Source organism: Pseudorca crassidens, chromosome 14 (assembly GCF_039906515.1).
Source record: "Pseudorca crassidens isolate mPseCra1 chromosome 14, mPseCra1.hap1, whole genome shotgun sequence".
NCBI lineage: Eukaryota > Metazoa > Chordata > Mammalia > Artiodactyla > Delphinidae > Pseudorca > Pseudorca crassidens.
In genome coordinates, this window is record NC_090309.1 from 71,889,729 (window position 1) to 72,145,389 (window position 255,661).

Here is a 255,661-nt window from a genome sequence, read left to right on the forward strand (position 1 = left end):
TGTCCAGAATGCCTTCCCCAGAGGAGATGGGCACAGCTAGAAGCCAAGAGAAGACTGGGGTTTTAGGGCAAGCTCTCCAACAACAGAGAAAGCACCCCAGGCAGAGGACACATTCAGGTTCTTGGGCTCCTGATTATAACCTGGACTCCTGGTGACTCTGGATTGTCTCTTGTTTCTCCCTGAAAATCTGCCTCCAGTTAGCATTTGAAGGGAAAAGTAGGATCGGAATGCACAGGAGTCACTGTAGCTGGAAGTAAAGTTCCTAGGATTTTTGCTGCCCAGGCAGGAGGGCAGGTGAAAATGTAAAAATGGATACAACCTCGTCAAAGGAGAGCTGGCAATAATAATAATTGCTCTGCAGCTGGGCCTTTCCACCCCTTCCTAGGCCACAAATGAAACCTACATCCCAGAACACAGCAAAGGAGGAAGTTAAGATGCCAGGTGAGAAAGAAGCATTCTTGGGAGCAGCGCGACCAGCGTGGAGTGAGGCCGAGTGTACAAAGGGCTTTCCAGCAAAGCTCTAAAAAGAAAACTCCTCTTCATATACCTGTCCCAACCTAAAGGGTGGAAAAAAGACTTCTTCAAGTAGACATTTCTAGAGGGGCTGAAGAAGGTGGAGGCCTCGGAAAGCAGATGGCGTAGCTCCCACTGCTTTTCCCAGAAAGCTGAAGGGAGTGTCACCACCACCAACCCTTGACTCAGTTCACTCTGAAAATTCCCTTTCACACTATCGAATTTTTAATTACCCTGAAAAACCATTGTTTTGAAGGAACTGCCATTGGTGGGTCCGGTGTCCAGAGGAGAGGGTAGCTTGCAGAGGCTTTAGGGCGAGGCTTTAGGGCGAGCTCTTTCACGGGGAAGACAGAAGCTCTGAGTGACCCACAGGCAGAGCCGTGTTCCTTCAAGGGTGTCGAGGGTGTGTCCTTGAATCCAGGGATGGGTCCTGGCCAATCCTCTGAACCCTTTCCGCCTCCCAGAGCTCAGCCCTTGGGAAAGATAGGCTTCTGTTTTCATTAGTCACGCGCATCTCTCTGGCAGCTTACCTGTTCCCCACCTGTGACTATCCAAGCAAGAAAAGTATGAAAAACTAACTAAAGCTACCTAATGAATAAGGCTGCCTTTGCTGTAAAAAATAATCAACAGATATCAAAGTTCAAAATAATTACAAGTAAAACTGTCTCAACCATTTTTTTTTTTTTTTTTTTTTTTTTTGCGGTACGCGGGCCTCTCACTGTTGTGGCCTCTCCCGTTGCGGAGCACAGGCTCCGGACGCACAGGCTCAGCGGCCATGGCTCACGGGCCCAGCCGCCCCATGGCATGTGGGATCTTTCCGGACCGGGGCACGAACCCGTGTCCCCTGCATAGGCAGGCGGACTCTCAACCACTGCGCCACCAGGGAAGCCCTCAACCAGTTTTTAACTAATCAACAGTTCATGTTACAGATATATTTGATAAAAATGATCTTATTTTAACTATTCAGTGATTTCTTGTCTGATTATTTCTTCTCTATAGATACAAAGAAAGGATAGCTTAATTGACAGGAACCCTGATCTTCTAAACATTGGAGGCCAAGGGGAGAATTTGGTTCATTTCTTTTCAAAATTTAGGAAAAGGTGAAGTTAACAGGTCCTTCTTTCTTTAATCTCTATAAAATACATTACTATAAAATGTAAGTTTCATAGACGTATGCATGTATACAAAAAGTCACTGATATGAGAACATTTGTAAGAATGCGGTATAAGTTTTAAAGTAGAGAGAAAGATAACACAGACTGCCAAGAATTAAGGAGAAAAGATGACAAACACTGACATTTAAAAAATGACAGGATCAAGCTAAGACTAGATATAGAGAAGAAATATTTAAGAAGAGCCTTCAGAGGACACCAAGATATCAGCTGAATTACCTTACAGAATCCACAAGAGGATGCTGACAGGACTCTGAAAATTTTTAAAAGTAAATAAATGAAAAAACTCTGACAAATGTTTGTTAATTTAAAAATTCATGGATATTTTTATAACGTGGAATGAGGATGTTTTCTTTCAAAATAAAAAAGTGATATACTAACCACATGCCATTGAAAATATTTTTCTTACATACACTATATCTCCACTTAAGGATTTGTGTGAATATTTTAATTGTGTATAAACCAGCTCGAGTATTTCTCTAAATGGATTCAATCATTCTTTCAAATAGAACACACCAACTCCCCAGGACAACTGCAACGTCTCTGTGCCTCATACTTGTTCCAGCCCTCACAGGAAGCAGCAGCTACTGGAATCCCGTGGGGGCTTTGCCTTGCTAGTTTCCCTGGCAACAGAGTCAGGTCTCAATGCCACTTTCACTTTTTAAAATATTTATTTATTTTTAAATTAATTCATTTTTTATACAGCAGGTTCTTATTAGTTATCTATTTCATACATATTAGTGTATATATACACTTTCACTTTATTAACAATTTACAGTCTTGTTTTAATTATAAAAATTTTTTTTGAAAAATTCAAGTAATATAGAAGAGAAACAGCAGATTCCTTTCCTGAGTATGCGTCTGTAGATATATGTGTTCTCGTTTTCCTTCTCAAATGATTGCACATACTCAGTGCATGCTCTGCTGCTAAAAGCACACTTGAGAATGGATAAATGAAATGACATTAAGCCTTTGTTCACTTGGCTCTCACCATAAAAAAAAAAAAAGGAATGAAAAAGAATGCTCTGGAGGTAAATACAAGAAGGTGAGATATAGCAGCAATTCCATTTCTAAAAAGAAGGCTTAAAGAAATAAGTAAACAAGTGAACAGATAAATGTACAAAGGGTGTGCACTCTAGTGTGTTTACATCCTCAAAAAAGAGGCACTTGGTAAAACAAATTAGGATATATCCATACAAAGGAATGCTATGTGGTCATTAAAAATGATGACATATAGCTACACCTACTAATATGAAAAAATGCTACATAGCTAAGTAAAACAAAAGGGTTCCAGAACACCATTATACCAGGCAATTATGTTCTATATGTCCACATAAATATGTACACATTAAAAAGGAGAGATATCAAAATATAAACAGTGGGTATGTCTACTTGGTTTTTCATTTTCTTCTTCTACTCTATATTGTTTGAATTTTTTACTATGAGCATCTATTTTTATATTGGAAAAAAAATGGTTTTCAAAAGGTTTTCCTAGGGGCTTCCCTGGTGGCACAGTGGTTAAAAATCTGCCTGCCAACACAGGGGACACAGGTTCGAGCCCTGGTCTGGGATGATTCCACATGCCACGGAGCAACTAAGCCCGTGCACCACAACTACTGAGCCTCCGAGCCACAACTACTGAGCCCGAGTGCCACAACTACTGAAGTCAGTGCGCCTAGAGCCTGTGATCCACAAGAGAAACCACCACAGTGAGAAGCCCGTGCACCACAATGAAGAGAACCCCCCCTCGATGCAACTAGAGAAAGCCCGTGCACAGCAATGAAGACCCAACGCAGCCAAAAATAAAAAAAAATTTATTAAAAAAAATTTTTTTCCTGAACGTTTTGCATATTTAAAAATAGAATATTGACGAGCAAAGAAACACAAACAAAATATGCCCTGGAATTTAAGTTTGTACAGAAGGATAGACTATATTAGGGGTTCCTGGGGAAGCTGTGAACTCCCTATTTGGAGTTCTGCTTTGGGAATCAATTGATCACTGACGGTTCTTTAAGTGTGGAAGGGAAAAGGGCTCCAATTTGAGTATGACATTGAGTACAAACACTGCCAACATGTCTAAATGCTTCTTCTCTTTCACAATAATCTATTTATTTTCAGAATAATATGTCTACTCACTATTTTTGTCCTCCAATCCCCACATTCTCCCATTTCCTCTCCATCAATGATCCCTCTTCATTGAGGAAGCACAATAAACCAGTTCAGAGTCCCCCAAAACCACAGCGGATATAGGCAGAGGGACTCTGAGTCATCCATTAAAATCTGAGAAAGCCCGGGAGACCCTGCTACCGCCTTTTACTCCTCAAGAAAGACTGGAACTTCAGAAGCCTGGAGAAATAAGCAAAACTGAGAAAGGATGGGGGAGAAGACAGGCGGAGAAGCAAACAGCTAGGGGCAGGGAAGAGTGGTGGGGAGAAGTTGGGGAGCTGACCTTCTGAAATTTGAATGAAAGAAGATGAGGGCAAATAAAGGCTCCACTCTCAATTGGTTATTTGGTGGAACAGAGGGTCTAATTAAAGTTTTACATGAAAAGAGAGACACTTCTAAGTTGGGATCTTTAAAAACATAACCAGTTCAAGATATTTAAGAACAAACATCAAGAAGGTGTCTATAATCACCACAGCCAAGGATGATCTTTTGTAGCAGTCATGCTAATGAAAATAACATGGCTCTCTCTATACATATAAAATGTTTTGAAATAGTACATAACTTTAACCTGTGTGCTCCTCTCCAATCCAATTCCACTGTCCCCTACCTAGAGGTAACTTCTGTTCTGAATGTTTTCCCTTACCTTAAAAAAAATTTTTTTTTAATTGTGGTAAAATACACGTAAAATGTTATCATTTTAATGATTTTTAAGTATACAGTTCAGTAGTGTTAAGTACATTCACATTGTAGTGCAACCAATCTTCAGAATTATTTTCATCTTCCAAAACAGAAATCCTATACCCATTAAACAACCCCTCATCCCCCCTCCCTCAAGCCCTGGCAACCACCATTCTACTGTCTTTATGAATTTGACTGTTTTAAATACCTGGGACAAGTAGAATCATACAGTATTTGTCTTTTTGTGACTGGCTTGTTTTACTTAGCATAATATCCTCAAGCTTCATCCATGTTGTAGCATGTGACAGGACTGCCTCCCTTTTTAAGGCTACATAGTATTCTATTGCATGTATATACACATTTTGTTTATCCACTGGTCCATCAGTGAACACCTGAGTTGTTTCCAAGTTTTAGTTATTGTGACTAATGCTGTTATGAACATGGGTGTATAAATATTTCTGAGACCCTGCTTTCAATGCTTTTGTATATATACTAGACCTGGAATTGCTGGATCATATGGTAATCTATTGGGCTGGCCAAAACGTGCCTTTGGTTTTTAAGTAAAAATAGAAGACACATTTTTCCTTTTCACCAAGAACTTTATTGAACAATGTATTCACCCTTTTATTCCACTACCTTCTGCCATTTTTCAGGCAACTTCATAATTCCATCTCCCCAAAACTTTTTATCTTTTTGAGCAAAGAACTGTTCCAGGTGCCTTTTACAGTCTTCCAGGGAATTGAAATTTTTTCCATTAAGAGAATTTTGTAAAACCGAAATAAATGGAAATCCGAAGGTGCAATGTCTAGTGAATACAGCGGATGAATCAGAACTTCCCAGCCAAGCTGTAACAGTTTTCTCCTGGTCATCAAAGAAACACGCGGTCTTGCATTACCCTGACGGATGATTATGTGTTTTCTGCTGACTAATTCTGGACACTTTTTGTCAAGTGCTGTTTTCAGTTGGTCTAAATGGGAGAAGTACTTGTTGGAATTAATCGTTTGGTTTTCCGGAAGGAGCTCATAATAGAGGACTCTCTTCCAATCCCACCATAAAAACAACATCTCATTCTTTGGATGAAGACTGGCCTTTGGTGTGGTTGGTGGTGGTTCATTTCGGTTGCCCGACAATCTCTTCCGTTCCATATTTTTGTACAGTATCCACTTTTCATAACTCATCACAATTTGTTTTATTGATGAAAACAGAACGTTTTCATTACGTTTAAGTAGAAAATCCCATGCGGAAATATGGTCAAGAAGGTTTTTCTCGCTTAACCTATGTGACACCCAAACATCAAAGTGATTAACATAATCAAGCTGGTGCAAATGATTTTCAACGCTTGATTTGGATATTTTGAGTATGTCGGCTATCTCCTGCGTGGTACTATGTTGATTGTTCTCAATTAATTTCTCGATTTAATTAATGTCTCAATTTGATCGCTATCAACTTCCACTGGTCTACCGACCATGGAGCATCATCCAGCAAATCTCCAGCACGAAACTTCTCAAACCACTTTTGACATGTTTGATCAGTCACTGCACCATCTCTGCACACTGCACAAATCTTTTTTTTTTTTTTAATTTCGGTTGTGTTTTTACCTTTCCTGAAATAAACATAATATGCCGAAAATGTTGTTTTCTTCTATCTTCAATACTAAAATGGCTACACAAAAATTTACCAGTTTTGATTTTTTTTTTAATGCATGCTGATGTGACAGCTGTCACGTACAATCTAACAAAATTGTTTTGAATGAAGTTAAAGACAACTAAGTGCTACTAGAGCCATCTTACAGAAAAAACCCGAACGAACCTTTTGGCCAACCCAATACCTATAATTTTTTGAGGACCTGCTATACTATTTCCCATAGCATCTGCACAATTTTACATTCCCATCAACAGTGCACAAAGGTTTCAATTTCTCCATATCCTCACCAACACTTGTCATTTTCAGGTTTTGTAATAGCAGCCATCCTATTGGGTGTGAAGTAGCAGCTCATTGTAGTTTTGATTTGCATTTCCTCAACAATCAGTGACGCTGAACATCTTTTCATGTGCCCATTGTACATCTTCTTTAGAGAAATATCTATTCAAATTATTTGCTTTTAATTTTTTAAATAAATTTATTATTTTATTGTTTCTGGCTGTGTTGGGTCTTTGTTGCTGCGCATGGGTGTTTCTCTGGTTGCAGCAACTGGGGGCCACTCTTCGTTGTGGTTCACGGGCTTCTCATTGTGGCAGCTCCTCTCGTTGTGGAGCACGGGCGTGTGGGCCTCAGCAGCTGTGGCACACAGACTCAGTAGTTGTGGCTCGTGGGCCCTAGAGCACAGGCTCAGCAGTTGCAGCGCATGGGCCTGCTCTGCAGCATGTGGGATCCTCCCGGACCAGGGATCGAACCCATGTCCCCTGCACTGGCAGGCGGACTCTCAATCACTGCGCCACCAGGGAAGCCCTTTTGTTTATTTTAAAATTGGGTTTTCTAGCTCTTAAGTTGTATAGTTCTTTATATATTCTGGATATTAACCCCTTATCAGATATGATTTATATTTTCCCCCATTCCATAGGTTGCTTTTTCACTGTGTCCTTTGATGTACAGAAGTTTTTAATTTTTATGAACTCCAATTTTTTTCTCCTTCCTGTTCTTTTGGTGTCATATCCAAGAAATCATTGCCAAATCCAGTATCATGAAGCTTTCCCTGTTTCCTTCTAAGAGTTTTATAATTGTAGCTTTTATGTTTAGGTCTTTGATCTGTTTTGAGTTAATTTCTGTATATGGTGTAATGCAGGGGTCCAACTTCATTATTTTGCATGTGGATATACAATTTTCCCAACACCATTTGTTGAAAAGACTGTCTTGGCACTCTCCTAGAAAATAATTTCACTACATCTGAATTTATATATGGGTTCCTTATCAAACTATTAACTAAACCCCAGATTTCACCAGTTTTTTTTTTTATTAGTGTCCTTATTCTGTTTTAGAATCCAACTCAGGATACTACATTACATTCAGTTCTCGTGTCTCTTTCGCCTCCTCTGGTCTGTGACAGTTTCTCAGTATTCTTTTATTTTTCATGACTTTGATAGTTTTGAGTACTAGTGAAGAATTTTGTAGAATGTCCCTCAATTTAGTTTTGTCTGACGTTTTCTCATCAATCGACTAGGTTATGAGTACTTGGAAAGAATACCACTAAGGTGAAGGGCCCTTTTGATGACCTCATACCAGGAGGTCTGTGATATCCACACGACAGCACCAATAACAGCCTTGTTCATTTGGTTAAACTAGTGTTTGCCAGGTTTCCCCACTGTTAAGGTTGCCTTGTTTTCTGTCTTCACACTCTAGTTACTGGAATTGAGTCACTAAGTCCAGCCCACACTCAAGAGGGGAAGAGCAGGATCCACCTCCTGGAGCCTGGGGTCTACATATATTATTTGGCATTCTTCTGTAAGATTTCTTTTTTCTTAACTGTTTTGGAAAATATTTTCACCTTGTACATAGGCATCCTAGAAATGTACTTAGTTTTGCTTATTTTTAAAACTTTGCTGTGGATGAACATTTGTTATTTACAATATTTTGCTATTAGAGAGCGATGCTGCTATCAACACTCTTGTACATGTCTCCTGGTACTCATGTACAAGTTTCTCCAGGAAATATACCCAAGAGTGGAAAAGCTGGATTATAAACCATGTGTCATATTCAACTGTACAAGATAATGCCAGACTGTTTTCCAAAGTGGTTGTATCAATCTACATTCTCCCCAGCAGTGTATAAAAAGTTCCTACTGTTCTACATCCTTACTCACGCTTGGTATTCTCAGTCCTGTTCATTTTTGTCAGTCTAGTAGGTATAAAACAATACCTCATCATGATCTTGGTTTGGTTTTTCTTGATTACTAATGAGCATCTTTTCATGTTTATTCTGCATTTGTACATTATTTTCTAAAAAAATACCTGTTAATATCTTTTGCCATATTTTACGATGTTACCTTTCTTCTTCTTTTTTTTTTGGCCTCACCGCATGGCATGCGGGAGGGATCTTAGTTTCCCAACCAGGAACTGAACCCGAGCCCCCTGCAGTGGAAGCCCAGAGTCTTAACCACTGGATCACCAGGGAAGTCCCTATCTTTCTTCTTTTTGATTGACAGGAATTCTGTATACACCCTGGATCCTTTGTAAAATATATCTATACCATATATATCTTGTAAGGTATCTATCATATGTATGATATGATAGAGATATAAAAGATATATTTTTGATAAGATATATATATGTACATATATATGATATATATATGCACATCCTTTGTAAGTTATATCTGTACCTTCACCCCATTTGTGGCTTGTCTTTCCACTCTATCATATAAAGAACAAAGGTTCTTATTTCAACATAGGCCAATTTATAGATCTTTTCGTTTATGGTAACACTTTAAATGTCTTATTTAAGAAATTCTTCCCACCCCAACCTAAGGGTCATAGTGGTATTTTTTTTTCTAAATTTTAAAATGTTTTTTTTTTTTTTTTTTTTTGCGGTACGCGGGCCTCTCACTGCCGTGGCGTCTCCCGTTGCGGAGCACAGGCCCCGGACGCACAGGCTCAGCGGCCATGGCCCACGGGCCCAGCCGCTCTGCGGCATGGGGAATCCTCCCAGACCGGGGCACGAAACTATGTCCCCTGCATCGGCAGGCGGACTCTCAACCACTGCGCCACCAGGGAAGCCCCTTAAAAAGTTTTTTATCTTTTATATTTAACTTATCTAGAGTTAATACTTGTGATATGTAAATATAATGGTTTGCAGTATTAAAAACTCACATTAGGTGGAATTCACCAATGCAATCATGGGGAAATAAAGCTGGGACTCTCAAATAACCTTTTAAGAGGTTAGCACTTGCTCCCTTGCCCAATCTGTCCCTGAACTAGAGTATGATTCTGATTGCCAGTAACTTTCACAGACCTAAATGAAATTCACATGAACGGTTGCAACTGAGACTTTTGCTTCTGCAATGCACTAGCATACATGTTATTTAATGCAGTTCGGTTGTCAAAAAACTGAGAGAATTTTTAGTATGTTGACTAAATTTTTGAAATTTCTTTACATTTCATTAAACCCGGCAAACAGAAACATCTCCAAACGATAAAATAAATTTATTTCAATTGGGCACTGAAGAAAAAATGGTGTTATTCTAAAGCAGGACCTTCTTCATGATCCTAGCGGCTTCATGGTTGACTAAAATGGTTAGAAGTTACAAATGAGTAATCCAAGGCAAAATCTGTCCCTAAGCAAGAGAACCACCTTTTACCTCTAATAAAACAATGCAAATGGTTCTCTGATACTTCTCTACTTTATTAAGGTTAATCAACATGGTATTTATATATCTAAACATTTACTGTAAATTTTCAGTGATGTTTAGATTCTAAATTACCTTTCCATAATTAGGTTAAATTTAGGCACATTGGTTTGTATTTTATAGAAAACGTTTATCTTTAGGTCACAAATAGGAATGAGCTATAATTTGCAAATGTTACAAAGGTGATTCCAAATCTCAGCTAAATTCTTTCCAAAATTGCAACCACTCTTTCAGTCTTTCATAAAAATAGAGACCAAACATAATTGCTTAAACTTATCACTGTTGAGAGATTCTGGTAACTAAGAAATTCCTGAAAGAGTAATAAGCCGTGATTATTGGAAAGCTCAGAACACTGGCAAGGCTTAACTGCAAAGTACTTAACAGAAGGCCACAAATTTTGTTTTCCTAAGAGGAGCTAGGAACTACAGATGTCACTGAATAGTGCATTGAAATGGCATTGCCTAGGGTGAGTGTTGCACAGAAACTCCAGGTCACCTCTTCTTGATCTATTATTTTGGATAAGCTTCCACTATCATAGCATGGCCCTGTAAAGGAAAATAAAGTTCAATTAGAGCAATCAAATGCAATGAATCCAGCCAGTACAGAGGCAGCATAGAACAATGGGAAAAATATAGGCTTTGGAACTTAATCCTGGCTCTGCCATTCAAACACTGTGTGATCTTGGGAAAGTTATTAGCCATTCTGAACCTCAACTTCCTCTCTAAAATGGGGTTCACGGTGCCCACTTCAAAGTGTTTTTGTGAGCACTAGATAGCATACAATGTATGTATACACACACATACATGTATACACATGTGTATCAGAGTCTATCTAGAAGAGTCTGACTCCTAGTAGATGCTCCGTAAGTGGTTACTATTAAAATAAGCCAGAGGGGCTTTTTTAGCTGTATAAAAATAAACGCAATACAGTGAATCCAACAACAGCCTTCTCTCTCTCCTAGATAAGAAAACTGAGGCTTTGAGAGGTTAAGTTACTCATCCAAATCCACAAAGCTATTAAGTAACAGGGTCAGGACTTGAAACCAGATGATTCCAAAACCTGGTCTCTTCTTTACTACTCTATGCGGGTGAAGATGATGATTTGAGGTCCCACAAAGGTAAAAAGGCAGAAGATCCCTTTCCTAGTACTAGGCACAGTGCTACATCCAAGTTATCTCCCTAGTTGAAACCTAGTATAGAAATTAATGATTTCATGAGTCTAAATCCTATCTGATAATCATAGTCATTCTATCTTTTGGACTGCTATCGAACTAGTTAATAGCCTAACTAATCTCCCTGCTTCTAGATTCAATTCAATCCCCACAAATATTTATTAAACTATTATTTATAAGGCACCAAGCTGAACACTGTGGGTACAAAGTTTTGCTACACGGTCTGTATCCTCAATCTAACATACACTGTAGTTCAAAACAAACTGCTAAATACCTTGATACAGGCACAAGCAAACAAAAGAATATGGATGGGAAGGACTGACTGGCTTGGGGTTGTCCTAGAAGGGCCCATAATAAGGTAGAATATTCCTTCTCCTGTTTTCTTTCAACTGTGTTGTTTCCATGTTCCAAATCTTTTATATTGCACTAGATCAGTGGTTCTCAATGGCAGTGATTTTGCTCCCTCCCCTCCCCAGAGGGCATTTAGCAATGTCTGGAGATATTTCTGGTTGTCCCAACTGTGTGTGTTGGCAGGGGGGCAGGGGGTGGTGGGGGGGAGTGAGGGGGGTGGTTTGCTACTGGTATCTAGTGGGTAGGGACCATGCTAAACACCCTACAACACACAGCACAGTCCCCTCACCCGCAACAAAGAATTATCTGGCCCAAAATGTTACTAGTGCCAGAGCTGAGAAACCCTGAGCCACAATGATGGATTCCTCCTTTGATCTAATCATGTTTGTAGCACGCATTTGGCTCTTGATGAAACAATGCCAAGTTTAATCTAGTTTCTAAGATGCATCATGTCCTTCTTCACTATACTGTAAACTTCTAGAGGTAAGTAATAATACTGGATATTATTCTTTGTTCATCCACAAAAGCACCTAGTATTGTGTTATTAATCCTCTATGTGCTAGATTAAAAAATTAGGGAACAAACACTCAAAACCAAAGGACATTAACCTATGTGGACTATGCACTGTGTACAATGCTATGCACTAGTTACCTCCCGCATTTAAATTTGGCATAGAAAGATAAGAGGGAGGGCTCCAGTCCTGATTTACCATGGTTTTCTGTAAATGAAGTTGCAACAGATTAGAAAATACTTCTGATTGTGAAGTCTAAAATATTCCAACCTAAAAATAACTGATCCCTTGCTTCTTCAAAGTCTCTGAGAAAAAGCCATAAATAAAGGCTTTTAAATGTAAGATGTTTATACTTTTACATATCTTATTCATCTTGGTCGGCAACAGATAGTTTCTGTTATCTGGAGAAAAATCAAATCTGTTTCCATCAGGGTTGGGAAAAAAAAAAAAGAAGGAAGTTTTGTAGGAAGTTCCGTCAGTAACACAAGTAAAGCAGATAGAAAAAAACTGTAGAAAACCATAATTTTCCTCAGCTAAAGAGCAATAGGTTATCCAGAGGCAAATTAATTCTCCATTAAGGTATAGTTCAGTTCTCAAGAAAGACTTGGAGAGATTTTATGGATAACGTCCCATGGTGACTACATAAATGGATAAAATTTTATTATTAAAGAAGAAAATATATCGAAGTGTGAATAATGATAGTGTCTGATGAGGGGATTATAAGTGATTATAATTTTATTTTCTAAATACTTTTTGTATTTTCATAATTTCCATAAGGAGCATATATAACTTTTATAAACAAAAAACATAAACATTATTTTAGGGGAAAAAAATAACTTGGATTTAAATAGATTCTTCCTTTCAAAGTACTATCAGAATTAAAGTTGTACTCCCTCCCCACAAAAATGGGCTGCTTTCTTCCCAGTTGTCTGTCATCAGAAAAATCGCTCTAAGACTGTTTCAAATTAAGCTAAATCAAACATTCTTGGATGAATTTGTTTTGTTTCCAAGAAAATGACTTTCTGGAAGCTCCTATGAAGCTTCTGTGACATACCTGCCCTCCAGCTGCACAGGCGGCAACTAACCCATACTGGCCTCCTTCCTTCTGTAATCTGTTGGCAGTTGCCATGACCAACCGACAGCCAGTGGCTCCAAACGGGTGCCCCAGGGACAGTGATCCACCCCAGATGTTAAACTTCTCCAAAGGAGGCGATCCAACCTGGCTCCCACAAAAATAGACACAAATATAAAGATGAGTTTACTTAAGAATCAGACAAGGCTCGTAGTTAACAGGTAGTAATGGCAATAAAGGGAAGTAACTAACTTAAGCCAAATCACAAGTTATTTTACTGCAAAAGAAAGAGATTCTAAATCAATTCTGAAAGCCAAGGGCCCACTTATTTTTCATCTAACATCAGAATGGATGAACAAAGACAACCTAAAATTTTGCTTTTATTTTATTTTTTGTTTTTTAACATCTTTATTGGAGTATAATTGCTTTACAACGGTGTGTTAGTTTCTGCTTTATAACAAAGTGAATCAATTATACATATACATATGTTCCCATATCTCCTCTCTCGTGTCTCGCTCCTACCCTCCCTATCCCATCCCTCTAGGTGGTCACAAAGCACCGAGCTGATCTCCCTGTGCTATGCAGCTGTTTCCCACTAGCTATCTATTTTACATTTGGTAGTGTATATATGTCAATGCCACTTTCTCACTTCGTCCCAGCTTACCCTTTCCCCTCCCCGTGTCCTCAAGTCCATTCTCTACACCTGCATCTTTATTCCTGTCCTGCCCCTAGGTTCTTCAGAACCCTTTTTTTTCTTAGATTCCATATATATGTGTTAGCATACGGTATTTGTTTTTCTCTTTCTGACTTACTTCACTCTGTATGACAGACTCTAGGTCCATCCACCTCACTACAAATAACTCAATTTTGTTTCTTTTTATGGCTGAGTAATATTCCATTGTGTATATGTGCCACATCTTCTTTATCCTTGCTTTTATTTTTTTCTAAAGAATTTCCAGGAGGTATTTTTCAACTAGGAAATACATACATGGAATGAAACACAACATTCTTCAGAAGCAGCAGCAGCTTTCCTCTTCATATATTTTTTTTAAACCTCTTCATATTTTTATTAGCAGGTATTAAAGCTCCAAATATTAAAGTGCTTTGGAAATTCAAGCTGTTTTTTGGCTACACTGCACAGCATGCAGGATCTTAATTCCCCAACCAGGGATCGAACCCGTGCCCCCCTGCAGTGGAAGCAGAGTCTTAACCACTGGACCACCAGGGAAGTTCCTCGAGCATATTTTTAACCAGAAACTTACCTTGGCTTTTCTACCCATGTAGTTTTGTGCAAACCAGTCAGAATCCATGGCTTTCAAATTAGCCAAAATCTGACCCTAGAAAGGAAAATAACTCAATAAGGACCTTGTTAGTAATGTCCCTCAAGGCGTTCTTTGAGTTTGTCTAACTTTAAAGCTAAGCAAATCTTTAAATCAGTTTTCAGTGAATATTTCCCAAAGAAACAATCTGGTACTTTTGAAGGGCCTCAAAGTGACAGCTTCAAAAGGTATGTTTTTTAGCACTGTGTGTGTAGCCCTGGATTCCTCCCATCATGCCCTTCCCAGCAGTGTAAGTCAGTACTTCAAATATAAAGCTCCACTCTTGTTTTACTCGTATTAAATGATTATAGTCCTTTGATATGTGTCTTTAAAGTGACTTACTGAGAAAGCTTCATGAAATTCAAAAGCATCAATATCATTCATTGTTAATCCTGCCTTTTCTAAAACTTTTGGAGTAGCATATGTTGGTCTGAAAAGAAAAAAATAAGTGATACAATATTAAAACTTTAATTTTTAACCTAAGAGCTCCTTCATATTCCCCAAACTGAGTTCTACATAATTATCAGAGTGTCTTCCACTCACTCACTGATTCTACTGTACAAATATTAAGTGTTGGTGATACAATATTAAACTGAACAGACATGGCCCCTGCCCTTTGCAGTTGATATTCTGGACTCAGAGAAATAGATAATAAGCAAGTAAACAATTAATGAGAAGGACAAATTAATAAAGTGAAGAGCTAGAAGAACACAGAGTTCAAAGGGCAGAGCATCAGAAGGGGCATGGCTAGTTAAAGGACATAATGGAGGCTAGTGAGGGTAGAGCCTCGTGAGGGAGGGAGAGGAGTCTAAACATTAGGAGGTTTTTATAAAAAGCTATTCTGAAGACTGTTGCAGAGTGTGTGGCAATATGAAAAAAATGCTTATGACATCTTAATGTAAAAGAAGAATACAAAATTGTATATATATTGTAATTATAAGTAGAGAAGTATAGGAAAAAGTGGAAAAGACTCTAAAACTATAAAATGATAAAGCAACATAAAAGATTACTATTATTTAAAAAACCCAACTCACAAGCCAATTATGAACTCAGGGCTTAATGTACTTTAAAATCTATGTAAGAAACATTGGTAACCAAGTATTTTTCATTATAATCCTAGGATACACATGCTACCTACCCAAGTAAAAGCTGATCTTTCGGATCCTGAGACACGTACACGAAATCCCTAGGTAAGAGAAGAGAGGAGTCAGCTCTAGTACTAAAATAAAGAAACCAGAGGTAATTTATTTCAACACTTACTTTACCTCAAATATGCCTTCGGTTTATAACCCATGGCCAGAGCTTTTTCCTCTGCCAAAATCAGCACTGCAGATGCACCATCGGTCTGAAATGTTGACCGGAACAAAAATGTTAAATTCTGCAGCCTCTCTGGTGGTCTTTATTCAGCCACCTTCTATGCCCTGTTCCTAAATCTACCAACCAGTGACACTTATACAGTGCCTCTATATAACAAAACCTTTTCATTTTATCCAACGTTAGGTCACAATTCAAACACACACACCAACCCACTTTTGGAAGACGAGGGTACAAGAGCCTATTCAGAAAGTACCGTAATTATCAAAATGGATGAGGAGAATAGGTAACTCTAGAAATATGTGTTCATGATAAACTAAAAGTTTTTTGCTTTTAGTGCAGAATATGAGGAATTTTATGAATTAAAACAATCTCCAAAAAAAATCTCTTATTTACTGATTTATTTTTACATTTTCTGGACTGTTTCCCAGCTGCTTCCTGCCTGTGGCTTCGAGGTGATTTTCTTCTATTTATAGACTATAACAATGGGAGAAGAAGAAATAGGTAGATAGCTGAGAACATAAGAACCATGGCCTTCCCTCTCTGGACCTACCCCACGTGCTTTCTTCCAACTGACAACTGAGAAGTTGGGGGACAAAGAAGTACCACTCACAAAAGCCCTTTACCATTGCTTCAAAAAAAGAGTTCAAAAAAAAAAAACAAAAAAACCCAAAATTCCAAAGGAAAGGAAACTACTCCCTAGAATTTGCAAAATCAAAACAATTTCTACCACATCAGACCATAGTTTTACAACTCAGCAACTGTGAAGAGGCTATGTAGCCACTACTGATAGGCGGGCATAAAGTCTGGAAACACAGGTGACTATACATAATGATATCACATCAATAACATATTCAATGTGCAGTTGTGCAAAATTGCAGTGAATGTGGTGCGTTAACAAAACCTCTGAAAATCCATGTATTTGTGATGCATTACCTCTGACGATTCGTGTTTCTGACTTTTGATGAATAAACCTGAACCTTTTGCACACCCCACGAGTAATCAAGGGGGCTCAGATCTGCCAGGAGTGTAACCCATACCATATGGCCCTATCATCCAACTTGGTTTTGGAAATAATCACCTAACCAGCCCTTCACCACTCAGGCTTTACAGAGCGGTACATCATCCTGTTGGAACCACTTCAGGCACCCTTGCCCGAGCTCAAGAGCAGGCATTAAATCATCATTTACCAAAGTCAAATATGTCAAACATTTGCCTATGTTTCTAGACTGTATACCTGGGTAGAGGAGTTACACTGTCAAAGAAACATTGACCAGATGAACTATATCCAGAAGACTACACCCAAGGTAGTAGGAGAAGGGAAACCACATCTCCCATGCAGAAGCAGAATCAGCAGGGACATTCAATTGAGGAGAAGAAAAAAACCCCAAGCAAGGACATGAAGCTACCTGCATATAAGTAAAATAACAACAACAGAAAATGAGGGTAGATTTATTCCACGATGCTTATAGGAAAGTAATTTGCGGGCCGGCATAAAACATAATTTTCTAACAATCAGAGGTAGGAGATGTATCTCGTCACTCTCTCTGCCTACTTTCCAAGTCTTATACGACTCCCTGTATTCATATCCTATGTTCCAAACAAGCTTTTCCCCAAAGAGGTCCTTGCTCTCGTAACTAACTCCTGATTTTGCATTTGCTGTTCCTTTTGCCTAGAATGCCATTTATACACTACCTGAATTGGCTTGTACTCTTCCTTCAAGATTCTCTGAGCAAGGGTCACCTCCTCTAAGAAGCCTCTTTGACTCACCCATCTATGTATCTTCCCCAAGAGTCTATGCTTATAGCCTTCACAGCACTTTCTCACTACATTACAATAAACTGTTCTTTTTATCTCCAGTGCCTAGCACAGGCAGTCAAAGTTTTTTGACTGCTGAAGTGCCTGAAGAGAACAGCTGTTTTGTAACAGAATGGTGACTGGGTCACGAGACTACTATGGCTTTAAAAACTGTAATTCTATTTTAATATTATCTTTGTAATGAGGAAGTGTATTTTTAAGTCTCTATTCATAATACACACAAATAACTCTATTTCAGGCTTTTCTATTGAGAGTACACAAATATAAAAGATCACTAGTAAACACATATAGCACACATAGTTACCAGAAAAGAAGAATTTGCAGCTGTCACTGTGCCATAGGGCTTGATGAATGCAGGTTTTAGTTTGGCCATTTGCTCCAAGGAGGAAGGACGAATGCCATTATCTTGAGTAACTGTATCTTTTCCTATAAAAATATGAAGTTTTTAACTCTAAGGCACAAGCTTTATATATCTTCTCCAGAGAAATACACTTTAAAAATTACAAGAACAAATAAAATGTAAACCACAGATATTCACTAAAAAGAAAGCCTTTTATAGTTATCAAGGTATTACCAAATTTGAAAATAAATTCTTAAGACTTTTGGGAAATAATCTAAATGATTTAACATTAGAAAGGAAACCCTATTTTCTTAAGATATTCATTCACATTTGGCTCTTCTATACAGAAGAGATATGAATGAAGAATTTTAAAAACAGGCATGCACATAAGAACTAAAACATATCTGCAAGATCTAAAGGAGACATAAAAATTTCTCTTTTTAGAAGTTTTACCAGGGACTTCCCTGGTGGTCAAGTGGTAAAGAATCCACCTTCTAATGCAGGGGACACGCATTCCAGCCCTGGTCAGGGAACTAAGATCCTACGTGCCTTGGGACAACGAAGCCTGAGTACCACAACTACTTAGCTCGCGCACCTCAACGAGAGAGCCTGTGTGCCGCAAACTACGGGGCCCACGCACTCTGGAACCTGCGCACCACAACTACAGAGCCCACACACCCTGGATCCCATGCACCACAACTAGAGAGAAAAAACCTGCACGCCACAACTAGAGATAAGCCTGCGCGCCGCAACGAGGAGCCCACATGCCTCAACAAAGATCCCGTGTGCTGCAACTAAGACCTGACACAGCCAAAAATGAATACATAAATAAATAATAAAATAAAATCTTAAAAAAAAATGTTTACCTACTGTTACAACAAGGATTGAAACTTGAGTCCATGTTTAAGAATAAAGGCTGAGTGTTTTGGAAAGAGAACCATCATATTTACTGGAAAGTCACTGGGGTCTTTGGAGTTTTAGAAGAAATCCAGAACTCCCTAACAAGTATCAAGAGCATTAAGAGATTCTCCCCTACAAAGTGAAGCAAACTGTTTTACCCGGTACTTTGAAGGGCACAACATCAGAAAGGAGTCCTTCATCCTGTGCCTTTTTGGCCAGGCTGTGTGAGCGCAATGCATACTCATCCTGTTCCAGCCGAGAAATAGCAAAGGCGGCAGCCAGTCGGTCTGCAGAGTGGCCCATGGTCTCATTGGTGGAGAACTCGGCCACTGCTGGAAGCTGGGAAACGAGATATTCAGGACCAGACACACTGTTATCAGGTGCTATACCACACCTAGGGTTATTTGGGAAAGTTAAAGTCTACTATCAATCAAGACCAAGACAAGGGAAGTTCCTTCTGAGCAGGGCATCTCTAAAAAGGGCTTACAAATTCAAATCTTCGAACCACTATTTTTTCTTTCTTTCCATCTTGACCAAATAATTAACCCTTCCCTGTAACTAACAGAGTCTGCAACTGCTAGAGCATAACTGAACCGATGCTGTCTCCCCTAAGTCTAAATCTCTGCAATGGGATGCTTCGGCAACACAAGTCTTTATGTAAGCGTTCACAATTCTCACCTCGGGTGACAGGAAATTCAATCTGAATTTAGAGATTAAAGACAGTCGCTGACCCAGCGTCTTGGCCTTATTGAGATCCAGCATCATCTTCCTCATTTTCCTTGAGTGGCGAATAGGGACGTCAGACATTAACTCTACACCGCCTGCCACGACCACGTCACACTGGCCGGAAGCAATCAAGTTGACAGCTACAGGGCACAGGGCACAGGTACATGAGCATCTCTTGTATAGATAAACAGGTCATTGGTAATTTAAGCTGCTTTTCCTTTTTTTAAATTTAGGCTTCTTGATTTAAAAATTGTATGATAGTTACTAGCATTGTACAACATGTGTAATTAAGGTTTTTAACTCTTCAGAGGGATTAGGGTAAGTTTTTGAAATGACTAAAAATACATTCAACGCACTGGAGAAAAACAAGTTTCATTCAGGCTGTATGGACATCAACTTCCGGAAGTATCCACTGGACCAACTCTCAAACAAATCGTATTCTAAACCAGAACTTTTGGCATATTTTATATGCTCCCAGCTTTAGTTTCCATAATGACTTTTTTCCTATAAAGAGAATTTCAATTTCTACTAGAAGCTAGAGAAATTCTGGCTTTTAGATAGCAGACAGCCCCTTTCCCTCTTCATGGCCACTGGCAAGTATTGTGTCACTTTACCCAGAAGCGGTCCCATGCTGCGTGGAGTGGAGAATGCCCCCATCCCTGCCTCTGGCTTTATCCCCTGCCACCCCTTAGGTGGCAACCTGGACTTGATGTCACTAAGAGAGCACATGATGACCGTATCTTTCACGTTTCCTGTCTTTTCACAATAAGGGTTGATGCTACAAAATGTCCCACAGATTTGCTACGTTTTTTAGGAGAATTTCTAACTAATTATAAAAATGCCTAGGTGTGGGGAAAAAGTAGAGGAGAAGCGTTGTATCACCTCAAGCAGTGACTTGTCACTGTGACAATGGTAGAGGGAGGAAGGCCACAATCTTCGTGGGGGAGTATCATATTAGAATCACCTAACTAAAATCTAGCAGGTTATAAACTTCTCATGCCTCAAATCTGGAAATATCCCTCCAACAAACAATCCCTGAGATAGCCAGCCACACTACTGATGGAGAAACTACAAGAATGGTTGTGGTCCTCAGGTACGGAGGGCAGGAAAAAGGGTTGAGAACTACTGTCAAAAATCAAAAACTTTTGGGCTTCCCTGGTGGCACAGTGGTTGAGAGTCCGCCTGCCGACGCAGGGGACACGGGTTCGTGCCCCGGTCGGGGAAGATCCCACATGCCGCGGAGCAGCTGGGCCCGTGAGCCATGGCCGCTGAGCCTGCACGTCCAGAGCCTGTGCTCCACAACGGGAGAGGCCACAACAGTGAGAGGCCCGCGTACCGCAAAAAAAACAAAAATGAAAACAAAAACAAAAAATTTAAACATTACCTTATTTTTTGAAACACACAGATCATTTATTTCTGTTAAGAGTAGTTTTTAAAGATCATATAAAAGACAAAAAGAACCAACATGTACCTTCTGCGGTCAAAAAAACATACCTGTGGTCATGGCTTGGTTGGAAGAGATGCAAGCCATGGTGACAGTGTGAGCAGGAGTCCTGTCAGAGAAGCCAGCTCCAAGGGCAGCCTTCAGGAAACAGTGAATGAAAGCATCACTTAGGAAGGCAGTGCTACATGTAAAGGGCGCTTTAAGCGATACTTCACTGTATGGTACATCAGGAAAGGATTTGAGGTCAATAATCCATAGAGTAATATTTAAAATAAAACTAAGCACATCACAGAAATGGTTTACTAATTTTTTGTCTAGCCATTAACTGACAAGCACTCTGCCAAGTTCCTTGTAGCCATTTTCTAGTGTGGTATACAAGCCTACAACAGTCTTGCAGTTCACCTAATTTCTTAGCAATGCTTTTCTCAGAGCTTTAAGGACATTAATATGTAATTTGATTTTAACTTGTTTAAATTTGCAAGTAAACCTAAAGTAAACCTGCTAGACACAATTGAGGGAATGATGACCTATATCATGGTGTGGGGCTCTCATGATCTATGTTCCTGCAGTTATAAGGCTTAGTAGTAAAGCAAAGTCATCAAACATGAAACTCATTTCTGAAGAACTGACTCATCATGAACAGATTCCCACACAGGTCCCTGCCTGCTTACACGCGTCTCTACTTTCACTGACTGCCTGATATTTCAGACAGCACACCGTGATCCAACGCAAAGAGGAACTGGAAAACACGCCAAACACGCAAGAGTTCAAGTTGATGAAAGAAATTTTGGAAAACTGCCTGAGCCTCAAGTGAACCTCTGATAAATAAGGGTTAGACCAGTTAACAACTGGAAATGAGAAAACTGGTCAGGATGATGACACAAGAGGTGCTTCAAAAGAGAGTAATTTGAGGGGCCTTGAGAAAAACTGAGGCCCTCCTTTAATCTAAAAATGGACATGAGGACATCTATTATTTTATTATACTATTTATTGAGTAAATTATGCTGCCAAAAAAACAATGAATGCCTGATTCCATTTTTGTTTATGTAAGTAACTAATGCATAGATGCAAAAATAAAATACTTACTTTTATAATATTAAATTTTCACTTTAAAAACAAAGCTCTCAACAGCTCATCTCCCCCACCATCATTTACTATGAAATTCTGGTTCCTATTAAGGGAATTAATTTTTAGTGGCCTTTTTCTCAAACTATTTATCCTCAGAATACAAGATTTTCTATAATTTGGTAAGGTTAACATGTTTCCAAAGCTGAGATTAAAGGGTTCTGCTTCTTAACTGATTTTTGTCTTCATACTTATACTACCTATACTAGTTACTGCATTTACCACCATTCACCATAATCCATAGGGACATAAATGTGTTACAGTAGTGTACATGCAACATGACCTTACTCTGGTCTTTCCAGTGAGGCCTGATACTAAGTGCCCAACACTCTGTTGAAAACTACCCACTGGCAAGTGCACCTCAGCCTCTCAATGTAAACCAACCCAGAAGGAAGAGAGAGGCAAGTCTCCAAGGGGAAGGGGAGGAGAGCTTCCCAGTAGGGCAAGTGTAAAGGGCACTGAGGTTGTAATGGCCTGATCCTCACGTGGTCCTTTCTAGCCTGTGTCACACCCTTGGCCCCAGATGACTCTCAAGATTGAAGGAACTTTAAATAGAAGTGGTTGATGGTGAACCTTGTCTACATGTTTCTATTTAAAGTCTGAATAGCTCTCAAGGCAAGCTTAGGCTCTAGATAGTACAATGAGGGGAAAGGAGGAAAATGCCTCTTAGTTAAGTTGGAGAGCAGGGAAGTATGCTGAGGCCTTTCAGTGAAGTCAGGTTCATGGGAACTCAGCAGCAGAAGCCTTTCAGGATTTCATTATTACACTATTAATACAGACAACAGGTGCTTAAAGTTTTCTAGCTGGTAGTCACAGTAGCCTTTAGGTTACAAAACAACTATAGAGAGACATACTTATAATATATCCCCTCAATTTAGCCTTTAGTATTAGTACAGGGCTGGGAGAGGGAATCTACCACATGTCAATCAATAGCTGAGATTTGCATATGGACATAAAATTTCCAGAAAAAAATTTAGAAAAAAAGCATTATGGCTTTAGTGTTGGGATAGAACAGAAATATAGAGAAAACTGAAACAGATTTATTCAATATTTACTTTTTAAGCACTCTTACAAGAGTCACTTTGTTTTTTTCAGAATATAAAAGTTGAAAATGTTGATATACTCATGAAGTTGTCATATTTGATACATTTAGAAGTGTGAAGATCCAGGAAAAACAAAAAAATCAGGACAGGGGAAAAAAACCCTCTTCCTGTTCTTTTTTTTTTTTCGCGGTACGTGGGCCTCTCACTGTTGTGGCCTCTCCCGTTGTGGAGCACAGGCTCCGGACACACAGGCTCAGTGGCCATGGCTCATGGGCCCAGCCGCTCCACGGCATGTGGGATCTTCCCGGACCGGGGCAAGAACCCGCGTCCCCTGCATCGGCAGGCAGACTCTCAACTACTCTCAACAGGAAGCCCCTCTCTTCCTGTTCTTAATTCTTTCCTGCCTCCCTTACAATATACAGTAGCTGATTATGGCGGACTTCGGTAACACCAGGCCTTGAGCAGTCTTAACATATACTAATGAGTAAAAAGGGGGGACAAAACAAATACTTTCAGTCCTGCTCGTTTCCCCTTCTCTTGGCTGACAGTGGTGAAAGTTACTGACCTTCCAACTATACTGAACACAATAATATGGCAAGCACAAACCAGAAATAAAGAAAATGCTTAGCACACTGAAATGTGCTTTGGAGCCAACTTTACCCAAATAGCCACTTTTGAATTGAAACAAAGCCCAGAAAATGTTTTTGGACTATTCATTATGAAATGCCTGTAGAACGTGCTGCAGAAGTTCCAAGGCCTGTCATATCTCAGCCGCCCAATAAACACTACATGGCGCTTTGCCAACTAGGGTAAAAGTAAACACCTGTGAAATAGTTAAAAAAAGAAACTGCCCTATGTGTCATCTAGTCAAAGGGAAAAAATGAATAAGCAAGGCTGCCTCCAACAAAAACCATGTTATGAAATAAGTTCTTTATAAAATGTTGAAATTTTAAGTTAGAGGCCACAATATCTAGCATTACTAAAAGTCACATCAACCATACTTTGCCATAATCTCTATTTTCCTAAGAGAAAACAAACTAAAATATCACAAACCAGCTTAAATAATTGATTTGGTATACAGTATAAATATGTTCTAGTATAGTGTACATCATTTGATTTATACTATAATTCTTTGAAATATAAAATAATTCAAGTAGTAAAATCACATTTAAGTCAAATATAACTTTAATGAATTTTAAAAACTTTTAAAGAGTAAATTCTATTAATTAAAACTCAAATTGATTCTCCTATCAATCTTTAAACAATACAAAGTTTGTTTTACTCACCTCTCTAGCCACATTGCTTGTTTTCACTTCCTGTATAACTGTGCCGAAGATGATATAATCAACAACATCCTTTGGGACACTGGTCCGATGCAACAAACCCCTGCCAGCAGAAGTCCAAAGCAAAGAAACATTTCACACATTCAAGATAGTGCCATAGATCATCACATAAAGCACTACAGTTAACTTTGGTTAAAAGGTTAACTTTGGATTTAAGAGTAGAGACTGGATCTTTTCCTTAATTTGACAAGCATGTGGCGCCTTATCAAAGAAATTAAAGTCTAATTTAAAAAGTCAACCTCTGATGCTCAATTTAAATAGGAAGAATCATAAATAATTTGGAATATAATCTATAAAAGTTTTAAATCACTATGTTGTACCCCTGAAACTAACATAAGATTATAAATCAACTATACCCCAATAAAAAAATTAAAAAAAAATAATTTGAAATAGGATAAAACAGATACATAAACCAAAGTTTTCAGTCAAAAATCAAAGAGGGAGCTTCCCTGGTGGTGCAGTGGTTAGGACTCTGAGCTCCCAATGCAGTGGGCCCAGGTTCGATCCCTGGTTAGGACACTAGATCCCACATGTGTGCTGCAACCAAGAGTTCGCATGCAACAACTAAGGAGCCCGCCTGCTGCAACTAAGACCTGGTGCAACCAAATAAATATTTTTAAAAAAAGAAGAAAAGAGAAACAAATAGAAAATTAAAGAGTAAAATCCCAGTTATGTTAAATTTGAAATATCAATATAAACACAATTTAAATAACATATTTTTCTAGTTCTGATCACTGATAGAGACTAGAAGCAATAACACTCCAGTAGGAATGAGCACATCTTGAACTCAGACTTGGTTTCTAAATGCCATTTACTAGCAAAGGTATTAACTTTTCTTTTTAAATTAATTAATTAATTATTTTTGGTTGCATTGGGTCTCTGTTGCTGTGTGCGGGCTTTCTCTAGTTGCGGCGAGCAGGGGCTACTATTTGTTGCGGTGCGGAGGCTTCTCACTGAGGTGGCTTCTCTTGTTGCAGAGCACGGGCTCTAGGCGTGCGGGCTTCAGTAGTTGTGGCTCGCGGGCTCTAGAGCGCAGGCTCAGTAGCTGTGGCACACGAGCCTTGTTGCTCTGCAGCATGCGGGATCTTCCTGGACCAGTGCTCGAACTCGTGTCTCCTGCATTGGCAGGCGGATTCTTAACCACTGTGCCACCATGGAAGCCCTAAAGGTATTAACTTTTTAAAAAATGACTGAGGCCAGGTCTAAGGCAAGAAAAGTACAAAGTGAACCTCTCTGATCTTTTTTTGTGCCAAAAATAAGAAAGCACTCAAAGATTAATGGGACCATAGCAAAAACAGGAACAAGGGTGTACACATTTGACAAAATTCATAAAACTATATACTTAAAAATATGTGCATTTTATTGTATGCAAATTACACTCAAAAAACAATATTATACTAAAAAACAAAAGGGCCATAGAAGCCAACTTGAAGGAACTCCCACAGATAAACTATGGGATAATCTGAGCTTCAAAAAGAACAGTGACCAAGCTTGGCTTTAACACAATTAATAAATAAAAATTTATAAGTCCACATCACTTAAAAAAAAAAAAAAAGGAAAGCTGTTCTTTACAGAAAAATACCAACCAATAAATATAGGAGGAATAAAAGAATGATCAAAGTCATAATTTTGTAATCTCTAATGTAATAACTGTAATAATGTAATAACTGTAATGTAATACAGTTAACTGTATAACTGTATACATAACTGTATACATAACTGTAACTGTAATGTAATAACTAATAATCCAGGCAAAAATTGTCAATGAATGCTAAAATCATTTGGTCAAAGGTTGTTGGGGAACAAGATGTTTACATGGTGTTAAGATATCACTTTACAGGTGACTTACTAATTGCAAAGGAAAAAAATACACCTTTATAATCAAGAGATCTAGTGGTCTGATCACCATGACCGAGTGATTAGATTTAACATTACACATCATGCGCCTCTTAACATGATGCAATACCCATGCACTTGACCTATGAAGCATTCTTACCAAAAAATGTTTAACCTGAATCTAATCAAGCTTAGAGATCTAACTTCCAGTTTACAGGAAGTTCAGAGGAAAGTTAAATATTACTACAAAGAAACATCCAGAATGTGGGACATTCTACAGGCCAGCTGGCCTGGTCTTTTCAAAAAGTCACTCTCATGGCGGGTGAAGTGCAGGGACATCCTAAATTAAAAGAGACCAAAGAGACATGTTCATTTGTAATATGAACTTTGACCAGGTCCTGGTTTGGAAAAAAAAAAAAAATTAAAAGAAAGGGCATTCTTGGAACAAGTGTGGGGGATTTGACTATGAACTGGTTACTAGAAGTTATCATACAATCATTATCATCTTAGCTATGGTAATGGCATTGTGGATAACAGAGAAGGTCCTCATTCTTAGGAGTACTAGCTGAAGAATTTAAGGCTGAAGTATCAAGATGCCTGAAACAATGTCAAATGCTTCAAACCATATAGCTATAGAAAACATGGCAAAATAATAACACTTATTAATGCTAAGTGAGGGGTATTTAGGTGTTCACTTTCAATTTTATTGTACAGTTGACATCTTTTAAGACAGAAAGTTGAGGAAAAACCTGTAAATCTCCAGCCTGGGACCATAATCAGAAAGAGCACCATTATCAGGAATGGGAAAGTAAGCTGGCTTCAGGGAAAAGATAATTTTTATTTTTTACATGCTGAGCTTGAGATACCTAAGAAAACAGGTCAAATTTAGAGATTTGGAAGTCCTCTACATAAAAAAAAAAAGATTAAGTAGATGAGATTTTTAGGGAAAAGCATGCATACAGAGAAATGCAAAGTTCTAAGGACTAAAACTTACAAAATACCTTTAAAAACGAGATAGAAGAAAGGATCCAGTTTTTTAAGAAGTAGAAAAGAAACAGTCAGAAAATGGAAGGAAAACCGTAATGGCGTAACATGAAGTCAAAGGAAGACAGTTTCAAGTACAGCTGACAATGTCAAATGCTACAGAAGACAAAGTCATTGAGGTCTGAGAAAACATTGGTGCGTTTAGTGATACAGTCATTATTAAGAGAAGCTTCCAAAGTATAGTTACTGTAGAGCAATGGGAATGGAAGCAATTATGGGATTAAGGAGAATAAATGAATAGTAAGAAAAGAAAAGCAACTGCTGCTTTCATTCATTCTTAGAGGTTGGCAGGAAGAGAACAAACAGAACAAGATGGGCAAAAAGGTGCAAAGAAGGGTTTTTTCAAACTATGAAAGACCTGTAGCTGCTTAAAGACACAAAGGCAAAGCATCAATGAAAGATAATGCCTTACATGTTGACTCTCATCAAATTATTCTTCCATCTCAATCTCATGCAACCACATCTAATTTTACATTTTTATTTGGTTTGCACAGGAACCTTCAGGTCTCATTCTAGGCTTTTTTCTAGATAAATAACCACATCCCCATCCCACCAGGGATACCAAAATCTGAGGATGCTCATGTCCGTTAAATAAAATGGCAGAGTACAGTTGGTCCTCTGTATACACAGGTTCTGCATCTGTATTTGCATTATTTGTTCAGCTATCCTCGTACAGTATGAAGTTTCTAAGATAATCATCAAATATATGTATTGTATTTAGCCTGATCAATGTAGGACTAGCCTGATCAATCTAGCCCTACATTGTTTACAACCAGCAGCTAGCTACAGTACTCATTAAGGAATACTGTCATGCCAAGAAATAGTCACGCCTACAGAATAAAGGTCGCTGACATTCACCAGCTGCTTGAATTTGTGTAGCACATGTGGCTAAAATGAAGAATCAATGAATCCGGTAAAATCTACTGTTTTTTCTCACCACATAAAAGTTAACATATCTTAGATATGGAAATTCCATTAAACATGCTATTTCAAGTGTAAAAACTGGAGAGAAGTACTTTTAATGAAGTAAGAACTAAAATGAAACTGCATTTACTTACGAAAGCGCTGCTCTAGCCAAATCATGTGGCATCAGGTCTTTATATCTGGGGAAAGAAAATAATTTAAACCAAAAGCCTAGAGCTTTAATAAAAAATGTTTTTCATTCTGTTTGAAATACCTAAAGAAATAATCTAACATATGATGCTATAAATGCACTTAACATCATTCCAAATGAAGAAATAGTGTGACTTTGCTATTTGTCAGCCTTAAAAATCTGGCAAGCCTTGACTCCTTTTGAGCTGGCTAAGAAGCGAACAAGAATCTTGCCTACTGTCGTATTGTTCAGCATGACACATGTTAAATATTTAACATTTAATATTTTATTTAATAAAATATTTTTATTTAAACCCCACCTTTTAAGTTCTCCTTTATTTTATTTATCTTTATTTTTTTTGCAGTACGCGGGCCTCTCACTGTTGTGGCCTCTCCCGTTGCAGAGCACAGGCTCCGGACGCGCAGGCTCAGCGGCCATGGCTCACGGGCCCAGCCGCTCCGCGGCATGTGGGATCTTCCTGGACTGGGGCATGAACCCATGTCCCCTGCATCGGCAGGCGGACTCTCAACCACTGCCCTTTATTTTTAAGTCAAAGATTTAACCATTGGATTAAATAAGAATATTCATTCTTTAAATTCCTAAAAATTAAAACCTAAAAAATCCAAAAATGTTTTTATTTTTACTCTGAATCACAGAAGAATCATCAGTAGTTTTAAAAATCTTTCATAGGTAAAACCAGTTCCCTCAAATTTAGAGCAGAATAACTTGGGAAAAAGTTGTGTGTCAATTTTAAAATGTCTGAATCTATGAGTTCAATAATTATTTAGCATTTTACAATCTTTATTCTCATGCTCCTATACCCCTCTCTACCAGGATGCGTGATAGACTCCCAAATGTCACTGCTGCAGTGTACTCCTAGGAGTGCTTCCAAAGTGCTTTCTACCTGTAAGAAAAACTTGGTTTTTCAAATATCACTCAAGTTGAAAGCAAAGCTTCTTCAAATCAAACAGAAAAAGATCTTTTTCTACCTAGAAAATGATCTTCTATTATAGAAGACTCATTTGTCACCTCAATCATAAGATTAATAATATGACTTAACTATTTGTCTTCTCTATAAATTCTTCCTTCTATATTATTTTTTGGTCACTTTTGTTCTGTACATGAATATTACCTTAAAATTTTTATTCTTTCTTCTCTATTAATTATATTCTCTTACGTTACTCAATGCTCTTCTCTGTGTCACTAAATTACTCATGAACTTTATCTTCTTTCTCAATTAGGATCCTAAATTAAACTAGAACACAATAATAAAACACAACAAAAGGAATAAACCCTATGCTAATGTGAATATCTCAAACTTCACGCAAATACCAATTATCAAAGCAAATGTTTAAATAATGTAAGTATAGTTGAGCGTGTTTGTATTTTTTTTAACAGCTAGTAAAACAGTCGGAATCAAACTTCTACACAGTATACAAACAGCCCTTACCAAAAAATGGTCTTCCTAGCCAAGAACTTTTCTCTTGATGGAACTTTCTTTTCCTACCCTGTTACTGCTGAGTACAAGGAGGATCCCCTCTCATCACTTCTCTGCTGCTAAAGCTACAGATTCTTACTCTTACTGCTGTTGTGTCAGTACAGGAAAGTTATAATACTATATTGAGAGAAGAGGGTGAATGAAGAAACTTCACCAGCATTCACTTATATAAGAAAAATACTCTCTAGGTTCTAAACCATCGTTTAAAAATGAACGTTTATTGTTTGTGTACGTATGCGCGTGCACACGTACACACACACAGGTCTGTATCTTCCACAAACGGTGCCATTATACACACTGCTCTGAACCTTGCTTTTTACACCTAACATATCTTCAAGATCTTCCCATATTAGTACAGAAAGGTCTTGTTATTTTTAGCAGATGCCTGGCATTCCCTAGCAATATTTTTAAGTTAGTAACTGTTAGTTCAAAATACAAACAATAGAACAATCTAAACAGAATAGAACCAATGTTTCATTTAGTTTGCACCTAGTTCCCAAAGCCCATCGTCAACTTTTGGACAGCCTGGGCCTCACTTGGGGACGAAAAAGGAGGAGAAAAGTCTAGGGAGAATAGCAGTTTGGTTCTGGGGAACTTGGGGGCTGGTCTAGGATCATTCTTATTCCATTTATTTGGGGTTGTGCTGTACCAGGGTTTGGACCAGTCCATCAGCTCCAATTCTGATAATTTCCAGGAAACCAAAGCCACAGACTAAAGGCCCTTCAGAATGCCCATGGGCCCACATCCTCCATATTCAAACTTCTGAAGAGGCACAGAAACAACGTACAGTACTTATCTTCAGATGAGGAAAGGATATCTCTGTTAGAAGCAAACTATCTGGTCCCACACTAGGTTTTTAAAATATGACTGGTTCAATCTAACACTACATGAGGCTTACTCAGCAGAATGGATAAAAAACAAATTTTGTCACATTATTTCACCACTGGCTTGACTTATTCTGTATTAATTTCATGAAAATGTTTTTCATATATTAGTCCACTAGCAATAGTATTACCTACTGGGTTACACTGACAAAGATCCCTTTTGAAAGTGCCTTAAAAAAAGGAATAAATAAAGTACATGGGGTGATGGATGTGTTAATTAACTCGACTGTGGTAATCATTTCACAATGTATATACATATATATATACAGTTTTTTAATATGTATATATATATACATATATATACATATATATATATATATACAGTTATTATTTGTTAACCACACCTCAATACAGCTGGAGAGAAAAAAGAAAAAGACAGAAAGAAAGAACATGTAGCAAAATCATTTCATACTTACGAAGTGCCTGACAGCAAAAATGGAGTGCGGACACCATCCACCACCACAATGTTCCTCAGGTTGGGTTTGGCTAAGGTTCGCTTCGATTTCGCCTGGACAGCTTTAAGAGAAAGTTCAAAGAACAATTAACTAAAATATATGAAGTCAGGGATTTCCCTAGCAGTCCAATGGTTAAGATTTCACCTTCCAATGCAGGGGGTGCGGGTTGGATCCCTGTCAGGGAGCTACGATCCCACATACCTCGGGGACAAAAAAACCACAAAAACATAAAACAGAAGCAGTATTGTAACAAATTCGATAAACACTTTAAAAATGGTCCACATCAAAAAAATCTTAAAAAAAAAAATATATATGAAGTCAAATGACTTTTTACATTTTTTTTTTTTTTGCGGTACGCGAGCCTCTCACTGCTGTGGCCTCTCCCGTCGCGGAGCACAGGCTCCGGACACGCAGGCCCAGCGACCACGGCTCACGGGCCCAGCCGCTCCGCGGCATGTGGGATCCTCCCGGACCGGGACACGAACCCGTGTCCCCTGCATTGGCAGGCGGACTCCCAACCACTACGCCACCGGGGAAGCCCACTTTTTACATTTTTAAAGACAGACATTCTAAGAAGAATTATATCATTCAATGCCAAGTTGCATTTGTCATTTACCAAACCACTTCAACTAAAAAAAAAAAAAAAGATTAAGAAATTAACTAGCATTTACAAATTTCCAAAAAATATTTAAATACAGAGATTATACCTAATGATAAGGTTGTTTATGCCATTAACAAATTGTTTTTTGGGTTTTTTTAAATCAAATGTTTGACAATCTATTCCACTGAAAGCAATCAATTAAGCCTGCCCCTAATATTAGAAGTTACAATGACTGATATCGTTTAGTCTTCATATAGCTTAATATTCTTGCTTTTCTATGTAGAAATAAAGGCATTTGGTTGGTGACTACTGCCATTCTACAAAAACCCAGAATGCTTCCTGAATTCTGGCTCAATTTGTCTAGTTATTTTCTAACATCAAAAGAGCAACCTTGGGGCTTCCCTGGTGGCGCAGTGGTTAGGAATTCGCCTGCCAGGGGACATGGGTTCAAGCCCTGGCCCGGGAAGATCCCACATACCGCGAAGCAACTAAGCCCGTGCACCACAACTACTGAGCCCACACGCCTACAGCCCGCGAGCCGCAACTACTGAAGCCCGTGCTCTGCAATAAGAAGCCTGTGCACCGCAACAAAGAGTAGCCCCCGCTCGCCACAACTAGAGAAAGCCCGTGCGCAGCAACAAAGACCCAACGCAGCCAAAAATAAATATATAAAATAAATTTTAAAAAAAGAGAGCAACCTTTCTCTAATGTTTTAATTAAAAAATAAAACATGAACATATCCCGGTGGTTAAAAGAAGAGAAAGATAAACATAACTAAAATATGGAGAGTAAAACTAAAGTTCCCTCTTTATGTCCTCTGCTGCCATGTAATTGCCTTCCCAGAGGTAGATACTGCTAATTTGGTGTATATACTTTACCACTTTTTTTCTTTTTATGCATGTACATGCACACACTTGTGTATTATGTTTACTTTTCTGACTTAACAATATAGCTGGAAGATCTCTGTGTTTGTGTATCTACATGTGTCTCATTCTTTTCTTATTGCCGTTAATGCTGAAATTCATCTCCTATCACCATTCCTTCATTACCAGAGATAGAGAAAAATCCTAAAGAATTGGTAATAAAATTTTAACAATCACCTTACCACACCCACTTATGTCATAGAGAGCTACTTATGATAAATATCGACAACCAACTTTAAGAAAATAGTAGTGAAAGCTAAGAGTCATGATAAAATGGGGTACAAAGATTCTCCTCGCAGCTCTAATTGGTGAAGGAGATACAGGCACGTGGAGATTATCAAGGAGACTGTAGCAAAAACAAGCCTGTAGTGCTAATGGCCAAAATAAAGGCAGTATCATTGTGAATGGAAAGGAAGGGACCAATACAAGAGATTTTATAAAGGAAGACTATGTATTTTGGTGACCAATCAGATATGGAAAGAAAGGAAAACAGGATTATAAAGGAAGCTTAGAGACTAAGAAAACCTAGTTATTCTACACAGAGTAAGAACTGGTTTTGGAAGAAAAGTGACCTCAATTTTAAACATGCTAACTTTGAGGTGATGGAGAGACACCCAGGTGGATATGTACATTTGACAGAGAGCTAGAAATGCAAAACTAAAGCTCCAAAGAGAAGTGAGGTGTAGCTGGGAGAGCCATGATATATATGCATTTTAGAATACAGAAGAGGCAGATGCCCCCTTGGTCTTGCCTGCCACTCCCTTACGTTGTACTCAATAAATCTCGCTTTCTACCCTCACTTCTGGCTTGGTAAATTCTTTCACCACCCATGTTGCCAGCCCCATTGCCACACTCTGTGGGCATTTTGATGGCCAGTACAGGGACCAGACCGCTCTCTCCTCTCTCTGCCTTTTCTGATCCGTCTTCCAACAGGTAGCGATCGGCCTGCTGACTCAGGGCAAATGGCCACGTCTGCTCCTTGGTGGGACCCAAAGGCCTCCAGGATGAGACTCCAACTTGCTCTCGCCCTAAGGGGTACATTCTGGAAATGGTCTTTTCTCCTCTTCAACACTGCCAATGGTCTGAGGTCCCTGGAGACCGGGGGACTGCGTATCCTGGCCAAGGCAACTCTTCAGCGGACCTAAAACCCAGTCCCATACCGACCAACCGTCCCTGCCTAATCGGGTGGCAATGTCCTTTGGCCCTAGCCTTGGTACTCCTCACTTCCAACGCCTGGTGCAGTCGGCAGCAGCGGCTTGGCGAATCCAGGCATGCTGTGAGATTCCCCTTCTCTTTCCATCCTCCCTTGAGGACCGTCCATCCTGATCCACCAACATTTCCAGGTACTTCAAGTGAGTCACTAAAAAAACGATTTCATTCCATCAAGCTACAAATGGTGACAAGACAAGGATTCCAACCACTAGAATCAATATAGTTGACTACTCTTGAACAGGCCTCCCCAAATTTCTATTCACACACTATCCCACAGCCCCAGAGCTGATCAGCAAAGCCAACTGGGACCCCACATCGCCCCTTCTCAGCAGAAGTAGCATGAGATGATATTGTCACCCAGATGTCAGTGATTTGACTTTGCTGATCTGTTGGGGGGAAATGTGGAGCTTAACAATACAACAGCCATCTTAGGCTGGGGAGGTCCTTTCAAGATAAGACAATCACACCCTCCCCCAATGGAAATTACCAACGGTCGCAAGCAGTTGGTATACCAGGAAGATTGAGCTATGACATACGTAGCCCTAACCACCATAAGGGTAGAACATTAATCCAAGCGTGACCAAAAGGGACCAAAATGAAGCCCAGTTTCTCTTCCCCCAGGGAAGACCCCCTCTTGGTCTCGCCCGCTGCTCCCTTGCAGTGTACTCAATAAATCTCGCTTTCTACCCTCAAAAAAAAAAACAAAAAACAAACAAACAAAAAAAACAGAAGAAAAGTAGAGACATATTTTGCAGTGCCTGCTCACCCATAGCCCCCTCTAAATGGAGCTGCCCTGCTTAGAGTCCCTGCAAAGGGGCAATCATAGACGTCATGTCCCTAAGCCCACACCCAAAGCTGGTTAGATTCAGGGTGGGTACTACCTGACTACCTGAAGTCAATCCATAGAGTGGCCAACCAGTAACCCACGTCATCTACCTACAAGTGATAAGCTGCATCTGATTCTCTCTCACAGGAATCTAAGCAAAGCATGGAGAAAAATACCAATTAGTTGAAGCTGAAAAAATGCCATGAGGAAGAACCAGGGTGATAATAAACTGAAATTATTTTTAAGTCAGAGTTATGGGGCAGCAAAAACCCTGAGCGAGCAAAGAAGCCAGCAAGAGGAGTGAAGAAGAATATATATAAAGAGAAGCAGGAAGGCCAGGAAAGTGACACACCATGTGGCCATGACTGAGACAAAGTGGCTGCCCCTAGAGCTGCTTGGTTCCTAATACCTCCCTAGCTGTAGTACTCAAGCCCTCTTCTCCCTAACTTGAATGGGCCCCTTACTCACAATAAAAGACACTTGGTTTTGTGATCTCCCCACATTTAGAGGGCAGAGAGAAAATGTGGGACAGAGGGTAAACTTGAGAGGTGGTAGGAGACTGAGGAGAAAACAGTACATGAAAGCAAAGGCAGGAGAGTATCAAGGAGCAGAGGATGGTCAAATATTTCAACACTCAAGGAGAATGAGGACTGAAAAAAGGCCGCTAAGTCTGAAGATCTGCAGATTACTTGTCACTGACCTTGGAGAGAATAAAGTGATGAGAGGAAAAGTCAGATGACATACCATCACATCATTTCACTTTTTAAGAACTGACCGCATGTTCCTTTTACACACTTTCAGATAAAATTCAAATTCCTAACTCTTCCAACAAATTCCTTGCTTTACCTGGTTCCAACTGAATGATCCAAAAACATTCTCCACCACTTCTCAACATGTAGCAAGATGAGCAAGCCCCCAGTGCCTCACAGCCTTGACTTCATTGCACACCCCTTGCCTTCATTCATATACCCTCCCATCTGAGTGGCTCCTTTCTGTCCATCTAATCCTTACCTACCCTTAAGGCCTAGTTCACATTCCACCTCCTAAATAAAGCCTTCCCTGATAACTACAGCCACCTGTAGTTCCTGCCTCTTAACTTCTAGGGCAACCTATGGGGCAAAAATTGGCCAAACAATTTAGCATATTATAAAGTAATTAAAGTAATACTGGAAGTCACATTTAAAAATAATATTCATTATATATTGAACAGTCACCCAAAGGACTCTAATTCTGTTTCATGTGAACACTGGCTCCTAATCACATCAGAATTTTCTCAAAGGCTCTTTTTTATATATTCCACAGTGCTATGCGCACTCAGTAGCAATGTAGTATAAGAATCTGAATAGGGGGTTAAAATATCTGGGTGCTAGTCCCTGCTCTGCCAAAAATTTCTTATTTGCAAATATGGGAGCTAGATTAGATGACCTCAAGCACTCCTCCCAACTCCAAACCTAGTATTCTATGGCTGACATATACATTCTGTATTTCACATACATAATTAAAATCAAAGCAGAGGGCTTCCCTGGTGGCGCAGTGGTTAAGAATCCGCCTGCCAATGGAGGGGACACAGGTTCGATTCCTAGCCCAGGAAGATTCCACATGCCACGGAGGAACTAAGCCCATGTGCCACAACTACTGGGCCTGTGCTTAGAGCCCGTGAGCCACAACTACTGAGCCCGCATTCCACAACTACTGAAGCCCATGTGCCTAGAGCCTGTGCTCCGCAACGAGAAGCCACCAGAATGAGAAGCCCGCGCGCCGCAATGAAGAGTAGCCCCCCCTCGCCGCATCCAGAGAAAAGCCCACGCACAGCAACGAAGACCCAATGCAGCCAAAAAAAAAAAAAAAAATCAGGGCTTCCCTGGTGGCACAGTGATTAAGAATCCACCCGTCAATGCAGGGTACACGGGTTCAAGCCCTGGTCCAGGAAGATCCCACATGCCGCGGAGCAACTAAGCCTGTGTGCCACAACTACTGAGCCTGCACTCTAGAGCCCACAAGCCACAACTACTGAGCCCACGTGCCACAATTACTGAAGCCCGTGTGCCTAGAGCCCGTGCTCCGCAACGAGAAGCCACTGCTATGAGAAGCCCACGCACCACAACGAAGAGGAGTCCCTGCTCACCGCAACTAGAGAAAGCCCGCGCACAGTAACGAAGATCCAACGCAGCCAAAAATAAATAAATAAATAAATAAACAAAAGACCTTTCATTTAAAAAAAAATCAATCAAAGCAGAGAGATGACATGCCATATAGTATACCATTGTTTTATATATATGTATGTCTGTGGATATAGATATATAGATAAACAGATGGTCCTTGACTTTCCATGGTTCAACTTATGAATTTTTAACTTTAGGATGGTGCAAAAGCAATACACATTCAGTAGAAACCATACTTTGAATTCTGAATTTTCATTTTTTTCCCAGGCTAGCAGTAAGTGGTATGATACTCTCTCATGATGCTGGGCAGCAGTGAGCCATAGCTCCCAGTCAGTCACACAATCACAGGGGTAAACGACCAATACACTTACAACCATTCTATACTCATACAACCATTCTGTTTTTCACTTTCAGTACAATATGCAATAAATTACATGACATTCAATACTTTATTATAAAATAGGCCTGTGTTAGATGATTTTGCCCAACGTGTTCTGAGCACGTTTAAGGTAGGCTAGGCTAAGCTATGATGTTTGGTAGATTAGATGTACTAAATGCATTTCTGACTTACAATATATTCTTTTTTTTTTTAACAAACTTATTCATTTATTTATTTATTTTTGGCTGCATTGGGTCTTCATTGCTGAGCATGGGCGTTTCTCTAGTTGTGACAAGTGGGGGCTACTCTTTGTTGTGGTGCGCAGGCTTCTCATTGCAGTGGCTTCTCTTGTTGCAGAGCACAGGTTCTAGGTGCATGGGCTTCAGTAGTTGTGGCACACGGGCTCAGTAGTTGTGGTTTGCGGGCTCTAGAGCACAGGCTCAGTAGTTGTGGCGCACAGGCTTAGTTGCTCCGCGGCAGGTGGGATCTTCCCGGACCAAGGACCAAACCCATGTCCCCTGCATTGGCAGGCGGATTCTTAACCACTGTGCCACCAGGGAAGTCCTGACTTACAATATTTTCAACTTATGATGGATTTGTCAGGATGTAACCCTATTGTAAGTCAAGGAAGATGCATAGTATATACAGCCATCAAATAAGTCAAAATTTCCATCAGACACATTTCCAGTCAACCTGATGACTGGAAACATCAATAAACCTGTACCCCTCTATTCTAATTCCTTCATCCTAACAGCACCGTCAAGCATATTCACATGCAATCCAAGAGGAATTAGTTACAAAATTACTGCAACCTAAAACCTGTTCAGCATGGGTACATTCCCACTCCCTCCCCTCAAATCAGCTGGTTACATTCCTTTGTCTTATCATGTGCCCTCTTGCACCACTATCACCATCAACGTTAACAGAAATCGCTAGGACAGTGTTAGACACCAGGGACTCTAAAAGTCTTAAGTCTCAGAAGGGCTCACAACATAGTTGGGGAGACAGAAACACAAAACACTTTAAGAGCAATATGAAATAGAATACTCTATGTGCCACAAAAATGCCTTCCCTCTGTTGGTATGCAATGTGACCTTCTTCTGGTTGGCAAAGAATCAGATCTATCTGTCTGACTGCAAAGTCCTGGGTGAACATTAGAATTAGGGAAAAGGTGAAATGAGATAGAAAGGAATTATTCTTTGTGAGCCTATACAAATCTATATTCTAATTAGAATTTAGAGGCCACAGAAAATATATTTGTTACATGGCAACGTGAAACTTTTCTAGGTGAGATTAGGCAACAGACCCCTGCTAATATACTTATGTAAAACAATATAAAAATATCATCTTGTACATATATATATATATATATTTTTTTTTTTTGGCCGAGCCACGTGATATGCGGGATCTTAATTCCCCAACCAGAGATCGAACCCATACCCCCTGCAGTGGAAGCACAGAGTCCTAACCACTGGACCTCCAGGGAATTCCTACCTTGTACTTATATTGAGTTTACAGTTTTCAAAGTGCTATGAAATATCTTCATAACTACTTGAGGTTAACAAGACTAAAATTATTATTCTTTTTTAGATAAAGAAACTAAAGCACAGGGAAGTAAAGTGATCGGTTCAAGGCCAAACTGCCCAGAAAGAAGTAGAACTGGAACAGAGCAGAGGTCTTCTGAATCCTAGTAAGACGCTTTTTCTATTAAGCTATTATTCAAGTAGAAACACCATAATAAAACCAAAATCAGAAGTCATAGTCAATACAGGACCCAGGCAAGGAGAACCTGTCTGGGGATTTTTAGCGCTGGACAGTGAAGATACATACCTACAGTAGGTTCTGCAAAAGTATGTATTCAACAGTGAAGAAGTCTTTACCAAGGGTCTAAAAGACCATATAAAATCAACAAATTTCCTTCCTTTTTCATTTCATACTGACTGAACAACCTTCCGTTATTAACTGGTTCCACAGTCACACCTATTTCATGCACACATCCTCTTGCACATGGACTAAGAGGATATTCATTAACAGAGAAGCCTGTCACTGAAAGTTTGAAAAGTTACCTTTTGGCTCCACAGCAGTCTCCAGAGTGTTTGTACGCTAATCATCTCTAGGACTGACAGCCAGTAGCTGATTAAACTGACCAGTAAGGTTCATGGAACCTGCGTGACTCCATCAGGCTCCATATCCCAGAAAGCAGCCTCCTGTCAACATCCTCGAGCCCACCCTACACCATGTACTGTTGTTACTGATTGGTCCTATATTGTTTTAATTTAAAGGCAACAGTGATGTTCATGTTGCTCAACAAAAGGGAGAGTTAGCAAACTAGTTTTGGTTTTTATTCAAAATTCACAAATTTAGATTCTAGAATCTAACTTCTAAATCAGACTTTTTTTTTCTTTCTTTCTTTTTTTTACAAATTACTGTACCTGCGGCAGCTCGTAACTGGGAGGAACAGCTCAGAGGTCTCATAGCTGGAAGACAAAATAAAGTGTTTACAAAAAGCAGTACAATTCCATGTCTGTGCAAGATGCTTACACAACCAAATCTAATCTTAAAAAGAAAGAAATGAAACTTACAAAATCTGAGGGTCCATTGTGATGTACTGGGAAGATATTTTAAAGTGTAAGTCAAGAGGGAAGTCATTCTTAAATCTAAAAAGAGAAGAACAAAAAGACTTTCTGGGTTATTTGAACAATTTGTAGCTTAGAGTGTAGTCTATGATCTCTGATATCTCATCCATGACTACTATAAAATACTTTAAAATTTACTCTATTACCAACTACCCTTCCTCTAATAATATAATAGCTACACTGACATAGTATACAAACCACTAATCTAAGCAGTAACCCATCTAATCCTCACAAGGACCTATGAAGTACGCATGATTATTACACCCTTCGTAAGAGATGAGAAACGGAGGCATACAGGGATTGAAAGACTAGTAAGAGGCAGAGCTGTGATTTGAAGCCAGATAGTCTAGCTCCAGAGTTTACGCTTTTCTCTAGGGCCAAAGGAGTAGAGCCTGCTGGACATGATCATGAAGCTACCAATGTGAACTTCCTGATTTTGATGGTTGTATTGTGATTATGCAGAATGCCTTATGGAATGTTTGTATTTGAAGGGGATACACACTAAAGTATTCAGAGATAGTGCAGTATCACATCTTAACTGCTGTAAGAAAAAGAAGTTCATACACTGCACTTGCTACTTTTTTATAAGCTTGATATTATTTCAAAATAATAAAAATATAAACCCCTCTATGTTAAAATATATAAAATATATTAAATACTTCCCTAAATTCCCAAAAATGAGTTCCTACAAATCAGTAAGAAAAAAATTGGCAAAGGATATGAACAAACCGTTCACAGAAACAGAAATATCAATACAAATGGCTCTTAGATACATGAAAAGATGTTCAATCTCATTCATAAGGGAAATACAAATTAAAACGGCACCGAGGTATAATATTTGACTTAAGGGCTGGTATTCATCATGTGGGAGCCTGCACACACAGGCTCTCTCATACACTGCTGCTGAGGGTGTAAACTGATGGCACCTCCACAGGTGCATCACTATGGAGGGCAATTTGGCAATTATTGTAACTGTCAAAAAACTGCAACTGCACCTAACTTTTGATCAGTAATTCCACTTCCCTGAATTCTTATTTACATAGTTGGTCTGTGTAACAAAAGAATACATCAGCAATGATGAGATGTCACTTTCGAGATTAGGCTGTTAAGAGATCCTGCAGCTCCCGTCTTGGTCCGTCTCTCAGATCACTCGGTCTAGGGGAAGCCAGCTGGCACCTCAGGAGCAGCCCGATGAAGAGGCTCTGGTGATGAGGAACTGACACCTCCTGCCAACAGCCATGTGACTGAGCTTGGAAGTGAATCCTCTAGCGCAGACAAGCTTTCAGATGACTACAGCCCTCGCCAGCATTCTGACTGCAACCTCATGAGAAAGTCAAAGTCAGAACGACCCAGCTAATTTGCCCCCAAATTCCTGACCGTCAGAAACTGTATGAGATAATCAATTTTTACTGTTTTAAGCTGCTAAATTTTGGACTAATTTGTTACACAGCAACAGCCAATATAAAAGCCTTGTTTAACTTTTCTTAGGTCATCATTGACTAAAAACAGATGCCCTGTGGCTTCCAAAAAGAAAAAAAAACCACATTTACCAAATATATGGATTGGAAAGAGATGGAGGAGTCCAACCTCTAGGCTTACCAGCCTAGGTATACTCAAGGGACTCTGGCCCTGGAGACACAAATTGGCCCATGAGATGGGCACCACTTTTCCAGAAGCTACATTTGATGCCACTTGAGTCTGGAATATAAATCCCCATAAGTAAAGTTCCTCTTGAAATAAAATTCATGAAACTAGTCAAGAAAATATTGATTGAAAAAAAGGGGGACCTTGCTCTAACAGATATCAAAACTTTCTATAAAGTACCAGTAATTAAACAGTTCAATTCTGGCACAGTAATAAATGAAACTAATCAACAGAACAGGATGTAGCAAGTTCAGAAGCATACTCATGTGTATGAGCATTTAGTATGTAATAAAGATAACATTTCAAATAAGTGGGAGAAAGGTGAATTACTCAATAGATTTGTTGGGAAAATGGCTAACCATTTGAAAAAAAATTAGATCCATAGCTCACACTATAAGTACAAATTACAGATGCATTAATCTAAATATATATTTTTCTAGCTTACTACAAGAATATATCAGAGAATATTTTTATAATCTTGGGGAAAGGCTTCCAACATATGGTATAAAACCTAGAGGCCATAATGGAAAAGAATAACTAAAAGAACTGATTAAAGAAGCATTTAAAATATCTACATAGCAAAAGACACTAAAATAAAGTTAAAAGGCAAACAATAGATTCAGAGAAAGTATTTGTAACATGGAAAACAAAGGGCTAAATCCCATACTCCATAAAGAACTTCTACAAATTACAGGAAAAAGAGAAGCAATCTATAATGGAATCTGTGGTTTTCACCCCAATATCCATTTCACACCATTATGTAGTTGCCACATGTGGTTTACATGGGACTGAATCCAGCTCAACTCCAGGGTTTAAACCAATCAGAATAATCTCATTCTCTTTGGTTCAGGCAACCAAGGCCTAAAATAATGGTGCATGGTATTGCCTTGACCACTGGTATCGATTTAGGGATGGTCTTAGTCAGTCTGACATTCAAGTCTTCTGCCTGGAATTCTGGAACATACTCTTTCCTTCTGAGGCTTGGCATGGCTAGAGCAGTTTGCAAACATGATAAAAGCTAGTTTAAGGGTAGAGCTGGTCTCAAAGGAGGACAGAGCTGAAAATTCAGAAAAAAGAAACTAGAGCCCTGATTGAATCGTATCTGAAACCCACCCTCCCACTGTGCTTTTCCGTTCTGTGAGTCAACAAATCCCCTTTATTAAGCCAATTTAAGTTTAATTTTCTGTTATTTGCAGCTGGAAGGCTCCTTCCTGAAACATGACCAAAAGGAAAAATGAGCAATTCACAGAAGAAAAAAAATGTCAAATAAATAAAAATTTAAATGTTCAACCTCACTAACAATAAAATTTTTTTTAATTAAAACAAGGTCATTTTGGGGTTATTAAGTGGCAAAAATTAAAAATATGGTTAGCACACAATTCTTGTGAGAATGGATTTATTTAAGCACTTCCATATACAGTTGATAAAAGTATAATTGGTAAGGCCTTTTTGGGAGGCAATTTTTATTTCTCTCTCAGATTCTGAATTGTCAATTTCTGAGCCTAGTAATTCTTCTTATTGGTCTTTAAGCAACAGAAATATTCAAGTTGTATATGTAGCAATCATAGATCTCTAGCCAATAGAAATACTCAAGATGTAGATGCATACAGGAGGAAATGGTTAAATAAATTATAATATTACAAACATACCATGGAATACTGTTCAGCAGTTTGTAAAGAAAAATGAAACATAATGACATACATGTATATAATGACATGCAAAGATGTCCACAACATATATTAAATGAAAAAGCAGACTGCAGAATAATATATATAGTAAGACTCCATTTTATGACAGAAAGAGACGAAAATCCATAAAGCTGAATCTATATATGGAAGAGATAAAGAGGGACTGTCATTTTATATTCTTCTGTCTTCTTAAAATTTTTTTTACAATGAGCATCTTATTTTTAATGTACAGTATAATTCTAGTTTTATAGAAAATCTGCATATACTAGTATCTTGATAGATAGATGAAAACATACAAATGCATTTAAAAAGTCCAGAAAAATACAAAGCAAATGTTAACAGTAGTTATCTTTGGGTGGTGGAGTTATTGGTATAGTTATTTTCTTTAGACTTCCTGAAGTTTCTGGGAAAAAAATTAAATAGAATATACATCCCATCAAAAATTAATAAAAAGTAGAGACAGATTTCAAAAGAAAGAAGGACTAAGCAATATATGACCTAGTTATTGTCATCCGCTTTAAGCTTTAGGAAATACATTTTGACTCAAGGATTTGGGAAGCCTGGGTAGGCTTGAGTAGGGTGTGCAACTATAGAAAGATGCATGAAGTTGCAGGAACCTAGGAGCAAGTAACATGAAGAAGGGGCTAAACAAGTAATGAAAGCAAGATGGAGTGGCTCTAACAGCTCATTATTACAGTATCATTAAGACACAGTCCACAATATCCTTAATAGCACAAACACTAAAGGCAAACCGCCCAATCCAAATCCTGGCTGTACCCTAGCTGTATGACCTTAAGCAAGCTACTTAATTTGCAAAAAGGATTCTTGATGACCTCCAAAGGCCATTTTCTTTCTCTGTTTTAGGAGTAAGATGTAGATAATTCATCTGTAAGATGCACCTGTAAACTGTAGATAATTAAAGTACCTACTTCATAGGTTGTTGTGAGGTGTGTGTATATATATATATATATATATATATATGGCACTTAGAACAGTGCCTGATACATAGTAAGGGTTATACATGTGTTTGCTATTAATTTTAGTGGGTGATGGTATAAATGTATTTAGTTACCCTTTATGTAAGACACAGTGAGAAGCATAACATTTCTGCCCTTGATGGAGCTTATGATTTTGCTCAGAATACAGGAAACAAAAAAATCAAGAGCCAAAAGCGTGACCTAAATCAGGGGATGGCAAACTTCAACCCATGGGTCTCTAGCTAACAACAGATTTTACATTTTTAAAAAGTTGTAGAGCAAAACAAAACAAGGAATATGTGACGGAGATCAATGTGGGTTGTGAAACCTAAACTCTTTACTATCTGGCCCTTTACAGAAAAAGTTTGCCACTCTTGATCTAAACAGTAAGTGCTACACCGAATTAGATGCAGAAAGAGCATTATGTGGGCAGGAGGCAAGCTTTGAACTGTAAAAACCTTATGAGATGGAAGCCCTTTGGAGGTCATAAAGAATCCTTTCTGCAAATTAAGAGATCACTGCTCATGCAGTTTCTGCTTAAGGTGTTCACAGTGATGGGGGATTCACTATTTGACTTGAACTTTAAACAGAAACCTCTCTTCTTTCTTTCCATACTCCTCAATTCAGTCTCAACTTCCCTGCCATTTACCCCTGCCTCTTCCTGCTCCCTCTCCTGCGGAACAGTCAATCCGGTGAACAGTGAGACTTAAATTTATGGCCGAATCCTGGCTCTGCCACCTACCAGAAAATTTACATAATCTCCGAGCCTCCCAAACTTCATCTACAAAATGTAAATAACAATTTTGGGATCGTGAAGATTAAATGAGAGGATGGTGAAAGGGCCTAGAGGGCCCTCAACATTACTTTTTGTAGTCAATCACTTGATTCCAGGACTCAAGCCTATCTTTCCAGCACAAAAACAGCTTTCAGGCAATGCAGAGCTCTTGACTAGAAGTTAACAGACCTCTAGGCCTATTTCTACCACCTGCGGCCATGGGTAAACTCATTCACCCTGATTCATGGGCTTCACCGATAAAGTGAAGGGGATGATGAATGACCGGATGATCTCCGGGTCCCCTCCGGATTAGAAAATAATCTTGAGCCCTGGATCTCGGAGCGGGACACAGGCATGTCTCAGCTCCTCCCACATTCGAGTCCCGAAAAAGCCACACGACCGAGACCCACCCTCGGTAACATAAAAGGGGTAAACCCCGGGCCCTGTACCGAATCTCTATTGCCGCCGGCCTGGCTCCAGGCAAAGCAGGTGAAACAACAACACTGGAACACAGGCCAGCGCTTTAAACCGACACAAACACAAGCCAACAGTTCGTTAACATGCGATGATAAATTAAAAGACACAGGCGACACCGCTGCTCTAAGCTACAAACCGAAGGCTAGGCCAAATTACTGCCCAAATTGCCCTGGTACGGGAGAGCCCCATTGAGAAGCTTCCTTCCGCTCCCTCGAACTCCACAGCCCCAGGGAGAGGAGGAGGCCGCGGGCGTAGTAGGTGGGAAAGGAAGTGCAGAACTCGCCGGGGAAAGGCCAGGCGGAAAGCCGAGGGCACGCGCCGTCTCACCTTAGCTCGCGTGGGCTCAGACTCCAGCTGCCAGCAAGGTTTGGATCCGAGCGACGGGCCCCGACTGGATCAAGGGGCGGGCCCTGCCGAGAAAGGACCCTTCAACCTTCCCACCGGCTCCGCGGGCTTCGCAGGCCTTCCGGGCTGCCCTCCGGCTGCCTGACTGGAAAATCCGGAACTCTGTCCCTCTCTTCCCTGACCTTCCTTCCTCCCCGCGGAGAAGGTGTCCTTTCCGCCCGGTTAACCAGAAGCAAAGGGCGAGGTTAAGGAACCGGCGGCAGCTCGCCATAGCGGTTTTAGTCAGGCAGTACATCGGGCACCTGGCCAGAGCCAGACTACGGAAAGAAAAGTCCTCTGCTTGGCTCCCCCGACTTGAAGCGCCTTCCACTTTCGTCCTCTTCTGCTCAAGATGGTGGCTTCCCGGGCAGTTGGCAGCCTCAGCCGCTTCACTGCCTCCAGGATGCTCCGTTGCCCAGGTGAGGCCTGGTTGAGGGCGCCCAACAGCCCCGGGCAGAACTGCTACGGAGACCCGAGCTTCCCCGGAGCCTCGTCTCCCCATCGCTGCCACCTCCCTGCCCCGGCCCAGGGTCCCAGCCCTGGATAAGGGGGAGGGATGCTGCTCTGGGATCTGGTCTCTTGTTCCCTGGCGCAGGGACTGACATTTCCTCTCTCATGAGTCCTGCAGCGATTTCGGGCTCCATAAGCCCTAACGTTTCTGAGCCCTGTCCACCCGGTCTGGCACTTCCGCTGGTCTCCTCATTTCATTTAATGATGGCCTTGAGCCTGTTCCTACGAGATTGGGAGGACTAGGAGGACTAGGACAGTCCAGTCTGTCACATCTTTGTGGCTCCATTGCACCTTGCCTGTAACAAGAGGCATCTTAAAACCTTGTGTGAAATTAACCAGCCTTGCAAATTACTGCCATTCCCTGCCCCTTTTCCCCAAAACCTTTTTTGTACCTATTACCACACTTCAATAGGAAGCTCAACTCTTGCAGTTCCAATAATCCCTGTATGAACGTATAATATATTGATTTTCAAGGGGTAGGTTCTGCAATTTGCTAGAAGAAGCATTTTTTTAAAATTACGCAGATACTCTCTTTCTTAAGGAGCAAGGTGTTAGATAATTTTACAACTATTTCTACCCTTGTTTCTGACGATACCCAGTTAGCTTGTATTAGCTATATTGTCTTTTTGTCTTCAAACTGGCGGTGAAAGTTAAAGTGGGTGACTGTGGAAAATCAAGCATTTTCCTTTCATCTCAAATCTTAAGGTGAAATGTGACTTTTTATTGCATGTTGTACTTAATATCGGTTACTTAATTAGAAATATAATTTATAATATGCCTTCCTCCTTCTGAACCCCCCGGGGTAATACCGCATGCTGTTTTTGGAGGAGTGCCTGGAATCTCCCTTTACTGTAAGGGACTAATTTCGAATGATTGAATCTCTTCTGCTTTCTTATTTCGACCAATGTTTTTAGTCTCCACAGGACTGCTTTGTGTGTGTGTGCGCGCGCATCAATCATAAGATTACAGAAAATTGAAATGCTGTGAAGACTGGGGAAAGGGATTAAGAAAAAAAGAATCACCCATTCCCTTACTACTCACATACCTACTGTTAGCATTTGGTCATGTGACCTGACAGTTTGTCTGTTTTCCACATTTTTGGTTTAACACTTTAAAAATATCAAATGTATATTTTTGAGCTTCCCCTCCATTGATTTTAAGGTAATGCAATTAAAAGCATTAAATTTGGAGTCTGACTTCTGGGTTTGAATCTAGCTCTGCCTTTTACCCTCTGGTGACCTTGGGCAAGTAATTTCTGTGTCTGTTTTCTCATTTGTGAAATGGGGAATAATACCACCTTGTGAGCTTTAAAGGAGTTATTTTAGGTGTAAAGCAGTTTTTCGTGGAGTAAGTGCTACTGTTAACGTTAATAAACGTTAGCTGTTATAACTCTTTCCTGCCCTGAAGAACTATGATTCTATTGATACAGATATGAGACTTTTTTAAAGTAATTTTTACATTTTACATGTATAAAAGGTTACAAGCCTAGTTTTTCTATGTTTTTTTATAGAAATATATATACACACATGTGTGTATATATTTTGCATTGTGTTTTAACCTATAAGAAAATATGGCTTGGGGAAGGAGGGTTAAATTGGGAGATTGGGATTGACATATACACACTACCATATATAAAATAGATAACTAATAAGAACCTACTGTATAGCACAGGGGAACTCTACTCAATACTCTGTAATGACCTATATGGGAATAGAATCTAAAAAAGAGTGGATATATGTATATGTATAACTGATTCACTTTGCTGTACAGCAGAAACTAACACAACATGGTAAATCAACTATACTCCAATAAAAATTAATTTTAAAAATTAAAAAATATAGCTTATTATAGCTATTGCTCCTTTTAGTAGCAATGTATAAATTTTGAAAAAAAGTCTAGAAAGTGAATTTAAAATTACCTGCACACCTGGATTGCCATTTAGACTCAACAGACTAACCCTAACCCTAATCCTAACCCTAACCCTAACTGAAAGTCTATGCCAAGGCATTGCCAAACATTTAATGAGATTATGATGTTTAATGATGGATGATTAAAATCTCTTGATGCTGCTTTGTATTTCTTGAAGTTTTGACCCATTCCTGCCTGAGTGCTACAATTCTGAGTATGACTATCAAATGAAAATCACATCTTGACCAAAATATCTTGTTTATTTCCCACTCTTACTCTAAATTCAAATTCCTGATTACCTAAGTGGTAGAATAATTTCACAGGAAAAGAATTGGAGGCAAATACCTTAGTAGATGGTGTATATTTAAATTTGACTCTCACTTCCTTAATCCTGTCCCTTCCCCCGGTACTAAATATTGAGAAAAGCTGTTGATTGTTACAACAAAAGTAACACTTTCGTATTTGAAATTTGTGTTAGCAGTAATCCAGCTCTCTGCACTGCTGTAGTCTTCGATCTTGTAGGTATCTTGTAGGTATCTTCTCGAGTTAAATTATTTAAATGATTACAAAGTAGGCCAGAGGTTTCTCTCTCTTTTGCTGGCACAGGAAATATAGGCTAAAGTTCACCCAGCTGCTCTACCGCAGGGGTCCCCAACCCCCGGGGCTGCAGGCGAGTACCGCCTGAACCATCCCCCACCCCACACCCCCACCGGTCCGTAGAAAAATTGTCTTCCATGAAACCTGTCCCTGGGGCCCAAAAGGTTGGGGACCGCTGCTCTAAAGCAAGCTCTCCTAATTAGGAAGTGAGGAAGGCTGGATTCCAAAAGCAAAGCTACTGAGTACTTCAACTTGATTTAGTTGACTGTGGTTTGAAATTGTTTTCCAGACATGTTTGTACATTTGCTGGTTTTTTCTTTGTTTCTTGTCTCTATTGATTTAGAGGAGGTTTTGTGTATGTCTATATGGGGGGGAAAGGTAGGTTAGTGGATGAGAGTTTATGGTTTATAAGCTAATGAGCTCAAACCTGTTGTCTCAAATATTTGGTCTTCAGAATTACAACCCACGTCCAAGCCCCTTCACCTGCTCTGTTTTCTTTTTTCCTTAGGCACTTATCTTCTAACATATTTATTTTCATATTTATTTTTATTGTCTTTTATCTGTCTTTCCACCCCATCTTCTCCCACCCTGCATTCCTGATCAGTTCCTTCTCACTAATTCAGTTTACCCTGTTCTAGCTAGAATTGCCTATTATCTGGCTCCCCTCCCACAGAATTTCTACTTCATAGGGAAACTCCTTTCTATGCCAGGCCTGTTTTCACCTCCTCCACAAAGACAGGGATTTTTGTCTTTCTGTTCACTCTAGGCCACACTAGATTTTTGTTGTGGAATATAAATGACTATGAGATGATGTTGGAGGAGATTACAGTTTAGTTGGGGGAAACACCTGCTAGAGATGCAACGATTAGAGAACAAAACAGTGAGTAATAAAGATAAAATTTGGGCAGGGAAGGCAAAGATCCTTGTAGACAGAATCTCAAGATAAGGCGTTGTGGAGCCATGATACAGATATAAAGAAGGAAGAGTCACAAATACAGATGACACACATCTCAAATGATGGAAAAGCAAAGGGAAGTATATCGTTAGTGAAGTAGAGGCACTGGAGATTGAGGAGATGGCTGGCTTCTCTTATCTTAATTTACTTTGGTGTAGGACTTTGACTTATAGGTACTTTTATAATCATTACATCACTTTTACTCTTATCTTTATAAGAACACTGAAATGCTCTGAGAGACTTGTACATGGTCATACAACTAGTAACTAATAAACTTGATGGTGGAACCCACGGCTTTGGACTCTCGGGTCCTTTGTCTTTGCACCATGAGGGCTGACTTGGATTGCTTAAAGAAAAACAAATGCAGACAGAACCAGCGATCACCCCACTCTGGTTCTGGTGCCATCTAGTTGTTTTTTTTAAAAATAGTATGTTGTTTTGCCTTTGAAAGCAGTATAAAGCTGCTTTTTCCTGTGCCTTCGCTTCCCCTCCTTTAAAGAACTGCCGGATAGAGAGAAACATGGAGCCTCTAAAGCCCCTTGATTTTATTTTTCATGACACTGGAAAGTCCATCTCTCCATAGAAATGCAAGAGGACCTGGCTGGAGAACATGCTTGAGATATATTTGGAATACATTCGGAACTAACATTATGGATCGCTTTGTAGATTACTTATTTCTTAGTGTATTTGTTTCCTATTGTGGCCCTAAATTTCCACAAGCTTAGTGTCTGAAACAATAGAAATTTATTATCTTACAGTTACAGATGTCAGAAATGAGTCTCACTGGGTTAAAATCAAAGGTGTTGGCAGGGCTGTGTTCATTCTGGATGCTCTAAGGGAAAATCCATTTCGTTGCCTTTTCTAGCTTCCAGAGGCTGCCTGCATTCCTTGACTTCTTCAAAGCCAGCAAAATGAGTTCTCGTGCTGCCATCTCTGGTTCTTTTGCCTTTTCTCCTCCTTTGTAATTTCATGGGGTGTACCTGAATAATCCAGGCTAATCACCCTGTATTAAGGTCAGCTAATTAGCCACCTTAATTCCATTTGCAGCCTTTATTTCCCTTTGCCATATAACCTAACATACTGGGTTTCTGGGGACATGGGCATCCTTGAGAGGCCATTCTTCCACCCACCACATTTAGTATCCAGATAATCATTTGACCTGATAATTGAAACAAAAAGATACAGCAGTGGTCACAATAATGGCTTAGAACACTTTGTTTTGTTGTGGTTGTTATAAAGTCCAGCTTTGTTATGTATAGCAGGTACTATGGAAATTCTGTTTTGTAAAATAATTAATTTTGAAATATCTTTTTCTTACAGGTTATATTTGCCGCAACTTTACAAGGTCCTCTGCTTTGCTGAGTAAGTTTAATTTCTTGTTGACATGCTTACATTGCTTTTTATACTTATTTAGCAATAAACATGTTTACAAATAAATTTTCCTTCTCTTTTTAGCCAGAACCCACATTAACTATGGAGTCAAAGGGGACGTAGCAGTTATTCGAATTAACTCACCCAATTCGAAGGTACCTAATTCAACTTGCTGCAGTTTATTTCTACTCACTACATTCATTAATCCAGTCCTGAATGGCAAAGAAAGAAATCCACCAATTTGGCAGTAATCCTATCACATGAACTTACAGTTTTGATGGTTAGAGTTTGAGAAATTGCCCAAGGAATGCAGTTTTCTTCAGCAGAGGTCCTTGTTTAAGAATTCCTCCTAGTTGACTTTAGTTGTCAGATTAACATCAAGGATTAATAAAACTATCTTTTTGTTACACTGTAGAATGATAAGGTGGTTTATTAGATAAGAAGCAAATTATAAGCTTTGTTTATAAGAATTAAAACTGACCTACCCATCTTAACTATGAGGTTATTAAATCGGCTTCCTTAACCTGCCTGACATAGTCATTATTCACAGTAATTTGGCTGGGTTAAATGTCGTTAAGTTTCCTACAGGACCTGAATGACCCGGTGCAGTTCATATATTAGAACTCAAGTTCTGTTCAAAGTAGAGCTTCATTTGTTTTTGGCAACTTCAAAAAAGCATACAGCATTAATCCAGTCTTTTGCCAAGAAGAGCTTTACTGCAGGAACTCATGCTTTTCCCTCACCTAAAGTTGGTGTAAAGATTTCATATTTCAGAAATCTTATTACCAGAGGCCTCAATGAAGTAGGAGGGCCTAGATGTAAGCAATTAATGACTATCACAAATTAAGGAAAGTAAGAGGCAGTCCCCCTCACTAGAGTAAATCTTAGCATTTACTGAGCAATGATTCAAACTTAAGACATTTTTTGTAAGTTGACCATTTTTCCTGAACACAAAAATAACAGATGCCTATAGTAGGACATTTTAAAGCAATAAAGAGGAGAATAACAATCATTCATGCTCCAAACCCAAAGATAACCACTTTTAACATTTAATCCAGTTTCAGCAAATAATATTCTAAAAATTAAGATCATACTATATGTCTAATTTTTTTATTTTTTTTTTGCGGTACGCGGGCCTCTCACTGTTGTGGCCTCTCCCGTTGCGGAGCACAGGCTCCGGACACGCAGGCTTAGCGGCCATGGCTCACGGACCCAGCCGCTCTGCGGCATGTGGGATCTTTCCGGACCGGGGCACGAACCCATGTCCCCTGCATCAGCAGGCGGACTCTCAACCCCTGCGCCACCAGGGAAGCCCTATATGTCTAATTTTGATTTCTTTTTTTCCTTAACATTATACAAACTTTTTCCATGCTGATAAATGTTTGTAGACTTAATTATAGCCTGCATATGATTGAAACTTAGGAATATGACCTCCTCAGGAATACGAGTTCCTCCTTTAAGTAGAAATATTTTTAGAGGGAGGGGTGCTTACAGTTGCCCAAAGCAGCTGAATAGACAGCTGCTGGGTTGTTTGTTTGTTTCCCTGTCTCTTTCTTTTAACAGTATATTTCTCCTGGTTAAACGTATTTCCTATAATCAAAATAGCATTTGATGGTGATTTGCATATCTGTTACTTCGAATTTAAACCCTTAGATTTATATGTATTTCCCTTTGGTAGGTGAATACTCTGGGTCAAGAAGTGCATTCAGAGTTCATAGAAGTAATGAATGAAGTCTGGTCTAGCAATCACATCAGAAGTGCTGTCCTTATCTCATCAAAGCCAGGGTGCTTCATTGCAGGTGCCGATCTCAAGTAAGTTTTAGGAACTTTGAAGTCACCTTTTACCTTGGCTAACGGTATGTTTTTTTAGGCCTAATCATTTCTCATTTTAAAAGAAGGTAGAAGTAAATATTCTCTGCAAGTTTTTTTAAAATTATTTTCATGAGTTTAATAAAGTTAATAAAAAAGAAGGACTTGTTGCTTAAACCTTATAAAACTGAATACAGCCTTTCTTTAAAGAAGTTGAAGTAGTAGTTCAAGGAGCAATGTTTGAGTAGAATGAAAATAAACTAACAATGAGATACCCTTTTTTTCATCCACCAGACCAGCAAACATTTAAAAGTTTGAAAATATATTAGCAAGGACTTGGGAAAATGAGAAAGTTAAATATTACTAGTAGGAATGCAAATTGGTACAGCCACTTTGGAGAGTAATTTGATAAAATTTAGTAAAACTGAAAATGCACATATCATATATTCAAGTGATACCTCTTCTAGGTATATATGCTAGAGAAATCCCACCCTTTGGTTTTAAGGACCCGTGCATGCATAGGGATGTTCAGTCCTGTATAGTTTTTTTAAAATAGTGAAGAATTTGAAACAAGCTAAACGTCAGTCATGAGGGAAATAGATAAGTAAATGTGGAATATTCACAAGATAAAATACTACAAAAACAATTCAAAGGAACTAACGATCTACAGCATAATGTTAGAACTCAAAAACATAATGTTAAGTTAAAAAAAAAGCAAGTTACAGAATGTTTGATACTGTTTATAGTTTATATAAACATTTAAAAACCATACATGAATACTTCTCTGTATTATTTATGGATACAAATATGTAGTTGGTTTGAGGAATACACTACAAACATGAAAATGGTTGTTTCAGGGTAAATGAATTGGCTGGTAGAACTTCAGGGGTCAAAGGCTACTTTACCAATACAGCTAATATTTTCTTTTTTTTCCAATGATATAATGTACGTATATATAACTTCTTTAAAATTCTTTAGAGCAAAAGTAAGGAGAGATGATGCCTTAATATTAGTTTACTGGGTTAAAATGTTAACGGTTATTAATTCTGTCAAAATATGGGTATTTGTTATATTATTTTTTGCAGTTTAGGCAATGATAGCCAGCATTATTGGCTTAGTAATTTGTATGTATGGTGTTTGTATATTTTTAAACTTTGTTCAATATTGTATACCCTTCTTTTTTTATGTATAGTAATTAGAAATTCATAAATATTCTGTTTGTTTATGTTTATTTTTTAGAAAAAGCAAAGTTATCTCCATCAAGTGCTTTCTCTTCTAGCTTGGTTATTTAAGCCTAGTAAGACACTGATGTACCTGGTAGTAGCTACCTAAATCCATAGGAAAATACTTGTAGCTTGTGTGAGGCTAGCTGAACAAGTCCCAGCATATAAAATGACAGAAAATTAGTTGTCTTTGGTCAAAAGTAAAAAACCCACAGCTTAAATGTGTTCAGAAACAGTAAGTAGCAAATGAAACAAACTGAAATTAAAGGACATTGAGGACAACATTATTGTAATAGAAGCCTTTTTTTCTGACATTCTGATTGATGTTTAATCCGAAAGCTACCTGATAGTGAAAATGTTTAATCTGCTTGTGAAAATATTTACCAGAAGATGATTTTCTAATGATTTGTTACCAAAACAAACACAAATTTATTCAACATGTTTTGTTTCATGTTCTCTGAATCCAGAAATTTAACACTCTTTATCGAGAGATGATATCACTGATATTAGTGCTATCTGAGGCAAAATCATTCTTAAACTTCTGAGTGTTTGAAGATTCACTACCGAATATTGATATATGATAGGATAAGGATATGGTGGATGAAGTATTGAACAAAATAGGTTATGGTTTTCTTTTGGTTCTCTTCTCTCATGTTTACTGCAGCATGTTAACTGCTTGCACGACCCCTCAAGAGGTAACACAAATATCACAGGAAGCACAGAGAATGTTTGAGAAAGTTGAGAAGTCCACAAAGCCTATTGTGGCTGCCATCAATGGATCCTGCTTAGGAGGAGGACTTGAGGTACAGATTTATTCCAAAGTCATTGAGACAACGGTCCAGCTCATTGTTGGGATTCACCTGCTGCAAACCTTTAGCTACTATTTTGCCTTAAAAAAAGTTGTTGAGGGAGAATCAGCCTTGTTTTTAGCTACCAAATTTCTGGATAGGTTTTTATCCTTATTCTCATGGCACAGAGCAAGTGAACCAAAGTGTCATGTTTTCATTTACAAACTGAGAAGATTTTGAACTAGCTCTCTAAGGCCCCTATCAATTCTAAAAAACCTTGTTAAAGTTTGCGAGGCAGAGATTGAAAAGTGTGATGCATGCTGTTGAGCTACTGAAGTCTGGTTGAGACACATAACGCATAATGTTCGTCAAGCGTATTGTGAGTAGTAAAGATGGTAAATAACACAAGATTTGAGAGAAGAGATGCTTACCAAACTGGAGCATGTAAGAAAGAAGGAGGGGAAAAGAAAATAACATTTATTGAACATTTATCACATGCTGGGTTCTATACTAGACACTTTCACGTGTATTAATTAAGGAAACCTGTGTCTGGTCCTAAAAGATAGGCAGAATTTGATTAACCAGAAAGTAGTGGGAAAACATTCCACATGTCGCATGGTGTGAGCAAAGACAAGGATAAACAAAGCCTAATTAGGGCACCGTAAGTAGGCCTGCTTGATTGAAGAGTCTTTACATCACACAGGGTTTCTTAACCTGGGGTGCATATATAATTATGTGTGCATTTTTCTGTTGAGAGCTTCCATACCTTTCAGCAGATTTTCAAGGAGATCTGCAACCCAAAAAGAGGTTGATAACTTAGGGGAAAGATATGGAGTAAGGCCAGAAAGGTAAATTGTAGAAAGCATCAAATGCCAGCCTAAGGAATTTCGGTTTATTCTGGGGGCACATTCTTGCTTTATGAGTAATATTTAGACCCTCACATATCCTAAGATGTTACAAACTTACATTTTTTAACACTCTAATTTTCTTTCATTTGTTTGAAGCTTGCCATTTCATGCCAATACAGAATAGCAACAAAAGATAAGAAAACAGTTCTGGGTTCCCCTGAAGTCTTGCTGGGAATCCTACCAGGAGCGGGAGGCACACAAAGGCTACCCAAAATGGTGAGTTTAAGATACCCATGTTAACTTGAGAACCTCGGTCCTATGTGCCCCTTTAGATCTATTTCCTCTGTACAAAAGGTATAATATGGGTATTCATTGTAAAATTTAGAAACTGGACTTCCCTGGTGGCGCAGTGGTTAAGAATCTGCCTGCCAATGCAGGAGACACAGGTTCAAGCCCTGGTCCGGGAAGATCCCACATGCTGCGGAGCAACTAATAAGCCCATGCGCCACAACTACTGAGCCTACACTCTAGAGCCTGTGAGTCATAACTACTAAGCCTGCGTGCCACACTACTGAGCCTGCGCTCTAGAGCCCCTGAGCCACAACTACTGAGCCCACGTGCCACAACTACTGAAGCCTGCACACCTAGAGCCCGTGCTCTGCAACAAGAGAAGCCACTGCAGTGAGAAGCCTGCGCACCACAACAAAGAGCAGCCCCCGCTCGCTGCAACTAGAGAAAGCCCGCGTGCAGCAAAAAAGTCCCAGCGCAGCCAAAAATAAATAAATAAACAAATAAATAAATAAGTAAAATTTAGCGCTTCCCTTGAGGCGCAGTGGTTGAGAGTCCGCCTGCCGATGCAGGGCACACAGGTCCGTGCCCCGGTCTGGGAAGATCCCACATGCCGCGGAGCGGCTGGGCCCGAGAGCCATGGCCGCTGAGCCTGCACGTCTGGAGCCTGTGCTTCGCAACGGGAGAGGCCACAACAGTGAGAGGCCCGCGTACCACACACACACAAAAAAATTAGAAACCAAATACAATGTGAATATATAGGATCAATAACATTTTATTCCTGATATTTGTTTATTTTTTCAATTGTACTTTTTATTTATTTTTTCAATTCCTTGATCAAAATGATTGATCAGGGTCCTTTGTTAGTCCCTGAAGAAGGGAAGAGATAGATAAGATACATGTCTTGCTTTCTGGAACTTACAGTTTAATTTGTTCCTTCTCTGCACAGTATGATCTTACCAGTTTTTCAAATCCCTGGGTCTTATTTCATGATAACTGTTAAGAGGCAGACCTTTCCCCTGATTTGGATGATCTCACTGTTGTATTCTATAGACCCAAAAGAGGCCCATCAGGCTTTTGAATTCTTAAGAAGAAGGGAAGGACAGTCAGACCTGGGGGCTGCAGAGCAATCCTAACATCAAACTCCCTGAACCTCATAGCCTCTGGTACTGTGGGTTCTTCAGGGAAAACAACACTCAGCAGAAATACTCTTTGCAGAGAAGTCGATAGGAGTTGGACATAGAAAAATGGGAAAGTTTATGGTATTTGTTTTCTGATAATAAATAGTGTGCATTCCTTCATAGGAATTGCCAAGAGGATTTACTGAAAGAATGAATAAGCCTATATGTGTATAGAAAATATTGCTGTTTCTTTTGTTTTGTTATAGTTGGTTCTTGAATGTAGCTAGAAGCTGTTCGAGCACCTACATACAAAGCCCTAGTTGAGTTCTCTTTTTGTTAAGTCTAAGATTCTTTCTAAAGACATTGTCAAAACTATGAGATTTCTCAGTCTCTACTAATTCTGGTATAGGAATTTTAAATACACAAATGATAGAGAAGAAACTCAGAATGACATAAATGTACAATTCTAGGAAACATGACATTTTTTCTCTACTTTATCAATCCATAAGACAGAAATCCTACATATTGAATTAAAAGAAGAGATATAAAGACATTTTTAACTTCAGGCGGAGGTTTCTAAAACTAAACTTTACCTAAATGTGTATCAGTATATAAAATTTCGTTGATATATAACATAAAAATCTGGTTTGAGTTTTCTCATTTTAATATTTATTTTGCTCAGTTGGATGATTTGTAAATTGTAATTATCACTGATTTTTTTCCACCTTTGCTCTAATCCTTGCTTGCTTGTTAGGTGGGTGTGCCTGCTGCTTTTGACATGATGCTGACTGGTAGAGGCATTCGTGCAGACAGAGCAAAGAAAATGGGACTGGTTGACCAACTGGTGGAACCGCTGGGTAAGTGCTAACATGCTTCAGAATTGAGCCTTATGAAGTTATTTATTTTCTTAAAGAGTTAATATCTTGAATATTGGTTATAGTGAAACCCAAACACTTAAGAAATGAGTCATTATTCTGAAGAGTGAAGTTTTCTAAAAATAGCTAATACTAAATCATTTTCAACATCACCCCAATTTCTATTTTACGTTATTTATAATTGGGACATTAGGAATACAGAATTGAATCAAGTCATTATTTTTGGTTCTTAAATTACCTGTATCATTATCCATGATAACTATTCTTCAGTTTTTTGTGTCTGTTTTAATAATATAATAAACATGTATGAAACAACCAACCTAAGGATATTAATAATGGACATCTACTAATGTGCTGCTTCCTCCCATACAATTTCCTTGCCTCTTCTCATCCAAAGAAACCACTATTCCAGATTGTATGTTCATCACCCTCTTACATTTCTTAAAAATCAGCATTGTTGAGATGTTATTTACATGATAATAAATTTACCAGTGTTTAATGTACAGTTTGCATTTTGACAAACGTATATAGCTATGTAAACACCACCACAATCATACAATAGAACATTTCTAGTATGTATCTTTTTGTGTCTTTCATTTAGCATACTGCTTTTGAGATTCATCCATGTTGTTATATGTCAGCAATGTATTCCTTCTTGTTGCTGAATGTCATTCCATTGTATAGATAAACCATAATTTGTTTATCCGTTCACCAAATGATAGACATTTGAGGTGTTTCCAATTTAGAGCTATTCTAAATAAAGTTGCTATGAACATTCATTGACAAGTCTTTATGTGGAGAAATATTTCATTTCTTTTGGACAAATACTGAAGAGTGAATTGGCTGGACCATATGATAGATGTGCTTATTAGCTTTTAAGAACCTGTCAAACTGTTTTTCCAAAGTGGTTATACCATTTACATTCTTACCAGCAGAGTATGAGAGTTCTAGTTACAACCACTTTGCACGCTCAGTCTTTTTAATTTTAAACATTTCAATAAGAGTGTAGTAATATGTCATTGGGGTTTAATTTGTATTTCCCTAAAGACCAAAGATACCGAACTTATTTCATGTGTTTATTTGCCTTCTGTATATCTTCTGATAAAGTGTTCAAATGTTTTGCCCATTTTGTTTGATTTAGCTGTTTTTCTTATTACTGAGTTTTCAGAGTTCTTTATATATCAGGATATAAGTCCTTTATGAGATTTGTAATTTGCAAATATTTTCTCCCTGTCTATCGCTTGTCTTTTCATTATCTAAGAGTAGAAATTCTTAATTTTGATGAAGTCCAATGTATCAAAGTCGTCTTTTATGGATCATGGTATTGGTGTTTTAGAAATCTTTCCCTAACAAGATTGCAAAGATTTTCTCCTATGTTTTCTTCTGAAAGTTTTGTAGTTTAGCTCTTACATTTTGGTCTGTGCTACTTCAAGTTAATGTTTATGTTTGGTGTGAGGTAAAGATTGAGTTGTTGTTGTTGTTGTTTTTGTTATGTGATTATGAATATCCAAAATGTCCTGGCACAATTTTTTGAGAAGACTCTTCTTTCCCATTGACACCTTGACACCTTGGTGGAAAATTAGTTGATCCTCTGTGTTTGGGTCTATATCTAGGTTTCCTATTTCCAATTTATATGTCTTTACTTAAGACAGTGTCACACTGTCTTGATTATTGTGTTTTATAGTAAATCTTGATATCTGACAGTGTGACCCCACCCTCCACCTTGCTTCTCTTCTTTCAATATCATTTTGCCTATTCTAGTTTCTTTGCATTTACATATGAATTTTAAATCATCTCATCCATATCTACAGAAACATCTGCTAGGATCTTGATTGGAATTCCATTGAATCAATGTATCAATTTGGGGAGAATTGACTTTTTTTTTTTTTTTTTTTTGGCGGTACACGGGCCTCTCACTGTTGTGGCCTCTCCCGTTGCCATAGCTCACGGGGCCCAGCCGCTCCGCAGCATGTGGGATCTTCCCGGACCGGGGCACAAACCCGTGTCCCCTACATTGGCAGGCGGACTCTCAACCACTGTGCCACCAGGGAAGCCCGAGAATTGACATTTTAAAAATACTGAGTGTTTTCATTATGAACATAATATAACTTTCTGTTTACTAAGGTCATCTTTAATTTCTCTCAGTAGTGTTTTATACTTTTCATTGAACATATCTTGTACACATTTTGTTAAATTTGTACCTAAGTATTTCATACTTTTGTGCCATTATACTTTTTTAACTTTAATTTCTCATTAATTACTAACATATAAATACAAATGATTTTCGTATGTGGACCTTGTATTCTATGATTTTGCTAAATTTATTTATTAGTTCTACTAGGTTTTTCTGTAGATTCCTAAGGATTTTCTACATAAATAATCATGTTATCTACAAATAAAGACATTTTGGCTTCTTCCTTTCCCATCTGGTTGGTGTTTCTTTTTCTTGACTTACTGCAGTGGCTAAGATCTTTAGTACAATATTGATTTGAAGTGAAAGCAGATATTATTAACTTGTTCCAATCTTAAGAGAGACATTCACGTGGATGCTGTAGGGTGTATAATGTTACATAGGTTTTTCATATATACCCTTTATCAGATTGCAGATGTACCTTATTTATAGTTTGCTGAGAACTGTATTGCTTTTTCTGCATCTAATGAGATAATTGTTTGGGTTAGTTCTTTTAGTTTATTAAGTAAAGTCATTTACATTGATTTTTGACTATTGAATTCATTCCTGGAATAAACTTCACTTGGTTGTGATGTATTATCCTTTTTATAAAGTGCCGGCTGAATCAGCTAAAATTTTGTGAAGGATTTTTACGTCTGGTCATGAGAGATAATGGTCTCAGGAATAATATTTTTTTTCTTGTGATATTATTGCCTGGTGTTGATATCTGGGTAATTCTGACTTCATAAAATGAGTTGGAAATATTTCTTCCTCTTCAATTTTCTGGAAGATTTTGCATAGAATTGGTATTATATTTTCCTTAAATCCTTGATAAAATTCACCAGTGAAGTTATATGGACTTGGAGTTTTGATTCTTGGGAAGGTTATAACCTATGAATTCAATTTCCTTAGTAGCTATGGGGCTATTCAGGTTGACTATTTCTTTTTTCCTTTTTTTTTTTTTTGGCCTTGCCACGTGGCTTGCAGGACCTTAGTTCCCTCACCAGGGATTGAACCCAGGCCCCTGGCCATGAAAGCACCAAGTCCTAACCGTTGGACCACCAGGGAATTCCCAGGTTCACTATTTCTTTTTTCTTTCTTTCCTTTTTTTTCTTTTAATTGGAGTATAGTTGATTTACAATGTTGTGTTAGCTTTGGGTGTACAGCAAAGCAAATCACCATACATTTACTTATATCCACTCTTTTTTAGATTCTCTTCCCATACAGGTCACCACAGAGCATTGAGTAGAGTTCCCTGTGCTACACAGCAGCAGGTCCTTATTAACTATCCATTCTATACACAGTAGTGCAGGTTCACCATTTCTTTTCTTTTTTTTTTTAATTTTTTAAAAAAATTTATTTAATTAATTTTTTTGCTGTGTTGGGTCTTCATTGCTGTGCTCAGGCTTTCTCTAGTTGCGGTGAGTGGGGGCTACTCTTCGTTGAGGTGCGCAGGCCTCTCATCGTGGTGGTGTCTCTTGTTGCGGATCACGGGCTCTAGGCGAGCAGGCTTCAGTAGTTGTGGCATGTGGGTTCAGTAGTTGTGGCTCGCAGGCCCAGTAGTTGTGGCGCATGGGCTTAGTTGCTCTGCGGCATGCGAGATCTTTCCAGACCAGGGCTCGAACCCATGTCCCTTGCATTGGCAGGCGGATTCTTAACCACTGCACCACCGGGGAAGCCCCAGGTTGGTTCACCATTTCTTGAGTGAGCTGTAGTTGTTTGTTTTGCAAAGATTTTGTCCATTTCATTTAAATTGACAAATTTATTTCAATAAAGTTGTTCAGGGACTTCCCTGGTGACTCAGTGGATAAGACTCCACACTCCCAATGCAGGGGCCCTAGGTTTGATCCCTAGTCCGGGAACTAGGTCCCACATGCATGCTGCAACTAAGAGTTGGCATGTCACAACTAAGGAGCCTGCCTTCTGCAGCTAAGACCCAGCACAACCAAATAAATATTTTTTCAAAAGTTAAAAAAAAATAAAGTTGTTCATAATACTTTATTATTCTTTTCATATCTTTACACTCTATAATAATGCTCCTCTTTCATTCCTGATATTGCTAATTTGTGTCTTCTGTTTTTTCCCTGATGAGTCTGGCTAGAAATTTATCAGTTTTATTGATCTTTTCTAAGAATCAGCTTTTAATTCCATTGGTTTTGTTTGCTGTTTTATTGATTTCAGCTGTCTTATTATTTCTTTCTTTCTGCTTGCTTTTGGATTTAATTTGCTCTTCTTTTTCTAGTTTCTTACTAGAAACTAGTTTCTTTCATTGATTTTAGGCCTTTCTTCTTTTCTAACATAAGCATTAAAGCTATATATTGGGAATTCCGTAGCGGTTCAGTGGTTAGGACTTGGCACTTTCACTCCTGGGGCCTGGGTTCAATCCCTGGTTGGGAAACTAAGATCCTGCAAGCCGTGCGACACAGCCAAAAAAAAAAAAAAAAGACAAAAAAAGCTATACATTTTCTTCTTGGCATTGCTTTATCTGCATGTTTTAATGTTATGTTTTCAGTTCCATAAAGGTCAAATATTTTCAGATTTCTCTAGTGATTTCTTCTTTGGCCCATGTATAATTTAGAAGTATGTTGTTTAATTTCCAAATATTTGGGGATGATTCAGATATCTTTCTGTTATTGGTTTCTAGTTGAATTCTGCTGTGATCAGAGTATAGTCGATCCTTATTATTTGAGGTTCCCTGTCTGTGAATTTGCCTACTCACTAACATTTGTCATAACCCCAAAAGTGATACTCGTGGTTCTTTTGCAGTCATTCATAGACACGTACAGAGTGGCAAAAGATTCAAGTCTCCCAACGCACATGTTCCCAGCTGAAGTCAAACAAGGCACTGTCTGCCTTCTCATTTCAGCTTTTATAAAACCAGCAAGTGTCCTTTCCATGGTCTATTTACTGCCACGTTTTCCTCATTTTGTGCTTTTTGTTTGTGATTTTGCTGTTTAAAATAGTGAGAGCTAGGAGTGGAAAAGAATTGAGTCAGAGTGAGGGAAAATGTCTTTAAGGTTTCTCTTTACTCCCCCAGTAAGGAGGCCTTAGCAGAGGTACCTGAAGAAGACCTCGGTTGAAGGTCCCATATAAAGAGACTTAGGAATGAAGGCACATGGGCTCGGAATGAAAATGTATGTAAGAGCATAGCCAGTCAGGGAGACCTGAGTCATTGACTGCAACTCCCATTAAAGACTGCAGTGCGTCGGCTGGGCACCAAGTCTGGTATGGGAAGGACAGCTTTCTCCATGATGCCTGCGAGGCCTGTAATTGCCTTTGCTTGGACCTGAAATATCACATAGGTTTTTGGTTAGGCCTGGACCCCTCAATTTCTGCAAATAGTCATGTGGCCATAACAGGTATTTATAATTACCTACTTCTACCCATTCCATATTTCCTTTGCCCTTAGGGAGTACATCAGCTGGTCACGGTTCTTTGTCTGGTAGGGTGACCTTCATTCCTAAAAGGTCTGGGCCACTAGCAGTCCTGCATGAATTGGATTGTTGTAATTTTCCACTAAATAATTGTAGGTCACAGTAGCCCTAAGAGACACCCCAAGAGATCTCCCATATTTGAGACATACTCTCCCTTACCTTCATTGTAGTAGCAACCCAACTTCCCCTGGTAATCAGGATTAATCACCCCAGCCAGTATAGTAATCCCTTCTCTGCCTGTTTCAGAGGCATGAGGGGCCCAGAGTGACCAGATGGCAGTCTCATCTTCCAGTTCAATAGAATCATTGTTATGTCTCCTGATGGACTTTGGAACTAAATCCTCTAGACCAGCAGAACCTAAGGTTGTAGGACAGAAGCACATTCTTTGTTGGTAGATCACTAGGGGTAGTAGCAGAGCCATCTCTATATGTACTTCTGGATTCCTGGACCCGTGAATCCTTGCTATGGAAGATACGACACCGTATATTGGAGGTTGATTTAGAGCATATACAGGATCCTAGGTGATACTGCCCTAGCCTTACAAAGTATTACCACCTACCTAGTGCTCTGAGTCTTTAAAAGTCTATTCCAACATTCTCTCAATCCAGCTGCTTCACGGTGATGGGGCACGTGGTGAGTTCAGTACATTTCATGAGCATGGCCCATTGCCACACTCCATTTACTGTGAGGGGAGTTGCTTGATCAGAAGCAGTGTTGTGTGGGATACGTGATGGTGGATAAGGCATTCCATAAGTCCACAAATGGTAGTTTTGGCAGATGCATTGCATGCCAGGAAGGCAAATTCATACCCGCAATAAGTGTCTATTCCAGTAAGAACAGAGTGCTGCCCTTTCCATGACGAAAGCAGTGCAGTGTAGTCAATCTGCCAGAATGTTGATCACCTTGGGAGGGTCCTGGTATGAGACAATCAGTGTTGGTCTGTGCTGCTGATTGGGCACTGAACAGTGATTGCACCCAGGTTGGCCTTGGTGAGTAGTTGTTGCTAAGCCCACGCACAGCCTCCATCCCTGCCATCATGGCCACTTTGTTCATGAGCCCATTGGGCAGTGACAGGGGTGACTGGGGAAAGAGGCTGACTGGTATCCACAGGATGGATTATCTTTTCCACTCGATCATTAAAATCCTCTTTGAGATCACCCCTTGTTGACCATTCACATGAAACACAAATATTTTCACATTCTTTGCTGAGTTTTCTCTTTCCCAGTCAGCTGCTCATAGGGAACTTCCATGAGGCCATAGGTGCAGGCTGAGAGAGAGAAGCAGGAGTAAGGGTATTTTGGCCACTTCCTCATGCAACTTGTACCTTTAGGGTCTGCTCAAGCCCAGTCTCATGTATACCACTTCCATTTGATAATGGAGTGCTGTTGCGCACACCCAGCTTTATGGCTTAGTGGGTTAGACAGCATCCATTTCATGACAGGCAGCTCAGATCACATAGTAACTTGGCCCATGGTTAAGCTTAGAGTCTCCACTAAGGCCCAGTAGGAAGCTAAAAGCTGTTTCTCAGCAGGATAGTAATTATTAACAGAGGATGGTAGGGCTTTGCTCCAAATTCCTAAGGATCTGTACTCTGATTCGCCTGTAGGGCCTGGCAACGACTCCAGACAGCATCTCTGTCTACCACTGATGCTTCAGGCGCCTTCAGGTCTGAATCGTATGGTCTAAAGAGCAGAACAGCTATTCTAGTCCTAAGCCCAACTCAAAACTAGCAGCCTTCAAGTTACTCAGTAAAGGGGCTAGAGTAGCACATCCAAAAAAGATGTTGCCTCCAAAATGCACTAGGTGTTGTGCCTGTTTTTTGTGGTGGGAGGGGCCAGATGCAACAACTTATCCTTCACCTTAGAAGGAATGTCTCAGCATGCCCCATACCACTGGACCCCTAGAAATTTCACTAAGATGGATATGTCTAGAGTGGTTGGTACTTCCAGCTCACCAGGTCCATTCAGCATAATATCATCAATGTAACGAACTGGCATGGTATCTTTTGGAAGGAAAAGGCAATCAAGGTCCCTGTGGGCTAAATTATGACTTATGGATGTAGAACTGATCACTCCTGAGGTAAGACAGTAAGGGTATATTGCAGGCCTTTCCAGCTGAAAGCAAACTGCTTCTGGTAGTCTTTACTACCAGCTATCAAGGAAAAAAGCACTTTCCAGATCAGCAAATACACAAGAGGTAAAAGGAGATGTGTTAACTTGCTCAGGCAATGAAATTGCATCTGGAATACCAGCGGCAGTTGCCGTTACCACCTGATTAAGTTTACCATAGTCCACTGTCATTCTGCAGGAGCCATCTGGTTTCTGCACAGGCCAAAAATATATAAATTGAATGAGGATGCAGTGGGAATCACCACTCCTGCATGTTTCAAGTCCTTAATGGTGGCACCAGTCTCTCTAGTCCCTCCAGGAATGCAGTATTACTTTTATTTTACTATTTTTCTGGGTAGAGGCAGTTTTAGTGGCTTTCACTTGGCCTTTCCCACTATAGTAGTCCTTATTCCACAGGTCAAGGAGCTAGTTGCTGAGGATATCTATTTCAATCGTGCATTCTGGAAGTAACCAAAGGATGAGTTCAGGAACCCACTAGGCCCACTGAGATAGAACTGAGCTAATAATCCTTTTATCACATGACCTTATAAACCCCTGTCCTGTCTGGTGGATCACAATAACATTTTGAGTCTTTTGGAATTACTCTCAGTTCCGAGCCAGTGTCCAGTAATCCCCCAAAAGTCTGATTATTTCCCTTTCCTCAAGGTAAATGACCATAGAGTCCCTTTGGGGAAGATTAACAGTATAATTCCCTCAAGGAGCTACAACCTCCCCTTTATTCAAGGGGTTCTGGGTCTTTAAACTGGCTCATTTCTGAGAATTGATGAGGGCGATGACTTTCTCTTTCCTTTCTTTTTTAAAAAAACATTTATTTATTTATTTTTGGCTGCGTTGGGTCTTCGTTGCTGCGCACGGGCTTTGTGTAGTTGTGGGAGCGGGGGCTACTCTTTGTTGCGGTGCTCGGGCTTCTTATTGCGGGTGGCTTCCCTTGTTGCGGAGCACGGGCTCTAGGCGTGCGGGCTTCAGTAGTCGTGGCTCGCAGGCTCTAGAGTGCAGGCTCAGTAGTTGTGGCGCACAGGCTTAGTTGCTCCGTGGCATGTGGCATCTTCCTGGACCAGGGCTCGAACCCATGTCCCCTGCATTGGCAGGCGGATTTTTAACCACTGCGCCACCAGGGATGTCCGATGACTGTCTTTGGTAATTCACGTTATTCTTAGGTTTACTAGACCTAGAATTCTGAATCCAGTGGGCCACCCATCATCTGTTTCTTTCCTAGGAATGCCATGATAAACTAGCCAATGCCATAGGTCTCCACAAGTCAAACTATTCTGATTACTATTTACTTTGGCTCTGCTCTCCATTTTGGTAGCCATGCCCCATTTGCTTTTGGCAATTGAGTGTTGCTCCTTGGCCCCTGCCACCCCAGAATCCCATTATCCCCACTGCATTTAGGGATCCTAGTTGATGGTAGCAGTTCCCACTGTAATTTCTGACCTACAGAGAGGAGCAACCACAGAGCTCTTCAAGGATGCTGGGACTCCCCTCCTAAGTTGATTTCTCTTGGTCGTGGTGAAAGGTGTGTCCTCTGACCCTTCCAGGGGGGCTGAGCAGGTCCAGCATGATAAATCCAGGCTAACATTCCAGTTTCCTTAAGCCTTTTAATATTTCCTCTACCATACCAACATGGTTCTGGCATTTTGGCTTCGTTCAGTACTGCTTGTTTTCTATATGTCCCATCTGTTCTTTGTTCCTTTTTTCTTCTTTCTGCTTTCCTCTGGATTAATCTTTTTTTTTTTTTTTTTTTTAGGGGGGGGGCCGTGCCATGTAGCATGAGGGATCTTAGTTCCCCGAGCAGGCATTGACCCCATCTGCCCTGCAGTGGAAGCACAGAGTCCTAAACATGGGACTGCCGGGGAATTCCACCCGGATTAATCATTTTTTATCTTCACTGTTGGACTTTTACTTTGCTTTACCCTTTTAATGGTTGCTCTAGGGTTTACAGCATACATCTTTTTTTTTTTTCTTCTTATTTGTTTATCTTTGGCTGCGTTGGGTCTTTGTCGTTGCACGCGAGCTTTCTCTACTTGCGGCGAGTGGGGGCTATTCTTCATTGCAGTGCTCTGGCTTCTCATTGGGATGGCTTCTCTTGTTGCAGAGCACGGGCTGTAGGTGCGCAGGCTTCATTAGTTGTGGCACACGGGCTCAGTAGTTGTGGCTCGCGGGCTATAGAGTGCAGGCTCAATAGTTGTGGTGCATGGGCTTAGCTGCTCCGTGGCATGTGGGATCTTCCCGGACCAGGGCTTGAACCTGTATCCCCTGTGTTGGCAGGCAGATTCTTAACCACTGTGCCACCAGGGAAGTCCAGCATACATCTTTAACATGTAATCTGTCTTGATATATCATTTCACATGTAAGGTAGGAACCTTTAAAGGGTATACTTTCATTTCCCCCCATTCTTTTGCTATTCTTGTTATACTTCTGCATGTATTATACATTCCTTAACGTATTACTATTTTTGTTTTAAACAATTATCTTTTAAAAAGATTTAAAAAATGAGATGATTCTTTTCTGTTTACTCATATATTTATCATTTTTGGTGCTCTTTATTCTTTGTATAGATCCAGGTTCCCATCTGGCTTGATTTTCCTCCAACCTGAAGAACTTCCTTTAACATGCTCTATAGTGTAGGTCTGCCGGCAGTTAATTCTCTCACTTTTTGATTTGTTTGAAAAAGTCTTCATTTTCGAAAGGTATTTTTGATAGGTATAGAATCCCAAATTTCCAGTGTTTTCCTTTTGGTACTGTATAGATATCTACATTGTGTTGTCGCTTGCATAATTTCTGAGGAAAAGTCTGTTGTCATTTTTATCTTTGGTCATCTGTATATAATGTGTCTTCTCCACTCCTACCCCAATCCTCCCCAAACTGCTCTCACGTTTTCCCTTTATTACTGATTTTAGCAATTTATTTATGATGTGTCTTGGTGTGTGTGTGTGTTTTAAATGTTTGCTATACATGGGATTCATTGAGCTTCTTAGATAGTGAGCTTGGAGTTTTCATCAAAATTGGAAACTTTTTGGCTATTTCTTTTTTTTTTTTTTTTTTTTTTTTTTTGCGATACGCAGGCCTCTCACTGCTGTGGCCTCTCCAACTGCGGAGCACAGGCTCCGGACGCGCAGGCCCAGCGGCCATGGCTCACGGGCCCAGCCGCTCCGCAGCATGTGGGATCCTCTCAGACCGGGGCACGAACCCGTGTCCCCCGCATCGGCAGGTGGACTCTCAACCACTGTGCCACCAGGGAAGCCCTTGGCTATTTCTTTAAATATTTTTCCATCTCCTCTACTGCTTTTCTTTCCTTTGTTGTTGTTGTTGTTCAGGGTGATTTTTCTTTAATTTTTATTTTATATTGGAATATAGTTGATTAACAATGTTGTGTTAGTTTCAGGTGTACATCAAAGTGATTCAGTTATACATATATATGTATCTATTCTTTTTCAAATTCTTTTCCCATTTAGGTTATTACAGAATATTGAGCAAGGTTCCCTGTGCTATACAGTAGGTCCTTGTTGGTTATCTATTTTAAATATAGCAGTGTGTACATGTCAATCCCAAACTCCCCATCTATCCCTCCCACCCTCCCATCCCCCCTGGTAACCATAAGTTCATTCTCTACATCTGTGAGTCTGTTTCTGTTTTGTAAATAAGTTCATTTGTATCGAATTTTTTTTTTTTAGATTCTGAATACAAGCAATATCATATATTTGTCTTTCCCTGATTTACTTCATTTAGTGTGATAATCTCCAGGTCCACCCATGTTGTTGCAAATGACATTATTTCCTTCTTGTTTTTTTTTATTTCCTTCCTTTTAATGGCTAAGTAATATTCCATTGTATATATGTACCACATCTTCTTTATCCATTCATCTGTCAATGGACATTTAGGCTGCTTCCATGTCTTGGCTATTATAAACAGTGCTGTGGTGAACATTGGGGGTGCACATATCTTTTGAACCATGTTTTTCTCTGGATATATGCCCAGGAATGGGATTGCTGGATCATATGGTAACTCTATTTTTTACTTTTTTAAGGAACCTCCATACTGTTCTCCATAGTGGCTGTACCAATTTACGTTCCCACCAACAGTGTAGGAGGGTTCCCTTTTCTCCACACCCTCTCCAGCATTTATTGTTTGTACATTTTTTGATGATGGCCATTCTGCTTGGTGTGAGATGATAATTTCATTGTAGTCATGATTTGCATTTCTCTAATAATTAGCTATGTTAAGCATCTTTTCATGTGCCTCTTGGCCATCTGTATGTCTTCTTTGGAGGAATGTCTATGTAGGTCTTCTGCCCATTTTTTGATTGGGTTGTTTGGTTTTTTGATATTGAGCCACATAAGCTGTTAGTAAATTTTGGAGATTAATCCTTTGTCGGTCACATTGTTTGCAAATATTTTCTCCCATTCTATGGGTTTTTTTGTTTTGTTTATGGTTCCTTTTGCTGTGCAAAAGTTTTTGAGTTTAATTATGTCCCATCTGTTTATTTTTGTTTTTATTTCCATTAGTCTAGGAGGTGGATCGAAAAAGATGTTACTGTGATTTATGTAAAAGAGTGTTCTGCCTACGTTTTACTTTAAGTTTTATAGTATCCCATCTTACATTTGGGTCTTTTATCCATTTTGAGTTTATTTTTGTGTATGGTGTTAAAGAATGTTCTAATTTCATTTTTTTTACATGTAGCTGTCCAGCTTTCCCAGCACCATTTGTTGAAGGGACTGTCTTTCCACCATTGTATAGTCTTGCATCCTTTGTAGTACATTAATTGACCATGGGTGCGTGGGTTTATTTCTGGGCTTTCTATCCTGTTCTGTTGATCTATATTTCTATTTTTGTGCCAGAACCATACTATTTTGATGATTATAGCTTTGTAGTATGGTCTGAAGTTAGGGAGCCTGATTCCTCCAGCTCTGTTTTCTTTCTCAAGATTACTTTGGCTATTTGGGGTCTTTTGTGTCTCCATACAAATTGTAAGATTTTTTGTTGTAGTTCTGTGAAAATTTGATAGGGATTGCATTGAAGCTGTAGATTGCCTTGGGTAGTATAGTCATTTTGACAGTACTGATTCTTCCTATCCAAGAACATGGTATATCTTCCCATCTGTTTGTGTCATCTTCGATTTCTTTCATCAGTGTCTTATAGTTTTCAGAGTACAAGTCTTTTGTCTCCTTAGTCCCCTACCCCTTTCCTGAGACTTCAGTCTCACATATTTTAGATTACTTGATATTGTCCCAAAATGAAGCTCTGTTTCTCTTTTTCAGTCTGTTTATATTTCTCTTGCCATGTATTCAAGTTTCCTGATCTTTTCTTCTTCACAGTATAATTTGCTATTAATCCAATTGCCTATATTTTTTGTTTCAGATATTGTTTTTTTCTCATATTTAGAAGTAATAGTTGATTCATTGTCACATCTTCAATTTCTCTTCATTATGTTTCTGTTTTCCTCTGCCTTCTTTAACATATGGCATGAATTCACAGTAACCTTTCTAACATTGTGTCTGCTTATCCTATCTTTTTTTTGCGGTACGCGGGCCTCTCACCGTCATGGCCTCTCCCACTGCAGAGCACAGGCTCCGGACGCGCAGGCTCAGCGGCCATGGCCCACGGGCCCAGCTGCTCCGCGGCACGTGAGATCCTCTCGGACCGGGGTACGAACCCATGTCCCCTGCATCGGCAGGCGGACTCCCAACCACTGCACCAACAGGGAAGCCCTATCCTATCTTTTCAATTCTGCACCTGTTTCTATAGGTCAGTTTGTCTCCTAGCTGTAGGCCATGTTTTTCTTGCTTCTTTTCATGCCTTTATGTTGGTTCTTTCCCTGGCCACAGGTAGTTTCCTCTCATGCATGTGCAGAATGATACGTCGCCTTAGTTTCAAGGGGCCCCTCTGTAGATCTCTGGAGCTCTCCTTTTGTGTAGCAACTGCTCTCCAGTATTCTTCCGTAATTCCAGCATTACATTATGACTTTTGCGGACCCTGTGCGCTTTTGTCATTCAGACGTTTGGGGCTTAGTTCATTTTCTTCCTCCTCCACGGAGGCTGAAAGTAGGGCAAATGTCTTAAGGTGGAGAATGGTTGCATATTGTTGCAGGCTTCTCCCTCTACTGGGATTTTGTTCCCTATACACCATAAGAAGGCACAAGATTGGCTTTTCAACCTCAGCCACCTCTCGCTCCAGTGTGGCTCTTACAAGCCTTTGACTGAGAGCCTGGTAAGTGTCTGTTTTCATAGCTGTGTGAAAACAGCCTTTGGCTCTTCTGAGTCTTTGTCTCCTGCCTCCAGCAAGTTTGGTGTCAGGCTCTGCCTCAAGCGAAAAATCAGGTGCATGTTTTTGGCATGTCCCTCTTTCTGTACAAGTACTGCATGTGCTAAACATTATGACACTATAAGAGATTTCCCTCTAGCTTCCAGCCTCTTGCACCACCTTAGAACTTCACAAATGTTCCATGCGGGAAAACTAGCTTTGCGTCTGGTTTCTTCTAGTACTGACTTGTTGTGTATGACCACCAAAAACTCTGTTCATTTCACTTTCCCTCAGTAGCATCCTTCTGCTTGAGCCAAGTCCAATCTTCAGCCCACACCCAAAAGCATCATGTACCCCCAGGAAAGACAATGTCCAGCAATCATCAGTTCACATTGGACAGGCTCTTCCCTCTCTGGAATTCTGTTCATATAACCTTTGTTGCTTCCACAGCTCTCCAGTGTCTTTACAAATGTGATTTTGCAATTGATTTTTTGTTTTCCAGTTTTGCAGCAAGAAAACAGGCCTCATGAGACATAATACATCCTACTCAGAAGTGGAGGCCAGACTTAAATAGGGCTTAAGACTTGTTTTCTACCAGGAGGAGGTTGTTGCACCTTCGCTCAGTGTGACTTCTCTTTTTGAGTCCATAGTTCATGACATTGCCACCTACCGGTCTCTAGTCAGACTTAGAAAGCTGCGCTGAAAGTGGGTGCTGGAGCCTTCGGCTTTGGCCTGCCTGGGTTTGGCCCACCTGGGACTGATCCAAGCCTGATTTACATTCCAGTCTGTTGTGTTCATCTTTACAGGACCAGGAATAAAACCTCCAGAGGAACGGACAATTGAATACCTAGAAGAAGTTGCAATTACTTTTGCTAAAGGACTAGCTGATAAAAAGATCTCTCCAAAGAGAGACAAGGGATTGGTAGAAAGTGAGTGTCATTATTAAAGAACTAAGGCAAAGCTTCTTTCCCGGGAATTTAATTTTATTTTCTATAAATCTGAAATGAGGAAGAGGTAAGTGCATTATTTACTCTTAAGTGTAAAGTCAACCTTAAAGGATGCAATAACTCTTCTCTAGGCTCAAGTCCTGGACCTTACGCTGGTTAAAGACATTTTTTTTTAATTTTTTATTTTGGAAAATTTTAAATAATACCAAAATAGAATAATGTAACAGTGTAATAAACACCCATGTACCCAACACCAAGCTTTAATACTTATCAACTAATGTTTAAAGAAGTGCTTAGGTTGAAATTTAGATTGTTTATGTCAGAGTAAAGAGCAGTTCTTTCAGATGGCTAGAATCACTGCGTTTTTATGGAGTTTACAGAACAAACTAACAAGGGAGGCTGGGCTCTTTCCAGTAAGGATCTAAAAGCATTTTACCTTACAGAATTGACATCGTATGCCATGAGTATTCCATTTGTCAGGCAACAGATTTACAAAAAGGTGGAAGAAAGAGTACGAAAGCAGACCAAAGGCCTTTATCCTGCACCTCTGAAAATAATTGATGTGAGTTTTTACCCCGTACTCCCACATTTCTCATGTTTCTTCCCTTTGTCTAGAGCAAGTACTCTTCATTGCCATTCTGCACCATGTTTGCCAGTACTGAAGTTCCTCATGCTGCTATCAAAGTACTTACCAAAAATAACACAAGAGCATAGCAAGCTATGAGGATTTATATAAATGGATATTTGGGGAAAATTAGTGCCAGGCATACTTTTTAGTTGATGAGCTTAAAATTACCAGTTATAAACCAAGAAAGGAACCTATGTCATATCAGTATAACAAAACCAGTAAAATATTGGACATTAATTAAGAGGTAGTTGAAACAAAATTAATGGCTGTATTCTGTCCTTAGTCAAAACCATTGTCATTACCTAAAATGTCTCATTGACTTTCCATTGCCATAATTATGAAAAAGATGTAATGATATAGAGAAGTTCTGGAAAAGCTCAAGGAGGATGATTAAAATGATCACAGAGTTGAAGTAACATCTGTCTCAAGGTAGACTTTAAAACTTATAAAATCTTCAATCTGGAAAGTCCCAGATCAAAAGAGCAATAATTGAAGACAAGATCAATAATCAAAGATTTCAGAATTGGAGAATGAATTAGTCAACAGGTATATTTTGAGCCAAAGACACCAAAGTATATAAAATATGAAACGTGGTCCCCTACTTCCATTCACCTCACACAGTCTGGGTTGGGGAGATTAAACACATATATGTGGTAAGGCAGATGGCAGGATGGGGCGGTATGTAGCTGCATAGGGTTAACGCCAGCTAACTGGGACAGAGGAAGTTTGCTAAATTCACTGAGGAGGGAACGATCCCTGAAATTGTTAGAGAATACATGATGAGAAAGCCAGGTAGGATGGGCATTTTGAGCGAAGTTACAGAAGCTGGAAAGCATGAGGCTCTTCAAGGAACATCAAATCAGATCAGTTTTTGTAGGAGGATAATGCAGTGTCTTCAGAAAGGCAGACCAAAGGTGGATTTCAAAAGGTAGACAGTAATTAATTAAGAAATTTCATCTTTGTCCTATATAGATCGTAGAGAACCGTTTTCATGGCAGTGAGTAAAAATGGATTAGAAACAGAGACAAAGTAGATCAATGAACTAGGAAACTGTTCTGGTAATTCAGACTTGAAGTTTGAATAAGACCCCGAAATAGAATAGTAAAAGCAACAATACGAAGGTAGTAAGAGACTTGCCAAAGAGAGTTAGGAGTCAAGGTTTAGAAGTGTTGAGATTAGGTATTCAGGAAATTCAAGCAACGGTAGTTTAGACAGAGAAGTCGATTAAGGATATAGATTTATTTGGTTTTTTTTTTTAATCACCATTAAATTATGGTGATTGAATACAGGGTTATTTCTTTTATACTTGCTATTGTACTTAGGTTAGTACTTAACCTCAAATGTTAAATTGAATTTCATGGAGTTCATGATTAATGTGATAAACTAAATGATGTTCCTGAGGAAGAATAAATAGAGGGGGAAATGGGCTGCAAGTGGGACTTTGGGGACCTGCCCACATTTGGAGAACAGGAGAGGAGCCGGAAGAATAATTCAAGCAGGAGGGAAGGGAGTTAAGAGGAAAAGGTAAACCTATTATTGGACTCAGAAAGGGGTGATGACAACTCTTTCTCTGACAAAATAACAGGATTCAAAGGATAAGGAGGTGGAGTTTGAGCTGTGGAACCTCTGTGCTCTTTTCCTATTCTGACTTCTTAATTCTCTTTCCTTCTGTTTTATTTCCTTCCATTGTATACTAGGTTGAGCAGTAGCCTCAGAGATGGAGAATTAAGTCAGTCTTAAGCAATAAGGCACTCCGTCCTCTTCTCTTTCTCACTCCAGTCTAGACTTTTGACTTACTCTTTGAAGACTAACAACACTAGCCACTTTTTTCAGCATTACTGTGTATCTTGCCAATCGATTCCAACAAGTACTTTATCTGTTTTTTAGGTAGTGAAGACTGGGATTGAGCAAGGGAGTGATGCTGGCTATCTCTCTGAATCTCAGGTAAAATTATTTCCTTTCAGTGTTTTATTATTAGAGACAGAAAAAGCGAGATCCACAATGCTGTGTAAAACTGGAAAAAGGTAAAGTATTCAAAGCCTAGTAAAAAAATGTTTTCCTCCAGTGGTTGTCATTTCTTACGATTAATCTCAGTGAGCAAGTAGGTGCTAAGAAAACCATAGTAGTCCCCAGATATTTGAACTTGCTCTCAATAAGGAGGGTGTAACTAGGAAAAGCAGGGGCAGAGTTAGAATCCTTTCAAAAGGAATCATTTGGACTTTTTGTTCTGTAGTTGGGCTGGTTTTGTTGTGATAAAGTGAGTACATTGATACAAAAATATGGTTCTTGTTAGAGCCTGGAGATAAACCTGTGAAGCCCAGCCTTCCTTTGGTGAATTAGGAAATGAAGGGAAATGTTTTGCACCCACTAAGACAAGAAAACAGAGCAACACACGAACCAACCTCACCCCTTCCACTTCCTAATGAGTTGGTGGTATTGTAGATTTTAGTTGTTTGGGTTGTTTTGAAGTTTTAAGCAATCATTGAAGGATTATTGCTCTTCAGTAATAGAATAAAAGATATCTGAAGAGCTCAGGACAAGTTCCAGAGAAAACATTTCTTATACTGGGTTGCTTACTGCAGTGCACTCTGATTAATTCTTTTACATTATCATGAGGTACACATATACATATGTACAGAAAGATTGAAGCATATTTCCCAAAATAATTAGCCTGTACACTGTACTCAGTATTTTCTATTTATTCTACTTATCACAACCTGCTAAATTCAAGACCACTGATAGATTTCTACCCGTGGTTTGAAAATCACTGGTTTATTGAATAGAACCTACTTTGCCAAGATTAGTAGAACATTGTTTCATGTTCTCTTCAGACATGAAGGCAACATTATTAGAGGGATTCCTTCTTTTAAGTGCTGTTTGCAACCATGTAATCGTACCAGTAAATTCTAGTAATATTGATGATGGTAATAGCTAACATTGAGGCCCAGTCATTTTACTAGTGTTTTCATTTACTTCCCACAACAATACTGTAAAATAGGTATTGTTTTTCCCATTTTAAGGATGAAGAAAGCTTCACAACTGGGAAATGGCAGGGCCAGTCTTTAAACTCAGTTCTTTCAAATACAGACTCTAAATCTCATGCTCTTTCCCACTAAGTTGAGACTTGTTCTCTGTAACTGTTAAGGTCCTTTTAAAGTGGCAGATATCACATGGGGCAGCCTGCTACCCTGGAAGGAGAACTGGAGTTGGGAGTCATACTGCCTGGGTTCAAGTTCTGTTTCTGCCCCTTTGAGGCAGTGTGGCTTTGAGCGAGGTCAAGTTCTGAGCCTCCTCTTCCCAGTCTTTAAAATGAGAGAGGTGGTTGAGATGATTGGTCCATTTTGGCTCCGACACTCTAATTCCATGAAAAAAGTTACCACAGCCTCTGGTGTAGAGAATCTGAGAGCTCAGTTATATCCAGAACCTTTCAAAGCAGTAGTTGGAAGTGGAACAGATGAGGAGAGTTAAAGAAAGATGCTCAGCAGGAGACCAACTTCAGCAGCTCAGGACCTGAGGCTTTGCATGTGTTACCTCTGCTCTGCAGAGAAACTGACCCCAAAGAATCCACGTCTACAAGACTGAGAAGTTCTACCTTTTCTTCTTCCCTTTTTCCAGAAATTTGGAGAGCTTGCAATGACCAAAGAATCAAAAGCCTTGATGGGACTTTACCGTGGTCAGACCCTATGCAAGAAGAATAAATTTGGAGCTCCGCAGAAGGAGGTTAAGTAAGTCAGCTCTACGTAGGAAGCCCCTGTGGATTTCAGCACATGCTACGCTTGTCGATGTCTCTGAAGATCCATAGAGCTAGATTTATGCCTTCAGTCTTGCCCTAAACCTCTTCTGTCCTGAGCACTTTAGATCCCTATTCCTACGAAGGATTTTTTGGCTTTCAGAGTTCTGCCTGTGCTGAGTTTTCTCCTGACCTCTCTAATGTCTCCTGTAGAGGCATTTTTGTCTCAGTATTGATGTCCCCTAGAAACATGGTTTAGGTTTCCCCTTCCTAAACCAATACACACACTATGTGCTGTTTAATGACCTTGTCTCTCTCTGTGACTTGAGATACCCTCTCTGGGAACTCACACTTCTCCCTCATTAAAAAAAGTAAAGCCTCATTCTAGTCGTTAAAGCCTTGTCCTTCGTTTAGCTTACAGCCTAAGCGTTTGAGAGCCTACTTACCTGTTTCATATCTATTCTCTTCAGCGAGCCTTTCAGTGTTATGCTGCCTAAATAGCTCTTCAGCATCTTAAGTTTAGTAATGCCCCTAAACTCACCCCCTTGCTCAGTGGTTCTTAACCTGGGCAACGTTGCCACCAGGGGACACTTGCCAATCTCTGGAAATATTTTTGGTTGTCACAGCTGGGGAGGGAGGGATGGTACTGGCATCTGGTGGCCAGAGGCCCAGAATGCTGCTCAACATCCTACAGTGCACAGGACAGCCCCACAACAAAGAAGTATCCAGTCCAAAATGTCAGCAGTGCTGAGGTTGAGGAACACTGTCTACCTGAATTACAGAGAGGGATTTGTGAAAGCAGCTAATGTTACTACTTTCTCCAGCCGCTCACATTTAATGAGATTGCAATCCAAAGCAGAAGAGGAAATTAAGAAGAAGCCCAGGTGAGAAGACAAGATTCTTGCCAAGAGGGCTGATTTCCAAATTAGAATATGAAATACAACTGTAACTGCTTCTCCAGCACATGTGGTGATCGGTATCAGTCGGGTTGTCGGTGTACCACCTAATGTTGACAGTATCTTGCATTCAGTGGGTGAGATGAATTACTTCCACGCTGCAGTGGAATGATGATGTGGCCACTTAAATCTGAATCTCTTCATACATACTACAAAAATTACTCTTAAATTTTAAATTGGACTTCCCTGGTGGCACAGTGGTTGAGAGTCTGCCTGCCAGCGGTTACACGGGTTCAAGCCCTGGTCCGGGAAGATCCCACATGCCGCGGAGCAACTAAGCCCCTGCGCCCCAACTACTGAGCCTGCACTCTAGAGCCTGTGAGCCACAACTACCGAGCCCACGAGCCACAACTACTGAAGCCCGCATGCCTAAAGCCCGTCCTCCGCAACAAAAGAAGTCACTGCAATGAGAAGCCTGTGCACCACGATGAAGAGTAGCCCCTGCTCGCTGCAACTAGAGAAAGCCCGCGTGCAGCAACGAAGACCCAATGCAGCCATAAATTAATTAATTAATTTAAAAAATATTAAATTATAAAATGTTTACTCTTAAGCTGATTAGCCACTCCTGACTCCTACTCTGGTCTGCATGTAACTCTTACTGTTATATGCAGATAGCATATAATACCACCTGGAGAAGCTGTTATTGTGTACCAGTACACAGAAAAGACAGGCAGCATGCATGTGAAACTCATGTAAGAAGAAATAAGAAAATGACAATCAAAATACTTAAGCTTACAAAAATTCTCCCCCCAAAACAACCACAATGCAAAACTATAGCAGAATGCTTCCAAACTTGAATTATATATCCTTAAATAAATATTTACAGATAAGAAAAGAATCACTTTGAATCAGAAGTTCAAAAACTCAGAATTAAATGGGCAGAAAAACAGGATGATGTAAGAGTTGACCTAACTTGGGAAATGAATTGAAAAAAGGTAACATCATCTTAGAAATGAAGAATAAATTATAAGGTATGCAAGGCAGAATAGGTTGAACTGAAAATTTAATAAAAATCATTGAAGAAAGGGCATCCCCCTTCCTGCTTTCCCAGTTGTCAGTAATAGTTCTACTTCTGTCTCTCTAGGCCTCTTCTCCCTTGCCTCGGATAATAATTTGAATTCCTTATGTATTTTCTCTTTTTATAAATTAATTTTTTATGCAAAGAATGCATTCTTAATCTCCTTTTTTAAACTATTATAAGGAAGTTTGAATACTAGATGAATGTTTTGTGTTTATGGTTTGAATGTTTTAATATAAAAGGAATCCTTCAGTATGAATCCTATAATAATCCTTTTTAGTCAGTGGTACGACTTGGAGACTGTGTATGTGGGTACATACCAGTTAACTTGTTCCTTTTCTTCTACTGAAAGATTGATGACTTCCAATTTTTCATTATTGTAAACGTATGACTGTTCATCACAGCATATCATCTTGTGCATAAGTGCATTTCTCTAGAGCAGATAGTAGAATTACTGGGTCGTAGAAGATGCAATTTTTGGTTTTAATACATTTGACCTCCTATATAGGGCAAAGTATATACTTCTATCAACCATGCATGAAAGAACAAAATTTTTTATACCCTCACTGTTACTTTTAAAATTTTTGCCAATCTGATGGGGAGAGAATACATTTTTTTAAATTTGCATTTCCCAGATTATTAGGGAAATTGGGCATTTTATTGGCAATTTGTTTTCATTTTCTATGAATTGCTTTATATAAACCCCTGCCTATTTTATTGGGTTGTCTTTTTTAATTGATATTTGTGTTCTTTATATTTCCCCAGTAGTAATCCTTTGTCTGCTATACCTGTTGTCATTTGTCAAGCAAATTTTTAATTTTGGTGCAGCAAATACATGAATAATTTTTTCAGCTCCTATTTATGTTTTTCTACCCTATTTTCTCATGTTCTCCAGTTACTTAACACTCACCATATAAAAATGTGTATTATCACAAAGCTGCATTTGAAAGATACTCCCAGGAGTTGAAGTTAGGGTGCCTTTTCAGGTCTTGAATATGATTTTTGAACATTATAATCAGAATTGTTTTGAATGAAACAACTCTAATTTAGGTCTATGGTGTTGTAAACTTGGGCTTCTTTTATGAAGGAAGTTGTTCTGAAAATTTTTTTTAGTTACTTATGGGAAAATGGCATATTGTTCCAAAACTATGGAAAACTAAAAAGAGTCATCAGACATGATCTCTATCCCTCAAAAAGCTTAGAATTTAGTTGATGAGACAAAAATGATGTACATGAAGCTGTTCCAAAATACTGTGGGGTAAACCAAATGGTCCTGATAAGTTCAAGGGAATTCAGGGGTGGAAAAGGCAGTAATGTGCGTGTATGGAGGTGTTTGAGGGAGGGGTAAGGTCTGGAAGCAAAGAAACCATCCAAGAGGCTTTTGAACCAATCCAGGTAAGGGGTGAGAAAGGCACACATTTCAAGAGAAATGAAAGATGACTGGAAAATGGCAAAATCACTAGCAAGTAAGTGGTTGGTAAAAGAGAGATTAGTCTTTAGGCCTATCACTGCAAGTTAGCTTTTGTTTGAAGAAAAATACTCGTTAATTTAAGCGTAATCCATGTTGTTTTGTTTTCAGTGATCTCAGGTATGATTGAAGATCAGTATAATTCTGTCTCTTTGGTAGACCAATTCTTTTAGACCTAATGGATTTTTGCATTTAACTTTGAAAATCAGTCATTTATGAAAGATATCTTTTTGTAGGTAAAAATTATTTTAAATACCTTATTGTTGTCCCTGCTTTAGTTGGTTTATTGGAAGATGACCTGGGCAATCTCCCACTTTTACTGAATTAATTAAGATTTATACCAAAAGTCATTTCATCCTTTCCTTTCAGGCAGCTCGCCATTCTTGGCGCAGGGCTAATGGGGGCCGGCATTGCCCAGGTCTCCGTGGATAAGGGCCTACAGACTATACTGAAGGATGCTACGCTAGCCGCGCTGGGGCGAGGACAGCAGCAAGTGTTCAGAGGGTAAGCCTGCTCTCTGCCTTTGCTGGGAGAGTAGCGTGTGTTTTGGCTTTTGCCGTCACCGTTTCCTTTCTGCTGAACATGATCTGTATTGGATACTCCATTGTTAAGTCTCATTTCCTTTGCTTTTTAGACATGCTAATTCCTTCTTTCACTTTTTTTTCTTTTTTTTTTTTTTTGCTGTTGTTGCAGACAATGTTATTATAAATCATTAACATCATTGGAGTCTGAGTGCAAAAGAGAAAACCTTATCTATTAGACGTTTTTAAATGCCATATGGTTTATACTTTGGTATCAGACTAGAAAGTCTCATGTTTGTGAATTTTAATTGCTGTATTGTTATAGAACATTGAAACAGCATGACTGTGTCTATAGAGAGAACTGAGATAAGGATGAGGAAACGTGTAACTGCATCTTGAAGGTAGGGCTGGGATCAGAACTCATGAACCTCATATTTCTTGACTGGCGTTACCATAGAGAAGCAGTTAACTGATTTGGCTCCACAATATCTGGATCTTATGGACTGTGTCTCCATCTTACTTCTGAATTAATAAACGGGGACTATTATTCTCCCTCCTGCCTGTCCCTCCCTCCTCTCCCCCACCCCAACACACATACGGCCTGTTGTGCAGAGGGGAAAAATGGAGCAGCCACTTGGCCAAACTGGGAATTTGTTTCAGCTCATTTCTCTGCTCCAATGTAATAGACTGTCTAAGGCTGGCTGAACTTTGATGGTCTTGCATGTGACTTTTAGTTGAGTTAGTTTTTTTGTTTCTTACGTGGATTATGTAGCTTAAGTGTGTTTTTACCCCTTTTCTGCTCATATATTGCTACCATAATACTGTGCAGGACCTGGCAGGTTTAATCATGTTGGCAGATAGCAACTATCTTAATGTAAGATAGCAAGGCATTGTAGTAAAAGATTCTGACCCCGCAAAATGGCACGCGCTCGATAACACCATTGCCCTGAGGCCAGCACGCGAGTGTTCCCGGAGTTTCATACAGTCACCAAAATGAGAAATTGCTCTAAAATCGCTTTTCCCCCTCGATCTCTTTTGGATCCAGCTGTCCCGGCTTTCCCTTTTTGCATTAGAAACATCGGGCTCTGGTGAGTGCACCTCACTGTACTGCTGACTTGGGACATACATATTTCTTGTCCTGTCGGGAATAGTTTCATTAGGCATTAGAATTAGAGCAACTAATAATGTTTTGAACTCTCACAAGAATCTTGCTTGCTGACTGCTGACACGGTTGTCAGAAACCAGGATATTTGAATCCATACCTTTGAGACTTAAACTGACTACTTCTTTGAACTTACCTTGTGGCTTTAATTTTTCTTTTGGTTAAGGAAACTAGTGAATGGGGTGTAGCTTCATTCTTCTTTCAGAGGAAAACTCTAGGTCATTTATTCTCAAAGTGCGGTCAGATTAAAACCTAAGAGAGCCTATTTTCCCTGGCAATAAAAAACAATCAGTTAAGTGTCTGAGTAGCAGGAATCCTTTTTAGCTCCCTGTGGGGAAGAAGAAACCTTGAGTTAATATTTTATGTAATCAATATGATGTGCTACTAGGTACTGACCAGGAAATGGATTAAGAATATACGACATAATGCTTGGTCTCTGTCCTCCGGTAGATCACAATTACAGAATAACAAAATGATATGTAAGCAGGTATAAACTCATGGTCTAGGGCCCGTGTTGGCTGTTTCCCCTATCGTAGGTAGAGAATTACTAGAGCTGCTCTCTTGTTTGCCATTATAGTGTTCACGTTTACTCCTCTTGGCAAATTTAACTGTTTTATTAGTGATACCGTTTATGCAGGTTGGGCATGTAGGGGCATCTTTTAGTAGAAAGAATATGGATGTGGGGGTCAACCTGTTTGAACCCTAGGACCCTCCCTTAACTCGCTCTTGGACCACAAGTCCCTCTGAGTCTCCTTGAGCAGCTCAGCTCCCTCAGAATGGGAGCTACCTCACTGAGTTGGTGAAAAACACACAGCACACTATCTGGCCCATGGACACTCAATAAATGTTAGTTTCCTGTTCTCCTCCTCTGACTAGGAATGTGTTTTTTTCCTAGACTGAATGATAAAGTGAAGAAGAAAGCACTAACATCGTTTGAAAGGGACGCCTTTTTCAGCAACTTGACTGGGCAGCTCGATTACCAGGGTTTTGAAAAGGCTGACATGGTGATTGAAGCTGTTTTTGAGGACCTCAGTCTTAAGCACAAAGTGCTCAAGGAAGTAGAAGCTGTAAGTAAGGGGCCTGCTGTACTGAATCCTAGTGTTGTGAGTGGAGAACACAGAGACAGGGTTTTTTAAAGGAACTATAGGAAACTTGTGGTTCTTTTTATAGGGCCATTCATTCCCAGATGTAAGGGGTTTTGTATGTTTGTTTGTTTGTTGGAGGTGTGAAGTAGAAAAGAACAGCTTTATTGCTTTGCCAGGCAAAAGGGGACACAACAGGCTTGCGCCCCTCAAAACTGTGTCCCCCAAATGTAAGTTTTTATGTGAACCCATGCACACTGTAAAAAGGGCAAATCAAAGTCCTAAGAAAAGACAAACAAGTAGCTTATTAACTTAAGCACAGGGTTCATTAGCCTTATATGGGAGTTCAGTCACCCAAACGTACAAATAACCTCATGGACTGTAGCCAGACGTCTTGACATCATTGGTTGGCTGCAAGCTGTAACTAAACTAATTCAGGTCTAGGCAGCAGAGGAAATAGGGAGAAACAGTTTCTCCAGGCAGGATTCAGATGCTCATTTTGTGGAAATGCTACTCTGGTCTTGAGCCCAAAGGCTGTGTGTAGTCAACTCTTGATATGGGATGATATGAACAAAACAAGTACTTGAACTGGGTGGTATGAAGAAAGAGGAAAGAAGGAAAGAAGAGATGGCAGTAATCCAGGCAGGAGGTAGAACCGGGTACAGTTAAATAAACAGAGTGTAGGTTAGTAAATGGTGTAAATAAAATGGCCCTGACTTTGCAGCATTCTGGGGTATCTTGAGTAGTGGGCTGTACTCCTAAGACTCCCTTCCATGGGAGGACAATCTCTGCTCTACTAAAGAATGAACCTAAGGAGGGTTTAGAAACTAAAGACAAGCAGCTCAGTTTGGGATGGATTCCACTTGTGAAACACACATTCCAAAATCTTTTCTTTAAGCAGAGTGTAATGTAGGTTCAGCTGAGGGAGTGAATTCAGAAGAGCTGGGTAGGTGTGTGTTCTCTCTGTGCAAGGTGGCACTGCAGCAGAGAAATGGACACAACGTTCCCGGGGCTTTGGGGGCCCTGCTGGGCCAATGGAAGGTAGACTGAGGGGCGGCAAAAACAGACGGAGCCGTTTACCACTAAAAGAGCATTTGCCACCTGACTGGGTGATGGTATTTGCTTTTGGAAAATCAGGATTTGGGAGTATCTGAGTGCAGAAAAGTTTGTTAGTTTTAGCAGTTGGGAAGCCAGTGGTCAAGGAAAAGAAAGAGAAAGAAGAGGGATCAGATCAAGAGAAGTGCAGACTATGAACAAATCGATACAGTAGTTCCCATTGAAACATAAAGGTTAAGGGAGAAGAGAAGGGAAAGAAAGAAAGAAAAGAAAAGGGGTTTTATATGTCCGTGAAGTCCATGGACTGCGGGAAAGGGAGGATATTCGGGGAATCATGAATTTTTAGCAGATAGTAAGAAAAGAATAAGAAGATTATTGCTAAAGGTAAAATCCAAAGTGTTACGTATGTTGTAGTTGTTTATGTAACGTGCCACAGGCCTTTACCTTTTTAGAGAAGCTAGTGAAATCATCTAAGGTAGGAGATACTCAAAGAAGTTTTTCAGAAAGGGTGGAAAAGAGCAAGGTCCAGAACAGATCTGTATTTGGAAAATCAAAGAATTTCAAGTGAAAGATCTTTAGGAAGCCACCAAGTCCATCCTCTTACCTGGCCTCTCCTTTCTTTACAGGAAGATGGTAAAGCTGAACCTACATGTGGTATTCCTCAGGGATTTAAAATTTCTCTTCCTCTCCACAGAACTAAAGAAACTCACTCCTTTGATATCTTCATAATTCTTGTCTCCAGATCCTCACTGTCTTGCTTGTCTCCTTTACTGTCTTCACCATGTCTCAGTGTTCTCTTGGCGTGTGACAAACCACCACAAAAACAATGACCTTTTCACAGTTCTGCAGTTAGGGCAGGGCTCTGAGAGGCGGCTGGCCCTTAATTCCACGTGGCTTCCCAGTGGGGTCACTCGTGGGACTGCATTCAGCTGAAAGCTTGGTTGGGGCGCCTCCCACTCCCTGTGGCCTGTCCTCGCTTAGTGGTCGAGCCAGAGCTTCTCTGCAGCATGGCTGCTGGCTTCTAAGAGAGCAAGGCAGAAGTCAGTGGACTTCATAAGGCAAGTCCTGGAACTGGCAAAGTCACTTCTGCTACTTTCCATTGGTAAAAGCAAGTCATAGGCCAGCCCAGATTTAAGAGGAGGGGAAAGAGACTGTGCCCCTGGATGGGAGGAGAGACACACATGTACAAGAGGGGAAAGATTGTTGCCAGCCATCTTTGGAGACATTGGTTTGCTCTTCATAGAGAATTTTACCACCAACATTAGACACCATACCATTAATAATGCAACTTGAGACTATGTTAGCTTTCTGCTCATCGGGCTCTACTTTTGACCCACATTATACTTTTGTTGTTGTTGTTGTTGCGGTACACGGGCCTCTCACTACTGCGGCCTCTCCCGTTGTGGAGCACAGGCTCCGGACGCACAGGCTCAGCGGCCATGGCTCACGGACCCAGCCGCTCTGCGGCATGTGGGATCTTCCCGGACCGGGGCACGAACCCACGTCCCCTGCATCGGCATGTGGACTCTCAACCACTGCGCCACCAAGGAAGCCCCTATACTTTTGATTAAATAAAATCATGGGCTCTTTAACACAAGTTTACTGCCAAGCCCAGGTCTTGCCCATTAGGTGCCTACTCAGTTATTTTTTTCTCTTTCTTCTCTTTCATAAAATCTTAATGCAGTACTTTACCTTCATCCTCATTATAATTGATCTTATTTTGCACTCAGTTCTTCAGCGTGTTGAATGTATCTTGAATCTTGATTCTCAACTCTGATGTTAGGATTCTGCCTGCCCAGATTTGCACACATTTGACAGATGTGCCTTCTATGTTTCTCATCCAAGTATCTGAATAAAAATATGAATAAGCTGAGATTGTGGGCAGAATGCTGAGAAAATCTCCGTTAGACACTATTCTGCAGGTTGATAAAGCTAATAGTTGTATTCATGCACTGTAGATATAATTATAGTGCTGTACCATTTCTTAGTAACACATGTGTAACATGAAATAGGCATGCACATTATGGTTGGTTCTCTCAAAGGTGAAGGGTGGGCGGGGCCCAAGTGTCACTCATTGGCTTTGCTTTGGACTCCAGTCATCTCCCAGGCCTACATGACACATTCTTAAATGCTTTTCTCCTGCAGGTGATTCCAGATCACTGTGTCTTTGCCAGCAACACATCTGCTCTCCCAATCAACGAAATTGCTGCTGTCAGTAAAAGACCTGAGAAGGTAAATTCTGAAGAGAGGAAAACCCTGAAATGTTTTACTGCTTCAGGCTCATTGCTGAAGGCTTAGAATATGAGAAGGGACTGGTATGGCTTATGAAGTGGATGAGGGTGAGGATGTAGTCCCAGAAACTGGGCACAGAAAAGCTAGTACCATGACCAGTGTGAGATGCAGGAACAAGTGAACTACAACTAGAATATACCTTTATAGGTGATTTGCATCCCTAATGGGTATTATTATTCAGGTTCAGACTATAAAACCTACGTTTATTACATTTGGGTATTGAAAGATAGACCCTAAAGTAAGAAGAGATGTTCCAAAATAACACTTGAGCTACAGAGCAGACTCTGGTACTGGCGGGGATGGGTTTGGTTCCAACTCCAGATCCAGAAATGGAAGGTCAGGGGCTGTGGTGGGATGTGTCCAGCCCGGTTTGCTTAGAGCTTCTGCCCAGGACATGAGAGGGGTGGATGTAGAAGCACTTAGAGTGAGTATCTGGAATGATGCCTAGAAATCTGTCTTTGGGCTTCTGCTCTCTACCAGGGAAATCAAGTGAAATCATTCAAGGAGAAATAAAACAGTTCGCCTCTCTGGAGGATACCGGTTAGCCTCAGCGAAGCAGAACCAGCCAAAAGTAGGCAGGAAATATAAAAGGCCTTTAAGCAGCTGAAACTGTTAATACAAAGTCCATGTACTAAAAACACGAAAGTCTTTTTATTCCCATTCTAATAGCTTGCTAACTCAAGGTCATCTTGTTCCCTAGCACGCAGCAGATTAGAAGTGGTGTGGGCCTGATAGAGGCAGGTTCAGTGATGGCAGGAGGAGGTCGTGGGGAGAAGTGGCAGCTGAGGGAAGACACAGACATGGAGTAATGGCAGATAGACAGTCTGGCCACGTCGTAGTCACTCACAGAAGCTCCTCAGCACTGGAGGGCAGCAGAGGAGCCCCTGTTGCTGTGCCTTTGATGCTAACCTCTCCTTCTCGCCGTGGAGCAGAACAAGCTTCACACTTAGCAGTCCTCGCCCCCAGGGATCTTGAGTAGCTTTTAGCACCTGCTTGCCTAGGTCATTCATGTAAGAGGAAGGCCACAGGGGCACAAGTAGGGCGACCCACCTCGGTTTGCCCAGGACACAGGCCCTCCAGTGCTACAACTGAGAAAGTCCCAGCAGTCCAGGACACAGCCGGCCACCTTTTGGCACAGCTTCTTTGAACGATGTCAATAGGTTTTGCTTGGGGTAGTGATTACGTGGGTAGATACACAGTTGTTAGAACTCATCAAACTGAACACTTTAAGATCTGTGCATTTTTTTTTCACTTTTTTTTATTTTTTCATTTTAACATCTTTATTGGAGTATAATTGCTTTACAATGGTATGTTAGTTTCAACTTCACAACAAAATGAATCAGTTATATATATACATATGTTCCCATATCTCTTCCCGCTTGCGTCTCCCTCCCTGCCACCCTCCCTATCGCACCCCTCCAGGCGGTCACAAAGCACCGAGCTGATCTCCCTGTGCTATGCAGCTGCTTCCCACTAGCTATCTACCTTACGTTTGGTAGTGTATATATGTCCATGCCTCTCTCTCGCTTTGTCACAGTTTACCCTTCCCCCTCCCCATATCCTCAAGTCCATTCTCTGGTAAGTCTGTGTCTTTATTCCTGTTTCACCCCTAGGTTTTTCATGACATTTTTTTTCCTTAAATTCCATATATATGTGTTACCATACGGTATTTGTCTCTCTCTTTCTGACTTCCATCACTCTGTATGACAGACTCTAGGTCTATCCACCTCATTACAAATAGCTCAATTTCGTTTCTTTTTATGGCTGAGTAATATTCCATTGTATATATGTGCCACATCTTCTTTATCCATTCATCCGATGATGGACACTTAGGTTGTTTCCATCTCTGGGCTATTGTAAATAGAGCTGCAATGAACATTTTGGTACATGACTCTTTTTGAATTATGGTTTTCTCAGGGTATATGCCCAGTAGTGGGATTGCTGGGTCATATGGTATTTCTATTTGTAGTTTTTTAAGGAACCTCCATACTGTTCTCCACAGTGGCTGTATCAATTTACATTCCCACCAACAGTGTAAGAGGGTTCCCTTTTCTCCACACCCTCTCCAGCATTTATTGTTTCTGAATTTTTTGATGATGGCCATTCTGACTGGTGTGAGATGATATCTCATTGTAGTTTTGATTTGCATTTCTCTAATGATTAGTGGTGTTGAGCATTCTTTCATGTGTTTGTTGGCAGTCTGTATATGTTCTTTGGAGAGATGTCTATTTAGGTCTTCTGCCCATTTTTGGATTGGGTTGTTTGTTTTTTTGTTATTAAGCTGCATGAGCTGCTTATAAATTTTGGAGATTAATCCTTTGTCAGTTGCTTCATTTGCAAATATTTTCTCCCATTCTGAGGGTTGTCTTTTGGTCTTGTTTATGGTTTCCTTTGTTGTGCAAAAGCTTTTAAGTTTCATTAGGTCCCATTTGTTTATTTTTGTTTTTATTTCCATTTCTCTAGGAGGTGGGTCGAAAAGGACCTTGCTATGATTTATGTCATAGAGTGTCCTGCCTATGTTTTCCTCTAAGAGTTTGATAGTTTCTGGCCTTACATTTAGGTCTTTAATCCATTTTGAGCTTATTTTTGTGTATGGTGTTAGGGAGTGATCTAATCTCATACTTTTACATGTACCTGTCCAGTTTTCCCAGCACCACTTATTGAAGAGGCTGTCCTTTCTCCACTGTACATTCCTGCCTCCTTTATCAAAGATAAGGTGATCATATGTGCGTGGGTTTATCTCTGGGCTTTCTATCCTGTTCCATTGATCTATATTTCTGTTTTTGTGCCAGTACCATACTGTCTTGATTACTGTAGCTTTGTAGTATAGTCTGAAGTCAGGAAGCCTGATTCCTCCAGCTCCGTTTTTCGTTCTCAAGACTGCTTTGGCTATTTGGGGTCTTTTGTGTTTCCATACAAATTGTGAAATTTTTTGTTCTAGTTCTGTGAAAAATGCCAGTGGTAGTTTGATAGGGATTGCATTGAATCTGTAGATTGCTTTGGGTAGTAGAGTCATTTTCACAATGTTGATTCTCCCAATCCAAGAACATGGTATATCTCTTCATCTATTTGTATCATCTTTAATTTCTTTCATCAATGACTTATTTTCTGCATACAGGTCTTTTGTCTCCTTAGGTAGGTTTATTCCTAGATATTTTATTCTTTTTGTTGCAATGGTAAATGGGAGTGTTTTCTTGATTTCACTTTCAGATTTTTCATCATTAGTATATAGGAATGCCAGAGATTTCTGTGCATTAATTTTGTATCCTGCTACTTTACCATATTCATTGATTAGCTCTAGTAGTTTTATGGTAGCATCTTTAGGATTCTCTATGTATAGTATCATGTCATCTGCAAATAGTGACAGCTTTACTTCTCCTTTTCCGATTTGGATTCCTTTTATTTCCTTTTCTTCTCTGATTGCTGTGGCTAAAACTTCCAAATCTATGTTGAATAAGAGTGGTGAGAGTGGGCAACCTTGTCTTGTTCCTGATCTTAGTGGAAATGCTTTCAGTTTTTCACCATTGAGGACGATGTTGGCTGTGGGTTTGTCATATATAGCCTTTATTATGTTGAGGAAAGTTCCCTCTATGCCTGCTTTCTGCAGGGTTTTTATCATAAATTGGTGTTGAATTTTGTCAAAAGCTTTCTCTGCATCTATTGAGATGATCATATGGTTTTTCTCCTTCAATTTGTTAATATGGTGTATCACGTTGATTGATTTGCCTATATTGAAGAATCCTTGCATTCCTGGAATAAACCCTACTTGATCATGGTGTATGATCCGTTTAATGTGCTGTTGGATTCTGTTTGCTAGTATTTTGTTGAGGATTTTTGCATCTATGTTTATCAGTGATATTGGCCTGTAGTTTTCTTTCTTTGTGACATCCTTGTCTGGTTTTGGTATCAGGGTGATGGTGGCCTCGTAGAATGAGTTGGGGAGTGTTCCTCCCTCTGCTATATTTTGGAAGAGTTTGAGAAGGATAGGTGAGAGCTCTTCTCTAAATGTTTGATAGAATTCGCCTGTGAAGCCATCTGGTCCTGGGCTTTTGCTTGTTGGAAGATTTTTAATCACAGTTTCAATTTCAGTGCTTGTGATTGGTCTGTTCATATTTTCTATTTCTTCCTGATTCAGTCTTGGCAGGTTGTGCATTTCTAAGAATTTGTCCATTTCTTCCAGGTTGTCCATTTTATTGGCATAGAGTTGCTTGTAGTAATCTCTCATGATCTTTTGTATATCTGCAGTGTCAGTTGTTACTTCTCCTTTTTCATTTCTAGTTCTATTGATTTGAGTCTTCTCCCTTTTTTCTTCATGAGTCTGGCTAATGGTTTATCAATTTTGTTTATCCTTTCAAAGAACCAGCTTTTAGTTTTATTGATCTTTGCTGTCGTTTCCTTCATTTCTTTTTCATTTATTTCTGATCTGATTTTTATGATTTCTTTCCTTCTGCTAACTTTGGGGTTTTTTTGTTCTTCTTTCTCTAATTGCTTTAGGTGCAAGGTTAGGTTGTTTATTCGAGATGTTTCCTGTTTCTTAAGGTAGGATTGTATTGCTATAAACTTCCCTCTTAGAACTGCTTTTGCTGCATCCCATAGATTTTGAGTCATCGTGTCTCCATTGTCATTTGTTTCTAGGTATTTTTTGATTTCCTCTTTGATTTCTTCAGTGATCACTTCATTATTAAGTAGTGTATTGTTTAGCCTCCATGTGTTTGTATTTTTTACAGATCTTTTCCTGTAATTGATATCTAGTCTCATGGCGTTGTGGTCGGAAAAGATACTTGATACAATTTCAATTTTCTTAAATTTACCAAGGCTTGATTTGTGACCCAAGATATGATCTATCCTGGAGAATGTTCCATGAGCACTTGAGAAAAATGTGTATTCTGTTGTTTTTGGATGGAATGTCCTATAAATATCAATTAAGTCCATCTTGTTTAATGTATCATTTAAAGCTTGTGTTTCCTTATTTATTTTCATTTTGGATGATCGGTCCACTGGTGAAAGTGGGGTGTTAAAGTCCCCTGCTATGAATGTGTTACTTTCGATTTCCCCTTTTATGGCTGTTAGTATTTGCCTTATGTATTGAGGTGCTCCTATGTTGGGTGCATAAACATTTACAATTGTTATATCTTCTTCTTGGATCAATCCCTTGATCATTATGTAGTGTCCTTCTTTGTCTCTTCTAATAGTCTTTATTTTAAAGTCTATTTTGTCTGATATGAGAATTGCTACTCCAGCTTTCTTTTGGTTTCCATTTGCATGAAATACCTTTTTCCATCCCCTTACTTTCAGTCTGTATGTGTCTCTAGGTCTGAAGTGGGTCTCTTGTAGACAGCAAATATATGCATCTTGTTTTTGTATCCATTCAGCCAATCTGTGTCTTTTGGTGGGAGCATTTAGTCCATTTACATTTAAGGTAATTATCGATATGTATGTTCCCATTCCCATTTTCTTAATTGTTTTGGGTTCGTTATTGTAGGTCTTTTCCTTCTCTTGTGTTTCTTGCTTAGAGAAGTTCCTTTAGCAGTTGTTGTAGAGCTGGTTTGGTGGTGCTGAACTCTCTCAGCTTTTGCTTGTCTGTAAAGGTTTTAATTTCTCCATCAAATCTGAATGAGATCCTTGCTGGGTAGAGTAATCTTGGTTGCAGGTTTTTCTCCTTCATCACTTTCAATATGTCCTGCCACTCCCTTCTGGCTTGCAGTTTCTGCTGAAAGATCAGCTGTTAACCTTATGGGGATTCCCTTGTGTGTTATTTGTTGTTTTTCCCTTGCTGCTTTTAATATACTTTCTTTGTATTTAATTTTTGACAGTTTGATTAATATGTGTCTTGGAGTATTTCTCCTTGTATTTATCCTGTATGGGACTCTCTGTGCTTCCTGGACTTGATTAACTATTTCCTTTCCCGTATTAGGGAAGTTTTCAACTATAATCTCTTCAAATATTTTCTCAGTCCCTTTCTTTTTCTCTTCTTCTTCTGGAACCCCTATAATTCGAATGTTGGTGCCTTTAATGTTGTCTCAGAGGTCTCTGAGACTGTCCTCAGTTCTTTTCACTCTTTTTTCTTTATTCTGCTCTGCATTAGTTATTTCCACTATTTTATCTTCCAGGTCACTTATCCGTTCTTCTGCCTCAGTTATTCTGCTATTGATCCCATCTAGAGTATTTTTCATTTCATTTATTGTGTTGTTCATCATTGCTTGTTTCATCTTTAGTTCTTCTAGGTCCTTGTTAAGTGTTTCTTGCATTTTGTCTATTCAATTTCCAAGATTTTGGATCATCTTTACTATCATTATTCTGAATTCTTTTTCAGGTAGACTGCCTATTTCCTCTTCATTTGTTAGGTCTGGTGGGTTTTTATCTTGCTCCTTCATCTGCTGTGTGTTTTTCTGTCTTTTCATTTTGCTTATCTTACTGTGTTTGGGGTCTCCTTTTTGCAGGCTGAAGGTTCGTAGTTCCTGTTGTTTTTAGTGTCTGTCCCCAGTGGCTAAGGTTGGTTCAGTGGGTTGTGTAGGCTTCCTGGTGGAGGGTACTAGTGCCTGTGTTCTGGTGGATGAGGCTGGATCTTGTCTTTCTGGTGGGCAGGTCCACGTCTGGTGGTGTGTTTTGGGGTGTCTGTGGACTTATTATGATTTTGGGCAGCCTCTCTGCTAATGGGTGGGGTTGTGTTCCAGTCTTGCTAGTTGTTTGGCATAGGATGTCCAGCACTGTAGCTTGCTGGTCGTTGAGTGAAGCTGGGTGCTGGTGTTGAGATGGAAATCTCTGGGAGATTTTTGCTGTTTGCTATTATGTGCAGCTGGGAGGCCTCTTGTGGACCAGTGTCCTGAAGTTGGCTCTCCCACCTCAGAGGCGCAGCACTAACTCCTGGCTGCAGCACCAAGAGCCTTTCATCCACACGGCTCCTTAATTTGGGATGATTCGTTGTCTATTCATGTATTCCACAGATGCAGGGTACATCAAGTTGATTGTGGAGCTTTAATCCGCTGCTTCTCAGGCGCTGGGAGAGATTTCCCTTTCTCTTCTTTGTTCTCACAGCTCCCAGGGGCTCAGCTTTGGATTTGGCCCCGCCTGTGCGTGTAGGTCGCCAGAGGGCGTCTGTTCTTTGCTCAGACAGGACGGGGTTAAAGGAGCCGCTGATTCGGAGGCTTTGGCTCACTCAGGCCGGGGGTAGGGAGGGTCACGGAGTGCAGGGCGAGCCTGCGGCGGCAGAGGCCAGAGTGACATTGCGCCAGCCTGAGGCGCGCCGTGCGTTCTCCCGGGGGAGTTGTCCCTGGATCCCGGGACCCTGGCAGTGGCGGGCTGCACAGGCTCCCCGGAAGGGGGGTGTGGATAGTGACCTGTGTTCGCACACAGGCTTCTTGGTGGCGGCAGCAGCGGCCTTAGCGTCTCATGTCTGTCTCTGGGGTCCGCGCTTTTAGCCGCGGCTCGCGCCCGTCTCTGGAGCTCCTTTAAGCAGCACTCTTAATCCCCTCTCCTCGCGCACCAGGAAATAAAGAGGGAAGAAAAAGTCTCTTGCCTCTTCGGGAGGTCCAGACTTTTCCCCGGATTCCCTCCCGGCTAGCCGCGGTGCACTAACGCCCAGCAGGCTGTGTTCACGCCGCCAACCCCAGTCCTCTCCCGGCGCTCCGACCGAAGCCCGAGCCTCAGCTCCCAGCCCCGCCCGCCCCGGCGGGTGAAAAGACAAGCCTCTCGGCTGGTGAGTGGCGGTCGGCCCTGATCCTCTGTGCCGGAATCTCTTCGCTTTGCCCTCCGCACCCCTGTTGCTGTGCTCTCCTCCGCGGCTCCGAAGCTCCCCTGCTCCGCCACCCGCAGTCTCCGCCCGCGAAGGGGCTTTCTGGTGTGTGGACACTTTTCCTCCTTCACAGCTCCCTCCCGCTGGTGCAGGACCCATCCCTATCCTTTTGTCTCTGTTTATTTTTTTCTTTTGCCCTACCCAGGTACGTGGGGGGTTTCTTGCCTTTTGGGAGGTCTGAGGTCTTCTGCCAGCGTTCAGTAGGTGTTCTGTAGGAGTTGTTCCACGTGTAGATGTATTTCTGGTGTATCTGTGGGGAGGAAGGTGATCTCCGCGTCTTACTCTTCCGCCATCTTCCCAGAAGTCCCACTAATGATTATTACAAAGAATATGTAATCAAGATCTGTGCATTTTATTGTGTATAAATTATACATGGTAAAGGCTAATTCCTTTTGCTGAGGAGCGCAGTCTGAATCAGGTCCTGTCTTTTTAAGTATTTTAGACAGAAGTAGAAGGATAATTTAGAGGTTAGAAGCAACTTTTGGATTGATAAGTTGATGTAACATGCAAGTGACCTGTGTGTTACACAACGGGAAGTGGGCAGGCTGTGGAGACAGGCCGACCTTGATGGCATCCCACTCTGCCATTTACTGACTGACCCTGAGCTACTAATTTTAACCTCCTGATGTCTTTCTTCCTCATCTAGGTAATTAGACTGACTAGTTCACCGAGTTGTAGTGGATTAAATGGAAAGGATAAATGATAAATGTGTTAATGAGTTGTGGACAGTAAGCAGTCGGTCAGTGGCAGTTAGTAGTTAATACCTTATAGCTAAAGTGGGGAGTGGAGGCAAAACTATAAATTAATGGATAGACTTCTTTCACAGTTCAGTTGTGAAGACTATCTAATCGTTAGCTTAATGAGGCTGTTCTCAAACTTGAGCATGTATCAGAATCACCTGGAGGGCTTCTTAAACCCAGATCTGGGCCCTGCCCCCGGAGTTCCTCATTCAGAATGCCTGGGGAGGCCCTGAGAATTTGCAGTTCTGACATTCCCAGGTGATGCTAGTGCGGCTGGTCCGGGTACTTGACTTTGAGAGTCATCGGTTTAATGAGCCTTGAGGGAATTTGAGTGTTAAGAAATGTTATTTAAACCCAGTAAGGTCATCCCTGGGTATCTGTGGGGGATTAGTTCCAGGACCACCAGGAGATACCAAAATCCACAGAAGCTCAAGTCCCTTATAGAAAATAGTGTATGTAGCACAGTGAACACGGGCAGCCCTCTGTATCCTCAGGTTTCAGATCCAAGGAGTCAGACCAGTTGAATCTGATTCAACCAGTTGGATCTGCGGTTGGTTGAACCTGTGTATGCGAAATCTGTGGATACGAAGGGCTGACAGTATCCTGGTGGTGAGATGCATCGACGTAAAATCCGAATGTATCTCTGACAGTCCAGCATAGTAAGTAATTCTTCCGCCTGTCTCCCCCCACACCCCATAAAAAATGGACCCTCTCACCCAAACCATCAGCATCATTAATATAAATGGAACCCTCGTTCATTCTTCCCCAGTAAATCTAATTTGGCCTTTAGCTGCGATTTTGGCATTAACTGTTGGTAGGATCCATTGCCCTTAGTGAAAAGCCCTAGAAGCAGATGGAAGAGCATTCCAGTTAGCTCTCCCCTGAACATACTGGACTTTTAATCAAAGAACCATGGCACCAAACCACTTGACGGTACCAAGCAGTATTCCTGTATTACAACCGCCTTTCTCTGCAGTGCTTTCCTAGCAAAAAAAAGAATGCTGTTAGTTTCCCCTCTCAGAGTTCTTCAATCTGTCGGTGCTTGGCCCCTCCCAGGTGATTGGCATGCACTACTTCTCTCCTGTGGACAAGATGCAGCTACTGGAGATTATCACAACTCAGAAAACTTCTAAGGACACAACTGCTTCTGCTGTAGAAGTTGGTCTCAAACAGGGCAAGGTCATCATTGTGGTTAAGGTAAGGAGCTGTGTGTCAGAGCAGCAGATTCAGAAAAGTTCCATGAAGACTCCTTATATTTCCAGGTTTGCTTGTAACTCTTGAGTTTAAATATACCAGCTTTTGATATTATTTCCCCTTGGTGGTCTACAGTATGGACAGTGGTGGACCGCTGAGTTAGGGGCTGGGACATGGCGGGTTCTCCCAGCCATTCCAGACCTTTCAGATGACTGTGAGGCTGTCTGCTGTGCTCGTGGATTCAAGCCAGGCTGCCCCTGGCTGTGGCTTCCCCTGCAGTTTAATATTAAGGATTCTGATGGAGATTATAAATCACCTTGAGTTTTGAAGTGGCTTCCGGGGGAGAGAGACCGCTTTCAGACCTGGGAAGTGGCCACAACTGAGGGGCCCATGAGCTCATATTCTCTCCCTTGGCAGGACGGACCTGGCTTCTATACCACCAGGTGCCTCGCACCCATGATGTCTGAAGTCATCAGAATTCTCCAGGTTGGTATCAATCTCAGAATGTTTGAGGCATCTTCCACTCTTTCAACTAGTTTTCCAAACTGGTAATGTTAAGGTGAGGAGCAGGCTTCCTTCTAACACACTGACTCCTATCTCTTCTCCAAGGCCCTTTGGTGCCCTCTCTTTCCACACAGGGCTGGGAAGTCATGGGCTAACACTGCACTAAAATGGGCAGAATTTTACCTCTGCTCCCTTAGCGTCCTCCCTGCTCCAATAAGCCAAAGGCCTCCGACATGCTCTGTGCGCGGTTTCTGCGTCCCCATCCAGAACAGGGCCCATTTGGTCGGATTGGTGCTACACCCGTTTCTGCTGCACGCAGACCCCTCCAGTGGCCGTACAGGTTGGTCACTGGTGGGAAGCGCGTGGCCACTCCTCCCTGGGGTCTTATCACACCTGGGCATCACAGGACTCTACAGTACTGCTCCTCGGTAATGTCTCTTCTCTCAGCATCGGGAAACTTAGCCCTGTCTGGCGTGGAATCTCGTTATTCATGAGATCCAGAATTGCGAACAAGAAGGAAATGAATAATTTGTTCATCTCTAGACTTCCTTAAAATTCTGTAGGTTAGGAAAGGCTCGGACTTTCCCCTTGTGGCTCCCAAGCCTCTTTGTGCTTCCCTGAGTGAAACAGTCCCATTCCTGGGCCTGGCGAGGCGGCACCCAGAAGAGAAGTGGGTGCTGCCCAAGGCCGTTTGTGAGGGCAGCACAAGGAGCCCTTAGGGGAATCTGGGACGGCCCTCCCTGAGGTGCGGCTTTACTTCCAATCCAGGAAGGAGTTGGCCCTAAGAAGCTGGATTCCCTGACCACAAGCTTTGGCTTTCCTGTGGGCGCTGCTACACTGGTGGATGAAGTTGGCGTGGATGTAGCAAAACACGTAGCAGAAAATCTAGGCAAAGTGTTTGGGGAGCGGTTTGCAGGTGGAAGCCTAGAAGTGCTGAAGCAGATGATATCCAAGGGCTTCCTGGGTGAGTAGCCGCAAAGAAACGTAACTAGCATCATTCGTGACAGAAGGCCCACGTGGAAGAGTGTGTTTTCTAAACATAGAGCCCACTGTCATAGGGAATTTAAAAATGATTTCTCATGGCCACCTCTTTTTAGGCTGGGCCTGTAGATTATGGACAAAAGGCAGAGCTCTGGACTCCTGAGGCTGTGCCGTTGCCCAAGCTATGCAAAATTGACAGGCATTTCATCGTGCCCAAGGCCTCTACTACACCCGTGATACTGCAGGAGCGTTGTGTCCAGGCTTTCCATGTTGTCTGACCACCTTTGTGGAGGAAGTAAACCTCTAAGTAGAGGATGCAATTGAGGCCCACCAGAGAGGTGGCTTTCTCTCTCGGCAAAGTGGCAACAAAATCAACACTAGGACCCGGGCATCCTAGGACCTGGTGTTGCACACCTGGGCATTAAAACTCACCCACCTGGCCTTTCCTACCCAGATACACAGATTTCCAGGCTCCAGGACACACAAGCTCTTTTTTCCTTCGCTGCCAACTCTTCTGACAAACACCAATTTCTAGAGTAGGCTAGATCTACAAATTCAGGAATACGGAAAAGAGGCTAGAGCTTTATAACGGACTAGCGGAGAAGAGAACTCTCAGGCCCGGGCTCTGAGAATTTGTTAACGCTCCCTTTTCTCGCTTCTTTCAGGTCGCAAGTCCGGGAAGGGCTTCTACATCTACCAGGAGGGTGTGAAGAATAAGAATTTGAATTCTGACCTAGACGGTATTTTGGCAAGTCTGAAGATGCCTTCTCAGCCTGACGTGTAAGTTCATTTGAGGGGCTGTTGGTGCAGAAGCGTGTTTCTCACCAGCCCGAAGCTTCCTGGACCCTCTGCCATCATTTTTGTTATGATCACCATACGTGACCAGAAAGAACATTCCTGATGCTTAACACTTTTTGCCCTTCCACATTCCACCTCGTCCTCTACCAGGCCTCAGGGTAAGGACTGCAGCCCAGCCTTGGGAAGACCCCTTGGGAAGCCTTCCCTCTGAGGCTCCCAGAGAGCAACTAGAAACACGGTTCTCCTAGGCCTGCTCTCCCTCCGCACTGTTTGTTATCGTTTGTAACCAGCAGCTGCTGATGGCAAGAGATGCCGTCTACCCCGCCAGACCCTGTTCTCAGTGCCCGGCTTCGGGTTAATGAGGGCAGGTAGCCCTCTGCTGTCTTCTTCCAAGGGCAGCACCTTCTCTAGCATTGGAGGTTCACAAGGGCTGGCCCGGAGCTCCAGCAGCACCAGCCCTCACTCCCATTCTGCACCGGGGCGCCTGCGTCCTCCCCTCTTACCCTGCCCCTCCCTGAATGTCTCTCCCTGTTGGCAGCTCCTCGGACGAAGACATCCAGTACCGCCTGGTGACCAGATTTGTGAACGAGGCTGTCCTGTGCCTGCAGGAAGGGGTCTTGGCCACGCCTACAGAGGGAGACATCGGCGCCGTCTTCGGGCTTGGCTTCCCCCCCAGTCTTGGAGGTCGGTCTTGCAAGTCAGGAAGGTAGCTCGCTTCATCCCGGAGCTCGTTTCACTTCTCCTTGAACAACGTCCTATTTCTCCTTTTAGGGCCCTTCCGCTTTGTGGATCTGTATGGTGCTCAGAAGATAGTGGACCGGCTCCGGAAGTACGAGGCTGCCTATGGAAAACAGTTCACCCCGTGCCAGCTCCTTGTGGACCACGCCAGCAGCCCTAACAAGAAGTTCTACCAGTGAGCAGGCCCTGAACCCTGCTCACTCACCCACTAACGCCAACCGCGGCAGCGCTGGTTCTCGACAGAGTGGCATCTAGGTTTATCAGAGTAATCAGAGGAAAACAAATTCTGGCGTTGGGTGTGCGCCTCGATTAACGTGCCTTCAGCTGTGAGCATCTCTCCCTCCCAGGGAAGTCTGGCTGTGAAGCAGTTTGTACTTCACGTTGGAAGGTGGAACCCTCTGTGCACACGGATTTGTGAGCCCCGAGGCCCCAAGGAGCAGCGTCTCTGGAGCCATCCTTGCTGCCTGTTCCTCCCGGGAGACCAGTGGTGGCCAACGGTGGTGAGGGCAATTCTGCACCCAGCCAAATACTTAACGATAAAAATCACTTTATCAGCTTCTCTGCCTGCCTACTGCTTTCTCTTCTGTCTTTGCCCTTGTGGTTTAACCCCCTTTCCTCAAGGGGTGAGCTGGAATAAAGCCCTGTGCTGCGGGGTAGGAATGTACTGGGGCAGCACCTTAAGAGAGAAACGGCATTGATGGCAAGTGGGATTTTATGAGCCTAAAGCCTTTTAAACCAGCTGTATTTAAATGCTTTGGCTGGGCTTCCGCTTACAGTGGGGAAGAGGCCCGGCTAAGCAGAACAGGGGGAGAGGTGTGGAGGGCCAGCATAGAGGACTCCTTTCCGCTGCACAGTTTCACCCAGTTCTTTCCTTGGTGTGACTCATTCACGTGCGCACCTCAGGATGTTTGCGGAACGTTGGCATTAAGCAGAGGAGGTGACGTTTTCCTGGCCAGCGTATCCTGCATGTCTTGGCCGCCCCAGAGCACAGAAGGTGGACGATGCCTGCACAGTGATGACAGGCATCCCGCGTGACCCACCGCCACCTCCCCTCTGCTAGAGCCTCCACCCTTCCCCTCCCCCTGCCCTCTGTGTGGAAAGTTCCTACACTTGTGTTCTGGCAGAAGCATGGCCCAGTCCAGGTAAACAGCTTTGGGCTCCTCACTGGGCCTGGCAGAAGGATCCACACCGTGTGCGTGCAGAATCATAATTCAAGTCCCATCACACCGCGCAGTCTCATCTTTGAGATGTCACCAGTTCCACCTGCCTCTGCTCCAGCTGCGAGTACTTCAGATATCCCCCTGGATGGCTCTGCTATGGAGGCTGGCAGGCGGGAAGCTCAGCTCCAGTTCTGCTCAACACTCAACAGTTGGTTGCTAGGAAGCCAGACTCTAAAACCAAGGCATCTCCGAGTTGGGAGTTTTCAGGTGACCCACAGAAGGTAGAGAACTGATCCTCTGCCCCAAGGCCATTAACAGGCTTCTGGGGGCTGGGGGTGGGGGTGTGTGAGCAGCCTCAAGGCAGGTATTTGGACAGGGCAGGAAGTTAAACCTGGGTAGTGGCTTGGAGCTTTGAAGTATGACCTTTCCACTTAGCAGCACTAGGTAGGTGTGAATTATGTTGAAACATCAGTGGGAATTGAGGGTTCTTGTAGTTGAGGGGCTGGTGAGGGTTTTTCAGAAGGGAATGAGGGCCACTCCACCAGCTGCCTCTGAGGAACAAGTGGGCCGTGTACATACAGCGTTTCTGAAGTCCTCTCCTGCCCGCGGGCACATACATTGTGCCAGTCGGTCCCCACGGCCCTCTGAAAGAACACAATTGACGCCCAGAATTCCACCTGCACTACTCTTCAGTGGTCTAGCATTTATTTCACTAGCCCTTGAGGATTCACTGAGTGATTGGCAAGGAAACCCAACGTCTCAGCATCCCAGTTTCTGTGCTCTACTTCCTGACTCCCCTTCCCTCAGCACTGAGGCAGCCTGCTTGGGATGAGCAGCAGCCCGGCTTCGCTCCTCTTAAGATAGAAAAACAGAGGAGATAAGTATCTCGGTAAGGCAGACGAAAAGGCTGATAACCCCTGGGCCTGACGCTAGGAGGATTCGTGTGCTTCTGGTAGGTGAGACGGGGACGAGCACGGGGGCTGGGTGGTCGGACACGACAGCCAACCTGCTCTGGCTGCTGGCAGATCACCGTGCTCGAGATACAGGGCGCAAAGACCTGCTTTGAAGCAGGTGAACAGGTGCGAGAGGACTGAACTCCAGGAGGAAAAAAGCAGGTTTTCCCAAGCCATCGTGCTTTCTCTTTCCTCCCCATCCCACCTGTGCCAGTGACAGAAAGCCAGGAAGGGACACCATGTGTTTGCCAGGGTCAGGTGATGGGGCAGGAGACCGATGGGAGTGATGGAAGGCCACTTGCCTCAAGAATCAGGGAGCAGCTGCCCTCAATCCACCTGCTCTTGCACAGAGTCTTCGTGGACTGGACCCAACAGGCAGGATGCAGGTCTAGTTGCAGTGAGCTCGCGTCAGAAGCCAGTGCACTGGAGACGTGGGGGAGCATCTGCCTCCCTAACTAGATAAGCAGGTCGAGAGCAGAGCTGGGCTCTTCCAAAGCCATCACCCAAGAACCAGAGCCCACAGGTGGAGCCTCTCAGGTGTGGTGGCACAGGCTTGTACTTGATACACCTGTGTTCAGGGCCAGGGGCCCAACACACAGTGGAGCAGAGGGGAAAGGAGGGCATCCCCGAGATACAGAAATAGGCACCCCGACTCTGGGGCAGCTAGGCCAAAAGCCCACAGAGCACAAAGGAGAGAGGGCACTTGGGGACTCTGCTTAGATCATGGACCATCTTCCCTTGTCTCCAGCCTGCACCTACAAGCTATGAAGTACGAGCTATCAGCGGAGCTCTGCAGCGGGACGGAGGGGGCTGTTAGGTCACCATGAAGGCCCGCTTTTGAACCCCCATGGGAATCGCAGCAATGTGTCACCAGGCCCGGGTGTGCACCGGCGCCTCCAGCCCCTTCCCCGCGTACTCTGCACACTGAAAGGCAAGATGCATGCGGGGCTCTGGCCCAGAGGACCCCGTTTCCAGGTGTGTCTCCCCTGGATTCACTCTCCGCGGCTGCTTAGCAGCCTCAGCCTTGGCATAGGTTCTTCCTGCAGGCAGGCCCCGCCTCTGGGGGTGCCGTCACCCTGCAGACCCAGGGCTGGTCCCCCGGGGCCTCCGGGCCAAAATTCCAGTTGTGCAGCCCCGAGCGGGAAAGTCAGATCTTGGGCCGCCAGCCTTTGATGAACTGCATGATCTTCTTGACCTGCAGCTTGGTGAGGTGAAAGTCATCTGCCAAGATGTCCTCACTGAGCTGCACGAAGATGCTGCCGTCAATGCGCTCTCGGGCAAAGAAGCTCACCACGTCCTCCGAGAGCCCGATGAAACGCAGGCTTCGCGAGACCTCCTCCAGGGAGAGTGCAGACAGGTCAGCGGGGGGCTGCCAGGAGGAGGCATCCCGGCCGCCCCAGCCTGTGGCCCCATCCCGGGGACTGGCCGGAGGCCCTTCCAGGCGCCCCTGGGTGAGAAGGAGTCGTGCTCTGCCTGCTTCGGGCCCCTGCAGGGCCACGGGGGACAGGGGGGCGGGGACGTGCCGCAGCACCAAACCTTCAGGCTCAAAGGCCTTGGGGGGTCCAAGTGGCAGAAGGCCAGGCCCAGGCCCAGGAGCCCTCACAGCTCTGGGCTCCTGACAGCGCAGCAGCTCCGGCTCTGGAGAACTGCCCCGGCCCAGCTCAAAGGGATCAGAGGGCTCCAGGGCAGGTGTCTGCCGCTCAGAGGAAGAGGAGGAGGAGGTGGGACAGCAGGAGGAGGCAGCCGCGGAACAGGCCTGGCCTGGAGGGCCCGGGCCCGGGGAATGAGCGGGGCTGGAGGTAGCCAGGGGACCTGAGCTGGCTGTGGGCCCAGAAGAGGAGGCAGCTGAAGGGCCTGGGGGGTAGGCAGGTCCGGAAAAGGGGTTCAGAGCTCCAAGGGGAGCAAAGCGTTTCTGGGGGCGGGAGGGCTTGAATGGAGGCGGGCAGCTGTGGTAGGTCTTGACCGGGGTGTCGGCCCCCCAGAGAGAAGCAGCTCCACTGCTCAGGGGCTCTACAAGGGCCCGGGAGGCCTGGCTGGGCTGCGTAGTCGAGGGCAGGGGTCCCGGGCGTGGGCGGCTGGGGGACTCGCCCACCTTGCAGTCTCCCCAGGTGCATGGGTAGCAATAGAGGGAGTAGGTATCCGGTGACGGAGAGCCACTGCCACTGCGGGAGCCCGCCCTGTGGGCAAAGAGACAGACACAGATGGAAGGGTAAGCACAGCAAGAGGAAAACGCGACAGGGCCACACACACGACACAGCGAACCACTGCTCCACCAGGTCCCAGAGGCCGCTGCTCCGATCTCAGCAGCGCTGGCCCGCGCCCCAGCCCCCGAGGCCTGCGGCCCTCGGAGATTGCCCAATTCTTTCTCCCGGCACCCCCCTCCCCAGGAAAAATTAAACTAAACTGAATTACATAGAAAATTTTCAATAGCAAGGAGCACTCCACCCCGTGGCAGAGCCCACTCTGGAGGGAGACAGAGCAACACTCCCAACCGACTGTCATCCTTTAGGAGAGGAGCGAACTGAAGCAGGAAGCCCGGACCCCAGAGCCCCCTCCCTCAGGTGCTGCTCAGAACCTCTGAACCCCGGTCCTGAAGTCTTCCTCTTCCTCAGCACTGGCTCCCCTCCCCACCCTCCCCTGCTTCAATCCACCTGAGGAGGCCCAGGACCAAGAGAAGGAAGTGGCTCACCCATCCTGGAGGCCAGAGGAGTAGTAGGAGAGGCTGGAGCTGGGGGAGTGGACAGGCTGCAGCTTGGGGAAGCGTGGGGGCACCGGGGGACTGCCCGAGAGCCGGCCATTGGCACTGCCACCTCGGGGGGGCACAGGAGGGGCATTGAGCAGGCGGCATTCCTCCTTCACCTGCAAGCACAGGGCCATGACGCCACCCCCGGTCCCCAGGCAGCTGGGCCAGGGCGGCGTCTGGCACTGACACTGCCCCACTTTGCCAAGAGCCTGCCTTGCCTTACACCCCAGCTCCTCACCCACCCACCCACCCCTTCTCGTCTCTCCAGCCCGTTTCGCTCATCGAGAGCCGACAACACACACACTGTCTCCCGTGGCCTTGGAAATCCACCTTGAATGTAAGAAAAAATAGAGAAGTAGATAAACAATCAGTTAAGTAGACATATTCCCTCCTCAGGGAAAAGGAGAGAAATAAGAAGAAAAACGTGTAGTGAGGAGAAGAAAGGGAAGGAAAAGTACCTGCCATCTGGCTCCCTGCCTCACGGGTCAGACACTCAAAAGTGGACTACATGGGATGCTCGTAGGTGTTGTCCATAGTCTGTGGACAAGCTCGGTTGGAAAATTCTGTGTTAAACACAGATAAACGGGCTTCCTTCGTGCAGAACTTCTCAGAGCCTTTATTATACCAATACTCTGCGGCTCCAAAGTGAGGAGGGGGAAGGCTGGGCATCACAGACTACATTTTCTAAACTTACGTCACCATAGAACCTTCTTTACACTGGACAACTTAAAGGACAAAGGACTCCTTGTTCTCTGGAACCTTCTGGGTAACACTGTTCTAGGCTCATCCCCAATTCTCTGAGGCTGGCGACCTGCTGGCATCTTCGTCCCCACAACTCCCCTGCCACCATCCCTGGTATCCCTTCCTACAAATGCTCCTGCGTTTCCTTCCTCCTTGTTTTCTCCCCTTTCCCCACCTCGGCCACCCTCTGTCACACACTCTGGGGGGCTGGAGACCGAGATGCCAAGGCTGGGGCCCAGGAGAACGAGCTTTTCAAACCCAAACCCTGACCCCTGCCTGGCCACCTCCCTGGAGGATGGGGCCCACAGAGCTCAGAGCCCGGCCTCCCCTCCTCCTCGCCTCCACCGCGTCCACTCACCGCCTCGGATTTGGGAGGCACTGGAGGCGGGGCCGCCTCGGGCTCCAGGTGGGGCGGCCCGGTGGCCCCGAAGGAGATGAGGTCGGGCCCCGGGAGCGGCCGGGTCCTGCCCTCGGCGAAGCCTTCAGCCGCCTGGTGCGTCCACAGCTCCTCGTAGGGGATCTCGGCGGGTGGCGCTGCGGGCTCGGGCGCGCCGGCCCAGTCGGGACTCACGTACTCCTCCTGGTCGCCGTCGCCGGGCGGGCCGGGGCCGGAGGCGGGGGCGCGGGCGGGCCGGAGGGCGCGCGGGGGCGCGGGCAGGCAGAGGCGCGCGCGGCGCGGGCTGGCGCAGTCTTCGGCCAGCTCGGCGGGCGCTTCGCGCACGGCGGTCGAGTACTCGTCGGGGTCGAAGCGCTCGCGGCAGTAGGAGGCGCTGTCGCGCACCAGGCGCTCGACACGCGGGTCCCCGGCCAGCAGGCCCTGCGGTAGCGCGAAGCGGGGCGTGTCGGTGAGCAGCAGGAAGTGCAGCGGCGCCGGGCCCTCGCGGCGCAGCGCCAGCCCCAGCACCACCGTCTTGGAGATGATGCTGACCAGCTTGTAGCAGTGGCCCTCCCGCACCGGGTGTAGGTCGTAGGGGTTGCGTGGCGGCCGGCTGGGCACCAGCACGTTCACCGGGAGCCGCACGCGCTCGATGATGGCGCGCACCGTGTGCTCGCCCTCCTGCATCTGCAGCTCCAGCGGGCTGCGCGTGCTGAAGCGGCCCTGGCACTGGAAGGGCAGGCTCAGGCTCTCATTGGTGCGGTGGTTCATGCAGATGAGGCAGGGCATCTTGCCTTTGATGGGCCTGGCGCCCCCGCTGCCACCCGCGGCCCCCGTGCCCCCCGGGCCGCCGCCGCCGCCGCCGCCGCCCACCCCGGCCAGCGCCCCGGCCCGGCCCAGCTTGCGCAGCAGGGTGGTGAAGCGTGAGCGCTCCTTGGTGGTCTTGGCGCACAGGATCTCCGCCTGGCCCATGAGAGTGAGCTCGTCGCCGGCGTGCAGCGTGAAGTTGTACACCTCGCTGTCCTCGCTGAACTCGCCTGACACCACCTGGGGATCCCAGAAACGGCAGGAGGCCTTAGCCAGGGCCCCAGGAAAGCCACCGGGACGGGACCCAGGAGGACAGCGCTCCTCTTGGGCCTTTCCCAGGGCTAAGACCAGATCAAGAGCAGTTGACTGAGGACATTCCATCCTGGAGGGGCCACGTGGTGGCTGTGCAGCCTTCAGTGAGTTACCTCTCGGGGACCTTAGTTACTTTTACTTGGAAGAATTGCTGTAAGAATTAAATAGACTATATGTACAATGAAATACTTCGAAAATACTCAGTATATGGCAACTTTTGTTATCATTTTTTACAATTAGGGCGATAACCATCCTCCACCTATTCAACAAGACTACTCTGAGGAGAAATGAATTGATGGATAAGCAGAGGGTTTATAAACAGGCAAGAACCACCTGTACGTAAGTGGGGGACCGTGTGCACTATGTGCCCCACAGCTATACTACCACCACCAGTGGCTGAGAGGATGGCTGCCCTGAAAGACTTCCCAGTCAGGCCGTGACCCTCCACACACACTTCCTGCTTCCCACCTTTTGCAGGAAGCTCCAGGAAGTTCATACGCCTAGCCAGAGGCTTTCAAGGGGCTGTCAGAAGCCACACTGTGACACTTATACCTCTTAGAGCTCAAAGGCCTCCCTCCAGCCAGGGTCAGGCTTGCCCCTGAGGATAATGGAAACCTGGGGGCACCATGCCTGGTGCAGAAAGGACTAACCTTGACACTGAAGGTGATGGCTTCCATCACAAATATGCGATCGGGGAAGACGCTGGCCACCTCCTCCACGCTGCTGAAGTACCTCACTGGCTCCCGAACATCCCGGGCCTGCTCCAGGAGCTTGAACTTCCCTGCACAGGAAGGAATGTAGGCTGCTGCTAGGGTGGGCCTGCTGCTGGGAGCCTAGCCTGCATCCGGAGAGGCCCCACTGTCCCCGCTTCTTGTTCCCCTCATCTCAGCCAGCCTCTCTGGAACTCAGGTGGTCAGAAGGGCAGGTTTGCACTAGTGGAAGGAGCTGGTCAGCTGATTCAAGCCTCAGCTGGGAGGTGAGCACAGATTCCTAGCAACTAGAGCCCAGCCCTCACCCAGTGGACAGCTTGTGGGTGTGTGATAAGGCTAGCGGCCGCCTGCCCAGAGAAACCCAAGTGCAAACTGGCACCCAAACACTTGGACACAGTGCTATCCTCGGACCAAGCGTTAGTGTGGCATTGGGGGTGCTGATTCGTAGCTTGGTCCCAGCCCCACTCTGATTTGCTATGACCCTAGACAAATCCCTTCCCTTGTCTGGGGCTTGAGTCCTCAGCTGAGGAGGCTGGAGCAGATGCTCTTGGGCCCCACCTGGGTCTGGCATTCTACGTGTCTGCGGTGGGTTGCTAACCCACGCTGATGCAATGGGCAGACGAGGGGCCCAGCCCCAGTCTTTGGAGATCCAGGGAGAGCAACTCTGACTCCTAATCTGTTCCCAAGTCCTCCTCTGATCCAATCTCCAGCCCCACTGTCCCAGAGGCCTCCAATCTGAGCCCAGCAAAGCCTCCTCCCTCGGATGAGGTCTTCCCAACCTGCAGTCCAGGGCTATGTTTTGGCTGGCTCAGCAGATGCCCCCAGCAGACACAGACTTTAAAGAATGATGATAATCCGTAAAGCTGACACCCCTCTGTGTAAACTGTCTAACCTCACTGGCCACACATCTTTTATGTGCCCACCTATGTGAGCACAAAGACAGGCTGTGAACCATGCTGGCATCTGGACTGATGGCCTCTTCTTAGCCCTTACACAAAAGGAAGAGAGTCTTGTACAAGCTGAGAGAAGACAAGGTGGCTCTAGCTTCTGTAATGTCTCTGGTGGCTGCTGCAGTCATAGTCCATTCATTTATTCATTCCACAAACATTTGCGGAGCACCCACTATGTGCCAGACACTAGCCTTGCCCCGACAGGGGGTGCACATCTGGGTAAGATAGTCTGCCCACAAGGAAATCCAGATATATGTGATGGCAGGATGTGACAAATGCTACACCAGACTCATGACAAAAGAGTGAGAAGACCGCTGAGTTGGGGGAAATCTACCTGGCAGTCTGAGGGCATCATAAGAATGCAAAGAGTTTTACAGAATGGACATTCCACATGGAAGAAATAGCATGAGCAAAGACACAGAGTCACGGAAGCAGACTGCCTGCCCAAAGTGGTGAGTGCCTGGAGGGTAGGACTTGGGGGGGGGGTGATGACAGGGGTGAAGCAGACAGCAACTGGGTTATGAAAGGCTCTGAATGCCATATGGTAGGACTTTATTCCGTACGAATGAAACCCCCTGGAGTGTTCTGAGCAAGGGAAGACCAAGATCAAAATTTTACTCTATAAAGATAACAGGGACACCATTCAGGTAAATAACTCAGTAACGAGTTCTGGAAAAGAGCCAGGGCAGCAACTGAGGGAATAACAAAAATGAGCAGACCAAGAGGTACTTTCAAGGTAGGGAGCCTCCTCAGACTGTGGTGAGGAACTCATCAGACTGATGAGTAGGTGGTGGAGGAAGGGACTCGGGTCACCAGCCTGGTCAGAAATGGAGACGGCAGAGCTGTTAACCAAAACTGAGACCCTGGAAGGAACGAGTTGTGGAGCACCGGCCAGACTGGGGAGGCCAAGTGAGGCCCTGCAGGGGGTGTTCCTGGGGCAGGCGAGCGCGTGGGTGCAGCGCTTGAGGATGCCTAGTCAGAAGTAACAGACAGAAGGTCACCAGCCCACAGGAAGCAGCGTCAGCTGTGGGGCAGGCAAGATAGCTCAGGAAAGAGGAAGAACAGAGGATCGTGACCCTTTGGGGACCCTCTTCCCAGAGAGATCCCACAGTGTAACCCTAGCAGGAACACACAAAAAAGCATTTTGTATGTGGTACAGGGGGCGGTTCTTGAAGCCCCGAAGCCCACCAGAAACCAGGATTGAGACACGCACTCCCTAAGGCAGAGCATGAAGAGCAGAGGGCCAGCGGCAGGGCCTGCAGCATCAACACCTATGAGCAGGAAAAGTGACAACCCAGAAAGAGAGGGGGATGCCCAGGAGAAAGCTGGAGGGAACAGACCCCACGTCCCGTCCTCCATCCTTCCCCAACCACTCTGAGACCCTGGTAGGAAGAGGCCTCGGATGAGCCACAGCCCTCGAGGGCAGCAGGGATAAGCTGGGGAGGGGACCTAGCAAGGAACAGTGATCTGCAGGTCAGGAAGCAGGAGTCACAGGTCTGCTACCATCCAAGAAAAGTAGCCCCCATCCCTCACCCAGTCGCCTCCCCAATACCCACACACAAACCCCCCAACTCCAAGCAGCCAGGCAGGGAGAAGTGCCCACTGCCCGCTGTGGGGAGAGCTGGAGCCAAGTCAGGGCTAGAGCCGGGGGGTGGGGAGGATGTGGCAAAGAAGATCGATGTAACCATGGTAGCCGGCACCACCCCCTCCGCCGCAGCCTGAGCCCAGCACCGGTCATCGCTGCCGGGAGGAAGGAAGGTAGACCTCCCGGGAGTGATGCTCTGGCCCCTGGAAGCCTTTTCCTCCCTCTGCAGCCCCACTGGGGGCAGCTTCCTCTCCTGCCTCCCCCTACAAAAGACCCGAGGTCCCCTGCGGCTCTAGGGACCTGCCGCACCCTGGCCTGCCCCTCCTCCCTGTCCGTGAGTCCCAGAGCACGTTTACGCAGCCCCGACCGTCCCTTCCAGCCTGAAGCAGGGTCTTGTTTCTCACCCCTCCCTGCCAGCACCTGACCCATAACAGACGCTCCATAAAGAATGGTGGGTAAATGCACAGACCTGGGAGTCGGACAGACCTGGCTGAATCCCAGCTCTGCCACCTACCACCTGTGCGGCCTTGAGCAAATTATTTAATCCCCATGGGCTTCTGTTTTCCCACCTGTAAAGTGGAAGCATACTACTTGGCTCAAGGGACGCATCTGCCCCGTGCTCCGCAGGGTCCGCGGCCCGCGCGGGGAGACGCACCGCGCAGAGGGCAAGGCGGGGAGCGGGCGGGGTGGGGTGGGGGGTCGTCCCGGAGGAGTCCGGTCTCCCCGCCTCCCCGGGCGGTGGGCCTTGGCCTGGAGCCCGGCTCTCCAGCAGCGGCCCCCACGCCACTCGCTGCAGGGCATCGCCCTGAGCCCTCCTCCCCTCTCCCTCCACCGCCTCCCCGCCTGCCCGCGCAATTATTAATTCATTAGGAGGAACCAGCTCGGAGCTGTGCACTCAGAGCTTCCTCATTAACCCGCCGGCGGCCCAGCCCCTCCCCCTCCTAGGGGGGGGGCCTCGGCCACCCAGCCCCCATCCAGGCGGGGCCCGAGCGGCCCACCGGAAAGATGGAGCTGGGGATGCGACACCTCGGCAGGCCAGCTGTCACCCGCCTTACACAAGGGCACTGAAAGAGATGGGGGGAAAGGGCCAGGAGCCCCGTGAACGCAGAGTTCCCCAGGAGGCTCTGTACCTTGGTTTCCCGGATTTTTAATGACACAACCGAAATGGCACAGTAAGTCACATTTCTGTCAGTGAAGGCTTTTTCCAATCTTTGCTTTTTTTTTTTTTTTGCATCGAACCTGTGCCCCCAGCAGTGCAAGTGCCGAGTCTTCACCACTGGACCGCCAGGGAAGTCCCCCAATCTTTGCTTTTTTTATCGAAGACCTGGGACCTCTCCCTGGACCAAGGCCAGATACCCAGGCTGGGAAGTTTCTAGCTTGGGCAGGCCTCCCCAAGGGCTCCAGGCCAGGTCAGAAAGACACTTGAGACAGTTTCCTCATGTTTAAAATGGGCTGTGGGGCTACAGGAGTACAAGGTGCACAGGGCGCTGTAAAGAGCAGAAGCCCCGTAAAGGGTTTAGTCCTGTCCCACTGACTCCGGGGAGACCCAGGCAGCGCCAGAAGGGGAACAGCATACCTGTGAGGAAGGGACTGTGAGCCTTCCCAGCTCAAAGTATTCCAACCTTTGTTGGGGGGTGGGCAGCAGATAAACACAGAACTGGGCTAACTACTAACTCCTGGAGCTTGATAAAACTTCCTCACAGGGTTGCTGTGAGGATGCAATGACAACAACGCTCTGCCCAGTGTCTGAAACGCAGCATGTGTTTAATGTGCAGGAGCTGTGGGATCCTGGGCTCACATGGGGGCATCTCTGGGATGGGGCCACCAGACTCACATCCCTCCCACACAGGGGACAACAACCCTGCATTCCTGATGTGGCAGCAATCAAGAGCCCAGGAGTCAAGATACCTGGGTGCTAGCCCTTGCTCTGCTGCTTACTAGCTGTGTGACCCTGGGCAAGTCACTTCCCTTCTTAGGCCCTCTGTTTCATTGTGTGTAAAACGAAAGGGCTGTACTTTCTTTTTTCAGCAGCAGAATCCTTTCTTCAAACAAAATCTTTAGGACATCAGCATCATACATATAACAGATAAAAGTAGAAATTCACTGCAGAATCTTATTTAAAAGCCTAAAATTTTAACATTCACTTAAGTCAATCAGTGAAAACAATAAGTTTAACACAAAAATTGGGAAAAACAGGATTAGAGCAGGCAGATGCAGCCACATAATCAGCCTGAGCATCCCTTTGTTTCTGAAGTCTTTTGGTTGCACAGTACTGAGAGGATCCTAGCAGGAGATACTCTCTTTGAGGGTCTGTGCAAAAAGTGTTAATGAGGCAGAGGTACCACCTGTATGTAATGGCACACACTGAAGGTCTCTAGTCAGGGTTAAGGTTTGATCTGTAGCAGTTTGAGGGTGTGGGTACTTTTTTTTTAACATGAGTTTCAAATCTATTTTAAAACAAAATGGGAATCAAAGGTTTGCAACCAGAAACCCAGGGCTCCCCAAAACAGTATGGAAACCACTGAGCCCTAACTCTAACCCTAACCCTAATCACCACCCTGCCAGCCATGACCTCGCTCACCCCTGTGGCTCTAAGGGAAAGCCAGTCACCAAGTTTCCTCCAAGACCTCCCCACCCCTACCCCCCTGCCTACACCTCCCACCGGCTCTGTGCCATCTGTCCCTGGCTGGGCACACCTGGGTACTGCAGGGGGATGTCAATCTTGGGCCCGATGACATAGTGACCCTCCTCCAGGGTGTGGGCTGTCACCGTTGTCCACTGGCGGCAGGAGTGAATGAGCAGGATGTCTCGCTCACTGACGCCCTCGGCATACTCCCCTGAGAGGGGAAAGGAGGATAGAGGAGGAAGGACAGAAAAGAGAACATTAGGAGGGGCAGAAAGAATAGGCAGGGTGACCTCCTACCTCCTCACCGAGACTCCACCGGGGACAGCTCCCCACGATCCCTGTCCAGATCAGCAGCGCTCAAGGGACAGGCAGGCTGCCAACTGTGACCTCGGGGCTGAATCAGGCCCCCTCTCTCAGGGCTCAGGCTCCCGATGGGGCCCCAGCAACCGGCCCAGCCTCCGTCCTGCATTCATCATTCGATTGGACTGCCTGCCGTCCCAGGCCCTGTGCGGGAGCCAGGGGCTCCCAGCGGATGAGCCCAGCCTCTGCCCTCCAGGAGCCCTTAGGCCCAGGAGGAGGTGGGAAGAGATGTGAACAGAGAATACAGGCCAAGTTTGAGGCGCTGAATGGAGGCTGTGCGAGTTCTCACAGAAGGGGCAGTAAACTGGCTGAGGGGGAGTGTGGGGCAGGAGGGAGGATGAGACAGTGCTGAGCAGCAGACACTTGAGCTGGGCCTCAGAACCACCTGAACTGAGACCAGCAGAATTCTCAGCCCCCGAGTCGGCTCCTAGGCCAGGAAAGGAGGGCCTTGGTGGGGCACAGAGAGGGCCGAGAAGGGGCCGTCCATGTGAACCCCAGAGCTATGTGGGTCACTCGGGTCAGGAGAACGGCAGGGCTTACAGGAGCTGACTCCTGGCTCTCTTTGGGCTCTCTTTTCACCCACTGCCACAGACAGTCTCCTGCGCACAAGGGACCTCAAAGGAGAGAGGAGACAGTCTCAGATACCCGCTGATCCCACCTCAGAGAAGCTGCTTCTTGGCTCGCCCTCCCTCAGCCCTTCACCCCCCCAGTCTTTGGAACACAGTGATGAAGGCCAGAGGAAAGGGGTGGGTTTAGAAGAGTGATGGGGGCTAGTCCTGGGGGAAGCCATCGGGAGGGGCCTGGGCCCCAGAGGCTCCAACCCCAGCACCAGTTTCCAGGAGAGCAGAAGGGCTGGCCCAGCTTCCAGGAGGCCTTTGAGCCGTCTCCTGGTTGCAGCTGGTGAGTAGGGTGGTGAGGGATGCCTCCTTCCCAGCCCCCTCAGACGCAACTTAATATCTGCCACCCAACCAAATGGGAAGTGGTTTACTCTGATGGCTGGGGACTCCCTGAAGTGTGTGCACTTGGTCAGGGGAGGGGAGGATGTGTTCAGGACCTGCAGGAAGGGCCTGGCTTCCACCCTGTGTATGGGGGGGGGGGTGAGCCTTTCTCCTCAATTCCTCACCTGAGGCAGAGGAGGCTTTCCTACTCTGTAACCTCCTCTTAGAGCTCTCCTACGCCCCAGGCTGCCCTTCCTAGGGATGCAGGCCACAGTCACACAGGACACACACCAGCAACCATGGGTCATGGTCACCAGTAGCTGAGCCAGCACAGCCCCCTGGGCCACAGTGATAGGGGCTTATCACCCCAATGACACAACTCAGTCCCATGGTCCCACTAAGGGGCCCCTCCCAAATACACAGCACACAGAGACCTTCAAGACGTACTTTTGATCACATTTTCACACTCACAGTTTTGATCACATAAGGTGACCACAGCCATAGCCACCACTGTCACAGACAGACACCAGGCAACTGGGCCATCACACCAGTTGCTCATTCCCTCATTCATTTACTCCTTCCATAATCTTTGTTAGGCAGGATGCCCTACCTCAAGGAGCCTGCAGCCCAGCAGAAGGACAATAAACTGACCATTACAACGGGTTACAGTAGGAGACAAGACAAGGGTGCCAGAGGTGTCAAGGGAGCCCAAAGGAGGCCTGCCAGATTGAGGAGCTCAAAAAGGACCCCCCCCCGGGGGGGGAGATACCAAAGAGAATATGTGGGAAGTGGCCAGGCACAACCTAGGGTCAGCATATTCCATTCACACGCAGACACACACAGCCTTGCTGTTGACATGGGCAGTCTCGGCATCACACGCCGATGATCCAGGAAACAAGACGTTGGACTGCCAGGCAACCCTGCCCGACGGCCCAGGCATAGACGCTCTCACCGAGCCCGCTCCTGGGACACGGTGACGCTCACTGTGCCCACTCCTCGCCGCCGCGGGTCGGAGGAGTGGCTGCTGGCCCCGCGGAGGGGAGAGGAGAGGAGCCTGTGGCCGCGGGCTCCATTAGCATTCAGGGAAGCAAGTGTGCCAACGCGGGCCAAACCCCTATTCTTCTCACACACAAAACCCCCGGCCTGGCTGCCAGCCCCGGCTCCTGCCCCTCCCCCAGCCAAGCAGCCCCTCTTCCCCCAAACGGTCCACTTGCTCGGCGCAGCCTCCGGGCGCCCCTCTCGGGCCCGCAAGCATCAGCAGTGCAGCCTGGGCCCCCGGGCCCCAAGGAGAAGTGGGGCAAGATGTGGGGAGGTCCGGGGGCTCGGGGACCCGCCCGGCGGAAGGACTCGCTCACTCAGGCCCAGAGGTAGTCTGCCGGCCCCCGGGGACCGGAGGCTGCTCCCCAGGCCGCGAAAGGAGGGTGCGAGAAGGGTCCCAAGAGGGACAGAGCGGGGCTGGGGGGCGGCGGCGGTGGGAAGACAGAGTCCGAGGCCCAAGGGATACGGGAGGATCGAGGTGAGAGGCCGGAGACAAAAGGATGGAGGGGGGCGCGGCCCGGGCGGGGGTCTGAGGGCGGCGAGGGAAGGGGGTGCACCGACGGGGCGGACTTGGCGGCTCCGCCGCGCTCCCGGCTCCAGCTGGGCCGGAGAACTCTGTCCTGGGCCCGGCCCCAGTCCCTGTCCCAGGTTTCTGTCCCTGTGCCCGTCCGTGGGGCCCAGAAGGAGGCGGCCCCTCGGTTCGTGGGCCCCGGCTCTCCTGGGAGGCGCTCCGGGAGCAGCGCGGGGCCCGCGCCGAGTAGCGGGAGGGCAGGAGCCGCATCCTCACGGCCCCGGGGGAGTCCCCGAAGGCCCCGTGGCCCCCCAGTCGCCCTTCCCAACACCCCCGGTACCTGGCCCGAGGCAGGCAAGCGTGGGCAAGCGGCAGCGGCTGACGATGAGGTCGAGCGGGAAGGCGCCCATGCTCCAGCGCAGGCCCGCCAGCCCGGCCGCCAACTTCTCCATGGCATGGGCGTCCCGCGGGCCGCCGTCCCGGGGCCCCGACGGCCAGTCCCGCGCGGCCCGGGCTTCCGCGCCCGCCGCCACCTCCTGGGGCCGCCGCGGCGCTCCCCGCCTGGCGGCCCGGCCGGTGCTGCGGGCGTCACGTGGCCGGCCTCCCAGCGGGGCGCCGGCCCCCGCCCCCCGCCCCTCGCCCCACCCCCCGGCCCGCGCCCGCATACGCCGCCAAGGCCCGCCTCTACGCCCGCCCGGCTCGCCCGCCCCATCCCCGAGCGTCCAGGTGACAGCCGGGGACCGAGACCCCCGGCGGGCGCCAGGAGGGAAAACGTGGACGCGAAGCGGCATCACCGGGGTCGGTGGTGGGGGTCGGCCTCCCCTTCCCCGCCGAGCGTGTTCGTATCCCCCTTTCCTCGCCCGCTGGTGCCCCGGCCTCCGGGAATCGCCTCCGGTCCCGCTCGGGGTCCTGCTTCACTTCCAAAGCTTCTGCCGCCGCGATCCCAGCAGCTGTTGCTGCCTCTAGGACGTATATCACCTCCAGCTTCACGCATCCTGGCGAGGCCGCCTAATTAACCCCATTTTACTGATGAGCAAACATACTCAGGTCAAGTAGCAGCTTGATTTGAAGCTAGGTTTAACTGCAAATCCCACTGCCTTCCCAGCTTGTCGCCGAAGCCTAATACCGCCCCCTCCGCCCCCACTTTCCAAGTTCCCGGCGCCTTCTTACCGATTGCCACCAGTCTGTGAGCCAGATAGCTCCAGCATAGACATAGGCTGGTGCTGAAAGGGCTCCATGGACTCTCGTCCTCAGCCTCGGTACCCCAGAGAGATTCCCCCCTCAACACACACACAAACGCTCTCTTCGGAGGTGACTGACATCCCACATCAGGTGACCTGAACCCCAAGAGAAACGGCACCAGACAAGATGAACACAACTTCTCAGAGGAAGAGACATTTCAGATCACTGTTCAATCTCCATCTTTTGCAGAGGAAAGAAACGGAGACTCCAAGAGCAGAAATGCTTTGCTCCAAGGTCACACAGCGGGAAAGCAGCAGAGCTGTGACTGGAAGGCAGTTTGTCATCCAAACTGGGACACTTTTGAGAGTGCAGGAGGTGCTAACAGGGATACGTTTATAGGCATAAACCAGGACAGAGGGTGTAAACCAGGACCAGGCCATTCGGTCACCCTATCTCTGAGAGAGGCCTCTGAGCCCTGATGTAGACGCCACATCTGCAGCTTCTAGTCCTCAGCATTGCTGGTTCACCTCAGCTCTAGACCTCAGTTTCCAGCTAAGCCCCTCTATCCCCACCGAGGCATTCACAGGCGTTCCATTTCAACAATCACACTTGAACCCAGTCCTCTTTCCTTTTCTATCCCAGCTAAGGACATCACCTTTCACCTGGTCCCCCAACCTGGAACTCTTCTTAATCCTTACATGCAACTGGTCACCAAGTCCTGGCAATTCTGCTTCCGCCATCTGTCGTGTGGCCCTTCCTCCTCTCCAACCCTGCTGTCCCAGCCGGACTTCAGTTCCTCCTCTGATCTTTCCTCCAGGCCACACTTCGTATTTCATACCCAAACCCGTGTAACTCTGGATTTTGGCTGCGTCAGGGACCACACAGGTGTGAGAAATCAAGCAGAGCTACCTAAGTGGTTGGACCCACCCCCTAATTGTTGTAGAATGTTCCAGAGCCTTTCTAGGGCTTTTTAACTGGTGGCAACTCTCCAGGGACCTCTATGTGCACATACATACAATCCCTTGACTTGTTCAGGGCTCAAGAGCCATGTAGGAAGGAAGTCAGCTTCACTTTAAGTCAGAACCGCTTAGATCCTTCCTTGGGCTGAGATTGCTGGAAGACAGCTGGCAGCACGGAGAGCACAGGATGCAGCCCGAGGGAGGAGGATACTTAACAGAGAGGCCAGAGGGAGCAGCTGGGTCTGGAAGTGAGGGGCTGGGGGCCTAGGTGATGTGTGAGGCTGTGCCTGAGCTTCACCCTCTGGGAGAGTCTGTGTGGGGGACAGAGAGGGCTGAGGGGTGGAGGCAAGAGCTGGGTCACTGGGATCCCAGCTGCTCTGCTGTGGGTTCCCCCTCTGACAGGGCTGGTGGTGACAAGTAGAAGGGAAGACATACAAGAGGTCAGTGGTCTGAAGGAGGAGGCAGGGAGGGGGGCACGGCCCCGGCAGAGGCCCACTGTTGGTCCAGAGGCCAGCCTGTGGCAGAGGTCGGCCAAGCTGCCCGTGAGTGGGCAGAGTGGTCAATGGAGTAGAAAGATGGTGGAAGTGGCCAGCAGCAGCTCAGGTTATGTGTAAAACAAACCCACTCCACCCCACCTAGGACGGATGGCCTTCTCCGAGCCCATGAACTGGGGGAGGCCAGAAAACATTTGGATAAGCACCTCTGAAAATTCTAGGAAATGTATCCAATTTTTCTTTCAGAAAATTCTAAATGTAAACTAGAGATAATAGTATTATGAATCCCCCTGTACTCATCTCCCAGCTTTAACACTTACCAGCCCACAGCTGATCTTATTTCTGTTTATTTCCCCTCCTTATAGAATTTTTTTAAACAGCTTTATTGAGTTATAATTCACATACTATAAAATCCATCCATTTAAAATGTACAATTTCGGTGTTTTTAGTATACTCACCATGTTGTGCAACCATCACCATGATCTAATTTTCAAACATGTTCATCTTTCCTTTAAAAGAAACCCCTACCCATTAGCAGTCAGTCCTTTCCCCAGCCCTCCTCCTATCTGTAGACAATCGCCAGTCTACTTCCTGTCTCTATAAATTTGTTGATTCCATACATTTTCATACAAATAATAAAATGTGTGGTCTTCTGTGACTGGCTTCTCTCATTTAGCAGAAGTTTCAAGATTCACCCACATTGCAGCATGTATCAGTACTTCATTATTTTTATGGCTGAATAATATTCCAGTGTGTGGATAACCACATTTTATTTATTCATTAATAAGTTGATGGACATTTGGGTTATTTCCACCTTTTTGGCCTCATGAATAATGCTGCTATGAACGTTTGTGTACAAGTTTTTGTGTGGACATGTTTTCACTTCCCTTCCTTGTGGTGGAATTGCTGAGTCGGATGGTCTATGTTTAACATTTTGAGGAGCTGCCGAACTGTTTTTCAAAGTCACTGCACCATTTAACATTACCACCAGAAATATACTGGGTTGGCCAAAAAGTTCATTTGGATTTTTCCATTAACATCTTACAGAAAAACCAGAACGAACTTTTTAGCCAACCCAATATGAGAGTTCCAATCTCTCTGCATCCTTGCCAAAGTGTACTGTCTGTCTTTTTAAGTCTAGCCATTCTAGTGGATATGAAGTGGTATTTCATTGTCGGTTTTTTTTTTTTTCTTTCCCGATACGCGGGCCTCTCACTGTTGTGGCCTCTTCCGTTGCGGAGCACAGGCTCCGGACGCGCAGGCTCAGCGGCCATGGCTCACGGGCCCAGCCGCTCCGCGGCATGTGGGATCTTCCCGGACCGGGGCACGAACCCGCGTCCCCTGCATCGGCAGGCGGACTCTCAACCACTGCGCCACCAGTGAAGCCCTTCATTGTGGTTTTGATTTATATTTTCCTTAATGACTAATGGTTCTGGGTAACTTTTCATGTGCTTATTGGATATTTGTATTTTCTTTGGAGAAATGACTATTCAAATCCTTTGCCTTTGTCTTTTTATTGTTGAGTTGCAAACCTTTTTATATTCTGGATATAAGTCCTTTTTCAGAGATATGATTTGTGAATATTTTCTCCCATTTGATGGGTTGTCTTTTCACTTGATGATACTGTGTGCATCACAAAAGTCTTTGATTTGATGAAGTCCAATTTATCCTTCTTTTTCTTTTGTTGCTTGTGCTTTTGGTGTCATATCTAAGAAAACATTGTCTAACTCAAGGCCACAGAGATTTACTCCTGTATTTTCTTCTAAGAATTTTATAGTTTTAGCTCTTACATTTAGGTCTATGATCTACTTTGAGTTAATTCTTGTGTACAGTGCAAGGTAGGAGTCCAACTTCATTCTTTGGCATATGGATATCCAGGTGTCCCAACGCCATTTGTTGAAAAGGTTATTCTTTCTCCCATTTAATTGTCTTGGCACCCTTGTTAAAGATCAATTGAACATACATGTCCTCATAGAACTTTGAAAAGATCTTAGATATCACTTCCTCTATAAATATTTCAATATGTATATCTAAAGATAGGAACCTTTTTTTTTTTTACAAAATTTAACTGCAGTGATATTATACAACTAACAAACTAACAATATTTTCTTAGTATCACAAAATATGTAGTCGATGTTCATATTTTCCCAACTATCTTGTTGGAGAATTTATTTACAATTTATTTAAATCAAGTTCCCAGTAAGATCCGTACATTTTTTCCTTGCAATTTATTTGTAGAAGAAATTGGACTCTTTGTCCTATAGTGTTTCTCACAGTCTAGATTTTGTTGATTCAGTCCCTGTAGGGTAATTTCATTTGTTACTTTGTTGATTTTCTCTAAATTGGTAGTAGACTGTAGGTAGTAAATCAAATTCAGAAGGTTTGAGTTTTGCTTTCTTGTGTTATAGGAGGTGGTGGTCCTTCTGTCAGGAGGCACACAGTGTCAGGTTGTCTCTGTTTCACGATGTCAGCAGCCATTGTTGATAGTTGCCTAAGTGTCACCTTCCCTTTAAAACACCTAATTTCCCCAGATAGGACTGACTCATCTTTTCTCAGTGTGCACACCACACCACTCCACAGAATGTATTACGTTGTACTATTAAATACACCTCCCGCATCTTATCTATTCACATGTGATTCTCCACAGGCACTAATATGTATCTGGCTTACAGCAGGCATCAACAGATAAGGCAAAATGGTCCTAGAGCTGAGAGGATGACATTTGAAGTCCAATGGCTGTACGAGTGACTTAATCTCTTTTCAGTGGTGGCAAGAGCCAACTGTCAACATTTCAGGAATTTCACAAGTGGGTTATTAAACACAGCTCTTATCAAAAATTAAATTATAAAAACTTACAAATAAACAACTTATATTAAACAACCATAATAAATAATTAAAACTCATTACTTCCTCATTTTATTACATTTTACTATTTTCTATGCTCTAAAGGTTATTTTTGTCTATTGTTTCTGTATGGTGGCAAAACTATATAATGGTGTGCTACTGTTCATCTCTTCCCAGCTCTATGTTTGGTGATATCATGTTGATAGCTTGAAATTGGCCATAGTGGGATTATTTACACCATGGAAATTGGTAAATGCTATGAATCAGGGTTTTTTTTTCCTAGAGAGTGGTTATAAGACATTTACCAGTACACCATTGTCTCTCATTGTTAAATGGGGATACAAATAATACCCACTTCATGTAAGATGTACATAAAGCACTTGGCACAGTTTCAGATACACATTTTAATAAATGGTAGTCATAAATTTTATTACTGGTATCTCATCTCATCTCTGGACTGGGGAGCTGAGGGAAGCTGTACTTTCATTAGGCATTTCTAAGGCAAATATAACATGGAGTACTACACACTCATTAAAAATTGTGCTATGAAAGTTAATAAACAGAAACCTCATTTAAAATGTAGTCGGGAGGCCAGAGGGGTAAGCTCTCACGCCTTACCATTCCAGTGTCAACTGCAGACCCAACAGGAACAGACGGTACCTTTGTATCTCTAATGGGAAGAAGGTTACCACTTTACTACCTAGCAGAAGGAAGAATTTCTCCCTGCCAGGAAATAGCCTAGCCATTGAGAGACTGTCACAACTCAGCTAATGAAAAGCCACTACACTCTGAATTCCCAGTTTCCTCCAATGGACTCTATTTATAATAGCTCCTCCCAACTCCCCCTTCTCCTCTATAAAAGAGTTTTCTCTCCTTTGTTCTCCAGACTTGCCTGTGGTTCCTTGTAGATTGCATGTCCCAAATTGCAATTCTTTTTTTTTCTTTTATAAATTTATTTATTTTATTTTTGGCTGCGTTGGGTCTTCGTTGCTGCGCATGGGCTTTCTTTCGTTGCCGTGAGCGGGGGCTACTCTTCATTGCGGTGTGCAGGCTTCTCATTGCAGTGGCTTCTCTTGTTGCAGAGCATGGGCTCTAGGCGCACGGGCTTCAGTAGTTGTGGCTCCCTGGCTCTAGAGCACAGGCTCAGTCGTTGTGGTGCACGGGCTTAGTTGCTCCACAGCATGTGGGATCTTCCCAGATCAGGGATCGAACCCATGTCCCCTGCAATGGCAGGCAGATTCTTAACCACTGCACCACCAGGGAAGTCCCCCAAATTGCAATTCTTGCCAATTCCTGAATAAACCCATTTTGCAATGAAACAGATGAATTTAATAAGGTCAATATATAAAAATCAACTGCATATTCTGTTCTTAAATTCATCTATTAGTTTTTATAGCTGTTTCGTAGATTCCTTGGGATTTTCTGTGTACCAGATCATGTTGTCTACAAATAAAGACAGCTTTATTTGATCCTCTCCAATCTGTAGGCCTTTTATTTTGCGTCTAACTGCATTGGCGAGGACCTCCAGTCCTATGTTGAATAGGAGAAGTGGAAGTGGACATCTTTGCCTTGTCTCCGATCTTAGAAGGAAAGTCTTTGGCCTTTCACTATTGAGGACGGTGTTAATTGTAGGTTTTTTGTAGATGACCTTTATCAGGTTGAGATAACTTACCTACTATTTTATTGTTTTCTGTTCACCTCCTCCACTTTTTGTTCTGGTTCTTCCTTCCTTGCCTCTTAAAGAAGTCTATTTCATTTTTTTCTGTTGGCTTTTTAGCTATACTTTTTTTTTCCACTTTTTTTTTTTGGTGGTTTTTCCAGGGATTACATTATTCATTCTTAAATTTTCACAGTCTATATAGAGTTAGCAGTACACTAAATATAGAAAACTTGTAACATATAGATCCATTTATCCCTTCTCCAGTATACATAGCACTGTGTGTATACATTGTATGTATGTACACACATTTACATGTATTTCATTAACCCCTCAAGACAATGTTGTCATTTTTAGGTGTAAAGAGTCATACATATTATAATGAAATGAAGAAGAAAAAACAGACTTTTATATCTACCCACATATTTACTTACTGATGCTCTTTATTCCTCTCTGAGGACCCAAGTTTCCATCTGGTATCATACACCTTCAGCGTGTAGGAGTTCCTTTAGCATTTATTGTATTGCAAATCTGCTGGCAATGAATTCTTTTTTTTTTTTTTTTCCTCTTTTAACTGAGAATGTCTATTTTCCCTTTTTACTGAAGGATGTGTTCATGGGATATAGAATTCTGGGTTGACTTTCTTTTTCTTTCAGCCTTTAGAGATATTGTTTCACTTTTATTTTTTTTATTTGGTAAATAAATAGTTCACTCTCTAGGGGCTTTATTTAGCTGATTTTTTGTATAAAGTCCAGAGTTTATCTTTTTTTAATTTTTCCCCCTGTGGAGGTTGCTTTCATAGGATTTACTCAACCATTACCAGAAGTGGAAGTGCCCCAACCTTATTTTTCTATTAAACTTTTTATTTTGAAAAGAGCTAGACCTATAGAAAGGTTGTAAAAATATTATAACAAACTCCCATGTGCCTTTAACCTTGATTCACAATATAATACGTATTATTCTTTTCTTTTCTGAGCCATTTGAAAGCAAGTTCAAGACATCACACTCCTTTGCCCATGAATACTTCAGTATGTGCTTCCTAAGAAGTAGGACATTCTCTCACACAGCCACAGTTCAATTATTAAATTCAGGAAATTTAATATTGATACATAATATTCAGTCAACATTCAATTTTTTATCCCAGTATTGTCCTTTATAGCATCTTTTCCCAAGATTTAATCTAGAATCATGCACTGTATTTAGTTACCATGTCTCTAAGCTCAAACATTTTCTCAGCCTTTTTTTTTTTTTTGCTTTTAAGACATTGGTATTTTGAAGAGTGTAGACCATGTGTTCTGTAGAACGACCAGTTTTGCCTGATGCATCACTGTCAGGAATACTCAGTGCACCATACCAGGAGGCAAGTGATGTCAGTTTGTCCCACTTTTTGTGATGCTAACTTAGATCACTTGGTTCAGGTTGTGTTTGCCAGGTGTCCGCGCTATAAAGGCACCTTTTTTCCCTTTGTGATTAACAGAGAATTGGTGGGAAGATGTTTGTGACTGTTCACAACATCCTGTTCCCCAGCACACTTGCACCCAATGATAGCATCCATTGCTGATTCTTGCCTGAGTCAATTATTACTGTGATGTTTACTAAATGGTGAATTTCTAACTCTGTCATTCCTTAAACCTGTATTAGTTGGCATTCCACTACAAAGAGGAGCTTGCCCTTAGCCCCTTATTTATTATCAATTCATGAATTCTTTTAAATTCTTTATTTTGATGCTCAAACTGTCCTATATTTGACCAAAGGGAGCATCTTTCATCTAGTTCCTGTGTGCCATTGGCATGCACCCATAATTCTTTGGAATTTTCCTTACTTTCTGAAACAATAGGATGTTCCAGGGTCATTCTGCCCTTTGCCTGCCCAGCTCTGGAATCAGCCATTTCTTCAAGGACTACTGCTTCCTTTTAGTGATTTGGGGACTGTACTCCCAGCAGCACCATCTGTAGAGTCCAGGTGATAGAGGCTTTTCAGAGTTGAAAACAACTAAGAAGTCTGTGTTGTCCTCTGAGGGAAATATGTCCACAATTCTGTCCACTTGCTACATAGTTCTGTGGCTGGAACACCATAAGCACTTCCCCCTCTGCTAGCAGGCTGGATAGACCAAAGAACAGTCTGGAAGTCTTCCTGTTGATGTTTGAAGCACCATATGGATATTGTCACTGTGTGTTCTTTTTTTTTTGGCCCAGCCACACAGCTTGTGGGATCTTAGTTCCCTGACCAGGGAACCCTCGTACCCTCGACAGTGAAAGCGTGGAGTCCTAACCACTGGACCACCAGGGAATTCTCATGTCATCGTGTGTTCTTATAAAGGGCTGGGAATATTTATTTTAAAGCCATTCACTTTTTTCTTATTTATTTATTTATTTATGGCTGCGTTGGGTCTTCGTTGCTGCGCGGGCTTTTCTCTAGTTGCGGCGAGCAGAGGCTACTCCTCGTTACAGTGCGCTGGCTTCTCATTGCGGTGGCTTCTCTTGTTGCGGAGCACGGGCTCTAGGCACACGGGCTTCAGTAGCTGTGGCTCGTGGGCTCTAGAGCGCAGGCTCAGTACTTGTGGCGCACGGGCTTTGCTGCTCCGCGGCATGTGGGATCTTCCTGGACTAGGGCTCGAACTCGTGTCCCCTGCATTGGCAGGCAGATTCTTAACCACTGCACCACAAGGGAAGCCCGACATTTTTAAAATGAGCTCAATTTGTTGACTTTCAGCCCTCATTTTGTCATCGCGTAACATTGTGTTAATTTCCTTCTCATAAGTTCTCTACAGTTAAGAATTCATTGAAGATGTTCTTTCTTATTTCTGTGGTGTGAACTATAAAGTGTCTTAGAATCCTGCAAAGTAGAAAAGAACCACAGTTTGGTTGACCTTTGTAATTTACCTAATGTAGTTCATTAGGCAAAAAAATGTAGAAAGGAGCCTATTCAAGGGGTGTGTTTTTTTGCATGTTTATATTTTATCATAAAAGGAGAGAATGTTATAGGGATAAAGAGGAATTGGAACCCAATCCTTATCTATAGGTTGTTCCTGAAATGCTCCTTCCAAAAAATAAATAACTCATGAAATATTTATTTCGGGAAGTTAGAATTTTAAGTTTTGGTCAATAGTGAACACAGTAAATCAAACTACACGTCTTATAAGTTGGGTATTTTGTTAGTTGATACACTTTTTTTTCAAGTAAATAATACATGTTTTAAACAAATAAAACATTTTGACTCTAAATAGTATTTTAAATAATATTAGGAAAGAAGTAACAAATAATCAACATGTTTCATTATTTTCATTATTCCATATTTTTCATTTTGTAAAATTTCTTCTAATTAAGCTTCACCATCACTAAGATGTCTTTAAACTGAAGCTTCATTAGCCTTTTCATCTCTTGCTTTTAAATGGTGGTGTTTATGTTCATGACTTAAGCTTCAGAATCCTTTAAAAATGACTTTATTCAAATTGTTTTCTAAAAAAGAGATTTTTGTGCTACTTGTTTTTCATACCATTCAGAACCACACTTGCCTGAATAAACATTTCAGATGGCCTTGGTATCATCTGGGCCCAAGCGACAGCAAATAACCAAGCAAAACTGTAGAAATTGTCCAATGTCTTTTCTGTGAATCAAGTCAACGAATTAGCTGAGGCTCCTACAGCTTTGCTTTTGTTGCTGAGACAGACTGTCCAATAATTCCACTGATATTCCAATCTGAGCAATAAGACAAATAGATCAATGGAAGAGAATAGAGAGCCCAGAAGTAGACACAGGCAAATATGGTCAGCTGATCTTTGACAAATGAGCAAAGGCAATTAAATGGTAAAAGAAAGAATAGTCTTTTCAACAAATGGGGCTGGAACAACAGGACATCCACATGCAAAAAAGAGAGAGATAGAGAGAGAATATAGACCCAGACCTTACACCCTTCACAAAAATTAATTCAAAATAGCCCATAGACCTAAATGTAAAATACAAAACTATAGAACTCATAGAAGATAACATAGGAGAAAACCTAAGTGACCTTATGTTGGGCGATAACTTTTTAGATGCAACACCAGAAGCGTGATCCACGCTTTTGAAAAGAAAAAACTGGTAGGTTGGACTTCATTAAAATTAAAACCTCTGCTCTGCCTATCTGAGCAATAGAGTCTGGATAATATTCATGGGTCTGAAAGATGTGAGCTTCCTTCTCCAGACTTAAGATCTGACGTTTTGAAGATGGCCACACAACATGGTTGATATTTTTATAACTGGGCAAGTTGACTTACTACAAATCACAAATTTACCCTTACCACTTGCTTTGCTGCTGTTTTCACCAGTCTTCTTGCCACCAACCAGCCATCAGGGATGGAAGGCGGCAACTGAGAGCCCTGGGCTTACTGTCAAGCCAAGAAGCTTCCAGAACTTGTGGGAGAGCTCCCACTCAGTCACTCACATAGTGACTGAACAGTTGGTAGGAATGCCTTCTGGGGAAGTTGGATTCTTGACCATGTATGTGAGGGTTTATTTCTGGGCTCTCTATCCTGTTACATTGGTCTATATGTCTGTCTTTATGCCAAGACCATATTGCTTTGGGGTTTTGTTTTTGTTTTTTACTGAGGTATAATTGACATATAACATTATTAGCTGCAGGTGTATAACATAATGATTCGATATTTGTATACACTATGACATGATCACTACAATAAGTATCGTTAACATCCATCACCATACATAGTTACCTATTTTTTTTCTTGTGATGAAGACTTTTAAAGTCTAGTCTCTTAGCAACTTTCAAATATACAATACAGTATTATTAACTGTAGTCACTATGCTGTACATCAACAAAATGAAAATGCAACCTACCAAATGGGAAAAAACATTTGCAAATCATATATCTGAAAACCCCAAACAACCCAATTTAAAAATGGGCAGAGGATCTGAATATATATTTTTCCAAAGAACACATACAAATGGCCAACAGGTACATGAAAACATGTTCAGCATCACTAATCATCAGGGAAATACAAATCAAAACCACCGTGAGATATCACCTCACACCTGTTAGAACTGCTGTTGTAAAAAAGATAAAAAATAACAAGTGTTGGCAAGGATGTGGAGAAAAGAGAGCGCCCCGAGCACTGTTGGTGAGAATGTAACTTGGTGCAGTCACTGTGAAAAACAGTATGAAGGTCCCTCAAAATATTTAAAATAGAACTACCATATGATTCAGCGATTCCACATATGGGTATTTATCTGAAAGAAAGAGAAACACTAACTGGAAAAGATATTTATGCCCGCATGTTCGTTACAACATTATTTACAATAGTCAAGACATGGAAACAACCGAAGTGTCCATCGATGGACAAAGAAAATGTGAACTATGTATATATATATGATAGACATATACACATACATACACAATGGCATATTATTCAACCATAAAAAAAGAAGGAAATCCTGCCATTTTCAACAACATGGAGGGTATTATGCTAATTGAAAAATACCATATGATCTCACTTATATGTGGAATCTAAAACAAACAAACAAAAAAACAAATGAAAAAACGAGCTCATAGATACAGAGAACACATTCGTGGTTACCAGAGGCAGGGGGCTGGGGATGGAGTGAAATGAGTGAAGATGGTCGAAAGGTACAAACTTCCAGTTATAAAATAAGTCCAAGGGGTGTAATGTACAGCATCGTGACTGTGGTTAATAACACTGTACTGTATATTTGAAAGTTGCTAAGAGAGTAGATCTTAAAAATTCTTTTTTTTTTTTCATGCGATACGCGGGCCTCTCACTGTGTGGCCTCTTCCGTTGCGGAGCACAGGCTCCGGACGCGCAGGCTCAGCGGCCATGGCTCACGGGCTCAGCCACTCCGCGGCATGTGGGATCTTCCCGGACCGGGGCACGAACCCGCATCCCCTGCATCGGCAGGCGGACTCTCAACCACTGCGCCACCAGGGAAGCCCTTAAAAATTCTTATCACAAGGAAAAGAAAATCTGTAACTATGTCTGGTGATGGGTGTTAACTAGACTTATCGTAGTGATTGTTTTGCAATATATACATACATTGAATCATTATTTTGTACACCTGAAATGAGTATGTTTTATGTCAATTATACCTTCATTGAAAAAACAGTATGTTGTTTAATTTTCATATATTTGTAAAATTTCCAGTTTCTCTTCTATTATTGATTTCTAGTTTCATTGTGGTCAGAAAAGATACTTTTAAATATTTCAATCTTTTAAAATTTATTGAGACTCGTTTCATATAATGCTATTTTATAAATGACCAGAGTCTATTCTATTTGCTTTTTATGTGAGCACTTATTATTACAATATTATGGGAATTTAAATTTTAATAAAAGACATTTAATCAGTTCTAAAAAACGGACTTGTAAACTCTAGTCAGTTGTGTATAACATCCCTCTATGTGGTGCAGGGTCAAGTCCCATACTCAGATGATATTATAGTATACACATGTCTCATATTATTTTCTAAAGTACTGCTCTGTTTTTACAACAGATATCAAGAATTGAAAGTGGCCATCCATTAGGGCATGGACTTCCAGGGAAAGTAAGTGATCAGGTATGGGAGTCAGACCCACCTGGGAATGGGCCTGAGTTTTCCTTTCTGCTGGTGTGATTCTGACAAGTTACATAATTTGCTGAGCTTGTATTTATCCACTTGCCAAATGCAGACAACAACACATACCTCATGGAGTACGTGTCCTAACTCAGGATTAGCTGAAATCAGATTATCACAGGGAACTCTACTCAATACTCTGTAATGACATATACGGGAAAAGAATCTAAAAAAGAGTGGATATATGTATAACTGATTCACTTTGCTGTACACTTGAAACTAACACAGCATTGTAAATAAACTATAATCCATTAAAAAAAAAAGGAAGATGAAGAGGACACTGGCTCTGAGACTGAGGAGAGCAAGTGAGGGAGGCAGAGAGCAGTGTCCTGGGATCCAAGTGAAGGAGGTGTTTCAGGAAGGAGTGAAATTAATGAGTCAACATCTCAGATTCAGCATCGCTCTGACCTCGGCAAGAGCTTTCCTGATGGGGTGATGGGAATGCAGCCCTGATTTCACTGAGCAGGGAGGAGAAGGAGCAGTGGCATCTCTGGACATCTGCAAATTAAAGCCCTGCAATATGATTTCTAAGTAACCTGTTTGTCCCTCAGTTGTCCTTGCTTTCTTGAGAATTTTGCTATGCATTTAAAATTACATTTATCCTGTATTTCTAGGTGTCTGCTGTATTGCCTGGCTCAAAGCACATACGTGAAGCTTCATCAACTCTCGTTTATGCGTTCATTCACTCACTCCTTTAACATGATTTACTGGGCAACTTCTATGTGCCAGGAACACTTAGGCACTGGAGATCCAGTGGCAAACTGGGCAGATTTTATCCCTGCTCTCAGACAGCCTGGTCCCTAGCCTGGTCCCTTTCCTCATTCTTTTCACATGCTCCATCAGCTCTGTAACATCCATCACCTATCAATATTATTTCTCCCACTTGCGTTTCTGGAGACCACGTCCTCAGTCCACTCGAGATCGGTTGCTTCCTAGGCCAGCGGCACCGCCCTGCAGGATCTCAGGTCTCCCTCTTTCCTGGTGTACTTTTTCATTTTGCTAGAATATATCCTCCAATAGATTCCTGAGAAGGCGAGTAAGGGAATGAAACATTTACCTCTTTGCATATTTGAATACATCATTTCACATTTGACAGGTAATTTGAATGAGTATAGAATTCTACATAGAATATCCTTTTCACTCAGAATTGTTTTCGAGGTCTCGGTATTACTTTAGGAACATTTAAATCATTCAGGTCCTTGATTCTTTTGTATGTGACCTGCTTTTTCTCTGTTTTTTTTTTTTTTTTTAAATCATTTATCTTTGGAATTCTGAAATGTCATGATGACATTCCTGGGTGCAGGTAATTTTTTGTTTTTCGTGCTAGGTCTTTTCAATCTGGAGACTAAAATCTCTCAATTCTAGTAAGTTTTCTTATATTCTCTCTTCGATAACCACCTTCCTTCAGCTTTCCTCTCTATTTTCTTTCTCTAGACCTCCAACTAATCAAATTTTGGCTTTTAGATTGGCCTTCTAAATTTCTTATCATTTCCTCCCATTTTCCATTTCTCACTCTTTTTTGTGTGTGTTTTACTTTCAGGAAGATTTCCTTGACTTTTATCTTCTAATTCTCTTGAAACTTTTATTTCAGTTGACAGTTTTTATTTTAGAGAATCCTATCTCATTCTTTATTTCTTTTTTTTATGACATCCTTATCTTGCTTTTTGGATACAATATCATCTCATATCCAAGAATATTAATGAAAGTGAGTTTGATTTTCTGCATTTTTTCCCCCTTTGTTTCCTTTTTCTGTTGTTTGTTGTTTTATTCTCTCATTTATGTTAATGTGAAGAACTGAATATCTGATTGAATGCAAATATCTGTTAAGTCTGAGGGTCAGGAACATGGATTTTTATTAATTTGTCTATACGTTTCTGTGTTTAAATGATCTCATATATATATTCTAGGTAGATTGGAAACTTTATGTATATTCATCTATCTTGATGACTGGAGACCTTCAACATAGAGTAATCTGCAATGAGACTAACTTGTAGTTGGTGAATCTCCAGTATTTGTGAGTCTTTTCTTTTGGGACAGGTTTTCCAGAGAGGACATTCCAAATCTTTGGCCTGGCTGCCAAAATTCTGGGAAAGGGAGGGGAGAAGGAAGGAAGGAATCTGAGGAGCTCATCGTTCAAGATGCAGATATTGGGATTTCCCTGGTGGCACAGTGGTTAAGAATCCGCCTGCCAATGCAGGGGACACAGGTTCGAGCCCTGGTCTGGGAAGATCCCACATGCCACGGAGCAACTGAGCCCGTGCGCCACAACTACTGAGCCTGCGTTCTAGAGCCCGCGAGCCACAACTACTGAGCCCATGAGCCACGACTACTAAAGCCCCTTCGTGCCTCAAGCCCGTGCTCCGCAACAAGAGAAACCACTGCAGTGAGAAGCCCGCGCACCTCAATGAAGAACAGCTCCCGCTCACCGCAACTAGAGAAAGCACACATGCAGCAATAAAGACCCAATGCAGCCAATAAATAAATAAATAAACTAAAAACCCAATGCAGATATTCACTGAACTCCTGGTGTTCGACCCTCTGACTCACCTCCACCTTTCCCCATGCCCTGTGTCCTCATCTGGAGGTTCTGTCATTCCATTTCTGCAAATAATAAGCCTCCAGCAAGAGTGGCAGCAACTCCTGGAAGCAAGAGGTGGGCGGGGACACCTGGGGATCCCATTATTTCTTACACAGACTTTCTACTCATCCCCATTTTTAACCCATCACCACATGTTTATCATCTCCATGGTCCCTGGTACCGCTAAACTCTGGAACTCGTGGGATTCAGGGTGAATCTGCTCACTTTTTATTGGCATCCACCTTTGAAAACACTTAGGTTGTAACTTTTGCTCTAGAATAGTTAGCTCTGTTTTCTATCTCCCACTTTTTAAAGACCTAGGTCAATATTTGCATAAATAAATTTTTTTATTCTTACAGATGTTTCTTGCCTTTTTTTATTTGGTTTTTGTAGGATTGATTATACTTTGTAAATTCCTTTACTCCCATCTTATTGGAGGTTGGGAGAGAGAATTTAATTTTGTGTGGCTGTGTTTACCGTAAATTCTTGATGATGGATCTCAGACTGATGGGCTCTGGAGAAGTTTCCGGTGCACAATGAAGAAACGCAGTTCCCAGGAATGGTCACAAGGTGGCTCAATGGCTCTATTTAATTTATAATTTCTTCATAGCCATCCCTGCCAACTCGCAAGAGTTAAGAGTACTTTGAGTCTTGGTTAATCCGGCAGAGGGGAACCACAGAATCCGAGAATATTTACATTGGACTGAGTCTCCGAGGGCTTCCTAGCCCACCTCCTCCAAGGCAACGGAGATCCACGGAGTCATCCAGCTTATCCTGTGTCTGGAGGTAGTTGCAGAAAAAGGTTGGGCTTGAATTTTAAGGTTCTTTTATGGTTATATTTGAAGTTGCCTTTAAATTGGAATACAAATGTGAATGCATGAAAGTCGGGGTGGGAACAAGGAGGCCAGAGAAAGATGGAGAAGGCTGTCACTGGTTCACTGATCACACATCCTGAGCTCCTGCCGCTTGGATGGCAGTGCGCTAAGTACTGTGAAGACACAAAGGAGATGAGACAGGGTCCCTGCCCACCAGAGCTTACAGTCTGGTAAGGAGATGAGCCAACATAAGACAATTAACCACAACCAAGGAAGTCTGCAATACATGCCCAGTGGAAATGTAGCTCAAAAGTGCTACAGAATGGATGGAGAAGGGCAAGGTCAATTCCCTGCTCAGGAGTAGGGAATATCCTTGCTGGTGGGACTTGGGCTGGCCTTGGAAGAACAGTGTAGATCAGTCCTTCTCAAATTGGAATGTGCATAACAAGCAGCACCTAGGGCTCTTGTTTCAAGATATGATTCTAATTCAGTACAGCCATAGTGTGTGTGTGTGTGTGTGTGTGTGTGTGTGTGTGTGTGTGTGTGTGTGTGCGCGCGCGTGCGCGCGCGCCTGGCATTGAGATTTTGCATTTCTAACAAGCTCCCAGGTGATTCCAATGTGGCTGACCTAAAGACCACACTTTGAGTAGCAAGAGTGTAGGCACTGGTTCATGAACTTGGCCGCACATGGCAATCACACAGAAAGTCAAACAAGAAAACCACTAACAGTCTCACCCTAGAGATCCTGTGTTACTTGGCCTGGGGTGCAACCTTAACATTGGTATTTTTAAAAGCACTTCCCAGATATTCTAACAGGCAGTAAAGTTTGAGCATCACGGACACCAGGGGCATTTATCATTCATTTTGTCCGCCCAGCACCTGAATCCCCGACCCTTAGAGTCAGAGCCCACCCCCACTTTTGAAGCTGAAAACAAGAGATACTCCCTTTCCCTCACTTGCCTGGAATTTGGGCTCCACCAACCAACCCAGACTTTGCAGCGAAAGCTACTGAAAACAAAGAAACAGAGGCTGAACTATATAGACTTAGCAAAGATTTTGCATTGGTGGCAGCTATATTGTTTCAGTGACAATTCTTTTTTTTTTTTTTAATATTTATTTGGCTGCAAGGGATCTTTTAGTTGCGGCATGCAGGCTTTTAGTTGGGGCATGCAGGATCTAGTTCCCTGACCAGGGGTCAAACCCATGCCCCCTGCATTGGGAGCGCGGAGTCTTAACCACGGGAACACCAGGGAAGTCCCTATTTCAGTGACAATTCTTGGGGCCTGATGCTCAGCAGCAGGGGCTGTAGCACCTTAGCAGACCAATCCTGCTAAGCTTGATTTTGAGCATTGGTCTCGGCTGCAAAGCCTCTCAGACTGGTTCTATAGTCCTGAAAATTGTGATATCATTTAAACACATACACACGCGGCACCCTTTATGGTTAATATAATACAAACTTTAAAACCCACATAGGGCAAATGTGTAGATTAATGTATTGCTATAAAGCAAACACCCTTGTAAACAACAACCATGTCATGATAGGATTTTGCTATCCCCCAAACCCTTCATGTCCCCCTACAATGTATAACTCCTCCATCCCTAAGAATACCCCTCCCTGACTTTTTTTTTTTTTTTTTTGTGGTTCGCGGGCCTCTCACTGTTGTGGCCTCTCCCGCTGCAGACCACAGGCTCCGGACACGCAGGCTCAGCGGTCATGGCTCACGGGCCCAGCCACTCCGCGGCATGTGGGATCTTCCCGGACCGGGGCACGAAGCCGCGTCCCCTGCATCGGCAGGCGGACTCTCAACCACTGCGCCACCAGGGAAGCCCCTTAATATTCTTTATATTATTTCTGTACTTCCCTAAACACATTAAGGTTTAGTTTTGCCTGTTGCTTTTTTTTCCTTTCCATCTTTTGTTAATTTACAATCTCTCTCTCCATTGGAACTTAATTGTTGAAGAGACTGGATCAGTTATCCTGTAAAATTTACCAGTCTGGATTTTGTTGACTGATGTAGTTTAATATATTCCTCTGTCCTTAGATTTCCTGTAAAATTGGTAGTTGGATCTAGGTAAGTTTGACCTGAGGTTTGATCTTTTTTTTTTTTTTTCTGGCATGGCCTCAGCATAGAAAGTATTGTGTTCTTTGTCAGAAGATAAAATGTCTGGATTTCTCTGAACTTGCACTGGAGACATTTCCACTTTGTACTTCAATGACAATTAATGTTAGAAGTTCCTGAATTTTTTGCTACAGACTTTTTCCTAAGCAACTGTTATTCTCCCTTTGACTAGATGCAACAGGAACACACCACCTCTTTTTATCTTGGTGCTGGAAGTTTCAGACCTAAATTCGATGTCCCAGCAAAACATTCTGACTTGGAGCACTCACATCCCCTACATGACTTGATCTTCGGGAGTCACACTGATCTCAAATCCACCTAGGAAGTTGGCATGAACTTATACCCAGCTGCCTTTGCTCCCCGCCCCTGTATTTTGACTTATTTCACTACTATTATTCACTGCTGTGGCCATTATTAAGTAGCAAAAGTCCCCCTCAAAGTACATAGCCTCAGACAGCCAATTAAGAGAATCGTGAAAAGCAACTTCATCATCATTTACTTCTAGCCACGAGATGGTGTGAAGTAGGAGGAAACAAAATTAACAAGATGGTAAGGGGTAATATAGGTTTCAAGAAAAAAAGTAGTAAACTGTGCTAAGTACTTTTCAAGGGCATTGTTCTTTGTTCGAGGTACCAAGGTTAGGCTAAACAGCTACGTTAACTCGATAAGCTAAGGTTACACTCCAGCGTTCTATCTTTCTGTTGGCTCTGGCGCGTTTGTTTTATTGCCCCCATTATAATCAGTATAACCAAACCTTAGGACCTTATCCTGAGAAACTGTGATATGGAGAAGGTGAAAATAGACTGAGCACTGGCTTGGTTTCGAAATCCAACTCCAGCACCAACTGGCAGTGCAACCTGAAGCACATTACTTCACCACGAGACAGTTTACTTCGTACAAATGGTACTACTTCACCAGGCCGTTGACGACATAACCCAAAGAACAGTGCCACAAGTACCTAATCCACTTCCTAGTAGGCAAGAGACAGTCTTTCTCTTTCACATACTCCCCTGTATATTAAGCCTGCCCTCTGCCATCATTTTAGTCTGGTCTTATTCAAATCGCAATAATTCAGCAACCTTCTGTCTGATCTCTAGAACCCTTGTGTCTCCTCTTCCAACCCACCTAGACTCGCCTTCCTCAAACACACTGCTCTCACCACTCTGCAGGGCTCACCAGGACTCCAATTGCCTATCACATTGTCCAGTTGGACTTATAGTCTGCCACACAAGCAAAGCTTGTTTCTAATGTGCTCGTGGTCTCTTCTTAACCTCCCCTTAGCCCTAGCCATTCAATCCACATACCTGAGGACCAATTCATGTCCCTCCCTCCTCTCTCAAACACCACCCCAACTACTCTCACCAACTGAACCTGCTCTTCTATTAACACAGCACTTAAATCTGGATCACAACTATTTGGCTCTTGTATATGTTCACCTGATCACTAATTCCTTTTGCTTTCTAAACTAGGTCATAAACGTAAGGGCAGAGGCCATGGTCTGTTTTCCTATACCAATCTTAAAGGCAGAAATCATAGGCCCCACCCGAGACACAAAATTCCGTGTTGATGGGAGTGAACGGGGAAGCACTAACATCACTCTAGGTGATCCTTATAAAAACTGCACTATGAGAAAACCTCTATATATCCTTCCAGCAGAGATAATCTTGTCAACAAGTATTTATCTTTATTTATTGACTAATAAGGCCTTAATACAGGATCAAACATTTCTTTCATCAATACTACATATAAAAAAAGCCAAAGTTGTTTTTTATGGTTCACAAAAAAGGTAGGAAACACTTTACATTTTTCAGATAAGAGGACAGTCACTGCTAAAACAAGGGTTCATCCTCCAGCATGGCAGCCTTACCTTGGTGCCCCTGGGTAATCAGCTGACTTCAGTTGGAGCTGGCCTCTGGCACATTCTAGCAAGTGTTAGCTGGGGAGTGACTACGGTTGTGCACTTGATGCCAGGATGATTCTGCTTTTAAAATGCAGTGTCTTCCAATGATAGCCCTTGAAATTGCCTTCCCAGCATTCCCTAGTTGAAAAAGTTATTCTCCTTCTATTTCTGCTCCTCTAATATCCAGTTTGCTATTCTGCACTATTTTCAGAAGGAATCCTCCATCTTAAACTCCATAAATAAATGAAAACCAAGCCACGCAGTTGGAAATCAAGTTTTGTTTTTATATGAACAGAAGTAGACCATCTAGAAATATTTCAGTTTATTTAAATTGTTAAGTAGAATATGAAACCGAATTTGTAGCTAGTTACCAGAGAATGGACTTAACTGTTTGGTGTTGAATGAGAACGGCTTCTACACAGGATCCCAAGAGACTTACAGAAAAGGGGGCAAAGCCCTATTATTAAGCAAATAAAACTCATGTTTCAAACAGGTTATACAAAAATTGATTTATACTCCATTTCCCTTTTTTTGATATTTAGAAAGTGCAGATTTAACAAAAGGTAGCCATATCCTTTCTATGTACAATGCCAATTATAAGTATGCAAACAAAACTGTCAGTCTGTTACCCAAAAATCCCAGTGTTTAGCTCTCAAACCTTAAGTCACTGAACTGAGTAAGGATTAAAAGAGGGTTAAAAATAAAAAAAGCTACTGCCACATTCCAGATAAAGGAAAGCAACAAACACATTAAAATTAATCTAACAACAGTAGGTTTAACCTAAAACTTTTTGAGAAGCTTAACATCATGTCATTATTATTTTTAATGGAAAATTAAGGATTATTTGGCAATGCTGCTTTTACTAGTAGTAAACAATGATAAAGTGAGGCAAAAAACCTAACAACAACCACCAGTGAGGCATATAAAATCACTTTTAGGGCACTATCTGAAAATTCATGGATGTTCATAGCAGATACGTCCCTATGTTGTTTATGTGAGCCAAGAGGTCATTAAAATGCTACCCACGACACAAAAAGACTTTTCAATGGAAGCTGCTGTCCTAAACTCAGCCTCTGCGAGAAATGAATCATGCTATTCACAATTATTTCAACAAAGGTATCATCTTAGGATGCTAGCAGCATAGCAAACTTAACTTACCCTATCCTAATGATAAGCAATGAAGCAAAATTAGAAAAATGAAGTGAAAAAATGACAGGGTGAGAGAGAGCTACAGTATCTTATCTTCACATGAAAAGCCTTTGTTGTCCTTTTTCCAAATCCATGGTAATACAAGTTTTCCAAAGGGATGTGAAGATAGGACTTAAAATTAATAATATTCTAAAGTACTTCTAAATCTTAAGGTAAAGACAACTTAACACTGAAAGAATGTTCTTCGAAGGCCAAATCTCAATATATTTGGCAAACATGTTAATAAATTTCACTCCTCCTTCCCACCTTTTTGAAACAACCTTGACTGGGCTACCAAACTGCTAGAGGAGTTGCCAAAATGGAGACCATTCAAATTTAGGTTAAGAGATTTATTCTAGGAAAGTGAATAGGCTATACACCTAATTAGAAAGACAAACCACAACACCCTCCAAACACTAGTGCATGCAATTAACTCTTCCATTTCATAAACTCAGTGGAGAGACAGGAAGGGAACAAAGAGGGAAAGAGAAGAGGAACATGAAGTCGAACAGCAAATGAAGGAATCTGGGACAGAAGCTTTAGGGGAGAGAGAAAATGAGGGGAGGACACAGTTAACTGACATTTGATAACAGGCAGTTAGAATTTATCTTTCAGTTTACTTAGCAAGTTAAATCAGTGCTTTATGTTAAACTCGACAAACCTGCTAGTTTACCCCTTTCATTTTTAAATAAATCATACCACAGGGTGGTGGGGGAGAAGCAAATAAAGCAGCATGCAGGAAGAGACACAAGGAAAAAGTGGCCAAGGAAAAGAACCGGTGGCAGGAATAGTTTTAATTATAAAGGCCACTTAAAATGAGACTCCACAAACCAAAGCTATCATTTCTGCATTATCCTTTGTCCTCAATTAACTACTTTGAAAATTACAGCCAAGCAGACCACAAACATTATAATGCTTTATGTTTTGATGATATGTCTCCTGCACATGCTTCCACCAAAACAAAAAAAGGAAAAACCAAAGAAGTTCCTTTCCACGTAAGGCACAGGACAAAATCAACCCCATTTACATACACAAGGCGAAAATGAGTGTTTTCCTGGCTTCTGTTTCTTTTGCTATCACATGTCTATAGATTATAGGGACTCAAGCACATTATCCATGACAGAAAATTCCACTGTTGTACAAAATAAAATTGTTAATTCTAACTTTTATTCTTATACAATTTGCAGAATAGAGTTGAAATGATTGCTATAGGTTTTAATGTTGATAAGAACTGGACTATAATACAACTGAAATGCAGTGGTGAGCTGAGCAAGTACATTTAAAAATGAACTCACAGACATGATTTTTCTATACATTTTTTTGTTTGAAGAAAATTATAAAGTCAGCAAGCAGTCACAGATGAAAGAACAAATAAAACAGGTGGACTAGGAGTTAAAAGATGAGGAACAAAAATATCTGTTGAAGAGTTAAAAATGGACAGAGTGGTTTATTTTGCAGCAGGAAGAGGAAACAGGGTGGTGGATGGCAACTGATGGAACAGGAGAGCGTTCAGCAACATTTGCTCTTCCAGCCTGTCACGCCTCCTCCACTGCTGATATCTACGTTTTCACTGTTGGGCTCTTTTACAGGGGTCTGGAACAAACACACAAGGAAAGCAACCCGTGAAAAAACACTGCCATGGATAAATCAAGATTTAACAGCAATATTCTCACAAATGTTAATTTATGTAACAGTGCAATTACAGTCACATGAGATAGGTTTTCTCTCCCATGCAAAGTAAAGAAATGGAAGTTTTGTTTTTGATCTTCATTTTGCCTTTTTCTTCCAAGTTGTGAAATGTCTTGAGGCCTCCTGGCTTTCCTTTGTAGAACTTCTGAAATCTTCTCTGCCCTAACTCTTGTGAAGAGAGGTGTATTATCTCCTGGCCTGACCCCTGAGTATTTAGTACTTAAAAAGCATCATCAAGCATATGTATAAAACCAATGTTGGATCATGTCTAACTTCAGAGAAGTGAAACAGCCCTTTTCTGTTTAGTTTTACTTGCCTTTTGAGATTGGAGCTTGTATTTCCATAGCATTGCTTTAAAAAGGCAATTTTAACCATGATACATTAAGTGGAGGGAATAGGGTGGGGCAGAATGCAAAGTTGTATAATTCATGTTAAAAATGGATACAGAAAAAAATCAAAATGAGAGACACCAAAATGTTAATAGTAGTAACCCCTTAGGTGGTGGGTTTATGAATTATTTTATTTTCCTCTTTGTATAATCCTGTATTACCCCAACATCCTAAATATTACTTGTATAATCAGAAGAATATACTATTTTAAGTGGATAGCCTATACTATATGTATGAAAGCAGAATTCATTTTAGGGATAGCATACCTACAGCAAAGTATACAAATCTTAACTGTGCTTGATGGATTTTTAATATATGCTGTGAAACCACCAGATCAAAATATAGAACATATATAATATGCCCCCAGAAGGCTCCCTTGTGTCCCTTTCCAGTCAGTACTACCCTCCTAAAGGTAACCAATACTCTGATTTCTACCACCATAGATTAGTTTTTTCTGTTTTTGACCTTCATATACATGGAACCATATTTCATGTATTCTTTTGTATCTGATTTCTTTTTCCTTTTACTCAGTGTCAGCCTATGCAATTTATCCTGTGTGATTTATCCATGCTGTTGTGTAACAGTGTTCATCATGAATGGAATTTTAAAAGCTAGGATATAAGTGGGAACTTATTTTCTCATGGAAACAATATAAAGTTAAGGTAGTTCAAGGGGAAAGAACTAAAATAATTTCTAAAACTCACATAGCCCAAGAGAGGCCTGCTGAATTCATACAGAGGTGAAATTTCTACTTGCACTTTGAGCTAACCCACCTAATCTCACTGCCTTATGGAATTCTTCTTTTCACTGTATGTTAAAGATGCAAGTTTTGCATTAAAAAGGTCTTTGTGAAAAATGCACAGAAGAGAAAGAGGCAGCTCAGCACCTGGCCACAGAAAAAAAAGTTGCATAGGAAGTACTCTTTCTCTGGGACTCCTGGGTGTGGGTCAGTTAAAGATATATGGGTGCTTATAGCCAGGGAGGTCACTACATTTATTCAGTTAGCATATCACTCACAGTCTGTCCTTGCACAATTTAACTTAGACCCTTGAAACAGACTCTCAAAAAAAGGGCCAATAACTAAATAGCAAAAGCGGGCAAAAGAATAAACAAAAAAGTTTACAGAAAAGGAAACACAAAAGTGCTTCGTAAACATATCTTTAAAAATGCTCATATTATTCATAAGAGAGCTGCAAATTATATCTGTGTTTTTCACCTGTCAGGTTGGAAAACATCTGAAAGTCTTATAATTCACTATGTTGGTCAAGAGTTTGAGTAAACAGACATTCTCATATATTGCTGGCAGGAGTATAAAAGGGTACAGCCCTCAGGCAGAAGGTGGCAAGCATGTATCAGAATTATAAATGTACTATATGCTCTTTGGCTACTTCTGGGAATCTGTCCTTCAAATATACTTGCACATGTGTAAAATAATATAAAGATTATTCACTACAACACAATTTATGAGATCATAAGGCTGAAAATCACCTAAATGTCCCTCACTGGGAAACCTGTTTAATTATAATAGACTACTCAAAGGAGTAGCACTCAGTTATTTTAAAAATGGAACTATTTTACTTATATTAAGTGCCAAACAGTGCAGAGCATGTTGCCTTACGTGTTTTTTTTTCTTTAAAAAAAAAAAGGGGGGGGCTTCCCTGGTGGCACAGTGGTTGAGAGTCCGCCTGCCGATGCAGGGGACACGGGTTCGTGCCCCGGTCCGGGAAGATCCCACATGGCGCGGAGCGGCTGGGCCCGTGAGCCATGGCCGCTGAGCCTGCGCGTCCGGAGCCTGTGCTCCGCAATGGGAGAGGCCACAACAGTGAGAGGTCCGCGTACCGCCAAAAAAAAAAAAAGGGGGGGGGGGGAAGGATGGGAATAAAATGTATATATATTCATATTTACTCATATATTAGTAACTAAGAAATTAATTATTGGTTGCCCATGGGGGAGGGATGAGGAGTTGGGGGAATATAGTGAGAAACTTCTCTGTATGTTTACTCTTTTTATTTTAAATGTCTGAATCATGGGAATGAATTATCTATTCAAATAATTAAGTTTTAAATGTTTTAAATTGCTTTCATTCTAAAGTTCTTTTTTCTTTTATCAACTCAGGAGAAAAAGCACTGCACAGAAGGTTGCTAGTCAGGAATCACTACTGTATTTTACATCTTTTAAAGCAAGTTTACATTTGATGTTTTAACTCATAACTTTATCACACTGAAAAGTGCATGTATGTGTATGGGGAAAAAACGCTGCCTCACAATTGGGCCTGCCTACCTGGGGAAGACTCTAGACTGAGATCTTTCTTTATTGGTGCATCCATACCTTTTAACCTTTAATATGATAAGGAAGATCTACCTCACTGACACACAAATTATATGCCTACATAGCACTATTTTTTTGAAATGCAAAGATTTGGAAGCAGATCAAGGGATATAATACAGAAAGAAGTCAGAAACAATGGAGAAGACCAAATTTCCAGAAAGAGAAAAAACACAGAGAACACGGGTATTTCAGTAAGTTTTGTGATAATTCCTATAAGTACTGAAATAATTTTTCACTGTAACCCACCAATCTCAGAAATACAAAGTATTATACTTTCCACCAATTAAAGTATTTTTCTATCTGTTATTCCCTTCATTTAATTAAAAATACAAATGTTTTTTCGTAGTCTACCTAGTATTTTTCTGTTCTACTTTAATTTTTGTTTCTTACAGGAATCTTTTAAAATAAAAATATATTTCCTCAAGGAATTCTAATGGGTTTTTACCTATATCCAGCTGTGTAAAAATATTTTTTAAATTGTTTTTATAACTTTAAAAAGAAGCAAGTTAAAATTTCAAAACAAAACTGTACATGAAGTAAAAGTGATTCTGTCCTGTATCCCCTTCCCCTTCCCACCATCACGCTAGAGTACTCACTAGATAGAGTCTGGTATATATCCTTCCAGATCCTTATTTGCTAAGCATAACCAAATGTGTGTGTGTATATGTGTACATGTGTTTTTGGTATCACATATAATTTTTAAAAGATCATTTACCACACATGTTATATCCTAACTTGCTTTTTATTACTCAATATGTCAATACATTATAGATATCAGACATGATATGCAGGATGTCAGCAGATGTGAACAGGCACAACTTTTGTAGTTACTCTAAACAGCAATAAGTGATAACTGTTTTTTCTAGTTTGAACACTATAGTAAACAGATAGCTCTCCCCTCAAAAAAATTAAGTTGCTTGGTTCCTCAGAAATTTCATTAGATTTACACTCGATAATACCATCTCTATTACAGCTTAGATTTATATGTGTGTGTGTGTATGAAATTTGAGGGGCTTTTTGGGGGCGGGGAAATACTGATATCTCAAGTATAAAAATAGGTTACCAGAAGCAATTAAATTTTCTCCTATACAATGCTTGCTCCTCCCTCAGGATTGTGTCAGATTTTCTCTATTTTACTTGCATTTTAAATACACCATAAGATTGAATAGCGAATTCAGGACTCATAACCTTAATTCATAACTGTGTATTTTATCTAGTCATTTGAGGGGAAAATATGAAAATCAGATTTCCCAATTTTGCTACAAGTTACTTGTACTGGCAAATTTTGGGATTCACGAATTAAACCCAGAAAGTAACCTCGAGGTAAAATTCCCCGAGATCAATTTTCAGCTTTTTTTTTTTTTTTTTTACCTTACAAGTTGAAATGATTGGGTAAATGAAATTTGGGGGCAGACTTACTCTATTTATTCAGTATATAGTATATACATGCCCCTCACTGGCACATCTGAGAAATGACTATATAGAAGAATAGTGCTTTTGTAGCAATAACTACATCATAGATTCACCTCTTATCTTAAGTTTTTTATCTATGGGAATGCAAAGGATATATAAGAGAAATGAAACAGAAGAGCCATAACACCATGGACCAGACAAAAAGTTGGAAAAAGGAGTATGAAATTAGGCTAGAGACTGAGTACTGGAGCTCAGAGTGTCAACTGTTACCACTGACTAGATCCTAGAGATTTCTAGATGGCTGCCTGTTCCTTCCAGTTCCTTTCTTTACTTTGGAGGATTATATATTAGTGATGGGTAAACGTTTAGAAACAATACCACCCAAACCCAATTTCTGTATGTAAATCTAGTACTTTAGAAAACATGAAATGTTCAAATGTGACACCAGGCACCTTAGCAGTAAAAAAAAAAAAAAAAAGAAAAGAAAAAAGAAAAAGAAAAAAGAAATTTACCTTTCGAAGGATATCTTCAGCTAATGTGAGGAACGCCTTTTCGATGTTTATATTTGCTTTTGCACTAGTCTCAAAAAATCTAATACCATGCTCTCTTGCAATCTAAAATAGAAGCAAAATATCATCATAAAATTATCAAGTATAGGTTACCAATTGATGACTTTAGCATCCTAAAGGAAACAGTAATATTATTCTAAAGGTAGTAATCTCAACTAGGTTATCTAAAATGAACAGATTATTTCAATGGGTCAAGACTCAAATGGTCAAGCTCCTTAGAAAACAAACAAAAATTCACTCAAATGATAAGCTATCATTTCCTATAGCATTTTTAAAAGGATGCAAATAGCTCAAGTGCACTCCACTACCACTAACATAAAAACAATCAAATGCAACACCATCTTCACAAAGAAAGGGCAGCATATTAGTCTCATTCAGAGCTTTTTACCTGTTCTCCTTTTCCTTTAGGTACAACTCTTTTATCATCCATATCACACTTGTTTCCTAGTAACATTCTTTCCACATCTTCATTGGCATGCTAAAATGAAATAAAAATTTAATTTACACACTACCATGAATTATGGCTTAATAAAAATGACTTTATAGGAGGCTGTCTAGTTTCTAGAAACATTCTCAACAAGAGAGGACATATGCAAAAGATCTGAAACTGTAATTTCTTACACATAGTCTAAATCCAAGCTGGATCACGATTTTAGATAATGTGTATTACCCTATAAGAAACCTTAGTTTAAAATTCTATAGAGCCCTTAGTCTCAAAAAGTCACATTGCTAGGGGAGTCCATGCACAAAAATCAGTTAAAAACAAATGTTGCTCCACTGAAATCCTAATGAAATCTTTTGCACAAATAGGAAAATCCATCTCTAAAATTCATGTGGAATATCAAGGGACCCTGAATAGCCAAAACAATCTTGAAAAGAAGTACAAAGTTGGAAGATTCACACTTACTTCCTGATTTCAAAACTTACTACAAAGCTACAGTAATCAAAACAGTGTGCTCCTGGCAATAAGGACAGACATGGACAAAAAGAACAGAATAGAGATACCCGAAATAAACTCTTGTGTACACCATCAAATGATTTTCAACAAGAGTGCCAAGACCATCCAATGGGGGAAAGGACAGTCTTCTCAACAAGTGGTGTTGGGAATACCAGATATCAACATGCAAAAGAATGAAGTTGGACCTTCAACTTACAACACCATACTCAAAATTGGATCAAAGACCTAAATAGAAGACCTAAATCTATTAAACTCTTAGAAAAAAACATAGGGAAAAAGTTTTATCACCTTGGAATTGATTTCTCAGATATGACACCAAAAGCATAAGCAACAAAAAAGAAAAAACAGATAAATTGTACGTCATCAAAATTAAAAACTTCTATGTGTCAAAGATCACTATCAGCAGAATGAAAAAGCAACCCATGGGATGGGGAAAATATCTCAAATTGTCTATCTTTGGCCCAATGCACCTTTCCCTGAAATATCCCTGCAGCAACACAATTATGTTCTCTGGACACCAAAAGTAATTTACGAGACTTGGTTTGTCTTAAATTTGAATCCATCATATTATTTCCACCAGCCCCATCCTCATCTGGATACCTTCTACTCATCTTTTCAGGTCTCAGCTTAAACGTCACTGCCTATTTCAAGACTGTTTGGCTATTCTGGGTACCCTGAATTTCCATATGAATTTTAGAATCAGCCTGTCAACTCCCGCCGCTATCCGAAAGAAGCAGCTGGGATTTTGATAGGGATTTCACTAAATCCTCAGAACACTTTGGGCAGTACTGCCATTTTAACAATATGGAATCTTCCAATTCATGGACATAGGATGTCTTTCCAATTATTTAGATATTCTTTAGTTTCTTTTAACAACATTTTATGGTTTTCAAAGCCTTGTGCTTCTTTGGTTAAATTTTTCTTATTTTTTTCTTTTTGATGCTACTATAAATAAAATTATATTCTTAATTTCATTTTTTGATTATTTGCTGCTAATGTATATAAATACAACTGATTTTTGTATACTAATCTTGCTTCCTACAACCGTACTGAACTTGTTTATTAGTTCTAATAGTTTTATTTTTTGGTGGAAGTGTGTGGATTCCTTAGGATTTTCTATATACAAGATCATACCATTTACAAATATAGTTTTACTTTCCAATCTGGGTGCTCTTTTTTTTCTTTGCCTAAATGCCCTGGCTAGAACCTCTAGTACAATGTTAAACAGTAGTGGCCAGAGCAGGCATCCTAATCATGTCCTTGACTGTAGGGGAAAGGATGATGTTGTCTGTGGGATTTTCACAGATGTCTTTTAGATTTTGCCAAATGGGTTTTTTTGCGTGTGTCTGTTGACAAGATCATATGGTTTTCATCTTTTATTAATATGGTGAATTACATTATTTCATACGTTGCATTCCTAGGTAAATTTCTCTTGACCATGATATATATAATCTTTTCTTAAATGTTGCTGGATCAATTCAGCTGTTAAAGTTTAAATTTCTACAACACATTAAAAATTAGACAAAGTCTATCTCTTATATATCAGAAAAACAGATTTTTTTTTTTAATGTCTGGGTTTTACGTATGTTAGTTCTCATGCTGGGAAACTTAAGCCATCCAGCCTACCAAGTTAAATGTATGACCCTGTGGTATAATAAAAAACATATTTTTGGTCTTTGTTCCTATTCCTGGCACAGTGCTCCTAATTTGCTGAGTGATAGGAGTGTCTTTTGTTATTCATAACAAGCCTCTTTCTGTTTACCTAAATTTATGCTAATAGAGGACTCTCAGCAGGGCCTCTACAGAGTTTCACAATGGAGGCTGGTCACCAGAGGAACCAAACACTGAGGGTTCAGACTTTTAACCCCCACCCGCCACGAGGTGAAGGGGGCTAGAGATTAGGGTCAATCACCAGAGGTCAGTGATTTAACTATCATGACTACGTAACGAGGCCCCCATTAAAACCTGGAAACAATGAAGTTAGGGTATCTTCTGTGTTGGTGAACACATCAAGGTGCCAAGAGGGTTACATGTCCAGAGACAGCCTAGAAGCTCTGCATTCTCCAACCCCCATACACTGTCTATGCATTTCTTCCATTTAGCAGTTCCAGAGTTGTGTCCTTTATAATACAATTGTAAGTATAGCTCTTTCCTGAGTTCCATGAGTCATTTTAGCAAATTACCGAACCACAAAATGGGTCATGGGAACCTCCAAATTTGTAGCCAAGTCACACAGAAGTGCAGGTAGCCTGGGGGACCCAGAACTTGCATTTGAAGGAAGAGCAGTCTTGTGGGACTGAGTCCTTAAACCTGTGGAGTCTGACACTAAGACTGAGTAATTAGTGTCAGAACAGGATTGAATTGTAGGACATCCAGTTGATGTCACAGAATTGGAAAATCGGTTGCTGCTGGAACACTGCACAGTATCTCTATATAAATTGCTCTTATTACACATGCTACTTGGCCAGACAATAAAATAAAGGCTAAGGAAATTTTAAAATGGAGGCTTTGTTTTTGGTTTCAAAATCTGTCTCATTAACAGATTATTAAATACTAACAGACTTCTTGTAGCAATGGCAAAGTTAGTAATAAGCCCTTAGGATTGTTACCATTGAAGATATTATTACCTTGGGTCTAATACTGGCTTAAGACTTGGTCTTTGTGTTTCCAGCCAAAAGTTGCTTTAAAGAGGTTTTTTATTTTTGGCCGTGCCACACAGCTTGCGGGATCTTAGCTCCCCGACCAGGGATCAAACCCGGGCCCCTTGCAGTAGAAGTGCAGAGTCCTAACCACTGGACTGCCAGGGAATTCCCAAGAGTTAGTCTTAATGAAATTCAAAGCATAGAAGGTAGAAATAAGACATGAAAAATAATTCCAACAAGAAGCTACCTATGCTGCAGCACAGAAACAGGCAAGCTTTGACACATTACCTTATAAAAACTGACATCTTCACGTGCAATGATATGGCACTATTTTCTTGGTTAGCATTTTACTGTATTAGTACTCTGTATCTTTCAAAATGTCTAGAAGTGATACGGTATTTCCATAACTTAAAAATACGTTTTTATTTATTTATTTTTGGCATGCCACATGGCTTGTGGGATCTTAGTTCCCTGACCAGGGATTTGAACCCGGGCCACAGCAGTGAAAGTGCCAAGTCCTAACCCATGGACTGCCAGGGAATTCCCAAAAATACGTTTTTAAAATTACTATTGAAAATGTAATTCATTCATTCAATAAAAATTCCCCAAGAAAGAATTCATTTAGACAGGTGTGTAAAACCACTGGTAGCTTCTAGTTGGGGCCATCTTACAAGATGACCGTATAGAGTTTCTGGGTAATCTGGTAATTGCCTTGGATGGGGTTCAAAACAGATCTGCCCAAAATTTTAAGAAAAAGGTAGGCAAAAAATAACATTACCCTGTAAACAAGTAGAAATATTCAACAGTAATGATAGCAAACACTATAAGATCAACTGGAATATTTATTCTTCTTAACCAAGGACACAAATGTGTGTTTATGTAGGGTTTACGCAATTTCTAGGTCTTACCTCATCTATGTTTCTAAGCCATTTGCTGATGTTTTCAAAACTTTTACCATTGGTGATGTCATATACTAGCATGATACCCATTGCTCCTCTGTAGTAGGAGGTTGTGATGGTGTGAAATCGCTCCTGGCCTGCCGTATCCCTGAAATAAACAACCAATAATTTGCACTGAGCATTTGATATTACTAAGTTGTAGATAAAGGGCAAAACAGTAGAATAGTTTGGTAAAATAGAGATTAAAATCCACTATATGACACAAAACAAAATAGAACCACCACTCATTTAATTCTTAAATAGTATACAATTAAGGTTATTTGTAAACATATATATGTGCAAATACTTTTTAGTCTAAGGAAATTAACAACCTACCAATACTGGATGAAAATCTGAAAGGGAGAACAGTACAAAGTGACATAAAATTCTTTTTAAAGTTATTTAAAGACGAATAGCAGCAAGTGTGATAAAAACTCTTGGAATTCCATTTATTTAGTGATCTAGTTCCACAATGTAATACAAAAGCTTGTGGAATTTTGAGAACATTAAAGGACTACACCATAGTATAGCCACATTTATCTTTAGAATCATTTACAAAAAGTTGTAAAGATAACCTCATTTATAAATAACAGGACAGAAATACGTAAATAGTAGTATTTTTCAATGCTTTCAAGCTAAAGATATTTTGCTCCTGTAATTTTTCCCTCATTTGCATCACCAATTCCTTTTTATGGATCATTATAATTATAATTAGCATATGTACATGTTTAAGTCTCCCCCCCCTTTCTTAAAAAATTTATTTATTTTTGGCTGCGTTGGGTCTTTGTTGCTGTGCGCGGGCTTTCTCTAGTTGCGGCGAGCGGGGACTACTCTTTGTTGTGGTGTGCGGGCTTCTCATTGCAGTGGCTTCTCGTTGTAGAGCACGGGCTCTAGGCGTGTGGGCTTCAGTAGTTGTGGCACGCGGGCTCAGTAGTTGTGGCTTGCAGGCTCTAGAACACAGGCTCAGTAATTGTGGCGCACGGGCCCAGCTGCTCCGCAGCATGCGGGATCTTCCCGGACCAGAGCTCGAACCCGAGTCCCCTGCATTGGCAGGCAGATTCTTAACCACTGCGCCACCAGGGAAGTCCCTCCCCTATCTTTTCTAAAAAAAGCAAAATTCAAACAAACAAAAAACCCCACTCTCAACCCCACATCCCTCCAACTAACACTGCATTTCTCTGTTCCCCTTCCCAGCAAACTTCTTTTTAAAACTTTTGTTTTAAAATAACTACAGCCTCACAGGAAGTTTCGAAAACAGTACAAAGAAGTCCTGTGTACCCTTTACCCAGTTTTTCCCAATGGTAACATCTTACATCATAGTACAAAAAGAAATTGACACTGGTACAATCTACAGACATTATTAGAGTACTGTTCTCTGCAATTTTATCACATGTATAGAGTTGTGTAGTCACTGCCATAAAGAAGGCAGAAAACTGTTGTATCACTCACTCCTCTCTCTACCTCCTATATAGTCCCTACACTCTGGCTAATAATCTGTTTTCCATTTCTCTACTTTTGCCATTTCCAGAATGTTATATAAATGGAATCATGCATAATGCAACCTTTTGAAACGGTTGTTTTCACTTTTTCCAGCACAATGCCCTTGAGATCTACCCAAGTTGTTGCATGTAATACTAGTGTGTTTCATTTTAGTGCTGGGTAGTATTCCACTGAATGGACTCATCACAATTTGTTTAATCACTCACCTGTGTAAGGATATTTGGGTCGTTTTTAGTTTTTGGCTATTACAAATGAAGTTGCTATGAACATTCGTGTACAAGTTTCTGTGTGTACATAAGTGTTCATTTCTCTGGGATGAACACCCAGGAATGTTCCTGCTGCGTCAGATGGTAAGTATATGTTTAACTTTATAAGAAATTGCCAGTAGTAGCTACTAGAGTAGCTATACTACTTTAATACATCCCCACTAGCAATGTATGAGAGACCCAGTTTCTTTGCATCCTCATCAGCATTTGGTGTTCTCACTATATTTTATTTTAGTTGTACTAATAGGGCATGCAGTGATATCTCATCATCATTTTAATTTGTATTTCTCTACGGCTAATGATGTTATACCCTTTTTCATGTAGTTATCTGCAATCCATATATCCTCTCCGGTGAAATGTCTATTCGTGTCTTTTGCCTATTTTCTTTCTTTTTTTTTTTTTAGCTGCACAGTGCAGCATGCAGGATCTTAGTTCCCCAACCAGGGATCAAACCCGTGTCCCCTGCAGTGGAAGCACAGAGTCCTAACCAGTGGACCACCAGGGAATTCCCTCTTTTGTCTATTTTCTAATTGGATGGTTCCCCCCACCCCTTTTTTTTTTAACTATTGAGTGTTGAGAGTTCTTTTTACATGTAAGTCCTTTGTCAGGTTATGTGGTTTGGGAATATTTTCCCAAAGAGTCCGCCTGCCGATGCAAGGGACACGGGTTCGCACCCCGGTCCGGGAAGATCCCACATGCTGCGGAGCAGCTGGGCCCGTGAGCCATGGCCGCTGAGCCTGCACGTCCGGAGCCTGTGCTCCGCAACGGGAGAGGCCACAACACTGAGAGGCCCGCGTACCACAAAAAAAAAAAAAAAAAAGGTATACAGGTTTGGAAGGAAGACATAAAACTGTCTTTGTTCACAGATGACATGATCATCTATGTGGAAAATCTGAAAGAACTGGCCAAAAAAAAAAGTAGAAACAACCTAAATGTTCATCAACTAATGAATGGGTAAATAAAATGTAGTATATCCATACAATGGAATATTATTCAGCCATAAAAAGGAACGAAGTACTGATATATGCTACAACATGGGTGAACCCTGATAACATTATGTTCAGTGAAAGAAATCAGACACAAAAGATCACATATTGTAATATAATTCCACTTATATGAAATATCCAGAACAGGAAAATCTACAGAGACAGAAAGTAGGTTAGTGGTTACCCTGGATGAAGGGTTTGGGCAGGATGGAAAAAGGCTGCTAAAGGGTATGGGTTTCTTTCCAGAAGTATAAAAATGTTCTAAAATTGTGATCATGGTGAATATACCTTGCAAATATACTAAAAAACTATTTAATTGTATACTTTAAATGGGTGAATTATAAGGTATGTGAATTATGTCTCAATAAAGCCATTACAAAACAAGTAAACAAACGGAAAACATGACTAGGCTTAAAAAAACAAACTAAAAATTCCAATGGCGATTCATTATAACCAGAACCAATCCCAAAATCCTTACCCTGAAGTTTACAAAGTATTACAGGATTTGTACTTTTCACCAGCACCCCCCCCCCAAATTCTGAGGCACTCTTTTCCCTGACAGCTAGAACCACATTTTTTCATGTCTCCAAATTCACAAGCTTGGTCTCACCAGAGAGCTTCTGTACTAGCTGTGCCCACAGTCCTGTACATGGTTGGCACCTCATCTTTGCATTTTAACCATCACCTTATCAGAAGCCTTCTCTGCCCATCCAATTTAAATAGTCATCCAGTCTCTCTCTATTCCATCTCCTTGCTTTACCTCTCTGCAAAGCACTTATTATAGATTTATTTACTGTCTCCCATGTCCTCTAAAATGTAGGTTCCATCAGAGATTTGTTTGTCTTGTTCACTGCAAAATCCAGAGTATCTACATGGTGAATAAACACTCAAATGTTTGTTAATGAGTCAGTATTTCAGAATCTTACCTAGCAGTCCTTTATTATATTTTAGAATCAAGGCATTCCAATTTAGTTACATGACCCTTAAAAACGTACATTTTTAAAAATAGTGCTTATATGTCTAAAAATATGAGTAGCAAGGAACGTAAAAGAACTACCAGGGCTTCCCTAGTGGTGCGTGGTTGAGAGTCCGCCTGCCGATGCAGGGGACACGGGTTCGTGCCCCAGTCTGGGAAGATCCCACATGCCGCGGAGTGGCTGGGCCCGTGAGCCATGGTCACTGAGCCTGCGCATCCGGAGCCTGTGCTCCGCAACGTGAGAGGCCCGAGTACCGCAAAAAAAAAGAACTACCAATACGTTAATATTCCTTACATTTAATCACAGTGTGCATTATATGTTCATATATCTGACACCTATCCATTTATCCATCAATTCAAATATATACTGAGGGTCTACCATGTGCTAGGCATTATGCAAGAACACACACAGAACATGGGTCTGGAGTCAGATCCAACTTTATTGTCAGGTTCCAATCCTTCCAGCTGAGTGACCTTGAAGGTATTTAACCTCCCTGGATCTTTGGGTTTTTTTTTTTAACAAACAAAGTAGTAGGGATAACTAAAGTAAAATTTTATAATTAATTTGTATTTATTATAGATAACCCCAAAGAATCTATAGTATAAAAATATGCAAACATGTAATAATATCATTATATGTGACCCAAAATTTAATTGTGCTTTTAAAATGTCCTAAGTCAAAACCATCTCTACAGAGATGCTCTATGTCTATGGTATTCAGAGCTCTCTCAAGTTAATAGTTGTGTGTGTTTAAGCTATAATCAAAATTGTTTCACAAGCAAAACCCTGGCTTTGCCTGAAGCCTATTTCTGTATGAAAGTAATATAATATGTTTTTTTATTTAGCCAAGTTAAAGATTTGGCTGGACTTTTCAATTTTCTTAAGAGAATCTCAGCCCTGTCATACAAATTTCTGGAGTTACACTTCTTCAGAGGGTGAAAAGTGTCAAGAAGACAAAAAGTAAAGAGACTAGGGGCTGATGCTGGGGATGGTGCAAACAAGTGAAATTTTAAACAGAGTAGAGGAAGTGAAGGGAATAAGGAAGTGAGCCACACAAATATGTGGGAGCAACGGTATTCCAAGAAGGGGAAAGAACAAGTGCAAAGGTCCTGAGGCATGGTTGAGGAATAGAAAGGAGATCAATGTGACTGGAATGGAAGGAGTGAAGCCAGACTAGCAGGAGATCAGAGAGGTGGTGGGGCGGGAGTGCAGATCATGTAGGATCTTATAGGCCTCGGCAAGCATCGCAGCTTTTCCTCTGAGTGAGATGGGAAGTCTATTGGAGGGTTTTACGAAAAGAAATAACTTAATCTGGGTTTAAAAAAAAACTGTTCTGTCTACTGTGTTAAAAATGGGTGTGTGTGCAAAAGCAGAGTTAGGAGGTAATGTAATACCTATCCAAAAAAATGACATTTAAGAAAAACCATCTAATAGACTTGCTATCAATTCTATGTTGCATCCTTAAATTAGGTTAGACTACTAAAAGGCCATACACACAGACACGCACATGTATGCATTTGTATTTATGTATTTATATACCTTCTTAGACACAATCTTATCTCCATTATCTCAATATTATGTCAACAAATTAGAATCATTACAAATAGCTTTATGAAAACTTATTGTGTATTAGTTATGACCTGTTCTTTCCTGCTTTCTTTACATTATTTCTGAAAAGAATAACTTACTTTTTTTGTTGGTAGCCCTCCCTCCCTGCCCTTTTGTGTTGGACGCCAAGAAGTTTATAGGTAAACCTTACAAATTAAGCATAGCAAATGAGTTGTCCTTTAGAGACAGTATATTTACATTTTTCTCAATTCCAAATTCTTATTTTATCTTTTATTAATCTATTTAGTTACAAGTTGCCTTAAAACAGATGTAATTATAAATGTTTTCATGAAAAAACAATAAAAATTTGTCCTATCACAGTAGAAATAGTTTAGTTCTTTTGTAAATTGCAAAAAGAAGTATAAATTAACTAATAATTCTATCCCACTAGGGAGGGGTTAAAGTTTCCTACCTAAAATCCAGGCTAAAAATGTACTTATCCAGGGCTTCCCTGGTGGCGCGGTGGTTGAGAGTCCGCCTGCCGATGCAGAGGACATGGGTTCGTGCCCTGGTCCGGGAAGATCCCACATGCCGCGGAGCAGCTGGGCCCGTGAGCCATGGCCGCTGAGCCTGCGCGTCCGGAGCCTGTGCTCCGCAACGGGAGAGGCCACAACAGTGAGAGGCCCGCAAAAAAAAAAAAAAAAAAAAAAAAGAAGTACTTATCCAAGACAAAGAACATACAGGACCGGGCTTCCAGTAGTGTCTAACAGCTGTAATGTAGGAGGGATAGAAAACTTGCATTTCGATTTTTATCATAAGTAATAACAATTTAGGGAAAAAATCTTCCACAGCATTCTGCTATGAATACCACCCCCAACACTGTCTAACATTCTTGGAACACTGTTACACCCAGGTATCCATATGGCTCACGTCCCCATTCATTCACAACTAGCAAATTATATACACACTTCAGTGTCAAATCTATGACTACATTCTCCACCAAGAAAAAACACACTGCAAAGAAACTACTTAGCTAAATCTAAATCAATGGCACCTGGAGAGGAAATTTTATTTTTATATTATTATGCTGCTTAGTTATGAAATACTGATAAAAAGATATTGAAATATTAATGGCCCTTCTGAAAAAGTAATCATGATTTCAGAACAAAATAAGAGTTTTTGTTTTCACTGATGGCATACTACTCCATCTGTTCTTTGATTTTTGTCTCCTCCATCTCCCAAAACTTCTTACAACCCCTCTTCCTTCTTTTTATATGCTCTCCTTGCTAAGTCTTTTAAAATTATCCTTTTCCTGGATCCTCCTATAATACCAATCCCTACCAATTGTTAATGCAATCAACAATTTATTTCAAAGCAGAAAGGGAGTCCCTGCCTCACCATCTCTAGGCTAATTGGTGACCCTCCGCCCAGGGCTAAAAATAGCCACAGCTGCTAATTCATGGTCAAATTATTTTTAGGTTTGCATAAAACCTAAAACACATACACCCAGGTCTAAAGACAGCAGGTTGACTCCAATCAGCAAAAGCAGGTGTTTATTGTCTGAAGAGCAATTAAACACTGTATATATTCACATTACCTTTTCATGTCCCATATTACAGGTTTTTGAGCCTGTTTTCAAAACCACTTGGTTTTCCTCTCCTATTAAAAATTTTTTCTTCTCAGCCTATGTAGTATAATCAGATTTCTGAAATTATGAATCAATGGCAATAGAATTTTCCTTACATAAAATGACAGATGCACAGCTAAGAGAATGTTGTAAAATCCTATTTTTTCCCACTGACATATAATGAAAGGAGTGATATATTCCTAGGAACTAAAAGAGCTTATTTCCTTAACTGTTAGTCCCACACACAGGGTCAAAGAAGCCGTGTGCTCTGGCTGCTACTATGACAGCTATTTTTAGGCTGGACACTGACAGCACCAGAACAGGCCAGAGACAACATCAAGCTCCTCGGCAAGGCAGAGACCCCAAATTTCGTAACTTTGTGCTTTTGGTAACATAATGAAGTTATTTACTTTATAAATTAGGATGTTAAATTTCTCACATTGGGTTTTATCTTAACAAGGCCTGGATTTCCTCACAGATATGCAACTTCTCTACACCCAAAATACTGTGAGTTTAATTTATGCTCGTCTTCATCGCCCAAAACGGGTCAAAAGTCAAAAGCCTGATACCTACCCTTGCAGAGCTTACATTACAGTGGGGACAGGAACAAACAAGTAAATAAATATGTAATTCCAAATTGTGATAAACCTTAACAAGGTAAACAGGGTAGAGTGATGAAGAATGACGTAAAGGGGAGGGAGGAAGCAATCTTGATAATCAAGGAGGTCTTCTCTATAGAGGTGATGTTTAAGGTAAGTGAGAAGTGAAGTATGAACAGAAACCAATCAAACAAAGTCATTCAGTCAACAAATATTTATTCAGCATCTGTATCTGCCAGGGTCTGTTGTAGGGGATGGTTACATAACCACAAATCAGACAGATGGCATCCCCACCCTCAAAAAGCTGACATTCTAGTGAGGGGAACAACAATGAACACATTTTTTAAATATGGTAAACTTAGATACTAAAAAAATACTATGACAAACATAAACTAAGATAAACATGATAGTGCCTAAAGGACTGGGGTGGCTTTAGTTTGTCATCATGCAGGGCCTCTCTCAGAGGCTAACAATGAACTGAGATTGAATGAGAGAAGGCAGCAACACTAAGATCTGATAAAAAGCATTCCAAGCAGAAGGAACAGGTGAATAACAAGGGCCCACAGATGGGAATATGCTTGGCATGTTCAGGAGAGGAAAAAATGACCACAGTGGCTGGAGCAAAGCTGGTAAGAGATGAGGTCAGAAGGGGCAGTAGCCAGAAACTGGAGTTTTCAAATTCATTTCTGTTGAAATGGGAAGCCTCTGGAATGGAGTGGTACTTCAGAATGCTTAGTCTAGCTACACTTGGGTGGGTTAAGGGGGATCTACAGGGTATGTACAAAGGTCCTAAACTGGAGAAGAGCTTGCCATGTTCATGGAATTGAAAGGAGATCAGCTGTGGGGAGAGACTATATATACAGGGAGCATAAAAGGAGGTCAGAACAGCGGGCAGGGGACCACTCTGTAAACTGTGGAAAGGAGTTTGGATTTGGAATTTCGGCTTTCATTCGAAATGCAAAGGAAAGTCAAAATGGTTATAAATAGGGGAAGGAATGACAACCATGATCATATTTATATTTGAAAAAGGTTACTAAGGCTGTTACCTGGGAAAAGTACTGGAAGAAGGCAAAGGGGAAGTAAGGACCTGTTAGAATATTAAAAGCCTACTGCAATGGTCCAAAGAATAGGTAATGGTGGCTTGAACTAGGGGGTAACAACGGAGACATCAGATTGTATTTGGATTCTAGACATATTTTAGAGACAGAATCAACAAGACTTGCTAAATTGGATGTTGGGGTTAAGGGAATGGGAAAACTCAAAGACGGCTCCCGTGTATCCGGCACTTTATGTCGGTAAATGTTTAATTTCTCTACAATATGATACTAACTGGTTTCTGGTAACTGTGCTGACGTTAAAATCTGCTGCTGGTACAAGATACAAATGTTGACAGTGGCAAACATTTCTGACCCCCCCCGCCAAAAAAAAACCCCAAAAATAACAAAAAAGAAAAAAACCGAAAGAAAAGGCAGACTTAAAGTAACTCACTATGACTGTTTTCCTGGCAGGACCCACTACTCTACGGAAAATGTAGATAGCAAAAGACACTTCGGTAGAAATTTTCTAGAGATCTGGGATTTTAAAAACCATAGCTAGCTGCTTCTCTATCAGCCAAACAAGCTAATTTCAGGCCCACATACATGTGTGCCTTGGACAGGTGAGACCCTTATGCAACAGTTAAACTAAAAGATTCCTAGAAAGAAATGAGTGAAGACCATTCGAGTAAGAAAAATAAGACAAAGCTTTAGCACAGACTAAAGAAAGTTTCCAAAATTAATATTCAATCACAGAACAATTTTTCATGCTGAAACAAGAACCTGAATATATTCATTCAAACTAAAGAGAGATAAAAATCACTGTGCTTTTTAGTAGCAACTGGAAGCAAAGTACTGAAGTTGAGAATAGCATTTTGAATTTTGGTATCATCATAAGTTAATAGTAATGGGGTTTTTCCTCCTAAAAGCTTTCTGCAGCATATCCCAGCAGATCTCTTAACCTGGAGCTACATGACTTTTTTTCTCCCTGGAATATTAACATGCATATCAACTCAAGCAAAGAAAACAAAATCAGCTGGCCTAATGCTAACCTCTTGAAAACTATTAATCACAAATTTTAACCAGTCACTCATTCCTAATCTTTACAAGAAAATGGATATTTAAAATTAAAAGCAGGGCTTCCCTGGTGGCGCAGTGGCTAAGAATCTGCCTGCCAGTGCGGGGAACGCGGGTTCGAGCACTGGTCCGGGAAGATCCCACATACCGCGGAGCAACTAAGCCCGTGCACCACAATTACTGAACCTGCGCTCTAGAGCCCGCGAGCCACAGCTACTGAGCCTGCATGCCTAGAGCCCATGCTCCACAAAAAGAGAAGCCACCGCAGTGAGAAGCTCGCACACCAGAAAAAAGAGCAGCCCCCGCTCGCCACAACTAGAGAAAGCCCGCATGCAGCGACGAAGACCCAATGTAGCCAAAAATAAATAAATAAAAATTAATTAAAAAAAAAAAAAGCAGGGCTTCCCTGGTGGTGCAGTGGTTGAGAGTCCGCCTGCCAATGCAGGGGACACGGGTTCGTGCCCCGGTCCGGGAAGATCCCACATGCCGCAGAGTGGCTGGGCCCGTGAGCCATGGCCGCTGAGCGTGAGCGTCCGGAGTCTGTGCTCCGCAACGGGAGAGGCCAAAACAGTGAGAGGCCCGCGTACCACAAAAAAAAAAAAAAAAAAAAAAGCAGTCAATTGTATACATGAAAACCTAAACTACATCAAATTTTCCTTCTAAAGTGTTATAAACTCTAAATTATAAATGTTGCCATTTCTCTGCTATACTTGATTTTATAGGTACACTAGAAATCTTTTCTAGATTAATCTTGAAGGCTACACTGGAGGACTTCTTATTTCAAAAGAGCACCTTCTGAGGAAGGCTCTCTTTAAAAACAAGCATTACGTGTTACTCTTTACTTCTGAAAGCTACAGAAACTAAAATGGTAAGAGGAGGGAAAAATGTTTAAAGCCACAGGTCAAGAAACAGAAGGGAGAGTCTGTGGAGGACAGAGTGTAGGAGGAGGAACAGGACATATTCAGTAGGGCAAAGGTTTTATATACTGTATAAAGAAAAATATGTCTTAAAAATATTGCTTTGTATGCTCCTGTTTCTGTTATATACACACACATATACATGTATATTGAGTCACAGAGTCACAATGTAAAATGTATCTTACCTACTGTCAAAAAAGTTTGAGAATTATTGGCTTAAATAATAATTGTATCCCCTATACAGAGGGGATACAGTTAAGAAGAGAGCCAATCAGTCTGGCAAGGCCTAGGAGGGCGCTTGAAACACAAATGTTATGTAGGGACAAGGTCGGAATAAGACGTGAGGGGCTGGTTGAAATTCAGAATAAGTAATTGACACCCTTTCCCTTGAGATCACTTTAATTATAATGAAATAGAATATGAGGCATTTTTCATTTGCTGGGTTATTTCCCAGTTAAAGAAAAGAAAAAATCAATGATCATCAAGTGGGTTGTGCTTCAAAGAGAATCATTAAATTTAAGAAATGCTTTAAAATGTCTAGATTTTATTTAAATTTGTATTAAATTTTAAAGATGTTATAAAGATTGTACTTCTAATTACATGGTCAGGTAATGAAGACATTCTGGTTAGACATACTGGACTTCTAATTATACCTAACTTTTTGAAACTGTCTTTTGGATTCTGGGACATTGTTCTCTCCTAATTCTCCTTTCTAACTCTCCAACTATGGGTTTGCAACTTCCTTTGCTAACTTGTTCCTCTGCTCAAAAATGTTACCATTCTTAGGGTTCTAGCCTCAACATGGGAGATCCCCAAATAATAATACCTACGATTTCTTGAACATTAATTATGCACTGGAGACTGCTCTAAGTGCCTTACATGTATCACTAATCCTCATAACCACTCTACGATATGTCCAATTACAGTAAAACCAAAGATTAACATGAATTCATATTTAACACAACTGTTGACTGGCAATGAAGAAAGAAAAACGATAGTTACTGAAAAGAGCAGCAAAATCAATTGACAAACCACTATTTATAGGAGGCAGTATAGCAATTAAGAATGTCACTCTCAACCCTACATTCTGAGCATGTAATGCATCCCAGCTCTGCTATTTACGTGCTGTATGACCTTGGTTAAATTATTTCAAAATGCCTCCATTTCATTATCTATAAAATAGGAATAACCCAAGAGAAAAGAAAGCATTTGCCTATACAAAGATCTGTAGCAGCTTTACGGTGAATAAACAAGTTGTGATTTATCTTAACAATGGAAAACTACTTAGCAATAAAAAGTAATGAACTTATTGATACACATAAAATCATTGATAGTTTTCAAAATAACTACGCTGAGTAAAGAAGCCAGACCCCTCCCCTCAAAAAAGACAAAGAAAAATAACACATTACATGACTGCATTTGTATACAGTACTAGAAAATGGAAACAGGTCTATAGTGACAGAAAGCAGAAAGGTGGTTGCCTGGGGACTGGGGATAGGAAGGCAAGATTACAAAGAGGCTTAAGGAAACTTCTGAGGTGATGAATATGTTCATTATCTTGACTGTGGTGATGGTTTCACAGATTTATATATATGTCAAAGCTTACCAATCTGTATACTTTAAATATGTGTAGTTTATCGTGTGCCAGTTATACCTCAATAAGGCTGTTCAGGAAAATTTTTTTAAAAAAGGAATAATATATCTCTCACAGGGTCATTGTGATCACTTAATATTCACTGAAAAATGCTGCTATTATAATTTTAAAGTCTATGATTCATACCTGAATACAAATTTAAAGAATTTTATTGTGCTTCTACGGGGCAAATCCTATACAAACTAATGAAAATAATAATGCCTATAAAAAGTTATAAACACATTAAGTACATTTTTAGCTTAAAGACTCTCCAAACAACAAAAAGATTATATTAATTTTTTTATAGTGTTTCTGAGCAAAGTATTGTGCTAAAGGCATTACCTAGATTATTTCATGTAATCCTTATAACAATCTTTTGAGATAGGTGATATTATCTCCATTTTACATATGAAGATATAAAGGCCTCACAGTGATATGTAACTTACCCAAGTTCATACTGTAAGTAGAAAAGGTAAAACACTCAAGCCAGATCTCACGGACTCCGAAGTCCATGGCAACAATTTTTTTTTACATCACTGAAAGAAGGTCACCTGACTACTGGCTTAGAATGGGAAGTTTCCTAGAATTTAAACAGTTGACAAGGAAGGATTTCACTGCCTAACCTTCAGGAAGTTAACATTCTACTACATAAAGTGAATAAATTAGCATTACTTACCATATCTGTAGCTTGATCTTCTTTCCTTGCAATTCAACTGTTTTGATCTTAAAGTCTATTCCTACAACATAGAAAAAAAAAGGTAAATTGTATCTATGGCTCTGAACATGGCTATACTAAAATTAATTGGTGTAAAAACATACTTTCAAAATTTGTTTGTTTGGTTCTGGAAATTTACTATGTATGCAATTCTGAGCAAAAGTGTCCAACTGTAAACCTCTGTGATATAAGATCCAAGACAGTAGAAGAAATAGTTATATACAGAGATTTTACAATTAGGAAATTAAAAAAATATTTTTTAATATCTAATATTTTAATGCAAAAGAATAAAAAGATGTTTCCTATTAGCAAAAAACATACCCTTCACTAGCTTCCAGAAAAGAATACTACCAGGGGTAAAGAGGGTCGTTTCATAATGATGAACAGGTCAATGAATTTAGAAAGTGTAAAAGTACTAGATGTTTATGCATCTAGTAACACAGTGTGTCACAGTACATGAAGCAAAAGTATTATAGGTTCCCCAGGATCTGTCTGCTCTTTAACTAACTAAAATCTTCAATTTGGCCCTTTCAGTTTGTTTCCCATACCCAATTAAAATAAAAAAAGAGGGCCATTTGTCTGACACTTACAAACCTCAGACTATGTCTACAGCCCATATTTTTGTTTCTCTAGGAATTACTGAGAAAATCGTCCTAAAATGATCTGGTTGTCAAGAACAACTCTGAACAGGACTGAACAATCCCAGTTAGGCATAGAATTTGTTAATTAATCTTAATGACAAACCTGACAACCAATACTATTTCAGAAAACTTTCCTGAATAGAAGTGAAATTAGGACAGTCTGAAAGCTCTAAACCCTTTGTGATGGAAACCAGGTAACACTGGAAAACTTCCAAGAATTTAGACTGTTTTAAGCCATCCACCTAACTGTTCAAGACAGAAACCTCATCCTAGACTCCATGATTTTCCCTCTCCATCTCATGTTGTCTATCCTCAAAATAATTAGCAGCAGTTGAAGCAGTTCTTCATTCTTTTCTGCACAAAAACTCTGCTAGTGTTCCTACCTCTCCGGCCACTCATCAATCTTCATTACTGGTTTCTCCTCACCTAACTTTTCTAAAAATTGGAGTGAACGTCTTTTCCCTGATTTTATGGCTTTAAATTCCATGTACACACTGGCAACTCTCAAATTTTATATCATAGCCCAGACTGCTCCCCTTAACTCCAAACTTAAGATACCCAACTGCTTACTGGCTATCTCCAAATCTAATCTTTCACAAAGACTAAAAGCAAAAGTCCCTAAAATAGTCCATAAGGTCTTACACATTCTGCCCACCTCCCCCCTGTTCACTCTGACCTCAGCATTTTCTATATCATCTTTTTAAAAAAAATATTTACTTATTTATTTATTTTTTAAATTTTGGCTGCACTGGGCCTTCACTGAGGCATGCGAGATCTTTAGTTGCAGCATGTGGGCTCCTCAGTTGTGGCAGGCGGCATGCATGCAAGATCTAGTTACCCGACCAGGGATCAAACCTGGGCTCCCTGCATTGGGAGCATGGAGTCTTACCCACTGGACAACCAGGGGAGTCCCAGCCATCTTCTATATCATCTTACTCTGATCTCGCTAACGGTACTGGCTTCCACAAGTTGTTCCACACACAGGTCAGGCAGATTCCCACCTCAAGGTCTCTGTATATACTGTTCTCCCATCCTGGAATACTTTCTTCTCCATCAGAGCTCCTTCCCCTAGCTAACATATCCTAAGCTGCAACTTTTCCTCATGTCCCTTACCCCATGTCCATTATCTGTTAATACTCCTTCAACCCTATTCCTTACTTTTTAATCTTTAACATTCCTTAAATATACTGTATATATTTACTTTTTCTTTTTCTTTTTCTGCCTCCCTTTGCCAAATATAAGATCCAACAAGGGTAGGGATTTTTATCTGTTCAATTCTATTAAATTCCCAGCACCTAGAGCTATGCCTGACATATAAGCAGGCATTCAAGAAATCACTGTTGAATAAACAGATAAATGACATTTTCTAGAGAAAATAAAAGGGTCCCTGAGAAAAGACACAGATGCTTCACCTTTAGGGTGAAACTCACCACTTGACAAGCTCCACACTTGCCTGCTTAGCTTCCAGTCAGCTTTTTAGAGTTTCAGGCAAAAGCATGAAGGACAAAGTTCCAACGAGATATCAAAATAAAAAAGCAAAAACAAACAAAAAAGGAAACCTGGAGGAAACAGGGGCAATACAGAGGAAAAGATATAGTTCTTTTTATCTTCTCAGAACAAGATGGGGGGGTGGGGGGAAGAAACAGTAATCTGAACTAGAAAACTCCTGGAAATTAAAAAGGCAGAAATAATATACTCAACAGAAAGGCTGTAAGGGAAAATTAAGATCTCTCAAAAAATACAACAAAATGACAAAGAATGGAATGTATGTGAGATATGATAAGTCAAAAGATCATACCAGGAGATCTGACATCTAACTCATAAGTTCAAGAAAGAACAGAGAAAATGACACACAGAAAATAGTAATCTAAAAATTATGCAAGAAAACTTAACAGAATCAAAGGAATCTATTTTAGACTGAAAGACTCACCTAGTGCCTAGCATAATGAATAAAATAAGATCTATACCGAATTATATCATCACGAAATTTCAGGGCTGAAGATAAATTTCAGGAATAAAGATAATATTATAAAAGCTTGCAGAGAAACAAACCAGGCCATATTAAACAATCAAGAATAACAACTCTGAACTACTCAACGGCAACACTAGAATCCAGGATACAAAAAGTTCTCGGGGGCTTCCCTGGTGGCACAGTGGTTGAGAGTCCGCCTGCCGATGCAGGGGACACGGGTTCGTGCCCCAGTCCGGGAAGATCCCACATGCCGCGGAGCGGCTAGGCCCGTGAGCCATGGCCATGGAGCCTGCGCGTCCGGAGCCTGTGCTCCGCGACAGGAGAGGCCACAATAGTGAGAGGCCCACGTACTGCAAAAAAGAAAAAAAAAAAAAGTATTCTCGGGCTTCCCTGGTGGCGCAGTGGTTAAGAATCCGCCTGCCAACGCAGGGGACATGGGTTCGAGCCCTGGTCCGGGAAGACCCCACATGCCATGGAGCAACTAAGCCCGTGCGCCACAACTACTGAGCCCGCACGCCTAGAGCCAGTGCTCCACAACGAGAGAAGCCACTGCAATGAGAAGCCCGTGAACTGCAACAAAGAGTAGCCCCTGCTCACTGCAACTAGAGAAAGCCTGCACGCAGCAACGAAGACCCAATGCAGCCAAAAATAAATTAATTTAAAAAAAAAGTATTCCCAACCTATATCCAGCCAAAATCAAATAAGAGTAAAAAAAAGGCATTTCTAAAGATGAAAGATCTCAAAATATTTAGCTCTCGTGCATCTTTTCTAAGACAGCTACTAGGAGAGACTGCTTTACCAAGAATAGGAAGAAAAAGAATCCCGCAAAGAGAGTGATATAGGGAATTCCCTGGTGGTCCAGTGGTTAGGACTTGGTGGTTTCACTGCCGTAGCCTAGGTTCAATCCCTGGTCGGGAAACTAAGATCCCGCAAGCCATGCAGCACACTCCTCCACCCCCCAAAAAAGAGTGATGTAAAGGGCAGTTCAAACTGGCCTAGAGAAGCAACCAGTTCAGGAGAGAATGAGGAAAGAAAACAACAGGACAGAATAAAATGCAGAGAAAGTGCCAAGAGGTATGCCTCCTAAGAGAAGGAGGGGATGAAATGGTATTAATGGAATTTAAATGAAAAGAAGAGTTCAGAAGGTCTGGCAATTCTGTTGTAGAGTTTGGGATAAAGTATGAATAGTGCCTTGAAATCTAAGCATATGTAACAATGAAGGGACTGTAAACTCAGTAAAAACAGAAAACTGTCCAAGAAAGGAAATGCAATTATAGTACACTACTTGGTTTAGCAGTTAACAAAACGTGTTATAACTATTTGAGAAGATGAAGGGAGAGGAACCAAGAATGCCTCATGGTATTAAGAGTATTCCAATTCTCATCTTCCGTAACAACAAGAGGAAATTTCTCAAATTAGTCTTTTTAAAAGTTAAATACATATGACTAGGGAATATGGGGTTGAGTATCAGAAGTAAAGGCCAAAAAATGTTTGGGAAAGGTAACACACAAGTGAGCATGGGGCAAGGATTTATTGTTGCTGCTGCTGTTGTCATAGGCCTTAAAGTACTAACTTCTAAAACTCTGTAGTTATTACATTAATAGAAACAAAAATTAGGTTAATAGAGGAGGAGGTATGTTTACAAATGTTCTCTCCACTACACAAACACTCCGACTTGATCACCTAACTTCTAGCATGGCCCCAAGCCACCCCTACAGTCTCATTCCTTCCAGCCTTTTTTCTATAGTCACTCTCAAAAACAACTTTTACAACTGTGCACTTTTCCCAAGTAAATACCTTAGTCACTCCAGCACGCACTTTCCACACCCTCAAACATAGGTTGGAAAAACCTATATTTAAGATAGAGTAGAAAAGTTGTTTTTTGTTTTTTTTTAATACCCGTTGCGGAGCACAGGCTCCGTACATGCAGGCTCAGCGGCCATGGCTCACGGGCCCAGCCGCTCCGCGGCATGTGGGATCTTCCCGGACCGGGGCATGAACCCGTGTCCCCTGCATCGGCAGGTGGACTCTCAACCACTGCGCCATCAGGGAAGCCCTAGAAAACTTTTTGATACAAGTTAAAGATTAGGGCAAAATCAATAACTCAGCTGCCAAGAGAAGCTAGGAAAACCTATCACCCTTTAAGATTCTGCCAGGAAGAATCAGATTCTCCTGCAACACTATCATTTGTTAAATTACCACAGACTAGAGCAAAATCATAGGGTTTGATCCAACCAGCGATTCTTTTCCAGCTTTTGCTTACGTAAAAATATACTAGAGGAAATCCCCACTTTTTACAGATTCCTGGGACCCAGTTCAAACAAGTATTTCAATTTACCACAGTCTAATTCGTTTATCAATTTTCAGTTGCTCAGGAAAGTGAGAAACAATATCAGGCAAAACATTTGCCTTAATGATGTTGCACCATCCAGTGGCAAGAAAAGTAACTGCAACTTCTAGTCATTATAAATATCAGTTTTCCAAAACTTGGCTTCTGATGACACATCAATAGTAATTAATGCAGGCAGAAACAACCTATATAATAAACTCCAGATAACCGAAGTTCAACAACGTATAGCTAAATGATCTATATCTGTGGTTTTTAACAGGTGAAAATCAAGTGTTTTCACCACACCAGGAGAGGAAATAGGAATCGCATACCTACAATCCTTTGAATGTAGCTTAGTCTGAAATTTAAAAGACCTAGTCCTAGCTCTGTCATTAACAGCACAAATTTTGAAAAGGCCATTTTCCATAATGGACATCTCTATATGGATGTGAAAATGGAGAATGCAAAAAAGTTCCCTCTAAAGATCCTTTCATTTAATAGTAATAGCTTAGTAAACACTTTGAGAATTTACAATGTGCCAGGTACTGTTTTAAGCCCTTTGCATAGATAACTCATTAAGTCATCAGAACAATCCTAGTCCATACTATTATTTCTATTCTACAAATGATGAGTGAAATAAAAACCAATAGCAGCAGCAAAAGAAAAATCAATTAACACTAATATTCACTGGATAATTAAATATTGTAAGCATTTCACATATACTATCTCATTTAATATTAACAAAAATCCTCTGAGAAAGTACTAATATGCCTATTTTATTTTACTTTGGCCGTGCCACACAGCTTGCAGGATCTTAGTCAGATCAAGGATCACACCCAGGCCCCGGCAATGAGAGTGCCAAGGCCTAACCACTGGATCGCCAGGGAATTCCCCTAATATGCCTATTTTATAGAAGACAAAATATACAATAATTTACTTAAGGTCACAGAATTAATAGGTGGCAAAAACCAGGACTCAATTTCATGTCTGTTTGATTGCAGACCATACATGCTCTTAGCCTATTTTCTACTGAGGTAAAATTCACATAAAATTTACCATTTTAAAGTGAACAATTCAGTATATTCGCAATATTGTACAACCAGCACCTCTATCCAGTTCCAAAACATTTTCATCATCTCAAAAGGAAACTCCATACCCATTAGTCAGTGGCTTTCCATTTCCCCTCCCACCACTCCCCTGGAAACCACCAGTCTGCATTCTGTCTCTATAGATTTACCTATTTTGGATATTTCATATAAATGAAAGCATGTAACATGTGACCTTTTGTGTCTGGCTTCTTTCACCTAGCATAATGTTTTCAAGGTCCATCCACGTTGTAGCATGTATCGGTCAGTACCTCATTCCATTTTATGACTGAATAATATTCCATCATATGTATATACACCATTATCTGCTTATCCACTCATCTGTTGACGGACATTTCGGCTGTTTTCACCTTTTGGCCTTGGTAAAGTGTTGCTATGAATATGCATGTATATGTGTTTATATGAGTACCTGTTTTTAATTCTTTGGGGTATATACAAGAAGTGGAATTGCTGGGTCATATGGTAATTTTGTTTAACTTTTTGAGGAACCACTGTTTTCCACAGCAGCTGCACCATTTACATTTCCACTAGCAATGTATGAGGGTTCAATTTTTCTACACATCCTAACCAATGCTTATTATTTTCCTTTTTATAAGTCATTCTAGGGGGTGCATATGAAGTGGCGCCTCACTGTAGTTTTGATTTGCATTTCCCTAATGACTACTGATACTAAACATCAGTTCATGTGCTTGTTGACCATTTGTATACCTTCTCTGGAGAAATGTCTATTCAAGTCCTTTGCCCTTTTTTTTTTTTTGCGGTATGCGGGCCTCTCACTGTTGTGGCCTCTCCCATTGCGGAGCACAGGCTCCGGACGCACAGGCTCAGCAGCCATGGCCCACGGGCCCAGCCGCTTCGCGGCATGTGGGATCTTCCCAGACCGGGGCACAAACCCGTGTCCCCTGCATTGGCAGGTGGACTCTCAACCACTGCGCCACCAGGGAAGCCCCCTTTGCCCATTTTTAAATCAAGTTATCTTTTTGTTGTTGAATTGTAAGAGTTCTTTATATCTTCTGGAAAACAGAGTCATATCACAAATATGGTTTGCAAATATTTCCTCCATTCTATAGGCTGTCTTCACTTTCTTAATTACCTTTGATGCATCAAAGTTTTTAATTTTGATGAAGTCCAATTAAATGATCTGTTTTTTTCTTTTGCTGCATGCCATTAACTACTGATTTTAATTTTTGAAATGTATGAGACAGGATAAGTTCCTGGGAACTGAGAAATTACTGACAAAACCAAAGCTAACTTCAACTCTTCCAACTACATCCTAAGATGTAATAAAGAGATAACACAAGCATTTCTAGTGCAATGTAATATATATGTCTATATATGTATTATCTACAAGCTATTTCACATTATAGTAATGTGTGTTACAGAAGAATAAACCACACTTACTATATACTTGACACTAAATGAAGCAGACAAAAGCCTCTGTTGACGGGATTTACATTCCAGGGAGAGAAGACAAAAAAAAATAAAATACGTGAGGAGAGTGTTTCAGGCAGAGGAAACAATAAGTGCGTAGGGTCTGAGGTAGAAATATGCTTGGCATGTTCAGGAAAGATAAGTAGGAGTTTGGGTACAGTGATAACGAGTCTTCTGATCCATGAACATGGTAGATGAACATGGTTCATCATCCATGAACATGAACATGATCTCTGTTTATTTGGGTCTTCTTTAAGTTCTCTCAACAGTATTTTGTAGTTTTCAGTGCCTAGGTCTTGCACATATTTTGTTAAATTTATCCCTACTTCATTTTGTGGATAATACCGTAAATGGTAATTTCAAGTTTTATTTTCCAATTGTTTTTTTTTTTTGCTAAATATAGAATACAATTTATTTTTGTATTGACCTTGTATCCTGCAACCTTGCTACATTCACTTATTAATTACAGTTGCTCTTTTTTTTTGGGGGGGGTGATGGTGGCTTAGAATTTCAATGTATATAATCAGGTAGTCTGTATAAAGGCACTTCCATATCATCTTCCTTTTCAACCTCTATGACTTGCTTCTTTCCCTTGCCTTATTGTACTAGTTAGGACCTCTAATACATTGTTGTTTTGTACTTGATCCTCAAAAGAGAAAGCTTAGACTGAAAGTTTCACCATTAAAGTATTGTGTTAACTGTACATCATTTAGTTGGTTGAGGAAATGTCCTGTTCCTAGTTTGGTGAGGTATCATGATGCAAAATGAGGTTGCATTTTGTCAAAGGGTTTTCTATACGTATTAAAGATGTTCATGATTTTTCTTCTTTATTCCAGTAAGGTGGATAATTAAAATTGATTTTGAATGTGAAGTCAACATTGGATTCCTGAAATAAATCTCACTTGGTTGTGACATATTATTCATTTTATAAGTTCCTGGAATTGATTTGCAAGTTAGATAAGAGTTCTTATATACATGTTCATGAAAGACATGTCAATGATCATTTGGAATAGGTCTTATCTTTATATGGTTTTAGTATCCAAGATAAAGCTGGTCCCATAAATGATTTGGAAGTGTGCCCTCCTCCTATATTTATTGAAGTAGTTTAAGATTGGTATTTTCTCCCTTAAACATTAGATAAAATGCATCAGTGGTGGCACAGTGGTTGAGAGTCTGCCTGCCGATGCAGGGGACACGGGTTCGTGCCCCGGTCCGGGAAGATCCCACATGCCGTGGAGCGGCTGGGCCCGTGAGCCATGGCCGCTGAGCCTGTGTGTCCGGAGCCTGTGCTCCGCAACGGGAGAGGCCACAACAGTGAGAGGCCCACGTACCGCAAAAAAAAAAAAAAAAAAAAAAAAAAAAAATGCACCAGTGAAGCCACCTGGGCCTTGAGGCTTCTTTCAGAGAATTTTAAACTAAGATTCAGTTTCTTTTTATTTCTTTACTATTTTAATTTTTTTAAAATTTTTTGGCCACACTGCACAGTATGTGGGTTCTTAGTTCCTGGACCAGAGATCAAACCCGTGTCCCCTGCAGTGAAAGCGCTGAGTCTTAACCACTGGACCGCCAGGTAAGTCCCTCAATTTCTTTAATATATGTCTACTTAATCAATTACTAAAGAGGAATGTTGAAACATCCAGCTATGTAATTGTACATTGTCTATTTCTCCTTCCAATTCTGTCAGGTTTTGCTTCAGGTATTTTGAAACTATTAGGTATATAAATATGATAAATTGACAACTTTATTGTTCTGAAAAGTCTGTATTACTGTAAAGTCTGTATTTATCCCTCACTCTGAAATCTATTTTGTCAAATATTAATAGTCATTTGAGCTTTTTTATGATTAATAGCTTATTAGATATCCCTAATTTTTTTTAAGTGGTTGCACTAGCATTTATAATATACATTTTTAACTTAGGACAGTCTACCTTCAAACAGTATTATACCACTTCTGGTATTAATATAAGACACTTATAGCAGTATACTTCCATTTTCTCCTATTACTGGGCTATTTAAAAAATCTTTTTTCTTCTACATGTTACACTTCTACGTTTTCTAAATATTATGAATCCTATAAAACATAGAAATCTTTGCTTTAAATAGTCAATTGTCTTTGAAATAAACTAAAATGAGAAAAAAGTGTTTTATATTTCCCCACATATTTACCATTTCTTAATCTCTTCATTCCTTTGTGCAGATCTGAGTTTCCATCTGGCATGATTTTCTTCAGCCTGAAAAACTTCCTTTAACATTTGTAATAGTGCAGGACTGCCGGCAAGAAATTCTCTCAGCTTTTGTATGGAAAATGTCTTTATTTTGACTTCATTTTTGAAAGATATTTTTGTTAGGATTAAATTCTAACTTGATAAGTTTTTTCCTTTCAGAACTTTCAATATGTAATTTCACTGTCTTCTGGCTTGCATTGTTTCTTTCTCCAACTCCCCAATGTGGGGAGAACTGTAGATTTAAGAAATTTTTTATTTTGCAATTATTTTACAAAAAAGTTGCAAAAAATAGCTCAGAGTTCACATATACCTTTCATCTAAGCTTCTCCTAATGTTAACACTTACATAACCATAGTACATTTATCAAAAATAAGAAAGTAACACTGGTACAATGCAAACTACGGAACTAATCCACCAGTTTTTGTTTTTTGTTTTTTGTTTTTTTACTAATGTCACTGTATTCCAGAATCCAATCCAGATTCCCACTTTGTATTTAGCTGTCATACGTCTCTAGTCTCCTCCAATCTGTGACAGTTACTCAGTCTTTTCTTGTCTTTCATGACCTTGATACTTTCGAAGAATACTGGTCAGGTATTTTGTAGAATTCTCCCTCAATTTGGGTTTGTCTGCTGCCTTCTCATAATTAGAGTAAGATTTTGCATTTTTTGATAAGAATACCACAAAACACCACAGATGTAATGTTTTGCCTTTCTTGGTTCATTATACCAAGTATATATTGTGGATGTCTTCTTTCTATGATATTAACCTTAATAACTTAGTTAAGGTGGTATCTACAGAGCTTCTCTCCGCTGTAAATTTGCTGTTTTTCCCTTTGTAATCAATAATTTCTAAGAGAAAATACCTTGAGACTATGCAAACGTTTCTCATCGTACCTCCACCCAGTGGTTTTACCTTCCATCACTGGACTGCCCGTGACAACTATTACTGCAGTATTTGCGTAACGGTGATTTTGTTTCAGTCACGGTTTTACACTTATTAATTGGAATTCTTCATTTATGATTTGTCCCTTCTACCCACCAACCTATCTGTTTGTTTTATACATACCAATATGGACTAATGGCTATTTTATTCTATTGGTAGTAATGCAATATTATAATTATTTCATTACAGCTTTGGACATTAGAAGCTCTTTCAGGTTGGTTCTTACATACTTTTTTTAAATTAATTAATTAATTTTTGGCTGTGTTGGGTCTTCGTTGCTGCACGCAGGCTTTCTCTAGTTGCAGCGAGTGGGGGCTACTCCTCATTGCGGTGTGCGGGCTTCTCATTGCGGTGGCTTCTCTTGTTGTGGAGCACGGCTCTAGGCACGTGGACTTCAGTAGTTGTGGCCCACGGGCTCAATAGTTCTGGCTCAAGGGCTCTAGAGCGCAGGCTCAATAGTTGTGGCGCATGGGCTCTAGAGCACAGGCTCAGTAGCTGTGGCGCACAGGCTTAGCTGCTCCGCTGCATGTGGTATCGTCCCAGACCAGGGCTCGAACCTGTGTCCCCTGCATTGGCAGGCAGATTCTTAACCACTGAACCACCAGGGAAGCCCGGTTCTTACATACTTTTGACATATCCCATCCTTTTCTGAGCACTTCTTCATTTTCTGGCACCAAAGATGCTCCCATATATCCCAGTTCTGGAGGCAGTCAGTTCTTTTTAAGAGTCCTGGTTCCTTTTGTTGAAAAACTGAATGTAGAGTCCAAGATCTGGGCACTAGGCATGCTCACTGCTTCTTCTAGGCATTCCCAGAGGACAGAGTGAGAAAATATATTTATGTACACTAATCCATGCATATACACACACCTGTATTTCCACAACCACCTGCATGTATAATATATAAAACCATGAGTTCATACTGATAACTCTGATTCCAATTCAACATCACAGAGTTCCTTCTAGTCTTCTTCCTTTCCTTAACCTCTTTAATAGTAGAAACCTGGCTCTCATTATCTAAAATATATTTACTTATGTGTTCATTCCTAGTATATAGTTTCCAACTTGCTAACCCATACCACCCTTGTGAGAAATCAGAATCACCAAAATGCATGTTTACAGTCCTTTTTACCTTTAGTCTTACAATAGCTAATCAAATACTGTTTTCTAAAGGTATTTTGATTATTCTTTTCTTCTTCCTCAGTGTGGTTATTTGCTCATTTGTTGGCTCATATTGTTTCATAAAAAGTCAACAGCTGTTCTTATCTTTGTCCCTCTGTATATGTAATGTGGTCTTTTTTCCCTCTGGCTTCTCTAAGATTTCTCCTTGTAACTGGTTTTTAGCCACTGGGTTAGCACGTGTCTCAGTGTGATTTTCTCTATGTTCATCCTACCTAGGTTCATAAAGTCTATGGGATTACAGTTCTCGTCATTACTTGGAAAATTTTCAGCCATTATTTCTTCAAATACTTCTTCTGCAACCACAGGACCCCCACCTGCCGTCCTAGAGTCCAAATGCACATGCATGAGACTGCTTGATAATGTCCCACACATCACTGAGGCTCTCTCCTTTTTTTCCCCAGACTTTTCCCCCCTGTGTTTCATTTTGCACAGTTTCTATTACCTTACACTGATCTTTTCTTCTGCAGTGTCTTTTCTTCTTTTAATCTGCTGTTAAGCCCATCAGCTGAATTTTTCATTTCAGATATTGTGTTTTTCAGTTCTAGGAGTTCTAATAGGTCTTTTTCACATCTTACATTTCTCTCACGTTCATGCTTCCTTTAAATGCTTCCATGGGTTTCTTACATGTTGAGTTTTGTTCAGGTGGGCAGCTAAATTAGTTGAGAATCAGCTTAATCCTTTTGAGGCCTATTTTTCAGCACAGTTTTAAGGTGGGACTTGAGTAGCCCCTTTTCTAAAGTTACTTTGGCCCTACTCCTAAGGAGTACCGTATCTGGGGACTCTCCCAAATGGTTCTGATATTCCACAAGGTCTCTCCATTCTGGCTGGTCAAAACTAGAAATACCTCACAACCAACCAACGTTAAGTCCCAATACTTCTACCAAGTCTCTGGTAGTTGTTCTTCCTCTAATAGTTAGTTGTTCTTTGCCCAGCCTATGGAGCTCCACCCAGCTTAGTATCCAGCCAAAGAGTCAAAGGAGCTCCTCTGCAGATTTCTGGATTTCACTGTCTGTGTAACCCCATCTTCTATGGTAATCACCCCTGCAAATTCCAGCCTCTCAAGTCTATTCTCTGACTTGTACCTCCTTGGCCCAACAAGACTGCCTCACCCTGCTTAGATTCTAATTAACTTAGATTCTAACTGGAATCTAGTTTCAGAAAGAAAGCCTGTGAGATTCGCAGGGCTGAATTTTATTTTCCTTCTCTCAGGGAATGCAGTCCTGCCCTGCCTGTTGTATGTGTTTTGTCCAAGTTCCTCCTTATTTATGGCCAGAGGGCTAATCTGGTACCAGTAAATTACTCTGTAATGTCCAGAAGTAAAAGTTCTCAACAGCTTTATTGTCTTTTAAAGGTTTAAGCAATCCTTAATCTTTCCTGGGATATGTTCCAAATCATTTGAGAACCTAATGAAAATCATGGATCCTTTGCACATGCCCTCACACCAATGTGCATACATACAAAATTTGTAAGTAGAATTTCAGGGAGTTCATAGCCTCTGCCCCAGTCCCCCCACCTTCTATTGTTCCAGAGGGCTGTAACTTATAGTATTGGTACACTACACTATCATTCTTTCCAGGTTTTAGGGCCAATTTTTATTTACTGAAAACTTGCTAAGTGTGAAATTAAAGTATTTGAGCCAAGGAAGTTTTTTTTTTTAAATCAAATGAGACTTTTTTTTTTAAGTTTATTACGAAGTTCAGAAACAATCCAGCTATTATTCTTTCTCCACCTGTGACAGATAAAATTTCTCACATATCTTCATGATGATATACTGGCAGTCTGACACTACAGAGTGAAGAAACAAAGCCAAAGTCATCTGGACTTTGTACCCGATTTCGTAATTAGCTTTTTTCATTATATAATTATTAAAAGGTGAATTATTTTCTTTTACTATCCCAAATCTAGCCACCAGCAAGAGCAACACTGATACTGAATTATAAATATATATATTTCATATACATACTTACTCACCATTCTTCTCTAACCGCTGTTAAAAGCTGGCATTCTTCTAGGATACAAGTCCTTAGAGTACATGCCAGCTCTGTCAGGCCAGATGTATGTGAATAAATCACCTCAGAAGTCACCCTAGTCCTATGTGCTCACAATAAACACCTGTTGATTTAAGTAATGGAAGAAAGTTGAGAGGGTAGAGACAGAAGGGTGAATTGGAAAGGACAGTACTTTGGGGTACTTAATATCTAATTAACAAAAATCAATTGACCAGAAAATTAAGGGTTTATTTCTGAACTCTCCACTCTAGTCCACTGATCTGTATGTCTGTCTTTACACTAGTACCACACTGCCTTGATTACTGTAGCTTTGCTTTAAGTTTTGAAATCAGGTAGTGTGTCTTCCAACTTTGTACTCTTTTCAAGGTAATTTTGGCTATTTCCACATGACTCTTAGGGGCCACCTGTCAACTTCTGCAAACAAGCTAGCTAGGATTTTGATAGGAATTGCACTGACTGTGTAGGTCAATTTGGGTAGTACTGCCATCTTAATATTGTCTTCCAGTCCATGAGCAGTGGGGTAATCTTTCCATTTACTTAGATCTTCTTTAAGCTCTTTCAACAGTGTTTTCAGTGTGCAAGTGTTGCAGTTCTTTTATCAAATTTATTCCTAAATACTGGTTTCTTTTGATGTCACTGTAAATGGAATTATTGTCTTAAATTCGTTTTTGGATGTTTCATTGCCAGTGTATATAAATACATTTCATCTCTGCATATTGCTCTTATATCTCATTCACAGACTTTTAAAAACCAAAGTAGCTAAAGTATCTGTACATTATATTACCTTAAAATTACATGACAAATGCCAACAAAAGTCATTCTAACAAAAAATAATTTCATCCAAGTAAACCAAAGAAGCTGACATCACACGGTAATATATAATAAAGCCCAAGAACTGCTGTATCTGTAAGTCAGGATGAAGAAAGTCTTATTTGTTATGCACTAATTTTAGAGACACTCCTCTAATTCATAAAGTCATTAGGTTTCTCACAAGTAATATAGTTGGAAAAGACAGCTGGGAAATCTGACAAATTCCACATCAGTTAATAGACAGTAATATAAAAGCAAGAGAAGCAATACCACAAAAACAGAAAATTAACATGTTTCTCTATGCACAAAAGATGTGATGCCTTTTCTCGACCTGCCAGAGTAAGTTTTGCTATTTGAAAATTTAAAGTTTCCTTTAATATCTATATTTGTAATACCCATGTGGCATTTTAAATATTTACTTAGAATTTCCATTTTACCACCTACCAAATTTGGTAAAAATGAAAAAAATATAACCAATTCACACGTACATCTCACACAATTTCTGAAAACCCAAATGCTCTGAAAAAGTAAAAAACACAACCCACTTACTATGTCTTAATTATTTTGAATTCAAAATTAGTGTAGTAGAAAGTAATAAGCTTTGCTCTGTTTCACAGAAGTCATAAGATTTGTTTCATTGGAGTCACACATTTCCAGAGGTAGTTTTAAATTTGGCATGTGTAGTTAACTCCTTGAGTCCCTAATGAACTTCCTCCATTCCTTTATTCCTGAGCTTCTTTTATAATGCTCCTTTGACACTTTTCTAAAAAGGAAAGAGAAACTTTTTTCATGTCAAAGAACTGAGCAAGTAGATTCTGTGATAAGACACCATTAGCTGCTTTTGTTGCTACTTCCACTACTCAAAACTTTGGAGGCACCTTCCAGAAGCTAGTGTTCTCTAGAACATGGCGGTATCTTCATATGTTCTTATTTGGTACCACAGCATCAAGAGTAACTCTGCCTCAAATAACTATCATGATCCCTCCAAAACTATTCCAATCATACTGATGATCTGTTAGGTTATACACTACACATCAATAAGCAAATATAAGGTTAGGGCTGACAGTGAATTAACTTTAGGAATTAAGAAAGGCAGTATGGACCACCGTGATTAAGAGGATACAGACAAACATGCCCTCTGACTCTGCCAAGTACTAGCTGTGTTGCACTGGGTGAAACTTTAACCTCTCTAGACCTGTTTCCCTCATCCACAACAGGAATTAAAATTTCTATCACCAGTATGCTGCGAGGATTACATGAGAATTAATGTGTAAAAAGTCTAGGATGGCACATAAAAAGCCCTCAATGAAGCTATTACATTGGTTCTGAACATTACTCTAGCTACCCAATTTCAGCCTTCTCCCAGTCTTAACGCTTTGCCGTTAGTGAGTCAAACTGTCTATCTTCTTTTTGGCCTGCCCTTATCTTATTCTCCTGATACCTCCTTGATCCAGACCAAACTGTATTCCAAGCAACATCTCAAGGCAGCAACATTGTTCTCAATTTTTCCAGAACTTGCTCACTCACCTTCTAACCCTTTGTTGCTTTCTATCTTCCTTCCCCTTTTATGGATATTTGCAACTTTTCAAGTATTAAAAGGTTTTCTAAATCATTAAAATGAGTTCATATACTATCTCTAAAGGCCACCGAATCTCCAGAATCTAGGACTTGTTGATCAACTGTTTCAAACTTATTAATGCATAATGCTTATTACTCTCTAAGTAATATGACAACTTGCTATTTAGCCACGAAATTTTTACATCAGAATAATACTTTGCAATGGCATTTGTTTATTCTGTATTAGATAAAACATAGCCACTTTAAATTCCTGCTAATCCACTTGACTTCCCCAAATCTTTAAGTCCTCCTCCCCTTTAGATTTCAGATGAGGTTTTATTTAATGTTTTTCGTTTTTAGTCTTTTTTTTTTTTAATGGATTTATTTTTGGCTGCATTGGGTCTTTGCTGTTGCGCGCGAGCTTTCTCTAGTTGCGGCGAGCAGGGACTACTCTTCCTTGTGGTGCTCAGGCTTCTTATTGCGGTAGCTTCTCTTGTTGCAATAGCTTCTCTTGTTGCGGCAGCTCCTCTTGTTGCGGAGCACGGGCTCTAGGCGCACAGGCTCAGTAGTTGTGGCGCATGGGCTTAGCTGCTCCGCAGCATGTGGGATCTTCCCAGAGCAGGGCTCGAACCCATGTCCCCTGCATTGGCAGGCGGATTCTTAACCACTGCGTCACCAGGGAAGTCCTCCTTTTTTTAGTCTTAAGAAACAAAAACAAAAAAACCTTTCAAGCAACCCTCTTCTCTAGCTTATTTATCAGAGAGACAAAAACATCTGCTTAAACAAGTTAAATCTGTGCTGATCCACTCAGGACACTGCCAGCCAAAGCACAAAACCATTTCAATTCCAACAGAGAGCCGGGAGGAGGTGGACGGGAAGGATCTTCAAATGGCATCAGGCAATAAATGACTTAATGGAGGGGATGAGGACTGTTTTCCCTACTGGAAAATAAAGGATAGTTCTACTTTTGGCACTTAAGAATTTAGGAGGCATGGCTTGTTAAGAATGTTTGATGTGGGGAAAGGGGATGTACTAATAAAATTTAAGCATAATGTTCTCTAATTCCTTAGCAATATTCCACTTTCAATTATCTCATCTTGGCATCTTTTTTCTTCTACTGTCTAGGAAGCCTGTACTCTCACGTTGCTGCATGTATCTGCTTCAAAATTTAGAACCAGGCATGCCTCTTCAAGACCTCCAAATTAAGCTCAGTTTCCACTCACAACAAATATGGGCCCCAACTTCTTATTCCTCCCAGAGGTCCCTGGCTTTTGTTACTACTTTTGTTTTATCTAACATTTATATACTGCTTACTATGTGCCAGACACAAGCACTTTACACCCATTGACTCATTTAATCCTCATAGTAGCTCTTAGGGTTTTGTGGATGAGAAAAATAAGGCACAAGGAAGGTAAGTAATTTACCCAAGGCTAATTTACACATGGCTAAGACTGGCTTTTTAACTCGTCAGTTTGACTCCAAAGTCCACGCTCTTAACTATGAATGCCACCGCTTCCGTTTTTTACCTTGAAAAATAAAATCTGTAACTTACAGAATGCCTGTGCAAGAAATCAGACCAATGGCTCTCCCTCCTTTATAGGACCAATCTAATGTTGTTTCCAGAGGTGACAGATGACAAAGAAAAGGTGGAAAGATTTAGGAGTCCTCAAGATCCAATCAATGTAACACTACCACTGCTATACAGCCTTTCCCTTTACTGCTCCCCTTTGAAGCCTCAAAGTAGTGTATAAGTTATTTTGCATATCAGTTAAGTCACTTTCCTCCAAATCTCTTAAAGAAATGTTGCTTTATTCTCTCACAGAGGCACTACTGCTGGTACACTGCTATTTCTCTATATGTAGGACAGCACAAACCATCTCTCAGACCATGCTAATACAGGAACCACAAAGACAATCCATATAAACCCTAGTACAGTTCCCAGCACCTTAGTTAGCCTAAGTGTTAGATCGTATCACTTTTATTACAGACAGGAAATGAAGGCCAAGATATGAAGTCATTTGCCTATTAAAAAAATTTATTGTTACCAAAGCTAGTTTTCTGTCTCCAGTACAAAGTTGTCTACTATTATACTACCAAAAGATTACTACAGAGCAGAGCAAAGAAAGTATTCCAGTTTATAGCCTCTGCAATTAGTTTAAAAATCCAATTAATTCAGTCACTCAACTCTTAATCTCTCCATTCCATAACTTTCATCAACTGCTCTTTCTTCTTCTACTCTTTGTGCTACAGAATGATGATGATAGGCACAAATCTAAGAAGTTCAAGGCCATTTCTAACTCATATTGGTTTATATCAACCTCCCATTAATTGGTTACCTTGGTTCTCTTTCACTGCAAACACAGAATAAGGAATTGTTTTTCTATTTGAGGGTTCCTAGACTGCTAAAAACATTCTACTAATACACTGTTAAAATTAACTATTTCTAAATCAAACAGAAATTAACAATTGTAATAACAATATAGAAAGCATTAATTCCAAACTTCCTGAAAGGAGTACCCTCATTTGCTCTTTACATTTCCTGAAACGTGTGATTCCATGCATGCCCACGGAAGTCTTCCTTATCTACTGATAGATTCCAAGTCACAAGGCTGTAAAAGGAAGCTGAAGTTATAACACCATGAAAATACTAATAAATACACAACTTACTAGCATCTATCCCTCAGCCATCACATAGACATCGTTGGTATGTCTCTTACCAGATGTTCTAATAATATAGTGTAAACTTAATTATAAAGAGAGACTGGAAATCCAGTAAAGATGCACTGAAAAATGATAGGGAAGAAATAAGTCACTGACAAACAAAGGAGTGGATAGTTAACATATAAACAGAAATAGATAAGGATGGCAGCACAAGTGGGCCTAAAATTAAAATTACACGAACAGGGACTTCCCTGGTGGCGCAGTGGTAATGAATCCACCTGCCAATGCAGGCGACACGGGTTCAAGCCTTGGTCCAGGAAGATCCCACATGCCGCGGAGCAACTAAGCCCGTGCGCCACAACTACTGAGCCCATGTGCCACAACTACTGAAGCCCACTTGCCTAGAGCCTGTGCTCTGCAACAAGAGAAGCCACCGTGATGAGAAGCCACCGTGATGAGAAGCCCATGCACCGCAATGAAGAGTGGCCCCCGCCACTGCAACTAGAGAAAGCCCATGGGCGGCAACGAAGATCCATCGCAGGCAAAAATAAATAAATTAAATAAATAAATTTATATTTAAAAAATTATATGAGCAAAGGATTAAGAGAGTCCCTTGAAGAAATGAATAAGACTCTTAAACTTTTTTTTTTGAAGGTGTTATGTATGTTTATTTTTTAAACAAATTGTAATAATAACAGTATGTTATTGTGTTACTTTTTTGGGCGAACTGAGGTAATATCACTTCAAAATAAAACAGTTTGAGATACTGCCATGGATTTAATGTATTTTCCATAGTTAGAATAGCTTCTTTGTTGGATCTCTCTGCCCTATTTTAATCTCCTGTTATTCCATATTGTTTAAACGTGTTTTTAATGGATTTTTATGTTCATACTATAAAAAGTCAAAAGATTCAAGGATTTTATTTATATACTTTTGTCAGATAAAGTATGCCAACACTTCCAACATTAGATTCTTTTTCTCAGTGCTGAATAGTAACGAGGAATCAAAATTATAATCTAAATTTTGTCAAATACAAGACAAAACAAACTAGGTGTCATAAGTTTTAATTTTATTTCTCAACAACTTCCCAACATTTTTGTCTGTTTTCCATTACTTGTTAGGAAATTTCTTTTACTGTTTTGAATGGATTCCCTTTAAGTGACTTTCCTCAGTACCATTATTTCATACATTATCCTACCATCTGACTTTTCATTTTGTGTCAGTCTATCCTACTAGATTATAAACTGAGCTAGGATGGACCATACATAGAAGCAATGAAAGAGGTAGACCACCAGGACTCAAACTTTTTGTGCTGAGGAACCCTTTATACTTCTAAAATTACTAAGGAGCCCAACAAGCTTTTGTTTATGTGGATTACATCAATTTATACTTACCACATTAGATATTAAAACTAAGAAACATTTTAAAATATTTATTAATATATTTTAAAATAACAACAAACCCATAAATAACATATTTATGAAAAATAACTATATCCTCCAAAACAAAAATAAACTGTGAGAAGAGTGGCATGATTTTATAGCTTTGTAACTTTAAAGTCCAGCTTAACAGACCACAATTTTCACATCTACTTCGGCATTCAGTCTGTTGCAATATGCTCTTCTGATTGAAATGCATGAAGAATATGAAGTATATGAAGAAAGTCTAGTTGCATGCAGATATGTAGCTGGAAAAAGGAAGAATATTTTAAGAGCCTTCTCAGATCACCCTAGATATTCTTCTTCTTCGACACTACCAAACTCAACAAGTGGTACTTTCTTAAAGATTTGTTGCAATGTGGAACCTAAAACCATGTCAATGAATTTTTCATATTCTATTACATTAAATCCATCAGTTACTTTACACTTTGAGTGGATCTTTTTATCCATGCATGATTTTATAACATATAAAACATTAATTTTTTGGAAAACATCAGTTCACTAAGCTTAAGAACATAAGTTCCAAATGTTGACACATCTCATTACACAATATGAAAAAAATCATATTCATTAATATCACCATGGACTTCATCAGGAGAATCTCTAAGAACTGGAAAGCTGTCAAGCTCATGGAGGCAGACCCAAGTTTTCCAAAATTCTAATTTTCATTTAAAAGCATGAATTTATCATTGGCAACAAATACTATCATTTCATTCATTTGAGAAAGTATCTGCCAAATACTCGTTTGAATAACCATACGATGCCAGTTTTCTTTCAAGTATAAATCAAGTTCCTAAAAAAGGTCGCCAATTTAAACAATTTCACAAGTGCTTTTCCTTGAGACAACCATCACTCTCACAGAATGAGGCAGAAGTATTTTACATTTACTTCCCATTTTGTCACAGAACAAAGATGTGTGCTCATGCGTCAAGATTTAATAAAACTGAAAATTCTTTCCGCTTCATCAAGGACATTTTTAAGTGAAATTAAGCTTTGTTTTCTCCTGTTAGAGTCCATGGTGGTGAAGAATACAATAACTAACTAGGCCAGCTTGGTGCCATTGTCTTAGTTCACACTAAGACCAGCAATTTTACATACCATTGTTTCTGTACCATGATGAAAATGGCAAATAACATCTTAGAATTAATATGAAAATACTTTTGACTATCTGTCAAAAAAGATCCCCAGGTGGGGTCAGTGGAGATCCAAATTTTGAGAACCATGGAGGTACACTAACATCTGTTGATAATTTACATGCCATACGATGTTAGACGCTTTCATTATGTATTTCGTTGGTTCCTTTTTTAAAAAAAACAGATAGGGAGGACTTCCCTGGTGCACAGTGATTAAGAATCCACCTGCCAATGCAGGGGACATGGGCTCGAGCCTTGGTCTGGGAAGATCCCACATGCTGCAGAGCAACTAAGCCCGTGCGCCACAACTACTGAGTCTGCGCTCTAGAGCCCCTGAGCCACAACTACTGAAGCCCACAAGCCTAGAGCCCATGCTCCGCAACAAGAGAAGCCACCGCAATGAGAAGCCTGTGCACTGCAACAAAGAGTAGCCCCTGCTCGCCGCAACTAAAGAACGCCCGCGTGCAGCAATGAAGACCCAACGCAGCCAAAAATAAATAAATAAAATAAATAAATTTATATATATAAAAAATTAGGGCTTCCCTGGTGGTGCAGTGGTTGGGAGTCCGCCTGCCGATGCAGGGGACATGGGTTCGTGCCCCGGTCCGGGAAGATCCCACATGCCGCGGAGCGGCTGGGCCCGTGAGCCATGGCCGCTGAGCCTGCGCGTCCGGAGCTTGTGCTCCGCAACGGGAGAGGCCACAACAGTGAGAGGCCCAAGTACAGCAAAAAAAAAAAAAAAAAAAAATTAATTCCAAAAAGGAAAAAATAAATCCTTGAGGTTCAAAAAGATGTACAGTCACTCTATTGACTGTGAAAACTTAATGTTTTTTAAAATGGTAAAACACACAAACAGATAAAACCAGATTTAATACTGTTTTGCTCAAATCACAACTTCATGATTTGATCTAGTCTTCCCCACCATATCTTATTGAGCTCTCTAGCCTATCCTTCTGAAGCAAGCTCGAATTTCTGAACTTCCCAGAAGAGCCAAAAACAAGTCATCTACACTCTGTGAAAAAGCCAGGAAGTCAAACACAGAAAAAGAGAAACTTAAAGCCAAGAAAACCAACTTCCGTGATAAAGCCAAGGATGCGTAGCTTCAAGTTCAAGGGCCCAAGCATTAAAAATCAAGGAGCTCTCATTGAATACTTGTAGCTTACACGTCCATTATGGCTCAATATAACAGGCAATGAAAAGTAAAGAGAAATCTAAGACTAACACGCAATGAAGTACAATGCTCCACACCAAGACTGTTACCAACAAAGCTATCTGAGCACTTAAAGTTTTTTGCTATCTAATACATTAATATCTTCAAGATATACCTCAGAAAGTTTAAATTATGGAAAAACATAAATCTGTAAATGCTGGAACACTGCAATCCAATAGTTCCAGGGACAGTTAGGATTATGTTTTTTATTTACAGAGGCAAAGATGCAGTTTTACTGATGCTACTAGGTAGGTTCTTGCTACTGGTGACAGGACCACTAGCTTCAACCACGGTCCTGCTGCAGAAAATTTAAACCACTTCTATTAAAGCCAATTTTGGGGGCAAAAAAATTCCAAAGCATCTCAATGCTGTTTAGAGGGAAAAAGAGGCTGCATTAGACACTAAGAATGTATTAGCAGCTCAAATTTTTTAAAAAATATATGAGATGATAGACATAATAGGCATAAGGCAAATCAGAAATTCTTAAATTTAAAATAGAAGGAGCTGCCTCAGTAGTCCTGTCCCCTAGCTATAGTGTACTGTATTCTCTCTCCTCAACAACGAATCTGCATGAATTGATATGCTAACTGCTCTGCAAAACACCCTTTTATTAAAAAACAGTAAATAAAACATACACACAACGACTCTTTCTTTCCCCTGACTTCTACAGATGAGGTATGAGATATCATTAAGTTTAACTGGCCTTTATTAAGCCTTGCCCACATAGTCAGTCTGAGAAAATGACTCAGCAAGACTCAGCCCATATGAGTTAAGCGATTAACACAATTAGGTTAAACACACATTTCTCTAACATGCTCAATTTACAGATAAAGAAAGAGGCTCAGAGATTAAATTACTTGCTCAAGCTCACAAAGCAAATTAACCGTGATTAGAATTCTGTCCCCCGGCTCAATATTCTGTCACATATACTTGGGCACTAAAAGATTATTTCCAAAAAATTAAAGGCTCATTGTCAGCCACCAGTAGGCACATTCACATATACTCTCTCATGATCCTTAAAGATTAAATCACTCAATATACAAACAAGAGTTTAAACACACCTTTGTTAAGTCTTTCACTAGAAAATTCCAACTCCAATACATTTTGCACATTGTCTGGGCCACTCATCCTTTTAAAGCTGAATCTAACCACATCACATACCTGCTTAGACCTTCACTGGAATTCAAATCGTTAGCATGGACTACCAGGCTCCGGATGATCTGGCCAACGCCTACCTCTTCAACATCTACTGCTCTGCTCAACTTACCTGACTCATACCTGCAACACAGACCTTTTCGTTCTTTGAACTAGATAAGCTTCTTTACTCACCAAGGACCTTTTCCTATTTCCTCTGTCTGGAATGTTCTTCCTTCTCTCCTCACTCTTTTCTCCTACCTAACTTCTAATAATATCTCAGATAACAGCATAAATTCCAATTCCTCAACCAAATTCCATGAGCTGTCTCCCCATTCCCTGAAACAGATTAAGAACCTGTTTATTCTGATCTCACAATATATTTTGTATTCATAGTAATTATCTAATTAGAGATTACTCTGGTTTGGTGTTTTTGTTTGATGAATATGCATCACATCACCCCCACCAAATTGCTGCAAGTATGGTGATCATTAAGTCTGTTTGACCAAAACAGTCTTCATTTGTCATGTTTCCCAATGTCCTGTCCAAATTTACTATGTCTCAGATTTCATATTTTTAACAAAGCTGCGTTAAAGTATGTGGAGAGGGTTTGGCAGACCTTGAATTGGTACTAACTTCTGCCAAGGTCTTACCAAGTAGTTATGTGAGACAAATGTCCAGTGTAAACAGTTATCACTTTCTAACACATGGTTGCATCTAAAAAGATAACCAGTGATAACCTGTTGCTCTTTCCCAACCCTTTACAAATGCAAAATAACTGACATTTCCCTTTCCAGCATAGCAAGCTGACAAAGTGTAATAAAAGGCAGCCAGTTCCCTGTTTTGTTTTTGTTTTTTTTTGGGGGGGGGAGGGGGGTAGCACACCGCTCTGCTCACAGGATCTTAGTTCCCAGACCAGGGATTGAACCCAGGGCCATGGAAGTGAAAGTGCCAAGTCCTAACCACTGGACCACCTACGAAGTCCTCAATTCCCTCTGGTTTTAACAGATGCTGGGAAGAGAATGTTTGAAGCTGCTGCCTCAACAAGATGCAAGAAGTCATCAGGTCACCAGTCAGTGGGATAAATGGGTAACATGGAAAATTATACGTGTATGTGAAATGTTCTTTTATAAGGTATACAGAGAGTAAAAATGTTTTTGCTACGATAATTTTATATTATACAAGTATATATAAAATCAATCTATATATTTTGCAGTAAGCCCTCTAGGCAGCAATTTACTCAGAAAAAGTTTATGTTTAAAGTGATAATACTGACGAGAAGAAACAAATCTGACGCAGCATCAGCATTTAATTCAGAAGGTAGTAGTTACTGTAACACTGTGTCTGAAGATGACAATAACACATGCAGCTACAAAAGATGCCATTACAAACATTCTGTGAAGCATGACTTAATTTAGGTCAAACCACCGTTCCTCTAAATTAATTTTTCATTTTTTCAATTCCAAGTTTCTTGTCACTCAAAAAAATTTTTAATGAATCAATAATTATTAATCTGTTGGCTTCATTAGCAGAATAACTTGACAAAGAGATAGTCATGTTTAAAACAGAAAAACCATCATCCCATTAATGGCATGTTTTACTTAGTCCAATTTATGGAATGAAAATTAAGCTTTTGGCACTGAAAACAGAATAATGTAATTTGAAAACTACATGTTAAGAAGTTAGTTATATATGAACACTATGGCAAAATGGTTATGTGTACTTTTTTAAATTTTGAAAATACTGTATTTTCAAAGTCAGTCCCAGGGTCATTACAAGTGCTTTCTAAAAACACCAAATAAGCCTTTACGTGAGCAACAGGAATAGAAATCACTTTAAGGCACATGGTAAAAAACTGGAGACTTTATTCTAAAGAAGTTTTGTTTCACAAGTGGACTCATCATGAAAACACTAGAGAATTAGAACTTGAGCAACTATTGGTTTTGCCATACTCCCATTTACTAGGCACACCTCTCCCCTATAAAGTGTTGTGGGTAAATAAATAATAATAAGAGTAAAGCTTCTGTAGGTTCAGTCTGTTGAAGATGAAACATCTGATATTACTGTGAATGCTACTGTGAATTGAGTTAAAAATATATGCAACATTAAAGACAATTTTTTTCTCTTAGTAATAATGAGGATACAAATTCCAGTGGAGTACAGATGTCATGGTAAGACAGTATTTCTACTAAGCTTAAAAAAAAAAAGAACCTATACAACAAAAAATATACTTGGAATGATTGTGGAACACATTATTCATAACTGCAGGGACTTCCCTGGTGGTGCAGTGGTTAAGAATCCGCCTGCCAATGCAGGGGACACGGGTTTGAGCCCTGCTCTGGGAAGATCCCACATGCCGCAGAGCAACTAAGCCCATGCTCCACAACTACTGAGCCTGCGCTCTAGAGCTGGCAAGCCACAACTACTGAGCCCACGTGCTACAACTACTGAAGCCCTCGTGCCTAGAGCCTGTGCTCCACAACAACAGAAGCCACCGCAATGAGAAGCACGCGCACCACAACAAAGAACAGCCCCTGCTCAAAGCAACTAGAGAAAGCCTGTGCGCAGCAACAAAGACCCAACACAGCCAAAAATAAATAAACAAATAAATTTTAAAGAAAATTAAAATAAATAAATAACTGCATATAAAAAGGCTACAATATTCTACCAACTGAAAGACAAGCTTTAGATGTTAAACCTTAGAAATACACACAGTGACTCAACTATAAAACCTGTGATCAAGCTGTTAATAATACATATGAATGAACGGGCAGCATGTGATTTGTTACATGTCCTCAATCATATTTTAGAAGTGTTTGAGCCTTTAAAGAACTACTTCATGAATCTAAGTATCCTACAATGGTACTGAACTTTTTTTTAATAAATGAGCCTTCTAAATTTTGGTTGCATTTTTAAAAATCAGCTGGAAGTATTTAATGAAGTGAAATGCCAAAAACATCTTAAGGCTTTTTTACGCGGGCCTCTCCCGCCGCAGAGCACAGGCTCCAGACGCGCAGCCTCAGCGGCCATGGCTCACGGGCCCAGCTGCTCCGCGTCATGTGGGATCTTCCCGAACCAGGGCACGAACCCGTGTGCCCTGCATCAGCAGGCGGACTCTCCACCACTGCGCCACCAGGGAAGCCCCATCTTAAGGCGTTGAAGCCTTTGGCAAATTGCAGTTCTTGAAAATGAGGCTGCAAACAGGGAAGTGCCAAATGAAATTTCCAATTATGTATTTGCAATATATAAACCCTAAAATACAACTCAGAGAACTGCCGAAAACTCTATTTAAAAAACACAACCATACTGGAAAAAACACATTCTTCACAGAAATACAAGGGACATGGCATTAGAGACACAGTTAATAGTTAATAAAGGTATATGACTATGACACAAAGACTATTCTGCCTTGATTATCTTTTTAACAATCAAATATTTGATACTAAAAAAAGTGTTACTTTCACGAATACAGACATTCATTTTTAAGAATTAAAAATTCTTATTTTTAAAAATAGTTTTGGAATAAATAAAATCAGTGTCAAATATTTCAATAAATTATGTAACTATTTTCTGCACCCCTTTCACTCTCAATACTTCAGTCTGGATGATAAATTACATGGTCACTCCAGCCACTAGGCATACTCAATTTTGTTCACTCTCCACCAACCTAGCACAGTGCCCGTAGTGAGTACTGAATACATGTTTGCCAACTTACTGAAGAGCTCACCCCTTTGATCTTTCCAATAGAGTTTATATGGATTAGTAGAGACCTCACATAAATGAATTCACAAATAAGGGGAGGAAATCCCCATCCCCGCCCTACCATTAACTACTTCAGTTAAAGATATCAGTTACTAGTTACCTAAGTTAGGTCCCTTGATCTCACCAATCTTGTCCCCAACACGAATCACACCAAATCTTTAATATGTTAATTCTCACCTTCCCAGCTCGGATCCTCATCATCTCTCTCTCTTGGATTCTACCTAGCATTTTGCAAATCTGTCTCTCTGCCTCCATTAATTCCCATGTTAATATTTTGGTATATATCTCTTTGTGTTCTTTTTAACACACACATCAAAGTATATATACAGTCATCCCTCGGTATCAGTGGACACTCAAGTCCCTTATGGTTGGCCCTCTGTAACTTGGATACAGAGGGCCAACTACAGCACACTTTTTAAAGAGAGGAAAATGTCATACTTTAAATCTGAAGTCATTCCCCTACTTGATGATATCTTAGAAAATCCAAACTCCTTAACAAGACTTTTGAGGTCTTCTACAATCTAGCCCCAATTTATGTCCTGTCATGCCTCGAATTCTAGCCTCTATGTACTACCTGCAGTCCCCAAACACACCATGTACCAATGACTCCTCCATTCCTATATTCCTATATATTCTGGCTCCAGAATGTCTAGACTCAAACTCTCATATTCCACAATAGGAAATCAACACATAATGTCTAAAATTAATAAATACAGAAGTATAATCATATGATTTAGAAATATGACTTAAAAAAAAAAGTCAGGAAAATGCTTGCTTAATCATGGCCATGTTAACACAATTCTAGCTAATGAAATGTGAAAGTAAGCCGGCCAAAGGGCTTCTGGTCAGAGTTTTTATGCTCCTAAAAGAAGATAAAATGGGGGAATTCCCTGGTGGTCCAGTGGTTAGGACTCGGCAATTTCACTGCCGGGGCCCAGGTTCAATCCCTGCTCAGGGAACTAAGATCCCGCAAGCTGCGAGGTGTATCCCACAAGCGGCGAGGTGTGCCCCCCACCCAAAAAAAAGAGAAAAAGAAATGAGAGAAAGCCAGTTTTTGCAACCAAAAATGTAATAACTGATTCATTCATAGATCAAACCAACAGGTAAAATGTTACTAGAGAATAAGATAGTTGCACCATCTCAAAGCATCACCCTACCTATCATTTATTAATTACAAAGGGGGAAAGTACCTTTAATGGAGAAATCTGGCAGGCTCTATCTTACCCAAGGGCTCAAACTTAGTATCTCCAATAATAGGACAAAATGACATTATGCACTGAGATGTGATGCACTGAGAAAGACACATCACCTAGGTAGTATTTTTGCCAAAATGTTTAATTTGAATCTATTCATGGGGAAACATCCAAAATGTGGGCCATTCTTAATAAAATATTTAGACTCATTCAAAAAAGTCAATGTCACTATCTTATTTATTCTCGATTAACAAAAGTAAAGAGACAAGACAACTAAATTCAATGCATAATCTTGAATTGGACTCTGGACACCTACACCACCAACCACTCCCCAAAAAAGGCAAAAATGTTGAGGCAGTTTGAATAAGAACTATAAAGCATATATTACTGACTAATATTAAATTTCTTGGGTGTAACTATGAGGTTGTAGTTCTATAAGAGAACATTCTTGTTCTGAGGAGATACGTACTGGAGTATTCAGGGGATGAAGTGTCATGATATCTGCAGCTTACTTACAAATTTTCAAATCGCTTAGCAAATAAAAGAAATACAAATGGTATGAGTGCACAAATGCAGCAAAATGTTAATAATATAGAAAATCTACATGAAGGACATATATGTGAATAGTTACACTATTCTTTCAAATTTTCAGTGCATTTGCACGTTTTTAAAATAAAAAGCTGGAAGGGAAAAACAGAGACACGAGGGCCTTCCCTGGTGGTGCAGTGGTTGAGAGTCCTCCTACCAATGCAGGGCACACAGGTTTGTGCCCCGGTCTGGGAAGATCCCACATGCCGCGGAGCAGCTGGGCCCGTGAGCCATGGTCGCTGAGCCTGCACGTCCGGAGCCTGTGCTCCGCAACGGGAGAGGCCACAGCAGTGAGAGGCCCGCGTACCGCAAAAAAAAAAAAAAAAAAAAAGAGACATGAGGAAGAAATTGTCCCTTTTCCTCTGGATGATGTTATGACTCAGTACGTCTGGAGCCTAAAATTGCTGCATGTATCTCTATACCAATGAAGAGAACTAGCCTGAGGACAAACTGACTTAGTGGCAGGATGTAAAGATAACTTGGGTTCTTGGTGAGGATGCTGAGCATTTAACAAACTAACCCTAAAAGTGACACATCTTCAAACATTTTGCTGTTGTTTAAGCCAGCTGGGTTGGGGGGGGCAGGGAAAAGCAAAGAGCTGTCACCTCCTAATACATAAATGTACTGAAAAAAAGTATTGCCATCAAAATTACATTAAGGATGCGGAACAAAGAATTAGCAGCAAAGAAGAGGGACATCACAGTACTTATCCTTTCTATGCTATACATTCTAATGCTATGTTTTTAAGCTAATAGGCATTACTTTAAATATAAAATTTTAAAAAAATATTATTCAAATAAAAACAGATGCACCTGTAACTGGAAATCACTTTCCTGACCCAGGAGTAAAGGCACTTACTACAGTGATTTACCACACGATAAAAACATTCTAAACCAAAGAAAATGTCATATATAGAAACCAACTCCATCCCTTTTCTGAAAGCTCCTAGAACCTTAGGTTGGTGGTAGTTAGATTTTGACATTCCAGTGAGTCCCATTTAAGGGGTATGATGTTTGATGCTGGGAAGAGCAATGGCTGCTTAAAATTATCAACAAAAGAGATAAATGGGAAAAAAAATCTCAACTACGTATCAGCTCTTTCAACCTAAAAATATGAAGTCAAATTCTTTGTCTATAAAGAAACTACATCTAATCTGTTTATAACCATCCCCAAAATTATGTACCCAAAGAAATTACTCTCATAAAGATATTTTTCTTCTCATTTGTGTGTGTGTGTGTGTTTTGATAACTACTTCTATTTTTTATTTATTTATTTTTTGCCTACGTTGGATCTTCGTCGCTGCGTGCGGGCTTTCTCTAGTTGTGGTGAGCAGGGGCTACTCTTCATTGCGGTGCGTGGGCTTCTCATTGCAGTGGCTTCTCTTGTTGCAGAGCACGGGTTCTAGGTGCATGAGCTTCAGTAGTTGTGGTGCACAGGCTCAGCAGTTGTGGCTTGCAGGCTCTGGAGCGCAGGCTCAGCAGTTGTGGCATATGGGCTTAGCTGCTCCGTGGCATGTGGGATCTTCCCAGACCAGGGATCAAACCTGTGTCCCCTGCACTGGCAGGTGGATTCTTAACCACGGCGCCACCAGGGAAGTCCGAAAAGATACTTTTCAATAAAGTTTTATGAGTCAAATAATGGTAGCACTTGTACCAATATTTCAAGCCTGGCCAGTATTGTTTTGTTCTAGGTTTTTAAAAATGATTTCACTTTTGTAAAGGTCTGTATTTCCAGCTTCTCTGGTATAATGTACTGGAAAGAATATGGGCTTTAGAGTCTGAGAGACCAGGATTAACAATTCTCGTTTCACCACTTACTAGCTGTGTGACCTTCTTGGCTCAATTACTTAATGTTCCTAATCCTCAATTTTCTCATTAACAAAATGGGGATAATACAAATTTCCTCAGAGGATCAGTGTGAGAATGAACTGAAATAATGTACAGGCATACCTCATTTTATTGCATTTCACTTTATTGTGCTTCAAAGACATTGCGTATTACAGATTGAAGGGTTTGTGGCAATCCTGTGTCGAGGATGTCTGTTGGCATCATTTTTCCAACAGCACTGCTCACTTCCTCCTGTCTGTCACATTTTGATAATTCTCGAAATAATCCAAATTACTGGAGGTTTGTTCCAGACCACCACAGTAAGGCAAATGCCACAATAAAGCAAGTCACATGAATCTTCTGGTTTCCCAGTGCATGTAAAAGTTATGTTTATACAACGCTGTAGTCCATTCAGTAATAGCATTCGGTCTAAAAAAATGTACATACCTTAAAGATACTTTATTGCTAAGAAATACTAACCATGATGTGAGCCTTCAGCAAGTCACAGTAACATCAAAGATAGCTGATCACAGATCACTATAACAAACACAATAATAATGAAAAAGTTTTGAAATATTGAGAATTACCAAAATATGACAGAGACACGAAGTGAGCAAATGCTGTTGGAAAAGCAGACTTGCTCAATGCAGGGTTGCCACAAACCTTCAGTTCGTAAAAAGTTAAGAATCTGTGAAGAACAATAAAGCAAAGCACGGTAAAATGAGGTACGCCTGTACTGAGTGCGCTTTGGACATGACCATGCTGGTATGGCCTGAACTATGGATGCTATACAATCTCAACCTATTTGTGATGTGGGTTTTTTTTTTTTTTTTTTTTTGTGGTAAAAACAAGTACCAGGGCTTCCCTGGTGGTGCAGTGGTTAAGAATCCACCTGCCAATGCAGGGGACAGGGGTTCGAGCCCTGCTCTGGGAAGATCCCACATGCCGCGGATCAACTAAGCCCACGCACCACAACTACTGAGCCTGTGCTCTACAGCCCATGAGCCACAACTACTGAGCCTGTGTGCCACAACTACTGAAGTCCGCATGCCTAGAGCCCATGCTCCACAACAAGAGAAGCCATCGCAGTGAGAAGCCAGCACACTGCAACGAAGAGCAGCCCCCAGCTCACCGCAACTAGAGAAAGCCGCAGCAAAATAAATAAATAAATAAATAATAAAATAAATTTATTTTTTTAAATAGTACCATAAAATTTACCATCTTAACCATTTTTAAGTGTACTGTTCAGTAGTGTTAAGTATATTCACACTGTAGTGCAACAGATCTCCAGAACTTTTTCATCTTGCAGAACTACGTGCATTAAACAACGCTCCTTTGCCCCTTTCCCCCCAGCTCCTGATAAGCACAAGTGGTCTTTGGGTTCCTTCCACCTCATGGCTACTGTAACAAGTGCTGCTATGAACACGGGTGTGCAAAATCTTTTCAAGACTCTGCTTTCAATTCCTCAGGATCTATACCCGAAGGTGGGACTGCTGAACCATATAGTAGTTCTATTTTTTAAATTATCTGACTAGTTATGATGCTTGTAATCCTAAAATACTCACGGTTTTTGCCCCAATAAACCTTTGGAATATTTACCATGTACTTCTCAAATTTCGCATTTTGGTTAAAAAAACTTATCATCATGCCTGTGAGACATGCTCCTAACTAGCATATTCCGTAAGTTAGTGGCACTGATTCGCCCAGCCAGTGGTAGCATCAGGATTATGTGACGTGGATCTAATCCTGCCACTCACTACCCCATCTACAGGATGAAGTACAAGCTTACTGCCAGACCATATAAGGCCCTTCACAGGCGGCACCACATAATTTCTAAACACTTTATGCTCCAGACCCAAAATGTTGATAAACAGGGAACTGGTTAACTAAATTGTGATACATCTAATGGAACACTATGCGCAGTTTTAAAAAAATGAAGAAACTAATCATGAGGAATGATCTCCAAGATACACTGTGGAGGGAGGAAAAAAAGTAAAATACAACTATTTCTGTGATGTATTTAATAGTACAACCTTGGTTCTCAAACTTCAGCTTGTATGGAAATCATCTGGACGGCTCCGTCAAAACACAGATGGCTGGGGACTTCCCTGGTGGCACAGTGGTTAAGAACCTGCCTGTGAATGCAGGGGCCACAGGTTCGAGCCCTGGTCCGGGAAGATCCCACATGCCGCGGAGCAACTAAGCCCGTGTGCCACAACTATTGAGCCTGTGCTCTAGAGCCCATGAGCCACAACTACTGAGCCCACATGCCACAACTACTGAAGTCCGCGCGCCTAGAGCCCATGCTCCTCAACGAGAGAACCCACCGCAATGAGAAACCCACACACCGCAACCAAGAGTAGCCCCCGCTCGCCGCAACTAGAGAAAACCCGTGCACAGCAACCAAGACCCAACACAGCCATAAATAAATAAATAAATTTATAAATGTCAGACTATGCGTGTTAAAAAAAAAAAATACAGATGTATGAGTCCTACCCAGGGAATTTCTGATTCAACAGTTGACAGGTAGAACGTGAGAATTTGCATTTCCAGCAAGTTTCCCGGTGATGCTGGTGCTGCCGTGAAGAGGTCCACACTTTGGAACCAGTGTCTTCACAGTCACTGCGTATTTTAAAAAATGGATCATTCTTTGTTCATTGCAGCACTATTTACAATAGCCAGGACATGGAAGAAACCTAAATGTCCATCAACAGATGAATAGATAAAGATGTGGCACATATATGCAATGGAATATTACTCAGCCATAAAAAGGAACGAAATTGAGTTATCTGTACTGAGGTGGATGGACCTAGAGTCTGTCATACAGAGTGAAGTAAGTCAGAAAGAGAAAAACAAATACCAGATGCTAACGCACATATATGGAATCTAAAAAAAACTGTACTGATGAACCTAGTGGCAGGACAGGAATAAAGATGCAGACATAGTGAATGGACTTGAGGACACAGTGGGGAAGGGGACAAGGTGAGAGAGTAACACTGACATATATACACTACCAAATGTAAAATGGCTGGCTAGTGGGAAGCTGCTGCACAGCACAGGGAGATCAGCTTGGTGCTTTGTTGACGACCTAGAAGGGTGGGAAAGGGAGGGTGGGAGGGAGGCTCAAGAGGGAGGGGATATGGGGATATACGTATAGATATAGCTGATTCACTTTGTTGTACAGCAGAAACTAACACAAGACTATAAAGCAATTATACTCCAATAAAGGTATTTTAAAAAAAAAGGATCATTCTTTATCATCTTTAAAGAAAATCAACCCACCACAGATTGTTCAAATTCAATGGCTGAGGAAAGCCAAATATGGTCTTAAAAGAAAATCATCCACTGAAGCAGATCATGGTAGTTATGTGAGAAAATTCAACTGACAAATAGCAAGGAGGATGAGGCAAGCTGTAATAGTACTCCATTTCAAAATCTACAAAACAACATATGTACAATTGCATTGCATATATCATACAATACCAAGCAGGCACACTGACACCATTGCTTTCAGGAAGATGTGTTTTACAGTAGAAGAGTCAAGAGCAAACTAACAAAAATTTTTAATTATTTACTCTTGAAATTGAGTTACCTATAATGCTTTCCTTAAAATTAATGTTTTAAGACCTCCATTTCTTCCCTTCTAGCCACTCATTTCCATCAACCAAATTCACCTAACAAGAGATGATAAAACAAACTGTATTTGAAAATACAGTTCTCTAAAAAACTCTCACTCAACTGAAGCAATTTTAAACTCAGTAGGTTTGCTAAAATTCAATAGAAGATCAGGAAAAAAGGCAAATGTTTGAAGAAACAAATCCATTCAGCAGGGGCTAAAGTATTCCAGGGGGCTCACGCATTCCAAGGGAGACAGAATGTCAAGGATGAGGATGTTACCTGAGACTGAGGCAAGTTTTAAAAGGCAAACTGTGCTTAATTAAATCACTGCTGGAGTTGGAATCATCATTTAATAGAAAGACCACAACCTAGGGCAAAGAGTAATAGCATTTATATATATATACACACACACATGTGTATGTATATCTTCATCACCAATGACTTAAACAGTGCCTACTAAAAAGCATAACGTAGAAAAAAAGTAAAAAATCAGCTCAAGAAAATGTGTTGGGGGCTAAAGAAGAAAGTTTAAAAAAAGTCCTGTAATCTGTGGCACCTACATATAGACATCTTACTAAAGAAAGTTTTTCAGAAGAGAAATTGAAGAAAAATTAGAGGGGGAAGGGGCTTCCCTGGTGGCACAGTGGTTAAGAATCCACCTGCCAATGCAGGGGACACGGGTTCGAGCCCTGGTACAGGAAGATCCCACGTGCTGTGGAGCAACTAAAGCCCGTGCGCCACAACTACTGAGCCTGCGCTCTAGAGCCCGTGAGCCACAACTACTGAGCCCACTCGCCACAACTACTGAAGCCCACATGCCGAGCCTGTGCTCCACAATGAGATGCCCAAGCACTGCAATGAAGAGTAGCCCCCTCGCTGCAACTAGAGAAAGCCCATGCACAGCAATGCAGACCCAAGGCAGCCAAAAATAAATACATAAAAATAAATTAAAAAAAAAAAAGATGAACCAAAATTGATAGGACCACTTTGTAAAATCGTTCAGTACTATGTGTGAAAGCTAGTACCTACCAAAGCTAAATATATGCGTACACCATGACCCAGCAATCCCACCCCTAATTACACATGCAAGAGGACTGTGTGCGTATTTTTAAAAAAAGAAAAAGAAAAAAAAATTAGAGGGGGAAGTTGTGATATTATAGTGTAAAAATTAGTTATTTGAGTGTATCAGGTTAACAATGAAATTATTTTTATTCCCTTAAGCACCCATTGATCATCAGTCACAAATACCCCAAAAAGGAAACTGTCCACCTGTTGCTTAATTTATAGTTACCTGTGTTATATAAGATATTACTATTAAACACTTTTATTAGAATATTTTATTGTACAGAGAAATACAAACTGCTAAACCCTGTCTGACTTATCCAAAAAGCCCATTATTCTTTTTTTTTTTTTTTTTTTTTTTTTTTTGCGGTACGCGGGCCTCTCACTGTTGTGGCCTCTCCCGTTGCGGAGCACAGGCTCCGGACACGCAGGCTCAGCGGCCATGGCTCACGGGCCCAGACGCTCCAAGGCATGTGGGATCTTCCCAGACCAGGGCACGAACCCGTGTCCCCTGCATCGGCAGGCGGACTCTCAACCACTACGCCACCAGAGAAGCCCAGCCCACTATTCTTGAGGGAGGCATATTAAGTTAAGAGCATGGCTGACTTCCTGGAAGTCCATCTTAGAGCTTAGGTTTAAGCCAGTTTCATTAAGATGCTATTTATGGTCCTGACATTCACAAACCTGTGGAGACCCTTTTTGAATCCATTTAAAATAGAGAAATTACTTCTGTAAATGTTTCATTCAATATGAAAAAAAAATGCTTATATTTATCCCCCAAAACTGGTTCACTCACATTTTAAAGGATAATCCTCCAACAATCCTAATACTTGAGAACTAGTGAGTAAATCTTAAATTTACCTCATCCAAGCTCATAATTTTGTTTGGATTATATTCACCCTCAGGCTTCACTTTTCCATCGATGCATCCCAATTTTTAAAATTCTTTCTGAATACAAGAAATAATTTCATTTTATTATAATAAAGCATTTATCTAGCATCTTGTGGAAAAATTATTCCACAAAAGTCAAACTCTGATTATACATACATAAGGCAACAAAACTCATTTTTTATTATGTCTCCAAAATATATCAAACTTTCTACTTCAACAGAGACTACAGAAGATAAAAGAACTTCTAGGGAATTCCCTGGTGGTCCAGTGATTAGGACTCAGTGCTTTCACTGTCACAGCCGGGATTCAACCCCTGGTCGGGGAACTAAGACCTCGCAAGCTGTGCGGCACGGCCCAGGAAAAAAAAGGAACTTCTCATTGGCCATAATCATCAATTCACAAATCTGTAACTGTATCGTATGGTAATACAATCTTTAATCTTTGTCTTAGTTTTCAGTTCTCCTACCTAAATGTCTATCTCGTCTCATTTCTGCTGGCTGGACATGTCACCTGCATAAAAACAAAAGTCTGCTGCTTCTTCAGGGTCTAATAAAATGGAATTAAAAAACAAAGTCAGTAAGGCACTAAGAAAACACTAAGTACTATGTGTGGCTTTAATTTAGGTGATTTGTGAATATACTATTTGTTTTCATCTGGATTATGTTCGGAGGTTAATGGAAGACTAATCTCTAGATACATGTAAGTGTTTCCACCTGACTGTTTAAAATTCTGTATCTTAAAAAAAACAAAACAAAACTTTCTTTCATGAGGTATAGCAAACATAACTTTGTAAGACAAAACAGTAAAGGGCATAAAGCTTGTATTTCCCACAAATATGAAATGTCTTAGAAGAGCAGCAAAGATATTGAGAATCAGATTCTAACTTAGGTGCTGAGAAAGTAGTGGTATTTTGGTGCACTTTTCAAAATTCTCCACTAGAACTTAAACACCACAAGGATAGGCACCAAGTTGTACTACTCACCACTGCATCTCTGGCGCTCACAGAGAGTGCCTGACACATTGTAAAACCTCAACGGCAAGTGCAAAGGCTTATAGCTTAATTTCCTACTTTATTTTTGAAAAATGACTATGGCACACAAATCTTTAATCTATTTTGAATCAGACACCACTTCATACACAAAATAAACTATCTAAAGAGACATAAAAGCAAATGTAGCAAAATATTGGCAATTGGTGAATCTAGAGGAAGGATATAAGAGGATTCATTATAATAAGTATCTTTCCTGTAGGTCTGAAACTTTGCAAAAGAAGAAAAAAGTTTTCAGAATTCTTACTCACTTAAGCAAAGAGCTAACACTTGAACAGTTATTTTGATATTATATTTACCTTCCACAGCACTCTTGTCCATTTATTATGCTGAATATATATTCCCATACACAAAAATATGCAAAAAGACACTACTGGATTTTTAAAAATTCACACGTATCCATTAATGTCTAATTTAAGGAAGGCAAAGTTAGTAAGACTGAGAATATACAAAGAGGTAGAATAACTCTACTCACATTTTGTAGGGAAAAATGTTTACTAGTAGGTTTCAAACCAGCTAAAAATCAAGCGGGCGATACCTTATCATTCAATGCCAAGTGCTATAATATATAGGACCCACTGCAATCCTCTGACAGATTATGAGTTTGCTGAATCATTTGTTGGTCAGTATTCTATAAAATAGTATACATCGAGAGCAAAAGACTGAAATTTAAGACTACAGTCATACTCTGTTCAAAAAGCAAAAAATACTCTCCCTTCCCCCCAAGTAAATCAGCCAAGAATTATACATCTAAATTAAAGCTCTTTCCTTTAAATGGTGCTGTTGTGAATACTCTGATTCCCTACTACATTCATTTGACTATCCTAAATAACAAAAATATCAGTATTTTGAGGATGGACTAGATATTTACAAGAACAGTAGCAAAGTATCGTCCATCCCTAATCCTACTGGATGTTATTTATGAGTTAAAAAGTGGAGTCAAAAATCATTTGGAGTCAAAAATTACTTCAAATTCCAGTTAAACTAGAAGAGAAAAATCTTTCTGACCCCTTCTCTCCAAAATCACACCAAAACTTCAAGGAAAACAAGAAATATAAAGAGTTTACAAATGGAGAGACACTGTAACTAACCACAATAGATGAAGAAGTTTATGACCTCAGAACCCACTAAAGAAGATACCAATGAGGAGCAAGCCAATTCACGTCTAAATAGGAGGTTTAGCAATAGGAGGTATTAGGTACCAGGCAGAAAGTAAAGGCTGATTGAAGGTTTATATAAGGACACCCCAAGACGTAGCCTCCATTTCACATAACCAGATATTACCACTCCTCAAGACCTAGCAGGAGTCTAAAGATTTATTCTCTAGAAAATGTGAAACTGACACACTCTGAATTTAGGAACAAGAGGTTCAGTGGAGTGTGGAGATGAATCTAAAACCAGGGAGATTAAAAAGCCCCACCCATGTTTACAAAGCTCAGGAACATCTTTTCAAAGACCCATTCTTTTTTTTTTTTTGGCACTTTTTAAAAAAATCTTATTGAGGTGCAGCTGATTCAACGACCCATTCTTAATTATGAACGTATGTCCTGAAATCACCAATCATTTGAGAAAGGCCTCTAAAATAAAATACAGAATAAAACAAACATGGGTATGGAAAACTTGGAAGGAAAAAGAGAGTCAAGAAGAAAATGTCAAAAAACCTATCTTCCAAGAAAGATACCGTATTTATAAAACAGGAACAGAATGCTTAAAAAACAAATTTTAAGGAATAAAGCAGAAAAAGCACTAGAAATTTAAACATACTACAGCTGAAATAAAATCTTCAATAGAAAAGTTAAAAGATAAAGTCAAAGAAATCTCCCAGAAAGAACGAATTAGCAAAGCTAGAAAATAGAAAATTATACAATCAATCCAGGAAGTCCAACATCCAACTAAAAACAGAAAAAAAAGGGAAGAAAATCACAGGAGGAAAAAATGTAAGAAAACGTGAAGAAGTTAAGGACCTGGAAAGGCCCACCAAGTATCGAGAATGATAGATTTATTTTAAAAAAGACCCACCCACTAAGGTACATGATCTGTTACCAGGAATTCAAAAAAATTAAAAAATCTAAAAACTTACAGAGACAAACTAGGCCATAAACGATGAATAAATCATCAGAATGAGGGCTTCCCTGGTGGCGCAGTGGTTGAGAGTCCGCCTGCCTTTGCAGGGGACGCGGGTTCGTGCCCCAGAACGGGAAGATTCCACATGCCGCGGAGCGGCTGAGCCCGTGAGCCATGGCCGTTGAGCCTGCGCGTCCGGAGCTGAGCCTGCGCATCCGGAGTCCCGCAACGGGAGAGGCCACAACGGTGAGAGGCCAGTGTACCGCAAAAAAAAAAAAAGATTCAGAATGGTATTGTACCTGCCAACAACATCAGAAGCTAAAAGACAAAAGTAATACTTTCAAAATCCTAAGGGAAAATTATTTTCAAACCAGAACCCTAGGCCCTGTCAAACTTTCGATGGAGTGAAAGGAAAGAACTTAGACATTATCAAATATGCAAAGTCTCAAGAAATGTCCTTTGCCATGTACCCTTTTTGCAAGAAGCTACTAGAGAATGATATGATCCAAGGCAATAAATTAACAACAGTATCTCACATGAGAGAGGCTAAGGGAACGGAAGCAAGAAGGAGAAAGACTTAGAAGAGAGGCATCCAGGAAGAAATATATATATATCTCTAATGGCTTGACTGTGTAGAAAGTCATTCTGAGAGGTTGTTGAAGGATATAGGAAGACTTGCTAATGGGTAAAGGAAATTAATCAAATAAAGAGAACTTTCAACTTCGGAGAAAAGGAAACAGAGTCATAACAGACTATTTGGCTTGATAGGGAATATTCACATGGCCATATTAACGTAACCACTGGATATCAATTTAACAAAAAAAACTGGGATAAAAGTGGGATGAGATTATAACAGGTTAAAATTTTCATCTAATATTAATACTCAAGAGATGGCTGTATACCTTATATTTTGAAAATATAGGAGTATATAACAGAAGAGGTAGAAGATGCTTCTAAAGAAAAGGACTGAAGATGGAGAGGAAATGAGTCAGGAGACTGCTTTTTTTGTTACTATAAATCTCTTAGCAGTTTACTTAACTTCAAATATGTGTACACATCACTGGTAAAAATTAACTTTAAAAAGCTTTCAAGGGACTTCCCTGGTGGTGCAGTGGTTCAGAATTCGCCTGCCAGTGCAGGGGACACAGGTTCAAGCCCTAGTCCGGGAAGATCCCACATGCCACGGAGCAACTAAGCCTGTGCGCCACAACTACTGAAGCCCACGTGCCACAACTATTGAAGCCCACGTGCCTAGAGCCCATGCTCCGCAAGAAGAGAAGCCACCGCAATGAGAAGCCCGCACACTGCAACGAAGAGTAGCCTCCGCTCACCGCAACTCGCGTGCAGCAACGAAGACCCAACGCACCCAAATAAATAAAATAAAATGTATAAAGAGCTCATGAAACTCAATAGTAAAAAAAAAAAAGAAAAAAGAATGCAATTAGAAAATGGGCAACTGACGTGAACAGATATTTCACCAGAGAACACACAGATGGCAAATAAGAACATAAAAAGATTTTTCAACACCTCTGGCTATCAAGGAAATGCGATTTAAAACAACAATGAGATTATTACTACACACTTATCAGAATAGCTAAAACACAAAATAGTAAAACCACCAAATGCTGGTGAAGATGCAGAGAAACAAGGTCACTCACACGCTATTGAAGGAATATAAAATAGCACAGCCACTGGAGAAACAGTTCAGTAGTTTCTTATAAAACTAAACATGCAATTACCATATGACCCAGTAATTGCACTATTAGGCATTTATCCCAGAGAAACAAAAATTTATGATCATACAAAACCTTCTACACAAAAATTCATAGCAGCTTTATTTATAACAGCCAGAAACTGGAATCAGCCCAGGTGTTCCCCAATGGGTGAGTAGTTAACCAAACTGTGGGGAATGCATACCATGAAATACTACTCAATAATAAAAAAGGTACTACTGATGCATACAACTTGGATGAATCTCCAGGGAATTAAGCCGACTGAATAAAAGCAAATCCCAAAAGGTTACATCGTATATGGTTCCATTTATATTACATTTGTGAATGACAAAATTTTATAAATGGAGGACAAATTTTTGGAGGAGAGAAGCGGGGGTGGAGGGAGGAAAGGGGTATAGTTAAAAAAGAACACAAGGGATCCTTGTCTCTTGGAACTGTTCAGTATCTTGACTGTGGTGGTGGCTACATGAACCTACAGAAGTGACAAAACTGTAGTGAATTTCATACACACACAAATGAGTACAAGTAAAACTAGAGAAATTTGAGTAAGACTGGTGTGCTGTAACAGATGACAATATCCTGGTTGTGATATTATACCACAGTTTCACAAAATGTTACCATTAGGAGAAACTGGGCAAAGTGTACAAGGGATCCTTCTGTACTGCTTTTTACAACTGCATGTGAATCTACAACTGCCTTAATAAAAATGTCAATTTAAAAAAGCCTGCGTAAGCACTGCTACTGATGTGAAAGAAACAAATGAATACTGTCCTCTGTTCTGATTTTGCTACATTGTACTTTTTGGGTCTCCAGAATAATGTTTCTTTCCATTTTCTAATGTTTTACAACCTTGGATGCTCTGTTTGCTGGAAACTTAGTGTTCCATCACCAGTTGCTGTTTTCCCCAAAAATATGATTTTTCATCTCTGGAAAGAAGGATAAATATCAAGCAATTACTTTTGTTTGTAACTCAAACTATATGGTACTACTATCTTCAAATATAATGTTTTTTCTCATTTGAGATTTACCTTCAGATGAGTTTTCTTCACCAAAATTTTACTCTAGTCATCTTTTCAAATTCCTTTTCTTATGACCCAAATTTAAAGGACTTAATCCATTAACCCCCAATATTCACCTCTTTGAAGGAAGCAAATCCATGACCTTTTCAAGACTTTTATCAGTCTTTGGGTTCAGACAATGGTCTCAACACTTTATAGCTCTTTTACACTCTACCTTTATGACTGAACCATCTCCATAAGCAGTCTTCCCATGCAGATCTCTTAGTTATTCACAAATTTATATTTTGTGCTAAATAACGGTCTCTTATTTGTAAATCAACTCAACAAGCCCCTATTTCTCGGTTAATCACAATTGCTATCACAGCACTGGCTGGGCAACTCTGTACTGTTAAAAGTTGAAACAGATTGACAGTATTTCTCCTATCATTCTTTCCCTTTACAAACCGAACAGGAATATCAGTATTTCCTTTGCCACATCTCGTATACCATTATACATGATAATTCTTGAAAATAAAATAATCATTTCTAACATTATCAGCTCAGCTCTGCTGTGTTACACTCTGTTTGCAAAAGACAAGTAACCTGAACAAACCCCTTGGTATTTGGTGCTGAGACTTGTTACTTTCCCACTTCTGTCAAAACAAAGACAAAACAACAATAAACCACTGTAACTCCACTTTTCAAATTAAAACTGATGAGTAGGAGAATGACCCTATCATTAATTTTTTCAAACAAAACAATGAAATTCTCAGGATGAGAAACACAGCCATGAACAGGATTGGATGTGGATTTTAGTCAAAACTCTTTCACTAATTAGCCATATAATCTTCTGCAAGTTACCTCCCCTCATCAGTCTCAGTTTCCTGACTCAGTTTCCCTGGTGGTGCAGTGGATAAGAATCCGCCTACCAATGCAGGCGACATGGGTTTTATCCTTGGTCCAGAAGATCCTACATGCCGCGGAGCAACAAAGCCTGTGCGCCACAACTACTGAGCCTGAGCTCTACAGCCCACGAGCCACAACTACTGAGCCCACGTGCCACAACTACTGAGGCCTGCCCGCCTAGAGCCTGTGCTCTGCAACAAGAGAAGCCACTGCAATGAGAAGCCCACGCACCACAACGAACAGCAGCCCCCCCACTCTGCTCACTGCAACTAGAGAAGCCTGCGCCCAGCAACTAAGACCCAACGTGCTAAAAAAAGGGAAAAAAAATTCATATTAGGGTATTTTCCTGTATTAATATTCCAAGGAGATCTATGTAGATACACACAACAAAAAGACAAACCTGCCTTCAGTATCTGAAAGTACAGACCGGTAATAATAAAGCATGGGAAAGTACCTTAAAGGATCCTCTTGACTCAATGACCACTGGTTAACAGTAGTTATCACATGAAACAGTGAGGGGCTGTCTGTGATTAAATGCCCTTTTAGAGAGCTGTGTCAAGTGGCAAAGAGTTTTTTGGGGGCTTTTTGGTAGTAAAATATACGTAACATAAAATTGACCATTTAAACCATTTTTTAAATTTCAGTAAAAAAAACACATAACATAGAAATATACCAACTTAACCAGTTTTAAGTGTATAGTGTAGTAGTGTTAAGTGTATTTGCATTGATACACAACAGATCTCCAAAACTTCTTCAGCTCATAAAACTAAAACTATACTATATCCATTAAACAACTCCCCATTTCCCCCTCCCCCCAGTCCCTGGGAGACTATCATTCTACTTTCTACTATTCTACTTTCTGTTTCTATGAATTTGACAACTTTAAATACCTCATATAAATGGAATCATGCAGTATTTGTCCTTCTGTGCATGTTAACCATTTCTAAGTATACAATTCTGTGGCATTAAATATATTCACACTGCTGTGCAACCATCACCACTATCCATCTCCAAAACTTTTTTATCTTCCCAAACTGAAACTCTGTACCCTTTAAGCAATAATTCCCCACTAACTGAAATTCTGTACACATTAGCCAATAACTTCCCATTACCCAGTCCCCAGGCCCTGGTAACCACTATTCTACTTTCTCTATGAATTGACCTATTCTAGGTACCTCACATAAATGATTTTATGCAGTATTTGTCTATTTGTGTCTGGCCTGTTTCACTTAGCATAGTGTTTTCAGTGTTTATCCATGTTGTAAAATCTATCAGAATTTCACTCCTTTTTAAGGTTCAATAATATTCCATTGTATGTATATGCTACATCTTGTGTATCCATTCATTGGTCTATGCACATTTGGGTTGTTTCCACCTTTCGGCTACTGTGAATAATGCTACTAAACAGACAGTAACAAGTGTTGATGAGGATGCGGAGAAATAAGACCCTGGTGCAGTGCTATGGCAACATAAAACTGTGCAGCCACTGTGGAAAACAATATGGTGGTTTCCCAAAAAATTAAAAATAGAATTATGGTATGATCTAGCAATGCCACTTCCAGGTATATACCCAAAAGAACTGAAAGCAGGGACTCGAACAGATAAGTCTATGACAGTTCTTTTTTTTTTCCCAAAGTTAATTTTTGATGTCAGTCATCCTAATGGATGTGAAGTAACGTCACATAGTGGTTTTGATTTGCATTTCCCTAATGATTAGTGATGTTGAACATCTTTTCATGTGTTTACTGGCCCTTTGTATCTTCTTTGGGAAAATCTCGGGATAGTTCTTAATCAATCCTAAAAATACAAGTTCAAATGAAAGAAATTCCTTAGGCGGGCTTCCCTGGTAGTGCAGTAGTTGGGAATGTGGGGGACACAGGTTCGAGCCCTGGTCCGGGAAGATCCCATGTGCCGCAGAGCAAGTAATCCCATGCGCCACAACTACTGAGCCTGTGCTCTCAAGCCCGTGAGCCACAACTACCGAACCCACATGCCACAACTACTGAGTTCGCGCGCCTAGAGTGGGAGCTCTGCAATAAGATAAGCCACCTCAATGAGAAGCCCGCGCACCGCAGCGAAGACCAACACAGTCAAAAATAAATAAATAAATAAATAAATAAATAAAATTTTTTTTTTTTAAAGAAAAATTCATTGGGCACGCTGGCATTCCTGCAGCATGAGCCACTGCCTGGGTGTCACAGCAAAGTCCTGTCACGTTTAATATGAAAAAGGTTTTGCTCAATTCTCTAAAAAGCAGCCTCTCATATAAAATGGGCTCATTTCAATTAAATAAACCAATTCTTAAATGCATGTTAGTGGAACCATCCTACTCTTCCAACGCTTAGTAAAAACACTCAGAAAGACAACAAAAAGGGTGTGTTCATTTTATACCTCTCCCAGAGGCAAGAGCCTTTACCAATTTAATTTTTTTTTTTTTCGGTATGCGGGCCTCTCACTGTTGTGGCCTCTCCCGTTGCGGAGCACAAGCTCCGGACGTGCAGGCTCAGCGGCCATGGCTCACGGGCCCAGCCGCTCCGCGGCATGTGGGATCCTCCCGGACCGGGGCACGAACCCATGTCCCCTGCATCGGCAGGCGGACTCTCAACCACTGCGCCACCAGGGAAGCCCACCAATTTAATTTTTTACATGGAACCCAGAGACTCCGTTTCCCAGTGAAAGACAGTCCTAACAGAAAAAGTAATATGAAGTCGAGGGGTGGAGGGAGGATTAACAACACCAAAAGACAGCACTTTCAGTAAAACAGCCCACTAAAAATTTCTGCTTTGGGACGAGTCCAAGTACCTACCATATCACGAAAAGGGTAATGTTTTCCTGAGCTCATACTGCCAACAGGGTTATAGCCAAATAAACCAATGAAATCTGCTCATCCAAAACCAGTAACTCTCTTTAGCAAATACTTCAACAATCTGAATTTCCAAGACCAGTTTTACCCTAAAATTACTCTATTAGCCAAACAGCTGATTTTCTTATGTAAAATCTGACCTCAATCTACTTCACATATTTAATGCTCAGAAAGTAGGTAGACAAGAAATGTTAAAATAAAACTAGCCAATTCTAGAGGATGCTGATTATACTTACTACCTGTCTGTCTGCCTGCCTTCATTCACTATTTACCATGCACCCATTAAATGCAGGGACTCTTCTAGGTGCTTAGCATCTATCAGCTAAAAGACAAAGCCCTCTGTCCTTGTGCAGCTTATATATTCCAGTGCCCTTGGATTCACTTTGCGATTGGTGAGTGTGGAACATACCAGTAATTTGTTTTTACAACTCTGTCTGCAATAAATCTGACCATAAACATCATACACAATTTCTGACACAGATGTGTGGGAAGTGAAAATATACAGAAAATTTTAAATACGGTAGTCTGTGTAAGCACTGTAAGTAAGCACCATAAGCCTATAAAAATTATTTCTTCCAAGAATCAATAGCCAATAAGTAACTGAAATGACTGTGCCTAAAATAATGAGGGCCAGCGTTATACCGGCAGTTTGGCCCTACTGAACACCTGCAAGGTAACTACTTCTGTCCAAACCTCAAGAGGTTTTAACAATCAAGTGACAACTCAAATTTCAGTATCATTCATAATTAGAGAGTGCTCTAGATTTTTTAAAAAGCAAAGCAAAACAAAAAAACATCCTAGTCAACTGATGAAATTTAAAATGTCCTAAAAGTAGTACACATTCCAAGTATCTCTAATCATCTGCACATTAGCCAACTGGCTAGTTTATACTGTTTAAACATGCATTGTCCAATATGGCAGCACTAGCCACACTCAGCACCTGAAATGTGCTTAATCTAAATTGAGATGAGCTGTAAATATAACATACACTCTGGAGAAAAAGAATGTAAAATGTCTCAACTATTTTTTAATCTTGATTACATAATAAAATTATAAGACTGGATAACATGAGTTAAAATTAGTATTAAATACTTCTTTTACTTTTTAAATGTGGCTACTAAAAAATATTATCTATGTGACTCACATTATATTTCTTTTGGATGCACTGGTGTTAAGATGCCAGCAGACTTCTAAAACCTGCACACAGAGCTAATACATGCAATGTGTTGGAGCTGTACTCAGAATTTTACACCCATGTATTTATCCATTTCTCAGCTTACACTGTTCAATATATCTTATATATCAAAATATCATACATATCACACTTTTATATCAAAATATTAAAGTTTCAGAATCTAAAGTGAAATTGTTTAGCAGAGCACTAACAAATATTTGTGTGAACACTGCATGCAGGGCATTCAATCCATAAAGTACCTTGTTCTGCCTCACTTCAGCAGCAGAAGGGTCACAAGTTCCACATACAGCTAATATGCATGCACTGTGCTCCTACAGTGTGCCTGGCACCACGCTAGGTGCTTTGCTCTCAATGACCCATAAAATCCTCACAACTACCTTATGTGATAGGTCCTATTATTAACACTATTTAAAGAAGAAACAAGCAGACAGAGATTAATTAACTTGCCAAAGTTCCCTAACTAGTAACCTGTGGAACTAGGATTCCAACCCAGCAGGTTTGATCCTAAATTACTACACATTTTCCCTACTAAAAAGACTACACAAGGAATTCCCTGGCGGTTCAGTGGTTAGGACTCCCAGCTTTCACTGCAGAGGGCGCAGGTTCAATCCCTGGTCAGGGAACTAAGGTTCCACAAGTCTTGCGGGGCAGCCAAAAAAAAAAAAAAAAAGTAAAAAAGAAAGACTACACAAGAAGATTATGTCATTATCTTACAGGATTGGGCTTTAGTTGAGGGTATGCACTCATTAAAAAAGACAAGAGTAGATGGAGTTAATGTTTTGCTTTCTACCCTCCACCCCCTACCCTTCTCAATGAAAGGTTAAAGTTGACCACGTGAATTAAATCCCTGATCTTACTACAGGTTTATTCAATGCTCCCTTTTCCAGAAAGGCCCTATCCCACCCGTGTTCCAATTCCTATCTGTCCTTCAGACTTCATTTTAGACACCATCTCCATGCAAGCGCCTAATTTGGGCTAGTCACCCCTCCTTCCCATGCTTACCCCCACTGTAGCACTTTCCACACTCTATTGTGATTGTCCTCACTAGACTGCTCCTTAAAAGGTCTATTGTGTTCACTTGTCTATCCCCAGTCCCTAAAACAGTGCCTAGCATTAGGTGCTCAATAAATATTTACTGAACTATCTAACTACCTGACCCACCCAGATACAGCTAAAAGTGGAATATTAAAAGTAAACATAGTGGTAGGAAGTGCTAACCCACAGGCAGAGAACAAGTTCTAAGTTTCGTGAAATTTATGACAGGTCTAGAGAGCAGTATGACACTCAGGAAATAATGATTACAATGACCCCCTCCCCCCAAAAAAGGGAGTAAAATCAAAACGTAGTTTAAATGATCACTTGCCCAATTTAAATTCAGTAAAATTTGTTTTATGAGAATGAATTAAGTAGCTGACAAATATTTATCACAAGAAATCCAAATCAACGATTCCAAATGCTATAAACTGTCTGAAATCAGCTTAATTGTGACAACTACCAGAGTTCAAAGACTACAGTTGCTTTTTTAAAAACTCATCTTAATATAAAACTAGTTACACTTAAAAATGGGTTTCATTGCACTGCCCCAACGCTGTGTTCTGGGCCCCAAGTGACAGAGACAACTATGTGTCCTTTAAGATATTTATTGTGGGGGGGGGAAACGGATTTCGCATACAACCCATTTAACACAATTCGTGTTAATGCACTAAATTGTCTCAGCAGAGTCAAATGGGACTTTCCTAGAGCGTTCCCTTTTCTTTTCCTAAACGGGAAACCGATTTAAAAGGTCAATCTTTAGCTCTTATTTTCACACTAAATAATTCTGAAACATGAGGTGAAAAGTACATTAGAAGTCCCAAGGCTATGACTGGCAAGACACTTCCCTGTAAATTCTAGCGTAAACAGAAGGGAGAACTTCATTTTTTCGGGTTCGAGGACAGAAGCTGATCGTCTCCATTAGATTACTGCTTCTGTTGATGTGTCGAACAGCTCTGTGAGCAAACATGCCAGAGTCCCACCCCAAGCACGAAGAGCCTCCGATTGTTTGACACATCAATGGATTAGTCAACGCCGAGCAACTCACTTTTCCCTTCTAATTTGCCTTAATTATTCCTCACACAAATCCTCAAGTTTACTTTAAGACCATATGGAATCTTCTTTGCCCTGAAGTATGAATCCAGGCCTTTACCAAATGACTCCTAGTGCTTCAGTCCCAACCACCAAAATAAATCCCTTACAAATATCGTACAGCCAGTAACGCCACACAAACATGGAAAAAGCCAATCCAGACGCTTAAAGAAATAGGATTCTGGAACGCTGTTAATGCTGCATATTTTGTAACAGCAGGCACCGAGCAGAGTGAGAGACTTGAAAGCAAAAGACCGGATGCAAAGCTTGGGAAGACCCCGCCCCAGAAAGCTCGATGCCGATTCAAACAGTAACTTGGGTCTGTCGCCTGGAATCAGAATCACTGAAACAAAGGCGTATATTACTGGAAGCAAGATGTCTGGAATAAAAGAAACGGTTTGCAGATGCAGAGACCGCACACCACCCTCCCACAGGTCTTACCTATGGTGGAAATAAAGGTGGTATTGAAGGCATCATCCGAAAAACGAAAAAGGACGCAGGTCTTCCCCACTCCCGAGTCCCCTATCAGGAGCAGCTTGAAAAGCAGGTCGTACGTCTTCTTCGCCATTGGGAGGAGCGGCACAGGCTCTCGCCGCCGGCGGCCCCAAGGGATCGGTCCCTCTCACTACGGCCAACTCCTCCTCTCTCGGGCGTTCTCAGGCCGGAGGACCGGGAAAGCGTGGGAAAAAGGAGGGCTCGAGAGGGCGCGGGCGACCTAGGAACAGCCTCGTCGAGGAAGCCCCGACGGTGGAAGCGTCCGGTGCCTCCGAGGGCGGCGACCGCGGCTCCGCAGCCTCTCCCAGCCGCTCCGCCCGGTTCCGGGGAGTCGGTCGGGACAAAATGGCCTCCCCTCCCCCCTCAGGGCTGCTCGGCCGGGACGCTCCCACGGGCGAGCAAGCAAGCTCAGCCGTCGAGGGAGAGCGGCGGGCGTGAAGACAGTATCCCTCGCGAGCAGCCGCTCCGCGCTAGGACGCGGCGATGGCAGCGAAGGAGAACCCGGAGCCGACGAGCTCAGCTACATAGCCACAGGAAGCCGAGCCGCCCCGGCCAGAGCCACCTTTTCCCCGTGCCCTCTCACGCCGGCGTGCGCGCTGCCTGAGACGCACGCAAGGACGTACGCCCGCCCTCCCCTCGCGCCCTCGCCCTGCGGGCCGCCTCTGCGCACGCGCACCAGAGGGCGTGGGGGCCCGCGGGGGCGCAGAGTCGAGCGTTAGGTCTCCGAGCCTCAGTCTAAGCCCCGACGGAGACTAGAGAGGGGAGGGACGAGAGAGGGCGAGGCCGCGGGCGCGCTCCCTGCGGCCGTCTGATAGGGTGCGCAGCGTTACGAGCACGCCCCGCGGGGGGGCGCTGCCTAGTGACTGCGCAGGCGCGGCATGCTGGAGTAGCCCTTTGACATCCACCGTTTTCCTCCTCAGGTCGCTCACCGGGCTCAGCTGAGGATGCTTCGGGCCGCGTTTGGCGCGTGTGTTTCGCTGAGAGTCTTGGCGCAGCCAAGAGCTTGGGTCGCCGTGTGTTCCTGTGTAGCTGTAGCCGTAAATGTGAGAAAAAGTAGCGCCCTGGGTCATTTAATAGCCTCTTTGCTAAAATGAGGCGCATCCTGAGTGCCCTCTCTCGTGGCTAGTCGGGGCGGGGGAAACATTAAGCTCCGTCCCGGTTTACTTAAGGAACCAGAGTTGGCGTTCAAGAGAGCAGGAGTTTGAAATGGGAAAAACTGGCCACGCTGCTCAGTTGGGATGATGTAATCTGCCCTCCAGGGCGAGGAGTAGAGGGCCGAGGAACACTTGGGTGCAGGGCCAACCTCCCCACCAAGTGGAAGCGCCGGTGCTGTGCTCTACGTGGAGAACCGGCTCCAGAACTTGGACACTTTTTTTTTTATTAATTTTTTTATTATTTATTTTTATTTTTGGCTGCGTTGGGTCTTCGTTGCTGCACGCGGGCTTTCTCTAGTTGCGGCGAGCTGGGTCTACTCTTCGTTGCGGTGCACGGGCTTCTCTTTGCGGTGGCTTCTCTTGTTGCAGAACACAGGCTTTAGGCGCCTGGGCTTCAGTAGTTGTAGCACTCGGTCTCAGTAGTTGTAGCACGCGGCCTCAGTAGTTGTGGCTCGCGGGCTCTAGAGCGCAGGCTCTGTAGTTGTGGCACACAGGCTTAGTTGCCCCGCGGCATGTGGGATCTTCCCAGACCTGGGCTCGAACCCGTGTCCCCTGCATTGGCAGGCAGAGTCTTAACTACTGTGCCAGCGCGGAAGCCCTTGGCCACCCTTTTGCAATAGGGAGAGCCCAATAGCACCATGCTGAGGAAGCGGGGCCCCTCCCTGCCGCCAGAATCGAACCATCAATGTACCAAATTGAGAGATAGTGAAGCCAGCCCCAACCCCGCTGTCTTTTCCTTGCACTTTCTTTTCATATGCCTAGCACTCTTCCTTCCCTCTCTTTCCATCAGTCTCAGGTATACTTTCCCTTTCTTCTTCCTTTCTGTAGTTTAAATGTTCATACTCCTGCCCTACCTTTCTTAGTGTGTGTCATGGCTCCGAAGCACACCTAGGATGTGATGGCAGAGTAGTTGAACCTGGTGGACTGGTTCAGCCCGATACAGGAGAAAACCCTGAGACATCTGGAAAGCAAGAAACAGGGATTGGGGCTTCCCTGGTAGCGCAGTGGTTGAGAGTCCCCCTGCTGATGCTGGGGAAGCGGGTTCGTGCCCCGGGCCGGAAAGATCCCACATGCCGCAGAGCGGCTGGGTCCGTGAGCCATGGCCGCTGAGCCTGCGCGTCCGGAGCCTATGCTCGGCAACGGGAGAGGCCACAGCAGTGAGAGGACCGCGTACCGCAAAAAAAAAAAAAAAAAGCAACAGGGATTGGGAAAGAAGTAAAAACTGCATTTTTACGCCCCACCACCACCAAAATGTTTGTGTATTTAATATGTAATTAAAATTAGTCTTTAGGCAGTAGGGTAATCGTATTTCAGTCTCCCATTCTTTGAAGACTTGTCTTACATTCTTCTTTTCCAACTACCCCTAAAGCTTCGTTCGTTTCTGAAGATGCCTGTCTTCTCTAATCTCACTCTCCGTTCTGTTTCTGGAATTGCTCTTGTCATTTAAACCTTATTCTCTATGAATCATTCTTTCTCCAATTGGGAATGTCTTATTAGGAATAATGCCACAATTCTAAAATAGCCTAGCCATGCACATCACAAAATGAGCTATGATCAGTGCCTCACAGGTTTGTCATCAATTCAGAGTCATAACATTCAGGAAAATCATCAGTATTAATGTGATTCTTCCTTTCAAAAGAACTACAATTAACTCAAGCCCCAATGTTGTGAAGCATTTTAGAAAGTTATGATTTTTAAACATAGAAAGCCTAATTAGTTCCACTATATAAATGTTGGGGACAGTGGGCAACTAAAAATGAAAAATAATTTTTTTTAAATTTCTTTGTTTATCCCAGTTGTTTCCAACAGTTTTATCAGTTAGAGCCTTTTCTCCATGCACTCAATATTCTGGAACTTTAGTAATTAATTATACTATTAATGAAGTTTATTTAGTATTGTATCAGGATCCTAGAAGTTTAGAGCTGTAATATCTTTAAGTCATAATTCAACTCCTGCACGTAATTTACAGATGAGTCTAAGGCTCAGGGAGGTTAGAGACTTGCCAGAGGTCACACTGGCAGTGGCAGAGCCGGCCACTACATGCGCAAGGGAAAAGGGAAGAACACCTCTACAGGACATCATACTGCAAGAAGGCGAGAATTGGAAGGCTCAGCAAGTACTTAATGTTTGGCTTTCCTAAAATTAATTAAAGGTTTTGCTGCAGTGAGGCCTAAACCTCAAGCCCTGTCTACCACTGAAGGCCACTAGAGTGATCAGGCATGATCTCTGACTCTAGAAAATAAGAATAAAATGGGAGTCCATGTAGGCCTAAAGGTATACCTAGAGTTGCGAAGTAATATTTGATAATAATTGAAACAGTGAAAGAAAATGCCAATTTAGTAGTAGTAGCTTGGAGCTTATACCTGCTTTTAAAATTGCTCTGTACAGGGCTTCCTTGGTGGCGTAGTGGTTGAGAGTCCGCCTGCCGATGCAGGGGACGCGAGTTTGTGCCCCGGTCTGGGAAGATCCTACATGCCGCAGAGCAGCTAGGCCCGTGAGCCATGGCTGCTGGGCCTGTGCGTCCAGAGCCTGTGTTCACAATGGGAGAGGCCACAACAGTGAGAGGCCCGCATACCGCAAAAAAAAAGAATTGCTCTGTACAGAATCTAGTCCAAATATGTGCAAAGCCAAGAAAGAAAATAGGTATATTTATATGTTCATACCAGTAATTAAGGTATTGTCTCTGTATTTTTCTAGAAAGTGCACAGCTGGCCAGTTCATGGTTCCAGTCTTCAGCTTCAACTTTCAGGACCTGCCTCTACAACATGTAAGAAATCCCTGCGTGAAAAGATAGTGACTCAGGATTGTCTTTATCATTCTTCCCACATGTATTTCCCAGTCTCTCTCCCTGATTTCTTCCTCTTTAATCTCTCTGCCCCTTGCTCTCTCTGTTATTGTTAAGAGTGAAGTCTTCCCAGGGACTTCCTGGTGGCACAGTTGTTAAGAATCTGCCTGCCAATGCAGGGGACACGGGTTTGATCCCTGGTCCGGGAAGATCCCATATGCTGCGGAACAACTAAGCCCGTGTGCCACAACTACTGAGCCTGTGCTCTAGAGCCCATGAGCCACAACTACTGAGCCCGCGTGCCATGACTACTGAAGCCCGCGCACCTACAGCCTGTGCTACACAACAAGAGAAGCCACTGCAATGAGAAGCCCGCGCACCGCAACAAAGAGTAGCCCCTGCTCGCCGCAACTAGAGAAAGCCCGCGTGCAGCAACGAAGACCCAACGTAGCCGAAAATTAATTAATTAATTTAAAAAAAAAAAAAAAAGAATGAAGTCTTCCCTTGAATGGCAGCCCCACTGCTAAGTCATCACATTGCTGTAAAACCTACCCCTCCAGTTCCTGGGACTTTGCCTATTTACTACTGCCTAGTTCCTGTGTTCACACTCTCATTCTTCCCCAGGGCCTTCTTAGAGGAAGGTCTTTGTTTGACCTTCCTGATGCTAAGTACTGATTGCCCAGAGGCTACCACTGTTCTTATCACCATAGCCTGCCAATATTCTGCTCTGCCTTCATATCTTGATTTAGTCCTACCTCCTGTTAGAGAATTACTGCCCCATGAGCCTTCCCCAGCACATTGGATGTGTTTGTTGTAGTCTGCAGGAATATCTCAGTTCTGAAATGCTGGCCTCCTCACCTGGCACTTAAGGAGCGCCAGGCCCTAGCCAACAAACTTTATTTCCTACCCTATCTATCTTCCACATACTAGTCTCTAGACAGGCTGAACTACTCATCTTTCTCACAGTTACTCTGTATCTTCTTGATTTCATGCTTAGTTTACTGTGGTTCTCTCCATGCAAAGTGCACACCGCTGCTCATCCCACCCACATCCCTTCAACTTAAATGTCCTCACCATAGCCTGTCTTCCACAGCACACTCTCTAAGAAGGAACTTGTTCCACCTTTGAACTCCCTAGCACTAAAAAATCAAGTATGTTTCCTCCTTTTCATTTCCACAAATAATACATATTTACTTTTAGAAACTTAAAACCTGCAGATAAGCAAAACAAAAATTTTAATTCTTAAAAATTCTACCCCAGAGATAACGACTATTAGCATTTTGGTGAATAGCTACGTGGATATTCTTCTTCCCACAACTCTTTATTTAGACATTTCTTATGACACATTTTCTACATTTTCTGAAAGACATTTATGTACATATCGTATTTTCTCAAACTGGAATATCCTTGAGGGCTGTGACTATTGCATACATCACTTTGCACAGTGCCTTGAATATATCAGAACATCAAAACATGTTTAGTGAAGGAAAAAGCAAATGAAATTCAGAGATAGATTCACTTTTTTTTTTTTTTCCTGGAAAACAGTACTAATTTGGAGAAACTTTCAAAATGCTGGGAGTGGGGAGGGATTGAAAATTCAAGAGAAGTGAATGGGAAGATAATACCTTTGGAGCAATATTTTATTAATTTTAGAAAATACATGAAGAACTCACCTAACTCCATTTTAGAGTTTATTTCTATGAACAAGAAATACTGTTAGTACTAATGGAGCAACTGTGATATAGTGGAATGAACACTTAACTTGGAATCAGAGAACATAGACTCAAGAACCAACTGTGTGGGCTTCCCTAGTGGCCCAGTGGTTAAGAATCCGCCTGCCAATGCAGGGGACACGGGTTCGAGCCCTGGTCCAGAAGGATCCCACATTCCGCAGAGCAACTGGGCCCATGCGCCACAAACACTGAGCCTGCGCTCTAGAGCCCGCAAGCCACAAGTACTGAGTCTGCGAACCACAACTACTGAAGCCCACGCGTCTGGAGTCCGTGCTCCCAGCAAGAGAAGCCACCGCAATGGGAAGCCCGTGCACCACAACAAAGAGTAGCCTCCGCTCGCCGCAACTAGAGAAAGCCGGAGTGCAGCAACAAAGATGCAACACAGCCAAAAATAAATAAAAATTTTTAAAAAAACCAATCGTGCTACTGACTAGCTCTGTGATTCATTTAACCTCACTAAGCCTCATACATCAAAAGAATATAGTACCTCATGAGACTGTTTTAAAAATTAAATAAGATAATGCAAGTAAATGTACTTTTTATACTGTAAAACACTATGCAAATATAAATGATTACTATTATTACTAAGAGATAAGAGCAATGAATTGCACCATAAGGAAAAAGAAAGCAGAAAATTACAAGTAAATTTAGAATACTTATAAATGATCAAAGCAACAAGCCATCCTGGACAAAACATGGTGCCAAAGGAAGTTGAACCAAGAACAGGAATAGGTCAGAAGGAGAATGAAATATTAAAACAGGGAGAAACAAGAATTGGAACTGACAAGCTGTGAAGATTTAATGGAATCATCAAAAGGAGACCAAAAGAAAGAAATACAATGGCTGAAGGCAGCAGACAACTGCCCCCTAAAAAAAAACTTCCCACCATCAACTCCAGCGGATGAATCTCTATTCACTTCTGTTGGAGCAATTGGTCCAGCACAGTGGTTATAAACATGGGCCTTGAGTTGGCTGGACCTAAGATTCTATATCTGTCACTTTGTTAGAGACCTTGGGTAAGTTACTTAACCTCTCTAAACCTGTTTCCTCATCTGTAAAGTAGGAACAAGATAAAAACTACTATAGGGTTGAGTGAGGATGAAATAAGACATAATGTTTGGCCTTTAGTTAATGTTCAGAAATGTTATTACCACCACAAGAACTGAGAAAACTTTTTCTGTTTGGGGATCATTGGCTTGCTGAAAAAAGCAAATCTAGAGGGACATAAGTTAAAAAAAAATCTCATAGTTTTGAGACAAGTAATGCATTCTGTTAATCTATAGGGATCTCCTAGAAGGGAAAAACTTCCCCTAAATCCATCTTTGCAACTCTATGCCTCTTCTAAAAGTGACTATCGGTCAAGCAGGAGCCCTAACCACACTAGGAACTGTATATTTACATTTACATATTAAAATGTAAATATGTAAGTTAATCTCTTTTTTTAATATCTAAAGGAAAACAAAAGAATCATCTAAGGCAAAGGATGATTATTTGCTAATAATTGGCTATTCAACTATATATTAAAGTAATAACTGCTCATTCATTTTTTACTTAGAAAATGGAGAGCACCAAGAAATGAACAAACATAGTGGTTCTCTGTTAACATGAAGAGGTGCATAGTAAACCCCCAGATGGATCAATACAAAAGAGGGCTATAAGGCACACTTCCGCTGTCAAAGGAAAACTGGGGTATTTATTGTAGCAGCGGTCAGAGCTCTGAAGAGCAAAAAAGGCTTTAGGTAAACTGAGAGAGAGAAAAGGGCAGAGAGCACAGGTTTTGGCAACTTGACATGCCTGAGACGATTGGAAAAAACCCTAGAAGCCACTAAAAGTTAGGGCAGAATAGAGTTGGAGAAAAAAAGCACTTCCTAAAGGCAGAACCCAGGGGAGCATTGGCAAAGTGAGGAAAGAGGTCTGCTCAAGGAAAGACTTGGAACCCCAATGGAACAGAAACTTAGATATCTCTCCAGAAAACTGTATCTCAAGCATCAAGACCTAGAGGATTCATCAGACTTAAAAAGACAATGACAAGAGGGGAATGCTTTAACCCTTTGCCAAGACAAGAAGTATGAAGCTACACTTAACATAAATTCGTAGACTCATGGCACGGTATAATGGAGTCACAATGATCTGATTTTTTTTTTTTTATTATTTTTGGCTGTGTTGGGTCTTCATTGCTGCACACGGGCTTTCTCTAGTTGCGGCGAGCAGGGGCTACTCTTCGTTGCGGTGCACGGGCTTCTCATTGAGGTGGCTTCTCTTGTTGCGGATCACGAGCTCTAGGCACGTGGACTTCAGTAGTTGTGGCACACAGGCTCAGTAGTCGTGGCACACAGGCTTAGTTGCTCCACAGCATGTGGGATCTTCCCGGACCAGGGCTTGAACCCATGTCCCCTGCATTGGCAAGTGGACTCTTAACCACTGCACCACCACGGAAGTCCCCACAGTGATCTGATCTTGAATCGTTGTTCCATCTCATTTTAGCTGGGTCATCTTAGACCATTTCTTAGCATTCCGAACGTCAGTTTCCTCATCTGGAAACTGAGGTTATCAGTAGCTGTGAAATTCAAGCTATTGTAAAGATTAAACTAATCTATGCAAAGAACCTGGCAGGAGAACAAGTGGTTCATTAAACACTAATTCTCTTCCCCCATAAGATGTAAACCATCTAAGGAAGCACTGTTGTATCTCCTATAATACCCAGCCCAGTATCTTGCATGTAATAGGGGCTCAATGAATATTAATTAGGTTGAATTGTGTCTGCATTAGAAAAAAGTTTGGAAGTCATCTAAACTGATTTCTGCTCTGTGAAGAAATGCCGAAACCAACGTATGGCCTGTCCAGCCTCTGTGTGAACACTGCCAGTGAGCTGCTGATGCCAAGAAGGCTGATTGCAGGGCTGATTGCTGTTTGCAGGGCTGGATATTTCTGACGGAAGAGTGCACTGAGTCTAAGTGTGCTTCCATGTTATATCATCAACTTGTTTTAATTCTGTCCTCTGGAGCAACACAGAATAAACCTTCCCCTATATTCACTTGACAACTCTTCAACTATCTAAAGATAGCATTGGTATTTTCCTCTAAACTGCTCCAAACTAACCCTCTTCAAATAAGATGACCCTCAGATAACTGTTAGTGCCACCATTCTGATTTGCACGTGTCCGTTTTCGAGCGTGGCATCCATAATTGAACACTGTGCTTGAGTTGATAACATAACCCTGTGAAAATGCCCAGATCAGGCTATTACCTTATTATAGTAGTAAGGGTCAGTTGGGATACTCTGTAAGGCTGAGGTGGTTTGGTACCTGACTGAGAGGAAACTGCCTTCCCGGGGAATTCCCTGGTGGTTAGTCCAGGTGATAAAGAGTTGGCTTGGGTTTGAAAATTGGCTAATATGAAAACTCAGACCCAAGTCAAGTTTGTTATCACTTCAGTTTACTAATAAATTAGCAAACTTGCAAAGAACAATGCCTTCCTAGTTCCCCACAGAAACATGCCCCAATTCTGGTGATCAGAGCAGGCTTTTCAGAGGGAGAAAACTTGTCTAATGAGTTCAGTCAGGACTAAGTTTTTGTAAGATTAGGCTTGGGGAGGGGCTGGGTCAGCATTCAAGGGTCTACCATCTACCACGTAAGAAAACTCCTGTTGGGGACTTCCCTGGTGGTCCAGTGGTTAAGACTCCGTGCTCCCAGTGCAGGGGGCCTGGGTTCGATCCCTGGTCGGGGAGCTGGATCCCGCATGCCGCAACTAAGGCCCTACATGCCACAACTAAGAGCCCGCATGCCGCAACAAAGATCCAGCATGCTGCAGCTAAGACCTGGCGCAGCCAAATAAATAAATACATATATACACAAATATGTTTTTAAAATAATACTTCAAAAGAAAAGAAAAGAAAATTCCTGGTGTACTATTGGGCCTATAGCAGGCCCGCCCATGGCTTACCCCACATGCTATTGAATACCTTATAGCAATATTAAACTACTAACTAGCTACACATTCAGCAACATAGAAAACTGAAACAAAGGAAACAAACTGATTTATAGTACAATGCCATTCATGTAAATTAAAAACATGCAAAACTAAAAAAAAAAATGCAAAACTATGTTTTATGAAGTTTCATAGGTATTTAATAACACCCATCCAACATTAGAGAGGGAACCTGTGGAGGGAGAGGACATTGAGAAGGGAAGAAGGGAAAAATATAAAATGAGATAAAACAAGAGGGGGAATTCCCTGGCGGTCCAGTGGTTAGGATTCAGCGCTTTCACTGCCATGGCCCAGGTTCAATCCCTGGTTGGGGAACTAAGATCCCACAAGCCACACAGAACGGCCAAAAAATAAATTAATAATACATAAATTAAAAACGTCTCTTCAGATCATTTCATGTCAGAAAATGTCTTTTCAGACATTTTTTCAAAGAAGATGTACAAATGGCCAACAAGTATGTGAAAAGATGCTCAACATCATTAGTCATTAAGAAATGCAAATTTAAACCACAGTGAGATACTACTCCACATCCACTTGGATAGCTATAATAATAAAGGGAAAATAACAAGTGTTGACAAGGATGTGGAGAAATTGGAACTCTTATTCATTGCTGGTGGAAATGTTAAATAGTACAGACACTGTGGAAAACAGTTTAGTAGTTCCTTAGTAAATTAACATAAAATCACCATGTGACCTCATAATTTCATTCCTGGGTATACATCCAAAAGAAGTGAAAACAGGTGCTCAACAAAAACTTGTACATAAATGTTCTTAGCAGGACTATTCACAATAACTAAAAGATGGAAACAACACAAATGTCCATTAACTGACAAATGGATAAACAAAATATTATTTTAATAAAGTACTGATACATGCTACAACACAGATGCACCGTAACATTACACTACATGAAAGAAGCCAGTCACCAAAGGCCATATTATATGATTCATAAGTATGAAAATATTCTATTTTCACATGTATGAAAAGGAATAAAGTGTGATTCCGTTTACATGAAATGTCCAGAATACGCAATCTCACAGAAACACGAAGCAGATTAATGGTTGCTGGGGGAAATGGGAGCAGCTGCTTAGTGGGTATGGATTTCTTCTTGCGGTGATAAAAATGTTCTGGAAATAAGTGGTGGTGATGTTTGCACAGCAAAAAGAATAATAAATAAACAAGGACTTTTAAAAAAGTGAGGAAGGGATTAACATTGTACATGGAGATAGAGGAAACTGATATTGATTGATACTCCTTATAGATATCAGAATAATAGTAAAGTGAGGGGGAAAACCCCTAAATATTTGGTTTGGTTTGATAAAAAGAACACAGATTCTGGCTGTTTGCTTTTATGCCTAACTGACACATAGCATAACAATAGTCATGCAGATTTTAAAATTTGTGGCAGATTGATTTGATCACATTTATTTGATCACGGAAGCTCAGACTTCATGGAATTGCCTGTTCACAAAGCTTGTACTCTGCTCTCAGCTGTCCCTTGTCAGCCCTTGCCCAACCCTGTCTGGTCCCAGCTTTTCAGACTAAGCACCCAGTTATTTGCAGGCTGCCCCACCTCTTTCCCAGAGCCAGAGAGAGGGTAGAAGCACAGGGTATCAAAAGCCCTCATGCTACATACCAATTGAATTAGACACTGCCAAGATAATATCTGAGCTCAGCCATCTCTTTTGTCCAAAATACCCCCAGGAGGAAGCGAGGCTCTCTCCCATGTAGCTTGTGCATCCAGCATTCCACTACCCTTTGCCCTACCTCAGGGCTCTGGTGTCCCTGACAGCCACATGGAGATCCTGTTTCTTTGCCTTGTTCTTACCAGTGCCAGTCCGCCACCCCTCACCCATATTCACACTCCCTTCCTTGTGTAATGGACATTTGACAGGTCTTTGGCTGCCAAGCCTTAAACCCCCTTCTTTTTTTTTTCTTTCTTTTTTTTTTTCCGGTACGCGGGCCTCCCACTGCTGTGGCCTCTCCCGTTGCGGAGCACAGGCTCCGGACGCGCAGGCTCAGCGGCCATGGCTCACGGGCCCAGCCGCTCTGCGGCATGTGGGGTCTTCCCGGACCGGGGCACGAACCCGTGTCCCCTGCATTGGCAGGCGGACTCCCAACCACTGCGCCACCAGGGAAGCCCGAACCCCCTTCTTTGACTAAGAAACTCTCCACCGTGAGTCTTCAGTATGCAGAGCCCTCCTCCCACTATCTTCTCCTCCCCAGCACCCACCCCCACTGCACCCCCAAACACACAGCTAGGCTGTGGGGACATGAGTGGGGCTCTACCAGTCTCAAGCACCAGCCCAAAACCTTGACACAGGGGCTTAGGACACAAAGAAGCAGGCGCAGTGGGGTGTGTACTGAGAAGGCAGTGGGGTACAGCAGGAGCACCTGGTTTCCAGGGCACCCGTGGGCCCCAGAGCTAGGTGTATCCTCCGTCCAATGCTGGCCCTGCTGCCGGCTGCAGAATCTCTTTAGTGTCTAGAGAGGGCAGTGATGACCTCATTGTCTGGCCTCAACAGACTGCATGTGTGGCCTGTTTCTGTGCCCCAATTCCTTAGCCTGGTTCTCCAGCCTCCCCAGTAATTCTGAGAGCTTCCCAGTAGCCCTTCAGTAAATTTATTTTCTGCTTCTATTTGCCAAAGTCAGACTGTGCTGCAACCAAGATTCCTGACGGACACACTTGTTTCTGGTAGAACTCCTAGGGTGACTCCAACTTTGCCTGATATTCTCACCATATCCACTTTCTCTTTCCTATTTTCTGCTGCCCTTGCCACTTGGACCTGCTCAAACTTTGCCCCTGTCTGCCGGTCTCTCTCCCAAGGCTGCTGTACTGTTTTTTTTGGCTGCACAGCACAGCTTGTGGGATCTTAGTTCCCCGACCAGGGATTGAGCCCCGGCCCTCAGCAGTGAGAGCACAGAGTCCTAACCACTGGGCCTCCAGGGAATTCCCAGGCTGCTGTACTTTTGATCCCTCTTCCCTGTGTCTCCACTGCCTTCCTCCAGCTCCCTCCCTCGGGCTCAAGCACCCTGTACTCCCAGCCCATCCTGAGGCCTGGACAGCTGGGCAGTCATCCTAACCCTTTTGTGATGTCAGCACTGGACCTAGTACTGACCAGGGGAGAGAGTCCTCAGATAGAAGGAAGGGTCACCAAGAGGAAAGAAGGGCACAGGCAGAGAGATGGGAGGGTAGCAGAGACATTTCTTATTTTTATATTTTAATCTAATACTATAAGTTATCATTTACTGAGTTCCTACATTGTGCTGGCCCTTTACATGCATGACCTCACATTAATACTCTGAGGTGGGGATTATTATAATCCCCATTTTCAAATGAGGAAACAAGAGTTTAAAGGAATAAAGAGGGATGGAGTGAGATGATGCCTGGGATCTCCTTTAAAATAATTGGAGGGAGGTAGATGAGTAGGATGTGGATGAGACAAGTTGCCCATGGGTCGATAATTGTTCAAGCTGGGTAACAGGTATATGGAAATTCATACTGTTATGTCTAACGTATATATTTGAATTTTTCCATAATTAAAAGTATGTTTTGGGCTTCCCTGGTGGCGCAGTGGTTGAGAGTCCGCCTACCGATGCAGGGGACACGGGTTCGTGCCCCGGTCCGGGAAGATCCCACATGCCATGGAGCGGCTGGGCCCGTGAGCCATGGCCGCTGAGCCTGCGCGTCCGGAGCCTGTTGCTCCACAACGGGAGAGGCCACAACAGTGATAGGCCCGCGTACCGCAAAAAAAAAAAAAAAAAAAGTATGTTTTGTTTTAATTTAAGAAACTTGATCAAAGTCATACAAATAATAAGTGATAAAGTTGGGTTTTGATCCCAGGCCCTCCTGACTTCAGCACCTGCTCTCTTAACCTCTGCACTGGATTGCTGGCAAGGTACCTAAAAAGATCTAAGGGGAACAGATCAGTGATTTTCAAAGGATTCAAAGGGAATTCAGAAGACTCGACTAATTTCTGCTCCTGTTCTCTAGGTACATTAAAGCAAGAATCAACAGGGTATGGTCGGGTTATTAATTCCCCACGCCTACAGCTTATTATAAAGAAGATGCCCCCATTTTCTCTGCCTGCTTCTGAGTAGGTGCAGAAGCAGCCCATGAGAGAGCCTTTGGCAGCCAGTTTTCTAAAAACACCCAGGCAACAGCTGTCCTTGGCTGTCACCTGACTTGCCAGGCCCTGAGTCAGCACCACGCCCCCACCCAGTGGCCCTTGCTGAGCCAGATCTGACTTGCCCTTTCCTGGCTGGGCTGAACTGGTTGGGCCAGCCCAGCCCTGCCCCATCCCAGCATCCTCTTCAGTGGGTGGCTTCTTGCTCCCTGACTCTTACCTGGGGTTCCCACCCTTGCACTGCCCCTGTCAGCTCTGAAGGGAGCTGAAGACCACCCCCGAGCTGTTGGAGATACGGACAGGGCTCAGGAATCTATCCCTGGGTAGAAAGGATGAGCTGGGCCCCAGCATCTCCCACCGTCTACCAAAGATAGTCTTCCTTTGCTTGGTGACTCTGGGATTTGCTTTAGGAGGAAAGCAGAGGAAAATACAAAGACATCTCTCCTCTCCTATAGAAGAGGATTCCACGCCTAGGCTCAAACCCAGAAGAGCCCAGGGCTGGGGCGACATGAAGACCAAATTCTTGGTCCGTGTTTTTGTGGAGAATGCTCAATGTCCTCTTTTTCTTTTTAATTAATATTTTAAATTCATGTATATTCGATTTACAGTGTTGTGTTCATTTCTGCTGTGCAGTAAAGTGTCTCAATTATACATGTATATACATTTTTTTATATTCTTTTCCATTATCGTTTGTCCCAGGATATTGAATATAGTTCCCTGTGCTATACAGCGGGACCTTGTTGTTTATCCATTCTATATATGACAGTTTGCATCTATTAACCCCCAAATCCCAGCCCATCCCTCCCCATTGTCCTCTTATTATACCCATTTCTTGGTCTAGATGTGAAGCTACAGCAAGTGCTGACACGATATATTCCCCAGGTGTTGGTGCCCTGGCATTGACCTCATGGCTAAGTCACTAAGGTTAGCTTTTCCCCCATGTCAGCTCTATCCTTCTGGCCTCCAGGCCAGCCTGTTCTGAATCCTGGCCCTGCCACTTAGGCATTCATGACCTTGGGCTAGTAACTGACCTCTATGAGCCTCAGATTTTTGGTTTTTAAAAAATATTTATTTATTTGTTTATTTTTTGGCTGCGTCGGGTCTTAGTTGCAGCGCATGGTCTCTTAGTTGCTGTGCATGGGCTTCTCTCTAGGTGTGGCGCCCAGGCTCCAGGGCCCGTGGGCTCAGTAGTTACAGTCTACAGGCTCAGTAGTTGCGACATGCGGGCTCTCTAGTTGTGCTGCATGGGCTCTGTAGTTACGGCACAGGCTTAGTTGCCCTGTGGCCTGTGGGATCTTAGTTCTCCGACCAGGGATCAAACCTGCGTCCCCTGCATTGGAAGGTGGATTCTTTTTTAAACTTATTTATTTTGTTTGTTTACTTTTGGCTGCGATGGGTTTTCGTTGCTGCCTGCACTCTTTCTCTAGTTGCGATGAGTGGGGGCTACTCTTCGTTGCGGTGCATGGGCGTATCATTGTAGTGGTTTCTCTTGTTGCAGAGCACGGGCTCTAGGCGCATTGGCTTCAGTAGTTGTGGCTCACTGGCTTAGTTGCTCCACGGCATGTGGATCTTCCCGGACCAGGGATCGAACCCGTGTCCCCTGCATTGGCAGGCAGATTCTGAACCACTGCACCACCAGGGAAATCCTGGAAGGTGGATTCTTAACCACTGGACCACCAAGGAAGTCCCAAGCCTCAGTTTTTATGTCTGTAAAGTAGGAATAAAATACCTACCTTGCAGGTTTATTGTGAGGGTCAGACAATGTTCTGTATGTATAGCACTTAGTAGGTGCACAACACCCATCAGTTTCCTTCACTCTGCCTGGGGATTGGCTTCTGCTCAAATTGGACTGACATCAAAGTTTTCAGGCCTGAAACCAAGTACTGCCCCAGCTCTTGTGTCTCATTTCTGGGTACTCAGACCTACTTTCCCATAATTCCCACATGGGCCAGTCGTTTTCTGATCATCTGCCAGCCCAGACCACACTACACCACTGTCCTGATGCCATGATTCTACACACTCTTAATTTGTTCCCTTGGCTACCACCATGTAGTCACACCTGATTATTTCTGTGTCGCCCACTAACTAATGAGCTGCTTCTTCCCTTTCTTTAGCTTCAAAACTCCTGAATGTGAGTGTTCCAGAAGAATGTTCCTTCTCCCAGCACCATCTCCTTGTGGATACCCAGTTTCTAAGGACCCTCTCTGCCTTGAGTCACACACCCAGATAAACAGCTAGCTCTCCCACTCCCTTCTCTCCAGCTGCTCTCTGGCCAAAGGAAGTGTGTTTCAGCTCTCTTACCAGGATCAGGGCTTTGTCTAAGTGTGCCAGTTTTCAGTCTCTCTGAAAAACTGTATTGGGAGCCACAATCAGGACAATATTCCAGGCAGGATTTGACTTGGTATGGTAGAAAAGACCCACCACATCTTGTGGTGTGCGTACATACTGGGGTTAATGTAACCTAAGTATATATTGGGACTTTGGCAACTATATCATAGTGTTGACTATTTTAGGTTTGTGGCCAACTGAAAATCCTAGACCTTTATTCACGAACTGCAGGTGTCTCCAGCATTTTGTACTGTTACAGCTGACTTTATAAGATTTAATTTTAGTATTACATCTGTTTATCTCTACTAACTGTCATTTTGTTATCAAGATTATTTTGGTTCATTTACAAATAAATTGCAAGGTAAAAAGTGGTAGAGAGGGCAACTGGTAGAATAAAAGAGACCTAACATATCAACCAATTACAGTATATAGACTTTGTTTAGATCCTGATTTGAACAAATAAACTGCAAAAAGTACTTTTTTTAATATTTGTGAGACAATTGGAAATTTGAAAAATGGATATTTTATGATCAAGGAATTACTGAGTTTTCTTTTTAGGTGTGATAATAGTGTTCGAATTTTGTTTTTAACAAATAGGATGTCTGGGATTTGCTTCAAAATAAAATGAGGGGAGGGAAGTTGGGGTGGGAGAATAGGAGAAACAAGATGGACCATGAGTTGAAAATTGTTGAAGCTGGATGATTGGTAGATAGGGTTTATTATACCATAATGTCTAAATCTGTGAATGTTTGAAATTATCCTAAAGAAAAATTAAAAGAAAATTATTTTGAATCTTGCCTCTGTCATCGAATGTATTAACTGCGCTTAGTCCTGTAACCTCTCTCCATCTAATAAGCATGATTTCTGTATCTGTATCTAAGTAGTTAATAAACAGGTCAACCAGGTCAGCACTAAGAGCAGATCTCTGTGACCCACCAAGATCTACTAGGTTGACTCATTCGTCAGTCCTTTCTGGAAATGGCTGATCAATGAAACGTGACTCCAACTAACTCAATTATCCAGTCTTTGTTTACAAAGGTATCATGAAAAACTTGTCTAGTGCCTTGCAAGAATCAAAATGCCAAATGCCAAGCATTACCCTTATCTGCCACTTTAGCAATCTATTTTTTTAAATTAAGAGTTTTGATCCATTTGTTTAAGTGAATTAATGTTAGTTCCAAGTATCCATCTTTCTTTTCCAAAACACCCAAAGGTGACTTGTTCTAGATAATCCAATTCTGAAATTGAAAGCTTCAACAGTAACTCACTATAGTTTGTCCCCTACCATAATGCTGGGCCAATATGCCCCCCTTTCCACACACATGACCCAGGCCACAACAGTCAAAGTCTAATCCTGGATTTTTGTTGGGAAACACATTTTCTTTCCCTGCTAAATTAGGTTGTAATCCCATATTCACTGGTGGCCATCCTGCCATCACTTGGGGAGAGTCTGCCTGAGAATGAAGCCAACACAGAGGAAGGCAGAGCTGAGGGATGGAAAGATGGATTACATCATTTGAGTCTCTAGATTTGGCTATGCCTAAAGCCAGCAACCCCTGTAATTTTCAGCTACATGAGCCAATACATTCTATTCTTTTCTTAAACCAGTTTAAACTGGATTTCTGCCACTTGCAAAAGAAGTCCTGACTAATAGAGTGTGTGTTGTCGGTTGAGCAATGGAATGCATAATCTAAAATGCTCCATTTTGTATAAGAACTTTTTGTATGGTCATATGGTATAGGCAACATTTTTTAAAAACACCTTTATTGAGATATCATTCACACACCACAAAATTCATCTATTAACATATACAATTCAGTGGTTTTTAGTATAGTCACAGAGTTGTGCAACTATTGCCACCATCTTATTTTAAACCATCTTCATCACCCCCAAAGAAACTGTATCCATTAAGCATCATTTCCCAGCCCCAATTCCCCCCACAACCTTCCTTTAACCCCTACCATCCACTAATCTACTTTCTGTCTCTACGAATTTGCCTATTCTGGACATTTCATATAAATAGAATCATACAATATATGAACTTTTGTGACTGGCTTCTTTCACTTAACATAATATTTTTAAGGTTTTTGCATGTTGTAGCAGATGAATAATATTTCATTCTGTGGAAATACCACATTTTATTTATATATTCATCATTGATGTACCTTTGTGTTGTTTCTACTTTTGGTTATTATGAGCTATGCTGCTGTGAACATTTACGTACAAGTTTTTATGGGACATGTGTGTCAGTTATCTTGGGTACATACCTGGGAATGGAACGGCTGAGCCATATGGTAACTTCCTGTTTAACTTTCTGAGGAATTGTCAAACTATTTTCCAAAGTAGCCACACCATTTAAATTCCTACTAGCAGCATATAAGCATTCTAGTTGCTCCACATCCTCAGCAACACAAGTTATTTTGTCTTTCTTATTTTAGCTATGCTAATGGGTGAAGTAATATCTTACAGTGGTTTGGATTGGCGTTTCCCTAGTGATTAATGATGTTGAGCATCTTTTCATGTGCTTATTGCCATTTATGTATCTTCTTTGGAGAAATGTATATTCAAAACTTTTGCCTAGTTTTGACTTGTGTTGTCTTTTTATTTATTTATTTATTTATTTATTTATTTATTTATTTATTTATTTATTTTTTGCGGTACGCGGGCCTCTCACTGCTGCGGCCTCTCCCGCTGTGGAGCACAGGCTCCGGACACGCAGGCCCAGCGGCCATGGCTCATGGGCCCAGCCACTCCGCGGCATGTGGGATCGTCCCGGACCGGGGCATGAACCCACGTCCCCTGCATTGGCAGGTGGACTCCCAACCACTGCGCCACCAGGGAAGCCCTGTATTGTCTTTTTAAATTGTAAGAGCTATTTATGCAGTCTCTTATCAGATATATGATTTGCAAATATTTTCTCCTATTCTCTATGTTTTCTTTTCACTTTCTTGATGGTATCCACTGAAGCACAAACATTTTAAATTTTGATAGAGTCTAATTTACCTTTTTTTTTCCCTCTCACTTATGCTTTTAGTATCATGTCTAAACAAAGCATTGCCTAATACAAGATCAAGAAGATTCACTCCTATTTTGTCTTTGAAGTGCTTTATAGTTTTGGCTCCTACATCTAAGTCTATGATCCATTTTATTTATTTATTTTTTAACATCTTTATTGGAGTATAATTGCTTTACAGTGGTGTGTTATATGATCCATTTTAAGTTAATTTTTTTTAATATGGTGTGAGGTAGGGGTCCAACAGCATTCTTTTGTGTGTGGCTATCCAATTGTCCCAGCGCCATTTGTTACATGCTTTCCTCCATGGATACAACATTGTTTTTGTAAACATGTTTTACTTAGAATAATATTAATGTAAATTTATATTCTCTGATCACACCCCAGTTGCTTTTGTCAGCAATGTGACATGCTGGAGATTGGGGATGAGGGTGATTTTTCTGTAGGTGATTAAACATTTGACTAGAAGATGATGAACATGTGTACAATGATACCCAATGCTAGTATGCATCATAATCACCTGAGGAAATTTTTTTTAATGGGAATTCCCGAGCCCCACCCCAACCTACTGCATCAGAATTTCCTGGGAACATTCTGTCTCTTACACATATAGAATCATAGAACATTAGAAATGGAAGAGCCCATAGGGTCATAAATTCACCTCCTCATTTTTAAATTGATGATTGACTTTGCTCTCCCTCCCTCTAAACATCAAGGCCAGCCTGAGCACTTTGTTTGTATCCTCCCCAATACATTCAAATTCAACAATACTTATGATTAATAAGATTTTATTGAAGGCTTCATGGGAAGATGGAGAAGAGGATTACTTCACACACCACAATGAAAAACTTAATTATATCCCTCCATTTGACTAGCTAGACCTGTTCTTCCGCCCAAAGTTTTCTCCCTTGCTACCCTATTGTCAGGTCTCTTCTCTGCATCTCTCCCACTATGCAACTCAATTTGAAATTCCTCCTTTTTTCCCAAACCATTCAACTATGGTCTCAAGGTTTTTTGTTTTTGGTTTTGGTTTTTAAATTATTTATTTATTTATTTGGCTGTGCCGGGTCTTAGTTGTCGCAGGTGTGATCTTCGTTGCCGTGTGTGGGATCCTCGTTGCGGCCTGTGGGATCCTCAGTTGCAGCATGCAGGAACTAGTTCCCTGACCAGGGATCGAATCTGGGCCCCCTGCATTGGGAGCAAGGAGTCTTAACCACTGGATCACGAGGGAAGTCCCTGGTTTCAAGTTTATACACACTCAACAAAGCAATAGTACAATAGCTACCTGAAAAGCAACCGACTACTTTTCCTCAAGCATTCTCCTTGGGAAAGTGGGAGGTGTCTCAGTTCATCCCATGGTCATAGAGCCATAAAATCTGATTTATTGTATCATATCTCGTGAAGGCTTATTAAGAACAAGACACTGGGCTAAGTACCTCATAAAAATGACTTAATGTCATGTAGCTCATTAATGGCAAATCTGGTATAGAACTTTAATTGTAAGGGTCAAAGCACAACTTCTAAGCCTCTCATATTCACAGTCTTCAATTTCTTTGGCTTCACAGCTCTGTGAGATACATGAAAATTTTCTATTATTTCATCTTTTAAAGATAGAGAAACTGAGGTCCAGTGACTATGCAGCTCAGTTAGTGGAAAGTTTTGATCTGGGGTCTAGGATTGTTTATCTTGAGCAGGTTATGTGAAATTGTGGCTGAAATCTCCCTGGGAAGCCACAGTGGAAAATGTAACCAATAAGGGACACTGTGTAATCCTCAACACTGTAACATGAGATCAAGCCTAAAGGACTGAGGCATTATTACTGATAAGGAGCACGGAGAAGGAAGAATGGGGGAGGACAGACTGTCAGTGTTTCCCCTACAGTGACAGGAAAGGGATGGCAGCGTTGGGCAAGGCAGGATCCTGTTTGGCAAGGGACGTCTGTCCCCATGTGGGAAAGCGTGACTCATCGGGGTGCCACAGCTCAGTGACACAATCTCTTAAGATCTTCCAAGTCACTTTGTCCGACTCTGTATTTACCAAGCAACTCTCAGATCTACTTTTGGCTTCTAAACTCCGCCTTCCCACAGAGTAAAGAACGTGCTGACTGGGGTTTCTTCAGGCCTATTGTCAATTATATTTTACAGGATGAATGAATAATGCTGTATCTGGTCTCTCCCTCATGAGTTGGGTTTAGAGTGAGTTTATTCATTCAATATTAATTCAACAAATATTTATTGAGTGCCATCCATGCAGCAGGCGTTTGTCCAAGCCCTTGTGATACAAGTCAGATAAGATCCCTATCCTCATGGAGTGCACACACTAATGAGGCGTACCACGTAACTGAAAAGCAAACAAATCAATAGATCATTTCAAACTGTGACACTCCTCACCTAGGATTACTGAATTCCTTCCCACAGGCTCAACTACACCTCAAGTTCTATAAACCTCCCCCTCCCATACTCACTCGGAAGACTTAAGAGGCCTTAGCCCCATCTCAGAGGGTTCAGCATCAAATTTCCTTTCTAGTCTGACCTGGACCCTGAGAGGGTGTGTTTCAGTGAGATCCATTGCCTCCTTCACTGCTGGAGGTCTAGCCCCTGGACCTCAGTGGTGTTTCCTAGGCCATGACGATAACTTCATCCATTTGTTCACTGAATAGATACTTTCTGCACTCCTCCTGGGCACCAATAGTTTGGGGCTGGGGACTCAGAAGTGAATAAGACATGGTCCCTGCCCTTCAGCTCACAGTCCAAGGGAGGAGGCACACACTAATGATTTCTGTGCTTCTCCTATGGGTGAGGAGAGAGGGAAGAGCAGGGTGCTGTGTGTCCAGAAGAGGGTTCCTAAGTCATACTGGAGAAATGGGTGATCAGGAAAGTGTCTCTGAGGAGGGGATATTTAAACTGAGGTTTTGTTTGTTTTAAAGTAACTTCTATTATTTTTTTCTTTACAAAAATAACAATTGTTGATATTTGAGAAAATACAGAAACAAAGGGCATTTAAAGCCACCCATAAAGACACCATTGGTAACAATTTGGTGGTGTGTACCTTCCAATCTCTTTGCTATTTGAACTTAGTTTTGGAGGGCAAAGATTTACCTTGACAGTGAACGCAGGGAGGAGAAAATATTTGGTAAAGGCAATTGTCCTTAGGTTGCTTTAAAAACCTGATGTAGGGCTTCCCTGGTGGCACAGTGGTTGAGAGTCTGCCTGCCGATTCAGGGGACACGGGTTCGTGCCCCAGTCAGGGAAGATCCCACATGCCGCGGAGCGGGCTCACTGAGCCTGTGCTCTGCAATGGGAGAGGCCACAACAGTGAGAGGCCCATGTACTGCAAAAAAAAAAAAAAAACCTGATGTAATAGATAAAGACATAAAAGTATATATATACATATATATATATAAAAAATTTTTTTTTTTGGCTGCATTGGGTCTTCGTTGCTGCACATAGGCTTTCTCTAGTTGCGGCAAGCGGGGGCTACTCTTCATTGTGGTGCGTGGGCTTCTCATCACAGTGGCTTCTCTTGTTGCGGAGCACGGGCTGTAGGCCCACGGGCTTCAGTAGTTGCAGCACGTGGGCTTAGTAATTGTGGCTCACAGGCTCAGTAGTTGTGGCGTGTGGGCCCTAGAACATGCGGGCTTCAGTAGTTGTGGCACATGGGCTCAGTAGTTTTGGCTTGAGGGCTCTAGAGTGCAGGCTCAGTAGTTGTGGTGCACAGGCTTAGTTGCTCTGCAGCATGTGGGATCTTCCCGAACCAGGGCTCAAACCCGTGTCTCCTGCATTGGTAGGCGTATTCTTAACCAATGTGTCACCAGGGAAGTCCAGTATATATTTATATATATATTTTGTTCATTGAAATATTGCTGGCATCTAGCCAGCACATGATAGACAGTAGTTGCTCAACATAGATTTGTTAGTTTAAAAAAAAAAAAGGAAAAAGATGTAATGGAAAGATGAGCCTTTGAATATTAAAGCATAAAAGGCAGTCCCTTCTTGGAGGCCCAGCATCTGCACAATGCAAAAGAGAGGGTCCTAGGAAGGGGCCATGCTAGGCTGAGGTCTCCTGTCACTTGTTAGCAACAGTGTGAACTATACAAAGACTGACGACTGTGCTATCCTGGGAGAGAAGGTGTCGGAAGGAAGAAGGAGGCTTCTGGGTGGTCAGGTATGAGGGACGGAGGAGGCTCCGACTGCTGTATGAGGTGGCCTGGCCGCAGGGATGTAGGTAGCCAGTAGGGGTTGCTCATCTACGCCCACAGAGCTCCTCCTGGTACTGTGTGGAAAAGTTGGCATGGAGACTTTGAGACATGTATCATATAACTAGCATTCAGGAAGGTGTGGAAAGAAAATAGATTTGATACCTCTACCTATTGTTTCTCAGGTGACTGGGAGGGGTTTTTCCTCAGGAAGAAGGAGAGGGGTTTTTTTTGTTGTTGTTTGGTTGGGTTTTTTTGCGGTACGCGGGCCTCTCACTGTTGTGGCCTCTCCCGGTGCGGAGCACAGCCTCCGGACGCGCAGGCTCAGCGGCCATGGCTCACGGGCCCAGCCGCTCCACGGCATGTGGGATCTTCCCGGACCGGGGCACGAACCCGTGTCCCCTGCATCGGCAGGCGGACTCTCAACCACTGCGCCACCAGGGAAGCCCAAAGGAGAGGTTTTAGGGATCTTTACCCAGGGCCACCAGGTACAGAGGTTCAGATAGTGCACTCCACAAAGGCACCGCATTGAAGGAGGCAACTTTCATGGCCAGACAGGCATATACCAGCCTGAATGAGAATGGGCAAGCAGTTGCAGACATTCTACGCCTCCTGGCTGGAGCAACCCCGGAGGGTTGCTATGTAAACCCCGACTTGCATACGCAGCCATGCACAGACCTGACAGCAAACGCTTGCACATACTCACAGCCAGTGCCCAGCCATGTCTGTCTCAAGTGCATGGTGGGTGGACCTGAGGTCTCTTTTCTCACCACTCGCTGCTCTCAGAGGCCCAACTTCTAACACTCACTCCTCCCCAACTCTAAACTTGACATAGTTCACCTAGGAAGCTGGGGGAAGGATGAAGGTGTGGTGGGCTCACAAGTTGACAAAGGGAAAGAAGTGGCATTAGGTTATGTGTGAAAGAGCAGGGGTGTGAGTAGGCCTGAAGCCACGGATGCTTCATGCTAGGACCCTGACCGGCTGCCTGGGCCAAGCCCAGGATTTGAGCCAGCAATCGCGACTGCACGGCTTGTGCAAACAATGTGCTAACTTAAAATGTTTTTAACTTGAGGAAGGGGACACTTTTCCTAGGGGCAGCCCTGGCCTTGCCCTATGTATTTCCTCCTCTCTTTTTACATCTTAACACGTTGTATAAATTCTGCTTCCTCTTGGGTTCCAAGGAGACAAGTTCTGAAAGGCAAATTCTGATGTTTCTGAAGCACGTAAAAGAGCTTTGAAAACATAAAGTACTAGTCAGGGATTGCAAACTCGTATGCATGCTGGAGACAGGAGGCAAGGAGTTAATCTACGTGTATAACGTGGGCCTTTATGTATTTAGTTCTGGGGGGTAAGCTTCGTGGAGGTGTAATTTACATACAATAAAATTTACCAATTCAATGACTTTTGACAAGTGCATACAGATATGTAACCACCGCCATAATCATGATATAGAATATCTATTATACCTAAAGTTCCCTTGTGGCCCTTAGCAGTCAATCCTTTCCCTCTAAATTCTGGCCCCTGGCAACTACTTATCTACTTCCCTCACTGTTGTTTTGCCTTTTCCAGAATTTCGTATAAATGGATCCATACATTCTGTAGTCTTTTGTGTCTGGCTTCTTTCTCTTGGCATAATGCTTGTAAGATTCATTCTATTGGGCATGTATCAGTTGTATTTCTTGAATTGCATACCATTGAACGGGCATACCACCAATTGCTTATCCCTCCATTAATAATGGACTTTTTGTGTTGTTTCTGGGTTTTGGCTATTTTAACTAAAGTTTCTACAAACCTTCATGTACGTGTTTCTGTAAGACACACTTTTCCATTTCTCTTGGGTAAATGTGTGTTTAATTTTATAAGAAACTGCAAAACTCTTTTCCAAAGTGGCTGTATGATTTTTACATTTCCACCAGCAAAAACTGAGAGTTGCTCCACAGTCCTGCCAACACTTGGTATTGTCAGCCTTTTTATTTTTAACATTTCTAGTGAGTGTGTCGCGGTATATCATTATGGTTTTAACTTACATTTCCCTAATAACTAATGAGGTTAAGTATCTTTCCATGTACTTATTGGCCGTTGCATATCTTCTTTTATGAAGTGTCTGTTCAATAGACACTTTGCACACACATGCACGCACACACAGTTAGTTCTGTTTCTCTGGAGAGCCCTGACTGGTACAGTTATTTTTCTCCAATGAGTATATTTCCTTTGTTTTAGCAGGGAATTTTCTTGACCAGGCTGGAATGGCAAATCCTGTTTCTTGTGCAGCATCTTCATCCTTTGTTCATGTCATTTATCTTTAGCTGAGCTACTTTGAGTCTGTTCCATGCATATGTGGTTCAAGAATCAGTAAGAGATATGAGTAGACAGAGTTTGGAGATCTCCTCTCTGGTTCTCTTCTTTCTGAGGTTCTACTGTCTTCAGTCCTCACTGTTTTCCTGGCTTCTTTTTTCTGGTTTCCCAGGCCATAAGGACTGTGTGTTTTTCCTTGTGAACCCATCTGCCCTTTGTGTGCAACCTGGGACACACTTGGCCTTGGGCTCAGTCTATCTGCTTCTGTTTACTCTCCACTAACTGCAGAGTACCAGCTCCAGCCTCAGTTCAGTTTGCCTTTAGCTGGGCTATTTTGTGTGCTCCATTCATGAGTCAGTGAGGTGGGTCAGAGAGGTAGGTAGAGAGTCTCCAGTATCTTCAGGTAGTTCCTTTTGGTACTGAGCCCAGATTTTACCACTGTTTTCTGTAGGGAAGATTCATGTGGTAGAATCTTAATCTGTCACACCTGGAAGCAGAGTCACAGCTTTTGTATTTCTATTTCACCTTCATTTTTGAAAGATATTTTCCTTCTTGGTTGGCAGTTTTTCTCTCAGTGCTTCATTTTTTTTTAAAATAAATTTACTTATTTATTTTTGGCTGCACTGGGTCTTCATTGCTGCATGCGGGCTTTCTCTAGTTGTGGTGAGCGGGGGCTACTCTTCATTGTGGTACGTGGGCTTCTCATTGCGGTGGTTCCTCTTGTTGCGGAGCACGGGCTCTAGGTGCGCGGACTTCAGTAGTTGTGGCCTGTGGCTCAGTAGTTGTGGCTCGCATGCTCCGTACTTGTGGCACACGGGCTTAGTTGCTCTGAGGCATGTGGGATCTTCCTGGACCAGGGCTCGAACCTGTGTCCCCTGCATTGGCAGGCAGATTCTTAACCACTGCACCACCAGGGGAGTCCTCTCTCAGTGCTTTAAAGATGTCTCTCCACTACCTCCTGGTCTGCATCATGGCCAGCAAGATGTCTGCTACCATCCTTATCTTTGTTCCTCTGCACATCATCTGTTTTTCCCCTCTGCTTGCTTTCAACATTTTTGTCTTTATCATTGGTTTTTTAGCAATTTGATTATGATGTGCCTTGATGTGGTTTTCTTCATGTTTTCTCTGCTTGGAGTTTGTTGAACTTCTTTGATTTGTGAGTTTTTAGTTTTCATCAAATTTGGAAATTTTTCAGTCATTATTTCTTCAAATATCTTTTCTGTCCTCTCCTCCACCCCACCCTCTCTTTCTGGGACTCCAGTTATATGTATGTAAGGCTGCTTAAAGCTATATCAGCTCACTGATGTTCTGTTCATTTTTTTAACCATTTTTTTTTCTATCTGTGTTTTATTTTGGATTGTTTCTATTGCTATGTTTTCACAGTCAATAATCTTTTCTTATTTACTGTTTAATCTGCTATCAGTCCCATTCGTTGTATTCTTCATCTCTAGAATTTTGATCTGGGCCTCTTTTATATCTTCTACTTCACTCTCATGATGCTCATGTGCTCCTCTACCTTCTTGAACATCTGAAATGTATTAATAGTAGCTGTTTTAATGTCCTTATCTAAAATTAGCAGTATAATTTCTGGATCTGTTTCTATTGGTTGATTTTTCTTCTGCTTGTTTGAACAATAGGTAATTTTTTAATTGGATGCCAGATATTTTGAATCTTATGTTGTTGGGTACTAGTATATTTTTTTTGTTTTAGGATTTTTTCTTTTAGATATTTCGGTAGTTAATATGGGATGCAGTTGTTACTTGGAAACAATTTAATCCTTTTACTGTGTGCTTTTAAGCATTGTTAGGTGGGTCCAAAACACCTCTTAGATGGGAGCTAATTTGGCTTGGTATGTATGCCCAGTGTGTTGGGAGGTCTTTCTATTCTGGCTGGTGGGAACACCAACTCTTCAACGGTTCTCTCTCTCTCTGTGGTAGCCTGGAAACTCTCTCCAGACAGTGAGCGGGGACATTGGTAGGACTCATCTCATTTCTTTTCATTCTCTCAGGGATCACTGTCCCGTCTGTTATCCAAAGTCTTAAGACCATTGTTTTATATCTTTTGTTCAATTTTATAACTGACTAAGGCAGAGGATAAATCTAGGTCCTGCTACTTCATCATAGCCAAAAGTAGACATTGCTTTTATTCTTTTAAGTGATCCTTTTTATTGAAACATAGCAAACATACATAAAAATGTACAAATCCTAAGTGAAGGGCTCCATTAACTTCCACAAAATAAACACACCTGTGTAACCAACTCCCATATTAATAAATAGAACATCACTAGCACCCCAGAAACTTCATGTTCCTTTCCAGTCATTACATCTCTTCCCAGAATAACCACTGTTCTAATACGTAGCACCACAGTGCATGTTTTTGAACTTTATATAAACGGAATCCTATAGTATGTACTTTATGTCTGGCTTCTTTCACTCAACATATTTGTCAGATTCATCCATGTTGTTATGTGAAGCAATAATTAATTCATTTCTGTTGCTGTGTAACATTCCATTTTATGAATATACCACATTATTTATTCTACTGTTGATGGGCATTTGAGTTATTTCGAGTTTGGGGGCTATTATGAATAGTGCTGCTATGATCATGTTTGCACATATTTTTTGTGTACATATGTATGTATTTTCAGGAGTAGAACTGCTGCGTCATAAGCTAGGCATCTTTTCTACTTTAGTGGATACCACCAAATAGTTTTCCAAAGTAGTTATCCCAATTTACATTCCTTCTAGGTTTATATGAGAATTCCAGTTGCTCCATATCCTCACCAATACTTGCTATTATGTCTTTTTCTTTTTAGCCAGTCTGATGGATTTTACTTACACTGCCTTTCAGAACACGCTACAGACATTATAAAACTACCAGGTGGAATGAGCTAACAGTGCACCAGTCTGAGACTCCTGTATATAAGGTTTTCTTCTCAATGGCTTTGAGCATTCCTAAAAGCATTCGGTTGTTACATTTGTGTTCATCAACATTATTTGAGTGGAATTTGTTTGATGATTCACCAGGTGAAGATATGGTGGGAGGGAAGGCAAACAGGGGCATTCTTGGCAGAGAAAGCAATACATGGAAAGGAAGTCATAAAAGGACCTGGCTCAGGGCTACCTGGTACAATTGTACATGATTCTTAGAATCGCTTTTCACTTCTTTGTCTGTGGGAATGGCACCTCCAGGAATTATGCAGTGCACAACTCATCAATCTGTACACAGCAGCCATGCCTCTAATGGTCAGGGATGATACGAAATTTGCTGTGACTGGAGGGCAGGGTGGGTGGGGTTGAGAATCAGGAGAAGCCAGATCCGGAACTGAGACAGTATAACTGACTCAGATATTGACAGAGGCTTACTTTAAAGCTCCACCCTGCCCCCGCCCCTACTAGATGAAGGATCGTACAAGCTTCCTCGTCTTGGATCCCTCAGCCTCTGAGCCAACAGGGCTGCCACTGAAGTGGGGCCGGGGTGAAACTCAAGCCAGGAAGGAGAAATGCTGAGTGTGCTCCAGCTTGTCTTGCTACATGACTCTGGTCTCAGCAAGTTGAGGAACCAACGCCCTGTCCTTCCTCTATGTTGGGCTTCCTCTCTTGCCTGCAGCCTCAGCACACTCCTGTGCCTGGGAAAATTGGTGACCCTGGATGGGACACTGTGCCCACCTAACTAACACCTAGGTTTGTGTCACTGAGGCACTGGAAGTGGTTTCTGAAGGCACAAGAAAGCGAAAGGAACATCCCAGGTCCCCCACATACCTCCCCATGACCTGCCAGAGTGAAGGGTATCCCTCTGAAAGAATGATACTTTTTGGGTCGACACTCTGTCTATAAGCCCTCATTACACTTTGTGTGTGTGTGTTTGTGTGTGTGTGTGTGTGTGTGTGTGTGTGTGTGTGTGTGTGGTATGCTTGTTAAGGGCATTAAATGGTTAAAGTAGGGCTACCTGTTGGGTTAGAAGGAACTATCCACCATCTGTCAGAGAGGGCAGGGTCTCTTCTGGAAGAAGAGGTTCATGTTCAAGCTCTGCCTTTCTTCCAGTTACTCAGACAAAAAGTACTTGGACAATATATTCCTTAAAGTAGAAACTAGGACTGATGGAAGGGTTCCAGGGAATGACAGAGAGACTCTCTCTTGGCTCCGGCAAAAAGAGGAGTAGCTCTAGAGCAGTAAGTGGTAAGGTTAGGGAGTTTGGGATTGACATGTACACACTGCTATATTTAAAATGGATAACCAACGAGGACCTACTGTATAGCACAGGGAACTTTGCTCAATATTATGTAGTAACCTAAATGGGAAAAGAATTTGAAAAAGAATAGATACATTTATATGTATAACTGAATCACTTTACTGTACAACTGAAATTATCACAACATTGTTAATCAACTCTACTCCAATATAAAATAAGAAGTTTAAAAAATAAAATAAAAATAAATTGAATTAGAAGAATAGCACAAACTAATGATAATGTTATTAGAAATTAATCAGGCAAAAAAGATGGAACATCCCCAGTAAAGCAGTATAAAAAAAAAAAAGAGGGGCTTCCCTGGTGGCGCAGTGGTTGAGAGTCCGCCTGCCGATGCAGGGGACATGGGTTCGTGCCCCAGTCCGGGAAGATCCCACATGCCGCGGAGCGGCTGGGCCGTGAGCCATGGCTGCTGAGCCTGTGCGTCCGGAGCTCCGCAACGGGAGAGGCCACAACAGTGAGAGGCCCGCGTACCGCAAAAAAAAAAAAAAAAAAGAAAAAGAAAGAAAGTTGTGGTAAGATGACACCTCCCCGGAAGGAGGCAAAAGCCAAAGCAAGGAACCTGGGAAAGGTTCCATGGTTGCACCAGAACTCTGGGACTAGAGTGTACATGGTGAGATCAGATGTCAACTGGAGATTTGGCCCTGGGACTAAGTTAACTAGGATATGAATAGATACCTTTCCAACCTAGCTTTTTGGCTTATTTTTCTGCTTCTTCACAAGGTCAACTTTTTTTTTTTGGCCACACTGTGTGGCCTGTGGGATCTTAGTTCCCCGACCAGGGATTGAACCCATGCCCCTTGCAGTGGAAGCGTGGAGTCCTAACCACTGGACAGCTAGGGAATTCCCACAAGGTCAACTTTTTTTTTTTTTTTTTTTGCGGTACGCGGACCTCTCACTGTTGTGGCCTCTCCCGTTGCGGAGCACAGGCTCCAGATGCGCAGGCTCAGCGGCCATGGCTCACGGGCCTAGCCGCTCCATGGCATGTGGGATCTTCCCGGACCGAGGCACGAACCCATGTCCCCTGCATCGGCAGGCGGACTCTCAACCACTGCGCCACCAGGGAAGCCCAAGGTCAACTTTTAAATCAATCAACAGGCGTACACACCCCTGTGGCTTGAGACTTATGAGGAGCAGAGAACAAGAGACACAGGGTCTCCCCTCAAAGAGGCTACTATGTAATCAGAGAGGGAAGAATAAGGCACGTGAAACGCCTAAGGAATAGTACAACTGATATGATTTTGTGTTTCTATTTTAAGCCAAAATGAAAATTAGCATGAACTCCCTGAGCAGACACCAGCTGGGCAACAGTGAGAGTGTGAAGCATCCCAGGAGGCAGGGAGGAGCTGTCCTGATCCTGGGACTCAGAATTGTTTCCAATTCAACCGTAAGTGTTGATGAACCATGTGTGAACTGTCAAATAGACTGTAATATCCCTAAAAAAATGAATAAACAAGATAATGAAAGACCATATCTAATTAAATGCTAATCTATGTGGGCTGAGGGGATCCACATGTACCCAAGAGGTTCCAGCTTCTAGGAAATGTACAATTCTTGCTGGACAGAGCCTGAAGGAAGGGTAGGCTTGGGATAAACAAACAAAGGGCATTCTGGACAGGTGAACAGTGTGAGGAAAAGGCAAAGAAATATTCACCTTCCAAATCACTCCCATTTCCATTGAATTTGAAAGTTTTCAAAGAAACTTAATAGCCCTGCTCTTTTTTTGATCTTCTCAGCAGCCTCAAGCATTTGACAGAACAGAGATTCCCACTCACAAAGAAAGTGAAAACTCGAGAGAGTCTGTTGATTTTGTTTGCTCAGCCTCCCTCTCTCCCATTTTCTGCATCTAGCGTCCTGGTTTTCCTTGGAAAAACATCTCTCTCCACTCTCAGACCAACCAGTGTTCTGACTCCACCCCTGAATCCAGGGTGGGCCTAACCAGACCTGGTCTACTACTGAACTACCACCACAGTGGTTCAGGGATGGGCATGTGACCCAAGTAGGCCAATGAGACTCACATCCAGAACCTTTGCTGGAAAACTGGGGAAGAGAATAAAGCCAATGCAGAGGAAAGCAGAGCCAAGAGACCATTTTCTGTTGACATCGTTTGGGTGTTTGGGTGTGTTTGGGTGTTTAGATCCAGCCGTGCCTGAAGCCAGCATTATCCTAGGGTTTTTCTGAGAGGTGAGCCATTACATTCCCTTCTTGTTCTAAACCAGTTTGAATCTTATTTCTGTTACTTGCTACTAACAGAGTCCTGGCTGATTCAGAAAGCTTAGACCATATATTTAAATTCTGATCTTGTGCTCTTAAACTAAGTATAATAACTGGAGTGATGGTACTGTGGGAAAGGATTATTAAGCATGGTGGGGTCAGCCTGGTAGGGCCTGACTAAAAGACATGCTAGGAAGTTAGACAAGGAATAGGGAGCCTCAGAAGATTCTTGAGAGAAATATCATATGATATTGCTTATATGTGGAATCTAAAAAAATGATACAAATGAACTTATTTATGAAACAGAAATAGAGTCACAGATGTAGAAAACAAACTTATGGTTACCAGCAGGGAAGGGTGTTGCGGAGGGATAAATTGGGAGAAGGGGACTGACATACACACACTACTATATATAAAATAGATAACTAATAAGGACCTACTGTATAGCACAGGGAACTCTACTCAATACTCTATGATGGCCTGTATGGGAAAAGAATCTAAAAAAGAGTGGATATATGTATATGTATAAGTGATTCACTTTGCTGTGAAACTAACACAACGTTGTAAATCAACTCTTCTCCAATAATTTTTTTTTTAATTCTACAAAAAAAAAGATTCTTGAACAATTTAAAAGAGACATTTAAAGAAAATACCGGTATAGTCAGTGTTCTGTTTCTTAACATGGGGAATGGTTATAGCCCACATACGTTCACTCTAAATTATGCATGTATGTTTTTTACTCTCTTCTGAATAAAAACATGATATAATGTGTACCTTTGAAAAATGAAAAAGAAAATAAATAATGTGGAGGTGATGATTACGGAATGGAATGGAGAAGAGAGACCTTGAAATCAGAGATGCAGGAAGGAAGCTGGTAGTGAGATGGAGGAGTAGGGTAAGGAAGGATGGCATAGAGCAGTAAGAATACGGATGGAGAGGGGTGGAGAGGTGAGAGATGCTTCCTGCAGGAATGAGGGCATGAGAAAAATATAGCTCCAAATACTGGTAATGATGACAGAGACAGGGTAGTTGAGAGGGAAGGACCTGGTTGGGAATATTAAGGGGGCGTGTATGTGGTTACATTTTGAACTTGTTCAGGTGGGAACATCCAAACTGTGGGTCTGGGGACTTCCCTGGTGGTCCAGTGGTTAAGACTCTGCGCTTCCACTACAGGGGGCACGGGTTCGATTCCTGGTTGGGGAACTAAGATCCCGCATGCCATGAGGTGAGGCCAGAAAAAAGGAGACAAACTGTGGGTTTGTAATATCATTTGGTTGGAAGGAACAGAAGCTTCGTTGAGTTAGCTCGAGTGGGGAACTGGGAAGTCAAAAATGCAGGCTCCTCCCTCTGTACCTCTGGGGCACATGTGGTCTTTCCTCTGCTCTTCTCTGCATCTGCCGACCAGGTCCTTCTGCTTCCTCGGAGGGAGGGCCCACCTGGCAGAAGCTGGAGTGTCCTGCGAACCCCACAGGGAGGCAAGGCCACTGTGAAAGAAGCTGAGTGAAGGCACCAATGGAAATTCTGTCAAATATGTCTGGAAGTGACCAACTGGGTGCCGAACAGTTCCTGATGTGGACAAGGTGTAAGGTCTGTGTTCAAGGAAAGCCACAGAAAAGAGAGCTTGGTTTTAGCCTGGGAAAGGGAAGCAGCAAGGTTAAGATCTGATGTGTCCAAGGATGCTAGAAGGCCTTGCGGCCAGTAACATTCTCTACCGGACTCTTCCTTTCAGCTCAAACAGACTTTCCCATCCCCAGCCCACCTCCAGCTCCCCTACACCTCCCTCCCTTCGGTTCAAACTCCTTAAGAGCTGCCCATGCTCCCTGGCTCACCTCCTCCGCACTCCTCCACCCTCAGCACCGTGCCTGCCCTGTTGGCTCTCCTTAGAAGTGTGCTAGCAAGGTCTCCGAGGACCTTCTGGTCACCATATCCAGACGACAGATACTCCCCAGCTCTAATCTTGTTTCATTCATTTGTTGTTCATTCATTCAGTGATTCAAAGAATATTTGTTAAGAGCCGCTACTTCCCCTGTGCCGGAGGTACGATACTGAGCAAGATCCATTAGGCAGAAGTTCTCTACAGAGACAGTGTCTACTTCTTCCTCCCAAAATGCCACATGCTCACATATGCACACATGCACACGCACGCGCACGCAGGCACACGCACTTGCTTTTTCTGCTTACATCCTCCCCAGAGCTTCCCACTAGGGACTCAGCTGCCAGGCATGTGATCTTTGAGGGACACAGACAAATGGGAAGGAAGTTAGGCCAGTAGCCTAAGGAAGCTGGGGAGGAAGAGAGGCCAGACGGCCTGGAGGGGCACCCCAGGATGTGCACATCATCACCTGGCCATTTGCTAGTGGCCTGGGGAGTGTGTAACTCTGAATGGCAGGCACCCAGTGGAGAAGGGCACATGGCCAGGATCTCAGGTTCTGGCCACTTCAGGCAGTTCTCGAAGCAAGACCCTTCCCAGAGGGCCAGAGAGGCACCCAAGGGACTGGTTGCAGCCTTTGGGGAGACAAGCAGTCTGGGCACATGCCCGCTACATCATATGCCTTCACTGAATCCTGGCCTTGCTCCTGGAGCATGCAACTCCTAGAACTGTCCCCACGAGGAAGGGAGTCTCTGGGCGGGACCCTGAGTTCTGGGCTGAACACTGGCACCCTATAAAGTCGAAGAGCCAGCCCGTCAGGGAACCCCAAGGGTTCTGGTGATGGAAGGTCCCAGAATGTTCTTTTCTTTCTCTTCCTAGGGAATTATATAAAGTAAATGAAGAATAAAGAGGAGAAGGAGAAAGAAGATGGGGGAGGGAGAAAAGGAGTAGGAAAGGAAGGAGGAGGTGGAGAAGGAAAGCATTTTTTTTTTAAAGCACAGCCCTGGGCTTCCCTGGTGGCGCAGTGGTTGAGAGTCCACCTGCCGATGCAGGGGACACGGGTTCGTGCCCCGGTCCGGGAAGATCCCACATGCTGCAGAGAGCTGGGCCCGTGAGCCATGGCCGCTGAGCCTGCGCATCCAGAGCCTGTGCTCTGCAACGGGAGAGACCACAACAGTGAGAGGCCCGCGTACTGCAAATAAAAAAAAAAAGCACAGCCCTGATCATAGTATTTCTCTGCTTAAAATGTTTTAGTAACTTCACATTGCTCATTGGATAACCACATCCCCCCTCCCTCTTCTCCTCCTCCCTCCTCACCCCTTCCAGTCATAGGAGGCCTGAGAGGATGTGTTCACACAGCTCTTTTGGGAAATTGCCCCATGGGCTTGCAACAAGTGAAACAGAGGGAGCACAACAATGGGCCCATCATAAGGAGCATTGAGAGCTACAAGGAGGGGGGTTAAGGGGAATTCCCTGACGGTCCAGTGGTTAGGACTCTGCGCTTTCACTGCCGAGGGTATGGGTTCAATCCCTGGTCGGGGAGCTAAGATCCTCCAAACTGAGTGGCCAATTAATTAATTAATTAATTTTTTTTTTTAAAAAGGGGTTTTAGTCCTAGGTCTGTGACTATAGGACCAAGGGAAAATCATGGTCTAAGCCTCCTTTTCTTTACCTGGTCAGTGGTCAGGGAGGATAAAACCTGCCCTGCCTGCCTCACTGGGTTACTGGGAGGCTCAGGTGAGATAAAGAGCCTAGAAACCTTTGTGAATTATCAAGTACTGAACAAATAAGGGATGGTTCCTACTATTGAGGAAACTACCTTGAGAAGTGTCAGAGGCCCACTCCTTTCATCTCTCAGCGCTTTTCTTCCTAATAATCCTTCATGTCATTATAACACCTTACGCTTTTCAAAGTACTTTAATATATATGTGTCATTTGTTCTGACACCATCCCTGTGCAGGGGCCGGGCAGGGCTGCCCCTTGCTGGGCATATAAGGGCAGAGGCTCAGAGGGGTGAAGTCACCAGAAGGTCCGGTGTCACCGGGCAGGCATGATGTGGCCGAGCCAGGCCTGAGCTCAGGTTTCCTGACCTCAGCGTGGGGCCTGCTCTGCTCCCAGCACGTACTGATGTTGTTTCTTTAGATTCTAAACCTACAGAGGGTACAGGCAGTGTCTTCTTAGGGGATGAACTTCCCCATGGCAAGTGGGTCTTTTGGATCATTTTGGAATCCTTCCTCCAGGTGTGATTCTAACCACAAAGTGTGCTGATGCCTAGTGCCACACAAACATCATTCTCACAACCGGGGAGTGTCAGCCCTGTCCAGCCTCTGGGGTAGGGCGAGCACAGAAACACAGGCCTGTTCCCTGACTGGGAGTTGCTCACAGCTGGAGAAACAGCAGCGCTCGGGAAATAATGGCAAAGAGGACGGCGTGAGCACCCTCTCAAGGGGGCGACACGATGACCCTCCTGGATAAAAGACAGTATGAGCACAGAAAGACAGAGACCTCTGGGGACTGGGAGGCTCCGAGGCAGCTTCCGGACTGGGGACACCCGGTCCCCCTCCCCTAAGTCGGTCTCCAGTCAGACTGAAACATTCTTGCTGTTCGTGAACCACACCAGGAAAGTGCCTCTGCAACATTCCAGGATGCGAAAGCCAGGCCCTCGGTCTGACTGCTGATTGGTGGTGTGTGAGTCAGGGGAAAGGGCACTAGACGGCAGTCTCCAGTCTCGAGATGCAGGACTCTGCGCCTTGACCTACACCAGAGCCAGAGGAGGCGAAGAGATTCGGGTGGTTTTCCTGTCAAGGTCAAATGCCCGGGTGGCCCCAGTTTGGCCTCAACTCAGGTGTCCCGAGTTTCTGTTGTAGGAGCCTCCCCTCAAGTCGGTGATGATGGCGAGCATTCCAGAGGGAAGGCGGCAGGCAGTGGGAGATACGATCTGAAATTCAAGAAGGAGAGCAAAGCTAGAACGATAGCCCACCAGGTAGGCAATACCTCCCACCCCACCACAACCTCCACTTCCTTTCCCTGAGTCCCCGAGGGGCTGAATGAGACGGAGAAGAGTGATGGGAGTTGTTCCCACGACATTTATAATAGTTAAAAAAAAAAAATCAGAGACATCCTAACTGTTCAATACGGAGAGTGACCTGAAATAAATCATAAACTTAAGTAGCCATCCAAAACAATAAAGCTTTTAGAAAATAATATAGAATGTCTTTGTGACCTTGGGGTAGAGGAAGAGTTTTTAAGTAAAATGCATAAAGTGCTAATCAAAGAAAAAAATTGATAAATGTGTCTGTCTATGTGAAAATTAAGGAATCCTGGTTATAAAATGGTACCACCAAAAGAATGAAATGGGGACTTCCCTGGTGCTAAAGTGGTTAAGAATCCGCCTGCTGTGAAGGGGACACGGGTTTGATCCCTGGTCTGGGAAGATCCCACATGCCACGGAACAACTAAGCCTGCGAGTCACAACTACTGAAGCCTGTGCACACTAGAGCCCACGTGCCATGACTACTGAGCCCGCGTGCTGCAATTACCGAAGCCCACGAGCCTAGAGCATGTGCTCCGCAACAAGGGAAGCCCACGCGCCACAACGAAGAGTAGCCCCCCGCTCGCAGCAACGAAGACCCAACACAGCCAAAAATAAATTAAAAAAAAAAAAAGAATGAAATGGCAAGCCACAGAGAAAATGCTTGCAATGCATGGAAGCCATAAAAGGCTCAAAGCCAAAATATAAAAGAACTCTTATAAAGCAGTAAGAAAAAAGTGACCCAGTAGAAAAATGACCAAGAGACTTGAAGGGGCAATTCACAGAAGTGCCGTGTCATAAGCATGTGAACAGGTGTTCAACTCTATTTGTTGTCAGGGAAGTCCAAACCAAAACCACGCTGAGATACCAAATGTCTAAAACTAAGAATGCCGATATTAAGTGTTGGTTCTGATGTGAAGCCACTGGAACCCTCATACACTGCTGGCAGTGCATACTGTTATTCCCACTTTGGAAAACAGTTTGACGTTATCAGCTGAAGTTGAAGATATGCATTCCCTGTGACCCAGCAATCACACCCCTGGGTGTATGTGCAACAGAAATGTGTCCACTGTGTATAGGAGACATGAGCAAGAATGCTCATAGCTGCACACCTTGTAATAACCCCAAAATGGAAACAACCTAAGTATCCATCAGGAGACAATGATAGGTTGTATATTCACACAACAAAATATTATTTAGTAGTAATGGATGAACAACAGCCAGACACAACAACGTGGATGAATCTCTCAAATAAAAGAAACAGGAGAAAAGCCAAACACGAAATAATACACTCAGGTAAAGCTCAAGAAAGGACAAAACAAAACCACAATCTTTAGATGGTAAAAGAAAAAACAAGAAGCAAGCAAATGATTACCATGGAAGTCAGGAGACAGGTTACCTTAGAGAGGAAGGAGGGAATTGCGACCACAGAGGGTCCTGCAGGGGACTCCTGGGATGCTGTCAATGTTCTGGTTTTGGCCTGGGTGGTGGGTACCCGGCTGTTTTCTGAGAATTCTTTAAGTGGTATATTTATGTAATGCAACTTTCTGAGTGTGTGGTTTATTCAACTGAACTATGTGAAATTGACAATATTCAACCCTTTTTAACTTAATAGTTAAACCTACTGGCAATTGCATATGGTTCAACCTAATATTTCATAATTAAAAATAAGTTAAGTAGCCATTCAAAATGATGGTCATGAAGGCTATTAATAACTTCATTCACTCATTTACCCATCAAACAGATATTTCCTGGGGGCTTGTTGTGAACCAGGCATATTTCTAGGCACCGGGATACAGAATAAAATTTGGTCCTGGTGCTCACATTCTAATGGGAAGATAATGTATAAACAGATACTGAAACATCGGGAATGTCATATTGTGATAAATGCTATGAAGAAAAACAAAGCAGAATAAGGATATAGAGAGGCATGAAGAGAGATTTTAGGAAGCATGGTTAGAAAGGCTTCTCTGAGGAGATGACATTTGAAAATGCAGCTGAATGACGTGAGAGAGAGAAACCATGTGTAGCCATGGGAGAAAAAGCCTGTGGCAGAGGAAGGAGCAAGTGCACAGGCCCTACGACTGGAATGTGCACGGCAGGATTAAGGAAAAAGGAGACCAGTGTTACTAGTTCAGAGTGAGGGAGGGGGAGAAGATGAAGACACGAAACGGGAGAAGTAACGAGGGACACATCACAGAAGGCCAATGCAGCTTAGCAAGGGACTTCAGATTTTACTCTGAGAGTGATGAGAGGCTATTGGAAGGTTGAGAGCAGGAAGTGGTAGGATTTGATATATAGTTTAGAAGGAAGACTCTGGCTGTTCCGTGGAGGAGGGAGTCTAGGCGGGGTGGAATTACAGATTCCTGTTAAAATGCTACCACAGTGTCCAGGCAAGAGATGAAGGTGGCATGGACTAGAATGGCCATTTTGGAGACAGAATCAATAGATTTTGCAGATAGAACCCAGATAGGATTTTTTTGATGGATGGCATATAGGGGAAGAGGAAGAGGCATCAATAATAAGTATAATATTTTTCTTAAAAATAGGATGTGCAATTCTATATTTGATCAAAACTCTTCAAAACATGTTCTTAAATTACTTCTGTGATGAGAAACTTAAATACAGCAGAGCCTAAGAAATGCAGTTGGGGAGATGGGATATTTTCATAGATGGATGGATAACACCATAAAAAAAGCAGAAGCTAATTGCCACAGGAGGTAAGGAAAGGAAGAGACCCCAGAGGCCTGGAGGAGGCAGGAAAGTCTTTACTGAGGAGGCTGGAGTTGAAAGAAGAAGGTGGAGCTAGTCCAGGTGAGAAGCAGACTGAGAGCTGCGCCTGGGGGCCCAGTACAGGGTGATAGAAAGAGCAGGAGCTTTGGAGTTAGAGAAATTAGGCTCAAGTTCAAGTATTGCCACTTACCACTTGGGTTAGTGTAAAGGTTAGATAAAACAACTGTAACTCACCTATTAGGTGCTCAATACAGGGTAGCTTCTAAGGAAAGCTCTTTTTTAATATTCAGATTTTAAAATTTTTCAGATTTTTCTATTTTTTATTTTGGGGGTTGGGAGTGGGGAGTTAACTCCCCATTCACTAGAAATTACAGCAGAGACAGGAGAAAATAAGCTACTGGGAAAAGAGGAGCTATTAGTAATCTAGACTTGGACATAGCTGGGAACCCTTGAGTGAGATACTCTCACACTGATTGAGAGCCCAGAAACTTCCTGTTCATCTAGGGATGGTGTCACATAGTCATATCTCCCTCTGCTGGTAGAATTTGGCGTTGCAAGGTAAACCCAAATCTTGAATTACTTGCATCTGGAAATTTGCAGGCCCCTGGGAATATTGAAGCGCTAACTCTGCGTTCTTGGTATGGTCTCACCCAGACTGTTACTGAGACCATACTGGAAGAAGATGCTGGATGGGAATCCCCCGGGAAAAAAGAACTTTCATTGTCAAAGGAAATGAAGCAAAGGGAGCTTCTTCCTCCTACCAAGCCAACGATGGGTATGGACTCTTAGGAAACTGTCATTCAAACCAGGACTGAGCAGCAACTGTTCTGCCATCTTCACGGTAAGCTGTCCCCATGGCATAGGGGAAAGACCCCCAGGGTTTCAGTTTTGGAGTCTGAAGACTGACTATGCCACTTGGTGACTGGGTTTCCTTCCTTGGTCACTTAATTAGCCTAAAGCTTAGAGTCCTCACAATATGGGGATATTAATATTTTCCCCTTTCCTGGGGTTGATGTGAGGATAGAGTAATAGAGATGATCATACTCTATTAACTGTAAATCACTCTACAAATATAAGGGTTTAGTACTGTCGCTTCTTTGTCTTGCCTCTCCAGTTTCCTGCCCTGAAGGTCTTACCTAAAGTATACAGAGTTCTGTGCTAGATATGGGGAAAGGAGACACAAAGACAAAAATCACAGCTCCTGTCTTCAGGGGGGCACACGTATGGTGAGGGAGACAGATTCAGTTAACCACATTACTAGTCAGACTATGAGTACTATAAGACTAGTTAAACAACGAGCTATAGAATCATGAGGAAAGGAAAGATTAATTAGAAAGTAGAATCAGGGGAGTCAAAGAAGGTTTCCCAGAAGAGGTGATATTCATATGAAGCACAAATTATATTCATTCATTCATATTTATTTTGTTTATTTATAAAAGTGTTTATTGAGCATATCTATGTGCCAGGAATTAGACTACAGATGGTCCCCAACTTACGATGGCTCAAATAATGACTTTTTGACTTTACAATGGTGAGAAAACGATACGTATTCAATAGAAACAATGCTTCAAATTTTGAAGTTTGACCTTTTCCTGGGCTAGTGACATGCAGTATGATATTCTCTCCTGGCTGGGCAGTGGCAGTGGCAGTGAGCCACAGTTCCCAGTCAGCTACGCGATCATGATGGTAAACAACTGATACACTTACGACCATTCTGTACCCACACAACCTTTCTGTTTTGCACTTTCAGTACAGTATTCAATAAATTCCATGAGATATGCAACACCTTATTATAAAATAGGCTTTGTGTTAGATGATCTTGCCCAATTGTAGGCTAATGGAAGTGTGCCGAGCATGTTTTAAGGTAGGCTAAGCCATGGTGTCCGGTAGGTTATGTGTATTGACTGCATTTTTGACTTAAGATATTTTCAATTTACGGTGGGTTTATCGGGATGTAACCCCATCATAAGTCAAGGAAGATCTGTAGTAATTGTGGATACAAAAATGAATGAAACAGACATGTATTGTCTTCACAGAACAACAGAAGAGGTAGACGAATAATTATTTAATTACAATTATGCTAAGTTCTATAAAAGAAATACAGGTGGGGAAGTCAAGAAAGGTACCGTAAGGAAGTGACATTCAAGCTGAGAGCTGAAGGATGAAGATCAGGTATCTAGGCAAAGATGGTGAGGATAAATGTTCTATGCAGCAGGAACAGAATGTGTAAAGGCCCTGTGGTAGGAGTTGGAAAGGAGGTGAAGAAGGCCATTGGAACTAGAATACAGGGAGCAAGGAGGAAAGTGGCCTGAGATGAGACAGGAGATATTGGGTAGGTACCAGGTCGTGTGGGGCCTTGGGGGCTGCATTAATGATTTGGACTTTAAGAGCAACGAGAAACATTGAAAGTTTTAAAGCAAAGGGTGACATGATCAGACATGTGTTTTTAAAAGAATACTTTGTAGAGAATGGATGGGTGGAGGTAAGAGTAGACCTAGGGAGACCAGATTGGAGGCTATAGTGGGAGGCCAGGCTAGAGAAGATGATGGCTTGGATTATGATATTGGCTGTGGAAATGGAGAAGTTGATAGATCTGAGAAATATTTACGAAGTTGAATTGATAGGATTTGGCATTTGAATAGATATGTTGAGGTTGGGGGAAGAGCTGTTTACAGAGCTAGGGACCATCCTTGGAGCAGCAAGTTTGGAGGGGAGGACGATGAGTTTGGTGTTAACAAGCAGAATTTCAGGTACTTGGGAGCTATCCAAGTGGCTACATCAATTAGAGAACTGAATATATAGAACTGGAGCACAGAGAAGTCTGGACTGGAAATACAAATTCAGGAATCATTTAGATACTAAGTGAAGCCATAAACTGTAGTGATCACTAGAGGGTGGCACTGGAAGAAAAAGAAGACTTAGGACCATTCAACGGTTAGAGTTGAAAGAAGTCAGTTGGTTAAGGATTGCTGAAAAGGGAGACACAGGATGTGAACAACCTTAAATGCAAAGGACAAAAGGAAGGAAAACTACTATTTCTTGAATGTCTTTTATGTTCTGGGAGTTTTCACATGCATTATCTTACTTAATCCTCATGTCAACGCTGTGAGCCAGGTAAGCATTCCTATCCTCACTTTTTCTACTGAGGAAATAGCTGTTCAGAGAAGTTGAATAATCTAGTTACTGTCACGCATCTTGTAATCAATGGGATTCCCTCCCGTGCTGGAGGATCTGGGCAAGTGCCTTGCCAGGTAGTGACATTGGGTGGGGAGCGCAGGGCCAGAATCCCTTTTACCCAGCACTATAGTGCCAAGCAGGTAAGCCAAAGCAGAGGAAGGGTAGTCCAAAAAGCAAAGCCAAGTGCAACAGGAAAACAGTTCAAGAGCCAAATGGTCCATTCAGAAGTCAGGTTGCCGGAGCCAAAACCTCACCCAGTAATTGGTCCCAAAATCAAGTGAATCACAAGCAGTAGAACTTGATCAAAGAGAAGGCTAAGGAAGGCCAGGAAACTTCAGAACTGGGGAAGCCACCAGCTAAGCCTCAAGCTTCCAGTTGAGCTGGCATTTGGGTCCTGGGTATTCGAAGATGGGGAAGAGGTGAGGAGACAGGTTTTGTAGAGTTGAAGAACTAAACAAATAGGCCCTCGAGAGAATAACCTGACTGGGAATGTTTTGTGGAAAGATTCTTCTGGCGCCTCTGTGAAGAAGGGCCTCAAGGTGGGAGAATATGGACACCTCGGATGCAATGCATAGACTCAACTCCCCTCTGCAGAGTGGAGCATGGGTAGGACGCTGGCTTGGTCCCTGGGCTTGAGGAATTATACTTGATTTGTATCCTAGAGGAAAAAATATGAAGACCCCAAAGTGGAACACCAAACACAGGCCTGGTCTGTCCAGGATTCTCAAGGAAGCAGGAGCTGTCAGGTAAGCCAAGCCAGGACACATGCATGTGTTAAGGGCTTGCTTAAAAATGAGTCTTCTCATTGGTACAGAACTTCAGGAGGATCAATGGTTTCATTTGAGCCTCAAAACCACTTTAAAACTAATTGTTTTAAATAGATGAGGAAACTAAGGCTAGGGCAAGGTAAGTGACTGCCCAGAGTCACACAGTTGGATGGAGATTAGAAC

At 41.7% G+C, this 255,661-nt stretch overlaps 4 protein-coding genes and 2 long non-coding RNA genes across 8 annotated transcripts; 2 read left to right on the forward strand and 4 right to left on the reverse strand.

Moving 5' to 3' along the window:
* Window positions 1-9,643: 9,643 nt before the first annotated feature.
* Window positions 9,644-45,914, reverse strand: HADHB (hydroxyacyl-CoA dehydrogenase trifunctional multienzyme complex subunit beta). 2 transcript variants are annotated; one of them, XM_067703531.1, is made up of 16 exons: window positions 45,780-45,911; window positions 39,838-39,912; window positions 39,688-39,732; window positions 31,114-31,213; window positions 28,281-28,325; window positions 24,286-24,385; window positions 20,882-20,969; window positions 19,340-19,527; window positions 18,820-19,000; window positions 17,726-17,847; window positions 15,555-15,634; window positions 15,428-15,475; window positions 14,632-14,719; window positions 14,233-14,307; window positions 12,953-13,117; window positions 9,644-10,410 (listed from the first exon to the last, which is right to left on the reverse strand). In XM_067703531.1, the coding sequence occupies exons 2-16, from the start codon at window positions 39,902-39,904 to the stop codon at window positions 10,375-10,377; spliced, it is 1,428 nt and encodes a 475-aa protein (XP_067559632.1). In that variant the 5' UTR covers window positions 39,905-39,912; window positions 45,780-45,911; the 3' UTR covers window positions 9,644-10,374. The 2 variants fall into 2 exon arrangements, with proteins under 2 accessions (XP_067559632.1, XP_067559631.1); XM_067703530.1 differs by lacking the exon at window positions 9,644-10,410 and having other exon boundaries at window positions 12,854-13,117; window positions 45,780-45,914.
* A 98-nt stretch (window positions 45,915-46,012) lies between these two features.
* HADHA (hydroxyacyl-CoA dehydrogenase trifunctional multienzyme complex subunit alpha) lies at window positions 46,013-100,268 on the forward strand. The gene is made up of 20 exons (XM_067703514.1): window positions 46,013-46,255; window positions 51,127-51,168; window positions 51,262-51,332; window positions 52,856-52,989; window positions 54,874-55,012; window positions 56,002-56,121; window positions 58,009-58,111; window positions 72,909-73,031; window positions 73,493-73,611; window positions 75,565-75,621; window positions 77,293-77,402; window positions 81,219-81,353; window positions 83,428-83,599; window positions 86,816-86,902; window positions 96,551-96,691; window positions 97,106-97,174; window positions 97,961-98,156; window positions 98,839-98,953; window positions 99,510-99,655; window positions 99,743-100,268. Exons 1-20 carry the CDS (start codon window positions 46,189-46,191, stop codon window positions 99,886-99,888), a joined length of 2,292 nt encoding a protein of 763 aa, XP_067559615.1. The 5' UTR covers window positions 46,013-46,188; the 3' UTR covers window positions 99,889-100,268.
* Window positions 100,269-101,557: 1,289 nt separating this feature from the next.
* GAREM2 (GRB2 associated regulator of MAPK1 subtype 2) lies at window positions 101,558-116,052 on the reverse strand. Of its 2 annotated transcripts, XM_067703509.1 has the most exons (6): window positions 115,860-116,052; window positions 112,743-112,883; window positions 107,452-107,582; window positions 105,665-106,729; window positions 104,512-104,681; window positions 101,558-103,999 (listed from the first exon to the last, which is right to left on the reverse strand). In XM_067703509.1, the coding sequence occupies exons 1-6, from the start codon at window positions 115,969-115,971 to the stop codon at window positions 102,970-102,972; spliced, it is 2,649 nt and encodes an 882-aa protein (XP_067559610.1). In that variant the 5' UTR covers window positions 115,972-116,052; the 3' UTR covers window positions 101,558-102,969. The 2 variants fall into 2 exon arrangements, with proteins under 2 accessions (XP_067559610.1, XP_067559611.1); XM_067703510.1 differs by lacking the exon at window positions 112,743-112,883.
* On the forward strand, window positions 115,208-132,210 carry LOC137205392 (uncharacterized). The gene is made up of 3 exons (XR_010934114.1): window positions 115,208-115,486; window positions 129,155-129,217; window positions 131,312-132,210. It is a non-coding gene; the product is annotated as an uncharacterized lncRNA (long non-coding RNA).
* Window positions 132,211-136,950: 4,740 nt separating this feature from the next.
* On the reverse strand, window positions 136,951-212,402 carry RAB10 (RAB10, member RAS oncogene family). The gene is made up of 6 exons (XM_067703532.1): window positions 211,769-212,402; window positions 161,641-161,701; window positions 148,772-148,910; window positions 144,652-144,741; window positions 144,207-144,308; window positions 136,951-139,468 (listed from the first exon to the last, which is right to left on the reverse strand). The coding sequence occupies exons 1-6, from the start codon at window positions 211,893-211,895 to the stop codon at window positions 139,385-139,387; spliced, it is 603 nt and encodes a 200-aa protein (XP_067559633.1). The 5' UTR covers window positions 211,896-212,402; the 3' UTR covers window positions 136,951-139,384.
* On the reverse strand, window positions 181,101-207,672 carry LOC137205391 (uncharacterized). The gene is made up of 4 exons (XR_010934113.1): window positions 201,525-207,672; window positions 198,863-198,942; window positions 198,367-198,453; window positions 181,101-182,227 (listed from the first exon to the last, which is right to left on the reverse strand). It is a non-coding gene; the product is annotated as an uncharacterized lncRNA (long non-coding RNA).
* Window positions 212,403-255,661: the final 43,259 nt, after the last annotated feature.

Coding starts and splice junctions, on each gene's coding strand:
- GAREM2 (XM_067703509.1), bottom strand. CDS start 115,971: ATGGAGAAGTTGGCGGCCGGGCTGGCGGGCCTGCGCTGGAGCATGGGC. Junction 112,884..115,859: donor GCTTGCCTGCCTCGGGCCAG/GTACCGGGGGTG, acceptor TTCCCCTCTCAG/GGGAGTATGCCGAGGGCGTC. Junction 104,682..105,664: donor TGCCTCCCAAATCCGAGGCG/GTGAGTGGACGC, acceptor CTGTGCTTGCAG/GTGAAGGAGGAATGCCGCCT.
- HADHA (XM_067703514.1), top strand. CDS start 46,189: ATGGTGGCTTCCCGGGCAGTTGGCAGCCTCAGCCGCTTCACTGCCTCC. Junction 83,600..86,815: donor TGCTCAAGGAAGTAGAAGCT/GTAAGTAAGGGG, acceptor TTTCTCCTGCAG/GTGATTCCAGATCACTGTGT. Junction 86,903..96,550: donor TCAGTAAAAGACCTGAGAAG/GTAAATTCTGAA, acceptor GGCCCCTCCCAG/GTGATTGGCATGCACTACTT.
- RAB10 (XM_067703532.1), bottom strand. CDS start 211,895: ATGGCGAAGAAGACGTACGACCTGCTTTTCAAGCTGCTCCTGATAGGG. Junction 148,911..161,640: donor AAGATCAAGCTACAGATATG/GTAAGTAATGCT, acceptor TGTTTATTTCAG/GGATACGGCAGGCCAGGAGC. Junction 144,742..148,771: donor GGCTTAGAAACATAGATGAG/GTAAGACCTAGA, acceptor ATTTCATTTTAG/CATGCCAATGAAGATGTGGA.
- HADHB (XM_067703530.1), bottom strand. CDS start 39,904: ATGACTTCCCTCTTGACTTACACTTTAAAATATCTTCCCAGTACATCA. Junction 17,848..18,819: donor TGTGCCCTTCAAAGTACCGG/GTAAAACAGTTT, acceptor ATATTTTTATAG/GAAAAGATACAGTTACTCAA. Junction 15,635..17,725: donor CTGCAAATTCTTCTTTTCTG/GTAACTATGTGT, acceptor TCAACATTTCAG/ACCGATGGTGCATCTGCAGT.